The sequence below is a fragment of the Urocampus carinirostris genome, chromosome 5 (genome assembly GCF_059441175.1).
Source record: "Urocampus carinirostris isolate Australia breed hairy pipefish chromosome 5, RoL_Ucar_1.0, whole genome shotgun sequence".
NCBI classification, from domain to species: domain Eukaryota; kingdom Metazoa; phylum Chordata; class Actinopteri; order Syngnathiformes; family Syngnathidae; genus Urocampus; species Urocampus carinirostris.
In genome coordinates, this window is record NC_142353.1 from 15,713,527 (window position 1) to 16,001,884 (window position 288,358).

Consider the following 288,358-nt stretch of genomic DNA (forward strand, 5'->3'; position numbering starts at 1 on the left):
TATAATACTTTTTTGGAATTTTGAAATTTGAGTACATTTCAACCAGCTTTTTAATTTTCACTATATTTCCCTCTTGTATTCGGATAAAATTAACAAGAATAATACTTTGTTCTAACTTTTTTCCAATTTTGTTGTTAAATAAGAAAATCATTCAAATCAACAAAGTTATATGCAAGAATTTTGCTTAATTGAATTTGATTTATTTTAATATTTTTGTTTTGTAATCTTCAGCAGCTTCATCAAACTGTCAGTACCAGAACAGAAACAGGACCCAATTGCGTAACGTTTACCACAGGTTTTATTTAAGGAAAGAGGAAGGGCTGCGCACAGGTGTGGAAGCATGTCGCGCTCCTAGACGGATTGTGATCCGAACACGGAAGTGGAACTTCCTTAGCGAGCGATGGCGGTGTCAGGGACGGGAAAACTGGTCGGTAGCCGGGAATGGGAGTACAAGGCATGGTCGGGGTCGGAAACGAGTCAAAAGCCAGAACGGGAGAGTAGACATAGTCGGGAACAAAAATGGGTCGTAAGCCGGGACGGGAGAGCAGACGTGGTCAGGATCAAAACAGGTCGTAGCCGGAGACAAACGGGAGCAAAAACGGGACGGGCGGGAGTCAGGGTCGAAAAAGGCTTGCCTTGTATACACAGACTGAAAACAGGGGATTGACAGGACTGGGTTTAAGTAGGGACAGGGAGCCAATCAGACCCAGCAGCGGTTGGCGCCAAATGAACGGGCACAGGTGATTCACAACGGTAATCATGACACAAACAGTATAAATATTTTAATTTATTTCCTTGTACTATCTCATGAGCAGACAATTAGTAAAGAAAAAGAATATATTTTTTTAATGTATTCTTGAAAATTTAATAAAAAGAGGGGGCTTGGGGGAGAGCTTCAAGAAGGGATGGAATTTTCTCATCTCAGAGACCTTCTCCAGGTCCTTCTTTCAAGTTCAAAATCCATTGATGTATTTTTGCCTAATTTTGAGTGTCCACTAAAGTTTAAAGGAACAATTGTACACTTGTAAAGTATATTGCTTATGATGCCAGGCTTCTTTGTTATTTTGACTATTGTTGGACAAAGTTGTTCATTATTTTGGCCTACTGATGTTAGGTATTTTACTACTATGCACTGTTTACATCAGTATCACTATCTACCGATCATTAGGCTATGCTTTGATATCCACACCCTTGAGGGTTGATCTGCTGTTCGTAACCTAGGAAATGTGATAAGAACAAAGGGCTCGGGGAAGGACCTTTAGAACAGATTGGATTTTTTTTCCTTTTTTAGGGTTGTTTGTAGTCCTTTTCATATTTTTTTGCAAGTTCAAAATTAATTGATGTCTCCTCTCCTTATTTTGAGTGCCTACTCAACTATAAACTTACCATCCATGAAAAGCAAAACATTATCCGTAGCGTTATGTAAACATTATTTTAGAACGTGACAAGAAGTCAAACGTGAGACTCGCATGACGCTGGCCCTCATAGACTGACAAGTGTGACAAATATGCAACGTGTGACTTTTTCACTTAAAGCAGTAGTCACACTTAAAATCACACCTTCCTTCAAAGCTCGCTGCAGCACGACACGCTTACATCAGACTGACATTTCACATTATGAGAATGTCACAATGTTCTAAGAGACCATTTTAAGTAACTAAAAAGTACTTGTGGTAGCTATTGGAATGCGCTCCATTTGAAATAAACTCAGACAGTTCTTTAGGTGGTACATTTTAACTAAATGCATAATGCTGCACTTCAATTTCAACAGTGCAGTCATGAACACAAAATTGCCACAATATCTCCAAGACCAAATCAGGCAAACTTTATGAACAGCTTAAAATATATTTCAAGACTTGTTGTCACCTCAAGGCCGGTATGGCGCTCCCAAGTTACAAGGTTGTAACACACACAACAAGGTGACAGAGGCCGATGCCTTCAGCCCTCGTAATGGAATTGTTAGGTGCTGTTATTTAGCATCAAAACTACCAGGTGAGGCGTGGATGATGACGCAGACAGAAGCTACATACAACGACCAGGAAAATGCATCCGCGCATTTAAAATAATTTAAATATGCACATACACGCACATTGAATGCGCTTTGACGGAATAAGACATGCCTGACCAGATAGCATTGAAGAGGAAAAACAAAAACACACAGAGAAGCTTCCTTATTTATATTTCATGAGCTTACTAGGCACAGTTGATAGAGTGTAGTAGTCCTTTATTAATACTAATGCAGTGGCATGCTATTATAATAAAAGCAGGTTGTGTGAGGTGATGGGCCAAGTGTGAGGCTGAGCAAGTGGACACATCACACCCATGTTAACATCAGCACAGCTTTTTACTGCCAGAGTCAGAAAATAGTAAATTGATGCAAGTGGCATGGAGGAAAAACAATCACTCTTTTTCCGCTCTAGAGAAGGTAATGGTACTTCAGTTTTTTTGGGTAGAGGTTCTTTTAAATCAGTCGCATGTGGACTTCATGTTGATGGAAAAAGGTGACAATTCTTGAATAGATATATCCAAACAAAAGTTCTTGATATGTCTGCAGTGGGCTTTTTTATTTATTGTTCTTCCTCACACCATTAATCTTTGGAAAACTATTTGATAATTCAAAATGTATGATTGTTTGATCCCATTTGGAAAAAAAAACTCTTTCTCTGACGGCCATTATAAGATAGTTTTGACCCATTTTTTTAGACAAAACGTGCTCAATCATTACTGACCCGTTTAAAGCATAGTAGACTCTCAAAGCAAAAGGGTGGTTTCAAACCACAGTCAGTGTAGAGGCTGCAGTCTCTCCAACTTTATTCAACATCTTCCTCTCCCGACTGAAGCCCTGGGCAAACATGAAGGTACAGTCAGCATTGGGGAATATAAAATCACTTACTTCGGTTTTGATGATAATATTGCCAGACTTGCAGGAGAATAAGAGGAACTCAATTGCCTGGACAAAGCATCAACCCAGTATGGGATGGAAATAAGTACGGAAAAAAACAAAACTTATGACCAACAACCCTCATGGTATCACCACAAACATCACCGTCATAGCTTGAATCTTTCACCAAATTTAAATACATATTTTGGAGCTATGATATAAGAAGAGTGGTCAGAACCAGAAATCAAGGCCAGGATAGGCCAAACAACAGCCACAGTTGCTAGACGTCACTCATCTTGAAGGACAATAACATGGCAGTGAAATCAAAGATGCAGACACATGCAGGCGCCAGTTACCTTCGTCTTTCTCTATGCTTGTGAGGCAAGAACTCTCATTGGCAGAGCTGGAAAGGAAAATCCAGGCTATGGAGATGCGATGCTACAGGAAGCTTTTAGGCATCATCTGCAAAAGCCCGTGTGACAAATGAATCCATTAGAGGGCACATTGTACCCTCCTAAGAACTCTTGCGAACTGTGCATGGACAAAAGCTTCAGTGGTATGGTCACGCCACAAGATTATCAGAACTGGCATGGACAATTCTTCAGGGAACAATCCAAGGGGGTAGAAAGAGTTGAAGACAGAAAAATAACTGGTCTAACGACATCAAGGAATGGACTGGTACCAAATTTGCCATGACCCAGAAACAGGCCAGGAACTGTGAGCAGTTGAGAAAGCTCTGAGAGAGTTGTTTCCTCAGTGGTGCCCCCTATGCCCAGGCGCTTAAGGAATCCGTTAACTGTGAAATAGACTCAAAATGAGGAAATACGACATCAATGGAATTTAAACTTACAAGGAAAACAGGGAGAGAGATACCACAGATAGGATATTCCAACCTGTTCTAAAGGCCCTCCCTTGAGCCCTTTCTCTTTATTAGCCATCCTAGTTCACGAATGCAGATCCACCCTAAAGCGTGCGGAATTCAAAGAACAGCAACATGATTGGCCGATAGTGACAATGATGTTAACAGATCATAATAGCGAGACTCTTGACTAAGACCAAAAAAGTTTGAGCATATTACTCCTGTATTGGCCAACTTGCACTGGTTCCCAGTCCACTTAAGATTTCACTTTAAGGTTCTCTTGCTAACATACAAATGTTTGCATGGACTTGCGCCCTCTTATCTCTCAGTTTTGCTTTCCCCATATGTTCCTGCACGGAGGCTCCGCTCTGAAAATGCCGGTCTACTTGTGACTCCGAGATCCAAGAGCGTTCTCCATCCAGGCCTGGTGCTGTGGAATGCTCTGCCTCCGGGGATAAAATCTGCAACTTCAGTGGTTTTTAAATTTAGACTTAGGACCCACTTCCATTCAATAGCTTATGATTGAGTCCCACCTCATATTTTTATTTTACCGGTCTTTTTCCGAATGCCTGGCTGGTGGTGATATGAGGGAGAAGGACGGTTTCGAGATGAGTCAGAAGACCAGCGTCTGGACCGGAAGCATGTCAACGCCTGCATCGAACAGCTGGCAGAATTGGGAAGCTGCGTCGTTGCGGTTATGGAGTTATTGGACTATGTTACAGGCTTGAGGCGTCGTTGCTGTCATGCACTTTCCGGACAAATTTCAACATGTTATCTATTTTTCTCTTTTATTGATGTTCACTATGTTTGTGTACTGTTACCCAATGCTAAACCTATTGCACCCTGGTCATCCTGGAAGGGGGATTACCAATGGTGAGACCCCTTCTCAAGGTTTCTTTTTTTCTCACGCTGATGTTGAGTTTTTCCTTGCCCACATGTTGGTTGGTAATTGTAATCCTGAGCAGTCCTTTGAGACATCTTGTGATTAAGGGCTATACAAATAAATTTGACTTGACTTCATAACAACGGACAACAGTTCGCAATAATAGTGCAAAAAAGCAAACTGGCATCTTATGCAATCTACTTTGCAGGTGTCCAATATCAAAAACAGAATAAACGTATATTTACCCAAGCATAACACATACAAAAATGGATTCTTCAATAAACCATAATACTTATCTTAGATCAGGTATGGTAAAATTTAAAAAACAGTAGGAAAGAAAAATAAATCACATGAAAATACATCCCAGGCAATGAGTGAGTTAAAAAAAAATACCTTGACCAGACGTTGACATAATACCAATGGGAGCAGTTAATCGAGAACACCGTTACAGTTAACAATCGAGGCGAAGGCCAATTTATTTTAAGGCACTTTTTTTGGACGGATCCGGCTGGCCCACGCTTGTTGAACATTAAAGCACAACCACGTATGATCAAACGCTTTGGTAAGGGAAGAAGGAAAGCCCCTTTCTCTTGCAATTCAACACAGCTGCATTAAATAAATGTGTTCTGATAATGGAGATTTTTGAGGACGGCTATGAACAAAATCTGTATAATATTGTAATACAGTACGTCACTGCAGATATAGTTAAATTTCTATGAGATTTTCTGATGTATAATTTTATTATTCTAATTATCATACTATCGTTATTTATCAATACCATCATTATTTTATCATATTAATTATCTGTAGTAATAAATGCACCTTATCGTTAGCCATATATTTCAATGTAGCCATTTGGGCCGGGCTGGATGTTTTTTTAGGCCCAATTTTACCTTTAGTTGTTATATCACCACCTGCAATATACCCAGTCTTAACAAGGGTCTGTTTTAAAGCTTGGAATTCTTAGCTTTGTCTGGAAAATTCCACTTTACTCACTGTAAGTTTCATTCTTGTCAAAGCACACCTATGTTTTATAAAACAACGCCCCGCACGTTTTACAACACATTTTTTTTAAAGGACATTGTCTTCTTTACAAGTTCAGATAATGTTCTGTCTTTTTTGTTTTTCTTTTGTGTGCTCTATTGTAATAAAATACATTAACAGAACTGCTCTGCTCCAGGGTTTTTATAACTTGGATGTAGAATCGAATACGTGGAGGAAAGACAAACGAAACTCACTCTGACACCTCCAACTCGCTTCTTTCAGACAAGCTAGAAGACAAACATATGCTTAAATGGATGCAAAGAAAAGTTCGCCTGTCTGTCGGTCTGTCTGTCTGTCTGTCTGTCTGTCTGTCGGTCTGTCGGTCGCTCGGTCTGTCTGTCCATCTATTTACTCGGGAATTTTTGGTCCTCAATACAAGCACTCCCCTTAATTGTATGATCTTCTACTGCACTAATTACAGTTTCCGTTGATAACTCCCACTTCAAAAATCGATTGCCATCGTCAACTTATTCGTAAAGCACTTTCCCCTCCTCTAAACATGCTCACACACTCGCACAAAGGTAATAAACATTTACGCATCCATAATTTACGGTCAACAGTGTGTTGCAAAGCGATATTGAGAGGAAGTCTGTGTAAATGCAAATGCATTGTCAGCCAGAGATTCCAAAGCCTCAGCGACACCATCTTTTAATAATGAGCCACAATGACAAAAATGCACCGAGTGGGACCCGAACGCCGTCGCTGCTGCCTGAAAACAAAGCAGCCTGACAGTAAGTTGAGTGAGTGCAGTGAAATCAGGAAGCGTGTGCACTCAAGGAAGCTGAGTGGATGAATAGCAAGAATCATTTGTTTGTGTTTTGATGTTTGTGTTTGGTGTTTGTCTCACAGCAGTGTTCTTGTCTGCCCTGTTTGCAAACACGTTTACGCATAACCAGGAACAAGGCTCCAGTGGCGTGTTTCGTGCTGAAGTAAAGCCGTCTAGAAAAATGGCCCAAAAGTTGTAAAAAAAAAAAAAAAAAAAAGAATATGTACAGTATATATTTAATATTAGTCCACTGAGCAACTCTGAAACGGTTTGAAAACTAAATTTTGCTACATAGCCAAAGCTATTGTTATTATGAAATATTTGCGTGTGTGAAAATCATAAAACAAACTAGAGCACAAATACAAATTATGCTTATGTGTGTATTTGTATGAATGCATAAAATATATATGTAGAGGTCTGCATTTATGTTTAGAGACAAATAAGTATGACAAAAATTAAAAATATTATTTTTTAAGCATTACTGATGTATCAGATTAAGAAAATGAAATCCACACCAATTATGGCCCACCAACCAATCCCTCAACATGTTGTATGTCACGACGAGAACAGAAGTAGGACCCAGGTGTTTAACGTTTCTCACAAGTTTATTGAAAAAATAGAGGAAAGGCAGCGACAGCGATCCGGTGCTCGCTGGACGCAGGAAGCAAGCCGCTCACGGGATCGGAGCAAGTTCCGAATGCGGAAGAGGATCTTCCGGAGCGGGAGATCCTAGCGTAGTAAGACGTAAAAACAGGTCGTTAGCCAGGACGGGAGATCAAAACGTGGTCGGTGTCAAAAAAACGGGTCGTAGAAGGAGTCAAATGGGGAAATCATGAGTGGAAAACGGGTGACAAAACGGACGGGAGTCAGAGTCAAAAAACTTGCTTTGTGAAAACAGAAGTTCGCTGACGGACTGACAACGGGCGAGTGAAAGAACTGAGCTTAAGTAGGATGGGGAACCAATCAGGTAACCAGCATCAGCTGGCGCCAAACGAGCGGGCACAAGTGAGTGTCATGAGTAATCATGACATTGTAATGGTCTAACCATTTTTATTTTGTATAAACCTATAAATGCTCAAAAATAATTAGATTTTTTAATTACATCTTTTTAGCTTTCTGCCATAGGCTTCTGCATCCTGATGTTTTGAGTTTTCCCTAAACCTACATTTTTATGATGTATTTATTTACCCATTCTCTTAATCTGGGCATCTGCAGTTTGAAAAATATCTTGTGACTTATTTATTATGATAATTATTATCATCATAATACATGTAGTAGTAGCAGTAATAATAGTAGTTGAAACCTTTGGGTGACATTCTCACACTGTTGAGTTTGTTATGTAGTAGTAGTTATGACTATAACAATAAAAGCAAGGATAACAACACAAAAATAACAATAATAATAGTAATTTATGATTATTTGATGATTTATATGAATTAATAATATTAATTTATTAGAATAAAAATACTAATTTGGATTAACCTTTCAAGTAACCCAAGATTAGTCTTGTTTTTAATCTTGTTTTTAAATCCCGTAAAAGTTTAAACTCATTTCTCCATTGCTTTATTTTTACCAAGTACAATATAAATATTTGTGGATTCATTATTACTCTTTTATGTATTTGTTTATTGAATTCCCGTCATATAAGCAAAAATTGCATGTAAGGATTTTGTTTCAAAGTACATTGAATTGCGAGGGCATCTACAATGATTCATCTTCATTTTATGATTTGTTTAATAAAATGCAGCATCACTCTCGTAGAACCCTGAGTATCATTTGCGCAATGGCCGTCATTAACGAAGCCTTTTTGTGTACGAATAAGTGGCCCAAGATGGAGTGTGATTGCCAAAAGTTCAATAGGGTTCATCTTTCTCTGTTGATGGCGTTCTTCTATCTGCGCCAAGTGAAGGCTGGCGCCTTTATCTGTTATTACACTAGAAATAAAACTGTGGCGATTATAGTCTTTCAGACTGGTCAGTCGGGATCAAAACAGCCTTTAAGCTTCTTGCGTATTATTTCTGAACGTGACCATTTGAGATGAAAACAACCTCGATGCTGACAGCACCATTTTATTAATTTTCCTCTATATATTCCTCTATATAACGAATGTAATGTGGCTTCAAGATGAAAGATGATGTCAAACTACAAATGCTGTTCAGTTAGAATGGACTTCTGTTTGATTAGAATAATGCAATCCATCTTTGCTTGAATGTAAAAGCCTCACTCAAGCAATGTCTAATGCTGTTAAGTACGGCACAGGAACAAGACTCTGTCGCAAACTAATTCTCTTCCCAAATGAGAGTTTATGGCTGAAATTGGCTCGGAATCACTCGTGTAGATCTTAATACGAGCATGAGAGCTGTCAAGGAAAAGAGAGCAAGAGGTGCATGAGTGTACGTGAGTGTGTGTTGGATCCAATGAAGGGTTAGAGGTTGAGGGTCAAACTAACAGCAGACAGGCCAGTAGAGGGTCAGAGGGCTCAGGCTAACCTAATGGAAGTTTATCTGCCTTATTGAGCTTCATCTCTATTGCGGCACTCTCATTTTTTTGTCTGGCTCTATTCAGACCGATTAACACAAAAGGCATTCCGAATGCATCCTTGCTCATTCATAATGTGCTGAGAGCACAAGCTTGATGCGAGCGGGAATAATCGGCGGAACTCCCGACATACTGCCCGGGTCGCCGAGTGCCGGTCTAACACACAAAACAGAGGAGTTCCTCCCTCACTGGGCTGGGGTGGGGGTCTTGGGGCCAACATGGAGCCGTTGTCCCATCTGATTACGGCCAGAGGACTGGAGAGGCACGCTAATCCGCCGTACACACACACGGACGCACACTTGGAGACAAAGCAAGACGGCCGCCGAGACAAAGGCAAGCCCACTGAGTGAAGAGAGAAACACCAACTATGTCGGTCCACATGTCCAGACAGCACAAAATGATATCATAGCAGCGTGGCGTCACTGGGCTGCTTACAACACAAAACAAGTGCATCTGCTAAGGTCAGACCAGATACCAACACACAAATACATACAGCCGACCCGTTAAGAGGCTTGGGGAGTAAGGGAATACGTGTAATGGCGTTAAGTAATTAGAATACAAAAAAAATGTTATTCCCTTACAGTTACAGAAAAAATACGTAATCAAGTTGCAGGTACATTTAGCTAAAATAAGGATTACTCTGCAGGATAAAATTTCATTTAAAAGTATGTTTAAAGATACATAAAGGGGCGATAGACAAAATGTGTCTATCATCATTTCCATCACTGATACTAGAGATACAGGGAGATTGCACATGACATGTGCGAGCTGTATCTGTTGCACGGATTGTATAGATTGCATGTTTGTCACACTGTGTTCCAGGTAAAATCACTTTCCTTTTTGTTTATTTTTGATTTCCCCTTCAGTGTTGCATTCATTTTGTTGAATTGTCTCAAGCCTGCAGTTTTGTGAGGCAGCAGAGTTGCATGCTAGTGATGCATTCAGGGACATTTAGTAAATTTGATTGATTTTCTTTTTTGTTTTTTTAGTTAATTGTTGTTCAAAAACACTATATGATCACTGTATTGTTTTGTTGTGAGAATATTTAACTTAGCCTAGTAAATTTGAATACTATCAAGAAGTTTGGCCTCCCCACTTGAAACAGGTATAACTTAACACAAGACATCTCAGTTTGGTGGAAATTGAGAAAGTGAGCACTTAGTGCGTTTAAAACAATATTGGATTCTTAATGTCTCCTCAAAGTGAAGTAAAGCAGAGCATATGTTTTCTGGCATATTTTTGCTTTATAAACTGTATCACGTGGTTAAAATGTAAACACTTTAATAGGACTACAGGCAACTACCTGACCTTGTATTTATATGTATATATATACCGGAGCCATATCTCCCTAGTGGGAGGTGGCTAGAGTCAAGAACACACTTCCATTCTTGACTCTTTCCAGGAGAATGATAGAGAGGAGGGGATTCCCGGCCCCCTCGCTCAAGTCTTACGTATGACTCGGCCCTACCCCCAAGGCCACCAAGCTGGTGCTTTCCTCAAATTATTTTTCAAAGATACCTTCATTTATCTTAAACAATATTAATAAAGTTTGTTAATATTATATTTATTTTGTCTTTTATTAGACTTTTTGGTATCAGAGTAATCCAAAAGTGATCAAAGTATTCAAGTTACATTACTGCAATAATATAGTATTTGGATAACATTGCGGATTGTATATTTCCACAGGTAAACAGCAATCGTAATAGCTTACATTTTTCAACTTACGCTTCTAACCCTGGCCATTAAGAAACATTAAGCCTTTTACCCACAATTTTAAACCACAATTAGAATCGGAAACCACAATTTTATTGATTACATTAGTTAGCGTTGTACAGTTATAGAATGGCTGAGATCATCTTTATTTTGCTCGAAGTCAATCTCCTTTAACTTTGGATGGGAGAATTAGGCAGAAAGAAAGTCACCAATGCAGTAACACCTCGTTTTAATACGATTCACTATTCAAAGTCCCGCTGCTTCACACAGTTTTATTGTGCATTCTGTTCTGCATTCTGATTGGCTCAACAATCCCCAAGAGAGTACATATTTAAAACATAAATACATGTTTACAGGTACAATATACAGTACTTTTATTTGCTACACAAATATTTGAGCCTGTAAAAAAAGGTTTGTTCTTAAGTATCTGTGTAGAATAGAATTTGTAATCGTATAATAATTGTTGAAAGAAAAGGTTTGTACTCCAGGTATTTTGCATATCACAGGTTGTTTTTGTAATCCCCATGATAAACAAGGTTTCACTATACAGGTAGTCTTCTACATATGCAGATATGAATAAAACCTGACAGCAGTCTACAATGTTGTATTCTGTACGCAAACTCATATTTTACTGTGAGCTTGCGTAATCTATATTATGACAGTTTATGGTGGAGCAGCACTGCACAATTGACTTACTGTACATGCACTCAGGGGAGGCAGGTGTGACTGTACCTTATTTTTACATATATGTAATGTATTACTGTGATGAAGGTCTGCAGATGCAGAGTGAGGCATGCAATTCTCTTGCCTCATGGCAGAGGGCGATAGTGAGACCAAGGATTCTGATTTAGTACACACCACCAGGCCCAAACAATAAATTAAGTGACAGTATTAGTAAGCAGATCGCAAGTCAAGCCATCCATTAATTTGTTTCTATTTGCATGGACGTCTTTCATAATGGAGGATTTCCTATCTTTGCTTTTATTTGAAAGGAGTAGTGCATAAAGAAATCATGAATCTGACTGTGTTACTAGACCACTGTATTTGTATTCTCATTTTTGACCTGTTAGAAAGCACTAATTAGAATGTGAATTCAGACATCAAGAGTCCACTGAAAATAAGAGTCAGCAAGCCGAAAGCTCTTGAAAATGTTATTTTCTCTCTCTTAAATCTGATAGAACACAGAGCTAAGCATATCAAGCACGCTTCATTAAATATTTTTATAGAGGATTCATTTACATTTAATTTTAATTGGTACAATTGAAAAGTGGAAAAAAATACAAAGAGAGCAGGAGAACCTTGCTTGTGCGTGTATTCGCGCATGCATATGTGTGTGTGAGTGAACGCGAGAGCGAGATAACGATAAGCACCACTTAAGTTCTTTGATGGCAAAGGTTCATCCATCTACTGTTGAAACAATGTCTATGAGAAAGTCCTTCTCTGACTGATTACACGTGCAAACTCGAATTCTCTTCAACTTAAGCGGACCTTCACTTGACAAAAAGGGTTGATCGTTATAATAAATTAGAAACCATTACAAACTTTTCACGATGGTTCTGAAGAATTAAGCTTCAGCTGTTCAACTCTGGAGAACTCATACTTTTTAAGCCTTTTTAATGCCCCCTTTTTCACCCCAGTCTGGCATCAAAGGGTTAAGGAGGAACAGAACCTCTGAAGACTCAGCTGCTTAACCTCTGACCTTGACATGTAGGGAGAAAAAAAATCAAAGAGCGATGTAAGAAGTCGTTAAATATAAAAACGTTCAAAAAACACATTTTTTTACCAAGTGAGCAAAACAAACAAACAAAAAACAGGCTTTTATATTAGTGTTTAACATAAGCTGACTCTGCAAACAAGGTTAAAGACCTTAATGAGAAACAGCCCTGAATATTTTTTCACCCTGCACCCCGGCTAACTCCTTCCCTCAGTGGGCAGAGGGTTTTTCGGTGAAAGGGTCCAGCTGGCCGAGACTGGAGATGCCAAACAACGTGTCACCGATAAGACAAGGCGAAGAAGGTATGCATGCCGGTCACTCCGGAGGGATTGATGATGAGTGTTAAGGTCTCCCATGCGTGCGATAAACCACATAGCATTGACATTGTTATGTCGCTAATAGTACACTGCAACGATGAAAAGCGATTGTTGGATACTTTACAAGTACATGGTTGCAGGCTGGCGTGCTTACTATGATATAAGATGTATGCTTTGTACTCAAAAGGGTTGAATAAAATAACTTCGAGGAATGTTAATTGCGTCTGTCATGTGTGCGTCCACATTAGTGGGATTATGCAAAATCTAATCTACTCGAGACATAACATTTTGGTCATTAGCATTGTAGAAAGTCTTTAAAACACTGTGGGCACTCTTCTTTATCATAAGCATTAAGTTAGTCAGTGGGAGTCACCAGCCTCATCTTTCAGCATAATGGAGTGCATACCATGTACATTTTTAAAATATATTTTTGATTAATGGAGGGTCAACGTGTCAAAAAGCATCTTTAGCACCAAGATGCGCTAACTTGCAACAGTTCAAAATCACCAAACTTATTTTAACATGACCCTGCATAGATTTGCAATGCAACTTCAGTACAGTACAGTACAGTACAGTACAGTACAGTACAGTACAGTAGAGTACAGTATGTCATGCAGGGGATGTTAAACATAGTGGTTCTAAAATGGGGGGTATGAGTGTCTGATAATCTTATGCTGCTTGATTCTGTTTTCATACTGGACACCTGCAATGAAGGTTGCATGGGGTGCCAGTGTTGTTCAATATTTTGACTATTTTTCTCTCTGTTGTTGGTAATTGGGACTACAATGCACTGTTTACCTCATTATCACTATTAGCCAATAATGTTGCTGTTCTTTGAATCGCACACCCTCTAGGGCGGATCTGCTTTTTGTAACATAGGTCATGTTACCAAAAGAATGGGCTTAGGAAAAGACCTTTAGAACAGCTTGGAACTTTCTTATCTTGAGGAATTTTGTGCAGTCCACTTCTATTCTCCTTGCAAGTTCAAAGTGCATTGATGTATTCCCTCCTCATTTTAAGTGTCTATTAAACTATAGACGTACAAGTGACCCTGGGTTTATATGGGGGCAATCTGAAGTGAATGTGAGATTTTACAATATATTATAAAATAAGTATCCAGATTCAAATTAATTAAAACTAATTATCCAATTATTTCATTATTCCTGGAAGACTGTGCGAAATAAATGTAGTATTCAAAGGTTTACACTCTTTGATCCAAATAACTACTAAATTTAGGTATTGAGCGGTGATCCACTTCTTGGGCTTTTCTTCAGAAAATTGGGTCATCAAAAAAAATAAACATGATACAAAATATGCAATTTTGGGTAAAACTGCAAATAGTGGGACATTTATTCAAAACAACCCCAAAAGGGGGAATTTGGTGTCAAACCAAAAATCTTCTTTGGTTCATTGTTCAACTCAAGCCAGAAATTTGTGTTGTATCGTACTAAGTACCCTAAAGAAAAGTGGGTCAATTTGATATAAAAAGAACCAGAAAACTGGATCATTTTGTTTGAAACAATCAAAATAATTAGTTTGTTTTTTTGGGGAGGGGGATGAAAAGAAAACTAGAACAAATTGTAGCAGATTAGTCGATTTGGGTAAACTATTTTAACATGTTTTTTTATTAGAGTATAGTTAAATGATTTCTTGAAAAAAATATAAAAGTTAATATCTTTGCTGAAAATTTTATGGAGGGTACATGATTAAAAAAAAAAAAGTTGAGATCCAGCGTTGCTGGAAGATTGCAATGCTCACAGAATGCTTCTTTGTCACCCGTTACCATCTAAAACTCTGTTATTGTACACAACGCTCGACATTTTGGTGATCCAACAGTATTAACTCATACACGCCCGTGCTACTAAATCTGACAATAATGGTAGAATACAATTGAGATCAGGTGGAATCAGGTCTTATTTGTGGCACAATGGTGCAATGTCATTTGATTGATTTGAGGTGACAGATTCTGTGCTCAGCCAATATGTGTCGGGTATTTTGTCCACCCGGTGTATTGTTTTCATAAATACATCAAACTAAGTGGTACCTGAGTTATTGCAGGAACAAATTCAATATCTTATTTCTTATTTTCTTTTTGTCACTGTTGTTGGATTACATGCATTACATTGAGCATACACTCATAAACGTAAGGTGTTGTAGTTTTTTGGGCGTTATGGCGATCATCACTATTTTTCTCTGTTGTTAAAGTGGTATAGTGTATTATTTAGGACTTCTTAGTGATAATAGTAATTCATTAAAAAAGAACAATATTAATTTGAATAACAAACAAAAATACATTAATTATCATATAAACATGCTTTTTTTTAATCGCAGGTTTTCATTATACATAACATGTGGCCTACCTAGAAGGATCTGATATTATTGTCTAACAACTTGCTGCCAAGGGTACCCCAAGTACCCCAAGACTCTTTGTTTTCTTCCTTGTGCTTTTAAGCACTCGTTTTTGGTTGCACTACACAATAGAGTGACACCTAGTGGTCAAATATTACACAGTGTCCCTTAAAGATGAAATTGTGTTACATTTTCCCCAATTTTAAGAAGTATTTAAGACGTCTTTGAACTTTTCAAACGCGGAACTGAAAAAAACTGCAATAAAAGCTACGGAAATATTCAAAAACTTTATTTAAATCTGTATATAAATTTGATTTCTAATTCAACAGATTCAAACTATTACTCACCACGTGGAAACAGAGGGGAAACCCAACTACAAAAAAAAAATCTCTGCATCGTCTTGTTTTACAAGAATGACATCAAACCGGGAGTAATAAATACTAAAAAACACCACAACACTTTCAAACTTTCATACCTCCTCCCACAAACACACATTACGGATGCAAACTTGGCAACTTCTCATATTACTGCATATAAAACCTTGGTGGAAATATTACGAAAAAAAGAGAAAATCTCAACTTCGGCTTCTATTTTGCACAGAGCCACAATTGTTGTTTTACAGTCGGTGCAGGCAGGAAGTAACACTATCCAGATGTGCAAGGAAATGGGTTCCCTCCAGAACTACAGTAAACGTGGGACTAACAAGGGCCGATCGGAATTACTAATAACAAACTATTACTGAACATATAGTTACCTGAGTGGATCGAATATCACATTATAGCACTGTTTACAACCCCCACAAGTCAACGGCTTGACTTAATAAATAAGAAAAACCCAAGAATAAAAAAAACTCAGTTTGGAGTGGTCAGCTCAGGACAAGGATGGAGGCAAATGACAGATTGGCAGCTTTGGGAGTACAGGAATGTGTTTTCAGGTGTTTACAGTTTGCTCTGTGGGTTATTATCACAAAGTGTCTCAACAGCGAACATACATTGTTGAGCTTCCATCGAGGATTCCGTAGAGACGTACAGCCAAAACGGAGTCTGTTGGTGTAACACTATGACTGTAATGTAGTTGAAAACTTTGCCATTTATATTCTGAACCGAACTATAAAACACAATGCAACGCTTCTGCTTTGCATGTAATAAAGTTGGCAAGACACAGAGATGATCATGGTTCCTATTTTATCTCCAAGTCTGATGTACGAATAGAAAAAGCCATATATGGCTCGTGAGCCATAGGCTTCCAAATCCTGCATCATACTGTAGTTGGCAATAGTTTACAAAGCAACGTGTTCCTGGAACGCAATTACTTTTCTCGGTAACAAGTACTGTAACGCATTATTAATGAAAATGTTTAAGTATTGTTACGACCGCTAATTTTTAAAACCAGATCATGGATTATCATGTCTAACAATTATTGACGGTTCCGTCTTCGGTCACAAAGGGGTAAGGCAGTTACTTTTTAAATGAAGCAACTAATAACTGAAACGAATTATTTTTTCAGTAACGCATCCATCACTGCAGATTGGTGAAGCTCTGATGTGCATTTATCTATTACACATTGGAAAAAGCATTTACAGGTCCTTTAGCCTTTAACGCCATCTAAACAAAATGTTTATCCCTGTACTGTGACGCCAGGGGTTACTGCATGCTGTCTCATCGCAAATGAGCTCATAGCGCTCCTGAACCGAGCTGACGTTGCCTTTGCACGCACACACATAATAGAGCTGGGATTTGTACCACTACAGAGATTTCAAAATAAAATAAAAGAAAAAGCTCCCCCTCGGGCGTCTGCCGTGAGATTATTTTGGTCCATAAAATGTCTGATGACGGGTCACAATTTACATCTTCCACCATGACGCAAAGAGGAGGGAATAACAGCCTGTTTTGTTCAGGATTTTGGTCTTACAGTGCAAGCATTTGGTTGACATCAGTTGCTGGGTTACACAAAGACAATAAAATACAACTTTGATGTTTCCCTGTGCTGCTCAAGTGCAGGGCTTTTTCTTTCCTCGCAGAGTTTGAACTTTGTTTTAACGTGGATGTTCTAGTAGTTTTTCAAAGGGATGCCAACAGCAACAATTTCTGTAAAGTAATATGTTCTTTGCAACTCCATGAGTCTAAGTCCTTCTGATTGACTTATCCATTGCCTGGCCAGATAAAATGGATCTTAGACGTTTTTTTGCCATGAATGGCTTCATATTTTTTTGTGTTTGTGGAATACGAGTTATACAGCAAAATCCGTTCTTTTGTCTTAAGGGACACAAGTTGAGACCATTCACGGGTCACAATACACATTTTAATCATTATTTTCTAAATTTTCAAAATGTTCAATTCTTAATAATTATGCCAATTTATTTTTGGGGTAAACATTGAGAACAACCTTCACCTATGGCAGACGCCATATCATTTTTCAGATTTTCATCTGAGGAATCGGCCATTTGTTGACGCTGCAAAAATTCCAATCAGAAAAACATAATAAAAAAAACAAAAGTGAAATAGTCATCTGAATAAAATGTTCTCCCACTGGCAGGTTATATTCTTTATTTTAAATATTTAATTTTAAATTTAATTTATTTCATGATTCATTCTCAGACATGTTTCTTATTTTCCAATGTATTTTGAAAATGTTTTCTTTTGGTATATTAGCCTTTTTTAATGACCTATATAAAAAAAATCTAAACAATAATCAAAACATTAGAAACTCAAAATACCAAAATAGTATCCTAGCAGAACAAAAATATATACCAATTCAAAATTAATAATCAAATTTTATTCTATTATTAGGGTGTCCCAAAAATGTAGACACACTTTGAAATTAACTACTTCAGATTTGATTCTGGAGTAAGAATGGACAATACTGGGCTTACGTTTGTACAAAAGAAAACGTTCTGAGAAAATTCTAGAAATGTGAACATAAAGCTAAACTGCAAAAAGTTCCACACACAGGTGCCTTAACACTCCTGTGCATTTCAGCTTTATTTTAACATTTAACATTTCCAGAATATTATTTTATCATTATTATTTTATGTTGTGGTCGATATACCGACTGAGGTTTTTGAGTTTTTCCTTGCCCGCATGCTGGTTTGCTAGTTTAAGATCAGGTAATTGTGTAATTTTGTAACTGTAATCCTGTGCAGTCCTTTGAGACATTTTTGTGATTAAGGGCTATATAAATAAATTTGACTTGACTTGACTTGAATTATTTTATTTTTTTTGCACAAGAATAAGCCCATTATTGGCCTATTACACTCCAAAACCAAATCTAAAATGGAAGGAAAAGTCTAATGGCTATTAAATGTCAATGTGTGTATACATTTTCAGGTACACCCTGTTTGTGTGCGTATATATGTTCTCCCCGTGCATGCATGGGTTTCCTCCGGGCACTCCGGTATCCTACCACATTACAAAAACATGCATGTCAGGTTAATTGGCCAGTCCGAATTGTCCCTAGGTGTGAATGAGCGAGTGAGTTGTCTGTCTCTATGTTCCCAGCAACTGGCTGGCAACCAGTTCACTGCTCAAAAATGGCTGAAATGGGCTGCAGCAACCACCGCGACCCTACTGAGGATAGGCGCTGCAGATAATGCATGGATGTATATAGTAAATATATATATATATATATATATATATATATATATATATATATATATAAAATACTAAATGAAATATAAATCATTAAATGCGAAATAAACAACAATTGAAATGAACAAAATTAACCATCAACAGAGCAAACAATAGACTTAAATAATAATTAACCTGCTTGTTTTACTACATATCCATACCTGTCAACCTCAGCCAATTCCTACCCATCTTGATGGTTGCCATTGCCTTTATTAAGCAAAAAATACCTGACTAAAACCATTATTATTTACTTACAGCAATACAGACAATGTAGAATACCGCGACAATATTAGCAATCTTCTATTTCATTGTCTGCTACCAGTGACGGTGGCGATCAGGATTTAAGCCGAAATGGGGAAGACGAAATAAGTCTTTTTTTTTTTTTTAATCTCTAAATAAAAAATGGTTTTATAGCATAAACAAATTGAAATAGTCAAAAAATCGTATAAAGTACGGGGGGAGTTGACAGTCATGAATATCTAGAATTAGACTACTTGCAGTGCACCAAGTGGTAAAATAGGTGGACAATAGCTATTTGAATAAAACAATTATATTTTACTGCTAAACTCATATTCCACAGAAGCGATATTGATAGAGTAATAAGGACACGCACAACCCATTATTGCAAAGAACACTTTTCGTTGACTGTCCCTGTAATTATGTGGTGCCCCCAGCAACACTTAGTAAAAACACCATTTTACGCAGCATAAAATGACAAAGGTATGAGAATTAGCTTTTTGGGGAGTTGATGGGAAGACAATGACAAAGAATAATTTCTTTCACGAGGCAGCAGTCCATTCAGGGACGCTACACCGGATGTGTGTGTGCGTCTCTAACGTGTGGTAGAGCCGTGGGGACGGGTTAGGGGTGAAGCGGGGATACTCCGTGTGGACAGGCGAACTGTGCTGCCTGCTTGCAATGTTTTCGGAGCTCGGCCTCTGGTAAGGGTCGTGAGCGGAGGCTTCCCCCACCGACGGCGAACCGTGGTGAGCTACGGCGCTGAGACGAGAGCCCTGTGGGCTGGAGCTGTACTGGGGTTGCGGGTTATAAGGCGGGTAAGGCTCCACGGGGGCCATCGCGGTAGGCAACGGGTAGGGGTAGCCCCAGGACGCACATCCACGCTCATCCAGCCTGCCTTCTGAGCCTGCAAACATGCAGGCCTGACGCTGACCCATTTCGCTTCCGTAGGGGGTGTCGGTCAGTGCAGGTGCCGGGGTAGACACAAAGGGAGAGGCGTGGTAGTAAGAGTCGGCGGGACTCCGAGAGCTAGCGGGGAAGGCTCTCTTAAACGGGTGCTGGCAGTCTCCGGCGGAACAGTTCTCCTCCACTGCACAGAGAAAACATTGTGACATTAAATCAGCTCGGAGAAAGTTGCGGCTACTTTCAAACGTTTTTATTGCCGAGCTGTGCAGCAAAAGAGCACATAAAAGACAATTGCATTACTTTTGGCGCTTGACATTTACTAAGGCCCAAAAATAGAGAGTGGCTGATTCATGATGCCCAGACGGTCTTAATGGACTGCAAGCTTTATGCTATGGTTGGCACCGCGGACTCATATCAAGTAGTTTAAGATCAACATTGTTTGCCATATTTAGACATTATATTCGGTACTTATTATGACTCCAATTCACTTAGTTATGGGGACAGTGAGGGGTTGGATATATATATATATATATATATATATATATATATATATATATATATATATATATATATATATATATATATATATCCATTGGAAAAACCTAATGTTCGTGTCATGTTTGTCCTCCTATATAAACGACAGAATTTTCCATTATCAAACATTTTTAATAGTGCCAGAGAGCCACTAGGGGGTCACCAAAGAGCCACATGCGGCTACAGAGCACTATTTGAGAACTGCTGTTCTAAAGCAGTGTTGTTCAACCTTTTTTGCGCCAGTGCATGTTTTAACATTGGAAAAATCTTGCGGCACACCACTAACCAAAAATATTATAAAATGACACTGAACAGTATGTTTAATTACAATATAATTTATAATACCCCCAATTTTTACAGCAAAGACACTTGACAATGACATAATATTTGCAGAAAGTGATTCATAAATGTTTTATTAAATTTTAAGAAGTGACATTGGATAATTTCTCACGGCACACCTGACGATCTCTCACGGCACACTAGTGTGTCGCGGCACGGTGGTTGAAAATCACTGTTCTAAAGGAAGGTCGATTCATATTCACGCCACATTTGTATTTTCCAATAACGTCCAACTGATGGCGACAAAATATTATATTATTATATCTGAAGTAAAAAAGTGTACAGTATCCTGAGATCATTTTCAAACCAATTTGGAATGTTTCCGTAGTGCAGTAGTTACCACATCCGTCTGTTTCGACACCGGGTGGAAACATATATTGACCTGGAGAGGAATGGGCGCCTCCAGGCTGTACTTGTCAGAGACACACCACAGGAAATGCTGCCCCTACGACCCGTGTGGTTAAGGGATCCGACCAACCATATTATAGAAAAATTTCGCTAAAATGCTCACTTTGAGTCTCCGTAGTTTGTATTCTTCCTTGGGCCCTTTAGCACTTGTTTTAAGTTGTGGCAGCGGCATATAGTGGTAATGATACACACTGTCCCTTTTAAAAAATCCATGTCTATTTGATAGTTTGTGTATTTATGCTTATTATATAAATCAATATTGATTTATTTTTTTTACTTTTTTTTTTACCGCTAAGCGCTGCTATTCACACTGACCTTTTTACAACATGCTTGACTAAGCACACTGTGCTCCTTAGTACTAAGTGGGAGAGTGCAAACAGACAAGGTTACTTGGTCCCAAAAGCATTAAGCACTTTTGTCACTAGTGTTGTGAGCAACCGCTTGGCCTTTCTCACCTTTTCTCTTCGTGCAGGGGTAAATCTGAGTCTGGTGGACGTACTGAGGAGGAGTCAAGGTATAGTGAGCAGATGGGGACCCCAGCATCGTCTGGGGGCTGCCGCCACTGCTAAGGCCGTTCTCACAACTGTAGGGGGACTCTGGCATTTCGGGGGAGCCCCTCAGGACCCGAACGTCCCCGCCGAAGGGACTTCCGGCCGAACACAGTTTCTGCCGGCCCGTGCTCCGTGGCACTACGGGATAGTCCTTCCTGAAACAATCCATCCACAAAAAAATATGTACATTTTAATACGGTTTAAGTTTGAACAGCAGGTCCTGTAAATTCTGGACTACAAAGCCCACCTGATTAAAAGCCCCATGTGCAAGTTTAAGGAAGAAACTCAACTTTGTTTTTATACAAGTCACACCATATTTTAGGCCGCGAGCTGAAAGTTGAACTCATTCACGTCCAATTTTTACACTTACAAAAAAATATCAGCGGGGAAATGTCTAGTACAGAAAAGTAACACTTTGTACCACAATTAAGACACTCGTTTGTGGACTGTCTGCAGCTGTCATTCCTAATCAACTAATGCAGTATTCAATTTCAATTAAGCTGGCATTACATGTACGAGGGAGTGTGACAAAAACATTAATATAAAACTTAATGGTCTGTACTGACAAAAATTCCGAAGTCCACACAATCAAAACAGAACAAATCTTCCTGATTATATGTTTTTGATCATTTCAAATTGTGTACGCTGTAAAACAGCTTTTATACAGTTTTTTTTTTTTTAAACCGATCTTGTCTTGGCCATTTCGGCTCTAATCCGAATGGTCTCAGTTCTTGGTAGCAGACATCAACACCATTGTAGATTGCTAGTACGTAGTCTGTATACCTGTGAGTAAATAGGAGTCGCGTTGTGTTTGTAAGGTTCATTATCGCTTAGTAGGGAGAATATGCAATCATTAATAAGGTGAGCAATTGGTGGAGGTTGACAGGTATGAGATTGAGAGATGGTAGATGACACACAAGCACTTACTGTACGCTTAAAATTGAATACACACAAAATTTTCATTTTTTTGCCTCTATTAGTTTTGTGCAAACTTGAACAAGCAGGCACGAGCGGTGAGCAGTCTTGAGCAGTCTCGAGTGGTAGCCTTTGGGACTGCTGGGGAACTGGATTTTTCTACTTACAGCCGGCAAGACTTTTGTTACACAAAAAAACGGTACACTCAAATTCGCATGTTTAAAGGTGCTCGTATAAAGAGGTACCACCGTATTTGCACGTTCCTGTTATCCGTGCTTCTGTCTCCCCCTCCATCTATCTGTTTCAAGTTGACTTAAGCGCTCTCCATCTTGATCTCTCTCTGTAAACAAAGCCCTCTCGGTGAACTCTACGGTATGTAGGGGACAGCGGGCCACATCTTGCTGACTGGCGCTGAGATAGTGGCACGCACATGCAGACACATGCACGCACAAACACAGCCGGGGCCGCTGTGAGATAATTTGCCGCTCTAAAAATAAACACACGGCCATGTGTCACTTCGGATATAGGCTCGTCTCTGCAAACTCAAGCCGCACAATAACACTGAAGGGGGCGGGGGCCGGATACTGCGCCGTAGCGCACCGCACAAGGGAGCCCGGACAACCTCCTTGCCTTTCAGTAACAGGCCCTCTCATTGGCTCACTATCATCCCCCCAAACAAGCCGCACGAGTGCTTGATGAGCAGCGACAGCGAGATTCCCAAGCCATCGTGCACCATCGTTGGTCTTTCGTGTGCTGTGTCGTACTCCAAATGCTGCAGACCAGCTATCGGGTCAGGGCCGAGCTGCAGGTGACAGCAGCTCACATCTTTTTTTCCCACTTGGCTCAACCCAACACGCTTTCTGGCGCCATATGTACGACATCATAATGGAGTAGGAAGGATGAAGTGGAAAGAGGAAAAGACGGCGGGTGAATAGGGACTAAGTTGAATGGTAAATAGTGTGTTTTATATGAATAGTTGAAGTGAGAAATAGTTTGTAAAAAAACACGGAATTTACTGTACGCATACAGTAAACTTACAAGAGTTTAACATGCATTGTCAAAGTGTTTTAACTCCTCTGGTGTTCTTTCAACAGAGCAACAGGGAACACAATGACTGCTGGCAGAAAAGGCTTGAGTTCACATGGGTTTTACCCTTTCACAGATGCACTTTAGAGTTAAAGGTGTGGTGTGTCGTTTGTACCTAAAAAGTTTTCATCTCATCTCATCAGCCGTACCGCTTATCCTCATTAGGGTCAAAAGGTTAAATAATAAAAAGTATGTGCTAACGATATCCAACTGAGTTCGAAGAGCCCTATGCTTTATATTCCACTGCGCCTATCTGCTTTTATCTTGATTGTTTCTTAGCTGTTCGGGGTGGGAAATAATAGGTTCAAGGAACGGGGGCTGGAGGGAGTGTTGAAGAGTGATGTCATGCTTGTTGTTGCAGGTTTTTCTTTTATTTCTATATAGTTAGTGTAGGATATGTTGGCCTGAAGGGGGATGGGGCCCACCAGGTTGTACTTGCCCAAGGCACACCACAGGAAATTTTGTCCCTACGACCCTAGTGGTTAAGGGATCCAACCAACCAACCAACCAACCAACCAACCAACCAACCACCCAACCAGCATAAAAACAGTTAAAGAAAGAAAAAGGCCTGCTTCTAGTAAAGTCCAAACGTCAACTCAAAAAGATGAAAAAAGAAGAGGTAATTTAAGTGCATCCAAACGCACCTAGCTGGATTGTGCGCATTATGAACGAGCTGACTGAGGCTACAATCACTACTTTAAGTCAGGAGATGGCGACAGAGAGGGACAGAGAGTGACAAAGTTCCAAATTCCGTACAGCACCTTTCATGCAACAATGGTAGATGTGTTGTCCTTACGACAACTGTTTTTTCTTTCGAATTAAGTTGCTGTGTTTAAAATGTAATACCATGCGGGGAAAAGATGTGGGTTTGATAGGTATATTTTAAGTTTATTATTGCTTTAGGTTTAAAAATGTTGGTTTTCATGTCACTTGTTCCGGTTATCGTCAGTAGCTACACGGGCTCACACTCGAGTGCATGTTTCAATCTGTATCCATTCGTGTTGAGGAATTAACAAGGCAACGCTGTAAGTACTACGGGTGTTTATATGGTGAATAGGCAACTTGCAGTAATTCGGTCCGATGTAAAGTTTATGTACTTCATTTTTGTAAGTTTATCTGGACATGATTTCAATGCATTTTACTGTACTTGCAGTTTTCACCATTCCGGGAAGGGATTTAACTTCAGTTGAACATCCACTGTGGTCACGATCCTTCTTCAGGGGTTTAGCTGAGTGTCATATCGATGACATTAAAGTAGGAGTAAAATAAATTTCCAGTGAAGAAAATATTAGACTATTTAATGTGTAGAAAATAATTGACTCTTGAAAGTGAAGAAAATATATCATTCTTGAAAGCTCTGCTCATTTTCAGACCGGTTCCTTAAAAAGTGAGAGCAAGTACAACTCTTCCAGTGCCCCTATCTTTGCACCAAAAGTTTAAAATTCTTCAAAAAAAGTTACGGGATCTGTTTACATTTATGAACATCGTCGAAAGTAGACTGCTATTTGCCCTTTCCGTCAATGTTTGCTTCGGGTCTTCGACTACGAGTGCAGGTTTGGGTATTTAGGTAACTCTAGGTATTAAAAGTAATACTTTTGTGAAAAATATTAAGCTGTAGCACTTTCCTCTGATATTTACAAAGTATTTCATTATTTCTTTTACAAAAATATTATAACACTACCAAAAATTCAAGTGAAACCTTTTTGCATAATAATTTAATGTTGAATTTTCAGCTTTAGATAACACACCATAGCAACATTTAGATATGACTTTTTGAAATACAGTTGGAGAAAAGACACTAGAGTTACACAATAGCCTGAGTTTAAATTCATGGCAAAATAAAAACAATTATGTCCTGGTTGAACATTCACTGACTTGAAAGAATTATAATCAGTTTACCCTCATTGTTTAGTTTTGAAGTAAAGGACAGTTTGCTTCACGTTTTAAGAGTGAATTTAGGTTGATTTGACGCATACACACTGTTCCTGACACAAACACACACATAAATGCACAACTTACCCTTGCAGCTTGGCCATGCGGTGCAGTTCGTTGTCGTCACTGCCTCGGAAGCCTTTCGCAAAGGGATTGTTCTCTATCTTCAACTGAGTAATCTGAGGACAAAACAAAGGATCTCTTTTATAGACGAGCGCTGACATTAAAGTGCAGCACGTCCACAGGACCATACAAGAACACAGACGCAGCCGAGGCGACCCTCTTAAACCTTCTCCGAGCCGAATGAAAGTCAACGGTTTATTATTAACGGGAGAGGGGCCCTGTCCATGTTAAAAGCAGCCCGGCAGAAACTTCGCAACGCCAACATTCCTCGGCAGTTTCTGACGGGAGAGGACAACGTTCTCACCAGCTGACACCGAATAAACTGTTTAGCCAAACAGTCGCCAGGTTTAAGCGTTTTCAGGCCAATGCTTTTAGAGGGTAGGAGCTTTGATCTTGAGTCTTCCAATTTTTCTCAGGGAGGGGAGCCTTTGGTTGCGGACTGTGGGAGAACCTGTGTTGGGACTAACGTGTTACAAAGGAACGTGTTCTTGGAACGTGGTTACTTTTGTCAGTACCGAGCACTGCATTAATACAGTTCTACTGTCGTTACAACATAGAGTGTTACTGAGTTACTCAATACAGAATGTGCAGATATTGAATGATTTAATATGTCTTCTGACTGCTGAAACATTCTGCGTAACGCATATTGTCACATACAGCCTTTGATTCGCTGGTAATGTTATTTGAAGAGTTGGCATTTTTATATTTATCTATAAAGTACAACTAAATAAAGTTATGGTGGCCTCGTTTCAAGAACATAGTATAAGAATGCAGAATTTTTCCTAATGGAGATATTCCCCCCACCGTACTGTATATACTTTCATCCAAGCCAAATTTACATCTACATTATAAATTATTGAAATCAATCTTATTATGTGTATATTTGGCTCTGTGTCACCAGTAGCGAATGATAGTCAGCGTGTGAGAAGGTGGGTGGCGCAGCCTATACAGGAACTACAATCTGACATGAAATGAATGGGGCAAACATGAGCACGCAATTTATGGTAAAAATGTACTGAATTTTGGTCTTTTTATTTGTAATTTTTTTTGCAATACACAACGCCTGGAGGGCTGCACGGCGGCGCAGTGGTTAGCGACACAGTTCTGAGGTCATGAGATCGACCCTCCCGTGTGGAGTTTGCATGTTCTTCCCCTGCTTGCGTGGGTTTCCCCCGGGTTCCTCCCACATTCCAAAAACATGCATGTCAGGTTAATTAGCCGGTCCGAATTGTCCCTAGGTGTGAATGAGTGAGCAAATTGTCTGTCCCTGTGTGCCATGTGACTGACTGGCAACCAGTTCAGGGTGTCCCCAGCCCACTGCCTGGAGATAGCTGGGATGGGCTCCAGCATCCCCGCAACCCTACTGAAGATAAGCGGTGCAGATAATGGATGGATGGACAACGAAAACGGGCGTCAGCTTCTATGTATGATAATTTGTAACTGGATAGGTACTTTCAGAGTGGCAGGCTACTTTTTGGTAGCTGTAATCTGGGGGGGTAACTCAGTTACTTTTTAAATCAAGTAACTAGTAACAAACCAATAACTGTTTTTCACTTACGTGCCTTAAACTCGTGGGAACGTAGCCGTGTCAAGTCAAATTACCATTGCAAAATGATGTGATTATTTAAAGATTTTCTCAATATCCTGAAAAAAATCTACTTTTTGATGGACAGTAAATGGAACTTTACCTCACTGATTCATTCATTCCTCATTGGGATTACAGGAGTGCTGGAGCCTGTCTCACCTGACATCAGGCAGTGGGCAGGGGACACCTGGACTACGGGTGTCAAAGGAAATTAAACAGTGGGCCGGATAAAAAAACTGACAGGGCCGGACTGATCAAATGTTGGAACATATTAAAAATGAGGCATAGAGTTTAGTGAATGTTATTGAACCTACTGAAAAGATAACAACTATACCAATATGATCTGATAAATAAATAACGGAACAGAATTGTCTTCATTGTCATTTATAACAACTTAGTGAACATTGTTTGCAACAAGACTTGACATGGAACTCTATGAAACACGTAATAAACACTTAAAAAGGACATTAATATTGCGAATGTGAGGATAAATAGGCAAAAAATTGTTACAAGGTATTGCTTGGAGACGGGCCTAAGTTGTTATAGTTACATTACATGAAAAGTAGTAAAATAGCAAGAACATGCCTAACAAAGATATATTTCAATATGGCCCTGACAAATAACTTCATACTTGCCAACACTACCGCTTTATGAGGAAGACTATCGCTTTTAGTATATTCTATACGCCTACCACTTTTTAAAAAATACCTATCGCTTTTTAAATTTAAACAACAACAAAAAATATTGACAAGAGACTAGTGTTGTAGTATTCGGGTCCTTTATTTTGAAGTGAGACTAAGACTTTGTGCGTGAGCAAATCCCTCCATCGATTCATTAGATTTCAGATTCGGTACAAAATTGTCACTTCCGATTTCAAACAAGCACATATTGTTTTTTTTTTGTTTGTTTGTTTTTAATATTCACATGACCAATTGTGTAAAAATCAAGTGTGCGATAACATTGACTGCTTTTTAATGTCAAAAGGTTGGCATGTATGATTTTTTAATTTTCATCAGGCACAAAAGACACATTTTCTTAATATAAACATCCCAATTAAATGAAAATACCTGAAAGGAGCTGTTATTATCAAGGCAACATCAGTAGCTTGTATTTTATAATTTAGGACAAATGGGCTAAGATCACTTCAATGGAGAAAATAATAGCAATTTTCTTTCATTAAATTACAATAAAATAAAGTACAAGGTGAAGGAACGTAAAGTTGAAAAATACACAATTCATTGTGTATGATACAATAATGCAGTGTTTTCCAACCTTTTTTGAGCCAGGGCATTTTTTTTTACATTGGAAACATTTTGCGGCACACCACTAACCAAAAATGTTATAAAATGACACTTAGTATGTGTAATTACAATATAATTTATAATACCCCCAGTTTTTACAGCGCAGACACTTGACAATGACATCATATTTGCAGAAAACGATTCATATATGTTTTATAAAATTTTAAATTTTTTAAAAGTGATATTGGATCATTTCTCACGGCACACTAGTGTGTCGTGGAACAGTGGTTGAAAATGCAATAATGAATCAAGCTTATCTTAGGGGCACAGGGAAAACCTTCTTGGAGGCTGGATGTGGCCCGTGTGCCCTGACTTTGACATATGTGGCCTAGACTGATTGCGAGCCAATCAAAGGCACACAACCTTTCACACAGGCAGGGGTGCTAACTTTACCACCTGCTTATATTTATCTAATGTTTATTAATTCAATCTATAAATAATTGTCTTGAACAAACACAACAAGCTGGTTGGAAATATACAAAGCCCAAACGAGCTCCAGTCCAAGCCTCATTCATCTGTGTTTTTGTGCAAATAGCATGAACCAAGATCAAGGGAAACAAGCAGGTCATTAAAGAGGGACCCGCGCACACACACACACAATATACCCACTTTTTTACACGTTACCAAGAGAAGCAATGATGGAGCAACATTTGCATGTAATCTGGATCTTAAGTGAGAGAAGGGTAAAGAAGTTTTAGCCCAAAATTTCTTTAAAATGGGTAGAGTAATGTTCATTTGAGGATTGAGAACCCAATGGTTAAAGTTTGAAAGAGAGGTTGGGTTACTCTGCATATGAATGTTGTTGTTGTCATTTATTCTGAATATGCATTACAAGTATTGCAAGGCTTTCTGATTATTTTTAAACAATCTCTCAAAACAAAAACATGTCAAATAGAAAAACAAATGAGGAAGCTAATTAAACCAGACAACAAAGGAAGATAAAACCGAATACGCAATCAGAAAGGAGTCTTCAGGGAAACAAGTTCAAAACATCCTGTGTTCGTGTTGAAATAATTTTAAGTGGACGTGAAAGTCTTCGGACATCAAGTTTTTATTTTGGGCTAGAGAGATTCCTTATAAAACATAACTACGGAGCAAAACCAATCAAAATGGCTTCATAGTCTTCATTAATGTTTAGTACAGGGGGAGTATAAATCACGGACTATATGCGGCCTTGTTTGTTCCTAAAATTACATGTTTTATGATGCAAGGCAGCTATTTATATTTTTTCAAAGGGACATTGTAAGGTTTTTAGGGGCTCCTGTTGGAATTTTTTTTTTAAATTAAGAAATAAACAATAATGATTTTAATAATAGGCAAAAAAACATTAACTATTATATAAACGTGCACTTATTTTAAATACATGTAGGTTGATAAATTTAGCGCCAGGAGATGTAGCGTACGATGAAAACAAATACGCAACGATTCCTGGTGTATGATACAACAATGATTCAAGATAATTTCACGGGCCATAGAAAACCTTCTCAGGCTTTGACATACTTGATTTTGTGTTTCAGGACGTGGCCTCAGATAAAAAGGTTTGCAATCTACTGGTCAAGGATACGCCATTGCAGTGTGCACGCTAGGCAAAACTCACCTTATGGTTCTGGTAGGAGGTCACAGCGATGAAAGCGGTCTCCGAAAAGACATGAGTGCAAAAAGCCGTGTTTTTGGAGCCGAAGCCATTGTTCTCATCCGCCTTGACAATGTGGACGCGAGGCTGGTATTTGTGCATGGAGTTCAGTATTATCTGTGCAAAATAGAGAAATTGAGGTTAAAGCTGACTAAACAGTCAAGATCCCATGCAAGTAGTTGGAAGTTGACTAAAAAAGACAGGTTCAAGTATAAAACATAATTGACAATAGTTATATTTTATCTCAGATAAAACTTGGTATGTCCTAACTTTAAATTTGCAACATATTGATGGCTGTAATAATAGTATGTGGTTTGCAATAATCTGTGGTCTGTGCAGCCCTTTGGTACTCTTTGTGATTAAGGGCTGTACAAATAAACATGACTTGACTTGACTTGCATCTAATATAGTTTGAAAGGCTTGGATAAAACAAAATGAGTAAATCAAAATAATGGACTGTTTATTTTTGATCTATCTATCCACCCTGGTCATATCCCTCAAGAGGGGTGACCGACAGCAAGACAAACACATACACAAAAACAAATAAAATTTAAAAAAGGGAAAAAGTAGCAAAAAACACACACAAAGTTTTTTAGACCATGGCCAACCCAAATGCCCAAACACCCAGACAAGTCAAGCACCTCGGCACCTAAGTTGGTCATGCTTTCGTCCCTCCAGATGAAACGGGACACAAGAAAGCAGCCATGTCACTCGGGTCAGGGTGACAAAACACACTCTTCTGTTCAACAACAGGGCCCGACAGCTTTCACTGGTTTACCCCTGCTGCATCATACAGGTGCCCTGCCCATCTCTTAGAACACGTCTAAACATCCCACAATCCTTTTGCAACACCTCTCCAATCATTCCTATAACCAACAAACCCTAAAAATAGATATACACATTGTAAATTAGTAATTTTATATTGTGTAGATAAATAAAAAGCAAAATATTTTTATCTTTGTTGTACTCGACATAATATCTCATATATATATATATATATATATATATATATATATATATATATATATATATATATATATATATATATATATATATATATATATATATATATATATATATATATAAAACGAAACAAATTCTGAAAATAAATAAATTAAATTAAAGAAATAAAATCCCTGACAAAATACATGACAAAAGTACACAATAAAATAGATGGCAAAATAAAGACCAAAATAAGTATACAAAAAATACATAAATACAGAGATGAATTGCATTTATGTCATATATTTAGATGTAATTTGATCTATATTTGTGTTCATTTATTGAAATGGCATATACTTGTAGGAATTTCTTTATATTTATTTATATATCTCACAGCCTCGTCAACCTGCTGTCGTCAGGTAAAAGACTGCAGTCTCACAGAGCCAGAACCAGCAGGCCCAAGGACAGCTTTTTCCATTAGGCTGTCAGGATTCTGAACTCTCTCCCTGCCCTACCCTTCCTCCTACCTCTATGCCTTCTACCAATGCAAAGCTGTTCTATTTAGAATGTGGCTATACTGAACATTTTGTATACTATTTTATACATATTTTTCTATTTCTATATTTTTTAGGCATAAATGTTATTTCTTTTTCTGACAAAAAAAAACATAAGAAAATTTGCTGCTATTTGTTCCTGTTGCAATTTGTTATTTGTAATATGCCTTATTATTGTGTGTTTGCACGCTGCAAGAAGAATTAAATTCATCTGTGCTGTATGTTGTGCATAAAGCATTTTTGAAAATAATGTTGAAGTTGAGGTAGATTTATTTCTACGTATGGCAGGATCAGTCCCCCGTACACGTGCATGCACGGGCCCTTATCCGCAGGCGCTTAATTTAATCGCGGTGACGTCCACGCGGGTGACAGGCTCCACTAATACACTTGACAAGTCTTTGAGATCATTACTTCCAGGCCTGGGATTGTAATGTTTTGTGTTTGCTTCAAACAATACACGTTGACCTGCTGATGATGCTGCTGGTAGCCTAATTGGCGCTGCAGCAGGACGCGCAGCGAGGGGGGGACGAGTGAGGCACTCGCGTGGCCCCTGGCTGCATGATTTGTGCTCTGTTGACGACTACGCTATAGCCAAGTGCAACGTTACAAAACCTCCACTATCTCTCTCTCACACAAAATTAAAAACGCCTTGTAGTTATTTATTTGAAAAGCATGCAGCCACACTTGAAAACATCACTCACGTGTCCAAATGGGTCCAAGTGGTTGTTGGTGAGTTTGAGCTTCTGGAATGAAACAAGCTGGCGGCTCCAGTGGGCCCCCGTGGCAGGAGAGTCCGGGTGCACGTAAAGTCTGCCCGGCATCGCTGGCTCAGCCTTACCCGTTACCGACCTACAAACATAAACTTGATAAATATGGATGTGGCCTGCAGAGTGCAGACATTGACGTGCAGTGGGTCACAGTGGTGGGTCTGACCCGGTCGTGCACTGCACTGTACTGTACTGTAGTGTGTTGCACAAAAAAGCTCATGCTTTAATTAGACTCATGCATCAATAATACTCAGGGTTTGTATTAACTTTGATTTTCCTGACATATTTTTAATTGTGATTATTTTAGGGTTTACTTATTTTGTGTCGATGCTTTTGAACAAACGACTGGATATAAAATGCACTTTAAAAACTACATGGGTATTTATTTTATCATGTATCATTTTAGTTTTTCAGTATTTTGTTTTTATTTCGTTTTAACCATTGTGTGTGTGTTTTGGTCTTTTCGGTTGTTGGGGTGGAGTAAAAGGGGGGATTTTTACCTTAATGTGTACTGAATGTATTATACAGCACTTTGATTGTCAAATCATTACGTTGAAGTATTTTTTTATTTTTGACATGAAAAATAACGCAATTTCATCCAACTTTCTGGGTTGATTTTGCATTAAAACAACGCAATGTTTTGAGCCTTTCCCGACGAAATTGCATTTTTTATTATTTTACAAATGGGTTTAATTTTGAAGGGGAAAAGTCATAATTTAGTGTGTTTATAACACAAAAGGTTGGATCTAATTAACCCAAGTAATGGTTCGTCTATAAACGCTCAACCTCAATTGAGTTATTTTGGACCCAACTATTTTAAAAGTATAGGTTTTTGTCAGATTGCAAACAAAAAAGAAGGCCGGTGTTTTTCAACGAGTGTTCTGGAGTGTGCCACTGGAATTTGCCCAATTCTGTCTTTGCAAAAACAATGCATTGCCGTTCTACTGTTTATTTGACTTCTTCCAGTGCTCAGCCAAGTAACTAACATGCATTCAGCAGCAGATTACTGTTTTTTGCCTTTTATATACAAATTATCTGGTCATGAGATTTAGTACTGGGAAACTGTTTAATGAATTATATAGTTTTATGAAGCTGTTTTAGACTGCTCAGTGAAATAAAAAATGTTAAAAATATATGCTGATTGAAGTTCTTCTTTTAGTAAAAGAAATGAAAAATAAAATGGCAATTTTAAGCATGGTTTTCTAATTTTTTTAGGTAAAAAACAAGATAAAAATATTGTAAAAAAACATGTTAGAAGCTCTAATCACTAGTTACCCTAATATTTTACTTTATTTTATTATAAACTTTTTTAACCAATTTTATAAACGCTACACTGGGGTTGCAAAGAAAATTTTAATAGCTTTTTATGTATAGGGACAATAGAAACAGTCTAAAGAATTTTTAATTTTAAATTCAATTGCGACAACCTTAATAAGCCTGTGTTGATCAAATAAAGTAAAGTAATTAAGCAAAATGTTGAACATAAGTTTGCTGATTTTTTTTAGTAAGATAAAAAAAAACAGAAAGACCTTGTAGGTCGTAAAAAATATATTGTTCCACTGGCAGGTATATTTTGCTTGTTTTAAGTATTTCTGAAAAAAAAAATTAAAACCTCAAAAGCAGGTTGAAATATATAGCGAAATCAAAGCAAAATGATTAACCAAAGTGGATAACCTGTATTATCTACTGAGCAACAGTGACCACAAAGGATAAAACTTCACATTGTCAATTTAACCATTTAAACTTGAAATAATAAAATATGAATAAACAACTAAGTAAATTAAACTGTTGCCAGGGGATTTCTTTTCAAACATTTTCGACGGTCTGAAAATATTGTAATGAAAAAAAGTATGCCTTGGCTCAAAAAAGAATGGGAATCACTGTCTTAACTCTCCCGTTCGGGTCAAAATGACCCATCACTGTGTTATTAACACCCAGAAAATCCCCCAAATAATATTTGATTTAACTTTTGGATTTTATCTTTTCTTCGATTGGTACCAACAGTGGAAAAAAAGGAAAAGTTGTTTCTATTCATATTTCCATGGAAACTTTAGCCTATACAAAGTACAAAAACGATTCTTGAAATTAGGACAAGGTGAGGGTTATGTTACACAGACAAATAGTGCTAAAAGATATATTATAATGGTTTAAAATAGACGTCATACAATACAACAAACGTCATTATAGGTTTGAATATTTCCATTCCGCGCCATGCATGACTGCATACTATGTATTTTGTATGAGTGCATGTTCCCTATAATCACTGCATATAATTTGATTCATATTTCAACCATACACGCTCAAAATAGATCGTAGGAGTAGGTCATGTAATGCAGAACAGCGGGGAATCCATAGAAATCATCGGATTTTCCCCCCTCGGCTGAATGGGAGACTTTTTAATCCGTTCCGTGTCGTTTGCCCGGCCGTTGAACCCTTTACAGACTGATTTCACCGGCGGGGAAACAGAGAAAAGAGACTGGAAGTAGGCCAGTCCGGTCTCGAAAGACTTTTAGGATGCGTACAGGCGACGAATTAACTTTAGTATTTTTGCAGCGGCAGCAACATTTGAACAAATTTCGAATTTGGATGAATCAGAAAAAGGGTAATGTGGACTTTTGTTCAATATTCAAAGAAATTAAACTCACCACTTGTTGTCCGCAAATTTATAACGGTGGTCATCCCCGGGCACAATGTCCATGAGAAGAATATATTTGGTTTTGGAGTTGAGTCCTGTGACCTTCACTTTATAACTGGGGAACATCCTCCTGTGTTGAAAACACGGTGAAATAACAAGGTAGTCACTAAATGTGTCAGAATGGAAAATTCTCAGCATCATCAAATATGAAGTCGTGTTGACTTGGATGCATTCTAACCCTCGTGTTGTCCTCATTTTAAGGACCATCTAAGACATTTTTGTACAGTTTACGAGGAAATGTGAATAAAAACAACATTTCATTTTTTTCTACTGTCGGGACCATTCTTAGAAGTCATTACATAGATAAAACATCATCTAGGGCATTGTTATTCAACATCTTTTGAGCCAGGGCACGTTTTTTTACATTGGAAAGATTTTGCAGCACACCACTAACCAAAAATGGTATAAAATGACACAGAACAGTATGTTTAATTACAATACAATTTATAATACCCCCAGTTTTTACAACACAGACACTTGATAATGACACCATATTTGCAGAAAATGATTCATAAATGTTTTATAAAATTTTAAACTTTAAAAAGTGACCTTGGACAATTTATCACGGCACACATGACGAGCTCTCACTGCACACTAGTGTGTCGCGGCACAGTGGTGGAAAATCAATGATTCCGGGGATATTTTTCAAGTTTTTTTTAGACAAAGTTGCAGGTCATTTTGACCGGAATACAAAAAGAGGCTTGAAAAAAATAACATGTTAACTAGACCAGTGTTTTTCAAGCCTTTTTGAACCAAGGTACACCTTGATTTATAAAAAAGTTCCGCGGCACACTGTCCGTCTAAGATGTTTGAAAATGAAATTATGTCAAATATTTCACTGTATATCATAAGCAGATAATTTGTATATAAAAAGAAGAAAATCATACTCAAAATAAAAAGAATTACGTGCTTTATTTATGTTTTTAATTTTTACAGTGCAATCTTAAACCGCTTTGTTACACAAATTAAGTTATTAAATGTACTGTGCTACCTCATGAGCAAATAATTAGTATATAAAGAGTATATAAAAATCCACTGCCACCTACTGTTATGGATGACTATTACAGTTCCTCGTCTGAAGAAAGCAAAAATATGGAATAATAGCCTGATTTCTTTGAAAGATAAAATTGGGCAAATTCCAGCGGCACACCAGGCAAGGTCTCACGGTACACTAGTGTGCCCCGGCACACTGGTTGAAAAACACTGAACTAGACAACACTCTACAGTAATTACATTTTCTGTAGATACCTTCCTGCCTTTGTGATGATCATTTCAGTCCCCACTTCGTCAAATCTTGTCCAAAGCTCTCTGTCATGCAGGGAGACCTTTATTCCTTCCATTCCCTGCAGCAAAACACACCAAATACACGTCTGATTATTAGGAAATGATTTCTATTTGCACCAAAAGTCCAAGCATTTGAATTGTAAATACACAACAGGTTGTACACACACCAAGTGACCGGGGTTTGTCTGTGGGGAAGTAGGTGATTTTAAATGATGACTGCTCAGACTTTCTTGTTTATTCTCTTTGGGAGAATCCACGCAGTTGGAGTCTGGACGCTCGGCGAGGCCGAACTGGTCGCCGCCGTTTGCCATCTCCTATTCACCGATAAAATGCAAAATGCAATCAGCCCAATACATGCGAATTTATTAATATATCATGTAAATTGTCCATTTCCCCCGTTTGATATAAAAAAAAAACTAAGTGTTTACACCAAGGGCGTAGGTTTGGTCTACTCACAGTTTACTGTAGGGGACTTAGAGCATTTTTTCCTAGTGATCGAATAATATTGGTGGGGAAAAAAACAATGATTACCCGATATAAGTGAGGACATTGTGTATTTTTTTAAAGTGATGCTATAATATTGTAAGGGACAAAACAATGATTGCTACATATTGAAGTAAGCACGTCCACGCCAAAACAATACCCTCGGTTCACACACCCCGGATTCAAATATTAAAATAAAAGATAGTTAACATTTAATTAATTAATTTAAAAGTACAAAAATAGTAAAACAAATTTCTCTTCATTGGTATGCAAGATTAGCTTGACATTCCTTACACGTCTCTTGATAAAAATATCAAAATATATGTTTTAACTGCATTATTTATTGATGAGCATCTTTCCCACCAAAATGCTAGGACAAACAGGTTGCATTACTGTCGTTTATTTAATCGAAAAATAGATTTAATTGAATTGTCTTTATTGTCATTGATAACAATGTGGTAAAACATATACAACGAGATTAGACATGGCACTTCGGGGTAAACAAAGACCTGAAAGAGAAAAATAAGATTTAAAAAAAAAACTGTCAACACAAATCGGTAAAAACTATTTACAACGTAGTGCTTAAGTTAGAATAATTTAATAATTTAAAATAGTATCGTAACAACAGTGCAATAACATTCAGCGCAACAAAAATGTCCCAAATATGTTTAATGATATATATTTTCACAGTTTGACCCCGGGGGACACACTGAAATGTCAATTAAATTTGCTATTGTAGATACATTTTGCAGGGATTAAAATACAAGTGCGCAATGTATGAGTTTAAAAATGCTCAAGAGTGACATCAAGTGTATAGTGTGCAGTGTTTGGATTTTCCTCTGTCGAGGTGGTGCACTTACCTCAAGCAGCCCACCCGGCAACATTCGAAACCATCCTTCTCCCTTTGACTATCTTCTTCGGTGCAGAAACTTAATTTCCGATTAGAATATTTGCATCGAAGCAGTCCACGTGCACGTGTTACGGCGAGCTGTCAAAAACTCGGAGTATAATCCACGGTGCAAGGATGAAAACCGAAGTCGGTTATTGGGGTGCCCTGCATGCAGGACGGCGCAGTTCATGCGATCTAATCAGATGATTGCAGATTTAAATTGGGGGCCACTGGCGCTGTCGATCATTGCTGCTTTAAATTGGGGGCCCCTGGTGCCGTCCTTCTCCCGGTTGCCTTCACCGACCCGGTGCCAGCCCCGATCTGGAGTCTGCTCATCACATCCTTCATCCCAAATGGAGTCAATTCTGACTCTGACGTGCAGGACCACCCCCTGTGACTCCCCCGTGCTCCTATTGGCCAGTGCCGTGCGATGGCATGGCAAGGGGGCTCCGCATCACCCACCCCCATAGGCGTCACCAGCCCGTTTTGGGGGGTGCTCAAGCATCCCCAAATTCAACCCAAGAACTCATACAATTATAGAATTTTCCATAATAAAGGAGAGGATATATTTAAATATAATAAAAACGCTAGGTAAAATGTAAAAAATAGATAAATAAAACAAAAATATGAACAACACACCGTCGGAAATACTTCTTTGCCTAGAAATGGTTCAGTCCATTTGATTCATTTCGCTGCTCTCCCCCTCCTCCCCACTCCTCCTCTGCTCGGCTTGTGTCACTTGCGGCATAGTGGCAGAGTCTGTGGAGGCTCCGGTGTAAGCCATCATAAAAAAAAACGGCCTTGAAACAAACATTTAATTGATAAAAAAATGCCTTTTCAAATAAAAAAGAGCATTTAGCAAAATATTTGAAGTAAAACGTTATCATACTTGATTTGTACATGTTACATCTCTTTAAGATAAATTAAAATATCATTTTCAATCAGCCAGACGCTATGGGTGCTCAGCACACCCAAAGCTCTGAACCTAAAATTGCCCAATCCAACCCCACCTATATTTTCATCAAATATCTGACATTTTATTAATAAATGAACTAGCTTTCCTGGTACTTATGCGTACATTTACTTTATACCCTTTTAAATGAAATGAGGAAAGTGTTAGAGTTTAACTGATCCCGGGATCGTGTTTGTAGCACAAATTGCTTGGGTAATGAGTGCATTTTCCCAATAAGAAATGATTAGAAATGGAATGATCCATTCCTGTTCTCCTAAAAGCATCCACGTGAGCCCTGCATAACTATCAAACACATATTGGTGATCACTTAAAAACACTCAAATAGTACTGTATTATGAAGCACATCTGATTATAAGGCGCAACCCCAAAATGTTGTGATATTTTTAGTTATATATAATGCAAACTAGACTATAAGACACATGGAAATAAAACTACATTAGAGGCTTGGGTTTCACTCAAAAAAGAATGTATTTTTGCATTGATTGATCAGTCGAACTATATCACTGATCGGGGGTTGGGGTTTTTAAGGGTTATTGTTCTATCTTCGTTATTCATTATCCATTACCCGTTATCGGTCAGTTCATAATACGCTACAAAGCCTAGGAGCTGGGACACTTACTCTCAGCCAAAAGGCCAAGTTAAGGTCCTAGCCCTAAAGCCTTGCTGCGATCATTGCGAATGCACCGTTCCCGGAGGTACTGCAATACCGGGCCGATGCGTGGAGTGGACAGAGCCACCCCTGATTTTACTTTCTATGCATTTTAATTACTAGATCACTGGGATAACGGATGACACTAGGCATTAAGTTTTATCTTATTATCGCACAACTTTTAGTCATGATACCAAATTGTTGGCGTTATTATTTGGCTGGGCTGCGAGAACATTGTCAAACATTAAACTGGTCCGTGCTATAGAAAAAGGTTGGGTTCCACTCAAACACAGTGTCGAATCGCCGAAGTCTTACGAAGCATGCAAGATTCTGAAATGAATGAAGGCAAAGGCATTATGGGAAGTAACTTAGTTGTTCAGAGCTGAATAAAGAGTAAGACATTGTAGGAAGCAATCCAGTCGTCACGAAAGATATGAATGAATGCATGTATGCACATACTGTATTTAATAATGTTTGTCACTTACAATGCTTATTTTCAGCAGGGAAAAAGTGAAGCTAAATTTTGTAACAATTTATCATCGGGGGCTGGTTGGCAGCAAGGAAGGTGACGGAGTTCTATCAACGTATACGTTTTCCCCGTATTTTACATAGTCTGTCTGGCTTTGCGTAAACAGGCGCCTATATTTGTAAGGTGTATTATCACTAAATAAGGAAAACTACAATTTTTATTACGGGGATCAATTTGTTAATGTTAACAACAGGTATGAGACCAAGAGACTATTGATGATACATAAGCGCTGAGTTTACACCTGAAATCAAAGTCAGCCTAACTTTGAATGAATGTGCACACAAACAAGTTTACAGCACGTTTTTGCCTGTAGTAGTTTGCATGTGCAAACTGGAATGACCTGATGTGGCCATGAGCAGTCATGAGCAGTGAGTGGTCTTGAGAGGTCTCTTGTGTAGACTGTTGATATGCTAGTGACCTGGATTTCAAGTTGTATGCGGAGCATGGTTTTTCATGATGACAATAACTGTGTATTGTTTGTTATTACAAGATCCATTGGAGCCTGGTCATCCTGAAAGATTTTTTCATTTTCCTCATGCTGAGGTTTTTGAGTTTTTCCTTGCCTTCATGTAGGTTTTAGATCAGGGGATGGTGTAATAATACTCCGGTGGCCAATAATCTGTGATCTGTGCAGGCCTTTGAGACTCCTTGTGATTAAGGGCTACAGTAACAAAGACGACTTGACTTTTTCCAAATAAAACTCGTGTCCCGAAATTCTCGTGTTTCGAGGTGCTCGTCTAAAGAAACAAAGAAGCAACGTCAAATGAATGACGTCACGAGCAGCCTTAGCTGTGACGTCACACAGCAATCGCGTTTAATCTCATAGTAGAATCTGAAGGATCATCATGCTGACCGGATTACCGGAGGAGCTCATAACCTGAGGCAAACAAGAAAGGGTCAGCGAGAGGCCGGAACGCGGCGGCAAGGACGCAAATCGGGCAGAGACATTTACGCACCGTCGGCCCCTGAAAGGGTCTTGAATTGACGTGATATGATATTATAGGGCCACTTTGGTTGGAATTCATAGACACAATGGGACAAAACCAGAAATGCAGACTATAGCCATTATGAAAAAATATATATATAAATTGCTTATTAAACTTATCGTCTAAACAAGATATTCTTTTTCTTCTTCTTCTTCTTCTTCTTCTTCTTCTCATAGACATAACAAATATAAAAAGAGATTTTAACTCAGAGCCCCCAAAACTCTAACTGCAAGGCCAAAATGGATAGGCTGTGAGCCACAGGGCAACACACGTTTTACATTTAGCCGCACCTTGATGTACACATACGAAACAGAATATATGTACATAGTCCATTCCCTAATGTATATACATATAGGTTGGTAATTGTGTTGCTGCTAAATGTCCTTGCATGTTATTTTGAGAGGAAATGACACTAAAGACTAAGGCCAGTCTCCAAGCACTACATTGTAAATATTTTTACCTATTCATCCAAAAACTATTTCTTTTTTTTTTCTCTTTTAAGTATTGATGACGTATATATCCTGGAGTGCCATGTCGGATCTTGTTGTTAACATTGTTCCCTACGTTGTTATCAATAACGACTTTTCCATTGTACTTTACACTAAATAGTAAGTAATTATTAATCATAAACAGAAAAGTTAAAAAAAAAATAGTTAAACAATTACAAATTTACATGGACTGTTGTTACACTCCCCCCATTTCCAATAAAACATGTTCAGGTTCGGAGAAAAGGTGAAGAAAACAAGAAAAAAATAATTCATAGGGTGTTTTTAATTTGTTTCTATCAACGGTGTAGAGTAATATTAACAATATTAACAATAATAATAATAATAATAATTATTATTATTATTATTAATATAATAATAGTAGTAGTAGTAATAGCTGTACTAGTAATCCTAATTATGAAAATGAGATAATAATAAAAATAACAATAACAATAAATGTTCTCCAAATACCTAATCAACACTTTAATCAGATATTATGTTAATAGTTTAATATTCAAAAACACATTCAATAAAATTTGATAATTTTGCAGCTGTTTTTCCTTAAATAACAATTGACAGGGACTCTGTGTAATATTGAGTGCTTCCTAGTGGTAAAAACAAACTTAATTCAATAAATAAAACAATATTGATTTAGATAATAAGCAAAAATACATGAACTACCATTTAAATGTGCATTTCTTAAGTATTCGTAAGTTGGGAAATTTGTATTTTTTTTACAAAACATGAGTCTCAGCCTAAAGGGAGTTGACATAATTATCTGTCATCTTGCTACTACAGGTACCCAAAAACCACAAAAAGGCAGGGGCAAAAAATGAGAAGAGAAAATGATGCGTTTTGGTGACTTTCGGTCTCCATGGTTCATATTCTTCCTTGCACTTTTCAGCACTCTTTTTAAATTCCACTACACCACATGACTGTGAAAATCATGGCCCGTGGGTCAAACGTGGCCCACCACGTGATTTTATGTGGGCCGCCAAAGCTTTAAATGTTGGGCGTCTAAAAATAAATGGGTCAAAAGAGTGCTTTGACCAAAAACTATGTTTCCCGTAATGCCTATATACTATAATATGCAGATATATCCCTATTGATAAGTGATATCAAGAAATAAATGCTCCTAAAAATGTACATGAGGCTTTTATTATTTTCTTCTACAGTGATACCTCTACATAAGACATTGATTCGTTTCTGCATCGTGCTCGTATCTTGAATTGCTCGTACGTCAAGCGAACTTTCCCTACACAAAATATCTCAAAGTTAAATTGTTCCTGGCCTTCCGAAAAAATTAGCCCTAAATTGCTATAAAACACATATTCCTGGTTAGTAAAAACACATTTGAATAGTATCCATTGATCCTTTATCTGCACCGCTTATCCTCAGTAGGGTCGCGGGGGTGCTGGAGCCCATCCCAGCCATCTTCGGGCAGTGGGCAGGGGACACCCTGAACTGGTTGCCAGCCAGTTAAAGGGCACATAGAGACAGACACCTCACTCGCTCATTCACACCTAGGGACAATTTGGAATGGCCAATTAACCTGCCATGCATGTTTTTTAATGTGGGAGGAAACCGGAGTGCCCGGAGGAAACCCACACAAGCACGGGGAGAACATGCAAACTCCGCCCAGGACGGTTCGATCACTTGACCTCAGGACTGTGCCGTGGACGTGCTAAGCACTCATCCGCCATGCTGCCCACTCAAATAGTAATTAAATATAAAAATGCAGCAACAAGATAAATAAGATGATGATGAAATAATTTTCATGGCTCGGTCTTTAGTGGTAACATCTGAAAATTCTCGTAACTTGGATTTTCTCATGCATATCTGGCAAAATTTTGGCCCGAAAGACATCTCAAGGAGGAGTTATGTTTAGTGTAAATACCAATTACATTTAGTTACATTTTTAAGTGACATTAGGCCCTTTGAGGGCAGCTCTTACTTTGATACCCCTGCTCTACACAATACACTGACATCTAGTGGTCAAATAAAAAACACCGTCCCTTTGAAAAGATGGCGTGAGGTACATTTTAAAATGATTTTGTAAACTCTGAATTTGAATGTACTTAAAAAAACAGACTTTGTCAGGAATGTCTAAAAAAAGGAAACTCAGCACTCAAGTATACACTTGAAAACGTTTTTTCTTAAAAGAACGTATTCCCAACCAAATGAGGCAATTACACAACACGAGACAATATTGTCCAAGATGAAAATGACTCAACTTTGACTTTTTATGATTGAAAACTTTCACTGAACAGGACATGGAGCCTGCTAGCCTGCAAGACAGATGAAAAGTGAGAGGAGAAGGTTTCAATATACCTGAAATGAGGTGACTCTGTGACTGGCCCGCTCATTATTATTCTCCCATCCGGCCTTCAGCTGACTGGATCCTCTGTTCCGCGTCTGGAGGAAGTTGCCAAGGGGGTCCCGGACCTCCTGCACTCAGCAGGTCCGTCTCACGCACCTTTGAGCTCGGCCCCGACCAACATGAGTGTGTGTGGCATCAGAAGGGCCGGGTCAATCCATTTCTCTGCAAACAATCACATCACACAGGGCTAAAATACATTCCACGGCCCCTCCCTTGCAAAATTTGGGGTTGGGGGGGTTGGGGGGTTTGTGGGTGCTCCAGGCAGGCCCTGCGTCCAGTTGAAGGAAAACCTGGTCTCTATTACCAGGACTTTATTGCTATTTTGCATTTTAGGCGGGAAACCCTTCCGTTCTCTGGGTAAAAAGCATAAACTTCTCCGTTTCTGAGACTATTTGTAAAGATGATTGATCCATGTGAGCGTTAATGTCCAAAGTTCTATTTCCGATATGACCCTGATAGAAATTTAACTTTTTACTGCACCAACAGTTGAAATAGACAAAATTAACTTAATGTACAATATGTGAAAACCACAAAATACTGTAAGCCAAAGTAAAGATATGGGGCCACATCCAGCTCCCGGGAAGGTTTTCTTTGGGCCATGAGATGATCTTAACTCATGATCGTAACGTACACTAGAAATCCTTGTATATTAGTTTCCACTGTACATTTTACAGATACTTTTTTCCTCACCCTTTTTCTACTCATTTTTGTATTTGATCATTTATTTTTTGTAGATTTTAAGTATTTCTATTATCATTTGCTGTCTTCGACAACACGGCAGCGCAGTGGTTAGCTCGTGTGCGGCACAGTTCCGAGGTCATGAGATCGAACCTTCCTGTGTGGAGTTTGCATGTTCTCCCCGTGCTTGCGTGGGTTTCCCCGGGAACTCCGGTTTTCTCCCACATTCCAAAAACGTGCGTGTCATGTTAATTGGCTGGTGTGAATTGTCCCTAAGTATGAATGAGGAAGTGAGTTGTCTGTCTCCGTGTGCCCTGCAACTGGCTGGCAACCAGTACAGGATGTCCCTTGCCCATTGCCCCAGGATATCTGGGATGGGCTCCAGAACCCTCGCAACCCTACTGAGGATAAGCGGTGCAGATAATGGATGGATTGATTTGCTTTCTTTTCTTAGGACCTTTTACTTTAAATCTGTTGTGCACAAAAAAACCTGTGAAAGTTATTCTTGTACAGTATTTCATAGCTTGTTGTTGCACTGAACAGTACATATTTTTTAAATTCATTTTTTGTGTGTGGCTTTGTTCAAGGATTCTGTGTTCTAGTTTAGTTAAAGGTTTATATCATTGTTGTTGTCATGTGATTGGTCAATATGTTTGGCGCCATCTACGGAGGACTAAAGGAAAGTCAATACAAAACGAATGAGTCCAAATAAGAAAATGAACCGAATCAGTCCTTCAAAGCCGAGGCGCTTTGAAATCTTCAATAAGAAAATGCTTATCTTTTTCTTAGTGTTTTACCCATTTTAATTTGTTTTGTGTGTTTTTCATGGGTTTTGTGTTGTTTCAGTCTAAATTGGTTACAAGTTGAATTGTACATAGTTAAAAAATTCTGTATTTATAGTTTATTTATAGCACCGAAGAGTTAATCATTTAAATTTATATTTTGTTATTTTGCATTTTTTTCAAGGATTTTTGCGTTTGACTCTAAATCTGGCGTGTGTCCTTGAACAGTTGAAAGTATTTTCTCCATTAAGTATGTGTTAACAATGTCCGACTGAGTTTAACGAGCCTTTAAAAAAAATTCCACCACACCTTTCTGCATTTATCTTACATTTATCAGAGGTGTTCAGGGGCAAGAGGGGGTGGAGAATGATTTCATGCTCATCATCAGTTTTTTTCTTAGTGTGGCATAAAAATGGCAAAAGTAAGAACACGCCTGTTTCAAACACAGTCGAAACGCCAACCCAAACCCTAAAAAAGATCCATGAAATTTTAGAGTATAAAAAGCTAAAATATTTTTGTATTTGATCCTTTTTTTGTAGATTTGAAGTATTTTGATTAACATTTGCTGTCTTAGGACCCTTCACTTTACATTTGTTATGCACATTTGTATTTTATAGTTTGTTGTTGCACTGAATAGTACATATTTTTTGTTTAGTTCAGATTTTGTGAGAGGCTTTTTTTCAGGGTTTTTGGGTTCAAGTTTAGTTAAAAGTTAATATTATTACTGTTGTCATTTATTCTGAATATGCATTACAAGTACTGCAAGGCTTCCTGATTGTCAAACAGTTACTCAAGACAAACACATGTAAAAATAGAAAAACGAATGAGTAACCTACTTAAACCAGAAAACAAAGGAAGAGAAAACAAAATACATAAACAGAAAGGAGTGAGTAGAAGCATAACTTAATTATCTAAAAGTTCACAGTGGAGTGAGAAAGGGCTATTATTATACAGTAAAATAATACATGTTTTAAATGGACCATTGTGTGCATAATATTATATAAAAACTTGGTAATATGTGGATTAAAGCATCAAAACAATTCTGAAAAAGGGGTTCTGGAGCTGACTGAGCTGGCTTTTTTCAGTGAGCAGAGTCTAAAGAGCCGTTAGTCAAAAAAAGCCAGAATTTACCATCATTACACCATATAGTGTCCTGTATTGCCACCTTGCGGCAATGTCTCTCTAAACAGTAACTCGACCAGAACTGACTAAAAATTGGAAGTGCTAAAGTTGAAAAGAGAAAAAAACAAGAGAATGACTTGATCAAACGCTAAGGGTGTGTCATGTATTCAAGTGGACAAATAACAACGCAACATGTTTGCACCTCACATGTGCCAGATGCAGGAAAGCAAGTTGGAGTAACATTTATTGAATGTCCATAAAAAGTCCCTGTGAGGGCATCTCCTTGCTGCTTATTCATGTGGGAAGATTAACATTTAGGCTGCAGAGTGTCTTGCCGCCTTAAGAGATGCTTGTCACTCAATGGCGTTAAAGTGAAGTGCCAAGTGACCTTAACATTGTGTCAACACAAAGTCAAGCGGTTCAACCTCCAAGGCCGAAAGCCTGGTTTTCTCATACTATAAATCTTAATAATACAGTGGTAGCTCTTTATACGAGCTTAATTTGTTCCAGGATCAGGCTCGTAGATGGAATTGCTCGCGTAATGACCGGGTTTTACCGATAAATAGTTTACTATTTGGTCCGCTCCTGTCCTGCCAAAAGCATCCAAGTGAACCCTAAATAGTTATAAAACACAGCTTCCTGATCAGTACAAAGATATTAAAAAAGAACGGCTGAGCGCCATTGCGAAGTATTTTTGGGTGGCATTTCCTATTTTAGCAGGGTCTTTAGCACATTAGAATGGAAAATCCAAAGAGGGAGACCAAGGTCCGATGAGGACTATAATCGTGAAATGGTAGTCAAGTAGGTTACCCAATATGTGAAAACACTTGACATGCACATGTATACAATGGATGGGGTCTTCCCAGATGAGCTGCATACTCAGCAAAACAAAAAATGCAAAGTCAGCTTTTTTTTGGGCAGTTTTCATATCTATGGTAACCTACTTGACTGCATGGGATTTTTTTTTTTTTTTCAATTTTTTTTTTTAAGACCAAACTTTTGCCCATTTTGGCTCTAATCGAGTCATTTCAGTCACTGGTAGCTAACATTGTTACAGTATTCTACATAGTCGGTCCTGCTGTGAGTAATCAGGCGCCGTGCTGTTTTGGTAAGGTTTGTTATCCCTTAATAAGCAAGATTTGAAATAATTAATAGGTGTAGCAATTGGTGGAGGATGACGAGTATAAAATCAAGGGATTGTTGTTGATATGTAAGCACTTACTGTACACCTCAAAAGTTACTGTAACTGAAAATGAATGTACACACCCTAAACAAATTACAGCACTGCTAATATGTTTCTGCCTGTAGTAGTTTGGATGCGTAAACCAGACGAGCTGATAGTGTCAGTAAGCAGTCGAGAGAGGTAGACTTTTAGACTGCTCGTGACCTGGATTTTCCTTTGTATAGAAAGCAAGATTTTTTACCGAAATTCCCATCATAAAAGGTACCACTGTACTAGAAACTATAACCCCTGCAACAAACTTTCAACAGTCTAAGTAAGTCTGTTACAGTTTCTGCCTCAATTTTCCCGAAAATACCTTGGGGAGGTCTGTCTTTACCAGACCGAAATCTCATTTTAAAACAGTTGACATTTCACAGGCATTCAGGGCATTCGCCAGCACAAATTTCAACTGTTTCGCCGAGACATTTAACGTCCAGCGGTTGTTGAAGAGGACATGGTCAGAGGTCAGGATGCAGTTTGAGGCCCTTTACCTAATGGAGCGCTGCGCTAGAAGTGTTTGGCACCTCACTTATCACAAGCGGCGAGCTTTATCTGGACATGTGCGCACGCTTTGTCTTTGTGTCATCGTCATGTGCATGTCTGAGGCGACAGGGTGAAAGGGCAAACAAGTTGGCCTCACCATGTGGGCCCCCCAGGGAGAAAATCACAAGAAAAATAAGAGCTCAACCTTGAAGAATCTGTTTGAACTACGGTAGATTCCAAAATAGCCATTACTGAGTTAATGATGCCAAAATGCATGAACAAATTGTTACCCAGAAAAGAGTAAGTATTTGACCAGTAATGCATATTTTATATTGGGAGTTATTTTCACCTATTATACTTACTGAACTATGGCTCCCAGGAGGTATGGACCATTTAGTCATTTGAAAAAAAAGTGCTGTAGAGTGACGTAATGCTTTATTTTTTAATTTTGTCAGTGTAGAATGAAAATGGTGAAAATAAGAAATGGCCCACTTCTAGTTCAGTCCAAACTGCAACCCAAGCCCTAACCCCCCAAAAGAGTTTAATCAAGCACATCTAAGAAATGCACATACTTGTACACACATCAAAAATAAACTGATTGAGGTTGCATTCGTGTCTTTAAGCCAGGAGGTGGATACAGAGTAACAGAGTTCCAAATTCTGTACAGCTCCTTTAAAATCAATTTTTTATATTGATTTTTTACCAAAAGCAGTCGCTAAATCATACACTGTCCGTTTAACGAACAGCAAAAAAAGCTATAAAAATAAATGATTCGCCCCTCCAAAGATCATTGGGAAAATATTTGATAAGTATACTGTATCAATAAAAAATGTGGGTTTGGTTGTCCAGATCTTAAAACTAATAAAATAAATTTATCAAATTTGGCACTTTTGCAAAACTTTCCAGTGTGAAAAATGTAATTGTATAGATTTTAAGAGGGCGGCACGGCAGCGTAGTGGTTAGCGTGTGTGCGGCACAGTTCTAAGGTTATGAGATTGAACCTTCCTGTGTGGAGTTTGCATGTTCACCTTTGCTTGCGTGGGTTTCCTCCGGGCACTCCAGTTTCCTCCCAAATTCCCATAACATGCATGTCAGGTTAATTTGGCCAGTCCAAATTTTTGATTGCATTTTAAGCTGAATACATTTTCCTTTAAAGCTTTCCCTTAACCAGGGGTCCATTAAAACTATTCTATGTAAACATTATTTGGTATTTGTAAGTATTTTGTCCGTCTCCCAGCATGTTTAGATTTCTTGTCGTTTGTACAGTCTTTTTGAAATGTTAACACTACTTTGCTGTGGAATATTTCTAGCCAAGTGTGGGTGGGTGAGTGGTTGGATTCATTAACCACTAGGGTCGTAGGGGCACCATTTCCTGTAGTGTGTCTTGGGCAACTACAGCCTGGTGGCGCCCATCTCTCTCTGGGCCAAGTGTAGGGTACAGTATATATTTGTTCTTTAAAAAATAAAAAGAGCAAAGCCATCACACCTATAACTTAAAGACAAAAGCTGACCCCTAGAGGCCAAGCAGTAAACTGCCCATTTAAACCGCTTATGCCTCTGACATAGTTCCAAAAATGACTCACAAGGCCAACAGCATAAAAGACAAATACAGCATAAAGTTTTGATTTATTATGCGTGGAAAACCGACAGCATGTGCGGACAACTAACATGTGAACAAAGCGTACAAGTTAAAAAGGCAAAACACAAACAATTGAACACATCTGTATGGAAAGATCTGAAGCCTATAAAAAGGTTACAAAATACAAAAAGTGCAAACTTGCTAATAAATTAAAAGAAGTGGCAACATGTACACACCTATAATGCTGTAAAAAAGGAAGGGGAATCACATTTAGAAACTTCTAAACCTGCTCGTCAGGATTAAATTCTTCATCAAGTACCGTGTTGATGTGCTGCTGTATTTCTTTAATTATAGCGCGGCTGACTCGTGTTTAACAAGCTATGATACTTCAAGTGAGTGGCTTGTGTTAACTTTGCAGCATTGGAAGTTGACGGAAGGCTTTCACTCGTCTCGTTTGTGGTCAGGAAACGCTCGTCTGTCGCGGAAAGAACGCTCAAAAAGCCGACCTATGAAGTGTGAAAATACTTATGCCTGAGAATATCTGAATTACATTCTTGAAGTTTATGTCAAATTGAAGACAAGTGCAAAGCGTTAAATGCATGTGCCATTATTTGAAGCCCCGCAAGAGCAACCATTATTCAAGTTTTTAGAGGAAGCTGCACAAAAATATATATATAAATTTGCAAAGGCGCCTAATTGTTACCTGGTGCTCCAAATACGGTGAATACATTTGGAATTGCATACAGTGTTAATTGGTCTGTGTTACTACATGAGGTTTAAGGGTATACCAGCATATTTGAGCAACGTTTACTCAGAGTATTTTCGCTGGCCCAAATAAAATTACATTGTATGTAACGCAACTCGATCCTGGGTTATGGCAGCGAGGGCGCCGAAACTGTACCACCAATGGTACAGCTGACATAGGAATAGAGACTAGAGCTTACTCATTGTCACACATTTTTCCTCACAGTGCCAGAAACACTGAATTGCCTAGTGAAGTTTGTTCTGCATTCTGACATGTCAAACAGTCTCTACTTCTTAACCTGTGCGCCAATAATGTTGCGTAAGACCGAAACAGAAAACAAAGTCTGTCAGCAAAATACTACACTAGGTATTTTATTTACTTATATATATTAAACCGCAAGGTTATTGACACACATGTGAAAGGAGGAGAGACAGTTTAACCTATCAGAATGGAGAACAAAATACAATATGCAAATCAGTGTTGCTGGTACCATGAGTAAAAATACTGTGATAATGAGATAAAATTAATATATTTGTCATTTGCACCAAAGTTGTTCTAATGATAAAGTGTCGGCGCCCTCAACGCCGTGTCTCGGGTTTGATCCCTGTTGCAACCAATGTTTTGCTATTTTAATTGGCAACACTTGTTAACTGATCAATAATTGCACTATTATTATGCTGTAACTGTATAGATAGCCAAACGGTGTACACTGTATTGCACTATTATTATGCTGTAAATGTATAGATAGCCAAACAGTGTACACTGTAGCTCTTACTGTGGTCTCAATTTCATGCGCATATAGTCCGGCGCACCTTATGTATGAAAAATATTTGACAAAAAATATTGGCGGTGCGCATGATAGTGCTGGAAATACCGTTTTTTTTTTCATTCAAACACTTATGATTCTCTAGGTCCGCATTTAACACTTCAACATTACCAGCGGGGGGCCCACAGTGCCGGTCATGACATTGACACAGGATGGCCTTGTTATTAAGGAAATGCTCCAAATGACCAATCCTGATCGGGTTAGGCAGCTAAGAAGAACCACATCAGAAGCTAAACATCAGTGGTGCGGATGCTGTCGTCATCCAAGTTAAAGGGAAAGACGCAGCCCGTGTGAGGCTGAGGCTGCGAACGGTGCCTCCGACGGCCGCATGCCGCATCCCCGGATGCCGTGAGTATGCCCAGTCCACTACTGGGCATACTGGGGAACTGGGCTAAGGTTGAAAGAGAGTTAGAGGAGGAGGACGTGGAGGAAGAGTTGGGTGAGGAGGAGAGTGAGGCTAAAACGGGCACGGCGCTAAAAACACTGTCATTGTCCTCGGCGTCCAAGATGGAGGCCTCATTTGCGGGTACGGGCGTCCACGGCTGCCAGCCCGGCGCTACGGAGCACGACTTGACGAGGGTTGGTCGCTGCTCCGCAACTCGGTGACTTCGACCCGCATTGTGACTCTGATAGAGAGACGAAGCTCTTTTAAACGAAAATCCCTGTAAGGAATAAATGACACAAAAACGATCACAATGGCTCATAGAAACTACAGTTGTACCAATTTATTTGAGCACCTCTACACACAAGTTTTCTTTAAATAAAATCTTGCAAGTATTCCGCAGCAGGTACGGTTTGATTGCATCTCTTTAATCACACTTGATAGCATCTCCATTTTCTGACAATGATGACCATTGAAACAAAGCAAGAAATAATCGAAAAACAGTGGCCGGGTGTTTGTGTGAGTGACCAAGCCAAGGAGTACAATATGGAGGCAACGAGTGCCGATCACAAAGCCGCTAAAAGATTTACGCTGCAATAATTTACGCTGCAATAATTTACGCTGCAATAATTTACAAGGGAGGTTCAATTCCTGTTGCAAAAAAACTGTGAAGAGGCTGAAAAACCAAATAAGCTAGCGTCTACAAAGGATATTAGAGAGGTGCTGGCTGAGTAGGAGGACGTTTCTGTTATTGTGGTGTGGAAAAGGTGGCAACTGTGCTGGTTGTGCAACAGCTCTCTTTAATGACACTTGCCTAACCTCGTTCTGTAACACTTTTTTTGTATTCAAAAGACACGTAGAAAGTGACGAACGATCACTGATACAGGCATAAAATAAATAAAATAACTGTGTTAAGGTTTATTTAAAATTACATTAACTCATTTGAAGTGTATAGTAAGTGCTTTCATATCAACAAAAGTCATGCGTCGTCACTACTCATGCGAAGGGTTCACTTTGATCCTTTTGAGAGGTCTGGAATGGGCCAATTCGTTGTTGATTATTTAATAACTGGAAAATTCACTCGTTACATGAGCAATTCGAGATACAAGCATGATCCGGGAATGAATTAAGCTCGTATGTGGAAGTATCACTGTACAGGTTTGGCTAAACAGACCCTCACTAAGGAAAGCCAAAGTAAATAAATCCTGTGTTTATTGTGCACCGCTTTTCGAAATCAGTGTGAAAAGTGGGGTTGAATGAATGGACTTCATTGTGAAGTCGCACTGAAACACACAAACCCTCTGTTCTGCTAACAGCTAATCAAGTCCTGGTATCTCAAATCTTTGTTATCAGAACCCAACTTGGTGGTGGGCAGGAGCTTATCATATTCTGGCCATGTCCAAAGTCAAGCCCAAGACATTTTACATAAAGGGAACAAACACACGCAATTCACACCTACAAAAGATCAGGAGACTCAATTTAACTTAACATGCATGTATTTGTGATATGAGAGGAAGCCACACATTACTCGAAAAGAAATTCACGGAATGTTTGAGCCAAACTAGTGACCTTTAGACCAGTAATTCTTAGAAGAGGTAAGATCTTATAGCGCGAGTCTGACCCAAATTTCGTCCCGGATCAGGCCTGAAATTTCAATCACTACGTTTGGGGTCGACCTTCAGTCTTGCTGAATTTGTAAAAAAAATTATATATGTTCATGAAAATGTATACTAAAACTATATACCTATACTAAATAAACAACCAAATTTGTTTTTTGTTTTGCAAATATTTCGTAAATATAGCCTCTGAACCTTATCTTTTATGTAATGTTAGTTTTTCGGAAATTATTACATAATTTACCATCTAATTTAAAATAATTTTGTATGAATGTTTTTTCTAAAATTAATTTTAAAATGTTACATAATCCCGAGAGTTCCTTAGCATACCCCCAGAGAATCATGTAGCACCATTTGAGAAACACTTCTCTAGACTGATGAATAATCCACTGTAGTGCCTCAACTTTGCAGTTCTATGAATAACTCATTCGTCTTTTTTTTCTTTAAATTATAAGGTCAGGACAATGCTTCTATCAATTGATGTTATCAATCAAGAACAAAAATCATCCTTCTGTTTGAACAGGAAGTCAACCCACAATTTTTTATACTGTGATATGTATAATCGAATGTAAATACAGTACAAAAAGTGGTGAGTTTTTTTGTGTTTTGAATTAGCCTGCAAAATCTACAAGTTTTTATCCATTAAGAGGGAGTCCAATTTGCCACTTATCTCTGCATCGGAAAGCAGATGAGATGTGGTTGGTTGTCTCTTAAGCCATGAGGAAATGTGAAGTTGCTGCCAAATGTTATTGCACTATTTTTCATTGCACTTCTGTTATGATTCATTTATAAATTAGGCCAGTCTCAAAGCACTACCATCTAAACATGTTTGGCTATTATTCCTGTCATTTTTTTAATCTTATTGTTCTCTCTTAAGTTTTTATTGCTTGTTTATTCTGTCATGCCCAATTTTATTGTAAACAATGTTCACAACAAAGTTGTCAATGACAATAAAGACAAGGCTTAATGCCATTTTCAAGTAACAGCAAGTGTTAAAATGATTGCATCCTTAATTATTTTTAAAAAAAAGTTTAGTCTTTCGAACAATTCATATGTCACAAACATAATATTACTCACTATGCCATTCTAGACAAGAGGGATTGTATAGAAAATATTTTAGGGAAAGCGGGTACAAAAGAAGTTTGAAAAATGCCTTTTTTTTTTTTAATCGCTTAATGGGTTTCATTGCTGTGAGGAAAGAGAAAGGACTGTTACCTTGGTAGGGCCCCTGAAATCCTGAATCTTCAGCTCAATATCCCTGATCCACCCATGCATATCCTCTGGAGAGTCTGTCTACAAACACAAAAGTCAGAGCATTTAATCATCTAGTGTACAATGAAATCAAAGTTTCAAAGCTATGCCAACACATTATGCGTTGCATTGTTTTGTATAAAAGACACGCACAGTATTAAACAATTGAAAAAATGGTTGCACGATATATAGACATCGAGTATGTTCATATATTTTGGGTTTAGGAGTAAATTAAATCTGACTACAAACTATGGTGTTTAAATACCTGATATGTGTCGTCTTAACTCTGAATCGTAATGTCAAATGTAGTTGTTTTAATTATTAAAAGCCACTTTTTCCTTTAAACGATTGCACTAAAAATATCCTTCCCTCATGCTTCCTTTTTTTCTCGTACAAAAACAAATGTGCTTATGTTTGCCATTTCTCTCGGCTGTTCTCCCATGGGAAGGAATCAACAGGATGTTTTTGTTGTTATGGTAACAGATGGCTGCGCTTGCTTGACAAAAACAACTCTGAGTTTGTGCTACACTTCAGCAACGGAACATTTCGAGAGAACTTCTCAAAAACACACTTAACACTTGCCTATGTCCTCACCAAAGTAACTCTTAGTGGCCAAGATATCACGATGACTGATATCTTTTTTGCATATAAAAATGGCCAATTGTGGACTGCAATCCATTACTTATCTTTTGTTTTGTATACTATAGAGTCTATTCGTAACTAACAGTCTATAGTATAGCCTGTTAGTTACGAATTCAAGGTCTGCGGTCGGAATGTGGCCCACCACATCATTTCATGTGACCAGAAACACATGTGATTGTCAACTTCTCGGTTTTTGGAAAATATAAGAAACACTGGAAGTTGCATTACTTTTAATAACCATAGAAGCATTTATACAGTTTCCCATTATAAAAGTGAACATAAGATGAACATGTTTATGGACATTATGGACTTTCTCTCTAACTTATTTAAAAAATATTTTGATTACACTATTTTTGTATCCTATTTTACAGTAATTTACCTATTTAAAAGAACTTCACCCAGAGTTCCTAAAAACATATTTTACTGGCCCACACAAGAACACTTAAAAATCAAAATCCACCATTTTCAAATCTAAGGGGTCAGATATTTTGACAATACTGTCAGTCATGATAACATGATGAACATTCAGGCTTTGGCTTATAACCAATCCTGATCCTGCTTCAGGAAACAGTTGAAGTGTGATTGCTCATTAGCTCAATGTCATGTGGAGCCATGAGAAATGACAACAAGATTTATGAAAAATAATAAAATAAAATGAGCAACATTCTATGTCATTTTTTGTAACTGTGTATTATTTGCCCTCATGTAGGTTTTAGATCAGGGGATGGTGTCATAATAGTCTGTGGTTTGCAATAATCTGTGGTCTGTGCAGCCCTTTGAGACTCTTAGTGATTAAGGGCTATACAAATAAACATGACTTGACACATTTTCTTTAAAAAGTCTTCAAACCATCAAAATGATTTTCCCAAAAATCAAGAAAACTTCACTTGGTGAGGTTATCATTTTTCTGCTTGTTTTTTTCCTTAAGGCTTTGCAGCGAGGTACCTTGTCTGTTGTGTTATGTGCACAGTAGTACGATATGAGGCAATCCAACATTTTAAATAAATCAGTAATAACACATACTGTTTAGTCTGATCACAAAAATCTTTCTGGATATAAGGCTCGGGTACATGAGCACAGTTTCTTCCATTTGTAGAAATAAATGTATAAATAAATAAATACCTACATATATATGCCGCATCAATAAATCATGATGCCTAATTATATAACATAAATGCAAAGCATTCATCTATACATGCATTTAGTAATTTGCTTATTTAATTCGCTATTTATTTTATCGTGTATTATGTTACACCAAAATGTTGTTTAAAAAGCGGCTCAGTTGCCTGAGCTCTTCACCCATTGGTTGATCAGTGATGAAGGCATTACAGTTGATCAGTGCCTCATCAATCAACCAAAAGGTGAAAAGCTCTGCCGGTTTGACCCGCCCCCTTATTTGAATAACATTTTATTATGAAAAAAACGAGACAAAATAAAACACAAAAGAAAATACAGAATTATAAATGAATAAATTGCATCTATGTAATTTAGTCATGTATCTATTAAGTGATTCATTTCGGTGTTTATTTATTTACATGGCCTATATTTGTAGGTATTTACGGGATTCATACATTGATTTCTACATATGCTAGGATCAGTCCTCCATAGAGGTTTACCTGTATGTAGAAGGTTCGGGAGCCGGTGATTATCTCAAAGAGGTTGTCTCGCTGCAGGAGATCACTAAAGGAAACATATTTTTGAATAATATAAATGATTTCTAAGTGAGTCTCATTGTTCTCATGAACCATACTAAGTGAGGGGTTTAGTTGAATTCAACTTGCAAATGCAATTAGGCCAAAATTGAAACCAAATCTAATTGTTACTTGGGTGTGGGTCATTTTTTGGGGGAAATAAAAGACTACTGTTACACCACTTTGGCATTTAAAATACATGACAAAAAAGCTTTTCAGTGTGTTTCTGATACCAAACTCTTGACAAAATGATAGAGAGCGTGATCTGGCCGTGCACATACCGCATGTGTTTCCAATCAATTGCAAGCATATGAGAAGGCCGGTGAGAGAGTATGTTGGACTCCGTGGTCACACTGACTCACCCAGATTTGACGAGACATTCATGAACTTTCTGAATGTCCCTGAGGGGAATGGCTCGAAGAGGCTCTTTGTCCTGACAAACACATGCACGGCAGAGGTAAGCAGATGGAGCAGAGAGCATCTGAAGTTTCAGGAGAGACAGAACGCAATGCTTTCGCTTACCGTCTCCGACTTATAGTAACTGACCGCGTTGTTATCGAGGGTAAAAAAGCGTCTCTTCCAACTTTTTCTCTAAAACAAACGGCACATGGCATCAGTTCTGTTCATCACAAATTACAGTATTTTCCAAAAGTTAAGCTGCAATAACCCCAAATTGGCCGGAAATTTGAACGTGTACACCTTATAATCCAGTGTGCCTTATGTACGGAAAAAAAATGTATATGCATACCAGTGTATTACAATATTTGTGCAATAACTAATCAGTCGATTATTAGTCGCTGACCACGATTGCATAACCGTGGTGGAAACAGGAACCCGAGTAGTGACGGTAAAATTGACAAATTCTTACCACTGGGTGCATAGATGATGTTGGAAAAGGCAATTGGTCTTATCTCAATATAACACTATTTTCAGTCACAATACCAGATAAATATGGTAGAGAAATGAGAAACCAGAAAGTGATTAATAATCTGTATGAAATTGTTTCACTTTTTCTAAGCTCAAACTAAGCACTGTAAGTAAGAAACATTCTTGAATACGTGTGGCCATGCGTTTATTTGTAGCTTTCAGGCCAATCGAATTACTTCCCACAATGCCTTTTTCGTCATTCAGTTAAGGACTCTTGTGTGTGTCGTAAAGACTTTGCGCTTCAGCGATACAATACTGTAATTCAGTGGTCCCCAACCTTTTTTGCCTCACAGACTGGTTAAATGTTGGAAAATATTCTCTCGACCTGGTCCAATATTAACATCAACAACGTTGTATAGTGACTAAAAATAGTGTGATGATAACATAAAACATAATGCCTTTTCGTGTGTCGTCTGTAACCTTAGGAGTCTAGCGGATAACATCCAGCATGATTCTTTTTGCATCCAACTTTTGACAATGTGATTAGCAATATATTTCAACTGATCAATCAATGCAAAAATATGGTACTCATTTTTTTTTGTGTGTGTGCAAAACTACCCTTTCTGTACTTTTAATTCTGTGGGCTTTAAAGTCCAGTGCGCATTATATATGAAAACGTTGACAAAGGACTGTTAATAAAATACGTCAACTCCATTCACACATGGTGTAATAGTGGCTGTACTCACCACGTTGCCTTGTTTGACACAGTAACCGAACCGCAGTACATTAGGTTTGATGCTCTCATTCTGCAACATTGGGATCACTTTACTTTAAACGATTGCCTGAATGACTCACATTCAAGTTGTATTAGGCTTGTGCTATTTTACCAGTATGGGTGTGTGGACCACCACACCTCCGTGGATCTCTGTCTTATACGCCTGCTGCCTTCTCATTCCATAAGAGTCACTGATAATCGCCGCCACATCCGATCTTAGAAGTGAGGGACCAGACTTGGGGACCTAGACAACAAATAGGATGAATTATGCATTTGGAAAAACAAAATGAGCTACAGCATTAGTTACCCATGCCAAATGTCTAATTAAATGCAAAAAGTGGGCGATAGTTAAACGGCAATAAGTCAAAGTACTTGGGAAATTGGATTTGGCAGGCCCGAGTCTTGTGAGCATGAATATTTAGTCTACTTTCTAGCAATTATTTAGAAATTAATCACATAAATTGGGTTGACACAAAAATAACCCACAATGACCCCAAAAAAGAATGACCAAATATTGTGGTTTATTTTGTCAACATATTGGATAAAATGCATACCACACTCACACTTTAATGCATTTTTACAAATAGGGTGAGAAAAACAACTGCAACTCCTTTGTCTTTTGAAGGCGATACATTATACCACTTAAAAGTAGTAACCAGAACGTGAAATGTTGCTTCTCTCTGCTGCCATCTTCTGGCTTTAAGTCATGATCGCAGCCTCAGTCAGCTCATTCCTCAAGTTTTTGAGGTTTGTGTTGGCATTTGGACTGTATTTGAAATGGGCCCTTACTTACTTTTAGCATTTTCAGGCTAACTGAGGAAAAAAAACCTTGGACAAGCATAGAATCACTCTCCACCCCTTCCCCTTTTCTGCTTCCAAATGTTTTGTGAGTCCCTGAACAGAGGTGCTAAAAGTAAGATAAAAGCAGTGTAAATGTATTACAAAAGCTCTTTGAACTCAGTTGGGCATTGTTAACAAAAACTTACGAGAGTTAATATTTTACTTTCATCTTTTTAAGGATACTAACGAACGATGCACCCCACCTTTAAAATTAAAATATATGGTTATTTTGTGGAGTTTTTATCTAATTCAGTTTATAGTTTGAATCGGAGGTGTACAAACTCTTCCTCTAAAACATAGAACCAAAAAATGAAGTATGCAAAGTCCACTTTACCATTTTTATATTTGCTTATTTTAAATTAGCAAGCCCACGATTCGTTTATTCATTCTTTGGGTAGCTTCCAAAAATGTTGGTTTAAAGTTTGTTTTTTACAAAAATGGTCAATTGCATGTACAAAACGTTAGTTAGTTTTTTCCTTGCTCTCATGTAGGTTTTAGATCAGGTGATGGTGTAATAATTGTTTGTGGTTTGTAATAATCTGTGGTCAATGCAGCCCTTTGAGACGCTTTGTGATTAAGGGCTATACAAATAAACATGACTTGACTTACTTTAAAAACAGTAACTTCAGCCATTTGCAGATGACGGCACTTTAGTAATCCATTTCAGTGTGTTGGCAATGAACGAGTCTCAAAATGTTGTACCGAAACAAGTATAGTTATTATAAAATTCTGCAGGCCGGTGAAGAATAATCAGTGGGCAGCAATGGGCCCCTGGGCCATAGTTTAGACAACACTGGTGAAAAGGAATAACCAACAGTTTTGAGCCAACTGTTTTCTTCTCCTTTTCATTTTGGAAAGTGGCTGAATTTTTTCTCAGCAGTTATGCGGTCTGGCAGACACCCATTGAGAACAGTTAAAGTCCAACAGAACAAATCATGACTTTATTATCATTAACAACGTGGAGAGATTTATTGTACACATTGTAACACGTAACATTTGCCTCTTTTAGAAATTGTTTAGCCCTTAGACATTTTTAAACTACATTTTTTTAAACTAAGAAAATAAAGAAAACTGTAAAAACCTGTCATTGAAGAGCTACTAGTGCTCAAAGTGTATTCTCATGTGTGACCTCTTATCAAAATCGTATTTTTACTCATGTCCACTACCTTATGTAGGTTTTAGATCAGGGCATGTTGTAATGATGACGAATACTAGTTTAATGAATAAAAATAATTTTAAAAACTGAGCAAAACATGAGGAAAACTATACTCACACTGTATTTGTTCAAAGTAGAGCAATAGAAAAACATGGAATGAGTGGCTTGTTAATGCTAGACTTGATGAATGAATGGCCAAACTGGTTTGAGCTGAAAGAAAAGCAGGTCACATAAGCCACTTTTCTTTAAAACAAGTAGTCATGATTTAATGATGTTGTCAAGCTCAATGCTTTTATGTGTTCACAACTGGTATTACCACTTGAAAAATGAATTGTAAAAGTAATAAAAATTATCTCACAATTAGAATTATGTAACTTTCTATACATTTGCTTGCCTGTGTTGAGAACATAAACAGAGCCATGCCTAACTCAGGAACTGTGAAGCAGAAATGCTCACCAAATACAATCATCGTTGTTCAAAACTAAAACAAAAAGAATGTCACTATTTGTTTAACTACTACATAAATAAAACAATTTATAATCATACACAGTAATCCCTTGTTTTTTGCAAAGATTGCATTCCAAAACTGGCCGGCGATAGTCAAAACCTAGTGAGTATAAACATTTATTAATTTATTAGATATCAGTAAAATATAGTATGTACGACTGTAACAAAATAACTATTGATTTACAAATAAAACCACAGAACACAAATTGCAGTTTAATGAATTTTATAATGACAATGAAGACTATAGTACAACAAAATTGAATGGCCTCTCCTTTAAAAAAGCTATGTAGAGAGCAGCCGGGGAGATGCACACTAGCATCGGGGATTCTTGGATTGAATAGAAGAGTCACATTGTAGTGATTTTCCACAAGTTGTAGCTCCAAGTCATCCATTTTATGGGTAATGGATCTGGCATTGGTGAGATACAGGCTCGGCTTGTGAGAGTTGTTACAAAGCTTAGCCGCAGTAGGCCGAACCTGCGGCACCGCCATTGCTTTCTCTCCCAACGCCACCCCAGTCTCTTCCTGAACCTTATAACAATCCACGGAGCACCCGGTGGTGATCAGCATTTCTTTACGATCTTCTGACTTTCCTCAGAGTCCGATTCAATAGATTAATTTATTTTCAATGTAACGAGCCCGTAGATACTAGCTGTTGCCGTGCTTCGCAGTTTGTTTTGGGTGGACCCATTGACTTGTGCACCCGACCAGATGTTTGACTGACAGCAAGCACCAGGCTGTCACAGTCTCACAGGCACACACACACCACTGTGCCACCCTGGCACCTGTCCCCTTGATAGCATTTGCTGTGTGTTGTTTGCTGCAGAAAACCGTGCACAATGAAAATATACAAAGTATACTTTAAAGTAAACTTTAAAAAGTAATCACGATACAGCGAGGGATTACTGTCTACAAATTGATTACAGAGCCCCAGAAAATCAAAAATGACAAAATCTAATCGCAATCACTGCCATTGATGGCTTTATAAGTAAAAATTGTATTTAGAACAGGCTTGCTTGTGCAAATTAAAATCACTATGAAAAAGATCCGTCTAAAATAGTATAATCGAAAATATTATTTGAGAAAAGTGCAGATCTAAGTATGATGACATGAACATACTGACAAGGATTAAGTTGGTGTACGGTCAACTTACAGTGATCTTACTGGCCTGGTTGAGAGCAGTGACCCAGTCCCGCATGTCTGTCACGTCATTGGCTTGGAGGAAATACCTTCGGGATACCGCATTAATAACTGTATAAAATGGGGGAAATCATATCTCAATACCCCTAACTTTGCAATCACTGCTTGTCCTTTATCTCAGTATACCAAATCTATAAATAATGCATTTTTACAGAGTGTGTGACAATGACTCAATGTTTCCTTGAGGACTCACCAAAGCAGAACTCCGTCTTTGGCTTCTGCTTCCCTGTTGCTTCATTTACCTGGCGGCAGACCAGACTTCATGTCATATTTTGGGTGACCAAGTTTCCGTGGAAACACCAAGTATAAGATTCATCCATAGTCGCAAATTATTTTTTTCTTACTCTGAGAAAATCTAGTAATCAATGTGTGCCTCTTTTTAAAATGATACATATACAATTATTGAGTATTAATTCACTATTAACCTTTAATGAGCCCTTTTAAACCCATAAAATGAAGATTAAGGCCCTAAAATTGAGTTTTTCTACACATTTGCTACAGTCAAAGACCCCAAAATCGCACCACAACAGGTTTAACAAATGACATTTGTTCTTTGGACTGCATAAATTTAATTTCAAACACATTTGAGTCTATTGCAAGGCTCAAGCCTTTTTATAGAGAAATATTTACAAAATGTACAATGCATGTCATCAAAACCGTATTGCCTTGAAGGGTACACTTGAATCTTACCGGGGCGAGTCACACTCAATTTCCTTCAGCTGTCTGATGTGCAAATAGTCTAATTATTTGCCGTATCAAGACTAAAATGCAACCAACTCTGTTGGAAAAACTTGTCTGGCGACAATAGTTGGCACTGAAATTCATTGTCAACTATTCTAATAGGGTTTTTTGACGACAACGTTGACAAATTGTTGCTTCCCTATTTAAATAAGATCCTAAAACATCTTTACTGTAAATGTTTTCAATAAAAGTCAAAAGTTATCACATGACTTTTTTTAAACCTTAAAAAAAGTGAAATAAGAAATTTTTAAAGTACCGAGTTTTTATCTCCAGCTACGACTTTCCAGAGAGGAGCTGTCAGGGCTAAAGCCAGATGCGATTATCTCCGCTCAAGTCGACATCTGGAATCTGTCAGAAACTCTGCTGCAGCTCAACTCTGCATATAACCTTTATCTGCAGCTGCACTGTGGTCAGAGTCTTTCTGATCATGTGGCACTGTACCAAGGATGTTTCTGCTATGCTAGCTGGCCCCTTCAATAGGTATGAAATCAAATACCAATTAAATATTGTGAACTCTTTAACCAGAACAGAACGAGTCTTACCTTAGCGGGGAGCTAAACGGATTAGTTATAACAGCAGATGTCATTGAATGTCACGGAATTTGTATGAAAATGCATCAGGTATAAAACACAAATCATTTCACAGAAGAAAATAAGTCACTGTTTCTTGCAAGTGTATGGACTTTGTGTTCAATTTAAGAGGCCAAGACTTTACTCTGAGGAAGTTAATTTGCAATAAAAAAGGAAATTAGGTCATCAGTTTTTACTTGGATGGGTTGGTGACAGTTTTATAATGGAAAAAAATATTCCCTAAGCTCCATTAACATTGGGAAAATGCTGATTGCGACCACAAACTATAAATTTGACTCGTTCGCCAATTCAAAATTTGATGAAATGTGAAATCGAGGCCGGTAATTTAGGAGTTCAATTTGATTTACTCAAAGCTAGTTCCGATAATTAAAAATGTTTCCAAAAGTGGCAGAATTACTGAGGCTTTAGTTTCCGGAACATATTTAAAGTAGTTACAAAATCCCTAACTGTGTTTAGGGCAATATCTATCAGTAGCTATTTACTTTTAGCACAAGGTAAAGTATGAATGTCCTCGTTAAAAGTTATGTGAAATAGTTTTTGTTTTCTGAACTCTTTGCAATCAAACATCATTTAAATAATAGTTAGGTTTACTGTTTAGTCTAAATCAAGTAAAATTGGTATTATCTGGAATGACTGATAAAAATCAAGAATTTTATAATTGGGCATATTGCCTTGCCCTTCTCCATACATCCCTTTCATCGTTTTATCTAAAAAAAAATATATATATATATATATATATATATATTTTTTTTTTTTTTTTTTTTTTTAATATATATATTGTGTGTGTGTGTGTGTGTGTGTGTGTGTGAGAGAGAGAGATTAATCAATCAATTTGCAACACTTCCAGATCATCAAAAGCATGACTAATGTTTCAACTTGACAGTGTGGAATAAGCACATAAACTCTGATTTACCTAATAGTTTGGTCCAGAGGTAGGAAACGTATGACTCGCAAGCCAAATATGGCTCGTTTTATCAGTACATCTGGCTCCGAGATAAAATAAGGGCCAGGATAATCATCTCTGTGATTTTTAATTTTAATGTATGCGATATCGAGGCAGCGTGTTGAGTCATTTTTTTGGTACAAAATATATAGGGCAAAATTCAAACTACAGTTTACACCCACAGTGTTATACCACCAACGACGTTTTGGCTGTATGCCTCTGGAGAGTACTTTCATTAGAAGCTCATTAAAAAAACGATGTTTACTGTTGAAAGACTTTATGATGAAAATACAAAGAACTGTAGATATTGTAAACACCTTAAATCTAATCAAGCACCCAAAGCAATTTGATTGGATGAGCGGTAGTGTGGGTAGATCTCTGCACACATAGCCCTTAATAGATCCGTATCCTTCCAGTTTGCAATATTTTGTCACATTTTTACAAAAGAACTCAGCTCGTATATTGGTTTAAAACCATTTTTGATGACAAATATTACTGTCAAAATACACCTCAAAGAGCTTAAGTTACTGTGGAAGATATACCAATTTATATTTTTACAATACGGGACAAAGGCTCAGGCATTATGATTATTTCATGGATTTTATCGAATCGGCAAACGTCACACAGTGAAAAAAAATGTGCTGAAGACTTCGATTTTTGTCTGGTGAGCGTTTTTTTAAAAAAATGTTGTATATGATGCGGTTCTTACAAAATAATTTAAAATAGTTTGCTTTTATGGCTTTTCAAGTCAAAAAGGTTCCAGACCCTGGTTTAGTTTGTAGTACGGGGAGAAAATAGGAAAGGTTGTTGACAGCTTTTCAAAGAAAAAAGATGATGCTTGTAAATGAAAGATATTAGAAAGAAAGATATATCTCATCTCATCTCATTAACTGCACCGCTTATCCTCAGTAGGGTCGCGGGGGTGCTGGAGCCCATCCCAGCAATCATCGGGCAGTGGGCAGGGGACACCCTGAACTGGTTGCCAGCCAATCACTCGCTCATTCACACCTAGGGACAATTTGGACCGGCCAATTCACCTGAAATGCATTTTTATTTAGACAATTTACAATAAGGGCCAACAAATTAATATTTTATAATTTGAAAATTATATTACTTAATAACGAATATAGTAAAAATGACAGTAAAAATGCATACTGTTTACATTATTGTTTATATTATTTATTAATGAAGGCGACAACTGACTGCATTTCAAACAACTGACTGCATTTCAAATGGAAAAGCAAGTATTTTGCTTTACCTTGGAGATGTATGTCAGTCTAAGGCTGCCAACAAAGCTTGCTCCACTGGGCAGGTTCTGCACAAGAAAAGACACACGTTATGCATACACGTCACAGGATCACAGTCCAAGGTTATCCCGGCGCACGTTGGTCACTTCCTGTCGCTGTTTGAACAAGTGTGTTATGTCATGTGGTATTGCACAAAGCACCTGAGGGTTGTCCATGTACCACAGCAAAGCATTCCCCTGAGTGTCCAGAATGAAGTAACGCCTCTGGAAGCGGCAGCTGTTCTCTTTCTCTTCGATATCCAGGAAGCCACACACGCGGTTCAGACGGTCCACGTACGGCATGCTGCCGCTAGCACATATCACTAGGGCACACACACAAAAATATTCAATTGAGAGACATGTGATAAAAATGATGCCCATATGTAATGCAAGTCAACACATTCACACACACAGGAAGCGAAAGAAAGAGCATCTCACACTCAGCAGTTTTTCATGTGACGTGCTTGCGGAGCAGCTAATGCCAGAGGCCCTCCACCAAAGCCAAAGATTACAGACTGCACTGTAGATCTGCACACATTTCCACTGGCCAGACACCAGGCTGGTTGGTAGCGGTGGCGTGGGAGTGTGCGCGCAGATGCTAAAATGTGTTCATCAAGATCGTGCGATCCGCGTGAATCAGCGAGTTACGCATCTCAGACACTTTGGTATGCTGAAGATGTGTTAGTGGTGCTGAGCAAACAGTGTCATCCAGCCAATGTCATGCGCTCACACACAGTTTTAGGGACTGAGTCAGAAGAGACCCAAGTGACGATTCTTCACTAATAGTGTCCCTCTCGAAGGGGGAGTCAAGGTTGTTTTTTTAGAGTAAAGTTATATCAATCATCAGTGAACCCTAACCCTTTCTGTACCATGGACAAGTTTAATGTCAATATGTTTGCGGTCCAATGGCAGCATTAGGTCAGGTCAAGACAAGTCATATTTGTAAAGCCCTTAATGACAAAATGTCCCAAAGGGCTGCACAGACCACCATTACAACAACCCCTGATCTGTAACCTACACTTGAGAAAGGGAAAACTCAAAAACCATCAGCATGAGAATAATTAAAAAAACTTTGAGAAGGTATCGCACATTAGATGATCCCCTTCCTAGGATGACCAGTCTGCAATGGATGTTGCAGTTGCAACAGTAGACAATACACAACCAAATATACAATAAACACAAGTAATAACTGAAATCATGAAAAAAGTCTAATTGACAGCAACAACAAGTTTTCAGTCTTCAAATCACGGCCGATGCAGCAGGTTAAACATGTTGGCACTGTTCCTGAACTAATATTAACAATAATAAGAAAATTACAACATTATTAATAATAATATCAGTGAGCGTAAATCCATTGTGTATCCATCTGAAACATTTGGGTCCCCCGCATAACATCGCACCTAAATCACATGACATAGGCTACTCTGCGGCAACTCACTTTAACACACTCTGGTCGCTATCGTAACGCTTAACGCAAAATGGCACGCCGAACTGCGTGCCAAGTAATAAAAATAAAACTTACCAAACAAACTAACCCCAGCAAAAAGTGAGTTGCTGTTATGTGGTCTGTGTTGTGTTCTTGACTTGGGAAACCATGGATTCTCAAACTTTATTGCTAAAAACTGGTTTACTATCTTTGTCACATGATGCATTTGGCTGCAGTTGACCATTGTCCACAGAGTTTGGCTATAAGCGCAGAAACTTGGTTTGATCTATTATCTTTTGTGCCCACCGATTGCGAACCACACTGATTTTAATTCATTCATTTCCAGTTTACACAAGGTAAAACGATTATAAAAAAGAAATAATGAAGATGGTTTTTCTTACCGTGTGGTCTAGTACAAAAATGACCTGAGGCCCTCCGTTTAGGGACTACTGATCTGAATAATAAATATTCAATTATAAGAGTATGAATTGAACTAAAAAAATCAACACGTTCCAGTGGTGGGCATTTTATTCCGTCTGAAAAAAATCACATGATTTAAGACAGAAAAAAGGTGAGCCATGATTGGTTTACACTTCTTGAGTCCTGTATTCTTGTGAGGTCAGACAAAATGGTATTGAGGTAAAATTGGGGTGAAAAAGCTTAAACTTAAAAAAAAATTGAAACTCCGACAAAAAATTTTTGTCCATTTTGAAAAATTGAGTAAGGTATTAAAAATTAAACTACTTTCATTCAATTTATTTCCAGGCTAATCATAATTTTGACATCATCATCATCATAACTTGTGAATGAGTTATCCATTTGTATAGTTCACTTTCACATGCAGGTTCGGTCTTATTTTTTCAGGTTCATGACTTTTTCACTTTCAGAATTTTTTCCTGGTTTTAGCAGTCAGTCATAATTACACACCCTTATTTAGTATATTATTAGTACTCAATACTCCTACTCAATACAACATTTTATTTATATCTGTACATTCAAGGAAACTGTGCGGGTCAGATGTATCGACATTCCGTTCTGTATACACGTGTACTAGAATGACAATAAAGTAGATCTGAATCTGAATCTGTTTAAATGAAACCACGCACCCATTTAATATTACGTCCCAAGGTCCGAAACAAAAACTAATTCTATAATAAAAATCAAGTTAGAGCTTAAAGTTCTTAATTCTTAATCAAAACAAATGTGATTTTAAAAATGTAAAACCTGAAAGTGAAAAATAAAAAAATGAATAATTTATTCTAAATAATTACCAAATTATATTGTTTTGTTTGGTCTTTACTAAATATTACACAATGCCATTTGAAGTTAAAAAAAGGCTAGTCCCAATTTAACTCCATAAAATAAACCAAATTAGAAAACTGTAAAATAACATAAAAACAAGTGGCATTTTTTAACGCTTGATTCAGGTTCCCCTGATCTGCTGACTTGGTTGAGTTATTTACATTAGATTGAGAAGAAAAATGTAGTGCTGTAAAGAACATTATTGACAAAACTTTCTACTCAGCCTCACTGTAGACTGATACTTTGCACTCAATATGAAAAGAATTACTAAAACTGAAACATTTGTCAAACTTTGTGGAAAGCTCCAGAATACTGTAAAGCAATATAAACATGTGGAGAGTATCAAGCTTTTCTGTAGTGCCAAATGTGTAGCATTTGACGCAAAACTTAAATAACGGGGCAAAATAATTCAAAAACAGTACACCTTTTACATGGCCAAATTCAAGCACCTTTGAAGGATTTTCAAAGTCAATTTTCAAATTTCTTCAGGACCACTGAAAGATAAAAATCAGGTGTGAATCATGAATTTTCGCAGAGCCAGAACTATGTTTGTGATTTACATTTGAATTTTTAATCTTTGTGCATTTATCAAGACATAATTAAGATATTTTATCAAGACATGATTTTCAAATATTAAGTACATCGAGAATATATTTGTTTGTGAGACAAATCTATCCCCATATACTTTAGGTGTTCGGTAAAAATGTCATATGTGGCTTACATTTTCAGTTGCAGGAAATTCTTTAAATTACCAATATACCCATGCACCTTTCTTCTTGGGCGTAGAGGCCGATGACACTTCACAGGACAATACCATACAAACTAGTGCTAGCTGCAGTCAATCACAAGGGAAGAAGAAATGCAATGGCTAAGTGAAGCCACCAGAGAGCAGTGTCTGTCATTTTTAAGCGGACTTGTTGAGAAAATGGCCACACTTTTAAGCATTCGCAAGCACTTCACTCGAAATTCAAGCACTTTTTAATCCTTGAAAAAACAAGAAATTAAAGAATTTTCAAGGACTTAAAGCATCTGTACGAACCCTGCAAACAGTGCTCAATGTCATTCAATATAATACTTCAAACAGCTCTTACATTCACAAAAATAAGCCGAGCGAGGAAAACGACCTTAAGTTGTTGCCAATTACAACATAAAACAGGCAATCGAGAAAAATGGAGACTACGAAAGAACGAAAGTCTTACAGCATTAAGGGAACACAATCACAGCCAAAAAGACCTCTCTTATGGAGAGCTCCTAAATCCCTAAAATGCTGCTTCGGTCATTCTCAGATGACGATCAAATACAGCACACGGCTAAAAAATCCTTGCACAGAAGCAGGGCCTAAAAAATAAAAAAATATGGCCTTGCGCAGTCACACATGACACACAAATAAGATTTTAGGATTATAAGACATCTGGTATAACCATTAAGGGGCGGAACAGGGGAAGATATGCGGCTTTTTGGTCAACATATACATTTCATCCAAACTGTGATAATAGCCACAAAACATCTGTTTCATTTTTCACTTTTTGCACCTCTACTTAGATTTAGTAAACTACTGACTAAAAGCACAAGTGGCCTCAGAATAGTCTGGGACTAATTCGAACTCTGAAAGAAAGGCCTAAAATGAGGCAATGGAGCAACTCGAATCTCTTCTTAAATAATGCAGAACTTATGAACTTCATTGCTGCTAAGCTCAAAAAAGCATTCACCCACAAATAAGTTTTACTAAAATAACTTGAAAGCACTTTGTTACAGGTGGCTGCCAATTAGGACAAGTTTATATAAGTCTAAGAATAAATAAATGTCATTATGGTGCCAATTTTCCTTTCTTTTTAACTTTAGAAAAGTTAAATGGAAGAAAAAAAATGTATGTGGTCATTCTCATGATTTGGCTAAAAGTTTATTTTTCCAATCAATTGTTTCGTTATCTTAAGGAGACAAAATTCTGCAAATGCTCGGCCTTAAAGTTTCTCAAATATGAACATTTGCCATTTTATTGCTGTTTTTTTTTAGTGCTGGTGATCTTGGTGTTGAAATCTGAAATCAATTGTTAACTTGGTAAGTGCTATAAACGTATACGTAAATACGTTTTCAGAAGCATTTTTCCTGAGTGCCAAAACATAAAAATAAGTTGTTGTTTTTTGTTTAAACTGTTATTAAGGGTTTGGCACAGCTCATTAGTATCAACCCTCTGGGCTTTAATCAGATCAGTGTCCACATATTGAGGAAGCCCCCACTTCTTCGTCTTGCTTCGTAAATCCAGCGATTGAAGTGTGTGTAGGCTACCCGTATGGTGTGTAGGGGTAAGAAAGCAGGGTGTTCAGAGTAGCCAAGATATGGATAAGTACAGACTGTTTTCTTTGTTTCAATTTTTTCTCTTTCTAAAAGAGAATGTCTTTTCGTCATCGTCGGGGCAGAGGGGGTTGACATTCACATTTACAGGAACGCGATTGCCATCATGACTGGAAAGGTGGGATCATGTCACCTGAAACATCAGGCACTGAAAAGTTCTTGCAAAATTCAGCCCTTGTGGTTTATGGAAAGCGTTGTTTAGATATTGGGGGTTTCAAAAATGCATAAAAAACAGCACAGAAGTTCTGCTTAAAATGCTTCCTTTCACAAAAAGCTGTTTTTCTCTGAAGTTTTCTTGGAAACAGGTATTTAGGAAACTTAGTAATTTTAACTGTTGTTTAATTAAGAATGATAAAAGCTAGAAACCTACTTTTTCTAATGAAAGATGGGGGTTGAAGCTTTTTTCCAAAATGTTTTTGATATGCCTATGTACAGTAGCTACAGAACTAAATTTTCAAAAATGAGTCCAAATGGCAAATGTTCCATTTTAGAGAAACATCTGGCATTGAATGTCTTAATATCAAGTAAAGTTTTGTATGTTTGAAGTATTTAAGTGGGTATATAATCAAACCCGCTGACTTTGTATCATTGCCCCAGAACAGTTCCCTGTCCTAAGCTGGTCAAACATTAAATTACATGGCTGACTCCATCTTGAATCATACAGCGTCGTTGCGGTCATGCAAAGTGCATTTTAGACAAATTTCAACATATTACCTATTGTTTTCTTTTATTGATGTTGTGTACTGTTACCCCATGCTAAATCTATTGCACCCTGGTCATCCTGAAAGGCGGATTACCACTTGGGAGTCTTCTTCACAAGGTTTTTGATTTTCCTCGTGCTGAAGTTTTTGAGTTTTTCCTTGCCCGCATGTTGATTTAAGGTCAGGGGATGGTGTAATTGTAACCTATGCAGTCCATTGAGAGATTTTGTGATCAAGGCCTATACAGATATACGGTATACAAATAAATTTAACTTGATTTAACTATGAAATGATCTACATTTATTTATATAGCGCTTTTCAAGTCAATGACTTCCCAAAGTGCTTTACAATGTGCTCCACATTTCCCAATAGCGGCCTTGCAGCCATGTAAGGCGCTAACCTGCTTATTGGGGGTATTAGGGGTTCAGTGTTCAGTGTCTTACCCAAGGACACTTCGACATGTAACACGGACGAGCCAGGATTCGAACTGAGATCCCTTGATCCCAAGACGAGCGCTCTACCTCCTGAGCTACTGCCGCCCCTAGATACTGATACTGATAATTCTACCCCAACGAGTGTGCTTTAACTGTTTCATTGACACATCAGAGTTTACTGTTTTTTACTGTATTTATTTTAAATAAGAATATTGCTTTTTTTATAAATTACATTGCTAGCACTAATGCTTATGTCAAGTTAACATCCAATTGATCTGCTATAGGGAAATTATCATTGGTCTTCGGAGTTATATTTTTTTCAAGAAAAATATATATTTACAGAAAAATCTTGACAAAACACCAACAAAGACATTGTTTCACATTATTTCCCAGTTTCCAATTTGTAATTCAACACTATTTTCTTCTTATTTCATTGGCTATGTCCAAATGTTGTGATTGCTCTGAAGTTGGCTTACTAAGAGGGTCGAGTCATTTTCTAAGTGTTGGTCTGACTGCACAAAATATTTCTTAAAAACGCCATGCATACAGTTACCATCCATGCACTTGAAATGTAGTGGGTCCCAATGGTCACTCAATCAAGTAATATAGACCACAATGCAAAGCAAGCAGCAGAACTAAAAGGCATAAGCAACAATACAACTGTGAGCGCCAAAGCGTTATGATACATATGTAAATCATTTATTTGTTTTAACTGAAATTAATAAAAACATTTTTTAAATGTTAAATGCTATTCTTTATAACAATATTGTTTTTTTCCCCTTGTATTATTTTTAGTTATTTTCTTCTTTGTTTTGATCCTTGCTGGTTCACATAGTGTTTTATTTTCTATACATATTTTTCTATTTTTGCTCCTCGTCCTACTTTCATATTGCAATGTCATGATTTAAGTCATTTTAATTTCCCCAAAAATCAGGACTGTTTTTGTTTGAGGGGTTCAAACAAATACATCTTTGACATGAAACGGCATCCCTTGGGTCCCAAGTTATTTGGGGAAGTCCAATACTTGTAAAAATAGGCCTCGGAAAATAGCATTAAAACGTCTCTTGTGAGAAGGCAAACTAACAGTGGCTAGAATAGAACGATAAAAAAATGTTTGAATCTAGCATGTTATTTAAATTCTGTATTAGATCCCGCCCCCCAAAATAGGTAGTGCTAATATAGCGTTATTATTGAGCGGAATTCCCTTTAAATGTCAGGGTTATGGAGTTCTTCCACACAAAACTTATTCAACTATTAATTTGATGCGCAAAGAGGATCTTTTTAGAACCAACAATAGGTTTACACCCGTACCTCCCCTTCCTTTTTTAAAAATAATACTAGCATTACCCTAACTTAGGGCAGTGTTTTTAAAGCTTACATTTTCATCTTGCCTATATTGACAGTTGAAGTTTTTTCACACACACACACACACACACACACACACACACACACACATGATTTATATATATATGATTTGTGTTCACTGTGAGGTAATACAGGTTATTTACTATGGTTAATAATTTTACTGTAATTTAGGTTCTAACTTTTTAATCGTTCTTTTTTTTAAGTTTCACTACATTTTGATCCTGTTTTTGTAGTAAAGAAATTACCAAAATAATCCTAAAATGTACAAAAAATATCACAGTAGAAAAAAAATCACTACATTCTATTTTTTTCACTTTAATAAAATATTATTAAAAATGAGGAAAATTATGAGCAATATTATTACTTTGATTTTTTTTGTAGTGCTATCTTAAACAGTTTCATAAAACAAAATAAGTTATAATATATATTTTACTACCTCATGAACAGATAATTAGCATATAAAATGTAATAAAAAATTGTTATCTGTTGCCACATACTGATATGGATAAATGTTACTGTTATTTAGCTGATCACTTGGAGGAAGGAAATATACTGCTTTTTTTTTTGCAAAGACATTATTGGAAAATTTCCCTCGGCGCACTAGACAAGGTCTCTAGGCAACATGGGTGCAGGGTTCCTGCAGTTTAGGGCAAGTTAAATTCAAGACATTTCAACACTTTTTAATTCCTTTTGAAGATCAAATTTGAGAACAAGTTGACCAAAAAAAAATAAAAAATTAAAAACAAAAAATGACAACAACAAAAACACAAATATTTCTTGCACACAATACATCTTGCCTCACACACATTACCAGGCGCAGATTTTAGCCATGGCAAAAAATGTTCATCGGACAGCCATTTCTCATTAAATGTACACTTTCCCTTTGTTTTAACGTAGTGTCGCTGTTCGAAGTTGCAATGTGTATTGTGGGTAGACCTAAGACATGAGTCTGCTCTAAAAGGCCCGACTGAAACCACATCACCGATTTGTTACTTCCGTTATGGTGATCAAGCGATGTTGCCACTAAAGCGGTGAATGATTAAAAGAGGCAATTGATAAATGACACTAAATATTTTAGGTCAAACAAATATGAATATTAATATTGTGTTCACATTTTAGAGAAAATTGCATTGCCATTAAGGCCTTATTTTCAGAATAAAGAATTCAATACCTTTTAAGACTTTTCAAGGATCCGGGGAACACAGGGTTGAAAAACAGACTTAGGGTATCTTAGCATAGAGAGACAGTGTGTATTATTTAGCACCTTCTAGTGGTAAAATAAAACTTCTACAATTAATGTAATCAATATTGAATTAAATAAGACTGCGACTGGCTGGCAACCAGTTCAGGGTGTCCCCAGCCCACAGCACGAGGATAGCTGGGATGGGCTCCAGAACCCTCCACGACCCTACTGAGGACAAGCGGTGCAGATAATTGATGGATGGATTTAAATAGAGGCAAAAATACACAAACTATCATATAAAACATCCATCGATCCATTTTCTGCACCGCTTATCCTCAGTAGGGTTGCGGTACATTTAAAACATGAATTTCTCTAAATACTCGCAGGTTGAGATATTTATTTGCATTTATTTTACATAACATGAGCCTCACCTTAAGGAAGCTGACATGATTTTCTGACATCTTGCTACTATGGGTCCACAAAAACCTCAAAAAGGCTTGGCAAAAAAGATGAATATGATGCTTTTTGGTTACTTTGAGTTCCCGTAGTTTAATTCCGTGTGCATTTTAGCACTCATTTGAGGTTTGCAATACACCATACAGTGACATCTACTGGTTAAATAATACACACTGTTCCTTTAACTCTGTCACTCTATGTTGAAGTGCAGGGGTCGCTGACCTTTTTTGAAGCCGATAGCCACTTTTTTGTTCCTAATTAGCGCGAAGGACGACCAGTTTGATATGCATTTCTAAAATACCATCTTATTAACATGTTTTTGACATGTTATTACAATGTTATTGCCAGTTTGTTATTATTAGAGGCTCAGTCAACCCCTAAACATCACGCAAGTTTGAAATTTCCTAGAAAATCGCAATGACCCATGATATATTTTCAGAACCAGTATGCGGGCTACTCACGTCATGTTAGAGACTCATGGTGTTGTGCAACCAAAAACGAGTGCTAATAAGCACAAGGAGAACTTCAAACTACTGAGACTCAAAGTGACCAACATTATAACCGCATAGTGACTTTTGTGAGTCTTGGGGTCTTTGGGTACCCAGTGCCTCACGCTCATGTTATGTAAAAAAATAGAAGAATAAGTATTTCAATCTTAAAATAAGGCACGTTTATGAGTAATTTGCTTATTATTCAAATCAATATGTATTTTTTATGAATAATGTTTTTTTTTACCATCAGGAGGCACTAATTCAGGGGTCTCCTGTGTTGTGACCAGCTAGCCCCACCTAGCCTAAGAGCACCTAGGTAGCACGTGGACAGGTTCTGAAAATAGCTCACCAGTGATGGCTTATTGCGATTTCCTAGTAAATCAGATTTCTAACAGACCTCATTTTTAGTGGTTGACACTTAACAGTGGAGTGAGTGGTTTTAGGTGTCCTTAAAACGTTTAAAATTAAATATTTTCTCTATCAAGCATGTGTTAACAATGCCCAACTGAGTTCAAAAAGCCTTTATATATATTTTTCCACCGCGCCTATCAACTTTTATCTTACTTTTACCCTCGGTGTTCCGGCCATGGAGCGCATGACGCTGGAGGAAGAGAGGCGTGGAGAATGGGGGGAGGAGACTGATTTCAAGCGAGGGGTTCTCTTTTTTTTTCCAGGATGAGAATGGTGAAAGTAAGAAAAGGACTGTCCAAAAACCAACCCAGGTTCCCAAAAAATATTAAAAAGAAAGGTTATCTGAGTGCATCTAAGAATTTCGCACACAGTACTTGCACAAGTGACAAAAGGGGCTGCAATGAGGATTTCAGACAGAAGATGGCTTCAGCAAGTAGAATATTTTGATGATACAGAGAACACATTTTACTTCTAAAAATCAAAAGCTGGTAATAACATGTTAACAACATGGTAATGACATACGTTCTTAGAAATTGATATAAAAATGGAAGACCTTCACGCCAATCACTAACAAAAAGTATCTCTCATCTTCAAAAAGTTTAGTGACCCCTGCAAGAAATAATCACCTAACGACCATTTAAGTGACCATTGTGATAGATTAAGTTATTTCTGAAATGTATTAAGTTCTGTGTATATATATTAAAAACAAATGTCACCCATAACTTACAAGCAGGGTGTTAATGTGCCGAACAGATTTTTTTTAAAGAAAAAAGCGATTAGCATTAATTGGAAGACTAACAATAACGTGATGTGGTAACAGGAAGTACAAGTTGGCTCATTTTGACGCAACGTGACAATGATGATGATGATGATGATGATGGCAGCACATGTTATGTAGTGACACCTGCCATGTTACCGTCGACCAAACTACCAGCAAACTCCAAATAAATTGGACTCACCCGCTTTCGCTGTTTTGTCCAAAGTCTACCAGCACCCCGTATCGCTACGAAGCGCCCTCGTGACACCAGTAGCCCAACATGACGGAAGCCAACGCGTTTTCCAAACTACTTTCTAGGGGCCCCCGTGGAAGCCCATTCGTTGGCGTCAACTAATGACAGTAAACTCTTCTTCGTCGTCTTCTTCTTTCCGGGTTGCAAGTTCGTTATTAGAATGGAACCAGCCCCGGATGTGATCCCCGCCCCCTCTCACCCACCTTCCTCCTCCCCCTTCTGTTTCTTTGCGCTAGTGATGAGAATTCGAGCTCTTTTTAGAGAACCGGCTTTTTCGGCTAGGATCAATAGAAAAGCTGACTCTTTCAGCTCCCAAACGGTTCTTCAGATTTTTTTGTTTTTATTATATATCTCATCTCATTTCATTAGCTGCACCGCTTATCCTCAGTCGGGTCGGGTGGTGCTGGAGCCCATCCCAGCAATCATCGGGCAGTGGGCAGGGGACACCCTCAACTGGTTGCCAGCCAATCGCAGGGAACACAGGGACAGACAACTGGCTCGCTCATTCACACCTAGGGACAATTTGGACCGGCCAATCCACCTGAAATGCATGTCTTTGGAATGTGGGAGGAAACCGGAGAGCCCGGAGGAAACCCACGCAAGCACAGGGAGAACATACAAACTCCGCACAGGAAGTCCGGTAGCTGGATTCGAACCCACACAGGAGGTTCCCAAGACCTTAGAACTGTGCCACGCACGCGCTAACCACTGCCCCGCCGTGCTGCCTTAATAATAAGTAGTAATGAAAAATGGTAATTAAACATTATGTATCACATTATTTAATTTTTGAAGTATGGTTTCAATCACGGGCGGCACAGCGGCTGGGTGGATAGCGCAACCGCCCTGTGTGGAGTTTGCATGTTCTCCCCGTGCTTGCGTGGGTTTCCTCCGGGCACTCCGGTTTCCTCCCACATTCCAAAAGCATGCATGTCAGCTTAATTGGCCGGTCCAAATGGTCTCTAGGTGTGAATGGGCGAGTGTCGCCGCCTAGCTGGGATGGGGTCCGGCACCCCTGCGACCCTACTGAGGATAAGCGGTGCAGATAATGGATGGATGGATGGAGGGTTTCAAACCACAGTAGGTGTGAGTAAGATAAGGCTGAATTCTCTCTCCAACTTTATTCAACATCTTCCTGGAGAGGACCATGACTGAAGCTCTGGGCCATTATGAAAGTACAATGAGCATTGAGGAGCACAAATTCACTATCTGTCAGAACCACAACAGGAGGAGGACCCAGATGCGTAACGTTTACTCACAAGTTTATTGAGACATAGAGGAAAAACAAACGCCAGCGATTCGGTGCTCGCTGGATGAGGGAACCAAGCCGCTCACGTGTTCAGAATTCGGAAGTGGATCTCCTGGAGCGGGAGATCAGAGCGTGGTCAAACGGGAAAACGTTTCGATAGCCGGAGCTAGGGATCAGAGCGTGGTCGGTAGTCAAAAACGGGTCATTAGCCGGGACATCAGAACGTGGTCGGTGGTCAAAAACGGGTTGTAGCTGGAGACAAACGGGGAATCAGGAACAGACGAGTGGGATATGGATAGAAAACAGGACCGGCGGGAGCCAGAGTCAAAGTGCTTGCCTTGCGTAAGCAGAGGTTCACTGACAGACTGACCGAGGACGAGTGAGAGCACTGACCTTAAATAGGAGGGGGCACCAATCAGGTAACCAGCAGCAGCTGGCACAAAACGAGCAGGCACAGGTGAGTGCAATGAGTAATCATGACACTAACCTCAGTTTTGCTGATGATACTTGATGAGAAGGACGCAAACTCAGAGATCTGGCCAATTGCCTGGACAAAGCATCAACCCAATATGGGAACGAATTCAGTACAGAAAAAGGGCTGCACAGACCACAGACTATTTCAAACCAAAGACTAGTATTACACCATCCCCGTATCCAAAACCTACATAATGACAAGAAAAAAAGTCAAAAACCTCAACATGAGGAAAATGAAGAAACCTTGAGAAGGGACCCAAATGTTATGATCAATGGCCCCAAATGCATCACCATGAAAACCACCATCAACCACCAAAAGCTTGAACCTGTCACCAAATTTAAATATCGTGGAGCTGTCATATCAGAAGAGGGGTCGGAACCAAAAATCATGGCCCCATCTGGAGGGACAGAAACAAGATCAGACTCATGCAAGCTTTGGTTACCTCCATCTTCCTTTGCGCTTGCAAGACATGGACTCTTTTAGCAAAACTGGAAAAGAAAATCCAGGCCATGGAGATCCGGCGCTAGAGCAAACTTCTAACCATCAGCTACTAAGCCCATCTGGCAAACGAAATTGTGCAACACCAACAGAGGTAATCTTGAACACCACAGAAAAACTGTCAACCCAAAAACGTCAGTGGTATGGTCCCTTCATAAGACCATCAAGACTGGACAAGTTTATTCTCCAGGGCACAGTCCAAGGAGGTAGAAGTAGGGTGAAGACCATAAAAGAACTGGGCCGACAACATCAAGGAATAAACTGGTGCCAACTTTGCCATGACCCAAAAACAGGCCATGGACCATAACAGTGGAGAAAACTGTCTATAGTTGAGTCCTTATTAGTGCCCTGAAAAGCCCGGCGGTCGAGGGATCCTTGAATTGTGCTCTTCATATCGCATTTATTGTTTTAACATACTGTGAACTTTTACCTTGTTTAAACTTTAAAATTATTTATTCTGAGAAAAAAACCCACATAATTGACGCCACTCGTATTGATTGATCAGCCTCAGCGCCTTCAAGAGAGCGAAAGAGAGAAAGAGGAAGAAAGAGAGAGCAATAGAAAGCCAAAGAGAGAGAAAATAAAATAACGAGAGGGATAGAGGGAAAGAAAAACAGAGAAAGGGGGAGTTTAAAAAAGAGATGAGACAGAGAGAGAGAGAGGAATAGAGAACAGAAGAGATAAAAGAGAGGAAGAAAGAAAGAAAGAGAGACTAAGAGATTAAAAAATAAAGAAAGAAAGAAAAAAGAAAGAAAGAAAGAAAGAAAGACTAAGAGACTAAGAAAGAAAGAAAGAAAGAAAGAAAGAAAGAAAGAGAGACTATGAGAATAAGAAAGAAAGAAAGAGAGAATACGAGAATAAGAGAATAAGAGAATAAGAGAATAAAAGAATAAGAGAATAAGAGAATAAGAGAATAAGAGAATAAGAGAATAAGCGAATAAGAGAGAAAGAAAGAGAGAAAGAAAGAAAGAAAGAAAGAAAGAAAGAAAGAAAGAAAGAAAGAAAGAAAGAAAGAAAGAAAGAAAGAAAGAAAGAAAGAAAGAAAGAAAGAAAGAAAGAAAGAAAGAAAGAAAGAAAGAAAGAAGAGGAAGTAAGGAATGGGAAAATTAAGAGGTGGAGAAAAAAGAGCAAAAGAGAAAGACAGAGATAGTAAGACAGAGAGAGGGGGGGCAGGGAGGTCGGAGGAAACAGAGAATTGATGATGGGTAGTCGGTTTTCGTCGTTCACTTTAAAGAGCCGGCGTAAAGAGTCGTTTCGTTTCCGAACAACCCATCACTACTCCGCTATGCTCTTGAGGAACTTGCAGACGCAGATCAATTTAAATGATCCGATTTATTTATTCGATTTAAATTGCGCTTTCTTCAACTCCTGGCCATGTTTGCATTTCATAATCACTAATTTGCAGTTTTTGTTGTGACCGTTGAAGACCAAGTGCAAAGAATTCCCGCACTCGTTTTGGTTGTTATGTTAGTGCCGCTGCCAAGAAGAAAACCTAATTTTGCGTGCCTTAAAAAGATCAGCTGCAAGATCAATTGACCCAAACAGTTGGCTTTAAATGTTGATAGTTTGGGGTAATCAAAACAAAATACAATCATAAAATGAGGGATTCGAACGAATCACTTCGATGTTTCGACAATTACGTTTAAAAAAAGGTTGATAACAAAATGTACATACGTGTAACTTGGAAATAACCCTGCAAGTGATTACAGTTGCCTTTACTCATACCGATTCCCTTTTCCTATGGTAATACTTTTAAATTACTAATATATTAGCCCGACGCTTTTTCTAACATTTGTGCGGCACAGTTCATGTCATGGGAACCTGTCGTGGGTTCAAATCCAGCTCCAGACTTCCTGTGCGGAGTTTGTATGTTCTCCCCGTGCTTGCGTGGGTTTCCTCCGGGCACTCCGGTTTCCTCCCACATTCCAAAACATGCATTTCAGGTGAATTGGCCGGTCTAAATTGTCCCCAGGTGTGAATGAGCGAATGAGTTGTCTGTCCCTGTGTGCCCTGCGATTGGCTGGCAACCAGTTCAGGGTGTCCCCTGCCCACTGCCCGGAGATGGCTGGGATAGGCTCCAGCCCCCCCCGCGACCCTAATGAGGATAAGCGGTACAGCTAATGAGATGAGATGAGACCTTTTAGAAAGAACAGTAATTTTGCCAACACTTGCTCTGTTAAAAAGTACAAACCGACCGAATATCGGATACAAACCCAGATAAATCACGTATTGCGGCATCTGATGGGGACATGCGGTACTACAACTCTTTTGGTTCCTTGGATCAGTGTTTCCTAACCTATTTGGAGTACACTTTTTTCAATGAAAAATCTCGAGGCACACGGTCCATCGAAAGTGTTTGAAATAATAATTCTTGGCACCAGATTAAGGTGTGTTTTTAAGTTAAAATTATCATGTTGTCTGAATTGACAGTATAAAGTGTACTGTATTCTATTTATTTGTGGTCACGGTGGCTCAGGAGGTCATTAAAACGGGTAATTCATTTTGTTGTACAGTATTTGGAATTTTTGATTTTACTGTACTTCCAACCTGTTTTTCCAAGTTTTATTTTATATTTTTTCTTGCTTTTTTAAGAAAAAAACTTGCATACGCTTAAAATGAGCAACACTATCTATCAGTAGAACATCTTTTTACTACGTTCTAAATATGTCTTTTTTAATAATAATTAAATTGAACATAATTATGTGCACAATTATTACTTTAATTGGTGTATTTTATCATTAATTGATTACTATTACAAAATAAGTTGTTAAATATACTGTAATAATAATAATAATACATTGTATTTGAAGCGCCTTCCAGGAAACCCAAGATCGCTGTACAAATAAGTAGGACACAACAATAAAGGAAGAGTAAAACAAGAATAAAACAATAAATAGCCAATAAAACATCTCATCTCATTAGCTACACCACTTATCCTCAGTAGGGTCGCTGGGGTGCTGGAGCCCATCCCAGCAATCATCGGGCAGTGGGCAGGGGATACCCTGAACTGGTTGATTTGACTGAACCGGGTTGCGACAATTTCGAAGGTCAGGCGGCAATGAGTTCCAGAGCTGGGGAGCAGAGCGACTTAAAGCTCTGCTTCCCATGAAGCTGAGGCGGTCAGGGGGTACAGTGAGATAGAGGGAGGAAGATGATCTGAGGGTGCGGGATGGCGTGGCAGTGTGAAGGAGGTCGGAGAGGTAGGGAGAAGCAAGGTTATGAATGGCCATGTAGGTGTAGAGCAGGATTTGGTAGTTGATTCTATGGTTGATTGGGAGCCAGTGGAGTTGCTGCAGGACAGGGGTGATGTGATGGTGAGAGGGGGGATTTGGTGATGATGTGTGCAGCAGAGTTATGTTTTATGGCTTAATGGTATACAGGTATTGTCGTGATTACCTAACTGGAGCCACCTGAGGTAATCAGCTGGCGTGCTTCCTGGTTGGTGGAAGCTTTCTACTTAAGCTGTCAGCGTCCAGAGATGGACGTTCGAGTGTACTCCTCGTTTCCATGAGTGAGCCTCCAACATTCAAGGTACCCACGTTCCCTTTGTGTATTCCAAGCCTGCTTCTCGTTGCCTGACCCTTTTCTGTTAAAAGTTTACGACCTACTCTCCCGCCCCGGCCACCGACTTACCTGCTACGTTACTCGTCACGCGTTTCACCACGGAGCTGCCATTTCGTCCAAAGAGACTTTCTGCCACCAAGAGACGACGTCCCAAGCCTGCTCCACCGACCCTTGTCCAAATAAATTATAAAACTGACGCGATTGGATCCGAGTGCTTGTTCTGGTCACTGACAGGTATTTACTTTTAAAACTGTTACTTTTGCGCCACTGTCGTGGAAAAAAAACTTGCCCCAGAATTCTTTTGTTCATCACGTAAAGGGACATTGTGTAATAGCTGACCACTAAGTGCCGCTGCATTGTGTAGTGCACCTGAAAATAAGTGCTACAAAGCACAAGGAAGAACACAGATTACAGGGACTTAAAACAACCGAACCGCACCATTTTTCTTTTCACTTTTCTGCCGAGCTTTCCGGAAGGTTTTTGGATATTTCTTTTACTACGTCATAAGCACATGATTAGTATAAAAAAAGAAAAAAAAACATAATCTTCTTCCAACTACTAATATGAATGAATGTTAGCTACCTGAATGATCACTGAAAGAAAGCAAAAATTAATACAAGGATAAGATTGGGCAATTTCTTGCGTCACAGGGCAAACTGGTTGAAAACCACTACCTTGAATTCACACAACTTTTTCTACGCTCTAAAAAATGGTAGAGCACTGATGCACGTTAAACATGACCAACAGCACATCCAGCAACAGCTTAAGACTTGACTTCCTTCTTGAAAACAAACGACAGCTCCCGTCTATACGCCCTATTTCCCCTCTTGTGATTGGTCAATAGTATTAATTTGTCCATTGATTCCGTGTTGTTGAATATTCAAAAGGTTAAAATTGTTTTGTACTATCTGTTCTTTTGGAAAATAGTTTAATTTATGTTTCCTGTGTTTTTCAGGGATGTGTGTTATTACTAGCTTTTTTTTAAAACTATAGTGTTTTTTCATAGTTTATTCGTAGTTGCAATAATTTGACATTTTGTTGTGTCACACACTGCTTAGTATAAAAAGGTTGAGTCAAAAGTTTACCGGAGAGTGGAAAAGAAAATGTTATTAGAATATATATCAGAATAATAGGTATTTAAAATATTATTTCATTTTCTGAATAACATTACATTATTATTGGTAATATACTGTACTGGTCAAATGGACCCCAAAGAAACTGTGTTCTTCCGAGGGAAAGTGAGACAAAAAATTATTGAGAATCCCTGCGTTAGCTTGACATTGCTTGAAAAATCAATTGTTTCCTTTTTAAAACAACGCTGTGTATTATAGTGTCTTCTACTGGTTAAAGACTCATTAGGAAAAAGTGAATAAAGGAAATATCATTGATTGTTGGACTTGAGTTTTAGGCCTCAACAAAGGATACTTTTAGCATTTTTAAGGAGTACTACAGTGGAACACAGGAAATGTCCCCGGTTCGAGACCAGGTGGAAACATATGTTGGCTTTGGAGAGGGATGGGCACCATCAGGCTGTACTTTTCCAAGACACACCTAGTGGTTAAGCGCACCAACCAACCAACCAACAAACCAAACAACCAACCAACCAACCAACCCACCAGCCAACCAACCAACTAAATAACTAACCAAACAATCAACCAAACGACCAACCAACCAACCAACCAACTCACCGACCAACCAAACGACCAACCAAGCGACCAAACAAACAAATGGGACTTATAGCCTTTGCTCTGAAAATAATGGTCTACTAGTGATCCTAAGAGCCAAGAAGAGAACCGCAGGTTTGAGAGCGTTCTCCATTCGGGCCCCGGAGCTGTGGAATGCTCTGCCCTCTGAGATTCAATCTGCAACCTCAGTGGAACTGTTTGAATCTAGCCTTGAAACACACTTCTATTCCAGAGCATACGAAGGACCTATATTTCACGTTGACAATATCTGTGTATTATTTGTTATTGCAACATCCGTTGCAGCCTGATCATCCACCAAGGGGGATAACCTCAAGTGGGCTCCTTTCTTAAGGTTTCTTAATTTTCCTTAAGTTAAGGTTTTTGAGTTTTTCCTTGCCCTCATGTAGTTTTAGATCAAGGGATGGTGTAATGATATTTTGTAGACTGTAATAATCTCTGGTCAGTGCAGCCCTTAGAGCAGTATTTTTCAACCTTTTTTGAGCTAGGGCATGATTTTTACATTGGAGACATTTTGCAGCACACCACTATCTAAAAATGTTGTGAAATGACACTGAACACTACGTAATATAATTTATAATACCCCCAGTTTTTACGGCACAAACACTTGAGAAAGACATCATATTTGCAGAAAATGATTCATAAATGTTATATAACATTTTAAATGTTAAATAGTGACATTGAATAATTTCTCACGACACACTAGTGTGTCGCAGCACATTGATTGAAAATCACTGTCTTAGAGACGCATTGTGATAAAGGACTATACAATTAACATGACTTGACTTGACTTCATGATAGGCGGCGGTAATGCACCAATGTTACGGGTGCCACCAACGATGAAGAGTCTGCATCATACAATCCATTAATTGGTGATGACTGCTGCACCAAACGCCGAATAAGATCATATTAAACAAAAACTCCCAGATTTCATGTATTCAATCTACAGCTATTGGCGCTTGGCAGCAGGACGACTTTAATGTCATTTCTGCAGGTCTGTACTTTGCGTAATCACTGCCTTTTTACTCCCGACCGAGACTGTATTTGTCCACTGGAGTCGATCCGACGGAACGTTCCGTTTCAGCCGTATGGAAAATCTATCCAACTTGGTAAAAACACCAGCGTGAGCTTCAGACGTGGAGAAAATGTGCTCAAGTGGGAAAGCACATTTCAAAGAGGAGCTTCGAGGAGCGCAAGAGGAGACCGAACGAGACCATCGACCGCCGGACTCTGTATACAAGCAGATCCGATCAGGTTGGTCATCCTTGACGTTTAATTTTTGTCTGTTAACACCCAACGTATCATAATATTTTATTTTGCATAGGGCCCTGTCTTCTCTCTCTCCGATTATATTCTAATATGTATATTTAGACATGATAAACTCTGAACGTTAATGTAGTGATGCGTTTGCTGTATTTTGTGTGTTTGGATTTTACACAACTATGGGGATGTCTTTTTGAGTTTCAGTAATTTGTGTTTACCTCTTTGTGCTTTGTAGCACTCGTTGTCGGTTTGCACTATACTGTATATGTATATATAAAGTCACCGATGGTCTGGTGGCAAGGATGCAGCACTCTCGCTGCTGTTGCCTGGGTTCGAATCCCGGTCAGAGAAACTGTTGCAGACAGACAGACAGAACAGAGCAGTGCTAAGCGCGTGTGTGTGTGTGTTCTGAGATCATGAGATCGAACCTCCTGTGTGAAGTTTGCATGTTCTCCCCGTGCTTGCGTGGGTTTCCTCCGGGCACTCCGGTTTCCTCCCACATTCCAAAAACATGCATGTCAGGTTAATTGGCCGCTCCAAATTGTCCCTAGGTGTGAATGGGCAAAAGTGAGGTTTCTGTCCCTGTGTGCCCTGCGACTGGCTGGCAACCAGTTCAGGGTGTCCCCTGCCCACTGCCCGAAGATGGTTGGGATGGGCTCCAGCACCCCCGCGACCCTACTGAGGATAAGCGGTGCAGATAATGGATGGATGGATATATATATATATATATATATATATATATATATATATATATTTATATATCTCATCTCATCTCATCAGCCGTACCGCTTATCCTCATTAGGGTCGCGGGATATATATATATATATATATATATATGGCCAATTCTAGACATTTGGGTGCCCTAAGCACAAATGCTGTATGGTGAGTCAAAAGGTTAGCCCACCCCTGAAGTAGACCCTGCTGCATTGATGGAGATTTTGAGACAAGAAGCTTAACCTTGCATTCAACTGGACTTATTGCATAATTTCTGTTATTACGCATATTTTAATGTTGCTGCTGACTGTGTATTGTCTGATGATGCCCTTGCAACATCCATTGCAGCCTGGTCATTCCGGATGAGGGATTACTTCATGTGAAATCCCTTTTCAAGGATTCTTACATTTCCTCATGCTTATGTCTTTTGTCTGATTTTCTTTGTCCTCCGTTTTGCAGACATGAGTGAAAAACATCCCCCCACTGCGCGACCGGAACAAGAGTTTCCTGGCATTAAAATTGAGGACGAGGAGGATTTTAAGCCTTATAACATTAAGCAGGAGACCGAGTATGTAGAGCCTGTTTGTATTAAAGAAGAGGAAGATTTTAACGTTTTGCTAGTGGCTGAGGTCCAATCAACCATTGACGATCAAGGTCAACATGAAGAGAACAATTGGCAAGAGCCTCTAAGCTTCAGCTCCCGCCAACATTCGAGAACAAAAGACAACGAAACATCCGACTCTGCAAACACTGAAAGCGACACACAGTCGGAAGGTGATAGCGCATGTCCTCATTGTGGGAAAGCGTTTACAAAAAAGTGTCATATGAATTTGCATATGAAAGTTCACAACGGCGAGAAACCTTTTGCCTGCTCTGTTTGCGCTAAAAGATTCACCGAGAGTAGGCACTTAAAAAGCCATGCAAGAATCCACACTGGCGAGAAACCTTTTGTCTGCTCAGTTTGCGGTAAAAGGTTCCCTGTGAGTGGGAGCTTAAAAAGCCATGCAAGAACACACACTAGTGAGAAGCCTTTCGCTTGCTCAGTTTGTGGTAAAAAAATCCGCCGTAAGCAAGACCTAATCAAGCATACCAGAATCCACACTGGGGAGAAACCTTTTAATTGTTTAGTTTGTGGTAAAAAATTCACCCAGAAAGGAAACTTGGTATCACACACACTAACCCACACTGGTGAGAAACCTTTCTCCTGCTCAATTTGCGGGCAAAGATTCACTGAGAGCGGGAGCTTAAAAAGACACACGAGAACCCACACTGGCGAGAAACCTTTTGCTTGCTCAGTTTGTGGTAAAACATTCAGCCGTAAGCAAGAACTAATCAAGCACACAAGAATCCACACTGGGGAGAAACCTTACGCCTGCTCTGTCTGTGGTAAAACATTCACCTGTAATCTAGACTTAAAAAGGCACACGAGAACCCACACTGGCGAGAAGCCTTTCGCATGTTCGGTTTGCGGTCAAAGATTCAGCTGGAAGAATGCCTTAAAATATCACTCAAGTATCCACACTGGGGAGAAGCCTTTTGCCTGCTCCGATTGTGATAAAAAATTCAGCCGTAAGGAAAACCTAATCAAGCACACAAGAATCCACACTGGTGAGAAACTTTCCAACTGAACTTTTACCCATCAGCTTTTATTTATTTTTGTTCTCATTTTAATGATCTCATCACCTTGTTGCCTCTGGATTAGACTGTTTCCCTTTCCCTGAAACAAAAAGAGGAAAAATATATTGTCAACATCATGTAAAGAAATGGGCTGCACAGTGGATGAGTGGTAAGCGTGTCTGCGGCACAGTTCTGAGGTCATAGGATCAAATCTTCCTGTGTGGAGCTTGCATGTTCTCCCCGTGCTTGCGTAGGTTTCCTCGGGGCACTCCAATTTCCTCCCACATTCCAAAAACATGCATATCACGTTAACTGGCCGGTCCAGATTGTCCCTAGTTGTGAATGAGTGAGTTGTCTGTCTCTTTGTGCCCTGCAACTGGCTGGCAACCAGATGAGGGTGTCCCCTGCCCACTTCCTGAAGATAGCTGGGATGGGCTCCAGCACCCCCGCGACCCTACTTAGGATAAGCGGTGCAGATAATGGATGGATGGATGTTTAGAAATGTTATATGTGCTGAAGTGGTCCATGTTGGCCATTCGTTTTATCTTCTTGGTAACAAAACTGCAAATGATAAAATATTTCTTTTTTGTTGATGTTCTGTATAAAAAAGGAAAACAAAGTTTTCCTGGTTTATATTTGTGTACGGTGATATTTGAAAATTGAATGTTATCTGATGTTATTTAGTGTGTTTAACCTACAAACACTGGAAAATAAAACATAACTATGAACCGTTTCTTTGTACTCGTTTCTCCATCCCAGCATATTTGTGACCAGGGCCCCTGGTCCTATTTCAATGGGCCCCTTTTTCAGTCCAGGAGTTGTTTGACCAAAGCCACTTAGCTATGGAGGAAGAATTAGAAAAAAAAATGGAATAGCAGCAAGCTCTTATGATGCATTTTCATTGGGAACAAATCCAGGAATATGTTGAGAAGTTAACATAAAACACTTTACCATGTAAATTCAAAGAAAATTTTATAAATATCCTTATGTAGACAAAAACAAATTTATGTACAGTATCAGTTATTTGTAATCAAAATTGAATTTGCCTTGCCAACAGATTGTTAGGCTTTACACTAAACTCTTAGAACTCTTATGAAGTAGCTTCACTACATACATTTTAAGTGGTCTACTTAACACTATAGGTCGCAGATATTTTCTTACTCCCCTATTATGACTAGCGGACAGTCAAAAGGCTGTGTTTTTTCCAACTAACAACTCAACGGCCCATCTTGTCACCATTGTTCTGTAATGCAACAAGGTAGGGTTGTTCGATTTGAATGTGTAAGGGGGTGCTGTTGATAGATGCATAGAAAGCTTGTTCAAAGGACTCTTGTTGAATAACTCACTCAAGAAGTGAATGTTTCAAATTTATTGCTTTAAAACGGACTTCATATATTATTTTGTCTTCATTTTGATGAGAAAATAATAATATAGAAATATTACAAAAATACTACTACAATAACACTATTATAAATAAATACTATTGTAACCGCGGTGTACGTGTCCCACCAAAGATCCACATTCACGCTGGACTGGATGATGAGGTTTTTATTATTACAGTTTCTGCAAATGGATGAGTCACAACATTAGCTTTTTCTGCTGGGTCTGATCTCTTTGATCTCTTTGTAGTACTCTGGTAAAACTGACAACAAACCCCGCCTCCTAGTCACATGTTAGAAGCCAAAACCAAACCCCACCCCATACCAGCAGATGGCACTGTTGGACTCAGCATTGCAGGACATTTACCAAAAACTATACACATATTTTAGCAGGAATTTCAATAAAATAAAAGTTATTATTACACCCGTTACATACACCCCCCTGAAATTCTGCTAAATATGGGAGTGCTACACTAAACAGAAAAAAAATCACAGCCAAAACGGCAAATACTGATGAAAAAGACACGAAAACTGGTACAGTATTACAAGGAACAAACTGAAGTGCATGTCAGTTCTAAAACTCTCCCAAAAAAGGAGTGTGAAAAGAAAGGAGGCGATCAAACTCCTATCTAAGCACAGACTCAAAGATGCCTGTTACATCTCTGAAATATCAAACATTGTTCCTGTAGTTGTAAGTGCTCACATAGGCACAATTCTTGTTTCTTACTCAAGCTTTGTTACTTAAACTGAAAGTGTATCTCTACTGAACTTAAATTAGGAACTAGCAGATATTGCAGACAGAGGATTGTCACCTACCAACTGGTCATTCATCTGACAAATTAGACGACTAGGAGGCCTGATGGACTGGCGGACCCTAAGACCATAACGGTCAGGTTGAGCACAATTAACCTGAGCTTGAAGGTCTGGGACAGTCAAGTCTAAACAGTCAGTATCAGGGGAGTCTGCGTCCGGATGGTCAGGGTTCAATGGGGTCTCGTCTGGGAGACCCATACCCAAAGGGATCATGTTTTCAGAGCACTGTGATGGGCTTTCCGTATTGTCACTTGAAGTATGGTCAACATCTTGTTCGGGGATGTGCTGACTTCCTCGACTGGATGTATCAACACTGCGAGAGTCGGACTGGGCATCAGATCTACTGTCTAGTGAGTTATCCTCTACCTCTGGATGAACTTGCTCTTCACCTGCCTGTATCACCCAGTTTACTGTACGGACATCAGTGTCTTCAACCGCGTCAGGTAAATCAGGGCATACATCACTTCCATGCATAGCAGCGTCAGACTCTGAGTGTTCAGATTCGCTGGCCAGATCATCCTCTAAGGGCAAGAAGCTAACAGAGAGCAGCAAATTCCTGTGAACTACCTTTTCTTTGCCCGTCAGACAATCCTTGACTCTATAGACATTGAGATCAGGCTTGAGTGATATGACTTCATACGGGGTCGACTCCCACTTGTCTGCAACTTTGCGTTTCCCCGGGACACCTCTGTTGGTGATCAACACCCGGTCTCCCACGACGAGGGGTGATCCTTTGGCCCTACGGTTGTACAGCTTGGCATGACGAGTCTGTTCTCTGAGAGTATTCCTCTGTACAATCTGAGCAGCTTCATGTAGATCTTTCTTGAGATGGCGTACAAAGTCAGAGTAGCTGACAACAGCATCATTGGTATTAGCATGTTGAAACATGACATCGACAGGGAGACGAGGGATCCTACCAAACACTAGGTAAAACGGTGCAAACCCTGTTGTCTCATGCTCTGTGCAGTTATAGCAGAATGTGAGCTGCTGCAGCATTTGTGGCCACTTTGCTTTGGGCTGAGGGGGAAGGGTTCTGATCATATCTCCCAAGTTCGGTTGAATCGTTCTGCGATACCATTTCCCATGGGGTGGTACGGAGTCGTATGGGATTTCTGCACCCCTGCCATCTCTAGAAGCTCTTTGATCAGTTTGCTCTCAAAATTAGCTCCCTGATCAGAGTGGATACGCCGTGGGAAACCATAGACAAGGAAGAAATCCTGCCACAGACGGCGAGCAACTTGTTTGGCGGTTTGATTCCTGCAAGGGAAGGCGTGCGCCATCTTGGAGAAATGATCAGTTACGACCAGGACATCTACAGACTTGTTCTCTTTCTCAGCAGTCCAAAAGTCTATACAGACCAACTCCATAGGCTCAGAGGTGACTATGTTCTTGAGTGGTGCACGGTTGTGTGGTTCCGGTGTTTTCCCTACTACACAACGCTGACAGGATTTGACATAATTCACAACATCACGTTCCATGCCATTCCAGAAAAATCGTTGCCTCACCAGAGACAAAGTACGGTTCTGGCCTTGGTGACCTGCTGAGTCATGTAAACCTTGAAGGACTTTCTGTTTCAATGAATCAGGCACCACAAACTGGAAGATTTTCTTGGCCATGTGAGGATCTTTCCTTATTTTGTAGAGCATGCCATTCTGTATGGTGAGTCTGCTCCAATGTTTCAGTAGTTTCATCACACTAGGCGACTCGACAGCTCTCTCACGCCTGGTAGGTCTCTTGTGTCTATGCACAAAGTACATGGTTCTGCTTATTGTGTTGTCCTGTTCTTGTAAACCAACAAGCTGACTCTGTGGGAGTGCCGTTGACTGATCTCCCTTCTGCAGAAGATTGAGGTTGGCATCTGTTCCCATCACTTGACCCACGCCACCAGTGGACTGAGCACTGAAGACAGCAGCAACTTCTTCTGATGTCACAGAACCATTGGAGCCTGATGGAATTGCCCTTTTTACTGACTCGTCTGATGTCCCAGCACTCTCGTCTACAACAGCGTGACAATTGTTGGATACTCTGAACACCTCTTGCACAGTACTGTTGTTCACCCCGTTGACTTGGTCCAAGAGCGAAGTATAGGGCTCGGTAACAAGGCGATGACCCACACATGACCGTACAAATGGCTCACGGCTCAGAGCGTCGGCTACGATGTTCTTTGGGCCGGGAATGTACTTCAGGTCAAAATTGTATGCAGCAAGCTTCGCTACCCACCGCTGTTCACACGCATCAAGTCTTGGTTTGGTCAAAATGTATGTCAGTGGGTTATTGTCGGTCCACGTGGTAAAGTGTCTTCCTTTCAACCAATGGCTGAATTTATCACATACCGCCCATTTCAAGGCAAGAAATTCGAGCCTGTGTGCAGGGTAGTTGAGCTGGGAGCGAGAGAGCGTCTTACTTGCAAAGGCGACTGGTCTGGCTACTTTTCCACCAGGTGGCAGCTGTGACAGGACTGCTCCAATCCCATCAAAGGATGCGTCGACAGCCAGAATAAACGGCGCATCAAAATCTGGGTGGGCCAGAGGGACACCTGTCACAAGGTCGTGCTTCAGTGTTTCAAAGGCGTTCTGGCATGCATCGGACCAATCTGCAGGCGTCAGCTTCACTTGACCTTTCTTGCGGGCTCTCTTGCGCTTATGCTTGTCACCAGATTCAGATGTGAGCCTGAACAGAGGTTTTGCCTTCGCAGAACATGCTTCAATGAAGCTTTGGAAATGTATCACCATGCCTAGAAAGGATCTGATTTTACTAGGGCATGGCGTCTTGCCATCCGACTCCATTAGATCAGCGACTTGTACGTCATTTATCGCTCTCACCTTCTCGGGGTCAGTCCGAATTCCATCCTCACTGATGACATGCCCAAGAAATTTCACAGTCCGTCTGAGGAAAAAACACTTTTTGGGTGCGAGCTTGAGGTTGTGTTCCTTGAGGCGAGTAAACACCATCTGCAGGCGTTGGAGTGCAACTTCTTCTGTGGGGGCAAACACCATCAGATCGTCGAGGTAACATAATAGGCTCATGAAATTCTGATCACCAAATATCGACATCATCATCCTCATAAATGTTGCTGGGCTGTTGCAAAGTCCCTGAGGGAGCCGGTTGTACTCGTGAAGCCCGAATGGTGAGGAGAATGCCGTGTACTTTTTGTCGTCAGGGTGCAAGGGGACATTGTAGTAGCCTGACGTCAGATCCATTGTGGAGAAAAGGGCATTTCCCCCAAGTGCGGCCAACGCATCAGCTTGATGCGGTAGTGGGCAGGCATCCTTTATGGTTCTTGCATTAAGCCTTCTGAAATCAGTACATACCCTTAGTTCTCCATTCCGCTTCCATATGAGAACAAGCGCAGATGCATAGTCGCAAGTCGACTACTGAATAATTCCTTTCTCTTCCATCTCGTTCAGAGTTGTCCTCAGTTTTTCATACTGACTTGGTGGTATACGTCTGTAGGGTAGACGGAACGGCTTATCATCAACAAGGTGGATACGATGTACAAACTCTTTGGCCTCTCCACAGTCCATCTTATGGCGAGAAAAGATTGACTCGAATTGTTCGATGATATGAAGGAGCTTGTCTTTACACTGCAGCGAAACCTCACATGACTTCAGGTCAATGTCTTGCAGTCCCAGAGCTTCCAATGTACGCATCATGTCCTCTTCTGACCTGGGTCGGACCTCTTTGCTCTGTACACTCTGCACGTTGCACTTGACCTCCTCTGCATTGGGCAGGTCTTCCGCTGCGATACAAGGAGACACATCTGCAATTTTCCTGTTTCTCCTCAGCACCACAACTCTGTCCGTGGGATTAAAGACTTTAACAGGCACCCATCCATCTCCTCAGAGTGGAGTAACAACTCGTCCGACAAGGACTTGTCTGGGCCCAGCCTTTGATTGGGTTGGCTCAACGACCACTGTACTTCCCGCAGACGTCCCGGCCAACTCAGGTAACTTGCCCCAAATAACGTACTCGGTCCGTGGATTCAGCGTCACGCAACTCTTGATTTTTACTGTCCCTACCTTGTCTGGAATGCAATCACCTCTCCATCTCTCTGTGTTGGAAAGCATTGACAGGAATTGACTGTGGTTATCGGACAGACCGTTGTCAGGAGTGGAAACTAATCTCCAATAGCCATCAGTACTTTTCAATTGAGTCAAAATATATTTGATGGCATTGCTGCCAAGGATCATCTGTTCTGTCTGGCCTGGCACCACCATTACTGGTATTATCATTTGGCACCCGTAAACTGTGACGTGAATGTCGTACATATCTCTGGGAGAAACTTGGTGTCCACCGCAGCCTACAATGACATAATCATCGGCCGTGTAACTCATCATATCAGGGAATTGCTGCAGGAGGGACTTAGCCGTGTCCTCACTTACTGTACAAGCCATCGACCCACTGTCCAACAGCGCTCTGAAAGTGGGGCCTTCTTGCACAAGTACAGGTGTGTAAAACAGTTCGTCAGTCTCCGCTATTCTCTGAAACCCCTGAAAGATCAGCTTCTTCGATGGAGGTATCTTGTTGCTATACATCTCATAAATTGATTTATTATCTTGCATGTCAGGCTTCACATTAGTGGTGGGAGGTATACTCAGTTGATCTGCACTGTTCTCCCCTAAGCGCAGATCAGTTAGTTTCCCTGAGGCAGCGGGACAACTTTCGTCACTGGACAATCACGTCGAGAATGCCCTGGGGCATGGCAGTGAAAGCAAAGGTTTTTGTCTCGGCAATGAGAGAGAGCACTGTGTTCGACCTCTTTGCAAATGATACATGGCTTGGCAGTGAAACCATTGATTCTGGCTCCAGGTCGCCTGGTTGGAGCTCCCCCTCTCTCTTGAAACTGGTTCGAGGTAACACGTATCAGAACTTTCTCCAACATACTAATAACGTCCGTTAGAGAGACATACTGTGGGCTCGAAGTCTGAGGTGGCTCGTGCACGAGGGTTGGACCATGGTTCACCTCAGCTTTGTGTACTGCAATTTCCGCTCTATTCGCAGGTTGTTGTAGGGAATTTGCTTTGTAGCTCTTCTCAGCGTGGTATTCATTCAGCACCTCTAGTACCTCACATGCTGACCACTTTTCGATGGTTTTTGATCTGTAAGTGAGTGCCAGTTCCTTGCATGGGCAGTTCCTAATAAACATGCGAGTAACCTCTATTTCAGGGTTGTCAAATGTTTTGCCCTGCTCACTCAAGCACTCAGAGGCAAGGTCAGCTGCTCTGTTTAGTCTCAGCCAGTAGTCATAGGGGTCTTCCTGGTCTTTGGGCAAAGTTGAATAAAAGTCAGCTAAAGGGACAGCAGAGTACTTGGTACAGCTAAAGTATTTCCTGAGAAGACTATAAATCATGTCAGGGCGGGTATAGATGTCTATATTACTGTTTCTAATGCCAAACCTAACTACATCTTTAGCTTTTCCTCTCAAATGTATAAGGATTTCCTCTGCTTGCTCTTCAAGTCTCACATTACTCCTTTTAATAAATGTCCTCATTAGATCTTCCCACTCATGTATTGTTATTGAGTCTGAGCCATCCCCAATAAATGACGGCGGTTCCTTAACCTTTCTCTGCGTAACCACCTGACTCAATCTGTTTGCTACATCTTGTGTGGCAGCAGCGTTAGGAGCTACTATATTATGTGACTGAATATTTGAGAATATGCTATCAGCCAATTTATGTCCTATCTCCTGAATAATATTTTTCATCTGATCAGCTACACCCTCAGAAATGTCACTCGTGCTCTGATTAAACATGTTTCGAATATGTAAATGAGTCAAAATCACAAAATAAATCAGTAGCCTGAGTAACACGTCACTGTATAGCAACTTTAAATACTGTGAGCTGATGGCTTCATGAAACGATGTGGCAGGTAGGACAGTCCTCGGTTCGGAGAGTTTGAATGAAGTCACGGGTCACGGCACCAATGTAACCGCGGTGTACGTGTCCCACCAAAGATCCACATTCACGCTGGACTGGATGATGAGGTTTTTATTATTACAGTTTCTGCAAATGGATGAGTCACAACATTAGCTTTTTCTGCTGGGTCTGATCTCTTTGATCTCTTTGTAGTACTCTGGTAAAACTGACAACAAACCCCGCCTCCTGGTCACATGTTAGAAGCCAAAACCAAACCCCACCCCATACCAGCAGATGGCACTGTTGGACTCAGCATTGCAGGACATTTACCAAAAACTATACACATATTTTAGCAGGAATTTCAATAAAATAAAAGTTATTATTACACCCGTTACACTATTACAGAAATCTTGCAACAGAAATACCACAAAAATTGTGACTACAGTAATGGTAAAATAATAAATAAAGAAATACTACAAAGACTTTAGTGTGGACATAGTTCAAAATACTTCTACAAAAAAACACTACAGTAAGACTATAATACAAAAATAATTTTACATAAATATTATGAAAAGAAAAACTACAAAAATACTGCTACAAAAATACATTAATCTGATAAAAAAAAATACTGTAGAAATACTACAAAATAAAAGTACAGTAATATTATAAAAATACTACAGAAATACTACAAAAATCAGATCGCATAAATACCCCTAAAATACAACTAGAGTAATTCTTCAAAATAATGGGCTGTTTACGCCCCACCAATCATTCTTTCCTCACATTTGCGTGTGAAGGGTCATTACTGAGTTGGGTTGTTCACACCAGAGTTTGCCTCGTTTGCAGATCAATGGTGAAACGTCAAAATCCTCCCAAGCAAAGCACCGGTCTCTGCGATTTTGTTGATGACAATATCATTGTCTGCAGATAAAGCTAGCTCTTTTTAGTAAGCCGACTCTCAAAAAACCTTACTGACTTTACTCAACTTTGTGCAACTTCGACATTGACTTAAAAGTACCGCATTGAAAACACACCACCAAAGGAACCAGTGTTGTTTTTTTTCGGCATGCGCTGTAATTCTGAATGAATTTGCAACTAATTTCGCAATTTTGAGTCCTGATGTGTAGATTTTTTTTGTGCGCGGATGTCTGTATAGTGCGCAATTGCGTCCGCACGCAATTTAGAGGGAACATTGGCTACTTGGGCTTGCGCTGAATAGGACCAAATAGACGATTTAAGTGTCAAAATAGTCGATTGGAGAATGAGTGCACGAGCAAGGTTAGATATTGCAAGTGAAAGATACTTATATTTTTTAGATATTTAAATTTTGGATTTAACTACATTGTAAAAATGTTTCTACATTAATTTGGCATTTTGGGGGTGATAGTTTTGGTTGCCGTGGCCAACATACCCCAAAACAACAAGACTTAAGATATTGCTTGTAGGCCTATGTGTTATCATTGTTTTTCCTTATATGAAGTTAAAAACGACTTGCCCAATAAAGCACATTTTGTACTCATTAATTTGGCTGCTCAAAATGGAACAAAGTATAGATTGTGGCATTGAGTAGAAACACTACTTTTTATTTTTCTCTTTTTCTCTCTTTTCGAATGGGAAAAAAATCATTGCAAAACATGTAATGCACAATGTCCCTTTAAGGAAGCAGATGACTACACCTAAGAGGTTGTCATTAAAAATAATGTATTTTTTTTTAATTGACCACACACATCAAATGTCTAACCACTTGAATGCAAAGGCCCCTCCTAACATTGAAGAGATGGGGAAAAAAAATCTCAGTGGGGCACCGTGGAAACAGCTCGGGTAAAAGTAAGTTAGTAGAATTTATAAGTGGCGAGATGCAGCATCGCTGCACTGAATAGCAGCATTGGGCTGCAGTACAACGCCGCCGTGCTGCTAGGGTGATGGTCGCCTTGACTGTGGGCTCTGTGGGGCCCGTTACAGTTGTCCCCGTAGCAACACTCCATTTTGGCTCCAGAGCTGCTGCCGCGAGCTTTGTCACAGAAAGCCTTGTAGGTGCACGACTTGAGCACTGTGTCTGCAAGGGAAATTGCACAAAATGAACACTTGTAACACTCCAAGGAACGCTTCGGGAAAATACGGAGTTGCAGTAGTCTTCCATTGTATTACACTTAACTTTTCGCTGTTTTTCATTGTGCATTGCGTTCTGCATTCTGATTGGCCAAATAGTCACCCTGCCCCTTCTCTGCCTGTGTCTGCCTGTGTTTCAATAATGTTCCGATCTAAGTCGCACACGGATGTAAAACGGCTTGACAAATTAACATCACGTACACGGAAATCATTTTCAATTTCGAGTATCTCTAAAAGTCATCACGTTATCAAAACGCTCCATACCGACAAAGACACCAGCGGCTGGGCCCAAAAGGCAAAAGAAGATGCTTTCTATAACCAACAAACATGGACTTCTCGACATGCTAAAGGAAGCTAAACGTGGATAGTGTTCTGAACTCATTTTCAACCCTGTTTAGAATCAATGGTGCAATATAGAAGCAGGATTAAAACTAAAATTCAAAATTATAATTTGACAGTACATACTATAGCGAAATTTAAGTTAAAGAGCTGAGTTTATTCATTTCAAACTTGCCTTTTTGGAGCACCACATTGGTTTTTAGATAATAATATCAGGAAAAAACTTTTTTTTTAGCTGATCTGAAGGGTTGGCTACACACAGCTTTAATCAATTCTTTTCACCGATTTGAATAGTTCAACATACTTTAATCTAGATACACACTCTTGGATTCATGGAATTTTCTTTACTAATAATCTACTGGAGAAACTTGAATAGAATACAAAAACAAAACAAGGATAAGAAAATGAATCAAAGAAAGATATAAGTTGAGATTTTGGATAAGAAAATAACGTTGGCTTTAATTTTACTGTGAATTTGCTCCAACCGTCCTCCTGGGTATTGATTGTCAAGGCAACCCGGAATGTCCTTTTGTTTTACAAATGTGAGATAAGAAATGCTCAAGCCTGTAAATAGGGTTTGTTCTTTGTTTTTTAATTTTCCATAGAGTATTAATTAAAAACATAAAAAGTAAATAAATAAAAGGATTCTACCTCGCGGATTTTGTTTGACTATTGTGTGTCATTTGAAACGCAAACCCCACAAAAAACGAGGGATTACAGAGTGTGAACACATTGACTTGTGCCCACCCGCTATTAGACTGACAGCATACATCAGCCTATCTCAGTCGTGCACACAATCACACCCACACAATACACACACATACAACCTGCCCCTCGTGATGGCCATGTGCTCTCTGTCTTAACAAAATGAACGATATGTTGATACCATAGGCTTAACCAGCCTGTTTAGGAGGTTCCCATGCACCACCCAAATTCAACCCAGGCACCCTCGAAAATTATAAGCATTTTTTATATTTTCTTTGAAGCTGGTGTGTTTAGTTTGAGGTGGCCTTTAAAACTGAAAGTTAAATGCCTCACTGAGTTCAAACAGCCCTTATGCTATATTTTCCATTGCACCTATCTGCTTTGATCTTACTTTTTCGTTCAGGCAAAATAAGCCCCCAAAATTAGTCGATAGCAGCCTTACATTTTCAAATGCCGTACTCCACCTTTAATGAAGGACAGCATGGGCCTAAATATGATGAAAAACGCTAGATCAAAAAAAAGTAAAACAAAACAAAAATGTGAACATACTGTACAGAAATACAGTACTACCCTGCCTTGAAATGGTTAAGTCCATTTGATTCCCTGCACCACTCCTCTTTGGCTCGGCTAGTGTCACTTGAGGCATAGCAGCGGAGTCTGTGGAGGCTCCGCTGTATTACAGTGAGAGTCTGTTTTACAGTAGTAATTTTGAACAACTATTTTACAGCCCAATACTATGACTTTGTTATCATCCATTTTTATTTCTGTGAAAATCACCATGTTCAGATGAGAGTCTATTAACCACAGTAACTATAAAGCAGGGGTCTCCAACCTTTTTCAAGCATCGAGCTACTTAATTAGTACAAAGTCTATCCAGTTTCATATGAATTTCTAAAAAATTCAACTTTGTTAGATGTCTTGCTAAATTGCTAAAAAGGTAAACAGGTAAAAAACTAAAAAGGAGCTTGGTGACTGGCAAAGTAAACAGCTAAATAAATAGCTGGATAGAAAACTATTAAAAGACTTGATAGTTAGCAAGAAAAAAGGCCAAAATTTAACTTGATAACTAGCAAAAAAAAGATTAAATGTTAGCGAGATAGGATGGAAACAATATAAATAGCTAACTGGATAGCTAAAAAAGTAGGAAGGTGGGGAGCTACAAAATGCACATTTGCTTTATAAAACCCACAATTAGAATTTAGTTTGTTGCATTTCCTGTCAGATAAAAAAATAAAATATGAATACGGTAAATACATTTGTTTAATACATGAATATATTCTCATTTGATTCTCTTAATTGCTTAAAAATACTTATTATTACTTGAATACATTTTTTTCGTCCATGAAGCCCTTAAACTGTAAATCATATATTTGAATTTTAGAAATTAAAAATCTTGTTAATACTAAGTTATTACTATGTTATTAGCACGTTCATTACAGCAATTAGGGTTAAATAGACTCAGTCAACCAATAAAATAATCATTTTTCTTGAAAATCACAATGACCAAGCACTGGTGAGCTATTTTCAGAACATGCCTGCAGGCACCTCAGCAGTCTTTGGGGGGCACCAGGTTGGAGACCCCTGCTATAAAAAAAAAAATACACAAAACCTCCTCCCAATTTATTTGTATATGGTGAAACTCCCGAAGAGTGTTAAATGATTCTGAATCTCTTTGGGTAAAATTATTATTTCCTTTAAGCAGCCACATATTCTGAGTGCTCAGCACCCCCAAAGCTCTGAACCTATAATCAACCTTGGTTGATACCAATGACAATAAAGATAATTCAGTTCAAAATCCGCAGAGTGAACCGGCGTTAACCGAAGCGCGAAGTAGCGATGGGTCTCTGTACTGTACATCAAAAAAAAACAGAAATCCTTGAACTACTCGGTGTGTGTATGTACTTACGAGGCCCAGTGATGGTGGCGCAGGCATCAGCGTACTGCGGGCAGGGGGCTGAGCCTTGCTTGTTGCAGTCATCCTCGCTGGAGGCTGCACAAGTGTGGCATTTGAGGGCCTTACCTGTGCAGACAGTACAGGGTACAACACCTGATTTGATATGAAGTCTGCTCACCAGACATTTCGTTTCAATAAATGAAAAAAGCAATGGAAGCATCACAGAGTGTTTGGAAATGTCACAACAACTCCATTTAACATGACAATAATGAGGAGAAAAACAAAAACTGAATAATGAGACAAATGAGAAACACTAGAGTACAATGAATGAAAAAATTGAATTTAACGTTAATAATTCATTGCTTCAAAAGTCAATGTCATCTAAAACAAAGGTGTCAAACAGAAAAAGGGCCAGATACAAAGAATGCCTGTAAGCCAAGACCCGACTGATCGAATATTCAACTTTTTTTAAAGGACTTACATAATTAAGTGAACCTAAAAGAAACTACTGAAAACCTAACAAATATATTCCAATATTATCAGATAGATAAAGCAATAGTTTTCTGAGGCTGTACCAGTAATCTTCAATGATCAACAGACAAAAAGGATCATTCTATTTTGGATATAAATCTTAATAAATTGAAAATTGGATGCAAGATCCGTCCAGGAGCCTTTGGTTTCTATTTTAGCAAAAGGTGGGCTAAATTTATTTAAGAAAAAAAAAAACAATATCAATTTTCCATCATTCACTCAACTGAATCATTTTTAAAAAAATACAATCAGATTGAGATACAAGAAAATGCAAATATTATTAAACATTAATGTACAATAATAAATACACACCTTTCTTGGTGTATAATATTAACGTGAATCAAATCTTCTAACAGGCTCAAATTGGCCCGCGGGACTTCACCTTGAAATAATGTCCAGGAGACGAGTATACATAGTACTTTTGTTTTTGTACATAAAAAAAAAAAAAAAAAATTCTCAATAAGAAATTATATTTTTAAAGTGTTTCTGTAGTGCAGTGGTTAGCACATTCACCTAACATGTGAAAGATCCCCGGTTCGAGATCGAGTGGAAACATATTTTGGCCTGGAGAGGAATGAGCACCACCGGTTGTACTTGCCTAAGACACACCATAGGAAATGGTGCCCCTACAACCCGGGTGAGTAAAGGATCAAACCCAACCCAGCCCAACACCATTAGTGTTTCTGTAGTGCAGTGGTTAGCACATTTCCCTAACACGCAAAGGTTTGGGACCCAATGGAAACATATGTTGGCCTGGAGAGGGATGGGCACCACCATGCTGTACTTGCCTAAGACACACAATGGGAAACGGTGCCGAAATGGTGTCACTACGACCCTAGTGGTTGAGGTATCACCCCCGTCTTATAAGAAATTATTAGATAACGGTACATGCACATTCCCTCACACTCATTACTTATGAATAACCGAAGCTAATGATACATTGTGGAATGTTTTGTGGGATGAAGTGAAGAACTAAGAATGCAACAGTTCTCACACATACTTAGATTCAATTGTCAAAACTAGACCAATTTTATTGGTAATGAACTAGCGAACTGGCTAATCAACGAGTAGTTAGCTTGAGCGGCTAACAAGAAGGACTACAGGAAGAATTTATTGAATGCTATCAGGAATGAGGACTAAGTAGACGCATGATTTATGTGGCTACTGTAAATATGACCAAAAAATGTAAATTTATTAGTAGCGAAGACGCTGATTTTTTTCAAATGTCTTTTGTGTGATGAACAAAGTCTATCAACAACTTTGAGATGAGGGATGGGCGGGTCAAGTTATCAGTGGCATTATGGGCCTTTTCCAAGAAAATGACTGGTGATGGTAGCAGATACCAGGATACCAGCCTTCCTGTGCGGAGTTTGCATGTTCTCCCCGTGTTTGGCTGGGTTTCACCCAGGCACTCCAGTTTCTTCTTACATCCCAAAAACATGCATGTTAGTGCAATTGGCTTGTCCAAATTGTCCCTATGTGTGAATGAGTTGTCTGTGTGCCTCTCTGATTGGCTGGCAACCAGTTCAGGGTGTCCCCTGGCCACTGTCCGAAGATAGCTGGGATGGGCTCCAGCACCCTCGCGGTGCAAATAACGAATGCACAAATAGCAGATACCTGTATCAACTGTCCTTTTTAGACCATAAAATAATCAGGAACTCAGTATCCTAGGAAACATAATTTCACTAAATGAATGCATTATTAAGGAAAAATATTTTCATGGGACTTATGACTATGTTTAAATATGAGTTTTTGCAAAAGAAATGGAATTTTATGGACCCATGATATCAGTATGTGGTCTTGATGACATCCCTATTGAAAATAACATGTGCTGAAGACAATTCAACTCAGAAAATGGATTAATGGGCGAAACTAGTAGGTGTTGACTAAGTGAGAACAGCTTCAACCATGCAGAATACAATTAAATCACATTTTTATTGTTATTCTAACAATCCCAACAAAATTAAAACGCCCCACCAGTTAGTTCAAAAGGAAAATGATTCAAATAATATTTAAAAAAATTGTACCTCAAATCATTTGTTAACTAAAAAAAAAAAGCATTCATCCCACAATTGCACAAATCACTTGTGTAGCAAGGCAGCCATAAGGACATAATATATCATTTATAAGTTTGTCTGTCCACCCAAGAAAAGGTGGAAGGAGTTCAGGTATGGCCACCTCTTCTAAAGGCAGTCAGTTAGGTTACCCTAGATGTGAGAAATGCCTGAAAAAGCTAACTTGGCATGTTTTGTTTTGCTGACTCAGCAGCTTTCCTGGAAAGACATTTTATTACATTCTATTTTTTTACAAAAATGGTTTTGCAGCTCAGCGCGGTGATGCTTCACTGTACTTACTGCCATTGCGTAAAATACGTCTCTGGACCTATTCATCCTTGTTTAATATAGTGCATTTCCACCGTCTTTCTGACAGCAACAGGAGGCCCAAGGAAATGTATTTATTTTAGAGAGAATACAAATGTCAAATTCCAAATATTTATTGAACGTTGCATGTTTTAGCAACAAATCTAAAGAAAAGCGGAAACTTACTGTGGTTAGCCAAAGAGAGGACCAGCAGGAGGACAAGAGGAGCCTTCATGGTTGCAGCAAAACGACAGGTCCAGCGAATGAAGTGCTGAGCCAAGGTAGTGATAGCAGAAGGACGACAAATCCAAGTTTGACGCTTCGGAAATTGAGAGGCATCTTGCAGCATTAAAATCTAATCCCACTAATCTTCATATATGTTGCACAGTCAGAGCCTCGCACTAATTGACTTAACTGAACAAGTGTGAACAGTTTTTGTTGTGAACCCAGGGACCATTTTTAAAAGTAAGTGACACAGTTTCAGTTTAGACACTTGAAACAATGTTTTTTGCTGCCCTGCTGTGCTGATTTTGATGGTTTATGCCAAGGGTATTGGTGCGGACACGGCGTACATAATATTAGTGGAGACAAAACAATGATTGCTCGATATTGGTTCATTCCAAAAGTACGCATTTGGTTCATGCGAACGAGTTTATACTTTTAAAATTATTGTACCTCATGTGCACTAAAGTACTGTACAGTGGCTTGCGAAACTGTTTGGCCCCCTTGAACAATGTGACCTTTTACCACATTTCAGACTTCAAACATCAAGATATAAAAATGTAATTTCTTGTGAAGAATCAACAATAAGTGGAACACAATTATGAAGTGGAACACACTTTATTGGTATTGATATGTTTTTTGGTGAACCATTCCATTGTAGCTTTTGCTTTATGTTTTGGATCATTGTCTTGTTGGAAGACAAATCTCCATCCCAGTCTCAGGTCTTTTGCGGACTCCATCACGTTTTCTTCCAGAATGGCCCTGTATTTGGCTATATCCATCTTCCCATCAATTTTAACCATCTTCCCTGTACCTGCTGAAGAAAACCAGACCGAAACCATGATGCTGCCACCACCATGTTTGGCTGTGGGGATGGTGTGTTGAGGATGATGAGCTGTGCTGCGTTTACGCCAAACATAACGTCTTGCATTGTTGCCAAAAAGTTCGATTTTGGTCTCATCTGATCAGAGCACCTTCTTTTGGTGTGTCTCCCAGGTTGCTTGTGGCAAACTTTAAACAACACTTTTTATGGATATCTTTCAGAAATGACTTCCTTTTTGCCACTCTTCCATGAAGGCCAGATTTGTGCAGTATACGACTGATGGTTGTCCAATGGACAGATTCTCCCACCTCAGCTGTAGACCTCTGCAGTTCATCCAGAGGGATCATGGGCCTCTTGGCTGCATCTCTGATCAGTGTTCTCCTTGTTTAGGGTAACGGCCCGATCTTGGTAGATTTGCAGTGGTCTGATACTCCTTCCATTTCAATATTATTGCTTGCACAGTGCTCCTTGGGATGTTTAAAGCTTGGAAAATCTTTTTGTATCCAAATCCAGCTTTAAATTACTCCAAAACAGTATCTCAGTCCTGCCTGGTATGTTCCTCGTTCTTTTTGATGCTCTGTGCACTTTAAACAGACCTCTGAGATTATCACAGTGAAGGTGCATGTATACAGAGACTTGATTACACACAGGTGGATTCCATTTATCATCGTTAGTCATTTACATCAACATTGAATCAGATTCTCACTGAACTTTTGAAAAGAGTATGGTGCACTGAAAGTAAAGGGGCTGAATAATTATGCACACCCACTTTTTCGTTTTATTTGTTAAAAAAGTTTAAAATATCCAATAAAGTGTGTTCCACTTCATGATTGTATCCCACTTATTGTTGATGCTTCACAAGAAATTACAGTTTTATATATTTATGTTTAACGTTTGAAATGTGGCAAAAGGTCACAAAATGCAAAGGGGCCAAATAGTTTTGCAAGCCACTGTATATATCTGACTTGAGGATTAATATGATCTCAATTTACACAAATATTTGAACAAAACTAATACATCTTATCTCAAGATCCCAACACAACAATGTGATAATGTAGCAGGAATACGTGTAACCTAAAAGTCAATGTAGTAAATCATTAAGTTTATTGAAACCCCGTTAAAAAGTGAGTTCAGAATAAATAAAGTATATTTGACATTTAAATATTTAAATTTGATAGGAAACACAATTGTAGTGACTATTCAATCATAACTAAATTATCAAATGAAATAATCTCAATTATATAATATTTCTGTGTTATTCCAGGTTTTGAAGGAAAAAAAAAAAAGACTTCATAAACATTTTAGTTAGCACTAATAGCACATCATTTGTCATTGCTCGCTGCAGGAAGAACACACACACCAGCGTTGACGGAAGACAGGACTTGAGATTTTCAATTGTTGGCAAGACAATTCTTCATTTTGAATCCAACCGGTGATGGTGTGATTCAGAATGGACAAAAATACAGATCTAGAAAAGTTTTGGGCAGGTTTTTTTCCCTTCCCGATTCCTTGTAAGATTGGACATTTTGGTGAACCAAGTGGCAACCTAACCCAGACCAATAATCCAACAAGAATCCGATTCATCATAGAGCTCTGCATCAAAGTTTGTGGTATGAATCCGATTTTTCCTTTGATCTTGACCGTAGATACCTGAACTTTTGAGAAACCAACAATACACATGGATTTGAGATTCCCTAAATTGAAAAACATCAGAATGGTTTCCTTACTTATTTAATGAACCTCGTGAATCATTTGACTGGTCATCCAGATTTGAAGTGTATAGTGACTTTAAATTCCGACACGAATACAGATTTAGGTCGATTCTAAAATCTATTGATGAGCATAAAAACACATTTTGCAAATTATGGGTTTATCAACTGAAATAAGAGTAGATAAGGGGCCATTAAACTGAAATAGTCCCACTGCCCGATGATTCTGGGATGGGCTCCAGCACCCCCGCGACCCTACTGAGGATAAGCGATGTAGCTAATGAGATGAGATGAAGGGGCCATTAAACTGAAATAGAAATGAAATAGTAAATAAATAACAAATTTAGGATTTCTCACCCAAGACCTTAAACCAAATGAGTGTTCTTATACTAGAATTTGTTAAATGTTGTCCATTGAGGTTTACTGAATTGCAAGCTTTTTTTGACTGATGTTTCCTCTATTAATTCTACCACTCATCATACCTAGAACTAGTCAATTGCTTTTATTCCCTCTGCATAACAGCATAGGTATGTGGTTTGCAATAATATGCGGTCTGTGCAGCCCTTTGAGACTCCTTGTGATTAAGGGCTATACAAATAAACATAACTTGAAAAATCAATGAAGTAATGGTTGTTTTTATTCAAACAAATAATCTCATACAAGGTGAGATGCTTTTCCCCTCTGCTTTACACATCACAACAAAAATCGGATGACAACAGAGAAGAAACAAGAAAATCATGATTTAGTCAAAGTGCAGAAAAAGATCCTAAAAATGATAACTTCAATGTGTCACTGTTTGAATTAACCTGGCAATGCTGAATACTGATATCAAAGCCCACTAACTAAATAACGTTTTCCCACTTAACACCTAGTTAGAAGAGTTCAATACTTGCCATTAATCTCTATTGACTGTTAAAACCGTAGATTTATACTCATGAGGGGTTACAAACTCGCGGGCCGTGGGGCATTTGTGGCCCTCGGGGTGATAGTTTGAGGCCCCCGCCTTACCGGGAAAGTTAAAGGTACAGTGTGTATTATTTGACCACTACATGTTGTAGAATTCTGTCATGCAACCTAGAGTGTTAAAAATAACAAGTTAGAATAAAAATCTGACACAAAGTGACCATTAAACAACATTTTTATTTTTGCCCAGCCTTTTGCGGGTACCATTAGCAGCAATATGTTGGACAATTATGTCAACTTCCTATAGGTGAGGCTTATGTTACATAATATGAATGCTAATATCTCAACATTTGCACATATTTATGATTGTTCATGTATTTTTTCTAAATACTTCTAAAATGTTTTTAATGCATAACATTTTGACCCCTAGGAGGCACTGAATACTCCACACTGTCCCTTTAAGTGCAGCGCGAGTGTATGACTGACTGGTTTTCATATAAATTCTTAAAATTTAGATCATACTTTGTGTAGGGAATTAGAAAAATATATTTGGGTAATGTTCCTATGGGAACTTTTGTGGAAAACCCAACTGGGCCCAAACTCACAAAAACCTTAGCTCTGGCTGCCGCCAGGTTAATTGGGTTTGAGACCCCCGATTTCCCTTTCCTTCTACCACAGTGCATGTTTGGTACCTAATGCACAATAGTGCTGCTCCAGTAAGGGTTGTTTTTTGTTTCTAGTAAAATTACACAGGACAAAATATGGCAGTGTTAACACAATTTCCAAGAAATATTGATTGTCTGCCTTTTCCAAATCTGATAGAATTCTGTGCAAATGTATGCCTTCGTAAAGTCGCTGAAGTTTTGCATTGAAGCAGAGCAAATGTGCAACAGTAAAGAACCCCCTGACCCTTCTCAATGCCTCCAGGAAGAATTACTCGGATAGCTGACTTAACATAAGACAATCCTTGTTAAAGTCTTCACAGTGGCAGATCTTTGACACAAGTTTGTAGCAAATTTAGCCTGCCTTCAATTTGCCGAGACCGTGCGCGACTTTCACACTTTTCGTATTTCACCTGAGCCTCAAACGCATCATTGTCCATTGGCAGGATTGGTAAAGAAGCATGTGATGGCCACATAATTCATCGAAGCAGGTGACGACATGTGTAATGTTCCTTGTGCTAGTTCTGACAGGAAGCACTAGAGGCAACTTCAGGTGCAGGATAGCACGAAGGGGCATAAAGTTGGAGGAGCGGGTTTGGACATCTCGTTGGATGGAGGCATGCAATGATGTCACAGAGGCTCGTCTCAGTCAAATCTCTCCATTTTGGCAATGAGCTCATCACAGATCTTTGTGAGCTCCACAATCTCTTGATTCTGTAGCACAGACAAAAAGGCTGGGGTTAGCGCAGAGATCTAGTAATGGGGAAATTAAGCGCTTGAAATGTCTTATAAAATGGGAATTACCAATCCATCTTTAAAAAGAAATGAGTCATTGATTAAAAACTAGCATAAAGCTTCGTGAAGCATCACTTGTCCATCACTACTTGCCTTCTGCGACACGGCTTGTTCCAGAGACTCGTTTTTCATTTGTTCCTTCCTCAAGCTGGCGTTGAGGGCCAAGCTCTCAGAAGCTGCCCTTGCGAGCACCTGAGCAATCTCCTCGTTGGCTCTGAGTGAGGCAGACAATAGACAGAGGATTAGCATCTCATTGTTGTTGAGAGCTTGTTTTTCTTACTTGTCGAGCTTCTCCTCAGCATGGATTTTCAGTGTCTGGTATCTCTGCTCTTCCTGCTTGACTCTGGCAAGATACTCCTGAGCACATTTCTTCAGCACCTCTTCATTCTGTAGACAAAGCGCACACAGATATTTTCTAAGTGTGAGTTTTGAGCGCAAAAGAATGACAAATTAATAATATAGTCTTATTGACATAGTTTGTTTTAGGTATTTTTAATTATGTTTTAAGTATTTTGATATTAGTTTCATCCAAGTGTATTTTTGTTTAAGAATGTTAAAATAAGTGACATCTGAAAGTGGAACAAGAAAATACAGCATGTCACAAAAGTACACCCATCACATTTTTGCAAAGAACTCATTACAATGTTTATGGAACAAAACTGAAAAAAAACATTGCTTGAACACAAAAGAAATCTGTGTAAAGCTTAAACAGCAAAGTAACCCCCCCTAAACTGAAAATATAGCCATCAATAACTAAACCCCCGGCAACAAAAGTGAGTACACCTCAAAATGTCCAAACAAATCACCGCTTGTCATTTTCCCTCCAAAATTTCATGTGACTTGTTACTCTCTCTAGGTCTCTGGTATGATTAGGAAGCAGCTGTGTTCATTTTGAAGTACACTCAGTCATACTGGTCACTGAAACTCCTAACATGGCACACAATGGCAAGAAACTCTGGGGACCTTAAAAAATGGATTGTTAAGACTACATAAGGCTGCCCAAGGCGACAGGATGATTGCCAACACCCTGATTTTGAGCTACAGTACAGAGGCCAATATCCTCCAGTGTTTTAAAAATAAATCAGGATGCACTCAAGATAGGGCTTGTGTTGGCTGTCCAAGACAGTTGTGTGAACTTGCACAGCATCACATCCAAATGCTATCTATAAAAGATTGGGGCAGTCAGCATTGCTGCAGATATTGAAAAGGTCATACACTTCAGGAACTTTGATTTTAAGGTATATGCACTTTTGTTGCAAAGTGGTTTGGCTATTGACGGCTATATTGTGTGTTTTTTTGAGGGTCCAAATACATTTACGCTGCTATAGTGGTCTACACAGACTCCCTTTCATAGTGTCACAAGCAATGTTCCTTTATAGTCGTTCAATTAAACGTTATAATGAAATCTTTGCAGAAATGTGAGGGGTGTTCTCACTTTTGTGACATACTGTATAACTTGGAAATGTATGTATATTTTTTTGCTGCATCTCTCTTTGATGGTTTTTTTAGTAGGAGCCATCTGATAATAAAACTAGAATCTATAGGGTTTTTTTTTTCATTTCATGAAAAAATTATTCATGACTGATGGGAATTCCAAGGGCACAAAATTGTGACTAACTCATGGGTAGAAAAAAAAAAATGCTCTGCCTGATAGCCAATAACAGTAGTATCCAACGGGCAGCACTGCTAAATCAAATGCTAAATTTGACTGTATAACGAAGAGACGCACGGCGGCGCAGTGGTTAGCGCGTGTGCGGCACAGTTCTAAGGTCTTGGGAACCTCCTGTGTGGGTTCAAATCCAGATACCGGACTTCCTGTGCGGAGTTTGTATGTTCTCCACGTGCTTGCGTGGGTTTCCTCCGGGCACTCCGGTTTCCTCCCACATTCCAAAGACATGCATTTCAGGTGGATTGGCCGGTCCAAATTGTCCCTAGGTGTGAATGAGCGAGCGAGTTGTCTGTCCCTGTGTGCCCTGCGATTGGCTGGCAACCAGTTCAGGGTGTCCCCTGCCCACTGCCCGATGATTGCTGGGATGGGCTCCAGCACCCCCGCGACCCTACTGAGGATAAGCGGTGCAGCTAATGAGATGAGACGAAGAGACCACTTTCACTTTTGTGTGTTTTGACTCTCTGGGGAACGCCAAGTATTTTTCAACATCTCAGAATTTACCTTCTTAAAGCCTTCCAGGGTGCCCTTCATATTCTCATAGCGCCGAAAAATATCAGATAATGAGCGCTCCACTGAATTGAGGTCCGTCAGTGCGGCATCCTTCTGCATGGTTACAGCTTGCAAAGCCTTCTGGGAGCTCAGGCTGTTTCTATTCTCGTCCTCTGAGAAAATAATTGTTAATAGTCAATCTGCGTCAGGAAAATAAATGGTGAATGTGCACATTCCAATAAGAATATACTTAGCTGCAAGAAAAAAATAATTAAGTACTTGATTGTGCTATGGCTTATACTCTACTCTCCATTATATGGACTTGACTCACCAATCATCTGAGCAATTGTCTTCTCATACTCGGCAACAATTTTTCTGTAAACGCATACAACATTTTGATAGTCTGTGGTTGGTTTTATGTCTGTCAGCCTTATCCTCACCTCATCTCACCGACTTCCTGTCTGCTATCCTCATACTTCCTCTTCCACTCGTCTAGTTCCGCCTCCTTACTTATGATCTAAAAATAAATAAATAAAATCAGCTATCCAAGGCATGCATAGATTTAAAATAAATGAAATCGGAAAATCTGTACCTCGTTTTTGATGAGGGTTTGCACGGCCTTTTTGTCCTCCTCACTGATGCAGATGAAGTCGAGAACCTGACTTCCTGTTTTCTGCTTACTACTTCCTCCAGATTTCTTCTTCCATGTACTTGGGTCTTCATTGTGCTGAGGCAAGAGGAAAAATGAATGTCTGCTTGAATTAGATAGATAGATAGATACTTTGTTCATCCCCGAAGGGAAATTCACATTTCCAGCAGCATCCCTGAGCTGAGAACAATCGAGAACAATCGAAAATAACACGGGAGCTGCTGGAGTGGCTGCCATTCGTGACGGCGCCGGAAGAAAAGATTCAATTTGACTCATGTACAAACAAACAAACAAACAATTGAATCATGTACAAACAAACAAAATATTCATGTTTCAATAAGTGGAGTGTTAATAAAATGGGGGGAAAATAATTTCTGATACTGATATAACCAGGTAAAACTAATTTTAAGTTACCTGACCAGATGAATGTTGTGCCATCTCACCTTTCCCTCTCTTACCACAATGTCAACACTTCTAGTTGACCCCTTTTTTACAAAATCACTTTTCAATATGAGCAGAGCATGTCAAACCTTTTTTCTCTTTAAATCGTACTCATCCCCCTCCCCATGCATACAGCCTTTGCCCTTCCTCGGATTAAAAAAAATGTTCTTTCTAATCTCACACTTGATAATCATAATCCATCTGTCACCTTTACAGAAGAACTATCTGGCCACTGTGGGGCACGTGCCAAAAGAGTTGTCATGTCTGTGCAGCAGGACTCACGACTTGCATTTCAATGAATACCTGTCAACCTGTACGTTTTTGCCGTATAAAATAAGTTTATTATGCATTTTAAGACGTGTACGACATACAAGAAAATCTGTACGGAAAAACGCAAATTTGTCAATTATGGGTATCATCCGGTATACACCGACCATCACGAAAAAGCAAATCAATCAAGTCAAACGAGTTCGCCGCGGTAGCCTCTATCTCTGTATCGTTTTTCTGTTGCAAACCAAGCGAGCGTTTGATGCTACTGTACGCATGCGTCTGGCGCCTCGCATTTCATGTGGTAGTTGTGTAGTGAAAAGAAGTCCGTCTCAACTCATTAAAGAGAGCCGGCTCTCAAACGGCTCGCTTGCTTTGATGCATGATATTAGGAATTATTATGTTGCATAAAGTTAAGAAAAAAAAAGGAAGTATAAAAAGGAGAAAATGAAATAAGACAGGTTTGTGGTTATCCCTTTAGTCAGTATATTACCAACAATAATTTAATGCAGAAATGAATGCATAATTTGAATAAGAAAATGTATTATTCTGCTTAATTATATTTGCATGTATTTTTTTCCTTCTACAGTGAACGTACAAGCTAATTAATTTTTTACCTTTTTTAATAATAAACCTCATTCATGTCGAGCAACTCTCAACAAAATGTTATTTAGATATATATATATATATATATGCTATAACGAAACACACATTTACAATATAACATGTTAAACTACATAAATAAACATGTTTGAAAAAAATATGGTGTAAGATTATTTTGTAAGGGAAAATACGACCGTTTGCAAGGGCATGGAGCCGTGGAGGTTGACAGGTATGTCAATGTGTTAAGATTTTTGGGAGACAAAGTCCATGTTAATCAAACATTTAAATTTAAAAAAAAATGAATGTGCAGTTCTTACCTGCGTAGAACAGTCTGATTTTCCTTGTGTTGAAAGTTCTTGGCCGATTTGTTCTGAAAGAGATCATTTATGAGTTTCCTAAACCAGACTTCACAGTCCTTTCAAGATACAGCTTACATCTTGTATAGAACACTTAAAGTCAAATACAACAAAGGATTATGATTAGGGTACGGCGTTTTCAACTAAAAACAAACCGAGAGGCAAATATAACTTGGGGAAATTTGTGTTTAATTTTCCATATTTAAAAGAGGAACTTGTCCGAAAACAGGTTTTGACAATTGTTAATGACGGATTGAATGATTTATAATAATAATAATAATAATAATTTCCTTTGTATTGTCATTCTTTGTAACAATGTACACAGAACGAAATGTCGATACACCTGACCCGTTGTAGCGAGTCGATGCAGCCGCAGCCAGAGGGCGCCGCCATTATACCAATTAGGTATGTCTCGGTTGAGGCGCGAACCAGCGACCTCCCAGTCTCAAAGCGGGCACACTAATGTCTGTATCCGAATTTGTTAGTTACATACTGTCAATTTAAAAAATTGTTTTTTGTTTTTAGTTTATGTACCAGGAAGTGCTGATATGTAGGAGTAGAAATGCTAATTAGAGAAAACAATGGAGCAAAAATACATATAATAATAATAATTAGAGGCCAAGCTCATAAGCTTGGCACCTTGGCCTTTCCATGAGCCAATCATTTAAAATGTATTTTTGTTGTGTGCTGTGATCAACTTGTTTTTATTGAAGACATGTAATAAATCATGAAGCTCCCCTACTTTTAAAAAGAAGCAGTGGATGCTTAGACATGGGAGGGCAACTTTTGGGTTAAAATATTTGGCAGTGGTCTGGGAACGGGAAGGAAAAAAACTGATTAATTGGATTTTTTTGTATATACCGATATAGTCTTAATCCGATACCACACCGATTCACGAGAAGAATAATGTACACCTATCAAATATTCCTCATTCTGTCTTCATTTTTGAGGCATCGTTTTTATTTTTACTTAACTAGGCGTAAACAATCGCTTCATGCAAAAATAAAGGCATACATGGAGAAGTCTTTTTAGAATAGCAGCAATGATATGCATATATGAACATATACAAGTTCAGTCATTTATATGTACGGTGTTTCCTTTTCTAGTATCTCTAGAAACGGACGTTTTCACCAAATTGGTTTTGAAACACTAACAAAGGCAAATAAACATCAAATTGGATAATATGTATTGAAAATGGAACAGGGCTAGCTCAATATTTTTTTGCATAAATTTGATAAAGTACAGAAAAATGTAGCCAGCTATTTGGGTTTAATTTTAAAGTCCACATTAATGCTTCATGAAAATTATTTTTATGGGGCTCGAGGGGACACAAACAAAGGGATACTGGGAACAAGAGCAGAACCAAAACAAACCTTTCTTTCTTGGGAGTTCTTCATTAACCGTTTTAAATAAATTCTTTAACATTTTTGTTTGGTAGGCTGTATGTTGGCCCACCCCTGACTGTTCTTCAGAATGCACATTTTATTTTGGATGCAAGCCTGAGCTCTAGCGTTTTATCTTTGTTTTCATCTTTAACTAAAAACGTGTATGCAATGCTGATGTAACTTCATGCTTCTTGGAAAGTGCTCGTTTTACTCGCCAAACAAAGGGTTCTTTCCCATGTTATCTCCTGAGCACGGACGTTTACACAGCAAGACCAGACTTGTTTGTCTTCTCAAACAGATAAGCGCCGATTGAACGGTACAGTCATAGCGCACATGACGAAGTGTATTTACTGCAGCACAAATTCATATCAGCCAGTTAATCATTTATGTTGGCTGTACGTAGAACAGTGAAGACTAATGACCTTCTCAATGTCCTAGTACTATCAACAGATTGACAAAAGCTGACTCCATTGGCAAATAAATAGTTGTGAACCTATTCAGAAGTATTGATTATAAGGGTGGGAATTCTGGCATCGATCCAAGTAAGTACATATCAGTATCGATGGATACCAATACTTCTTGCATGGAAATGTCCCGATCATTGAATAATTGAACCCTTCCACCTTGAGTTAGTTTATAATTACGATAAACACAGCACAAAGATTTTAGGCAGTAAAAATGTATCATATTTCATCAAAACCAAAAAGCTAGAATATTATGAAAGTACAAATATTGTATGACCATGTCGACTCGAGAAGTGAAGTACTTACCATTGCAGAATATTTAGAAAATAAAGTCAGTGGTGCAAATAAAGTGTCAATTGTCTCTCACTGGCTCAATTGGCATAGTGACAACATATTTCAAGGTTATTTGTTCAGGGACAGTAACATGTTCACATTGTGGTTGCAGCTCCCTGCAGGGTGATCTTTTTTCACGTTTTTATGTAAATCTGTGGGGTTGCAAGAGTAGCAGACCGCTTTACCATACTAACTACAACTGGCATTGTCCTTTTCTGTAGTAGAAAAAAAACTGTCTGCACCGTGCTGCACTTCCCATGTGTCATTTTCAGCTTCTGGTAAGGGATGCCACAGGTTTGGCCCCCTCTTCTACTTGGCAGGCAGGATACAGCAGCAGGCAAGACAGGGCAGGGCCAGGTTCTAAAGGTTAAGCCTGCCATTTAGAAATAAACAGAGTGGCCAAGGGCGCTGAGAGAGTAAGAAGATATGATCTATCAACATAGAGAAGCGGCGCTTTTAGGGAATCGGTGGAGGAGAGAAGTATTAATCTCAGGACAATAGTATCAATCCGTTCTAAGTACTGGCTCAGTATTGATGATATTGATATTTGTATAGATCCGCCCACCCTTAATTGATCATGCTAACATGAGGTGGCAATCAATGAACATATATATGCATTCAAGTCACATTTCATTATGCTTACCACTATTGTCCTTTTCCATTTTGACACATGTGCTGCTGGCCAACTTCTCCTCATCAGTAGCATGATAGCCATGATCATCCTTTTTTTCCAAAAATTATAATTAGCAACAAAAAATGAACACATTTTTGTGACGCATATATCAAGCACTGGCATCCTTACTTGGCCACTGATGTCCTTTTGTGGAGGCTGCTCCAGTTTTATCTTACATGATTTACTGAAACAAAATAAGACCAAAGATGAGTAAACAGAGGGGAAAAAAATAACCCAAAATATAGTTTGACTGAAAACCGTATGACATATCGACAAAAAGACTCAGAAAACTACATGAAATATCAATTTGATTACAATTACATGCATGCATTTGGATTGAGTGAAAATAAAGCGGTTTTAAAAGTGCTCTTTAAGCAGCATTGTTTAAAGACCAAAATCCCTCTTTATAACGCGACGCTCTCCTGTGGGAGATTGACATTTACACAACAAAGTCTTCACTTTTGACATTTCAATCATATTTCCTGGTGTAATCATGCTTTCACTCAAATAAAAAAAAAATGATGGCACCATTTCAAACAGTGATTCGTTTGTGGTCGAGAGGCCAGATTTGACAGATTAAGCAGACGCATAATGTAATTTCTTCCGGCGCCGTCGCGAATGGCAGCCACTCCAGCAGCTCCTGTGTTATTTTCGCTACTTTTGTGATTTATTGTTTTTGTTTTTTTGCTTACTTTTTCAGTGGCTGCCTTGCAACACTTGTAGCACTTTGGATTACTTTCTATCCTATGGATATGGGTTTTAACGCGCAAAAATGCGTATATTCAAGAAATCAACTCCTCGACCTGAAGAATTCTCAAGCCGGCGCGGTCCCCCTTTTACCTAACGAGGTGAGGCGACCCTACCGGGGGTGCAGAGCCGTTTTTTTATTTTTTAAACCACACCACCTACATTGCATATTACCGAATCTTATTGCAATATGTATTCTGTGTAGCACTATTTAGTTATTCTATATAACACGCTACAGTGGGCATTTGCATATTGTATTTTTGTTTTAATATTGTATTGTTCTCAGCGAAGGGATGCTGCTGGAAATGTGAATTTCCTTTCGGGGATGAATAAAGTATCTATCTATCTATCCATCTATCTGTCTATCTATTTTACCACAATAGGGAGACAAATCACATGTCAACCACAAACCAAAAAGGCAAAAATGTATATCTCACGGTTTCCATGTATTTGAACAAGTGCGGACTTATGACCTTCTTAATGTCCTAGGTGCAGTGTTTTTCAACCTTTTTCGAGTCCATTAAAAATCACAACAGTCCATTGAACATGTTTGGATAGATAGATAGAGATAGATAGATACTTTATTCATCCCTGCAGGGAAATTCACATGTGTTTAAACTAAATTACTAGCAACAGTTTCATGTATTTAAAAAAAAAAAAAAACTTAATTTATGTTACTTAAATTAACATTATTGAGCTATTATCACTGGTGGTCACCGCTTTGCTGTAATTTTGGATTTATTATGTTTTTAATCAGTTTAAGTTTTACGACATTTTTTTTTTTGCCACAAAAATGATTCGTGAGAGGCAAAAAAAAACCAATCTACAATTGACACAAATATTTTTACTGCGTTCCAGCCTAGCCAACATTATAATAATAATTAAAATCATTAAAATTAGGATGATACGTGACTTTGCAATGCCATTTCAATCAGCTTGTAGTAACTCATGAGAAGATTATTAATAAAAAGAAAAATACAGTAATCTAATGCAACCTACTGATATGGATGAATGTGACAGCTGATCGGTGGAAGACAGCAAAAGTACTTAAGAGAGCCTGTGTTTTTTTGCAAAAATATAACTGGGAAATTACCTGCATGCTAGTATCACAGCACTCTGGTTTTAAAAACACTGGTATAAAAAATATAAAATGAACAAGTTACTCAGATAACATTTTGTGGCGATAACTAATATGATAGTTTTCCGATTGGTATCATTGTAGTTCAACCTGAGACTAAAAAAAAAAATGGTGACACAAAAGAAGCAGTCACCCTTCAACACTTGGACACTTGGATAAACAGTACACCGAATTGGGCACAACACAAGCCTCAATCATTTTTACAAAGCTTTACATTTCTTACTATTGTAAATTTTATTTTAGCTATATTTTAAATAAGCAAATACTTTTAAGTCGGTGCTTGATTCATCACATCACAATTATCGCTCAATTTGATTCTCAACTCATTATTTAAATCCACAATTGTTTTTCATAGTAGTAGCATGGAGGTTCACTTGCCTGGTTTGCATGTTTTAGGATGGATTCAATTTCCACTCAAGATTGCAACAAGTGTTGTTTGTCTAATTTTATAATGCACGTGTTCCAACCTGCACATGTTGTCGTCATGAATCCAAATATCCAAAATTCCAACACACATCAATCAATCAAGGTGCAATTGACCACACATGTTGGAGTGCAATACTCCTCCCAGTCTGTGCCCCTAATTTAGAGTAAGCAGGGTTTACCCAAATGCTCATTCTGCATGGTTAACAAATAAAAATAGGGTCTGAGATTTAAAATGTTAAACGTCAAAAATCCTGGCGCAAAAGAACGAAAAATCATAACATGCTGCCGCCTCCCAAAGTCCAATATTCACATTTACCCAATGTGTTTTATTGGAAAGGAATGACCTTACTCACATTAGGAAGGTGATCCATCCATCCATCCATTATCTGCACCGCTTATCCTCAGTAGGGTCGCGGGGGTGCTGGAGCCCATCCCAGCTTCGGGCAGTGGGCAGGGGACACCCTGAACTGGTTGCCAGCCAGTCGCAGGGCACACAGAGACAGACAACTCACTTGCTCATTCACACCTAGGGACAATTCACACGAGCCAATTACCCTGACATGCATGATTTTGGAATGTGGGAGGGAACCGGAGTACCCGCAGGGAACCCACGCAAGCACGGGGAGAACATGCAAACTCCACACAGAAAGGTTCGATCTCATGACCTCAGAACTGTGCCACACACGTGCTAACCACTGCGCCGGTGTGCTGCCCAGTAAGGTGATCAATTTCAATAAATAAAACTATGGACACAAATAAAACCCATGACAGAGTGAAACTGCAGTAACTGAGGAATTAGTTTACAGTAAACACACACTAAAGGTACAATAATTATTTTGATAGGTTCCATTAATATTAAGCACTTTGTCATGCATTTACATATATATGTAAATTAATTATCTATTGTAAACCAAGACAATTGCTGACAAAAACACCACCACATTAACGAGTTTTTTTAAGTGTGCCTTGGCTCAAATAAGCTTGAAAAACACTGGTATAGGCAATTGTATTGCTTCAGCGCAGTAAAAAAGTATTTGCCCCCTTCCTGATATCTGTGTTTTTTGGACTTTTATCACTCACAAAGGTTTCAGATCATCAAACCAATTTTAATATCACACAGAGACAACCAAGGGGAATACAGAATGCAGTTTTTAAATATAGATTCCATTTAGTAATGCCCCACAAAAAATCAAAACCGAGCTGGACCTATGTGAAAAAGTAACTGCCCCCTGAACCTAATAGTGAGTTGGGCCACCTTTGGCAGCGGTATCAGAAATCAAACGTTTCCGATAATGCTGAGTAGGAATTTTATCCCAATCTTCTTTGCAAAATTGTTTCTACTCTGCCATTTTGAAGGGTTTTCTAATATAAACTTCCCACATCTGGTCACACCACAGCATCTCAATTGGATTTAAATCCAGACTTTGACACTCTAGAACAGGGGTGTCGATCAAGTTTGACACAAAAGCTGAAATTTTTAACTGTGAGAGTCAAAGAGCCACACCACGCACTGATCTGGCATGACAGACAGACACAAACACACACAATTAAAAACATATTATTTCCCATAACTCCTTACAATACGACAAATATTGTTCTTGTGTTGATTTCAAGGAAAGTGTCCACCCTCAATAAACACAAAAAAAAAGACTAAAGATAAAAAAAGAGCCACAGTATATAGAAAATATGATGAGGCGAAGATCTGCATTCGGCTCTAGAGCCATGCGTTTGCCACCCATGCTCTAGATCCTTTTTTTTTTCTTTTTCTTTTTTTGAGCCATTTAGGCGTGGACTTGCTAGTTTGTTTTGGATTATTGTCCTTCTGCATGATCCTATCTAAGAGTGCTTCAGTTTGATGGCACGAACTGATGGCCGGACATTCTCTTTCAGGATCTTCAGGTAAACACCAGAATTCATTATTCTGTCGACCTCAGCAAGTTGTCGAGGTCCTGAGGTAGTAAAGCAGCACCAGAACATCACACAACCATGCTTTACCATGCTGACAGTGATTTGCTGGAGTCCTACAGCCTTGGAAATGGCTTTGTGACCTTTTCAGGACTGGATAGATTTCAAACACTTATTTTCAATTTTTTTTTCTGAAATGTCTTTAGTCCATGCCATGTCCATTGTGTTCTTGACTTCACTTAGTCTAACAGATTCAATTTAAGTGATTTCTTGAATTAATGCAGGTAGTGGCAATCAGTTTTGGGTATGGTCTGTCAAATTCGCCCTGCCTCTGGAAAAAGGTCTGCAACCTCAACGAAGGTTTTTAAATCGAGGCTTAAGACACACTTCTATTCCAAAGCTTATGATTGATGCCCACCTCATATTCTGTATTGTCCAGTCTTTTTCCGACTGCCTGCCTGGCTGATACGAAGGAGAAGGACGATTTGAGATGAGTCAGCGAAGCAGAATCTGTCCTGAAGCATGTCAACCCCTGCATTTACCAGCTGGCAGAGATGGGAAGCTGCGTCGTGGGCGTTATAGACTTTCTGGACTAGTTTACAGGCTGGGGGCGTCGTTGCTGTCATGCACTATCTGAACATTTTCAACATCTTACCTAGTGTTTACTATTCTGTGTACAGTAATGCTAATTGTGATTCACCCTGGTCAATCCTAAAAGGGGGATTACCACATGTGAGGTTCTTTCTCAAGGTTTCTCTTTTTTCCCTCACACTGAGGTTTTTGAGTTGTTCCTTGCCCGCATGCTGGTTTAAGATCAGGTAATTGTGCAATTGTGTAATTGTAATCCTGTGCAGTCCTTTGAGACATTTTTGTGATTAAGGGCTATACAAATAAATGTGACGTGACTTGTAATTGAACTCAGCTTTCCCTAAATTGTAGTTAGTCACAGTTATCTTTTGATTTAACAAAGGTGGAAATTACTTTTTCACATAGGGCCGGATAGGTTTTGATTTTTTTTTGGTGCCTTAATAAATTCAATCAACATTTCAAAACTGCATTTTGTATTTTCTTGGGTTGTCGCTGTGTGATAACAAAATTGGTTTTATGATCTGAATCCTTTGAGAGTAATAAATATGCAAAACACACATAATTTAGGAAGGGGGAAAATACTTTTTCACTGCACTGTACATATCATTGTAGTTCTAAAGTGTACAGTTAGGCTTTGGACCCAAGTGTGCTTCAAAGCAAGAGCTCAGCATTGGTTGGGACATAGCACATTTTTTAGTCATCACTTTATAATGTTGGGGACAAAATAATGATTGCTCGGTATTGATGGGCACACCTCCCCTTGGTCCATGCCATAACTACGCCACTCCTTCAAAGACACACAAAAAAGCAACCACACACTAAAGTTGACTTCACACAATGACATGCATTCATTCATTGTTGTTCCTCTCAGCGATTCGAGACAAAGCTTTGTTTGTCCAGCTTGAACATGTGAGGCTATTGGAATCTACAGTAACTGCAAGTTTGTACAAAGTGAACATTTCCCTTCTTTACTCACGTGATCACACCTCCCTCATCCAAGGAATTGGATTTTGCATTGCCGTTGAGCACATCGTGATCAGAGGGGGTGGGGTTGGGTATCAGGTTCGAGTCAGGACTGGAATTGCAGATGGGCGGCGCCTCGTCGTCCACTTCTGAAGGGTCGGGAGTGTTGAGTGGGGAGTGAACTGGCAGGGACGGAGGTCTTTGCGCTTGTGTTGCCGTCTTGGACTGGGATGGAGTTTTGGGTGTCAAGGTCAGATTAAGGTTTTGGACCAGACCAAAGCTGTTGTTTTGTGGGGATGAGTTGGTAAGGTTGTTTAGGGTATCCACCTCATCCGGGATTAAATTCTTCTCGACAAAGTCATCTGTAACAGAAAGAGAAAGAGATTTGTGCATAAAATGTTCTACACTAGGGGTGTCAAAGCCCTTTTTGTAAATCCCAAAGTACTCAACACAACAAAAAAAACAGATGCAACTCAATTGAGTTGGAAGATGGGACCAGGAGGGAAAAATGATTAATTTCAATATCTGCCGATACATAGACTCGAATCCGATACCTCAGCAATACATGTGGAAAATGAAAGGAGACTGGGGACAAGACCAGGTGGAAACACATTTTGGCCATGAGATGGATGGGTGCAACCAGGCTGTACTTGCCCAAGACACACCATAGGAAATGGTGCCTCTACCCTAAGGGATCCAACCAACCATTATTTGTATTACCTCAAATAGCACCTCAGTGACTTTTATTTTCCTTGGCTTTAAGGGTGGAAAATGCTCCAAATGAAACATTATTATTTTTGTAAATATTTAAAATTGAATTGATAACCTTAACGGAGCCTCACCTAAATGGCATAATTGTACAGCATCTTGCTGGGTACAAAAATCAGAAAGAAAATTATTTGTTTTTTGACAGAGAAGTTTCAGTAAACATTTTGAAAATCACAAATGTGTCCACAGGCCAGCAATGAATTTTTTGTATTAGGGCATTTAACCATTAAGTGCTTACCCTCCTTCCTCCTTAAAACGGCTGCAGGCTTCCTCCCTTATATATAGACTTTACATCCTGTTAACAGTAAAGTTAACGACCACAGAGGGCCAGCTCGGTTGAGTAATACTTCTCATACGCAAAACACACTCTGGTGAAAACACCCACACAGCTCCCTTGACACATGAGCACCAAGTACCACCAAAAACGATGGCATTAATTTTGTATCTCACAGTTGTTAGTTCCTCAATGTGCAAATTAAAGTGGAACCTAGAATCGGGGCTTTGAGAGGGAACAGCTGTAAAGTCGCCACACCCAGTCATGCAGAGTTCATAGCGCCCCGCGGCCAGCAACAACAGCAATGCTAGCCTTTTACAGCCCTTTCTAAACTAATTTAAGGAAACAGTAAAAAACAAAAAACGAATGTAAAGGTTCTCTATTGATTCCATCTGTATAATCACATCCAACCCCAGAAGGCATTGGACTAAGTATAGTGCACTCGTATTTCTTTACTTTATTCATCAATGTGGTGACTTGTCCTCCTGGCTTAGAGGAGAGATGCCCAACGGTACAGCATGTCGTGTAAGCGCCTGGGTTTAGTGAGCAAGGGCAGCTGGACACACTGGCACTGAGGGAGACGGACCCCTGACCCGGCCACACTAAATTTTGGAATGAATTACATTTTCCCCAGTGATTTAGGATCTAATATTAGTATTGTCACACAGTGCCGGTCAATGCCAAGACTAGGCTTATCTCTGAAGAGTGTAATGGGGCTTTACACAGAAAAACAACTGCTACAGGATGGTAAAGGTTCTGTATCTGAGCCGGATCAGGAGACTTCTTCTGCTACTGGTAACCATGGAAACCAGTATTATCTCTTTCACTTAGGGGAGCAAACCCCTTCTCTAAAACACGGCCTGGAGAAGTGGGCCCCGCCAAGCTGTACTTTTCCAAGACATACCACAGGAAGTGGTAACCTACGAACCAGGTGGTTAAAAGATCCGGGAACCCCGAACCTCTACTGGATGTGGGGGTGGGTTAGGTTGTTGTCAGAATCAGAGTATCAAGGCCAGGTTTTGGTACAACTTCAGCCCAGGAAGAAAAAACATTGTTCATGTGTGCCTCAAAGCCACAAGTCTACGATCATATCTAAGTTCAGTTCTGGCCTACAGAGAGGAGGTGGAGCAGTTGGTGGGCTGGTGCAGGGACAACAGCCTGGTCCTGAATGTTGACAAAACTAAAGAGATCATTGTCGACTTTAGGAAAAACCAGCCCAACCATGCCCCACTTTGCATCAACAACAAGGCTGTGGAGGTTGTCAGCAGTATCAAGTTCCTAGGGGTGCACATTACAAACAAACTCACCTGGTCCGTGAACACTGCATCACTGGTTAAGAGGGCACAGCAGCGCCTGTACTTCCTGCGGGGGATGAGGAGAGCCCACCGGCCCCGACCTTCCCTCATCGCATTCTACAGGGGCACCATAGAGAGTATCCTGACCAGCTGTATCTCTGTGTGGTGTGGAGGCTGCAGCGCTACCGACTGGGGTAGTGTGAGGAGGGTAACGAGGACAGCAGAGAAAATAATCGGGACTACACTTCCCTCCATTCAGGACATTGGCCAGAAGCGCTGCCTATCCCATGCTAAGAACATTATCGGGGACCCCTCTCACCCCCATCATGGACAGTTCACTCTGCTAGCCTCTGGGAAGAGGTACTGCAGTGTGCGGTGCAGGACCACCAGGTTCCGCAGTAGTCTAGTCCCCCTGGCCATTAGACTGTTAAATGGTCAATCTAACATATAGTTAACCTAAATCTAAACGGCTGCTAATCTGACTTTTTGCACTACTGGCAGTTCTTTATAGCTTGCCACTCCTTGCACATTTGCTATCTGCACTATTGTACTTACAGCGTTATTGTTACAGTGTTAATGTTACTGTTTACCTGACTTGTTAACCTGACTGCCCATTTTACTCATCTGGTTAGCTACTCCTCTTGCACTATCGGCACTATGGTAAAATACTATACGTAGCCATAATACAATACAACTTTTACTTATATCTGTACATTCAAGGAAACTGCGGGTCAGATGTATCGACATTTCGTTCTGTATACACGTGTACTAGAATGACAATAAAGTAGATCTGAATCTGAATCTGAATCTGAATACCATAGCACTGCCTTTATACAGTCATACAGCTTCCTCCCACACTGCAAAACACGCTGGCTTGAATCACGGAAGACTAAATTAGCTACAAGTGGGACTTCAAGAGTGAATAATTGTTCGTCCATACGTGCTTGTAGATTGCACATGGTGTGCATGGGTATGTTGGCATGTGTGTACTTTGATATGGACTGGTAAAAGATATTTATGACGTATGTGAAGGTATGTGAAGTCTACATGGTGACAGTCATGGGAATCTCCAAAATTATCTGTTTTAGATGGATGGAAAAATATCTCTGGTAGTAGCAGTAGTGTGGTTGGTCACTTGCCCCCAATATTTTTCAATATTGTTTATATCACTCGTAAATTTCATTAACCAATGCAAAAATAGTACTACTGAATTATTTAAGACTTTTTGGGCTTACGCATGGGAGGTAGGAAGACTTTTTCAGTTTTTCAAATTTCTATTAACTTTTTAATATTGGAATTATTAATATTAGACATTCCATAAATTAGCTGTTGGCATGCCATAATGGCCTTATCTAGTTACATACCCTAGTATGCGATAATGGCCATACTGAGATACGCATCATTTTGAAATCCAATATTTTACTGTAAATAGAACAGTAAGGACAATATCGCATGGAAAATGTTTTAATTTATTATTCGCTAATAAGCGGTTGTTTTGAGAAACTCATTATGTGGTATCACATCACTTCATCGACTTCCTTTGAATGTCTGGTGTTTAAGCTCCCCGGACCCACGCCAACCATTATTGCTTCAATTTATCGCCCCCCAAAGCCACATAGTGATTTTATCAATGAATTCTCCAGCTTAATTACACATTTATCCACTCTCTCGCCAAATTTAATTTTATTAGGAGATTTCAATATTCACATGGACAACCCCAACCTGCCACTCACCAGAGACTTCACATCCTGCCTGGAGAGTCTCGGGATACACAGCCTTATTGACTTCCCCACCCACATTAAAGGCCACACATTGGACTTGGTTTGCTGCTCTGGCCTCTCTACTTCCAAGCCCACTTCCAACGTTTTTCCTGAATCTGATCATGTCCTCCTCACTTTTAACACCGTACTCTGTCTCTCTACTGTCAAAACCTCCCGTCTCATTTCTTTTCGTAATACCAAAAATATCAACATTGACACCCTCTGCTCCATTATTGACCGTTCCCCACCCCCAGAAGCTCTTTCAAGCCCGGATGAGCTTACCACTCACTACAATACCTGCCTCACAAATATTCTAAATTCTCTTGCCCCCCTGAAAACCAGGACTGCCTCATTCTCCACATCTGCCCCCTGGTTTACACCCGCTCTTCGGTCAATGAAATCAAAGAACCGCCAACTTGAGCGACTCTATAAGAAAACCGGCCTCACCATCCATAAGGACATGTACACTACCCATACTGCTAAATACAAGGACCAAATTGCACAAACCAAATCCAGCTACTACTCCGGCCTCATCCTTTCCAACGAAGGAAATTCAAGAACTCTCTTCTCTGTCATGAACAAAATCCTCCAGCCACCAAATTCTCTCCCCCTCCACCTGTACTCCACAGCAACCTGCAACTCCATAATGGAGTACTTCAATCACAAAATCCTTAAGATTCATCACCAACTCCATCAAAACCTGTCTGCTCCCTCCCCATCTGAATTTCCTTCTCCTTGTCACTTCTTCTCCAGTTTTGCTCCACCCACGACTGCTGAATTATCCAACCTCATACTCAAACCCAAGCCCACCACTTGCCAGCTCGATCCCCTCCCTTCATCCCTTGTTAAATCCTGCCTCCCTTCCCTGCTTCCTCTCATATCTGCCATTATTCACTCCTCACTCTCTTCTGGTATTGTCCCATCACTTTTCAAAACCGCTGCTGTTACTCCTACACTTAAAAAACATGGTGCTGACCCCAACAACTTCGACAACCTCCGCCCCATCTCCAACCTTCCATTTATTTCAAAAATCCTTGAAAAAACTGTTGCTGCTCAACTCCACTCGCACCTGTCCCTCCACTCTCTCTATGAGCCCTTTCAGTCTGGTTTCCGCCCCCGCCACAGCACAGAGACTGCCCTAATCCGTATTGTAAATGATCTCCTCATAGCATCCGACTCCGGTTTAGTCTCCATCCTCATCCTCCTAGACTTGAGCGCCGCCTTCGACACAATCTCTCACCCTATCCTCCTCAATAGACTCTCCTCCATTGGTCTCACCCATACTCCCCTCAGTTGGTTCCATTCCTATCTCACTGGCCGCACTCAGTTTGTCCAGCTGAAATCCTTCACCTCAAAGCCCTCCCTAGTCACCACAGGTGTACCCCAGGGATCTGTCTTAGGTCCTCTTCTCTTCATCGTCTACCTCTTGCCTCTTGGTCATATCCTCCGCAAATTTAATATCCACTTTCACTGCTTTGCTGATGACACCCAACTCTACCTCTCCTGCAATCCAAACTCCATACTCCCACCTCCCTCCCTCACCTCTTGCCTTTCCGAACTCAAAACATGGTTCACAACAAACTTTCTTAAATTAAATGCCAATAAAACAGAATTCCTCCTTCTTGGCACCAAATCCACTTTATCCAAAGTAAACAACTTCTCTCTCAACATCGACAGCTCCTTAGTGTCCCCCTCCCCCCAGGTCAAGAGTCTGGGTGTCATCCTGGATAGCATGCTTACCTTCCACTCACATATCAACACCATCACCCGCACTGCTTATTTCCACCTCCGCAATATTACCAGACTCCGCCCTTCCCTCACCCCCCGCACTACTGCTATTCTCGTCCACAGTCTTGTCACATCCCGCCTTGACTACTGCAATGCTCTCCTCTTCGGCCTTCCCCAAAAGTCCCTCCATAAAATTCAGCTGGTTCAAAACGCCTCTGCTCGCATCATCACAAAAACATCTTCCCAGCAGCACATCACCCCCGTTCTCCAACAGCTACACTGGCTTCCTGTTCAGCATCGCATCAGCTACAAACTCATCTTATATACATATATGGCCATTCACAACCTGGCTCCTCCTTACCTATCCGACCTTCTCCAGGTGCACGTCCCCACTCGCTCCCTCAGATCCTCGTCCTCCCTCCGACTGTCAGTGCCCCCTGCCCATCTGAGCACCATGGGAGCCAGAGCCTTCAGTCGCGCTGCTCCCAAGCTTTGGAACAATCTACCTCCGGACCTCCAAAACTGCACACCTCTCTCCACTTTTAAGTCCCGTCTAAAAACACACCTGTTCAGGACTGCCTACAACACATAGCTTCTCCATTTCTTATGTTTTTATGATTTTATGTCTTGTTTTTATTTATTATTTCGTTTACAACTTTTTAAATTGTATTTTTTTTCTTTCATTGTTTGTACAGTGTCCTTGGGTGGCCTGAAAGGCGCTTTTAAATAAAATGCATTATTATTATTATTATTATCAATACTAAGTAATTGATGATTTCAAAGAATAAGACTCATTAAGTGCAATTATTGTTTTCAAAATGTAACAGTCTTTAGCCTTCTTCTCAAATAACAATTATTGTCAGTAACGCCATTTTCGCATTAGGTTAACGATTTAATATTGACAGATTTATACAAAATTACTCTTTAAAGGGACAGTGTGTATCATACCGTGCCTCCTGGTTGTAAAAAAAACGTCATTGAAACAATATTGATTGAAACAATAGAAATACAAAAAAAGTAAAAATAAATAAAATTAAATATCATAAAATATCATAAAAACCTGCAGTTTTTAAAATACACTTAGGTCAAGAAATTAGAATGTATTATACATAACATGAGCCTCACCTAAAGGGAGCTGACGTGATTGTAGACCATCTTGCTGGGTACAAAAAGTATAAATAAAATGTATGCGTTTTGTCACTTTTAGTCTCCATACTTTATGTTCTTCCTTGTGCTTGCTTTTAGCACGCATTGTATTTTGCACTACACTCTACACCGACATTGAGTGGTTATATATTACACATTTTCCCTTTAAGTAACCTTTTTATAAACCATTGATGGGAGATTTAGATTGTAAACATATAAAAACAATGTGTGAGGTTTTTTTTTTTTCAAATGCCAGCAACATTATGACGTACAGTATTTATGAACTACCGTAAATTCCGGACTATAGAGCGCACCTGATTATAAGCCGCACCCACCACATTTCGTGAGGAAAACCGATTTTGTACATACACAAGCCGCACCAGTATATTAGCCGCATGCGCCCACATTGAAGAAACACAATTCAAACACGAAATTAGCCCATACCCATAATCCAAATTAGCCCATACCCATAATCCAAAATACACAGCCAGCAAAACGAATGGAAAATGATACCGGTACTTAAGATTTAATGCAGACCTGCAGAGTCCAGGTGCCCGTTGAAAGTAATCCAAGGAAAAAAGTGTATATTTCCAAAGGTAAGGGTGGGAAAAATATATATCCACTATTGTCCGCCGCGTCCACAAACACGTCTCACCTTTACTCCACTTCCCGTCAGCCCGCGTTTGCCCCACCACTTCTTTTTCATTTGCTCGTACAAAACATATCAGAATAAGTTTCTAAAATAGATACATTACAAAAATATACAGTTGCAAATACATATTATACATGGTTACACATATTTACAAAGAAAGACGGTACACCGAGAGAGTTTTCAAAGCTTTAATAATAATATTATAACTTTCATCCCAAACCGTGCCTGTGAAGAGTAGCAAAACGCTACTAGGAACACGCTCGCAACACAGTAAACAGCTCTGTTAAGAAAACATACCGTACTTGTAGTAAGTACGGCAAACAGTCTTCATCTCCCTCCTTATAAATGACCTCTTCAAGGTCGTCTTCCTTGAATATGGGAAAGAGACTTTGTCATTTAGACGTCGTCCCACGCTCCCTTACTCATAAACAAGCTAGCATCACGCTCGCAAAGCTAAGTTTACGTGAGGTAGCTCTGTTTCCTTCTGTGCTCGGTTGCATTTGGCTTGAAAGTTGCGTCATGTGCCTTTCTTTGTACAATTTGCATGATGAGAATATCTCTACGCTAAATTAATTTGTGCACAAACTAAGAAGTTGCAGTCTAAATCTTACCTTTTGTACTTGTGCGTCGCTGGCGGCCAATAGAAAAATTACATAAATTGGCCGCATCACTGGATAAGCCGCAGGGTTGAAAGTTTGGGAAAAAAGTAGCGGCTTATAGTCCGGAATTTACGGTATATATTGTTTTAAAACATCGTTCAATTATGTGAGTTTCCTCACTAACATCTAGACTAATGTCGCAAGTTTTGTTGCAAATCATTATCAAACATGTCCAAAATCTGAATCAAGTTACAATTTGCTAAGTTTCCGTCAAAGCTAAATTATTATTCGCATTTTATTGAATTGACTAACATACTATGGAAAAGATTGTATGGCCCACAAACGTCAATTTTTTTACTTTCACAAGAGATTTCCATTTTTTTTAAATAATCTTTTGTTACATAATACAGTACTAACGTTTTTGGGGATTGATTTAGTAGGTTGCACAATACGGAACTGTATTTAATCAAACTTTTTAGTGAAAGTGCTATGCCTGGTAACGTGAACTGAAGGCATCTGACTAAATTACCTGTGCATGTGGCATTGTCCAGCTGACTCAGCAGTTTCACGACACCCGGAGATTCTGCCTCTGGGGTCTCATAGGTCCCTTCGGAGTCAGAACTATAGGAGAAAGAAATGCTTATAGTCAACTCAACCCAGTTTCGGGTCATACAATGAGAAGTACAAAATAAATCCTCTGAAACATTCTTTGCAAGACAAAGTACAGTTAAAAACATTTCCTCATTTAAAAATATACATAGCCAAGTAGTGTGTACTGTTTTGATTCAGATTCAGATTCACTTTATTGTCATTCGTGTACACGTGTATACAGAACGAAATGTCGATACATCTGACCCGCACAGGTTCTTTGAACGTCAGCCGGGATAGATAAGATTAACCATGTCTTCGTCAGAATTTTAGCGCAGCAGTTCGTCATCTCGCGGTTCGATACCACTTCCAGTTGTTAAATGGTCCAGTTTATTGTCCAGAGAGCGAACGTTGGAGAGCAAAATGGATGTTAGAGGGGTTAGCCTTTAGCCTAGCTGTTAGCCCGGCCCGCTTTCTCGTCACGCCGCTGTCTTGCCACTCTGCTTCGCTGCTTTGTAGGCCGCTGGGTCTTGTTGACATAGCAGTCCGTGGCTAATAAACACTCCCGAGTGGTCATAGCACCGAGCGCTTGATGTCGAGTGGTCGTAGCACCGAGCGCTTGATGTCCTCGTTCGGCGGTCACGCCGCTGTCTTGCCACTCTGCTTCGCTGCTTTGTAGGCCGCTGGGTCTTGTTGACATAGCAGTCCGTGGCTAATAAACACCGAGCGCTTGATGTCTGGATGATCGCATATCCAGCAAAAAAAACTGCGATCGTATCTTAATCTGCAGTTCGAGCCGACTTTGTGCGCCATCAAAACTGAGTCAAAGACTGGATCTTATGGCCGACGTGTAAAAAAACCGTTGCAAGCCGATGCAGCCACAGCCGAACAGGGCGCCGCCATGATGACAGAGTGCCACTGTACGCTGAAAATCATGGGTTAACACCCTAAATTCCCCAAATAATGAGTCAATTATTTTGTTAAGATACACATGTGAAATTTTGTGAAGCTTCATGGGATTTTTTTGTGTTCTTAAGGGAGCTCTATGGAATTCTGAACTTTGTTACTCCCTACCGCCGTCTTATGCTTATGTCATAATGAAAGCCTTAGTCAGCTCATTCGTGATGCACATGCAAGTATGTGAATTTCTTAGATGCACACAAATAAACCTTCATTTTTTTCATCATTCTTGGGGTTTGGGTTGGCATTTGGACACTACTTGAGGTAGGCCTTTTCTTACTTCCACCACTTTCTTGCTGCACTGCCAAATAGAAATTAGACGAAAACCTGCGCATTTCTTTACTAACCATCACTCCCGCCAGCCACCTTCCACGAACTAAATGTGTTCCGTCTCGAAAGGCTCTAAAAGGAGCAGTAAAAAAAATAAAGGATAAGGGCTCTTTGAACTCAGTTGGGCATTGTTAACAAATACTTAAAGGAGAAAATATTTAATTATCAACTTTTTAAGGATACTTCAAACGACGCACCCCATCTTTAAGAGTCAAGCAATTGATTACATTTTCATGTATTGTCATGCACAGTTCTCTCAACCTATTTGGGATTTTCTTTGGTAGGGACCGAATCATGAACAAACATAAGTCTCACGTAATACACAGAAAAGGCACAGCCAATCGCAATGGTCAAATTCATTAGCGCTTCTGCAGAGAATGTGAATTAACCTTTTTTGCACTGCTGGGTTGACAACACGTCAATTGATTTGATTTTTTATTAAGTGATCACATAATATCAGCGGGCACAAAACAATTATTTTTCAATATTGGTAGGGACACGTCACCTCCGCGCATGCCAAATAAACGCCCTTGCCTACTGCTGAATTTTTGGGGTCCACAGAACTAAAACAAAAATCTGAATTTACAGTGTACAAACAGAATAAATGCAGTTTTTTATTAATGCTAGGGATATACTGTAAATAGTGTTCGTCTGCTCTTGGCTTCTGCGGTTTCTTAATAATGAACCAAAAAATAGGGTCATTTAAAGGAAACACATGATTTCATTTGCAACTGAAGTCAGAGGAAGGGGAAGGTGAGGAAGTCAAGTCAAGGGTCTGAGCGGACCACCTGCATCCTTTGTCCTTCAACAAAGACACATGTCTCTGCACTTTACAAAAACACACTACACTTTACAGCCGTTCTGCTACCTCAAGAGCGAGGCCAAAATGATTTCCTCCTGAGTTTAGAAATGGAGTCAACATGTGTGAGAGATTTAATGTGGGAACGCTTGTATGCCCACGCATAATAGTACATCAAAACGCCAGCACTCATATGGAAAAAACGTAAAAGACAGATCTGCTGGAGCCAAAAACCAACCACAGCCCATTTGATACCAGCTTGCACCATTCCCAACTAACCCTAATATATACATGACCTTCCTACCCTTAGATCCAACACACACATTTACGTACTTGCTTTACAACCCACACACATCCCAGTGATGGCCCCTTGGCTTGCAATCTTGGATGGTTACTTAGAAACAAGCTAGGGGATGGAAAAAATAAAAAGGGATTGGAAACTATGGTTGCCTCTTAACCATCCCCCAACTTTCTGCAACTAAATTGAGATTCAGTATGCCTATTTTTCACACAGATAGTAACAGAGGTAGACTGTTAAATTGTGTTTCAAATTGGTAACACAAAACTAAGTGTGAAGACCTAGAGTCAAGATGGAAAAGGGAATTCTTTGGATAAAAGGTTGCAAGTTGGGCTAAACAAAACAATAAATTTAAAACAGGAGTTACCAACGGTGCAATCGACATTTCGTTCTGTGTACATTGTTACACAGAATGACAATACAAGGAAATTATTATTATTATTATTATTTTGAAGCTGAGAACAACTTTTTGTTGCTGATTAGCACTTCTAAAATAACAACTTATGTTATTACTATGATGTAACTATGCTATTACAGGTTTTAATTATTTCAAATATAAAGTTAGAAAGCCAAAAGCATGCACCTCCAAATTACTAGGTATTTTAAAAGGTTCTGAAGACAGGCAATATTTTTAAAAAATGTGTGGGATGACCAAATTCAAGATAGTAGTGAAAAAAAGAATTAATGAAGTTTTATATTTTCGTACAGCTAAATTCATAAATTAGACACAGTGGCGGGCGGTGAGGGCCAGCAAGGCCTTCTCTGCTGGCCTTAAAATATCAGAATCATGCCAAGTCAAGTAAGTCATATTTATTAGTATGGCCCTTAATCCCAAGAAGTCTCAAAGGGCTGCACACACCACAGACTATTGCAGACTACAGACTATTATAACACCATCCCCTGATCTAAAACCTACATGAAGGCAAGGAAAAACTCAAAAACCTCAGCATGAGGAAAATGAGGAAACCTTGAGAAGGGACTGCACATGAGGTAATCCCCCTTCCAGGTTGACCAGGTGAGTAATTTATTAACTAATTTTGTTTATATTTTGTCAATTAATACCTGTTAATTTATCATTGATGATGTTTCTTGCTTTGCCTAACAAAGACAGAAATTATAAACAGTGATTGTCTGTCAGCTTCCTTTTATAGCTTCAAAGCGTGTGCTTTCATATTTAGGCCTTTAATCACATTTCAGGATTATTTGTTGCTAGCTTTACGAATATTCCCAGGTGCCCTTGATATTGTATGTGCAGGCATCCCTGCAGCATACCATTGCTGGGGTTTTGTTGTTGGTCCGGCGAATCAAACTTTAACTTGGTTTAAATCAGCCTGCTGGAAGCCGTAGAGAAACGTGATCACTTTCACAAAGCAAGGGGTGGCAATTCACCAAAACAATTATGCCAAACGCCTGCCATTAACCTGCTGCACGAGCAAATACAGTATATTGTGTAGATTTCATAGCGTTTTTGTCAACGCACAAGGAGGTAAAAAAATGGATTTGGTCACAGATAACCTGTCAAAATCACTTTCGAGACAGACCTTTTGAGAAAAGCTGGACATCGTTAAAAAATGGCGACAGCGAAAATGTTTTGTCCGCCACATTCAGCCCACAAACTACGAGTAGTAAATCATACAAAGGGAAATAAATGGAGCTTCTTTCCCTTATTGCTGAGAGAGAAATTGATTTACATAACCAGCTGTCCACTAATAATAATAATAATAATAATAATAATTTCCTTTGTATTGTCATTCTTTTGTAACAATGTACACAGAACGAAATGTAAAGCTTGTAGTGGGGTGTCACACAAAAGACAAAAACACATGATCACCGCTATTGCTGAAGTTATGGGGGAAAAGATCAGATGGGAAGTTAATAAAGCACCGTTCGTCTTTGTTGTGGTGGATGAGACAACAGATGCAAGTAATGGAGCGCAGCTCGCACTGGCATTGTGTTACCTCACGGACGCAGGTGTCAGTCAACGAATGCCTTATCAGATTTTAAAATGGTAGTCGTGGGAAGTGAGCTGATGACAATGCAGGTCTTATCATCCAATTTTGGGTGAAACATGGATGTCTGGGTAAAGTTGTAAGTTAAGGAAAGCACACCATTTGCTCTCTGAGTTTGTTTTTTTGCTTCTAACATTTAATGGCATTTTCAACTCAACCGAAACTCCATCGCTAAGCAACACATCACTACTTCAGACTGGAGTGAAGGCCCAGGGGTAAAATTCACATCAACAAATTGGCTATTGCTTCAAATCTGCCTATCTACCAGTGCTCATGCATTCTTCCAGCATGCTTTTCGTGTCACCAACACAGTTTGGAGTTCACAGGCGCGGAGGAGGAGGGTTTAGAACAACACGCAGCCGTCATTTAATTAGCCCAAATCAAAGTCATTTCAGCAAAATTCCAATAGGTCACGGAATTTGTGGAAAGTAATCACCCTGAAAAAGTTTTGACGCGTTGAGCTTTCGCAACATCACCCTCAAGCATTTCTGATCGATTGTCAAAGACTGCAAAAGCAGACATCATTGGATCGGTTTTTCAAAGAGTTCACCTATCATGGATCCCTTAACTGCATAGGTTCTCAGGGCACCAATGAGGACAGAACTCTGAATAGCCTTTTCTACTATTGACAGTACCTAGCATGTTCTTGAGTTTTGGCAAAGTTGGTAACAGTCCATTCCTTAATGTTGTCGCCCCAGTTCTTTTTAGGTCTTCCTCTTCTCCTGCCACCTTGGCCTGTGCCCTGGATAATTATCTTGCTCATACAGATAAACTTGTGATGTGACGATACCACTGAAGTTTCCAACTGCGCAAAGTTGTCAACAGTTCTTGGTAGGGTCCAATGTGTTGCGCACCGTTTCGTTTGTCACATGGGCTAAATAGCTGATGCCTACAAGTTTCCTGTAGCATCGCATCACCAAGGCCTGGATTTTCTTTTCCAGTTTTGCTGTGAGAGTCGATGTCTCGCAATCTTAGAGAGAGAGGAAGATGAAAGTGACCTGTGCTTGCATAAGTTTGATTTTTAATTGAACTACTATGTCCTAGTCCTTCCAGAAGTTGTCAGGTCAGGAAGCTACTCCCAGAACTAATTAAATTCGTAAGTAGAGGTAACACTGTATGTCGAGAAATATTATACGAGTTTACATTTTCAATGCAACTAGCAAGCTATGTATTTTCACAGTTTTGCACGCTTGTTTAAGGGTGGTGATTGCCCTAGGAATAAATTGTCTCTGAGCCTGTTTGTTTTTGTTCAATGGGACCTGTAATGCCTACAAAAGAGCAACAGGTCAAAAAAGTGGTGGCCAAGGTAAGAACACCATATGTGTGTGCGTGTCTAGGTGTAAAGATGGTTTAGGTATCAAATTAACAGTTTATACGAGACTTCCTAGACGGGCCCACCTGTAGCCTCTATTTTTGCTGTCTTGTCATAAGTGTGAGCCTCTTACTTGTCATCCTCAAGCTCGACATTTCCCGAATCCCCCGTCACTGCAGACCACGTCCATTTGGCCCACTGGACCGGCGACAACCACGACATCACTACGCAAAGTCGTAAATAAACAGCAACTCCCCAAAAAGAGGCTTCTGTTTTCTTGTGTTTGTCCTTCTCCTCAATTGCTTTCTTCCTCTTTCGAATTAGGAGGCTTCTAAAACCATAGTTGACACTTTCTCAATTTTCCCATCCTCTAGAGAGGAAACATTTCTTTCCCCGCTGCAGCTGCTGTTTCTGCCGTGGATTATTGCTCTTCGTCTCAGATCGGTGGAGCATCAGAACTCACTCCTCCCCTTGCCGCCTTCCCTCCTTTCAAAAGGAGGAACGATCAGCTGGTCCAACAGACGAAGCTTGCTGTGCTGCTGCCTCATGTTTGCATGACTTCCTCAGAGTCAGACTCTCCCTTCCTACTGGCGCCTCCTCCCTTCTTGTCAAGGACTAGAAGCAAATATTGCTGTTTTTGAGGCCACGCAACAACCGGCTCGGGTTACTTCGGGACAGACAACCAAACAGGGCGGGAAAAACGTTTTGTCAAGCAACTTTGTTCGAGTCTTGTATTGCAAGGAGACAAATGTTGTGCTATAATGTTTTTATAGCTTAGAATACATTGAAGGGCATTATGTTAAGACCTTTCAACAAACTGATGAAAGATGACATCGAAAACAGAAAAGCAATGATGACACTGTGATGTCATCACCAATGAAAACATCGAAAAAGGACATTGCTGTCTACAAAGAAATGTTTATTTGTATAGCAGTTAATTACAAAATGTTTCAAAGGGCTGCACAAACCAATATGACACGATATCCTGATCTGAAACCAACATGAGGCCAAGGAAAAAATTTAGAAACCTCAGTATGAGGAAAATGAAGAAACCTTAACAAATGAGGTAATCCCCCTTCCAGATAACCAGGCTACAATGGATCTTGCAAGGGAAATAACAAAAGATACACAGATATATCATCAATGCAATTACTTTAGTGCAGTAAGCCAAAATTAATAAACTGTTGTTGTTACCTCATGGTGCTTTAATCCGCTAGTTATTCATTTAATATAATGAATTACATGCTTGCTGGATACTCCTGCATCTTCACTTTAGCACATACAACCCTCGATCTGCCAGCAACCTCCTTCGAAGGTGAGCATGTTTATATTTGTTTACAAAGTACAACTGCATATACTGTAGTTATGGCGGTGCCATCTCAAGCATAGTGTGAGGTTAAAGAATGTTTCCTCATTGAGATAGACAACCCTCCAGAATAACTAAAACGTTTTTTAATAAATTCTCCTGATATAATGATCTAAAAACATGGTGCTTCAAAAAGACTAAACGAGTTTAGAAAAAGGATAAACTCGCCTCCATCTATTCATTGTCTATTCACGCCGCAGCAGCCTGAGCAGGGAAGCCCAAACCTTCCTATCCCAAGCCACTTCAACAAGCTCATCCGACGGGATCCCGAGGCATTCCCCGGCCAGCTGAGAGGCATAGTCTGTCCAGCATGTCCTGGGGCTGTCCTGGCAGTGTCCCACCCTGAACACCTCCCAAGGACGGTATCCTTATCAGATGCCCCAGCCACGTCAACTGCCTCCTCTCAATGCGGAGGAGCAGCGGCTCTAAACTGAGTCCCTCCCGGATGACTGAGCTTCTCACCTTATGCCTAAGGAAGAGCCCAGCCACCCTATGGAGGAAACTCATTTCAGTCGCTTCGCTTGGATCCAGGATATTGTTCTTAAGATCATGACCCACAGTTCATGACCATATTTGGAGAAACTCGCCACTTCAATTCAATTGGTCAATCGATTATTTGTTAAAATCATTTATTGACCGCCCAAATTTTGCGAAAGAAGTGTTTGTTTGCAAGCTCACAAGATTGCACAAGGCAAGGCATATGACGGGTTAAATGCTTCCACAGGTTGGTTGGTGTACACAGTTTCTTCTAACTCTTTTATAATTTTAAATCAGTTTTAGATGGTCGGCTTCTGTGCAAGTATATACAGTAATTCGTAACTAGATAGTTACTTTCAGAGTAACCCGCTACTTTTTGGTGTTAGCACTCTCGGGGGAGGGTGGGGACTAACTAAGTTACTTTTCAAATGAAGTAACTGGTAACTTCATTTGAAAATTACTGTTTTTTTTTTTTGTTTTTTTTTTAGTAAAGCGCCCATCCATGTTGCTCCCATCTCAATAGTGAGAGTAAAAAAAAATGGTACCAGTGTCAGTACTAATATGGCTCTCGGTTACGAATTCTGCTTAGATCAGTGTTTCTCAACAGGTGGGTCGGCACCCAAAAGTGGGTCGCTGACCTGTTTTCAAATAACTAAGGGTCATTTAGGCAGTATATGGCGGTAATTTCCTGCAAATGAGAGTTGAAAAAAGCCATTTCACACCACAGAAAAAGACCAATGAAGTGTGTTTACAAATGTTGAACATGACCAAACGCAGAAACAGTGAAGAGTGTATGGCACATGGATTTTACTATCTTGAAGACAAAGCCACAGAAGTGAAGCATTTTGGATTTCTTTAAAAAATTGTGATTACTTGAAGTCGTTTTGGTTTTGCCGGTCATTTGTTTATTTTAATTCGAATAAACTCTACTATCTCTGGTTTTAACTACACAATACTTTCATTCAAGAAATTTGATGGTGCACTTTGGCACTTTGGGTTTACTTCGGGCCCGGTCTCTCAGATCAAGGTAATTGGTCGGACTCGAGCTGGTTCGGGCTTTTCTACTCTGAGCCGGGTCGGGATGGGCTTGATAATTTTATAATACCTCTAATTTGTGTGTCTGTCCAACCAAAAAAAGGGCAAAGAAATGACCATTATCTTTCACAGGCAGTCAAGTAGGTTACTCTAAACGTGTACAATGCCCCAAAAAGCTGACTCAGCATTTTTGGTTTTGTTGATTTAGCATTATTTTCAAGAAGGACATTCCACTCTCAGAGACCAGAACCACATTAATATCAGCAACATATTTTAAAGGTAGTCAGGTAGGTCACCCTGGATCAGGGTCCTCCAACCTTTTCAAAACCAAAGGATACTTTTTGTCACTAATTAGCGCAAAGGGCACCCAGTTTGATATGCGTTTCTATAACAACTTATCCAATTATTACTATGTTGCGACCAAAATATTACCAGGTTGATTATTGGAAGTAAGGTTAAATAGACTCAGTCAACTACTAAAAGTAACATCTTACTAGAAAATCTCAATGACACAGCACTGGTGAGCTATTTTCATAACCTGTCCACAGACAGCTCAGCTGTCCTTAGATTCAGATTCAGATTCAGATCTACTTTATTGTCATTCTAGTACACGTGTATACAGAACGAAATGTCGATGCATCTGACCCCCACAGTTTCCTTGAATGTACAGATATAAATAAAGTTGTATTGTAATTGGCTACGTATAGTATTTTACCATAGTGCCGATAGTGCAAGAAGAGTTAGGGGCACCACGTCGGAGGCCTAGATGTTAGAAATGCCAAGAAATCTGAAGTAAAAACTGACAAAAAGGTGACTTGGCATTTTTTGTTTCGTTAACTGAGTTTCCCAGAAAGACATTCTACTCTCCTAGACCAAAGCAAGTTTGGCCGTGATCACGATCTTTCACAAGCAAACAATCTAGAGGTAAAATGCAAAGACAAAACTAACTCAACCCTTTTGGTTTAGCTGACCCAGCAGTTTTTCCAGAAATACATTTAAATGGTATCGCGTCGAAATGCAAATACAAATAAAATATTAGTTTTACTGTCACTATTTGCATGTTTCCTACTGCTCTAATTTTTCCTAGCGCCGCCTTTCTGATCTGCTAATGAGGTCCTTTAGATTTTCAGTGATGTGTGAACGCAGCCACAGAGGGTCTATTGTCTTATGTAGGGCAGACCCCGAACATGTCATAAAGCAAACCTAAATTCAACAATAACAGAGCATCACGTTGAGAAAAACTCTCCTGCCTGCTCTCTCGCAGATTGTGGATCACTTATATAAGTGGCGTCTTTCACATGTTCGCATCAACAGAAACTAGGCCAGATGGAACGTGTGCTTGGAGGAATAACAAGAGGAGAGCTAAATATCTCAATGAGCATTCACTAAATTGTTGATTGTTTTGTTTCGTTTGTTGCTACAGTTATACAGGACATCTTTAAAAAGGAGTGTATTGAAACTAGGAACCCTCACAAAAATCCCTCATTTACTGCCTGGCAATGTAGATATGCTTTGGAGCTCTACACGTGACTCTAGACACACAAACCCAACAGTTTGGGGCGGCAGTAGCTCAGGAGGTAGCGATCGTTTTAGGATTAAGGGATCCCAGTTCGAATCCCGGCTTGTCCGTGTTACATGTCAAAGTGTCCTTGGGTAAGACATTGAACCCCCAATTACCCCCGATAAGCAGGTTAGCGCCTTACATGGCTGCACAGATCACGGCCGCTATTGGGAAATGTGAAGCACAATGTAAAGCGCTTTGGGAAGTCATTGACTTGAAAAGCGCTATATAAATGCAGATCATTTCATTTCATTTCAGTTAACATACACAGCAAACATAATGGACTCTCCTGCTCCCTTTTGAGCTTGAAAACAAAAAAAAATACATAAATAAATGTTTAAATGTAGGCGACAGCAAAACAGCTCCTATGTAAATCAGTAAAAAAAACATTCATATTGTATTATTAAAATGTAATTTTCTGTTTTGTTTTTATTGATATGACTGTTCTATATTCCGTGTACTGCGATCTTGGGTGTCCTAAAACACGCTTCTAAATATTTTTTTTATTATTGTGTGTACTCTACATATAGTATAATCCAAAGGAACAGACACGCGTGTGCGGCACTGTTCTAAGGTCTTGGGAACCGACTGTGTGGGTTCAAATCCAGCTACCGGACTTCCTGTGCGGAGTTTGTATGTTCTCCCCGTGCTTGCGTGGGTTTTCTCCGGGCACTCCGGTTTCCTCCCACATTCAAAGACATGCTATTCAGTTGGATTGGCCGGTCCAAATTGTCTGTCCCTGTGTGCCCTGCGATGGGCTGGCAACCAGTTCAGGGTCCCCTGCCCACTGCCCGATGATTGCTGGGATGGGCTCCAGCACCCCCGCGACCCTACTGAGGATAAGCGGTGCAGCTAATGAGACAAGGAACAGAAATTAGGCAAAGGCGATCACGTGCACAGGTAACATTTGACTTCCAACCCACTTGGCTTATAACCACAGAAAGCAGAAAATCATTTTTTACCAACAAATACTCCTTTTTTTAATGCAAAGTCTGCTACAGCAGTGCATGTAGCAGCCCGGCAATGCGTAAGATATTTTTTGCAGCCAGCCAACAATGCAATTTTCCACGACATTAACTAGATACCGAACATGGCGCCATTGCGATGGATTTACGAGCAGTTGGCTGTAACCCAGCAAGAATGCCTATCCCTAATTGTTAATTAGACAGTGACTGACTGCAGCAAGTGTGCTTATTATGAGCTAAAAATATGAGAAGGAATGACTTATATGCAATTCACTAAATCAATGTGATTCATTATCTTAGTGTGTGTGTCCTCAGAAAATTAGTATCAGACATGTCAGACTGTTCATCTCACAGAAAACAGGTTACTTATTACTATCATTTTACATTTTTTTCTTGTAAGTAATCTTGGCCCATATAGTTCATAGTGCCAGCCCTGGTTTCATAGTTACAAATGTACCCTTTTGGATTATTTTTATTTTCAAACATCACCACTTTGAACCTATATCCCTAAAACATTAACTAAACCAAGCTTTATACCTTTATCATTAAAGAAGGAATACAGAATTTGATCTAATTACTCTAACGTTTAAATAAACACTAGACAATATTGTGAATATAAAATATAGTTAAATATACCTGGTAAGGCCCCGCGACCCTAATGAGGATAAGCGGTATGGCTAATGAGATGAGATGAGATGAGATACCTGGTAAGGAAGCAGTACAGAGAATGTATGGCAAGATGTGATCACTAACAGGAATTACTGTCATCTAGCGGCTAAGCATTTGAAGTGCAGGCATGAATATGAAATGATTCAGAATATATTTCATATTAGTTGAAATGCTTTTGTCAGTGGGTTTCCTAAGGCAGTTGTGAGTTCGCAATTGATAAAGTCTCATGTGGCTAAAGTGTATTAAAATCTATCAAAAACAAAAGCATTTTTTTCAAGGGAAAATTCCTGGCTTCGAGCTAAAGTCAATTTACCTGCCACACTTGGAAAAGGGATCAATGAACCTTATGTTAGCTGTGACAATTAATACACACAATAAAGTATGTTTTTTGTGCACACATGCATGCACAAAGTACTTAAGTCCTGGTTTTCGTCTTACAGGATGGAACACCTCTTCTTCTTTTGAATTAAGTCAAAAAAGAAATATTTTTTTGCATATTGGATAGCACCGATCTTGAAAACGTTCCATTAAATGATCAATATTCATGTTTTTTCCCTACATTTATCCAAGTTTTCAGAACCCGAACTGCCGGAGGACCCAGACGCGTAACGTTTTCACACAAGCTTTATTTTACGGAAATGGGGAATCATGTGCGTGAACACAAACGCCAGTGATTTGGCGATCGTGGGTAAGAAGTGAGACAGAGACGTCAGGCACGGGAAAACAGGCAGTCAGAGGCAGACGAGAATGAAACCGGACAGGACAGACGGGATCGATACCAGATACAGGAGACACGAGCAGATACCGGAAAGGACGGAACAAACGGGATCGATACCTGATACACGAGAAAGATACTGGACAGGACAGGACGGACGGGATCGATACTGGAAACTAGATAAAATACCAAGATACCGGACAGGACAGGACAGACGGGATCGATGCCGGATGCAGGTTACACAAGCAAGATACCTGACAGGACGAGACAGACCGGATTGATACCTGATACTGGAGCTAGATGGCTGCGGCTGCATCGGCTCGCTACAACGGGTCAGGTGCAATCGACATTTCGTTCTGTGTACATTGTTACACAGAATGACAATACAAGGAAATTATTATTATTATTATTATTATTAGATACCGGACAGGACGGGACAGATGGGATCGATACCGGATACTGGATACTAGAGCAGGATACCGGACAGGACGGGACAGACGGGATTGATACCGGATACAGGAGCAAGATATCGGACTGGACGTGACAGACGGGGTTGATACCGGATACACAAGTAGGATACCGGACAGAGTCAAAATATACGTCTTCCAAAAGCAGAGGTTCGTTGACGGATTGACAAGGAGTGAATGAGAGCACTGAGTTTAAATAAGAGGGAAGCCAATCAGGCAACGAGCAGCAGCTGGCGCCAAACGAGCAGGCCTAAGTGAGGTCAATGAGCAACCGTGACACAAGTAGACCAAAAACATGCAGAACTCTACTATCATGCTTATCAAATTGTGATTTTTTTTTTTGTTTTCTTGCTTTTAAGTTGGAAGAGCATTTTAGGCCACACATTTTCATGAAGAAAGATGTGGATCTGGGTCAGATCAGAACTTGATATTATATACTGTACAAATGGAGATGAGCAGATAATTTAGGCAAATTTTATGAGTTACCCCGGTGGTTGCTCAACCTGGAATAACAGGAAGTAAATAGAGCATACATGGATTGATGCAATATTTTACATGCCAACTTTGTCAATGTCAACTACACAAAGCCTTCTTAGATGGCATCATTTCATTGTTAACTAAACAAGTATCAAAATATCACTAGCTATTTTTATCATTGATTTTTTTTTTGCATTTCTTCAGATTAGAAAATCTCATAATCCTCAGGATGTTTCAACAGTAAATAGTTGCCTTTCTTAGGGGCATTTGCGATATAAAAATGATTATTTTTGAATTAAATTGAAACTGATGTCAGCATTTGATACATTAGAATTTGTTAATTTCATAATTTTGAAAGAACTTTAATAAAGCTCGATCCATGCATGGGTGCTATTATTATTTACATGTTATTTTAAAATTATTGATAGTTTTAGGGTTAAAAGTGACTACTGTATCTTGGAGTAAATGGTTTCATCTAGACACCAGTGATTTTTATTTATTATGTTTTTACTACAATGGCAATTTAAAATGTGAGCTTCTATTTAGAATATGGGAATTGGAAACATGCTTTGTTTGATTTGATTTGTTAATTAATTGACAACATGAACAATAGATAACCAAACATAAAAATACTAGTTTGGTGCAGACGTGCAAAGTTAGTGTTTGCTCACGATCAATTATTACTCTACACATTTTTATGCTACACTGACAAATTGAAATGGGGGGGGACGAGCATGACTTTATTCTCCAGCACTCCTCAAGCACACATTCCTCAACCTAATGTGTTCCGCTCAAAACAGCGTTGATAAAAGTAAGATAAAAGCAGAAAGGCGCAGTGGGAAAAAAAAGCGTAAGTGCTCTTTGAAATCATGTGGGCATTGTCAACACATACCTAATAGAGAAAATATTAACCTTTGACTTTTTGAGGAAACCTTCCACCTTTCGACCAGTTTTTTTCTGTCTTCCTCTTCTGCCCTGGGGTTCACAGAGCTCCTGTCTGACTGGGCTGTCGGGGCACCACCAAGCTTACAACTCTGGACAGCTTTTTCCACTGCTAACAGTTCCTAGCCTGTTTTTGGGTCATGGCAAAGTTGGCACCAGTCCATTCTTTGATATTGTCGCCCATTTCTTTTTCAGTCTTCCTCTCCTCCTGCCACATTGTGGACTTTGCCCTGGAAAATAATCTTCGCTAGTCCTGATGAGCTTGTGTCATGACCATACCACTGATTCCACTTTTGAAACATAGGATCAGGTGGTGGATTCCACCAGGTGGTGCCATGTCCACTTTCGGCTGGAAAAATAGATTGGTCTCTCATGGTTCAGATACTACCTTTCAGATAGAACACCCTGTGTTAAATATTGTGAAATGACATCTGAGCCCTTTAGTGGCATTCTGCAGGGTTCAGTACTAGGCCCCCTTCTTTTCAGCATTTACATGCTTTCATTAGGTGTTATAATTTACAAGTATAATATCAGTTTCCATTGCGGTTGCCAAAAGTGTTTTGCCAGGACCAAGTTGTTGTAGCTAGCAAATTCAAGAAGCCTTTGTCCTCTATCATTGGTTTCGGGGTTAGATTGTTCCAAATCTTTTTTCCAGTCTCTATGACCATTTACATCAGTATGGGCATTAAAGTCACCTTGGAGGATGATGACATTTTCTTTGGTGCTTTGTCTATGATGTCTTGAACCTGGGCATGAAAGTGTCCTCAGTTTTTTGATCATTGTGTCAAAGCTTGGTGCATAAACCTAGATAACCGCGATGTTGAACGGATACTGGGGTACTAACGTGTAAATCTTTTTTGCCTATTTATCATGACTTTCTTCTCCATCTTTTTTTCTCTCTACGTTGTTAATATGTGTTTATCGTGGCAACGTAATTCTAATCCTGTCGTAAACAATTTTACAATGTTGTTTTTAATTATATTAAAATCATTTCTAATTCTATTAAGATTTCAAGGATATAATTCAATGTCTGATTCGCCACGGGTAACCCAAATGGAAAATTCTTGTATGTGAGTAAAATACGCATTAATTCATGTCACAGAATTATTACAAGCACTTTTAACCATGCTGCATAAGAAAACACTCGCTGTTCGTTATGAAGGATTAACGACAACTGGATTGGTGATTTACAAAGTAGAACCCCCATCAAAGCCGTTTAACAATTACAAATACATATAAACGTACACAGAACAATAGAGGCCGTCAGTACTGTTCGAAAAGAGAATCACTGTTTATTTAATTTAAACGGCGTGACGCTAAAAAGACGAACGTTGAATCGGTTCCAGTTCTGTTCGTGTCAGGTGACGAAAACATGGCATTGCAGCGAGCAGACATCTGTTCTCGCAACAGCATCCTAACGTGACTCAGCCATTTCGCGCATCCTCATCAAACTCACAAAATAAAATAAGGCAATAAGAAAGCAACGGGGACGCTTACATGCTGTTTTTCTTGCGAGGTGAATGCTCTGGCTGGCTGAAGGATCCCCCCATTGCATGGGATATCAAGTCTCTTTGGTACTCCCCAGATCAGATTTTTGAAGTCACCTCTCCCCGATGAATTCGAGTCGTTGGATTTCCTAGTTCGGTTATTTCGAATCACGAAACCTTGAAGTAATTGTCCCGCCTCTTCACACTCTCTTATCTTCCTATCCTTATTCTGTTTTTCCTTTCTCGCTGCGTCAGACTAAAGTCATTCCGGAGAAAGGCAGGGGGCGGGTGCCATCGCCATTGTCCCCAAAAGGAAAACACACTTTTCTATTGTTGATATTCAGTTAAGGCAGGTTAATGTTTTGGGATGTATTTAGGTATACGGATACCTGCAAATGGAAACTTCTTCTTTGGAGTTTAAAGGCTAACTCAACCTATGACAAAAGAACTTGCATGTATACATCAAGCGACAGTGAGTATTATTTCACCGCTAGATGTTGCTGGATTGTGTAGTCCAACGGATTTTTTTTTTTTTTTTTGGGGGGGGGGGACCAATTTTATTGATACTTTTAACACCAATTAAACACATTCACAATTTCATTATATCATATTCTAACAAGGTTTCTGGAGATAAAGTGAAAGGGACATTCTGCCTTTGCTTTTTATTTCCGCCAAAGCTTTTAGTTCTTATTTGATCTCTCTGATTTCATCATTAAATTTGATCCCCTTTTGTGTTAGGGAAAAATAGCGTTGGAGTCTTATTTGTAGTCCCAACATGTATTTCATCGCTTTAAGTTTTTAATTTTTTCCTGCATTTTTAAAGAAAATCTGCGTTTGTTTCTTTGTTGAGTACTTAAAAGCACAAACCAGTTCTAACAAGGTCGGTCTCTCGGTCTCTCTAGGTCTTTCTGTTGTCGCTTGTTTTGATTTCCCTGCAGGTTGTCTTCCTGTCACAAATCTTCCTTTTTCTTTTTTCAGTACTTTGACCCCTTGGTTCCTTGCTAGCTAGTTGTTTTCTCATAACTCAATAAAAAAGGTGTATTTTTGAGTACAATAATAATAATAATAATAATTTCCTTTGTATTGTCATTCTTTGTAACAATGTACACAGAACGAAATGTCGATACACCTGACCCGTTGTAGCGAGTCGATGCAGCCGCAGCCAACAGAGGGCGCCGCCATTATACCAATTAGGTATGTCTCGGCCGAGGCGCGAACCAGCGACCTCCCAGTCTCAAAGCGGGCACACTACCATCTAGGCTACTGAGCTGGTATATTGTCTTGTTCCACTGGCAAATAATGTTTTAAACATATACAGGACTGTCTCAGAAAATTAGAATATTGTGATAAAGTTCTTTATTTTCTGTAATGCAATTAAAAAAACAAAAATGTCATACATTCTGGATTCATTACACATCAACTGAACTATTTCAAGCCTTTTATTATTTTAATATTGCTGAATTTGGCTTACAGCTTAAGAAAACTCAAAAATCCTATCTCAAAATATTAGAATATCATGAAAAAGTATACAAGTAGGCTATTCAACTAATCACCTGAATCATCTAATTAACTGGAAACACCTTGCGAGGGTTTCCTGAGCCTTAAAAACACTCAGCTTGGTTCAGTAAACTAAATCACAAGTATGGGGAAGACTGCTGATCTGACTGCTGTCCAGAGGACCATCATTGATACCCTCCATCAGGAGGGTAAGACACAAAAAGACTTCTCAAAGAGCAGGCTGTTCACAGAGTGCAGTTTCAAAGCATATCCACAAAAAGTCTGTTGGAAGGGAAAAATGTGGCCGGAAACGCTGCACAACCAAGAGAGATGACCGCAGCCTTAACAAAATTGTGAAGAAGAGCCGCTTCCAGAATTTGGGGGAGCTTCAAAGACAGTGGGCTGAAGCTGGAGTCCAGGTATCAAAAGCCACAGTTCACAGACGTGTCCGGGAAATGGGCTACAATAGCCGTATTCCCATGGTCAAGCCACTTCTGAACTCAAGACAACGGAAGAAGCGTCTGACTTGGGCTATGGAGAAGAAGCACTGGACAGTTGCAGAGTGGTCCAAAGTCCTCTTTTCAGACGAAAGCAAGTTTTGCATTTCATTTGGAAGTCAAGGCGCCAGAGTCTGGAGAAAGGCTGGAGAGGAGCAAAATCCAAGTTGCTTGAAATCCAGTGTGAAGTTCCCACAGTCAGCAATGGTTTGGGGAGCCATGTCAGCTGCTGGTGTTGGTCCACTGTGTTTCATCAAGTCCAGAGTAAATGCAACTGTGTACCAAGAGATTTTAGAGCACTACATGCTTCCATCTGCTGAAAAGCTCTATGGAGATGAGGATTTCATTTTCCAGCATGATCTGGCACCTGCCCACAGTGCCAAAACCACCAGTAACTGGTGCACTGACCATGGCATCACTGTCCTTGATTGGCCTGCTAATTCCCCTGACCTGAACTCCATCGAGAATTTGTGGGGTATAGTTAAGAAGAAGATGAAATACACCAGACCTACAAATGCAAATGAGCTGAAGGCCGCTATCGAAGCATCCTGGGCATCAATAACACCTCAGCAATGCCACAGGCTGATTGCCTCCATGCAACGCCGGATTGATGCAGTAATCCGTGCAAAAGGATTCCCAACCAAGTACTGAGTGCATCAATGGACATTTTCAAATTTTTGATTTAGTTTTGCTGTTATAAAATTATTTTTTTTACTTGGTCTGAGGAGGTATTCTAATATTTTGAGATAGGATTTTTGAGTTTTTTTCAGCTGTAAGCCAAAATCAGCAATATTCAAATAATAAAAGGCTTGAAATAGTTCAGTTGATGTGTAATGAATCCAGAATGTATGACATTTTTGTTTTTTTAATTGCATTACAGAAAATAAAGAACTTTATCACAATATTCTAATTTTCTGAGACAGTCCTCTATATTTTTTATATTTAAAGAATTTTTGTTTAGTAAAATAACAACCAATATATTTCCAACAGGCAACATTAATAATCTTTGCCATATTAAACCATTACCCTTACTTGCCACATAATGTTAAAAATATAAAGTAGCAAACCAAAAGTAAAATAAAAAATAAAAGAGAAATATATATGCCAGTGAAACAATAGTTTTTTTAAAGATATTTTTATCATTTAAGGGGAATTGTGTATCATTTGGCACCTACTAGTTGTAAAAATATGCCTTAAAAATCTATAAATGAATAATACAGCACAAATACATAGAATAGAGAATAGAATATACCTTTATTGTCATTGTTAGAAAACGGGTTAACATATAAACTTGGAAGTACTCATACTGTAGGTCAAGAAAATCACATCCGTTTTACAAAACTTGAGCTTTAACTAGAGTGAGCTGATATCATGGTCCGTCCTCTTGCTGCGACAAATACCCCCAAAACTAAAAACCTTGTGAAAAGCCAAGGAAAAAAATTAAATTAGGGGAAAAAATGTGCGGTTTGGTAGCTTTGAGTCTCGGCATTTTGTTTTCTTCCTTGTGCTTTGTAGCACTTGTTTTCGGTCGCGCTACTCAATAACGTGACATCTAGTGGTCAAGTATTATACAGTGTCCCTTTAATGTACTTATGTTACATCAATAAATAACTTTAAAACCAATCTAAATATATAAATGATAATAAAACAACCTGAAATAAAGATGTGTCAATACAAAAAAATCCGTTTACTTCACAAATGCTGTCAGCATGATTTGGTAACAAATCAAAATGCGCTGGTCTGTGTTGGGTTGGACTCTCCGAACAACATTTCAAGAGTGGAGTTAGAAATCTGTAATATTTAATTGTTTTCAAAACAATGATTTAATTTAAATGTGTAAATTTAATCAGTGTTGCTCTTGTTGTAAATCAAAAGTGAGATGACCGAGTCTCAGCTCGGAGCATCTTTGTGCAGATGACCTAGATCCAACAATTTGGAGATAACATTCACTATTCAATGTAGAATCACTGGTCATTCAATCACATTTAATTTCTAGATTTTTTATTGTGTATAGTAAAAATATCTGTGGAATACATTACATCATTAGGGCACACAAAAAAGTGGCATAGAGCCTTTTTTTGTGTTTGCGTCACCAAAATCACCATGGCTTGAGTATAAATGTCAAGTATATAACACAGTACATGTTCAGTGCTTTTTTGAAAAGTGTCGAAAAATGTTCAAGACAAACAGATGTTTCATTGGTATCATTTAAAAAGGTAGCAGTACAGTAAACAAGGTAGTTGCTAGAGCCATATGAATTAAAGACTCAAGATTTTGTCTGATTTTAGTTATTACGTATTAAGTACTGTCTGTATGAAAATGAAAAAGTGAAAACTACAGTATAATAGTTCTGCATGAAATTGTGAAATCAGGTCAACACAAATAAGTAAACAGAGCAGTCTACAAAAACTAAAATTACAAACCAGTGATTTGCATTAAAATTATCGTTCCAAGTAAAATGTAGATGATTTTGCTCTGAAGTATTCTTCTTATTGTTGTACTATTTGGATTTTAAAAACGTGTTTTAAGTATTATTTTCAGTGGTAAATGGTCTGCATTTATGTTCAAGTATAATTTGGAATAATTAATTCCTAAAATTAGTGATAGCTAGATAGATAGCTAGATAGATAAAAATGCCAAAACACTATTAGGCTAACTACCTCTCATGATGCCTTGTTTTCTCTTCATTCAGTTCAGAATCTAGTTTATTTGTAAACACTGTGCTCTAGTGTTATAATACTGCTTTTTTCTTTCTGTATTTACTCACCATGGGTCTCAAATGATGCAGTTATGCTAAAGGGAGAAGCAAAAACATGATAACCATGGAAACAAAGCGTGCAATTATCAAGGAATACAAAGGCAAATGGCTGCCCTTGCTAAGTTGCAACGCCATAACTAATCATCGATTATACAATTATTTAAAGTGGGGAGGCGATTGAAGCATGGAAATCTTCTAGGGCCATGAAAATCCTTGCAAGTGGCCGTTTTAAAATCAATTTAATTTTTAATCCTCTGCTCCTACCCCGTCCTGCATGCAAGTTGGTAATCTTATACATGTGTATTATAGCACACATCAGTACTACGTACTATATACTATTTTGTTATTTCAATGGTTTTTATCTAGGGTACTGATGGTTCGGAATTAATTAGCTATGCAATACCATAGGTTTCCATCCCACGCTATACGGCAATTTCATTCTGCGATCCCCGCCTCAGAACTGATTAATGTGGTATCCGGGGGGATCGACTGTACTTCTAATGAGCATAATTTGAAAATTGCCCAATTTAAAATATTACTTAACAGCACTGCAAAAAAAAAAAAAAAAAAAAAAAATTGCCCTTGACTTATAGAAATGCGCTGTCCTAACAATTTTTTTATTTACAGTATTTTTTTTTAGCAGATGAGAAACTTGATTTTGGAAATAAATGCTCCATATCTTTGTGTGAATAAGAGTGCAAATACATGTTTGCAAAATTGTACAACATGAGAGCAGTAGATGGTTTTTTTTTTAGGTTATCGGGAAGAGAAACTCGGAACAGACCCACACAACTTCAACTTTGCTGGGTATAATAAAAAAAATATTTCAGTCATTCAAAAACATTTTGGATTTACAGGAAAAAGAACACTCACTTCAAAACTTTTGATTATAAATAGCGTAACAAAGAAAGGCATTTTTTGTATATACTAAACTTATGGTCAAGACAAAATTCTTAACAATTGTGCGTTTGATATGCTGATAGCAATGAAAGTGCACGGTAAGGAAAAAATGACAAGTGCAACACATAGCATAATATGATATTGAATATAAGCAGACACCAACCCCACACGGGTGATTACCAATACTTTGTATTAATACTCTGTCCGAAGTGCATTCTGAAGGAAGATTGCACAACCTCTGGGCTAACTGTAATTCATCTCACTGCCAGGTTCCTGAATTGCAAGAGTTATTGTTGAGTCTGTTCCATTGTCACATCCAGCTTGTCATAAATTTCCTTTAGCAGCAACAGTGCGGCATCCTCAGATTCCCTGACAGACAAAACGTAAGAAAATATAAATTTATGGGAAAAGGGGAAGGAATTAAAGGGCATTTCTGATGGGTACTTCCTCTTAAACTATAGATGGAACTCACCAATAGCAAAGGTGAGACTGAATGGCAAACAAATATTCATTGAAGCTCTCTATGGGTTTTTCTTGCAGAACGTAGTCAATCCTTCGTCCTCCGTTCAACATTCCCATTTTGATTTCTGCTTGCTCGGCTTGCTGAGGCTGCTCCGCTGATTCTGATGATTCAATGTCCTCGTGCTCGCCTGCGGGCACAACAGAAACATTTTAGCTGCCTCTCACACATTTATCTTTTGAAGACAAGAAAAAGGCATTGAGGTGGATCTTGACGTGACTTTTTCATGACTAGGAAGGTTATATACAGTGTTGGAGGTAACGCGTTACAAAGGAACATGGTCCTGGAACACAATTACTTTTCTTGGTGTAACGAGTACTGTAATGCCTCATTAATACAATTTTGCATTTCAACTGTCGTTAACTACATAGTATGTTACTTTGCTACATTTTAAAAGCAAATCATGAGTTACAATGTTTTCCATACTGACAGTTACTCTTTTGTTCCATCCGGCTGCAACATTGCACTTGATACTCGTATTGAAAAGGTGGACATGTTTAGTTCTACCTATAAGATACAGTTAAATACAGTTAAGGTGGCACAATCTCAAGCACAGCGTACGAGAATGCGTAATTTCTCCCAACTGATATTCTGCTTACCATATATACTCACATCTAAGGAGTGTTTACAACTATAAAATGAAATACTGAATTCAGGGGGTCAGCTTATATGCGCCCATTCGGTTGTGTGTAATTAATGTAAGCAGCACGAGAGTATGGGGCGTGGCTTGTACAGGAACAACTAAATCAATGGGGCAAACATGACCACAGAATTTATGGTAAAAAAGTAATGAATGTTGGTCTTTTTATTTGTAAAATTCGTTTTGCAATACACCACGCCAGGAGAAAAAAAGAAAATGCCTTAAACATTACTGAGAAATGGAGAAGGATATATTGAAGTGGTTTGAAGACAAAGACAAAATTGATATGGAGTGTCTTGGCTGTGATCGTTTGCAAGCTTTCAAGATTGCACAAGTCAAGAGATATGAAAAGGGTTCACGTCTTCCTCGGGTTGGTGTACACATTTTCTTCCATTTTGTTTATTATGCGGCTGTTTTTAAGCAGTTCTAAAGAATCGGCTTCAATACAGTATATACGGTAATTTGTGACTGGAAAGTTACATTCAGAGTAACACACTACTTTTGGGTTTCAGTAATCTGGGGGGCAATGCAGTTACTTTAAATTAAGTAACTAGTAACTGCAAGACTTTACATTTTTTCAGTGTTGCACCCAACACTGGTTATACATGGGAAGGTTTGACTATTATTTGAGGATTGGCCCTCAAACTAGTCATCAGATGATAATTTAAAATGCAGGTTTAATTATGGACAAAAAATAACAGTATTTTAACAACTGAGTCCTTCAGTTGGACTCCAAACAAGGACAAAAGCAGTTTCATTATTCATGTTTTCATAGCCTAATCATGAGTCAGACTGATGAGTGCCACACTGTCTGATATGTCATCAAATATCTGTTTCCCAAAACAATAAGTGTTGAATGTCCATAATATACTGGATGTGAATTAAACTTTGAAACTGAAGTTTATTCTCGTTTCTGTTTTTAATATTGGAAACTGCAAAGAAGATTGCACAGGATGCCAGTACGTTATTCTGACTATTATTCACTGTTTAAAACATTGTCACTATCGGCTAGTAATATTGTTGTTCTTTGATTTCCACACCCTTTAGTGTGGATCTGCTTTTTGTAACCCAGGAGCTTTAATTTAAAAAATAGACAAAAGAGAGGGCTTTTAAAACATATTTGCAATGTAGCATTGTGAAGTTTTTTCTCTTACAGGGGGGCATCAGAGAAAATAATTGAGAAGCACTGGTTTAGAGTAACTTCTCTTGCTACTGGGACATACAAAAACGTTGCTGTTTCCTATATAGTTGAAATGTTTTGATCTTTTACTTTTGAATACATATGGTTATTGCCTTTTTTAAGTCAACGTGGGTATGTATTGCAGCACGGTCATGAGATCGAGCCTCCTGTGTGGAGTTTGCATGTTCTCCCTGTGCTTGTGTAGGTTTCCTCCCACATTCCAAAAACATGCATGTTAGGTTAATTGACCGGTCCAAATTGGTGTCCCTAGGTGTGAATGAGCGAGTGAGTTGTCTGTCTCTGTGTGCCCTGCGACTGGCTGGCAACCGGTTCAGGGTTTCCCCTGCCCACTGCCTAAAGATAGCTGGGATGGGCTCCAGCACCCCGCGACCCTACTGAGGATAAGCAGTGCAGATAATGGATGGATGGATGGATGGATGGATGCATAGTACTTAATTGTCAAATCAATGAACCGGGAATTAATAAATTAAAGTGTAGCTCCTTCAAAATTATGACACTGATCATTATTTTTATTTTTGGGGGAAATCTGAGGTATTTGCAATCGGCTTGCTCAGAAATCCTAATATCATTTTTTTTTTAAACATCAGTGATGGGAATAACGCCGTTATAAATAGCGGCGTTACAAAACTGCGTTATTTTTTCTTATTAATGGGTTAATCTTACTTTTTATTTCTTCCGCCGCATTTGTTACTGTCAAAAACAGTGCGTTTCTTTGTCTGCAGAACGCCAACAGCGGGGTGTCCCCGCAAACCGGACGCGGTTTTTAGCGGCACGGTTTTCTATTTTACTCCGAGTAGTTTAACTCATGTCTTTTCACATCTTGTCACCATTCAAAATGGCAACTACCATATAGTTAGATATCGAGTACAAATATAGTATTCATTAATGTGCCGAAAGAAAAGGCAAATGAGGGCTGAGTCGCGGAAAACGTGAGCCACCAGTGCTGTTGTTGACATTTGTTGATGGAGCGGCAACTGACTAGTGTCCTTCGCAAATGAAATATCTTTATGAGCCAGCTCTTGGGAATTATCAAAGGGAGCCGGCTCCACAACAGCTGGTACCCTCCAAGATGCAGTTTTTCTCTTAAAATTAATGAATATGCTTTTTGGGGGATTCCGTGTTGTAGACTTTAAATTTGTTTAGCATAAGAAAGGTTAAAATTATTTTGTATTTTATCGTTTTTTTGTTGATTTATAAGGTTGGGTGCAATACCAGCTCAGTAGCCTAGATGGTAGTGTGCCCGCTTTGAGACTGGGAGGTCGCTGGTTCGCGCCTCGGCCGAGACATACCTAATTGGTATAATGGCGGCGCCCTCTGTTGGCTGCGGCTGCATCGACTCGCTACAACGGGTCAGGTGTATCGACATTTCGTTCTGTGTACATTGTTACATAGAATGACAATACAAAGGAAATTATTATTATTATTATTATAAATATTACAGGATTTTGTCTGTTCGTCTCTATTCAACAGACTCGGATTCTGCTCAGAAATTGTCAAATTATTTCCCACACAACTTCTTTTTTGAAGTAATGGAAATAGTTACTTTTTCTGGTAACTAGTTATTTTTACTATAGAGTCATTTAGTTACTAACTCTTTCTTTTTGGAAGAAGTAGTGAGCAACGATAACAAATTACTTTTTTAAAGTAATGTGACCAGCACTGTTGAACACAAAATGAAAAATGAAATTTGGCTTACAAAAAGGTTTAATTTCAGAGTCAGTTTTTAACTTCAAAACGTTGAATCGGAATCATTACTGTTGTGATCAGATGATTTCGACAATTTTAGATGAAGCAAAAGTTTGGAACAAAGGCTCAATTATTTAAACAGTTGTGGAAAAATCGGCTTGATCTAGTTATTTTGGACACTACAAAACACTTTAATGTTGATTGTTTTAGTATAATTGTTATCATATTAATCAAATAGAATTATATTATTTTGTAACTTTTAATTACAATATTTGAGTAAATATGATACTTTTTCGTAATCACTGAGGTGACTTCCCTGGCTTACCTTTCGAGTAATGCTTATGGAGGGCCCTGGGCCACTCCATTATTTTAGTACATAAGTCCCCCCCTTTTTCTTCCCCCCGAGCAGAGACACAAACTGCAGCAAAAGCTGGGTTCACAGTAGAGTGAAAAGGGTCTGTTGGAAGCGGGGGAGACCACCAGACAGCGTAAAAGAAAAAAACGTAGGACGGTGACAAGTAGAAAGCAAGGAACGTAAAGACAAGGGCGTTAGTTAGACACATGCACACCCAGATACACAAACAGATATGCAAAAATCTTCATAAAAGTTACCATAGTTCACAACCTAGCTAAACCTACCCTGTGTCTCTTGAGGGTTTTCCTCTGTTGAAGTTTCTCCTTCATCCACTGGGGGCAGTGCAGCAACAGGAAGCCTGGAAAGTGACTGCCAAGCTGTCCGTAATGATCCCAGGACATTATTTTTCAAATCTATGCTCATTCGGGTTAAGCTGTCTTTCAGTTCTACAAGATAAATTTCACATGTTTAGGACACTTGAAGAAAAGCACAAAGACTGACAAAAACAAGAATCCACACCCAAGTGCATCCTTTTGCGGCCCTTATGGTGTGGAATGAGCATGGGTTCCAAGTCAACGTCTGAAATAATCATGGGCTCAATCCGGTAAGCGACAGGGTCAAACTGCACATTGAAAGAAAAGCTTTCAGTGTTTTTTGATTTCAATAAATAATAACAAAATTGAGTGTTATCTACATCTTCACAATGGGTACGTAACTATTTATCAATACGCACTGGATGATAGATGTTATAAAAGCTCTTGCAGGATGGGAAGCTGTAGTGGAGGTCAATACGTTTAAGTCCACGGACAGTTAGGAACATTCCAATTGGAGATCCAAATGCAAAAAAGGTCTGGGGCTGGAATGACAGCTGTGGGTAATCAATAGAAACCTGTAAAGAGAGGATTTATTCTATTTCATCAAACAGCAAAAATACAGAGAATTTAGAAAGTGGTCTGGCAATTCACAATCTTAAGACAAATACAGTAAAATCATGCTAAAGTTCTTCCAAAGCAGTAAGTGCAAACAAGGAAAAGAGCTGTTCAATTGTGCACGACTGAAAGACAACAGGAAGTGAGGAGATCTAGGGTTCCATGGTCTATTACGACCAATAAAAAAATATTCATGATAAGTGATATTAACTAGGGTCACCAACAGAAATTATTTTTTTTCCATATTCCATTATATTGATATTCTTCTCTTTTTTCTAAAAATATTTGAGAATATGTATTTTCCCAGATTAGCTAAAGGTAGGCTTGAGATATGATTTGTGTCTGCCATTTGAGAGTTACTTGGAGGTTACAGGTAAAAAAGTGAATGAATGAATAAATGAGTGGATAAAAAAAAAAAAAAAAAACATTAGTAAAACAACATACAGAGACATGTAGTGGTCAAATATTACACACTTTACCTTTAAAAAAATCGTGGCGATTTAAAAAAAAAAAAAGGGCAATTCCAAATAATTCCAGCTTAAGTCAACACCCCATCATAATGAATGATGAGCTACAGTTGGGAAAAAAAATCTATGATTTCCTTTGAAAAAAAAAGACCTTCAGTCTACATAATGCAGACAAGGACTATAGTGGTGACCCCCTGGACTTGACTGTGTTTCAAGGCTATCATGTGGACACCACTTGAGACAAACCTGTCCCTTGGCCATGCCTCCGCTGGTCTGTCCGAGCAAGCAGGCGGAAGAGAAGCAGGAAGGTGATGCGTGAAAGCTTAGAGCAAAACAATTTAATTTCCATGCTGGCATGTACCTGTCCAATCCCCATGTTGAAATATTCATAGTCCACAGCGCTCGTGATGGACTGCGTTCTGAGGAACTGGCTTTTTCCGACTGCGGATTGCGTAGACTGGTCACCACTGTCCTCACAGCACTGAGAACCTTGTCGCACTCCACACACTGCTTTGTAGTCCTAAAACAGAATGGATGAGCATTGTTTTATTGGTTTTACTATTGAGAATAAATACAATGTAACAAATTGAGTTTTGAACTTTAACATGGCTTCCGGTTCTGATTTCCTTAAAGCCCAATTCTTAGCTAATTTGAGTAAAGAAAATCCCTCTTCTTAAAACACTGCACAATACCCTTCAGTTTTAATCAGATTTTTTAATTAAAAGTGAAGAAATCAAATATACAGTGGACTCCCACATAGCTGGTGAGACACGTAGATTTAAGTCACATATGTTCATGTTTTTGTAAACTATTATATAGAAAAGGAAGACTTCAATAGATTTTGAACAGGCAAGGAAAAAAAAGGGAGAGAAGTCTTTAGACCCTTTAATCTGTAATAGTCTGTGGTTTGTGCAGCCTTTTGAAACTTCTTGTGTGAAATGGCTTTAAAGATAAACATGACTTGACTTGACTTTAGATAAGACATTTCCATTCCCCGTGCATTTCAAACAACTAAATCATAATGGCTAACTGAAATGCTTTGGAAAAAAAATCTTATTGACATACTGATAAGTTTAGAGTTCTGTAGACACTCAAAAAAAAGAGAAAAGATCAATTAATTTTGAAATTGCAAGAACACGACAGTGTAAAATTCCAAATATGTTCTGAAAAACCTTCTCCTAACATCCTCTTTTTATGAAATCTTCAAGGTTACAAAAAAGCAAATGAGCCCAAATGGGTGTGGGAATAAAAAAACAGCAACATTATTGGGCGATAGCGAAAATTATGTCAAAACAATGAACAACAGTGCACATTAATAGTAAAAATATGACATCTCCTTTGCATTTGTTCAATATTAAAAAAATAAAATAAACCCATCAGTGGGCTAGCCACAAACAGCGAGGGTCCACTGTATAAAAGTACTCCCAGAACTTTTCCCTGCACTGTTTTGTTTTCAAATACAACAGATGCACTGATGAAGTGAATTCTTACCTCTGAAAAGTGTTTTTTCCTGACATATTTCAGGATCTTCTTCCTGGGTCCAAGGGGAATTCCTATATCTTTAAGATCACGTTCCTGGCAAAGAGCCTAAAGGAACAATAATTTTTTTTTAAATATACAGTGGAATAACACAAAATGTCATATTTGCTCTTCTGCTTTTTTGAATTACCAGAGATTCCAGGTCCAGATGTTCTGCCTTTAATGTGGAAGAATATTTCTGAAGGCCCAGCCGGGCGAGAGTTTGCTCGAGTGCATCATGATCCGGATGAGAACGTTCGTCATACTGCTCCTTCAAGATGATGTTTTTTTTAAAAAAAAAAAAAAACCATTTCTAAATCATTCATCAAAAAAGATCTCAACTGTACCTTATCTTTTGGTGATTCCTCAGAACCAACTATCTGGTTTGTTAACAAGTCAAACAGGATCAGAGAACCTGTCAAAAGGAAGGTAACATTTTAGGATAAAGCGGAAGTGTAAATTCTGCAGAATTGTGTTAAGTGTGTTTCTAACCAAGGCTATGACCCACAACAGATATGTCCCCGTTGAAGTCGGGGTGTCTCTGTTTGAAGAGGGTGTGAAGTCTGTTGAACTCTGAGGCTACTGTGTCCACTATGGTCTGGCAGTAGGTTGGACTATTGTAGAAAAACAAGTCAAGCAGCGTGTCGTTTGTAAAATGTCTCAGTCTGCTGATGCTCGGCAGAGTGATTCTGTCGATGTCCCTGTAAAGTAAGAAGTGGAAAAAAAAAATCCAATGAGTCTAAGTTAACAATGCGGTTACAATAGAATAGAATAGAACCCGTCTTTATTGTGATTCTTAACTACATAGTGTACATTTTTTATAAGATTACACGTGGAACTCCAGGATTATATATATATATATATATATATATATATATGGCAGCACAGTGGTTAGCGCTTGTGCGGCACAGTTCATGTCATGGGAACCTGTCGTGGGTTCAAATCCAGGTCCAGACTTCCTGTGCGGAGTTTGTATGTTCTCCCCGTGCTTGCGTGGGTTTCCTCCGGGCACTCCGGTTTCCTCCCACGTTCCAAAAACATGCATTTCAGGTGAATTGGCCGGTCCAAATTGTCCCTAGGTGTGAATGAGCGAATGAGTTGTCTGTCCCTGTGAGCCCTGCGATTGGCTGGCAACCAGTTCAGGATGTCCCCTGCCCACTGCCCGATGATTGCTGGGATGGGCTCCAGCACCCCCCCCGCGACCCTAATGAGGATAAGCGGTACGGCTAATGAGATGAGATGAGATATATATAGATATATATATCTATATATATATATATACCGCAGCCATATCGCCCGAGTGGGAGGTGGCTAGAGTCATTTCTGACTCTTTTTGGGAGATTGATACAGAGGAGGGGATTCCCAGCCCCCTCACTCAACCCAACTGATGTGTTGGGAGTCATTAGGTGACCAAACCCACCAATTCCAACCCCTAATGCTGAACGCCAAGCAGGGAGGCAACGGGTACCAATGTTTAAGTCTTAGGTATGACTCGGCCGAGGCTTGAACCACAACCTCCCAGTCTCGGGGCGGGCGCCATACCCCCCAAGGCCACCGAGCTGATAATACTCCAGGATAAAAGTGTAATAAAGGTCTTAGAGGGACTGTGTGTATTTCTCGACCAGTAGATGTCACTGTACGGTGTACTGCAACCAAAAACAAGTGCTAAAAAGCACAAAGAATAATACAAACTATGGCGACTCAAAAAAACCCAAACGAACAATTTTACTTATAATTTTTTTGCCCAGCTTTTTAGATCTTTTTATGGGTACTAGTAGGTTTATTCAGGTTTTAATATTGGACACCCGAAAAGAAGATTTCATAGGATGCCAATTTGTTTTTTTGACTTTTATGGCGCATTGTTGTTCTTTTTTTATTTCCGATTACATCATTGTCAGCATCGGTCAATCATGTTGCTGTCCTTTGATTCCCACACCCTATTGGGCAGATCTGCTTTTGTAACCTAGGATATGTAATTAAAAGACAGGGCTTCAGGGGAGGGCCTCTCTAACGGGTTGAAATTCTGTATCCGAAGGCTTTTCTCCCTGCCCTCCTTGCAAGTTCAAAATTAATTGCTTGACGGCAGACAGTTATGTCAACTCTTTTTAGGTCAGGCTCATGAAATGTATAAATAATGATAATTTTTCGACCAATGAGTATTTTTAAAAATCATGTTTATGATATTACATGTATTTTTGCTCATCATTTACATCAATATTTTTAACATAATGACTTTTTTTGCCACTAGGAGTCGCTTGATATACACACTGTCCCTTTGCAAGATAAAAGAGTTCAAAAAAATACATATAAAAAATAAATATAATTACAAATGGACAATGTTCACAAGGTAGTGCTTGTAGACTTGCATGAGTTGTAAGTGCACTAGAAAAACCGTGCAATGACATTAGCAGCAACATTGTGGATAAATAAGACTAAATGAATAAAATATGAATATACATTGTCCTATACATGCAGGATATTTTTTTCAGTCTTGTGTGCTTGTTCAGGGTGGTAATGGCTCTGGAGAAGAAATTATCATCTGTCATCTGAGCCTGTTAGTCCTTGCTTTAAGGGACCGAATGTTGTTTTATTTTTTGTTATTTTTACCTGGTCCATCAAAAAAAACTTACTCATCAACACCAGTAGCATCTCCATGTAAAGCGCTGTGCCAGTTCACTGGGAGGAACTCCACTCTTCCAACCCTGCCCTCTAACTGAGCATTCTTATAATGAGAGGCCAACAAGGACAGGGACACACTACGGAAGTCATTCACTGGAAAAAAATAAAAGAATGCAAAATTCCCATATAATGTTCAAAAAATGCTTGCAGACAGGCAAAAATATCTACTTACCACATTGGATGATGGATCTGAAGCGCAGGTCACAAGCAGGGCCAATGCCGTGGACCATAAATACAAGGTGATCAACCTTTTCTGGTTCACCTTTAAAAGAAAAAAGAAAAGAAAACCAGAACTCAGCTTGAGATACTGAATCACTACAGTGCAAGTTTTTTGAACAGGAAATGTAGGTTTGATCATCTATAACAGGGGTAGGCAAACCAAAATGTTGAAAGAGCCATATTGGGCCAGTAAAACAAAAAAAAAATCCAAAATGTCTAGAGTCGCAGAAATAAATTGAAAGCCTTATAATGAAGGCAACACAAGTTGTACTCATTTATTTTAGCTATATTTGCCAACAGTCAAAGGACTAAATTCGCTACAAATACATAATGAGCCATCATCATTAAATATTTTTTTTCCCTGCAGTGCATTTTGTGGAGAATGTACCGCGTGATTACTTAGTTGAAAGATGCAATGAAGTTTAACTCACAATATTAATAAATGACAGTGTGTTTCGTTGCTTTGATAGAATTAAAGAAAAAAAAATCAGATTCTTGATTTCATTTTGATGATACAAAAAAACAACATCAAGGTGGAATATGCATAACGTACCCCGTATTTGGGCCATGGGCATAACCAGCCCGCTTTGAAGGGTGCTCATGCACCCCCAAATTCAACCTAAGCATCCCGAAATATTATATTATAGCTTTTTTATATCTCTTTTCTTTTATAAAGGACAGAGAAGGCTGAAATGTGATAAAAACACTGGATTTTAAAAAGTTTTGAAAAAAACAAGTGTGAACAACTCAGTCAGAAAAACTCCACTGCCTTTAAATGGTTCAGTCCATTTGATTCCCTTTTTTGCTCGGGGAGTGTTACTTGCGGCTTAGCGGCGGAGTCTGTAGAGGCTCCAGAGTATTACAGTAAGAGTATGTTATACAGTGGTTATGTTGAACAACTATTTGACTGCCCAATAACATGACTTTGATACCATCAACAGATATTAGTCCTTTTTTTAGCCGCATTGAATCGAATGCAACAGTGATCAGCCTAGCTAAATAATTAAGCTATGATAATTGTTGCGTGCGTGTTAGCTATGTGTAAGGTCATCTTGCCATCACCATCATCAGTATTCGCAGTTATTTTCTGTATAAAAGTACCATGTTCAGATGAGAGACTATTACACACACTCACGAAGAAGCAAAATATGAACAATGGCTGAAGTTAAAAGATCCCATCCAGAACAAATCTTAAGACGTATTCTGATAATTATGTATTTTGTCCTCCTCCGTTGACCACATTATCCTCACATTTTGAAGGATTACCTATAAACGACTTACTATTAAATAAAAAAATGTATTAATTGACACTGATCTTTCTAAAACTGAATTCTTATCTTTTCTGCTAATAAAACAGCTTGTGTTTGACAACACAGACGTGGTTTTCTGATATTTATCAGGACTTACTTGATGGGATTCATGCATGTCAATTCAAGACATGTTTATTTGAATAGCTCTTAATCACAAAGAGTCTCAAAGGGCTGCACAGACCACAGATCATTTTAAACCACAGACTATCATTACACCATCGCCAGATCTAAAACCTACATGAGGGCAAGGAAAAACTCATAAACATCAATATGAGGAAAATGAAGAAACCTTGAGAAGGGACCGCACATGAGGTAATCCCCTTTCATGCATGCAGTCCTATTTCTGACTTTTTTTTTATTTGTGCCTCATTTGTCAACACTGGCAGTGCATTATGGCATTGAATTTAAGTCAACAGAAGAGGTGATTGAAAAAAAACTTTCTGAAGAGAAAGACGGAGTCCAGTTTCATTAAAGAGAACTTAGTGTATAATCTCCTGGATATTGCAGCATTTCCAACTCTGGAGGCAGTTACTAAATTCAGATTTGCCTAACAATTCCAATAAGCAGCTGCTAAAGGTCTTTCGGCGGTTAACATAGGACCACTGGTCAAAACAAACTCCACCACCTGGCTGTGAAGGAAATCGAAAAGATGTGCTTGACCAGGTGCAACACCAAAAAGTTATTGACTGGTTTGCAATTATTAAGGTCAGGCGACACAGTTTAATCTTTAAAGTGTAGAGTGGTCAAATAAAGTGTTGAAAATAATGCATCTTTGTATATTGGGTTCCATGCTTCTTCTGTATGTGCATGTGAAAGTATACTCGATTAGTAATAAATGAGTAGAAACTGGGCATGGCCTAGTAATAGTGGTTCAGCTAAGCACAAAGTGTAATGTAAGGCTCAGAAATAAAAAATGACACTCCTGAACAGTGTTGAATGGTTCAAAATCACTTTAAGTGATATGAAAAATGTATCCAGCCATACACTGAGGGTGCTCAACACCCCAAAAGCTTTAAACCTAAAATTTCCCCTGATATGAGCAAAAATAGGGCGAAATAAATTGCAGGATGTATTTTTAGAAATAAAACAGCACATTTTGAAAATGTAAAATATATAAAAACAAATTAATACATTTAAAGTTTGATTTCTGAGCTAATGACGGACAAGTCAGTGCAAGGGTAAAACGCAGCAGCATCCCCTGCTGGCGCTGAATGTCCTGGGTTTGCTGCTTGGTAATGTCTGCCGTTTTTTGGCCCCTTCTTAGAAAGGAATGTCTTTGCTATTCTGTCTTATCTTGGTCTTGTTCTTGAACTGCCTAAATAAGTGTTCCGATATGTTGATGAATGACTCCTTTATGCTGTCACTATATGTGAACGATTTTCTACCCATTATTATCCCCTGGGTTGCAACAAAACTTCAGTGGTAGTGAAGTTTAAAAGATGAAATCCACTTCTTAAATCTAGTTTGCGCTCCTGTAATTTATACAGAAGTGATGCGATTGCACTTCTCACTCTCTACTGGTTCTCGGCTGCAAATGTAGCATGCCTTCCTGAGAAATGGTTTTCAGCATTACTCATTTTGATTATGTTAAGTTTTCTATACAGAGCAAACATTCAGGCAATCTTCTGTTCTCCTATTTTTAGTCACACACCCTCCGAATTTTTGAAAACAATCTTGTCTCGCTGCCCCTTTACATGGGCAGCGCTTAGGCTTGCACAGCTCTTCTAACACGGGACAGTAGAGACAGTAGAGAGAGAGAGAGAGAGAGAGAAAAGCAGTTTACTAGTTTAGCTCTTGAACTCGTTCCAGTTAGTAGTTGAAATTTAATATTTGTTCTTCCCATTTTCAAAGCATTGAAAAACATGTTCATCCTCCCATAGAAACCATATTAAATTATATATATATATATATATATATATATATATATATATATATATATATATATATATGTATATTTCCCTACCGCTTGTTTTTCAGTTTGTAAATATTTTTGGAAAAGCCAAAGGGAGCACCTCTCAGCGCTGTAAGAGTCGCATGCGGCTCCTCAGCCACGGTTTGCCGTTCCCCGATCTATAGCCGTTTAAATAGGCGGGTGTTTGTTAAAAACTTTTCTATTACAAATAAATGGCAACAGCATACCATCTGGTATTTCTACAGGAATGTTGTTGATGCCACGTTTGACTGTTCGAGGACGGGTGTTCTCAGATGGTGAGGAGACCCAGTCTTCATTCAATCCTATTGGCTGGTAGTGCATTATCAGCTAAAAAAGAAGCAAAAGAAAGGAATTGAGGACAACTACAAAAAAATCAAACGAACAGAAGAATGTCTGGTGACAAAAAAGCGCAGGATTTACCTTTGGATTGTGTAAGATGACCGTCTCTCCTGTGTGGAAATCCAGTCTTCTTTTCCACTCGTCTAAAGTAACAGCGATCATATAGGCGTCCTGTAAAACTGGAAAGGGTTAGCTTTGACCTATTGAGGGAAATGTGAAATGCAGAGGAGCTTTTTGGGGGTAATAATACCTCCAGGCTGTTGCTGAAGTCCTCGGTGTATGGAATGAACCTTGTATCTTTGTCTCCCTTGGAGAACCAAGTGCAGCGACGGACCTCAGTTGGAGCTTGTTCCCAGTACACCGCATAGCATTTCCTCTCCTTTATATGAACATCGTAGCGCTCGCCCTCCACAGCCATAACAACCTCCTCATCCTTGCCTCCTATAGACCATGTAATGGTAAATGTTAAAACATTAATAGATTAATAAAAAGGGCTGCATTATATTACCATACAGCCTATTAGCTTTAAACTGAAGTAAACCATTTTCTTTCCATTTCTTTTTATCAATATATGATAATTATCACAATATTCTGGTTAAATTGTTAAAAACGTAAGACAAAGCTTTGGATACGACTGAATAAAAGTCAGGATATTGTAAAAAAAAAAAAAAAGCAAAAGACAAAGACAAATTGCTCTAAGGCAAAGTTATTTTTCTAATAATTTGATTAAAAAAGCACCAAACTATGAGCGATAGGATGAATTTGGTAACCTTTTTACCCTGCACCAGAATCTGAACCACCTCTGTATTCGTACTGCTTTGCACCACATGCCAAGTTAAGTATACTGCTTTTTATTTTTCCACATATGATGTTGAACTGCTCTTTTGCCAGAGTTTGTTTGGGGTAGGATTTCATTTGATCTTTGTATGGAAAGTTGTTGAAAACTCAATAAAAACTATGAGTTAAAATAAATAATATAATCTCCACCGGAGAGTGGTGAACCCCCCAAACGTAATACAAACATTAAAAGAACAGCGAGCATAATTTTGTGCGTCCCAGTGGTATAAGAAAAATGTAACCAATATAAAAAACAATATTGATTTAATTTTTTTTTAAATACATTAACTAGTATAAAAACATGCCTTTTTTAAAACCACTCGAAGGTCAAGAAATTAGCATTTGTTTTACATAACTTGGGCTCACCCAAAGGTAGCTTACATATTTGTCCACCATATTGCTCCCATGATTACCCCAAAAGAAGTCAAAAAGGCTGGGAAAAATAAGTAAAAATGTGTGTTTTTCTTTGTATTATTCATTGTGCTTTTTAGCACTTGTGTTTAAATAATACACACTTTCCCTTAAACTAATGTGCTGTTTAATAGCATGACAGCAATGACATATGGTAAAAATCTTAATGTTGAAATATCGTGAATTTGCCATTGTCATTCCACTCCTACCAAGAATAAAGCTTTTAAAGTCAATGTTTGTGTTGATAGGCACTTTTTTGCCACGACACCATTTTACATTCTGGGGGAAGATTGCCCAAACGTATTTTCAAATTCCATTCAAATTGCCTCAAGGTGAAATTCAACTTCCACCGTGTTGTATATGTGTGTAGCACACTACACAGGGAAGCAGACTCGGCCCATACAGGCCCATACAGAGAAAGGTCAGAGTAAAAGTGCGTAAACATTTATTTCAAAGCTAAAAGGTTGGTGTTGGTGAACAGCAGTAGACTAGACTCATTTGTACCATCAATTGCCTCTTTACAGATATCCTCACCAAGGTGCACTTAAGCCCCTTAATCCTACATTTAATCCTGGAGCTGTCCCTGGTTGATTGGTGTTGAAACTAGGACATTGTCGGCAAAAATCCATCCATCCATCCATCCATCCATTGTCTTCCGCTTATCCGAGGTCGGGTCGCGGGGGCAGCAGCGTTAAAAGGGAAGCCCAGACGTCCCTATCCCCAGCCACTTCCTCCAGCTCATCCGACGGGACCCCGAGGCGTTCCCAAGCCAGCCGAGAGACATAGTCTCTCCAACGTGTCCTGGGCCGCCCCCGGGGCCTCCTGCCGGTGGGACATGCCCGGAACACCTCCCGAGGGAGGCGTCCAGGAGGCATCCTTATTAGATGCCCGAGCCACCTCAACTGGCTCCTCTCAACGCGGAGGAGCAGTGGCTCTACTCCGAGTCCCTCCCGGATGACTGAGCTTCTCACCCTATCTCTAAGGGAGAACCCAGCCACCCTGCGGAGGAAACTCATTTCGGCCGCTTGTATCCGGGATCGAGTTCTTTCGGTCATGACCCAAAGTTCATGACCATAGGTGAGGGTAGGAACGTAGATCGACCGGTAGATCGAGAGCTTTGCCTTTCGGCTCAGCTCCCTCTTCACCACGACAGACCGGTACAGGGTCCGAATGACGGCAGACGCTGCACCGACCCGTCTGTCGATCTCCCGTTCCATCCTACCCTCACTCGTGAACAAGACCCCAAGATACTTGAACTCCTCCACTTGGGGCAAGACCTCCTCCCCGACACGGAGGGAGCATACCACCCTTTTCCGACTGAGGACCATGGCCTCGGACTTGGAGGTGCTGATCCCCATCCCGGCCGCTTCACACTCGGTTGCGAATCGCTCCAGCGAGAGCTGAAGATCACGGGCTGAGGAAGCCAACAGCACCACGTCATCTGCAAATAGCAGTGACGCAATGCTGAGGCCCCCAAACCGGACTCCATCCCCGCCAAGGCTGCGCCTAGAAATTCTGTCCATAAAAGTTATGAACAGAATCGGTGACAAAGGGCAGCCCTGGCGGAGCCCAACCCTCACCGGGAACGAATCCGACTTATTGCCGGCAATGCGGACCAGACTCTGGCACCGGGCATACAGGGACCGCACAGCCCGGATAAGACTGTGCGGTACCCCATACTCCCGAAGCACCCCCCACAGGGCCTCCCGAGGAACACGGTCGAATGCCTTCTCCAAGTCCACAAAACACATGTAGACCGGACAGGCAAACTCCCATGCACCCTCAAAGACCCTGAAGAGTGTATAGAGCTGGTCCAGTGTTCCACGGCCAGGACGAAAACCACACTGTTCCTCCTGAATCCGAGATTCGACTTCCTGGCAAAAATCGATAATAGAAATAGTCAATAATGAATTTCATAGTCAACTATTGTTGCCAGTCCCCTTTTTTGACCCAGAGAGAGGAAATTCTACATGAATGTAATCTCTACTGAGAGTCGCTAATGCGCAATAGCGTTTCTGTCTAAAACGGTAAAAAACATACAGAAGCATCAACAACTAGGCATACCATAACTTCTAAAGTTTGAGAGCATTTTCGCCTGTATAGGGCGGATAAAAAAGATTACTTGTAATATTTGGAGCGCAGACTTTGCGCATCATGGCGGTAACTTAGTAACACACGAACATTTAAAGAGAACGTCAGACAGTTAAACGAAACGGAGTTGGACTCGCCTTGGTAAGATTTAAATGACGTTAAAGCCAATATGGTTTTGACGATTTACATTTTACATTTTATATGTATACATTTTGCTATAAAGAGAGTGTCATGCCAGACTGACAAACATATTTGAAATTAAATGCATGCAGTCTGAAGAACAAACGTCACACGTTAAAACCATTGAGTTCAAACTGTTGAGAATCATGAGTACTTTTTGCTACAGACTTTTGCAGTTTACCAACGCATATACTTCACAAAATGGGCATGGGAGGGTTGTAAAGTCCTCTCATGATCTTCTTGCAACTTCAAAATTAATTGATGTCTTCTCTCCTTGTTTTGATTGTCTACTAAACTATAAACTCCATGGCAAGTCAATAAAATGTTTGGGTACTTTATCACATTACAGTTAGCCAACATAGTTTAGCTGTTTGGAATGCATATTTTTTTCTGTTTGGATAAAAAGTGAAATTTAAAATATGTGCCATTAACTCAGGAGGTAAAGCACTCGTATTGGGATCAAGAGGTCGCAGGTTTTATTCCGTGTGATAAGTCGAAGTGTCCTTGGGCAAGACACTGAATCCCTAATGCCCCCGATGAGCAGGTAGTTAGCTGCCTTGCATGGCTGACGCTGTCGGTTAGCTAGTGTGTGTAAAAGGGAAAAGTGTGAAGCACATTATAGAGCGCTTTGCGCGGTCTTAATTGACTTGAAAAGTGCAATATAAATGCAGACCATTTACATTTAACAGTTTTAATCTGCTTTTTTCTGTTAAAAAAGAAATTTTCTCATTTGAAAAACTGCACATTACAAAAGTGAGCTGAAGTAGGATTACTTTCATTATACAGTCCTCATACGCTTTAAGTTAGTGCTGACAGCCCCACTTAAAAGTCTCCAACAAAGTACTCACTGATATTTTGAAGACAACACCATATAAACATTGAAATGTCAGACAACTATATGAAAAATATACCATTTGTGTTCAAATATGTCAATACAGCATATTCATTTTGTTATCAGAAGCATGTGCTTCTGCATAATATAAAGACACGTTGCGCAGGCTTACTTGAATTGTCGGCATTCTCTAATTTGTCGGAGTCTTCTCTGCTAAAAGGAAGCCAGTGTACACTGTCATCACCCAGTTTGCAGTAGAACCAGTGAGGCTGGACTTTTTGGTAAGGAGGCGTGACCGACTCTATGTCGAGCATCTCAAAAGATGAAGCTGAACCCGGAGATAATTCCGCTGTTGCGGGCAGAACCTGTAAAAAAACACAGCAAATTTGTAAAATGCGGTCAGTAATTATAAAATATTAAAGTGCTTTCTAATTTGTTCCATTAGGCAGCCCAATCAAAGGAACCTGAGACAAACTGTCTAAGTGAAGAGAATGAAGAAAACTACACAGCATAGAACCAGGCTCCAGTGTCGTTGGCCAGACAAACAAAGCACTTTTCTTCTCTGCCCTCCTCTAATCATGCTCTCCTCTCTTTGTACAAGTGACAATAATTCTGCTCGTAAAAAGCCCTACTTCCTTGAAATTCAACCATTCGGAACCTTCAATTGCTTGAAACAAATTGCACAATTGCCAAGTTGGGTAGAAGTTGACAGTTCGTTTAGTTGACATTGCAGAAATAATCATTAATGCTTTAAAAAATATATTTCATAAGAGCCAGTAGACAGTTGCAAAACCATTTCACAAAATATTAACAGTTTGCGAAATCACCAATGGGAACAGTATGTCAATACCATGTATAGCCAAACTATTTCTTGCTCAAGATGCAAGGGCAGTGTTTTCATTTTGTCATGAAGTTGCTCAGTGGGTAAAGAATGTAGCAGCTATTTTTGTCCATCAGGATAACAGCACAAATCAATTGCTGCACTAAATAAGAATTAAAGAGAACAGAGATTGATGGAGCCTGGCGTGGTGTGAATTGTGACAATGATGAGCTAATACACTATTTCAGTCTTGCCTGGCACAGCCTAAGAGTTCTGAAAGATGTTAGGAATTGTTGCCGAGAGGCACATTCATCAAATGCTCAAGACTTGAGTAATCTTTTCACAGTGGTTTGCTGAATCTTGGTCACGGTGTCATTAAAACTCTTAATTGTGAGTTTTTTGATTACAGTATTTCTTTTTTTCAATTTCCTAAATATGGCCGTTACAAAGTGATGCAAGTGTAATGCAACACACAACAGGAGCGGAGAGTTGGGAAGCCGAAATTTGTTGTTTGACACACTTGAATAAGATTTTAAATGTTTTGCACATCTACAACTTATTTATTAACCTTCCATAATATTTGGTGCAAAGATAAAATAATCATAAAGTCATTCTCTATTGTGATTTTAATCCATATTTTTACAAAATATAACTTGCCATTATCCACCCGTAATGATAATAAGGATAAAATATTCCTTATTAATTTTAGAAAAATGGTACTGCTCCAGGAAAAGAGGTAAAATGTTTTTGTTATCCACTTATATTCCATTCAGCATTTTATTTAGCACTGTTCCCCCATAAGAAAGCCCTTTGTACAGCTATAGCATCTGTTATACAAACGAGAGAAAATTTACTCCCACCAGGTTTTTTTAGGCATAAAAGAACACAATTGATAAACACTGACCCCTTTAGTATGTGAGCCCATTATAACACGAAAATATGTCATATTTTGGTTCCCAAATTCAGAACATGTGGCACAACAGAAGAAAAAACACATGTCAACTCATTGCCTCAAAAAAATGCCTTTAACCACTAGGGTCGTAGGGGCAACGAATCCGGTAATATGTCTTGGGCAAGTACAGCCTGGTGGCGCCCATCCCTCTCCAGGCCAACGAATGTTTCCACCCGATCCCGAACCGGCGACCTTTTGCATGTTAGGTGAATGTGCTAACTACTGCATTACAGACACACTGCAAAGCTGCTGAAATGAAATACTTTTATTGTTTTGTTCCAGAGAGTTTGTTGAAATTGTTTCAGTTAGTAGGTTTTTTTTTTTTAATTACAATTTGTTTTAATGTTTGCCTTAAAAGTAGGGCAATGCCCAAAAAAGTAATGGTATTTTCAAAAATTAGAATGGTTCCCTACAAAAATAAATAATCAGTTCTATTATGTTCTCATTATTGAGAATAATCGACACATATGAGTAAGAGGTCATTATGGTAAATAGTTACGAACAAAGGAGCAAAAATGTAAAATGTCTCCAGAAAGTCTGTGCAGAACAGTATGTATGCCCAGTGAAAATGCAAATAGAAGAGAAGTCAAGCCACATTTGTTTGTACCGCCCTTCATCACAGAGAATATCAAAGGGCTGCACAGGCCCACAGTTCAGACCAGTGTTGGGCACGTACGTTACTATTAAAAAAAAGTAATTAGATATAGTTACTCACTACTTCTACCAAAAAGTAACTGAGTTAGTAACTGAATTAGTCTATCGTAAAAGTTATTAGTTACCAGGGAAAGTAACTATTTCCATTACTTCAAAAAGAAAGTTGTATGTCAAAGAATTTGATTTTTTTGAGGAAATACGAAAAACAGTTGATGACGTATTTGACCTGAGTTTACTTGAAGAGATGGGAATTCCAACTGTTTTTAGAGTATTTTTTTGGGGCTTGGCTTACTGAAAAGTGTCGTCTCTTTAGGTTGTTTTTGTTGCTTTAATCATTACATTACCAATTATTATGTAACATTTTGCACATGGTGGCCCTAAAAGGGGGGAATAAAGAAAAAAAACGACAAAAATGGAAAAAAGAAACAAAGGGGAAAATGCAATAACAAAAGGAAAAAGATAAAAATAAAAAACTGAAACTTTACCTTTTTTAATATAAACACATTAACGCTAAAAAAACACAAATATTCATAAATCCACTACAAAAAATACTAAACAATTTTAGCCTTTTATGCTCAAAAATGTTTAAGTCCTCAACACAGAGAAAAATGCATGTTGACCAATCATAAGAGGAAAAATTAGACATCTCGGATGGAACCAGCTGTGGGGAGCAGGGTCCATTTGTTCACTTTTTTCGGTATATAATTAAATATTGTGCTCGTAATCGTTACCCAACTATTTTATAGTCGCTATATTGAATGGTCACGTGATATGATATTGGTTTGGTTTGTTTATCCCTTTCGAGAGCCTTCTCCATTCGGGCCCTGATGTTGTGGAATACTCTGCCCCGTGAGATTCCATTTGCAACCTCAGTGGAACTGTTTAAATCTAGGCTTAAAACACACTTCTATTCTATAGCTTGCGAATGATCTATAGTTCCTGTTGACGATATCTGTGTATTACTTGTTGTTACAATATCCATTACAGCCTGGTCATCCAGGAAGAAGTTACCTCATGTACTGTCCCTACTCAAGGTTTCTTTGTTTTTCTAATGTTGAGGTTTTTGAGTTTTTCCTTGCTCTCATGAAGTTTTTAGATCAGGGGATGGTGTAATAATAGTCTGTGGTTTGCAATAATCTTTGGTCTGTGCAGCCCTGACTTGACTTGACGTAACCACTAGGGTTGTAGGGGCACCATTTCCTGTGATGTGTCTTAGAGCAAGTACAGCCTGGTAGCACCCATCCCTATCAATGGCGACAAATGTTTCCAACCAGTCTTGAAACGGCAAGAGTGCCTAGCTGCAGGCTGCACTGTCCCGGACCAATTACACCTTCAGTGTCAGTCCCGGATATCACACGATAAATTCCAGAAGCGCCTTTTCTCATTAGCACAGGAAATCAGGTGATATGTTCAGATATTACGAAATAAAAAAATCATGAGGGCACCTTCCTTGAGGTCAAGTCATGTTTATTTTTACAGCCCTCAATCAGAGAAAGTCTCAATGAGCTGTACAGACTACCATTACACCATCCCGTTTTGTAACCATACAACACATACATACCATACACACATTAAGGGACGACCTTGGTCTTGTGAACAGATGGTAAATCCCAAGGACGAAAATTAATTCCTCCAAGACTTTTAAATATGCAATTAAAAATTTAATACCAGAACAAATTATTATTGGTCATCCATGTTTGAATCCATTTTATTTCTAGAGTTCCATTGAAGCAGTCAAAATCTACTGCTTTCAGGCCACCCTCACCTATTTTTTGACAATGTGACTATTTTCATGTAATGCGGTTTGTTTCTCCAAATAAAGTTAAAGTGCATTTAGTTCATATTTTTGATGATATTGTTTGGAATTGCTTGAGAGTATGCTGGGTAGATACATCTAGATAAACTTTCCATTTTAGTGTAAAAACAAGCTGTCTTTACACCTTTCACATTAGTAAATATTCAAAATGCTGTATTGCTTTGTTGACCAATTTTGAATCCATTCATTTCCCACACTGTTTATCCTCACTAGGGTTGCTGGGGTGCTGATGCCTACCAATTTTGAAACAAATCCAGACAAATTGGAACAAATGTTCGCAATACACAATGTTGTGGGTCTGATTGCCTTGTGTTTAACATCCGTGATAAAAGCCTTAGTCAATCATTAGGTAACAATTTGAGAAACAGTCGTTTAGCCGTTTGCACATCACACCAGTGTTAAAATCTTCCCAACCCCCACCCCAATCCTGCTCACTTTATCAAATTTGGCCCGTCTGAAATCATCAAATCACCCATGATAGTTTCAAACACCAAAATCCCGCGTTTGTTCTCTCACCTGGTCCACATGTGTAATATCTACGGTTGCAGTCTGATCAGGGATATTCAGTTGGTCCTCGTCTTTGGTGCTAGGGGCTTCCGTGGGTAGACCCCCCTGGTCAGCAGAACTATGCGACATTAGCTTAACCTGGAAGACACAAACGCACAACCAAACGTCAAACTGAACTATTGTTGGTACACAAGAAGCAATTTACATTGAGATCAGCATCATTGGATCACCACTAAATTAGAATTAATGACACAGACATAACATTGACTCATAAAATTGTAGCTGCGACCGATCATAGCTGCCCATGTACACATTTAGCAGTCAAAACATGTTCATAAAACGTTATTAGTCCACCGTCACAACTTTGAGGCACGATGTTTGTTTACATGCTAGCTTGGTAAAGGTTGCGTGACAGACAGTAGGGTTTACGAGTCTCGTATTCTGTTTGTATCCCCGTTTCCCCTCTCATTTACTACTTTATTAAAAGAGACTAACACTCACCGAAACCCCTACAGAATGAACGTCTTTGTTATTTCGCTAACCCCGACAATCAGGGTTAGTTATTAGCCAAGGAAGGTCTCCTGTCAAATGGTGCTACCTTCAAATACTCTCGGAAATTTTAAAACCTTCGTGTGCATTTCTTATGTAAAACTACATGTTAGCGTGTATTTGTAAAATACATATTAAGATTAACAGTCACGTATTTGGTGTGTTCTATATAGCCACATAATGTTATCAGAACCCTGCACAACCACGAAAGTATAGTAGATGGTTCTTTACCGAAGAGTATTCAAAGGCAGCATAACACCGCCCCCAAACGAAATGTTTACGTCACGAATGTACAGGTTTTCTTGAGTCCACGGTAAGCATAATGCGGTATAAGCAGAAAATTAAAATAAGTATAACTATCCCTTATAGCAGCTTTCATTCTTAATTATTTTACTGCCTGAACATTAATTGCATATTCAGGGTATAGAAGTACATTTACGCTTCACCCGTCTGGTTTATCTGAAGTTACTCTGATGTAAAGTTTAGGCCTATGTTTGTCATTATGGGTCATATTAGAACGAAGTCAGTCTTTCAATGTATTAGGTTCAAAATTATCATGGGCTCAATAATTCGTGAGTAACCACATTGAACAGACGCGCCCATATGTGAAAGCGAAGAGTAACTAATTACGAGCAGTTTCATTCTAATAACTCCAAATAAATGATTCATGTGTTGACTGCAGTCTAACCAGCAAAAATCAGTTTGCAAATTCCCTTCAGGGTTTGTAGGGAGTTAAACATACCAGGGTAGGAAAGTGAACAGCTAGGAGGCATAGACACACCCAAACTGGCCTACACGTTGTGGGAGACACGCAGAGTAGACTGACTGAGAGTGTGGAGCAAGAAGAGGGTGGGGCCTTTTTTAATACACAGTGAGAACAGATAAGTTGAGTTTGCAGTACGGTAGGAGCAGGAGTCAGAGTCCTACATTTACTTACATTCTGCTGTTCTCTCAATTCGTCCAGGCTGTTGCACAATATCAGAGAAACTTTTTTATCAACTTGAAGCAAGACTGTAGCCGTTTTCAGCAACCACAACCCCAGAAGAATAAAGCAAACAGCGCGTCGACATGAAGGACAAAGTGAGGAAAGGGTCAGGAGGAAAAGCTCAAGCCAAGACGAATGGTGATAAACTGTTTTCCTATGTTTTCCTTCTTTTTCTTCGGTGCCTCTTCGTTGGAAAGTAAGAGGGGTGGGACATTTAACATGCTTCTGCTGCTATAAGCACATTTGGACGTTTATTTGCAGAGTGAGGTGGGATTGATATTCAGGGATACGTAAAGTTGTGCTCATTCGTGTACAACTTACCTTTGGCACTCCTCCCGAGACAGGACAAAGTGGTTACAGTGTGCTGGCCTGTTTGGAAGTGAAAGTGCCTTTAGGGCTTTTCTACACTTTTTGATTGCATAGGGATCATTTTCTACTACTAAAATCACCAAATTGTCAACATGCGACATCTATTGAAATTTGGGTTCATACACTTTTTTTTTAGCATGAGAAAATAACTTAAAACGAAGTATAAAGGTTTCTGCAGTAGTAAAGAGGTTGAAGGCTGAATGCCAAAAAAGAGGAGGAAACTTCCTCCAACCAATTGTGAAGGCAGAAGCTGCTCTTTGGGTGCTTTCCAGTGGTGGACTCCCACGCTGACAGCAAGGCTTTTATTGTAGAACGGCCACATTCCTCCTAAATGTGTGTGTAGTACTTAGTGAAGGTGTAGTAAGATACACATGCGTGTATGCTTCGCTGCAGAGTAAAGGCTGTGTTAGTTTTTAACACCTTGCAGTCTCCACATGCCAAGGCTGGGTGTGGTTATCACTTCTACCCGAGATGACATTAAGACTGATAGACAAATTCAACAGGTTTAGTCACAATGTAGGTTATGCATGCTAGGTCCTGCTCCCCACTGTGTGTTTAGGGGCTATCCATACGTGTCTCCTGAAAGACGCACCCTTTTCCCATAATCTTGAATTCACTTGGGGCGGCAGTGGCTCAGGAGGTAGAGCGCTCGTCTTGGGATCAAGAGATCGCAGTTCGAATCCCGGCTCCTCCGTGTTAGATGTCGAAGTGTCCTTGGGTAAGACACTGAACCCCTAATACCCCCAATAAGCAGGTTAGCGCCTTACATGGCTGCACGGCCGCTATTGGGAAATGTGAAGCACAATGTAAAGCGCTTTGGGAAGTCTTGACTTGAAAAGCGCTATATAAATGCAGATCATTTCATTTCATTTCACTTTCACCTTTTAGTGTACTAGTGCTTTGTGCGAGAAGTGTCAATCATATTTACTACTCATTCATGTGTCAATTGGTTTTAGGTCAGCAGTTCTCAAGCTCTCAAAAATATTTCTTATTTGAAGTAGGAATTCCTCTAAAATGATCAACATTATTTTCAGTACTGTACGAGACTAGTAATTATTAGTGTTCAATTGTTATTGTCTGTCACTTTGTCAGATGATGCAACATTTCAGAGTAATTAAAAAAACTGTTCTTCAACATAGGATGTGTAAAGGTGCTTAAATGATTTAATGTACTGCACCAAATTGGTTATTAATTATATTTAAACTTCTGAAAATACCGGTAAATTCCGGGCTATAGAGCGCATCTGATTATAAGCCGCACCCAGTACATTTTGATGGAAAAATCTATTTTGTACATGCACAAGCCACATTGAAATATGAGATATTTACAAAGTAAGAATTGACACTAAAATAATTTCAATAATACATGGTACCCCATTGGGGGCTGTGGTGTTCTCATTGGCAGATTGTGCATTTAGTGGTGGAGGCCTTTCTAGGACCAAAAAATAGTTCGGCGCCCCACTATTTGTGAAGCACTGGTTTATTATAGTTGGGCAGCACGGTGGGGCAGTGGTTAGCGCGTGTGCGTCACAGTTCTTAGGTCGTGAGATCAAACCCCCTGTGTGGAGTTTGCATGTTCTCCCCGTGCTTGCGTGGGTGTTCTCCGGGCACTCCGGTTTCCTCTCACATTCCAAAAACATGCTTGTCAGGTTGATTGGCCGGTCTAAATTGTGCCTGGGAGTGAATGAGTTGTCCGTCCCTGTGTGCCCTGCGATTGGCTGGCAACCAGTTCAGGGTGTCCCTTGCCCACTGCCCGATGATTGCTGGGATGGGCTCCAGCACCCCCGCGACCCTACTGAGGATAAGCGGTGCAGCTAATGAGATGAGATGAGATTAACTACCTTAATACCTTAATGTTCCAACGGCCCGTCGGACGGGCTACTTGACTTTTGATAAGAAAATATGTGTCTGTACAATGTCAACAGTAACTGAAATATGCCACATATCATTGGAAAGCTTAAACTCTTGGGAATTAATATATGAATTTAAAAAATGCTCATTAAAGAATGATCACGATCGGTCTATACAAGATACCCGAAAACTATAAAGTCGGCGTAACTCCCCATTAAGTCCCATGGCCGTCTTCAGTTTCTTTGGATGTCTGCGAAACTGGCTTTGTTACAATACAATACATGGAACCCAATCGTGTAAAATATTTACTCCAATACACACAATAATGCCGACGGATACATAGAAATACGCCTACAACATTTCAGCTTCGTTGGACGTTACTTCCTGTAATGCGCTGGTTTCGCCACATTATTTCCGTTAACAAATAAACAGACTCGTAAAATCATCCCAATTTTGATTCAATACCGTAGTTTTGTTTTCTAATACTGTACAGTGTTTCTCAACAATTGTACAATGGCACACTTGTGTTCTTTTAGACATTGACTGGTTGTGCCACAGGAAATTGAACGCTTGGCTTTTAAAACCTTTTTTTGCTTATTTTACTGGAAAAACAAGTTAAAATATATCGTAAAAAACAGGTTTCACAGGCAGATCATCTGACTGAATTTTAAACATATTTTCTTCGTCTTTTACTGAGAAAAAAATCTAATTAAAATCTAGTAAAACTAGGGAAAGGTTGAAAAAAAAAACCTTTACTGTTACTAAAATGATTAATCGTACTACGTGCTTAGTCATGGCTGCACAATAAGGAAATTTATTCAACACACTTTGAAGTGAAGAACAAAGTGTATGCACTTCTAAAATTTACTTTTATCTCTACAATGATAAACTTAAAATTCTTCAAGTGATAACATACAAATGAAAACTAGATTATTATAAATCCTAGCAATAATTTACATTTTTTTTATTGCCACTTCAACAGTTTCAGTTATTTGATTTAATTTTCTGTGGTCAATCATGTCAAAAAGGTCAAATTACTCCACGTAAACCACAGAATTTACAGTTTACTGACTTTTTCCACCAAACAGATGTTATCAATGTTCTGCTTGGGAAAGATGCTCTTCCTATCAAACAAGATGACGACTCATTCCCAGTCAAGATCCAGGGAGCAGGAGTTGAGCCTTTTGAGTTTCAGGTACTTAACAACAGTTGTGGTATTTAATTTTACAATTTAACCACTGTGCCCGATTCGTGGAACTTTTTTAATCAAATTGTTTGTAGAGTGCATTTGCTGGTACAGATCCTCCCCTACTTACAACCATTTGACTTACGCAAAACGGTAGATACGAACATTTTTTTTCGGGATGTGGAAAAATATCCGGACATTGCTTTAAATTGGATTTTGTATCGTGTGCACCTTTTTCTGAGTAGAGGACAGTACTGTAGTGCTTCTTTCAGCCGCATGGTGCTGTGAGAGGTCACCCGGCATCCACCCAAAAAAGAAATCCGTCTTTTACTTCCTGGTTTATGTGTAATCATAACAACGCGTACTGTATCGCTAGCGCGCTAAGAACTTTGATGTTTTTATTGTTTAATATCTTGTGCATCCTTTCAACATGGTTGGTGTAAAGCAGGGGTGTCAAACTCATTTTAACTCGGGGGCCACACGATAGAACAAATATTATGTCGGGGGCCGGACTAGTAGATTAAAGAGAAAGAAAAAGAGATAAAGAAATAAGAGAAAGAGGGAGGGAAAAGGAGAGAGGGCTGGACAAATAAATAAAAAGAGAGAGAGGAAGAGAGCGTGAGAAGCAAAAGATAAAGTTGTAAGAAAGGGGGAGGAAGAAAGAAATCCAAAGAGAAATAGAAAGACAGAAGGAGAGAAAAGAGAAGGGTATGAAGAGAGAAAGAGAAGTGAGAGAAAAGGAAAAAAGGAGGTTTGATCAAAAGATGTTAAAAGACACAGAGAGAGAAAGATACAAAGAGCAACAAAGGAAGAGAAAAAGAGAGACACAGAGAGTGAAAGAGATGGAGACCGAGTGGGAGAAAAAGGGTGGAAAAGAAAGAGAGAGAGAGAGAGATAAATAAATACAAGTACAGTGTCTTTGTGAGAGCCACCTGGCTTTGGCAACATCAAGTTCACATATTTCAACCTGCCACTTTGTTTTTCTCTTGCGCTTCTCTGAGTGTTGTCTCGCGGGCCGGATTCAATCCCTCAGCGGGCCTGATCTGGCCCACGGGCCGCCCTTTTGACACCTGTGGTGTAAAGTGTAAAGAAGAGGCCATCTTATTTTTTTAAAAGGAAAGTGGAATAAGAAAGCTTGATGGGGTTCAAAAAAATGATCGGAACGCTTTTTTTCGGCCACTTTTTACCACTGAGGAGGACCTCTTGAACCACATCTCCCAAAAGTTAAAACTCACTTTATTTATCTTTGTAGAACATATTATTTTATGAAATGTTTATTTTTTTTAGTACAAAACAATACAGGTCACTTATACCAGCCTTACTCATACTTGTATAAACATTAAGCATACAAAATGTAGCCCTGAAGCAACTTATGAACCAAATTAACTTGCGAATGATCGTCCAGAACCTAATTCGTTCGTAGGTCGGGCAGCGTCTGTATTTCTAGTGGTGTGGGTTTATACTGTAAGAGTGTATATATTAAGTGTGTGACTATACATTAATGGCTTATTTCTTGTGCAAAGCTGCGTGGATTTTGGCTTGTCCAAGATGCGCTAACAACTCTATTCTTGAGGGATGAGGTCGCTCCGCGCTCCAACTTGTCCCTGGCTTTCGCTGGTACCACTCTCGACACCAATGCAGGATTGCAAACTATCAAAGGACTTAAACCTGGAGCCATCCTGCGACTGGTTGAGGGTACAGTACCATTGTTTGTTATTTATTCTTACTCAACAGATTTTATTTGCGAATAATATGGTCAGATTGGTGACTTTGTGTTTCTTTTTGTTAAGAGAATCCCTTAGATTGTGACTGGATTAGAGTTTGGTGAATGTATTCTAAACTGACATTTTAAATGCTACCTAAAATAACTGATAACGTGCATCCACTTTGTAGAAAATGTGCTTGTAAGGCACTTAGTTTTAATTCGCACACAAATGTTTACTAAGCTCTACAGCGCTAGTCTGTTTTGTAAAGTTTAATGTGGCTTTTACATGTCTTTCTAGAGCCTTTCACTGCTCGTTCTGCAAGGCACCATTTGGCTAGGGTCCTAGAGCTGCTGCGGGTATCTGGACCCCAAGACGCATTGAGAGAAGGACGTTCACCGAGTTTACTGGAAACACTTACGCATGCACAGGCATCAGGTGGGCACTTATACTTTACTGACTCTGATCCTTGAAGTGACACACCTGTAAAACAATATTGTTATTTCAGAAACAAGCGTTCCAAATGGGAAAAGCCTGAAACGCTCTGCAAGCAATCCTAAATCCGAAGCAGCCACCAATGATTGCACACCACCTGATTACCTCATGCCTGGTTCCCCTGAAAGACCAATCAATGCCCTACTGCCGCACAGCTCTCAGCCACAGGTGAACGTGATACCAAAAACTTAAAATATGATTGCAACATTCACATCACTCATTAACCTATCTACTGTTTTCGTTATCAGGTTCCAAACTACCTTCGGGACTTGTCCCTTAGCTCTTGGGACCCTCCTCCAGGTCACAGGAAGCTGCAGGGAGACTTTTTGTACATTACTGTGGTAACGATGGAGGGACAAAGTTGTGACATCACATCCTGTCCAAAAGGTTTCTTTGTTAACAGGTAAAAATTCAAAATCATTTTCAGCGTTAAATATCCTGGATCTTTTTACCAACCCTTGTCTTCATTCATCTTAGATCCACACGTGAAACATTTGATCCTCGCCCTTCTCAATCCTCACCACCATTCCACTGCTTCACTGAGTTACTCTGTCACATTAGCCCTGCCTTCAAACAAGCTTTTACTAAAAACAGGTACAGTGACAATTGATCTGAAAATAGAAATGTATGCTGAATTTTGATTTTTTTGCTGAAATCGGTAGTGTGTGAAGTCTGATGAATAATACAGGCAATAGCATGGCCTATTTGAAAACAAAAGAGGTAAAAACGGCGGGATTATAGTGAAGTCACATTTATTTGTATAGGCCTTGATCACAAAAAGTCTTGTAAATTTCATATGTTGTTTGAAGAAAAGATAAGACAGGGCTTTATTTCATTTTATTTTTATTTTAACAACACGTTTAAACTTACGGGGGTTCGTTTTTAATCTTACAATCTAATAGAGTAAATCTGTAAAACGCAGCAGAGGGGGTGGTTCCATTGGTTGCTCTCTGTCCAAGTCTGGAAGACATTGTTGGCCTACAATACAGTGCAAGGCTAACAACATTATAAATGACCCCTCTATTTATCCTTTTGTTATTTTCAGTCTTTTAAGTCTTTATTACATGTTTATCCTGGTGCCACATTTAACCTTGCTGTAAACAATGTTTCACTATGTTGTTTCACATTTTTGTTATACTTGAACCTCTAACTCTGTTTCTTGTCTCACCACTCAACAAAGTTTTATGGAAGTAATTAACTTGCATACACTCCCCAGAATGCAATCTTAGGATGAATAAATTGTAACCATCAAAGTGAAGTCAACTTATCAGATAATCTGTATTGAGAACCTTCCCTTGATTTTAAGGAATCAGATGTCTCAAGTGGACATGATGCCTACGCCTTATCAAACCCTGTGCTGGCTAGGTCCCCCATGTGCAACCCGCACTCACAAAAACACCTTCAGCAGGCTGGGGATGGATGATCAACCAGCAAACCAGGTTTTTTTTTTCAACATTGTCTGTTATTCTTTTTTTTAACATATTAAGACAATTGATACGGAAGACATCTCGTTTAGGCTCCAGACTGGAATGAGGAGCTGCAAGCAGCCCGAGATCGTTCACAAACAAGCCTTGAGGAGAGACTGGAACGTGAGCGAGCTCTCCTGCAGGTAACCTCGAAACATAAAATCAGATGCAGTTATTGTGGTATCAGACATGTCTTTATTCATATATGTGCATTGTTTTCCCAGGTCAATACCACATTTGTGAAGACTGTGTCCCAGGGGGCAGAGACCATAGTTGAAGGCTTGGTTGAGCCGGTCAATGGTAACCCCGAGGATCCAGCTTTCCTTTTCGGTGGCCTGTTCATGAGCCAGGGGGCAGCTAGTGCGGTGTTTGGCGGGGAAAGGGGCCGCAGGTAAGAACACAAAGCTTCAAATTGTGGTAAAACTTTGTCATTCATAAGGGATTTTATTCAAGATATTATTTTCGTTTTATAACAGGGCTGCTCAGAGACTAGAGCTCAAAGCAGTGCAAGCCTACAGTGATCTGCCAGGACTCCAGGCCTTGCACACTCTACCTACCGCCATCGTAGACTACAGAGGTGTGCGGCTGTCAGCCCAAGGTTTAGCACCTGGTTTGGAAGGCACAGAACAGGAGGAGGGAAACCCTCCTGTCTCACGGTACATCATATTTAAATCTGCATCAGTATGTTTTTTAAACACACCAACAACTTGGGCTCATTACGGTGTATTTCTTTGTTTACTGGCTATATGTTCTCATAGTTCTAATCAGTAATGTATGTTTTAAATTAAAGTACCAATATTTGGGTTTCTGCAACATTGCCGCCTTTTTAATCTTTGTAAAAGAACCAAATTGAGTATTGCGAAAGTAACTTGACACATTAGAAAAGGGGTGAAAATAAGAAAAATATCAAGAGTATAATTTATTGAAATTAAAATAGACTCATTAAAGGATAAATAAAATTAGACATATACATGTAAACATATATATTATTTACATACAAAACAAAATACCTGCTGGCAATTGGTTGGCAACTAGTCCAGGTTGTTCCAATCCAAGTTAGGATAAGTGGTTTAAAATTAAAGGAACAAAATCAAAAAAACAAAATAAAATGACACTTTCTAACCAAAGCTAAATCTGGAGATTAATACTAAAAGAATTAATGATTGTTTCCCCAATGAAAGTTTTTAAGCTTTGGTAGAGGCATCCTGCTCTATTTTTGTCAAATCCATTAATTAACTTTTCTTGTAGGGGTTTGCTCTATGGCGTGAATGCTGGATTGCAAGAGTCTCCCCATCGCAGACGTATCTTGGAACTACTGGCTCACTCAGCCAAAGCTCTTTCTCTCCAGCGACATGTTGTCTTAGCACCCAACGGACATAAAGTACCACTGTTTACATCAGTGGACGCACAAGGACTGCTGGGGGCTGACGGGAGGTTCTATGTATTGGATGTGTTTAGGACTTTCCCAGCTGATGCCAACTACTCTCCAGATATCAATATTGAGGCAATAAGTGGAGAAGAGAAACCAAAAGAAAGTTGCAATGAAGCTGAGAAGAAGAGCAAGAATGTACCCAAAGGCTGGCCCCTGAAATATCAGAAGGAGTTTGGCTTTCCCCTAAGATTTCCCCACAGCCTGTGCAGGCTTAGGCCAGAATTAGTACGGAAATTTATCCAACACAAGTGAGTCCACCCTGATTTAATGAAGAACTTTTTTCTGTCTTCACATAAAATTGAACTGTTGTATTTATTTTAGACACGACCAATTCACACAGATTGTCAGGGATAAATTGGATGACAATGGAGGCTTTGAAGAATGCGCAACAGCTCGTAAGACTTTTTACCAGTAAAAACACAGCCACAAATGCTCAAATGTTGACAATTAAGAGAGTTTGGTTTCCAGGTGATTCTCGAGCTGCTGAGGCAATACGGGCTGCCTGTAAAGAAGTGGGCTCCCTCAGCGAAATCATCTTTGAGATGCGATTTTGCCCAAACGTCTTATCTCCAGGTGAAAAGAGAGGCTATTTAAAATAATAATAATAATAATAATCACTACATCAGTATCCCATCTCATTGTTTTCATGTTTTGTGCATTCAGGAGTATCATTTCCCACTAGTGAAAGCGAATCAGTACAAATACATGAAAAGTTACTACGTGAAGCTGCAGCTTTCATCATCACTCATCAGATACCAGCCTTTGTATGTGCATCCATTGTTGTAAATTTACTTTGTATGGATTCACTAGATAGGTAGTCACCTGGTTAAATTGCAAGGAAGATGCTACAAATTTGCTCATGTGCAGGTGGAGTTTTGTTTACAAAGCAATGAGGTCCCAATGGATGGAGCCTCACTTAAGCAAGCGCTACATGAAATGGGTATCAACCTACGCTACCTGGGCTACGTTATGAAAACGATCAACAAGTCAAAACACAAGGAGCGCCTCAGGCATTTAACTGTGTGTTTTTGTTAATAAAATTCAAAACAAACTTAATTAGCCAAGCTTTTTCAAGACATTTGATGGAATTTCTTTGTTTTCACCAGAGAATAGTCATGAGTGAAATATTATTGCGCTCAACAAGGAGAATGTTCAACAGTTTCCTCCAGGTACTTTTAATCACTCCAATTTAGCTTTTTTATAACCATTATTTGAAATTGGTGTGATATTTAAATCTAATCCTTACAGGGGGTGGACATGCCTTGTCTGGCCACAGCGGTCAGTCATTTCCTCTGCTGCCTGTTTGTCCCTCACTTCACAGCCCTCACATTGGGAGAAGAGACAAAAAAGAAGTCGAGGCGCCGCGGGAGAGGGCCAGGGGCCACCGAAAGTACACCCTGGAGTACGCTCACTGCAGTCGAGCTGTGGAACCAGGTCTGTCAGGATGCTGTTGAAACATACAACCTCACTGACGGTTTTGGGTAAGCCATGTTTGTTCTTGCACTGTTTGTTTTTAAGGGTTGTTGAAGTTGCAACAACTGCCATTTTTCTTTTTGACAGTTCTAGTCTGACCCAACTGGTTGAACGCCACAAGCTTCAGAAGATCTCTTTGCTTAGAGAGTTTTGTTTAAAGACTGGAGTACAGGTATTAAAAAGCGCATTGAGGGATACTCAAGCCCAGTTTGTTCTTGTTTTATTGTGATTACTGTTAATAATAAATAAGTACGAATTGATTTTTGGACCTAATTGCTATATATCAGTGGTCCCCAACCTTTTCTGTGACTAAGATAAGTTTAATGTCTACCAATATTCTTGCAGGCAAGCTCAATGATAACACCAGTTTACTACTGGTGTTATTATTACATAATAATCAAAATTTGCATAAATCCACTGTTAAATCACTAGACCATAAGAGTTTTGATGACATAAGATCGGGCATTCGATTTTATTTTATCACAGTACCAGAAAAGAATGTTGGCGTTGTCCCGAAAAAAAAAAGTAAACACCAATGGAATGACGAGGGAAACAACTCTTTGGTGTATTTGATGAGGAATTGAACTTTAACTATAAGTAGTGATGTAGATGACATAGGAAAAGGCATTCGATTTCATATTATCATAACACTATTTTTACTCACGATAGTAGTTGTTAGAAAAATTGAGAAAACAAAGTCGTAGGGCTGTCACATTTAGAAATTTCACACAAATAATCACGAATGCCAAATACATAATCAATTTTTCTTTCCTCGCTGCATTACATAGTTTTACCTGGTTATATCAGTATCAGAAATTATTTTCCCCCCATTTTATTAACACTCCACTTATTGAAACATGAATATTTTGTTTGTTTGTTTGTACATGATTCAATTGTTTGTTTGTTTGTACATGATTCAAATTGAATCTTTTCTTCCGGCGCCGTCACGAATGGCAGCCACTCCAGCAGCTCCAGTGTTATTTTCGATTGTTCTCGATTGTTCTCAGCTCAGGGATGCTGCTGGAAATGTGAATTTCCCTTCGGGGATGAACAAAGTATCTATCTATCTATCTATCTATCTATCTATCTATCTATCTATCTATCTATCTACATGCTTCTAGGATAATATGAGCTGAATATTGCATATACTGTACTGTACACCTTGACAAAGAAGAGAAGCTTAATAGTCAAGTAATAACTTAACAATCTGTTCTTTTTATTAAAAAAAACTGCAACAATGCAGGATATCAGCCTGTTAGGTTAAAACCTTTTTAGGAACAATGCACCGTGAGGTAACAGGTCGTAGGGCCTTTGACTCAGCTTTTCAGTGTAAAAGTGCAAAATTGAACAAAGTGCACGGATGAGAAACGATAATCTGATTTCAACACTCACACTTAAAGTAAATACGGCAGCAGAATAGACCTATTTTGCTTTGCTTCACGTTTATAGATTTCATCACATTTTAAGTGAATGCATCTAACTGCAGCAGACAAATGTCCCTTTTGTTTGCTTCAAGCTATTAGGCTTTGAAAACAAAGACTACACAGTAAGAAGAGGTATGTAACTAAATAAACATAGTTTCTCTTTAAAAAAATTAATACAAAAATAAAATCAACAATTGCTCTGTAAACGTAACATCAACTTAAATAAGAATTTGTTCACTTAAAATTGCACAGGGCCAACAAAATTATATCTTTATCTTTGGACTAAAAGATCAGTGTACTCGCTCTGTGTGACAATGATAGTTTTCTCGTTGCTAGAAAATGGAAAAGGACATTTCAAACAGGCAAAATCTATATATATTTGCCCTTTAGGCTTACCCTTTTTGATAAAATGAAAACCAACAAAATAATATGGTCTTTACTGGCATAAATCTCAAATACATGTCCCTGTTTTTTGTCTTTATTCAAAAAAAGAACACCAAGGGAAATAACTCTTTGGTGTATCTGACGATGAGTCAGACTTTAATGGATTTCAAATAAATACATTATTTTGTTATTCTGTTCATAATTTACGTTGTCAATAATTTTTTTTTAATCATGGCCCCACATAATTGACAAGGTGGTAGCGTAAATAAAAAATAGTGTGATGATGAGATGAAATTAAATGAATTTTCCTGTTATCTTTATCCTTAGTGGTCTAGTCACTACACTATATTGGTTAGGATTCCGCGCTCTTATCGCTCCAATTCTGTTGCATCAAAAGCTGTGCAAATGCAGTCAGTGATATTTGTCGGCTAATCAATCATTGCTGAAATACTGTAATATACTACCGAAAACCCTCGTGTATAAGACTCATCCAAGACTTTGAGTCATTTTATGGGTTAAAAAAGTGCATTTACATACGGTTTAAGCAACAACATAAAAGGGCAACTTTTCTTCATATGAGGCAACTTTTATTTATTTATGTGCAGCCCAGTACCAAACAACCCATGGGCCCAGTACTAGTCCGCGGCCCTAGAGATTGCTTACCAGTGGTATAGATCATGTAAATATGCTCACACCATTTCTTGAGGATATAGAACTGATTGACCGCTTATCAACTATGCTATGAAATTAAACGATGCTATGAACTGGATATGGAACAATAATACAGAAAAACAAATGAATAACTGTGAAAAAGACAACATTTGACATGATCTTAAATTAAGTTAAAATTAGTGGTTTATTAAAAAAATATTTTTTCTGTGTCTTAACCAGCTGCGATTAAGGGACTACATCTTTGACAGCCATAGTAAAGCTCCCATTGGACCAGATGACATTATCAACATCTTTCCCATCGTCAAACACATTCAGATGCCCACTTCAGATGCTTCCAAGGCATTCCATGCTGCACAAAACTATCTTGAGAAAGGTGAGGCAGCATATCTATTTATGGTCTTGACCTTTAACCTCAAACATGTATATGTTTTTGTACCAATGGCAGGACTATTGGATCCGGCTTATGAACACCTTAAAGATGCGTCGTATTTGTTTGGTAGAGTGTGTGATGATCTCCATCCTGAGGCGTGTTATTGCCACAGCCTTCTGGCTAAGGTGGCATTCCTACTGGGTAAAACTGCTGAGGTAGGCCAAAACATCTCTCACTTTGCACAGTTAAAGGTCACCCTAAAATAGCCAGATGTTGTGCAACATTTTTGTTTCATTTATTGATAACCATGTTAAAAAGATCTACAGACAAGGCTTTATCTTATGCACCTTACTTCAAACATCAGAATTATTATTAGACATCTACAGAGATGTTTAATGAACTGACCACAGGAATCAGTTGTATCTGAGGTGGGAAAAATCAATTTGTGACTCTGCCCTGATATACTGGATAAATTATCACTCAATGTTCATGTTTGGCTCACTCTGGATCAGTGTTTTGGACTGAATGTTCAAGTTTGTAGCAGTGCTTAGCAAACTTACAAAAATGCAGAGGAACAGACAGGAAGACATTTCCACTGGGTCGGAGCAATAGTAATAGTAATCAACTCTATATGTGAAGGAGACATGTTAGATTGTATAAAAAAATGGCATGACTCTCATTTTATAATGGCATTTTCCTGTGATAGCATTACAAATATGCTGTATAATCGTGTGTGTGTTTAATATGTCAAGCATGTTAAGTTGTTGGATAACTTCAAGGAGAAATTTCTTGCAGCAAGATCAAAGAATTTTTGAAAATATTTATTTAAAAAGAATCAATGTTTTTCTTAACTGCTGCCAAAATTAAAGTACTTTAGATAAATTAATTCCAGACAAGTAATGTTTAAATTTACATATAATTTTGAATCAAAGACCCGTATAGCAACCAAATGTTTGAAAACCATAAGTAACACGGGCAAAATATAAATATGGAAAATCTAAATAACTTTATATTTTCAGTCATTTAAATATTCACTTTTAGAAAAATGTATACATAACAGTTTATGAGGAAGTGATAACAAATCCATTAAATATTTACTGGTACTTTCGATTTTGTAGTTTGTTTTGAATAACTCATTGAGGAAAACTACGATTAGGAAATTATGTGATTTAAACATCTACATTTGTATTCTTAATGTTTATCAAATCAAATTAAAATGTATTTGTAAAAAACTTTCCAGCCAAAGAATTGACGCTCGAAGGGTTGTATGAAAACATTCAGTGTACAATAAGAAAATAAAATCCCCAACAGCCCAAAACACCAAATACACTGACTTAATCAACAGTTAAAATAAAACAAAATATATAATAACAATTATGGAAAGGCACAGACTCATCATGACTATACCTTGAATTTATGCAATACTGTACACATGAATTTGTTACATAATACTTTAATTTCAATGACATCGTCGCTAAATTAGCCTTACACTACCACTTAATAACAATTTTAACAGCTGTCTTGGATGTACTTCTAAATACTGTTATTTAATCTACTTCTTTGTTTCTTAGGCTCGTAGTATCCAATTGAGAGCAGTGGTGATCAGCGAGAGGGTCCTTGGGTTCGACCACCCGAACACTATCCAGCAATATGTAAGTTAAACAATTATTTTTGTTTTCACTCATTACTAAAAAAACTAAACTATTAATATAGGGCTGAGTGTAAATTATCTTCTGTATTCCTACAGGCCACAACTACTGTTTTTTTCTTCTAATGTTTCTCTTTGTCCTAGGCTCTTTTGGCTGTATACTTTTGTGCTGGAGGAGAAACCAACCTGGCCCAGAAATGTATGCTGAGAGCACGTCTGCTTCTGCTAACCATCCATGGAGAGGACCACCCATACATTGCTAAGCTGGATGTAGGTTATTTCAAAAAATTGTCTTGACTAAATACTATTGTAAATATTTAAACTTTATTATTGTTGTTAGAGTTGTCTTGGCCTGCTCCTGAGAGGGGACCATGCAGGAAAATACCTAAAAAATGCCCTCAAACTCAATACTTCCTTCTTTGGCTCAACAAGTCTACACACTGCCCTCACGTAAGTTAATTCCATATCCTTTGTGCCTTTGTACACGTTTCTAAACTTGTCACTCTTTTGCTTGCTCTCTTCTGTGCAGCCAGCATCTGTTGTCCCAGTGGCTGTGCAGCAAAGGGGACTACCGAGGTGCTATGAATCACGAAAAAGAGGCCCTATCTGCTTATACATCTTTGGTCAGAGTTATTCACACATACATCACATTTGGAATGACTTGGATATAACGTCACGACTTTCCCCATCCCCCACAGTTTGATGAGGAACACCCTCAGACACGATGCAGCAAAGAGTTTCTATGCACAATAACCAAGCAAGCAGTGCAAATGGAACGGTCTCTCAGACAGGCTGGAACTAATGCTACGGAACAAACAATAGAAGTAAGAAGCAACTTTAGAAAACATTCATGGGAAATGGTCTTTCAAATGTATTGTGCTTTTCTCCAGTGCCTGACCCCAACAAGTGAGACTGTTCTGGAGCAGATTGTTTTAGTCATTGGAATCCGGAAGATTGCTGTCAGGTACATTTGCCGCAATGAAAAAAAGAGACACCATATATTCTGGACCACAAGCCTTTCCTGATTAAAAGCTGCATGTGTTAATTTAAAGAAGAAACTTAACTAACAGCCATTAAAATGAACTCCTTCACATCCATTTCTAAGATTATTTTAAGATGATCTAGGCAACCGGCCAAGGACAAATTCGTGGCGGTTACCCTTGCGCCCATTCGCCTCACGGGAAAAAAAAAGAATAAGCCACATTGTATTGTAAGAGACCGTTTTGAATGAAGGAATAAAACTATTTTTAACATATTAAAACAAAAATAAAATAACATGTCAAAAACAACAATCAATGTGGATGTAACATGTCCGAAAAGGAATAGGAAGAAGCATATGCTTTTCTAAATATAGAAAAAAGTAACGGCTTGTAGTCCAGAATTCACGTACTCTTTTGTCTTTTTTAAAAGATGCACCCGTTTCATGGAGAAAAAAAAAGAGATTTAAAATTAAACATCTCACAAGTAAATGTATAAGCTTGTCACTGTAGTAGATCTATAATCTAATCTATTCGTGATTGTGTTTCTAAAGTGACCGGTTCCAGGAGTTTAAGCAGAAACACAAGGAAATGAAAGCAGCCGTAACAAAAGAGCTAATGAACCAAGCAGCTAAAGACCTGCAGGAAGTTATGAACGGACAACCGTTGGAGCCTGCTCAAAAAACGGGGAGAGGCGGGCAAACCCAAGACAGAGGAAGCCTGAGCATAGAGGAAATTACCAAAGTTCAACAAGTGGAAGAAACATCACTCATCAACGACGGCCCAGCTAACAGTCAGTTGGTTAAAGAGAAATCTGAGTTGGACAGAAGCGAGGCAGATGCCAGCCAAAATGTACTTTTGGATGCTGAAGACAAAATGGTAGCTCAACTTGATGGCGATTCAAGTGCTGCAAATGGAATCGAGGCCACCGAAGAGATGCAGTGTGACCAAGCTAAGGGAAAAAAATCTGAGGAGACTCCAATGAGCCCGAAGAGTAAAGGATCATGGGCAGATGTTGTGTCAAACATGACAGCAGCTGGGGAATCTGGTGTGGAGAGCATATCTGTTAATGGAACAGATTAAGTTTGAAAACATTCCATGTAGAAAAGAGTGTAGCAGCCCACTGTAAAATAAACTGAGATATGAGATTTACCACATGTTCATGCTAGCCAATATTGGTACACTCTAACCCCATTTTTTTATTAACAATAAACGTTTTACCAGGGTGCTTTTCAAAATGATTGAATATTGAGGTAAAGATTGTTTGAAGATGTAGAGTTGTAGTTTGCGAGCAAAAGATGCAGGAGTGGTTCATCTACCTCACAGTTCAAAAGTCTGGACTTGAGTTTTCCCTCCCGTATGAGTTTGTTAAGCAGGTTTTTGTATATTGCCCTCTAGTGGGTTTTCTTCAAACAATACCGAAAGCATGATTATTAGTGTAATTGTACTGAATTTATAACTCTTTTACCCGCTGCCAACATATCCTGGTTTGTCATTATAACAGGTCTTAGCTTGTTCATGATGGGCGGTGCAGGTATAAGCATTTCTTAGACTTGCTCGAATAAACACTTTTTTTTTTTTTTAATCATTCATGGGGGTTGGGTTGGCTATTGGACTGTACTGTTCACTATTTTCATGCTACTCTAACAAATAGAAAAACACCTGTGGGGACGGGCATGACATCAGTCTTTAGAACTCTACCCCTCATTACTAACTGGTTTCAGGTCAATTTACCGGTAATTCCAATGCGGACAAGCAAAGCAACTGTGGATGGATTTAGATAACTTTACTGTAACTTGTTGATAGTCTAAGGAAACTGTGGGGGTCAGATGCATCGACATTTCGTTCTGTATACACGTGTACTAGAATGACAATAAAGTAGATCTGAATCTGAATAAGGTTATAATATTGATTTTCATTTTTCAGGATTCTGAAATTTAAAAAAAAAAATCAAATATATTAAAATTTTGGACTACAATGATTGACTGAGATCTGTTACATGTTTGAGTTAAGAAAAACAAACGTAAAACTGAAATTACCGGTGCCAGCACACATTCTTTTTGTTAACTCCTGTCAAACAAACAAAACAGGTATACTGTACAGTGCAAACCACGCCTATTAGTACAATCCCAAAAATGCCAATCTGTGCCACGTTCAATGAAAATAAACTGCAGATTTTGTATGTATAAGCCACATTGTTTTTCCTGCGCTCTCATTTATTTCGCAAAACTGTTTTCTTTGAAGCAAGATGGCTTGTGTGCTGTTGAAGTATTCCTATTGGTTCTGAAGACTCCTGTTGTAAAACTCTATTATTAATGTTCTAAATGTCTAAATAAAGGTTCCAGCAATGTGGGTCAGTGAAAACAATGTTATTCTAAGTAGAAATGGCTGTTTTGATATGATGACCGAAGGATAGGTTGCTGTTTAAAATAGCTTCAGTTCCAGATAGTAAGAGAAGAAAATGGACTTGGCTAAAATGAGATGAATTCCAATTTAAATGGACAATGTGAATTATTTAGAGCCCCCTGTACTAAAGAAATAACATTGATTTAAAAAATAAGCAAAAATACACAAACTCATATATAGTGTGTGTAATTTATTAAATTACTCATAGGTCAAGAAATTTTCATTTATTTTATAACTCAGCTGACCTTAGACGTCACCCTGGTGCCTGGAAGTGCTGCACTGGCGACCCCTGGTTTAGCCTAAACAGGAGTTTGATTGATTTGAAGTCTGTTCAGAGTGTAATGCAAAATCAAATGGACAGAGGGACAAAAAAAAAACAATTTGCATACAAGCCAAGGGCAGACCGATATCAAGTTGACTCAAGTATATGTGTAATTTTATAAGTTTAAAATTTGAGTGGACAGTTAAAAGAAGGAGAGAACACTTCAATAGATTTTAAACTTGCAAGGAGAACAGGGCGGCGACTAACTTCAGGTAAGCAGTTCGAACCAGTTCTAAATGTCTTCCCTTGAGACCTTTTCATTAAATCCCCTCAATTAAATAAGCAGATCTCAAGGACGTGGGAATCAAACAAAATCAACATGATTAGCCAATAGTGATGAACAATAATGCTCATTCATATCTAAAATATCAAACTGGCATCCTATATGCAATCTCCTTTGCAAGGATCAAATTCTAAAAACAGTATAACTGATCGGAACCTTATTGAACCAACTGTTAATATATTCCAAGATGATCATGTAAATCCAAAATATATGGCTCTGTCAGTAATATTTCATTTTTAATAGGCACAAAATACAAATGTCTTTAATTAAAAAAAAATCCCCATAACATGAACATGAAACTACTGCGTGTTTGTGGAATGAATGAGATGGCAGAGAGAATGAGAGGCACGACCAGATATGGAAAGGAATAAGGGTTAAAACTAATGCACACTGAACTTCAATATTGTCCCCCTATAGTGTGCAACATATAAATGCATTTAAGCAAAATTGTAATCCTGCAAAGTAATCCCTTTTTTCTTTTTACAAATTATACCTGTAAATTGATTGTTTTTTTTTTCTGTGACGTAATACAATTAAGGTGGCACGGTGGAGCAGTGTTTAGCGCGTGTGCGGCCCAGTTCTGAGGTCATGAGATTGAACCTCCTGTGTGGAGTTTGCATGTTCTTCCCGTGCTTGCATAGGTTTCCTCCGGGCACTCCGGTTTCCTCCCACATTCCAAAAACATGCATGTTAGGTTCTAAATTGTCCTTAGGTGTGAATGAGCGAGCGAATTGTCTGTCCCAGTGTGCCCTGCGTTTGGTTGGCAACCAGTTCAGGGTGTCCCCTGCCCACTACCCGAAAATAGCTGGGATCGGCTCCAGCACCCCTGTGACCCTATTGAGGATAAGCGGTGCAGATAATGGATGGATGGATGGAATACAATTATATATTTGTTGTATCCTAACACGGTTACATGTATTTCGTTACTCCCTAACCCTAAATATAACAAAGTCCAAAAATCGATTGACATTAAAATACACTTTCTTCAAAGAGTAGTCATTTTAAAGTGAACAAAATGCTAAACAATCATTCCTAGTGTATGATACCATACTGTATCAGGTTTATCTCAAAGGCCGTAGAAAACCTTCTCGAAGGCCTTTACTTTGAAATACTTTATGTGGTGTAGGCTGAGGGCCAAGAAAATCAATGGATGAAATCAATGGGGCTATATGTTGTTGATGGGTCCTGTATTTTTTTAAATCAAAGGAAACAGCCATGATGCTAATTTAGACAAGGTTTTGCTGCAAAAACTCTTCTAAACCTTTTAAAACGATGTTCATTATTGTATACTTCAATTGTTTTCTCTGTTCCGAGATTCTCTTTGTATTATTTCTAAATCAGAGCAGTGCTGATACTGTGGTTCAGGAGTATCTCCCCAGGTAGATGGATTGAGAATGCTTAGTTTGCTAGAATTAAAAGTGATAAGTGCAGTGTCGCAAAAAATGTCATTCAGATGCGGTGGACAGGTCAGTTGTCTCTCATCACACATAGTCACTGCTTGGCTGATGTAGCTGTAGTCCCGCTTGAACTCTCTTTCAAGCATGCTGTCCAGGTGAAAATAAAAATGTCACACGACTACTTTATTTAAAAGACTTATGTTGTACGAACCGTTCTCTGATGCCATTGAAGCTGTTTCCAATCATCACCACGTGTGGCAGACATTTGGGACTCCAGTTCTTCCACAGGAGGTTGTTGTACAGGGCTTTGCCACAATGCATGAGATAAAAGAGTGTCGGTCTGGAGGCAAGTCGCTTCCCCTCCTAAACGTCATAATGTGGCAAAATAAAGTAAAAAAATAAAACATTTCGTTATACACAAATTTAAATGGACAGGGTATTCTATTTAGTGCCTCCTAGTGGTAACAAAAAAACCTAATTTTCTAAAAATAGAGTACACATATACAGTTAGTTATGTTATTTTCGGAATGCATATCAGAAGATAAGGTTGAATTAATCAGAAATACACCTCATTGCTAAGGCGGTAAATTAATATTTTAGCTGAAAATGTATGTTTTTAAACGCAATTTCTGCAAAGGTGTATATAGGCGCATCTCCCGCAACCATTACTCCAGTGTTCTAATACAACATTGTATTTTCTAATTGCGTTAGAAGGCCAATGGATGATTAGAAAGCCTTTGTATGATTATGTTAGCACAGCTTAATACAGTTTAGCTGGTTATGTCCTTTCTTTGGGCTACTCGATTATCTCGAGCATTACATTCGGGGTGTGAATAAACTTACAGAATGGCCAGAAAAAGAGATATTAGGTGAGAAACTCAACAGATGATTTTGATTTAAAGAAATGAAGGTTATTCCATGTGGGCAACTGCCAACAAACTAAAGATCTCCTACAATGGTGTACAGTATTCTACTCCCTTCATAGAAGAGCACAAAAAGAATAGAAAAGTCGGAAGACCCGCTTCACAACCAAGCAAGGGAACAAGTACAGTAGAATCTCTAGTTTGAGAATTTTTCACCTTACAGGTCCTCAGCGAGCAGCTAGGTTAAACGATACCTGTAAATTACTAGTGTCAAAATCTACAGTGAAGAGGCAACTCTGAGATTCTGGCCTTCAAAGGGAAAATAAAGAGCCATATATAAGAGGTTAATATGGGCAAACGGACGCAGACGTTGGACAACTCATTTGATAAAAAGTGGGACTATTTCATGCAAAACACAAGATTCTCTGGATGACCCCAAACTTTTGAAAGATAAAATAATTCTCTGTTGCTATGGGTACCCATAAATAACAAAACAAAAAACTTACAAAAGGCAGGGGAAAAATATAAAAGGAAAGATTGTGCTCGTAGGACACACTGACACTCCATAATTTGTATTCCTCCTGGGAGGTTTCTGGACTCATTTTCAGTAGCATTACACAAAGCAGTGACATCTAGTGGTCCAGTAATACACACAGTCCCTTTAATCGCCTCGGTATAATAACCTCGTTGTCTGTGAGGACAGTCAGACCCAACTCTAGGAGTACATCTTTTTCTCCAGATGAAAAAGCAGGGTCATAAACAAGACATTCTTTTAATGGAATCTAGGAAAAGCATAGTAAGATTGGTTATTAATTGTTGACATTGACATTTTCAGTACTTGGCTGACAACTTCAAGCTATATTTTCACCTTATTTGCATCTAGCAGAAGGAGCAATACGGCGAGTTGGTATCGAGCAGACACGCATGAGGAAAAGGTGCCTAGGCCGTAACACACACACTCAAGTTGACATATTTCGGCATCCAAACTCTCGTGAAGCTGGCTTGGCAAGACCTTATTGCCTTTTTGATTGATTGATACTGCTGCCAGAATTTGATCTGCATACAAAAGTAGAGGTGACAATGAATCAAATGTTTAACAAGTAGAAATTATTTATTACAAGAATCTCACTTTTCCAATCAATCCAAAATCTTTCAGATTTCGTTTCTTCCCTGCAGAAGATAAAGAACATTAAGTAATCAATATTATCAAAGTAAACACAGGTTGTGTCTTACACTGTTTCTTTGATCCTTTGAAGAGTTTTGCCAATATCAACCGGTTCATCAGAGAGCGATGGAGAGTTTTTTAATGTTTTCATACTTCTGACGGCACCTTTTCGTCGACGTTGCACTTGCCATTCAAAGCTCATGTCGGATACCTTAATTAATTCTATTCGATTATGAATAGGGAAAGATTAAAAACCTGGTGATAATCTGGTCCATGAGGAACAGTGCTCTACACGTTAAGGGGTATTTTGTTCAAGCAGAGGTGAATTACGCCAACAAATTTTAAGTAAGGTTTCTGCAAAGCTCGCCAATTAACTAAAAGTGTGTCTAAAGCAAAAACCCTGAGCAAGCAGCGCCGCGGTTTTAGGATGTGTGTGACACGCCGGAATTGTTTTTGTGTTACACCACAAATCTCCTTACGGTGTAATGTGTACCATCTACTAACATTGATTGCCTCACTTTTTTAATGATCTGAAATATTTAAAAAAAAACTTAAAATTCACGAGTGTACCACCGATCAAGAATACATTTTAACGATTGATTATTTTATTTTAGTTCATATTTCATAATCAACAACGGAAGTGCTTTATCTTCCGGAAGTAATCAGAAGCGTTCCAGTTACGCCAGAAAGCTAGCATTAGCTCACAAATCTTATTTTCTGCCCCAATCAGGAAATTATAACGTAGCGTTGAAGAGATAGGTAATGTACATTTTTAGTTAAAACTGAATATTTATCATCGTTGTTGCACGGATATATTAAGAACATCGATGCTAAGTATATTTCGTTTTGTCTCTGTTACGATGTAATGTTATTGCAGTATATGTAAACATAGTGTTATGTACGAGGGGGATATGGCTTTGGTATATACATAGAGTAGATAATGTTTACTATTAAGTCAAATCATTAAGACGAGTACCACTGTGGATTAAAACGACGGAATTTGTGTACATTTTGTGTTCAAAGGAATATTTGTTTCGAAGAATTGGAAAGATATTTTCAAGAATGTCAATGTCACACCTGTATGGACGGAGGGAAGCAGAAGAGGATGGCGTAGAGATTGAAAGTTTTGAGATCACAGATTGGGATTTGGCCAATGAGTTCAATCCAGACCGCCGGAGACGCAGACAGACAAAAGAACAAATGACTTATGGCATCTGGGCAGAACAGGACTCTGACGAGGACGATAAACCGAGTTTTGGAGGCAAGAGGTAAGTTGTGGTTTTGATGTGACATTACGTAAAACCACCATAATCGCCTCAAGAGAGCCAAAACATTTTAAAGTGTGTTATATTCCATCCATCCATTATCTGCACCGTTTATCCTCAGTAGGGTAGCGGGGGTGCTGGAGCCCATCCCAACTGGCTTCAGGCAGTGGGCAGGGGACACCCTGAACTGGTTGGTGTGTTGTATTGATCTTAATTTTAAAAATGTATTTCAAGACCTAAGGACTACACTGCTCCAGTGAACTTTGTGAGTGCGGGATTAAGAAAAACTGCATCTGAGGAGAAACGGCAAGAAAAAGAAGGTTCTAACGATTCTGAGGATGATGCACCTTCTGCACCTCCACCTGTTCTAGTACGATCAAATCAAAAGCTTCAAAAGGTACATTTTATGGACTGGTTGGTCTCCTTTGCAATGTTTATTCTAATGGGTTTAAATTGTATAGTGATTTCCATCCAAAAATACAACTTGCTCAACTAAAAAAATGCATACTTTTATATTCTGTATTATTTTGGGACAGTGTAGAATAGTTTAATCATGCATTTGAGGCTCTTTCAAATTCACATTTACATAAAGTAGCTGTGCACGTATTCCCAAGTTTTTTCAACCTCCTAAGACCGAGCGTTCACATGCTTTGACAAAAATGCACATTAAACAAGAAGCTATTCAGTTCTACTCAAGGGGGCTCAAATTTGCTTTTTCAGAAGGATGCGGGTCCCGAATTAACAACGGTTGTGAGTCTATGTATAGAAATAGTTGTGGATGATTTTTGTATTCAAACTTTTTTTGTCTAGGGCAATTTCAGTGGAAATCAGTCTCAAAGATTTGCAGGGGGTATACAGCATGGACAAGGAATTGGCTCCTGGGAGAAACACACCAAGGGAATTGGTCAAAAACTTTTACAGAAAATGGGCTATCAACTAGGCAGAGGCTTGGGCAAGAATGCACAGGGTGAGCTGAATTATTTTTTCCTTTTTAGCACTATGTTGTATAATGTCAATCTATTAACCATTTATAATTTTGGGAAGATTCCAGTGCACATTTTCTAACAAATGCCCTTTTTAACGCTTTAGGTATTATCAATCCAATTGAGGCAAAGGTTCGCAAAGGAAAAGGTGCAGTGGGTGCTTATGGTAATGAACGAACACAACAGAGTATTCAAGATTTTCCAGTGGTTGACTCAGATGAGGAGGAAGAAAAGGTAACATAAAATAAATTCAGGTCGCCATTTCTAGTGCAAATTTCAAAGATTCTTGCATCATCATTACATTTGAAACCATCACTCTTTAGGAGTTCCAGAAGGAATTGGGTCAGTGGCGTAAAGATCCTGGCACCAGTGGACCAAGAAAGAAACCCAAGTACTCCTATAAAACTGTTGAGGAACTGAAAGCTCATGGGAAACTTAACGGGCGCAGTATGGTAGGAACATCCGGTGGAGAGCTGGCTCAAGTGAAGGTAACCAAATACACCTTTTTTAGTAGGAATGACTGTAACGGCAACAATGTTTTGTGGCACATGGGTCAAACTCAGGGCCTGTGGGTCAAATGTGACCCACCACATCATTTCATGTGGCGTGTGAGAGCTTAAAATGTCTTGACTGTCTAAAAATATACATTTCCCACAATGCCTGTCGACTGCAATATACACAAAAAGACGGTTCAGCAAAACTACACGCCAGTATTTCCATATCAGTGCTAACGAGTGGAATGAAGAAATAAATGATCCCAAAAATTTCCAAGCAATTTTTGCTTTTGGTTATACCGTGATACATCTACATACAAGGTTAATTTGTTCCTGTATCATGTTTGTTTCTAGAATTGCTTGTATCTTGAGCTTTTTCTCAATAGAAAATAACTGAACACCAACAAACGAGTTTCTGGCCTCCCAAAAGAATCCATGTTACCCTAAATAGTTATAAAACACATCTTACTGATCACTAAAACACATTCGAATAGTAATTTAACTTCCAAATATAGCAGTAAGATGATAATAAAAACGATTTTTAAGCACCTGTCTTTGGTCTGAAAATTCTTGTAACTTGGAATTTCTCTCGTACTGTATGTCAAGCAAAACCTTTGCCCGAATGATATCTTGTATCTTGAGTATCTGGTATGTAGAGGTATGAATGTATTTCATTAATAGCATACTATACATGTGTAGTGACAATTTTCTTTCAATGCAACTGTAATGTCTGTAAGATGAATGATTAATACATTCAAGTCAGGTCAATTTATATTTATTTGTATAGCCCTTTATCAGAAGAAGTCTCAAAAGGCTGAATAGATTAGTATATTATATATACATACATATGTGTGTGTCTTGTGTCTGTGTCTGAAACTCATGACAAAAAGTTACCGGACACCAGGGCAGACAACTCTGAAAAGTTGCCTGCCCCATTTTTCACAACTTGAAATGCAATAAGACGACCAATCGCAAAAAAACCATTGTTGCAAAGTATTAAGGATTGATATTCAGAATATATAACAGAACAACACATTAAATTAAGTTTATTATAAATGTACTTATGACATTCATTGCATGAATATGACCTCACTTTTTTCCTCCTGCCATCAGTATGTACCTGTATTTACTCATCTTCATTCATGCAATGTTTGCGTTGTGTGGTCTGCTACAAGCCACATGAACTCCTCTTTCCACGTTGCTTTTACTGTACGTTTACGTTTTGTAGCGTCATAAATTTTGTTAGCTTCTTTCGAATCCTTCTTCTGGGGCTGAGGTTTTGGCTTGATTCCTAACCACTTATCCATTTTTTCTTGTGTTGTCTGTGCGTCTACTTTGGAAAATTATATGCAAATGCGCGACCTTATAACGCTCGGAAAGTCCGGAAGCACAAAGTTATCCGATGCAGGCTTTTGATTGTTTGTTAAGTATGCAAATTGCCAAACGAACCGAAAATCTGAAATTTCCAAACCGAACGAAGATTTCGAAATCGGAATAAAGCAAACGTTTGATTTGGGGGAAAGAAAAAGTAATTTTTTTTTTTTTTTTTTTTTTTTTTAGTAGTCTGCCACCCGTGCAGAGATGTTGTGTAAGTAGTACGCCCGACGTCAAAGATGCACGCCCCGGGCTTCCGGGCAGACTACTAATTTAGCTATAATAACTTACTATCAAAAAGAACAAATTTAATGCAGCGCATCCTGTGTAGAATGATGCTCCACATTACTACTCTATCGGGGTTCCTACAGCTTCAGGCAAGTTTTAAATTTAATACTTTTCAAGACTTTTCTAATGCCTTTTGAAATCAAATTTAACACCAAGTCGACAAAAAAAATTGAAACAAATAGAACACAAATGTTTCTTGCACACGTGCATTGTACACATTACCATGAACAACTTTTATCTAAGGAGAAAAACATTTGTCGGACAGCCACTTCCTTTTAAATCGACCCTTTCCCAATGTCCAAAATAAACATCTCTTTCCGAAGTCGCTATGTGTATTGTGGGTACACCAAATACATGCGTTTGCTCTGGCCCGACTGAAACCACACCACCGTTTTGATAGTTCTGTTATTGTGGTCACGCAATGTTGCCATAAAAGTAAAAAAAGACAATTGCTAAATGTTACCAAATCTTTTTAGATCAAACAAATATAAATCTTATAATGTGTTCACATTTTTAAGACTCTATAAAATGGGATTTAAGACATTTTAATACCAATTAAGGCCTTATTTTTAGAATAATGAATTCAATGCCGTTTAAATACTTTTCAATTATCTCTGTCTATTGTAGGATACCTCCTAAAGTTTAAAGATATCTTCTCCCTTTCTTTTGATACTAAAAGCAGCCATCCTCAGGCCTGAGCAACAAAACATAAATAATATCCCCAAGTGTAATTCAAAATATGTACTGACAAAAATCAGAAAGCACTTAATAAAAACAGGTACTTTAAGAGTTACTTTAAATGTAGGAGTAGTAACATTAGTTTTACATAACAAGTAGATTTATTTGTAACTTCAGAACCTTTGAGGACAGCCATTACACTGACCTCAGTAAAAATGAGTTTGACGCCCCTGTTCAATGGGGTAGCTACTTCTAAATAATGTACTTGAATAACCAGAATCTTCAGCGATTCTCCTACTTACCCTTAGTTCTATCTTTGGAATATTTCTTCCCGTGTGTAGGTCATTGATATGACTGGAAGAGAGCAACGGGTATATTCCAGCTACAGTCAGATGTCCAACAAGCACAACATGCCAGAAGACACCCCATTAAGCACGTCGGTGCGAAATCAAAAGGGGTCGGGCTTTGCACTCCCCGAGCTTGAACATAACCTTCAACTTTTGATTGACCTTACAGAGCAAGACATATTACAGGTACAGGACAACAAAATCATTTTGGACAAGTTTTTTTTTTGTTTGTAAGTCTTGAGCATTCTTGTTCTCCACTGCTTGCCAACATATGTTGTGTTGTCTCACAACTTATTGTTCAGTCAGCCCGACGCCTGCAGTATGAAAAAGACGTTGTTTTGTCCCTGAGCCACGAGTCTCGGGAACTTCAGACCAGGTTGGAAGAAGAACAAGATGCCATTCGTAGAATGGAAGCAGTGCTGGCTTTGGTGGACCGTTTTCCTTCTGGAGAGACAGCACCAGGCGAGGGACCCACTTTGCAGGTAACATTAAACTACTTAGCACCGATATATGTGTTGAAATTAACCACTCCAGTTTTAGACATTAATTCATATTGACCATAAATCCAGTAGGATTTTGAAGTCAGCAGATAATTGTTACTAGAAAAACAATTTTGTTTAACAACATAATAAATTGGGAAAAAATGATCTGGTAATGTGGCAATAAATGTAGATATTTACAGTTAAAGGATACGTGGTGGTCACTTATTTTAAGTGCATAAAAAAATGTTTTTATTCCAAATACCATAGAGAAAGGATATTATTATGGAAAATGTGTTCCAAAGTGGATTTTTTTTCCCTGCAATTTTATAAAACTCATAATTCACTATTGTATCTTATTTCACAACTCCAAATGTTTTAAAAAGGGATTTAAAGGTGGGGTGCATAGTTGTATGTGTCCTTAAAAAATACAAATCTATATGTTCTCTATTAGGTGTGTGTTAACAATGCCCAAATGAGTTCACAAAGCCTTTGTATACCACTGCCTATCTAGTTGTATCTTACTTTCACCCTCTGTGTTGCTACGAAGCGCATTATGCTGGAGGAAAGGAGGTGGCAGGGTTGGGGGGACGGACAGAGTGATATCACGCACGTGGTCGTGGTTTTCTTTTATTCCAGGATGAAAATGGTGAAAGTAAGAAAAGGACTGTCCAAATGACAACCCAAACCTTTAATTAGTTTTTCCTCAAATGTTGTTTTAAGTTGTTTCGTAACAATGCTAATAGTATGGAGGTATCTGAAATGTGTTTGAGTAAAATTGCCTTGCCTCAAAAACATGAAAATATTGAAAATATGTTCTTCATTGTACTTTGTTCAGGAGTGTGCTCTCATCTTTGAGACCTTACAGACTGAATACTATGAAGAATACAAGACCTTGGGTTTGGCTGACCTAGCCGTAGCTACAGTTCATCCTTTACTTAAAGAAAAACTTGCTTCTTGGAATCCATTGAAGGCACATTTCTCCTTTCACTTGTTATTATGTAGCTGTGATTTGGCGCTCTCTGATTTTTTTCTTTTGTTTCAGGATCCCTCTTTTTGTTTTGAGGAGATTGGTAAGTGGAAGGTAATTCTCGAGTCAAAAAACCTTATCAGCGGTGGACAAGATTCAAACATGGATCCTTACCACAGGTAAAAACAAACATATGGAATAATTAAATGATTTTCACTTTATGAACCTTTTTTTCCTTTCTGTATTTGTTATTCCAGGCTACTGTGGGAAGTGTGGATCCCGGGGATGCAGTCCTGCGTGTTTGGCTGGCAGCCACGTAATGTCGGACCAATGGTAGACTGCGTTGAATTTTGGATTCCTCTTCTCCCACCATGGATCACAGATTACCTCCTCGAGCAGCTCATTTTACCCCGGTTGCAACGAGAGGCGAGGCATTCTCATACTTTGCTCAGTGAAAAATTTGATAGTCATATCAAATATTAGATAGCTCAAATGTATAAGATAACATCAAAACCCTGTTTTGCTACGAACAGGTGAATGCGTGGAACCCCTTGACCGACGTGGTGCCAATCCACTCATGGATTCACCCTTGGCTGCCTCTGCTTCAAACACGTCTGGAGCCTTTATATGAGCCCATCAGGAACAAGCTAGCTGATGGTTTGCAGCGGTGGCACCCCAGCGATGATTCAGGCCTGCTCACTCTAACCCCCTGGAAAGATGTTTTTAGCCCAGGAGCTTGGGAAGCTTTCATGGTTAAAAACATCATACCCAAACTAGGTAATCTACGTCATCCTCTTAACCCTCGTGACATGTGTTTTTATTGGTGACAACAATGCATGTAAGTGGACCTGACCTTAAACTGATAACTCAGCTATTTATGAATGTTATTTTACTTCCAACCACTCAAAATGTTCAGTGGCATCAGACCTATCCATTCACATATATTTCAGTCTTTCCCCATACCATATAAAAACCAGGGTCCCAAACTTGTACTTAAAAACAAAGGTCTTCTCGTTCACTATTGGTTAATTGGTGAATATAATTGTTTTTGTTCGCTGAGCAGAGGAGGGCTGAGTTGTGGGGGGTGAACTGCTGCAGCAACAATTGAGCAAAGGAACAATTCAAGAGAATTGGAATACGGAGAACAAAAGGGACATTTTTAAAAATGACCCAAATCAGAAAAATGATTCTTATTTGGACTCATTTTAATTATATTAATGGCTATATTAATGGGATTTTGTGTTGCTTGGTGTCGAAGTTGCTAAATAAAAAAAAAAAGTTTAAATTAACTAAAAGTTCACTGCAAAAATTATAGCTTTGGATTAGTCAAAAGGTTGTGTCAAATTTTTTTCAATACATTTTGTCAATAGAAGTTTCCCCCAAAACATCACACAATGCAGGTCAGTGTACATTATTGGGAGGTGAACTTGAGGAGAGAAAACGCAGTCATTTATGAATAGTTTTTGACTTCCAACCACTCTAAATGTTCAGAGGCAACAGGCCTTCTGGTATATATGTGTGCAATACCAGCAATCACCCTCAAACGTTTTGGAGCTACAGTCTGAATGTAATTCTGCAGTCAGTGATTTGCAGGCAAACTTGTTATTCGGGCTTGGGCGCCACCAGCTGGTGTAGTAGTGTGAACACTGGACAAAAAATGTTTGCATGTAATTGACTCCACGGCACTGGAGAGAAAAATACCGAAATGCATTGAAATACACCAGGTTAAAGATCATGAATTATAATGGATAGAATAGAATAGAATTTACTTTTATTGTAATTCTTTGTAACCATGCACACAGAACGAAATGTCGATTCACCTGACCCGTACAGTTGAACTGTAGCGAGCCGATGCAGCCGCAGCCAAACAGGGCGCCGCCATTTTAGACCTAACTGCTGTGTTGGGAGTCATTAGGTGACCAAACCCCCCAATTCCAACCCTTAATGCCGAGCCCCAAGCAGGGAAGCAATGAGTACCAATGTTGGAAGTCTTAGGTATGACTCAGCTGAGGCTTGAACAAGCGATGTCTACACGTCCAAATAATATATATAGCATGTTTTGCGTAAACTGTGGTTTTATCCCCTATGCAATAATAAATCACAGCACAGTGCCATTTTGGACATTTGCATGTTGAGGTCCCAAGTGTTTACTTTTCAATGCTCTCTCTTTGAGTGAAAATACAAAAAAAAAGTCAAATGTACATTCCGGTAATATGTACCTGCATGCCAAGTGTTTACCGTGAATTCTGTCCTACGGAGCGCATCTGATTAAAAGCCGCATGCACAGATTTAAAAACGAATCAAAAAATGTGATGGATTAATCAGCCATTTTAAAAAAATTGAAATGTAATACATTGTGGTTAAGTCTCCTATCGAGTCAAAACACTGTCGGGACATAAGACGGAAAACACCCAATTAGATAGATAGATAGATAGATAGATAGATAGATAGATAGATAGATACTTTATTCATCCCCGAAGGGAAATTCACAATTTCAAATTCCTTTATTTGTCAATTGCTCCCACACTAAAACATTTAATAATTCGACACTACTTCAAAGGATCCCAAGCATTTATGTGTGATTTTTATCACACTCCTGTGTATATGGTTTTGCAAATTTAGTGAATATTGACGGACAGTGGGAATCTTGTTCATCCATTCTTGCGTGTTACTAATTATTTTGCAAGGCATTTGGCTACCAAAGAGAGTCCTAGTTACTCGCGTTGTTTACCCGCACTTCTTTGAATTTCTTCACTTTGACATTCAGAGCACTTGGCAGAAATCACAAGGCTTTTATTTTTAAATGAACCCCTAATGTGCCACATATCATTGGAAATCTTAAACTCATGGGATTCAAGATATGATGACCATTTTCAAAATATACTTATCACAAACATATCACGATCAGCCTGAAACAAGATACCCGAAAACTATAAAGCCGGTATAGCTCACCAATAACGTTCTCTGATACTCAGCTGATAACACGATTCTCCACAAACATCTCATCTCGTTAATTTCACGACAGTCTAGTGTATCTAACCGTGTAAAATAAATAATACAAAACACACGATAATGCAAATACACACAAAAAATATCTGCCTATAAGCATCCCTGCATCGATTTGGTGATCCTTGTTGGAATCAGTCGGTTTCGCCCCATAAGTCCTTTCAAAAAGTAAAGAGACTCGTAGGATGATTTCTAATATGGCTGTTAGCCTCTGACCTTTGGATTGACTCCACTTTCAACCAATTGCAAGCTTTATGTCACGGTCCTTAGCATGCTATAGTCCAAGAAAGCCTGTATTGCTAAACCGCTTTTGACATACTTTGACTTGAAAAATTATTCAGCCAGTAGTGTCTGATTCAAATGTTGTTAGACACATTGGTTAGCCAATGAAACTCCCAACATAAATTAATGCATATTTACGGTGTGTATTTAAATCCGAGCCGAAAACACGTGTGTAATGCAATTCAAGATCAATTTTTTACGCGTGATTATCATGTGCAAGTGTGGACAATAAGTGAGTGACTTCTGGAAAGAGAAGTCAAACATTTGCAACTCTTTGACAATGTCTGAAATTGGCCATAGTACAATACACTGTACAGTGGTTGCAGAGGTTTTAGAGCTGTAAATTGGTAGTCTTACAATGGCCACTTTTGAAAAAGTTTTTACATACCTTTAGAAACATTTGTAAAATGCACTCTTTAGTTTTTCAGATTAGAATCAAATTTGACCTGGGACCAGGTAAGGCTTCATGCTATTGTCCCGGCTGTTTTCCAGCTAAGATCCCCTTGTTACACTCTTCTGCAGGCATATGTGATTAAAAAAAATCAGGGGACGATAAAAACCTTCTATTTCTTTGTGTTCTAACTTGGATTACTCAATGTTAGTAGCACCTGCAGTGATTATTATTTTAGTTTGGGACAAAACTTCAGAGTTACCTTTCAAGAGACCAAAACCGTCCATATTCTCCTAGCGGTTCAAGAACATCACTCTAATTACTTTGTGTACGTCTTGGATTGGGATTTTAGGCGGATTTACAGGTTTGTAAGGTGTTAAACTGTTGCATTCCCCTGGTCCGCACCAGTACTAAGTCAGCTGCTCGGTGCAGACCAAGGCGAAGTTCCGGAGACCTGTCGATGCAGGGCCCCGCCGTGCACCGCAACTAGGGATGTCCACGGAAAGGACCCGGTGCATGTTCAAAATTGCCACAGACACCCTTGCGACCATCCGCCTCGTGAAAAAAAAAAAAAAACTATCCGCTCTGTATTCAAAGCCACTGTGTTTAAAATGTAGGAAATAAGTGGTGGATAATGGTCCAGCAATTTTTATTTCCTATCATTGTTTTTATTTTTACATTGTATTTGTATTGTGTAATGTATATTTGTCTCCACAGCTCTGTGTCTGGAAGAGCTGGTTATCAATCCTCACCAGCAGCAAATGGAGCCCTTCGGTTGGGTAATGAAATGGGAGGGAATGGTGTCTACATCTAGTATGGTCTCCCTGCTGCATAAATACTTCTTTCCAAAATGGATACATGTACGTAACTGTCTGTACTATTGAGAGAGTGGCACTCTAGTGTTTCTCAACCTTTTGTGATCCGAGGCACATTTTCTTTCTTTTGAAAATAACTCAAGGCATACCGCCTGAGTAAAAATCATTATAGTAATGTATAGCTCCTGTTTTAAAGTTTAAATTGTCAAGATAAGCTATAATTTAACCTAATAATATTTGCTGTATTTTCAGGACTATACGGAGCCCCTAAAAAACCAAATTGGCCAGAAATTTGAAAGTTCGCTCGGTGCAACTTATTTACAGCATAATACGATGGATAGGTTTGGAAATGTATACAGTATTTCTAAAGTTTTTATGGTATACCACAGTATTTATGCAATGTTTAAGCAATCACAAAAAAATCGCTGACCAAAATCGCAAAAGGTTCTTTGCAACAGTAATCGAACCCGGGTCTCGGCTGTGAAAGCGCCCACACTTAACTCCTAGACAACCAGGTGATGTACGAAAAGGCATTAGGTTTGATCTCATCAACACAATATTTGTATTCACGGTGCCAAAAATGAATGTTAGAGAATGGATTAAACAGAGAGTCGTCCTAAAAAGATATTAATAAAGCCAAAGACCGATTCATTGTCAGATGCACCAAAAAGATGTTTCCCTATCGTGCTTTTTGTGATTATTTTTCTCTCAGGAAAACTTTGTTTCCTCCGTTCTATAACATTAGTTTTAGGCACTGTTAGTAAAAATAGTGTGATAATGAGATAAAATCTAATGACTTTTCCTAAGCTATCTGTAACACTAGTCGTATAGTGCTTAGGTATTTGGCGCTGACACCCCGCGACCCAGGTTTAATACCCGTTGCATACAATGATTTGTGATTTTGGTCAGCGACATTTTTGACCGATGATCAACCATTGCACCAATATCTACCCTAGGTTATACACAAATAAATAGCTCTTATTGTAGTTTTATATCCATGCGCCTTATAGTCTAGTGTGACGGTATACAGTATACGAAAAAAACACTTTTTGTGGGTATGCCTTATAATGTGGAAAACGTTTTTCATAAAAGAAGAAAAGTACAGCGTTCCCTTTACATACACTCTATGACAAATGTAAGAAACCAGGTGTCTTCAGAGAAACAGTCAAAACGAGATTGGTCTAACAAAAAACAAATGTTTTTTTTTTTAATTTCCGTACAAAAACCGTTATATGGTGTGCACAATTTCAAATGATCAAGAAAAGTTTAAAATGCGGGTGAAACCTATAAATTGACAGGTATGGGTGTGGCACACTGGTTGAGGAACACAGCTATGACCAATGCATTTCTTTTAACTTTGTTGTTTATGATTACAATAGGTCCTGTGTACCTGGTTGAGCAGAAATCCCATTTACCAAGAATTAACCAACTGGTTCTGTGGTTGGAAAAACATGTTTAGTGATGTGTTGTTGTCACAAACACTCATAAAAGATAAGTTCAATGAAGGGATCGCGTTAATGAACAACGCAGTAACTTCAAGCATTGGTGAGTTTGCTGAAATATTTAGGAATAACTTCAACATTGCATTTAACTCATTCAATGCCAGATGTCGCTCTTATAAGGGATATTTTGACTTATTTATGAAGGCCTACTGGAAATGTAGATCTGTAGCTATATAGGCATAGTACATATCAAGAGAAGGCTTTAACCCTCATCTTTCATTGGAAAAAAGTAGGTTTATAGCCTTTACTATTATTTAGTACTCGTTTCCAGGAAAACTTTTAATAATTTTTTTTTCACTAAAACATGTTTTTCTCAAAGGTTTCAAGCAGAACCTTCAATTTGGTGCTTTTTTTTTTTTGCATTTATGATGCCTCCAATTTATAAACAATGTTTTTTATAAACACAAGAGCACTTTGCTTGTAAAATAACAATTAATTGCAAAGAACACTGAATTTATGCATGAACTTTGCAAGAATTTTTTAGTGCCCGATGTTTCTGGTGACGCAATCACATGATTTCAGTCACTCGGGGGCTACCCATGCACTCTCAATCGCTGGATAGAGGAAGCAACACAAGGAAATGGGGGGCGTCCTCAATGTGTTGACATAGATCTTATCAAAGTAATTTCTGCCATCTAATGGTGATCTATCATACTGAAAGCATCCCCAGAGGCTTGATACTTACTGGTGAGCTGCACCGAACCCTCTATAATATTTTTTATTTTTTAAATAAAACAAATAAAAACATTTTTTACTTTTTGGCACTTAAGGATTATGTTTTTGAAAACATATCTATTAAGGCAATGAGTGAGTTAATAAGATTTCAAAATGAATGAGAATCTTTTGTCACTCAAAATAAGTTAACTTGTTCTCAATGTGTACCCAAAGGTGGCTACATGCAACCAGGCGCTCGAGAAAGCATCGCATATCTCACTCAGACAGAAAGAAGGAAGGACATCCAATATGAAGCCATGCAAGAGCGCAGAGATGCCGAGAGTGTGGCCCTCAGGCATGCCAACAACGGCAGTTTAGATCCAGATTTAAAATCTATGGTCCAGGCTAGGGCAAAGGAGAACAGCATTGTGTTTGCTCCCTTACCTGGTCAACGACACGAAGAAAAGCAGCTGTACACATTCGGGCATATTGTCATTTTCATCGACAAGAATATGATTTATGTGAAAGGAGAGAAGACGTGGGTTCCAACATCTTTGCAGAGTGTGCTAGATATGGCAAAGTGATCTTGACAATTGGACATTTTGGTTGTAATGCAAAAATATTATTTTATGTTGTGTAATTCCATTGAAATCTATTACAAGGTTTTTCTAAAGCTGCTGTGCCGAATTTGGAAATTTGTTTCTTCCTGCTGCCATCTCCTGACTAAAAGTCATGAGCACGTTCACAGACGGCTATTTCATGATGCGCGTGAAAGGACGTTCACTTTTTGGATGCGCTCGAATTATCTCTTCTTTTTTTGGGGTTCGAGTTGGCGTTTGGACTGTACTAGAAGAAGGCCTTTTCTTTCTCCATTTTCATGCAACACGGACAAATAGAAGTTTTTAAAAAAAAAAAAATGCAGGGATGACCATAGCGTCACTCTCCGGCCCCTGTTACTTGAACCTAATGCTTAGAAGTAAGATGTAGGCAGAGTGGAAAATAAAGCATAAGGCATGTTTCAAACTTATGGGCTGTGGACCAAATGTGGCCCGCCACATTGTTTTATGTGCTCCGCAAGACAATGCTGAGAAAAGCACAAGCGAAAAATTGGCTGTATCGTGTCAAAGAATGGCTTGCTGTCTTAAATATGTCCACTGGAAGTCGTGAAAGCCAGGCGCCACGAGCAGGGCACCCACTGAGTTTCCTTTCAAAAGTTTAAAGAATCTTTAGTTCCTTTGGATAATAGATAAAATTATAACAGCAGTGTCTGAAACTCATGACATAAAGTTACCGGATACTAGGGCAGACAACTCTGAAAAGTTGGCTGCCCCATTTTTCCCAACTTGAACCACAATAAGACGACTAATCGCAAAAAATAAAACATTGTTGCAAAGTATTACGGATTGATAATCAGAATATATAACAGAACAATACTTTAAAATTACGTTTATTATAAATCTACCTAACACATTCATTGCATGTATATGACATGATTGTTTTCCATCTGCCATCAGTATGTACCTGTATTTACCCATCTTCATTCATGCAATGTTTGCGTTGCGTGGTCTGCTACAAGCTACGTGGAACTCCTCTTTCCACGATGCTTTTACTGTTCGTTTACGTTTTGTAGCGTCATAGATTTTGTTAGCTTCTTTCGAATCGTTCTTTTGGGGCTGAGGTTTTGGCTTGATTCCTAACCACTTATCGATTTTTCTTGCGTTCTCTGTGCGTCTACTTTGGAAAATGATATCCAAATGCTTATAACAATCCTTATAAACGGTATTGTACTCCCTGAAGAAAGTGATGTTTGTGGTTAATGGACTTTTTTCACTTTATTATATTGTAATTCATTCCAACCATATTTTGAAACATTTTATAGTTGAGTGAATGAGACACAATTTTTATTATTACAATAAATTCAGCCCACTTTTGCTGAATTAGAAAAATGGGCTATTGATGGTACCAGAATAATGGCGGTTAGCGTCGCTAAGGCAGCTTCTAGTATCTATCTTCTCAATTATAAACATTTGCAAAATTGAAAACTAAATGCACATAATAAACTCCCCGGATAATATTTTAAGTAGTAAGCACATATCTATCTTAAGCAGCTATCTTGAGTATTTGTATTGTCATTGCTTTAGGGTTGCTAGCTGGAACGAGACCAACATTTGCAGCTAGTTTTGCGTAAGCAAAATATATCACATACGCGGTCACTTTCTGTTACCACCTTTAGCAACTACCACTTACATCTAACATTACTCAATTAAAACATAGAAAATGAATGAACTACAGGTAAATTGTTTTTTTTCTTATGTTAAGTATTATTTTTCTTTGATTTTTGGTTGGCGTCACCCTGGACTGAGCACATATTTAGCATTGTCTAGTATTGCTTAAAGGGTTGCTAGCTTTGGCGAGAGGAGAGGTGTTGTGAAAGGATGGTGCGATGTTTGGATGCGTTCTAAGGGATGGGCAGGGCACCCGCCCATCTGCCCACCTGTATGATGCAGCAGGGGTAAACCAGCGATAGCTGTCGGGCCTTGCTGTTGAACAGAAGAGTGTGTTGTGTCACCCTGACCCGAGTGACATGGTCGCTTTCTTGTGTCCCGTTTCATCTGGAGTGACGAAAGTATGACCAACTTGCAAGCCGAGGTGCTTAACCTGTTTGGGCATTTGGCTACTTTTTCCTTTTTTCTTTTCTTTGTTTTTGTGTATGTGTTTGTCTTGCTGTCGGTCACCCCTCTCAGGGGATATGACCAGGGTAGATAGCTTTTGCGAGAACAGCATTAGCAACTAGCATTAGCAGCTTTTTTACATTTTCAACAATCAATCCGTTTGGCCCTTGGTTTGTAGTCATTTTTTATTCGTCCCTCCATCAAATAGACTTAAAAACCTCCATGTCATAGAATACACACTATCCCTTTACATATCTGTCAACCTCCACGGCTCCATGCCCTTACAAACTCGTATTTTCCCTTACAAAATACGAAATAATCTTACACTACATATTTTTTCAAACATGTTTATTCATGTAGTTTAACATGTTATATTGTACATGTGTTTCATCATATCATATACATTGTTAATTATCATTTTGTTGAGATCCTGAGTTGCTCCACATGAATGAGGTTTATTATGAAAAAAAAAATCAAAAATTAAGTAGCTTGGACGTTCACTGGAGAAGGAAAAAATACATGAAAATACAATCAAGTAGAATAATACATTTTCTTATTCAAATTATGAATTCATTTTCTGCATTAAATTATTGTTGGTAATGTACTGATTAAAGGGATAACCACAAACCTGTCTTTTTTCATTTTCTCAATTTATACTTCCTTTTTTTTTTAACTTCTTTATACAACATAAAAATTCGTAAGATAATGCATCAAAGCAAGCAAGCCGTTTGAGAGCCGGCTCTCTTTAATGAGTTGAGCTGAAAAAGCCGGTACTCTAAAAAGAGACGGACTTCCTTTCACTACATCAAACCGCTCGCTTCGTTTGCAATGACAAAAATGATACCGTGATAGAGGCTTCCGCGGCGAACTCGTTTGACTTGATTGATTTGCCGTTTCGTGATAGTCGGTGTATATGAAATGATCTGCATTTATATAGCGCTTTTCAAGTCAATGACTTCCCAAAGCGCTTTATATAGCGGCTGTGATCTGTGCATGTAGGGCGCTAACCTGCTTATTGGGGGTTCAATGTCTTACCCAAGGACACTTCGACATGTAACACGGACAAGCCGGATTCGAACTGGGATCCCTTAATCCTAAAATGATCGCTCTACCTCCTGAGCTACTGCCGCTCTGGAATATGGTATCCGTAATCGACAAATTTGCGTTTTTCTGTGCAGATTTTCTCGTACGTCGTACACGTCTTAAGATGCATAATAAACGTACTTTGTACAGCAAACTCGTACAGGTTGACAAGTATGCCTTTACTTTTTGGGGAGCGTTTCGAATTTTGCAGTCTCAAAGCGTCTCACACCTACAACCATCCAACAGGTAGCAGTAGAGGGCAACTCTGTCTACTTTACGACCCTTTTGCATTTATCTGCTTCCGGGTCACAGTTCCTTTTTTTTAAAAAAACGTTAGTTGTGAACATTGTGCCTCTGCATCTTGAGACATTTCCAAGGTACGTTTATGTTTGTGTGTGTTTACCGAGGGCCTGGTTGTTTTTTGAGGGGGAAAGCAACTTAAGTATTTTTTCAGAAAGGTCTCTGAGGAAATAATCGCGCGGAAGCAAATGAGCTCGCGTACGAGCTTAGCTGTGGTAGCAGTGTTAGCATAAAGATTCCGAATTGCTAATAGTAATTTTCCCCTACATTAATGTCAATATCCGACCTTTCCAGCTCCAAATGTCTTCAGAAGCTCTGAAAAAGCGAAAGGCTAAGGTTCTCCGCAACGACCCGGGAACCTCAGAAGTAAAGCGAGGAAGAGGCGATGGAGACCAACAGGTAACTGAAAACTCGATTTTCCTCTCTAAAATGAATAGCGTTGCTGCGTTTGTATGCACTGTATTTTGTTCTTAAATTTGTGATACCGTGGATAAGGGGGTCACAAATTTGGAGTTGTGGTTTAGTGTTTTAAAATATTGGTCTAAAAATGTAATAAATACCATTGTGCCCTACCTGTCTTAATATTATCTTAAACATCAGATGTTAGTTGCACATATCATTCACACACACTTAGATTTTAGGGATCAGTGATCATCAATACGTTGTAAAATAATCGGATATTTTCCAGAAATCTCATCTCCCTCCTCATTGCTTTCTTCTTGATTTTTATTTGCAATAATTACGTCAGCAAATTGCTCCCCTTGTTAATTAACACAAACATTAACAAGGCTGCATTCATAGGTTTATCTTTTGGAGTTCCCAATGAGCTAAATTATCAGTTACTGTAGTCTCACGACCATAAGGCGCACTTAAAAGTCTCCGATTTGTGCGTCACGCCCTGTCCGTGGTTTGAAGCGGCAGGATGGAGACCAGCTTGGTGACCTTAAGGTTGGGCTCCCGAGACTGGGAGGTCACAGGTTCGAGCCTTGGCCGAGTCAAGAGGTACAACATTTTTGGGTGAAGTCCAATGTTTTTTGAGATGATTCACATTTCCAACTAAATGCGACATGTAAGCGATCTCCTGTACCTTTTTTTTATGCCTTCTCCCGGGCAAGAGCTACAAGTTCGATGTCACGCGCATTGAATTGGTTGCAGGAGCGCTTTATGAATGCTAAGGTTGTAGAGTGTTTAGCAATTTGAAAGTTATTGTTACTGTGTTGGTGCTTTTTTTTCCTGAATTGGTGTCATTTTTCCGACCAGACCAGGCGCAGTAACAGACAGCGGATTATAATGAAAAGAATGGATTGTCGATGCCTCGGCGAACGTGTTTGCTAAAACTTTGGTTCAAGCTTTCCGAAAGTGGCTTTGAAAGTGAAAAAAGAGAACCTTTTTAATGGAGATTTAGCAAAGCCGTATTTAATTTGGGGGGAATGTAATAGAACAGTAAAGCATTGAGCATTTTCACCTTGTATGTTATGTGCGAGGATAAACTTTTCATGCAAGCAGATGGCACCCACGCTGTGCGGGGGCGCCTTCTGTAGTTTTAAATACACAAAATAAACTAGCTACAGAAGATGCTTTCACACCGTGCGACCTATGGTCATGAAAATACGGTACTCACAATTGAAAGGAAACTCTGCAGCCTGTGGAGTCTTACCGTGAACAATTTAAAGGCGATACCGCCATCAACAACCCCATTACTATTTGCAATTGTTCTTTGTTTTTCCTCTTCATTTCAATTTTAGGAAGTACGTGTCTACAATGAGGAGGTGGAGCTCGATGGCCGGGACCATGAAGAGGACTTTATCCAGTTTAAACAGTCATGTGACGGTTTGGCTGCTCTGATGGGTGAAATACAAAAGCTCAAATCCAGTGGAGTAAAGGAAGGGGTGAGATATCTCTACACATTGTTAATTCATGGTGGTGTTAGGGTTGTGGTAGATAACATTAACATCACCTCTAGCGTTTGTCTGCGTTGTGTGGCAAGGCCAGATACTTTTTTTTTTCCTTCCATCTATCACTTCTATGTCACTCAAACACGACGTGTTCTCTTACATCCTGCAAAGTTAACTCTCTGGTCATGTTTTTGCAGTCTGCCGAAATTGAACAGAAACGCTTGCAGAGCTGCAACCACTTTATGAACCTAAAAAAACTCAACCGTCTGGCTCACATGCGGCTCAAAAAAGGCAGAGACCAAACCCATGAGGTAAGGATATTTGAACTCGGCACTGGGGTCCACTTCTGATACATCTTGTATTGCTGATCAGTGACATGTTTTGTGGTGGTGACCTTTGTGACTCACTGCTTTTTGTTTTTTTTCCCGACAGGCAAAACAAAAAGTGGATGTGCTTCATCTCCAGTTGCAGAATCTTCTCTATGAAGTTTTACATCTACAGAAAGAAATAAGCAAATGTCTGGAGTTTAAGTAAGCACAAAATGTCCTTTGTCCTTCATTGTGTTGTAAAGTTTAGTCAAGTTAAGGCATACTATTATTCTTACTGTCACTCAATTGTTTCTTTTGTAATGTGACTTCATGAACATCGTTGTTGTGATCTCAGATCTAAGCATGAAGAAATCGACCTCGTGAGCGAAGAAGAGTTTTACAGGGATGCTCCACCAGAGATTTCGAGACCAGATCTCACGAAAGATGATGCGCACCAGCTCACACTGGCACGGTTAGACTGGGAGCTTGAACAAAGGAAAAGGTGCGCTATATTTGCTCACCACCATAAAAGTTATGCACGGAATGCTGAAAACTTCTTTAATTGATACAGGTTGGCAGAGACGTATAAAGAGTCTCAGGCCTCCAAAGAGAAGATCCAGAAGAGTATTGAGGTCAAGAAGGAACATCTGAGGAGCTTGCAGCCGGGCCTGAATGCAATCATGCAGGTATAAATTCCGTCAATGGGACTTCTTCTAAAAGGGGAATTGCATACTAAAGGTCGATATAGTGTTTCCTGTAGAATTTTGAGACCCCGGTGGGTAGATCAGTCTATTGTATGTTATATGGTGTACACATCATGAAATTATATAAAAAAAAAAATATGGGCAAAACGTATATATTGATAGGTATGTTTATTGTAAAGCGCAACCCATCAGTGATGGGAATTCTGGTTCTTTTCGGGGAATTTTTCTGTTTCTTTAATCTATATATTACTAATAATAAAGTTTACATTATGCATGAAATGAATTAACAAATATGTATTATTCTATTAAACTATACTAGCCATTTTTTTACTCTACAGTGAAATTTAAACTAATTTTAACTTGTCTTTATATTAAGCAACTTTAAAGTCAAGCAACACAGAATCGCTGGAAAAACAAACTACACAGCAATAAAATTTTAAACATTTACTCAAAGAAAAATTTAAAACAAAGTTTTTGCTATTTTTAATTAAATTACTAGCCAATGTTGACTGACACAGGACCTCGGAAAAACATGCCATAATATAAATTAAAATGTTTATAACAGAAACAAAAATACAATTGATCTCTACTGAATATTGGCATTTAGGAACACAAAGTGCTAAGCTTTGAGGGACTTATTCAATTTATTCTGTCCGAAATAGACAAGGCACAATGTTTTGCCATTCATACAAATAAAATGAGTCAAAATTAGGATCATTTTCCTGCTTTTTAAAAAAATCCTTTTTGTTATTAGTACTACAATTGGTCTTTGAACCGTTCCTGTGCTCAATGTGTTGTTGCATCAGTAAGATAATTTGATTTAATAAAGATTTGTATTATTCATTCTTTGCATGATATATTTATATTTCTAGGTAAATTATGTACATTATAATTCTCATTTTGTATTATTATTTTCATTATACATATTAGTGCTTTTTTTATTGCTTGAATGTTATGATTCTTATTCCGTCCTTTGCAAAGGCCTCCCTCCCAGTGCAGGAGTACCTTGCGATGCCTGTTGAACAGACACAGAAGCACAATGAGATTGCTCAGCACCTGCCACCCCCCCTCTATGTCCTCTTTGTTCAAGCCAATGCATACGGCCAAGCATGTGGTGAGGGAAGTTTTCTGATGCAGCAGATAGTGTCCCATTAATTTGATTTATTTCCTATTTTTGTAAATTACAGAGTAAAGATTGATTGTGTGCGTATGTGTGTTCATTCAGACAAAAATCTGAGTGTTACAGTTAGCGGGGATGTAGACGAGGCCAAGGCTATGTCTAAACCCCCGGAGGATTCTCAAGGTAAGAGCATGAATGTGTAAGCTAGTCATCAAGTATTTTTGTGCACGAATAGTACATAAAAGCCCTCACTGTGCACTTTTTGCAGAAGATGACAGTGATTCGGATGCAGAGGAGGAGCAGGAGAAAACTGTAAGTGTTGAATCCCTGACCCTGCTTATGCAGGAATGCTCAGGATCGTTAACCCAATACACATTTGTATTTTCCCAATAATTTGTCTTCTCAATCTATTTCTTGGTGCCCAAGTTGTCCCAAAAGCTTTCACATCATCAATACTCAAATGAGCACAATAATAATTTGTTTGGAAGCTTTTGCTTGAACAAATGTGATACAAGTGTCATTTAAACGTTTTTGTCAAAGTAATGCATTTTGATCATTACAGAAAAGGAGAAGGTCAACCGCCGGTGGCCAGCTAGATGACAAAAGACGAGAGATGCTTAAACGACACCCACTCTCCCTCTCTTTTGACCTCAAGTGCAAAGGTAATTCATTTTTAAGTGTTGACGTATTGAAATGCCAAATGTACATGAACTGTTGCCTGTATAATTAATGAGGTCAAACACATTCCCTGCAGCTGCACAGCATTAAGTCACACTTTCAATGAATGAAGTTTGTCTTTTTGAAGAAGTGGTAAGTGGTTTTGGGGCCCGGGTCTCGTGTTTTCCGGTAACTGGAGGAACAATAAACGGGCTGCATTGCAGGCATTACTTTAGGAGGGCAGGGTGGGTGAGGTAGAGAGGTGCTTTCATCTTTATGCTTCTGCAGCATTTTTAGGTGCTGTAGGCATATCTTCTCACAAGCGTTCTTTGCCAGCTTCATGCATCATCTGATATTTCTTGGAGGTTGTCATGACAACATTGTTTAATTTACAACTCCTGTAAATTCTATGCTATAAGCCGCTATTTTGTTGTTGTTTTTTTCCTACCTTTTAAACATTGCGACTTCAAATACCGTATTTTCCGCACTATAGGCGCACCTAAAAGTCTTAATTTTTTTTAAAAGCTGACCATGCGCCTTATATTACAGTGCGTCTTATTTATGGATCAACATTAAATCACAAGGTCTCGCAACTTACGCAACAGCCGCCGACTCGATTTTCCCCCGAACGTGGAGTAGTCCGCGGTGTACACTGGGATTTATATACCGGCGTTATATTGGCTAACCAATGTGTCAATCATCATTTGAATCGATCACTATTGGCTAAAATTATTTGAAGCCTCGGATAGGCTAGAGGGCCGAAACAAACCCTGCAATTGGCTGAAAAAGATGTGTCAATCATCCGTTAAATCGTTCACTATTGGCTGAAGTTATTCGGAGCCTCGGATTGGCTAGAGCGCCAAAACAAACCCTGCAATTGGCCGAAAAAGATGTATCAATCATCCGTTAAATCGTTCACTATTGGCTGTAGCTATTCGGAGCCTCGGATTGGCTAGAGCGCCAAAACAAACCCTGCAATTGGCCGAAAAAGATGTATCAATCATCCGTTGAATCGATCGCTATTGGCTGAAGTTATTCGGAGCCTCGGATTGGCTAGATGGCCGAAACAAACCCTGCAATTGGCCGAGTTTAGCAATGGCGTAGCAAGCTTGCTAAAGTACACCATAAAGAAACATGTTTTATTAGTCTGTATTTGCAAATAATTTACTCTCCTGGATTTACTTCACTCACGGTTGTAAGAAGACCATGATTGCGTATCATTATTGAACGTGAGAACTTAGGTGAGCTATGCGGCTTTATATTTTCCCGGTATCTTGTTTTAGAACGATCTTGATGTTGCTGTGATGAGTTGAGTGAATTAAACTCAATTCCAAGTGTTTATTGTCATATGCACAGTAAAGTTGTGAGCGAAAAAGAAAATAGAAACTAAGAAATGTTTGGCATTTCTTGAATCCCAAGACTTTAACCTTCCCGAATGATATTTGAAATGATGCATTTGACTGACATCGTACGGACACCGCATCCGCACGTGTCTACGACACGCATTTGCTTCTTTGCAATCTTTGGGAATGTTAAGGGGGTAATCAGTTGGACTGAATCATCTGTTTTGTCGACGTTCCCATTGTAGCGCCTTATAATCCGGTGCGCCTTATCTATGGAAGATATAGGACCAAAAACTATTTTTTGGGGGTGCGCCCTATAGTGCGGAAAATACGGTACATTGCGTTTTTAATATTTTTTTTTTTTTAGCTGCGCAGAGGGAAATTGTTAGCTGTTCTTTTCCACGACACAGGCGCTCTGAATACAAAACACTGCGGTCACGCTTAGAACGCCTTTTAAGAGAAATTAGTCCATGTTTTTTCAACATCTTTCATAACAGGAGCAAAACTGGAGGTTTGACAGTACTTTATTTAATATTTACTACGTACTCCCAATATTTTAAATTGTCATCTATGAATCAAGTCCACAATGTACTCATCTGAATTGAACAGCAGCGGAAGTTATCCGTCAAAAGCGCTGCACTTTCCGTATCATCAGCGTCAATGTCGGTTCGCTGAAGTTTTTAATCTTTGAGGAATGATAACAAGTAAATGCAATTTGGTCCATTACCGTGGCAACCACCAATGCCAACAATACAAAAAGACACGTCTGTGTTGCTATCTGGCAATATTCTCCACATGTTGCTCTGGCGCTGTAGTCTGGAAATATGGGGCTCTTATTTTACGCGACGCAACCCCTCATTCACCTTTTCTTTCAGCACAGTAATAAATGTGTGCCAAACGGTCACATGGTCCAAAAACATGTGACGCAAACGACTCGGAGAACAGCAAATAATGCCGCTTAAAATGGCATCAAGTGTGCAGGGGCACGGCACGGTTGGAGTTCTGCAGCCAAAGGCGTCTACTCCAAATTCTCCGCACATTTGGCGCCAGCTTTTATATGTGTGTATTCATTTTAATGGCTGTTTAATCCCATTTCTCAAAATTCAGGGGGCAGGTACATAGACAAAATTGAGTTTGCTTGCAGCTTCTAATCAGGTGCCCTCTGTAGTCCTGATTTTACGGTACTTACTGTTCGGCACAGTAGTAAACAATCTTTCATTAAGTACCCATATTTTTGTGTCCTAATTATGTAATGAACGATCAATTTGTCTCTGCAGATGGCAGCATACTCAATCTGTACTTCTACTACCTCATTAATCTCAACATCATGACGGTCAAAGCCAAGATCTCTGCATCTACTGACCTCACGACAGCCATCAGTGCGGGGTATGTAGAAAGGGAAGCTTTCATAACGCCATTGGTAATAATTAAAGCATCCATTCGCAGTGAGCTGGTCAAGTCTGAGACTCTTCTCAGCTGCCTGTACAGCAACGATAGTGGAAGAGAAACGCCCAACCCTGCCAACCGTTATCAATTTGACAAAGTTGGGTAAGGAGGCAGTGGAGTCTCTCACCAAATGCTGTGGATTAGTGGTGGTCAGAATTAACTAATGTCAAATCACAGGATTGTTTCTTTCGCTGACTATGTGGAGGAGCTGGGCCATCCCTACAAGTGGGTTCAGAATCTCGGAGGGTTACATTTTCCAAGTGATACTTCGGACGTAAGTGTTTTGTATCTCATAAAATGTATTTATTCATTGCTATTAGAAATCAAGAGCTAAATGACTTGATAATTGTCATTTGGATATGTTTCATGTTTTCTTATAAATTCTATGCCCAGGGTGTGCTTATGGGCAGTGCTTTGAGTGCTAGCCATATGGAGAACACCATAAAGCTCCTAAGGGGGCGGATCCTGTCTCGCTTGGCTCTACATAAGCAGTTTGCCTCTCTTGGTAAAGTATTGCATCCATTGTCTATGCACAAATTATTCTAATGAAGAGGTGTTCACAAATGGCTCATGTTGTCGTTGTTGTTGTCTCTGCAGAGCACAATATTATTCCTGTCACGAGTGAGTGTTTGCACCTCTTTCCAGCTAAGATAATTTCCCGGCTAGCTCAGTGGACCACCATCACTCATGAGGAGTACATGGTATGCACACACTTCTTATTAGGAAACTATATTAATTCCCTTTGGAAATTTAGAGGTCGGTACTGTATGCAGCAGGGATCAGTCAACTTTTGACTGACAGACCGCTAGGGTTCTAAAATTAGACCGGGGGGGGATGAAGGATTGATTTCATGTATCTCCATTGTGTTGGATCTGCAATACATATAAATGTTAAGCTAAGATGCTTTATAAAAATCTATTTATATAGAGGAAACACAAGCATAACTTAGGAAAAGGATGGCACTAATTGCGATAATGTACTTAAGGTACAATCGGGACTAAGATAAATCCAACCTGACCTGGTCCCGCGGGTATTGACCTCCTAAGACCTGCTGTCCACATGCGTGGACATAAATGCACATCAAACTAGAAACTCTGGTATTAGGAGGTTAGATCCCAATCCAGCCTGAGTCCGACCAATTATCTTAATTTGAGGGACCGAGCCCAAAGCAAACCTAAAATGTCATATCTTATTTGGGAAAATACGGGACTAGATTGTTGGATTTCAGCTGACATTCATTCGGCCTATTTCATAGTATTTGCCCCCTTCCTGATTTCTGTACTTGTTGCATATTAATCACTCAAAGGTTTCAGATCATCGAACCAATTTTAATAAAACACAAAGAAAACTCAAGGAAATCCAAAATGCAGTTTTGAAATGTTGATTCAATTTATGATCGCGCCAAAAAAAAGTCAAAACTTATTTGGCCCTCTGTGAAAAAGTAATTTTCCCATGAACGTAATGGCAGCGAGAACCGAAATCAAACTTTTACAATAATTGGTAATGAGTCTTTCACGCCATTGTGGAGGGATTTTGGCCCACTCTCCTTTACAATGTTAGTTTAACTGCCGTTTTAGAGGGTTTTCTAGCAGGAACTGCTCATTTATTGTCACGCCACTGCAACTCAATTAAATTTGAGTCCAGATTTTCACTTGGCCATTCCATAAGTTACTTTCATTTTGTGTTTGTTTTTTGAGCCATTCTGTGAAGGACTTGTGTGTTTCTGATCACTGTCCTGCTGCATGACCAATAGCGCTAGAGTTCAATAGAGTCAATTAAAGTGGTACCTTTATTCAGGAGGTGGCAATCCGTTTGGGGTGTGGCCATTGGAATTGTACTCAGCTTTCCCAAATCTATGGTTGGTTGCATGTACTTTATGATTTCAAAAGTGTGGTAAAGTACTTTTTCCATAGGGCCAGATAGGTTTAGATTTTTTGTACCTTAATAAATGAAATCAACACTGAAATTACAACGGGTGCAAATGCCTTTTCACCTCACTGTATTTGGGAAACCGTGCATGTACAAATAGAAGACCAACAACTTTTCTGTTTCTATTTTTTTGTTGCTTTGAGTTTGTGTGTGTGCTTGATGTGACTATTTTGCTTATTCAATTATGCATGTCCCCTGCTAGGATCTGCCATTTACTCATCATGTGACAGACGCTGGTCTGGCAAAAGAAACCGATATGTACTTTTCAGGAGTGGTGGAGAGAGGCACAGGTAAGGACAATTTTATCTTCTGTGTATACATTTATTCACCCGTGTATTTATTTCTGTATATTTATCTTGTAGCGCGTCTTCAGGCTGCAATAGTGCTGAATCCGCGTTACCCAGAAATCTCACCTCTCTTCTCACTCTCCCTTAACTGGAAGGGAGAGCGCAGCGGACGAACCGATGATAACCTTCGGGTGAAACTATTAGAATCATCCGCTCTATAAAATATAGTAAACGATGCTGACTGACTCATGTCTCTTGGATCCAGGCCATGGAGAGCGAGGTGAACGTGTTTAAAACTGAACTCCAAGGGCCACGTCCAGGCTACCAACTATTGACCAACCAGATTTCACGTCTTTGCGTCTGCTTGGACGTCTACCTGGAGACTGAGGAACAGGACGACGGCGTTGAAGGACCACGAGAATTTCCCCGTGAAAAGATGTGCCTGCGTACTGTCAAGTGTGTACTTAAAAAATAAAATGTCCCACCCTCTGATGTGTATTCATATCTGACGTGTGGTCTGTTCTTTTTTTTTTATGTTTACTTCCCTTTATAGGGGTCCCAATCGTCTGAAGCCATTCAAATACAACCATCCACTGGGCCTCTTCAGTCATCGTTGAAAGTTTATCTAGCTTACTTTTTAGAAGTTTTTAATTCAAAACATTTTCAAGCATTACAGACTAGTTGGAACTGTTTCTTTTTAAATACTGATGTGAAAATAAAATGTTTTTCTTGGGAGGGAAGTGCGTTCTGTTTTTTTTCTAAATTTCTGCTGTGTCTGCTTGTTCCTGCTCTATTGAACTCCAGTTAGTGAATTATGAATCTGTGTAATGCACAAACACTGTTCATTGATTAATGCAGTAGATATGGGCAGATGTAAATTAAGTTATTGTGTCAATGTAAATCACATTGTCGCCTGTTTTTGTCCAAGACGTTGCATTCAAAACCTGAAAGTCCAAAGTGAATAACTTGGTGTTATTCTACGCTGCTCCTTGTGCAGGAGGTACAGACGGGTTCATGACTCCACCCCCTTTCCTTCCTCTGCAATGCGGGCAAATCTGCAGCATTTACCCTCACAGCATCAAGTTAAATTTGAATCTTCTTTAGGTTTGAAGCAAACTTGAACAGAATTATCCTGGAATACGACATCGATGTTCTTTACTCATTCCTTTTATTTGGTGATGTATTTTTGGCAAGTTTCAACATCACAGTATTTTCAGCATCGCAGGCCAGAGGAGAGACACATCTCACCAGTAAAGAGAAACGTTAGACTGGCTAAGCATTCCAAGTGTTTCTAATTTCTAACATAGCAAATAAAATGGTGTATTTTTCCAGTAGATATAAATATATTAAATGTGGCTTGGCATCTGCCACTGAAGTGTTTATTGTAAATACCGGGCCTCATAAAAAGAAAAAAAAACTTGCCCTTGCTTATACCAAATGTATTTGTGTACACACACAATTTCTTTGGCCAGTGACACCGCCAATTACATTTGCTCAATCTTGGATGCAACGGGAAGCGAGCCTGGATTGTAGATAGAGAGCATTGTTGATGACATAGGAAAAGGCATTAGCTTGTTCGTCCGGGCCTCTCTGATACTAGAATACTTGAGCTGATCTGCCAGGTTGCTGTGGCCTTTCTTGCTTGGCGTTAACTATCGAACGCACTCTTGTGCACATTATTCAATTTGGACCAATGAGTCTCACATAGCCACATGGAAGAGGCCGTGACCCCCCCCAACAGTTCCATATTGTCTCATCTTTTTTGTCTTGAAAGCGTCTTAAAGACTTATTAAGGCAGATTATTATTATTATGGTCGTTATAATTATGAATGGTATCGTTGGGCCGGACTGCGAGAATAATATTAGACATTGTGACTGTGGAACAGAAAAAGATTCCGACCACAGATGTAATGTACTAATTTAAAAGGTAATTAGATTCATCAAAAGAGATTCATGAACTGTTGCCTATGCATTTAATAACAAAGAAGTAGAATATATAAAATAAGATTGCTTATTCATGCGCATCCATTGTACTCTCACCCTTAAAAGTTTTTATTGTCCGTTCCAGCTTCATTTATTGGCCATTTTGTCTTTGAACTCCGTACCAGGAGATTTCGCCGCTTTTTCTGTTTTTTCACCATTGTCAGCTGTTTTACTGGTTTCTTTTTGATTTTCGGGTTTCTTGCCTTCAGGTTCAACATTTGGGACGAGTTTCTCCTGTTTTTTGTCCGGCTCTTCCTTTGCTGGCTTAGGGGGAGATGGTTTTTCAACCGGGTATGTAGCCGCCTCTTTAGGTTTGGAGGCCGCGGTTATGTGATCGTCTGGTTTCCCAGATTTAGGAGCTTCTCCCTTCTGTGGATAGTCAATTAGTTGTTTGTCTTTCTCTAAGTCAGGTTTGTTGTCTTCTTTCTTCTCCTTTTCTTTTTCCTTGTTCTCCTCATCTTTTACTGGCGGTTGCACCTTTTCCCCTTTAACTGGTGGATCAATATTTTTATCTTTTATAGACTGAGGCTGGTCTTGTTTTTTCTCTTTAGCGTCATCTTTAGCGGAAGAGGCAGGTTTGACTTTTTCCAGAGGTTCGAGCGTCACTGTAGTGTGGGATTTAGACATAGGGGATTTGTTCAAAGGAGATTTGGGTAACTTTTCAGGAGATTTGGCTGGTGGTGGTTTAAACTCCAATGATTTGGTGGGAGATTTTGCCTGAGGAGAATTTGGGACTTTCTCTGGCAATTTGGGTATCTGTTTTTGCTGCCCCGCTCCCTCACCTTTGTCATCCTCTTTTGGATGTACTTTGTTTTCTTCCTTTTCTCCTTCCTCTTCTTCATTATTATCATCACTTTCTTCCTCCACTGTCACTTCTGTGACCTGTGTCTCATCTGTCTGCTCTTGAACAATCACTTTGTCTTCTTTAACCTTTAAATGCGGGGAAATTCGATGATCTAAGTAGGTGAAAGAACTTCCTGACACCAGGCGACTTTCTTCTCCCTCCAGGAGCTTCCTGGTATCGGAGACCACACATAAGGAATGTTGATCAATTTAAGCAGAATTATTGAATAGGAAATATTTTTTTCTCTATCAGGACACCAACCTATAGGCCGCTATTTCAATATCAAGAGCCATCTTCACGTTAAGAAGTTCCTGATAGTCTTTCAGCTGGCAGGCCATTTCCCATTTTGTGTTTTTCAGCCCAGACTCCAGAAGGTTAATGGTGTCCTACAGAAAAACAAATGTAACATTACAGTATATTTGTTTTTCAATTTGGTGATATGTTCAAGTTTTTGCCTGAAGTGAGTCGAGGTCATCTTGATGTCTGTCCTCGCTCTCCATACGCTGCCTCTCCAGAGTCTCCTTGGTTCCTTGGAGTGTCTCCAGCTCAATGGTGCGACTCTGTAGTTGACGACGGTATTCAAAGATCTCATCTTGCGTGCCCCGGATGGCATCTTGGTTGGACCTGGCCGCATTCGTCAGATGTTGCACACGAACTGCAGAAACCAATTTTAGGTTGTTTTACAAGCAACGCATAATAGGCTTTAAACAACCATTTGGGTATGTTGTAACATTATGAATTAGCATATTACAAGGAACACCAGGTTAGACCACGAAGACCACATGAAAAGCCAGAACAATCTGGAACAGAAGCAGCGGCTGTCCTATTAGACAACAGTTGTGAGTAATTTGGCATACAGCATCACTGTGTGATATGCTGGGTGCACAACAGCAGACCCTTATGGAGAGTCATCTTCACAACCTAAAAAATCATCAGCTGCTCTCTGCCCAGTCTAGCGGACACTGCTGGCTTGCGTACCACAGAAGAGCAAACAGTCTTATAAAGGAATCCTCTCAACCTGGCCACCACTTCTTTGACCTGCTGCCCACTGGTCGGACTAACAGGCTGAAAGACAGTTTCTTATCTAGGGCCATATTCACCTCATACTAGTGCACAAGACTGTGCAAAATATATATGTCTTGGGTATTCATATCTTATTTATCGAATTATTTTGGAATTTTGTGGCTACTGAATCTTATTCATTATTGTTATGGTGGCCTAACAACTTAGGCCAGTCTCCAAGCGTTACCTTATAAATATTTTTTCCTATTTATCCTGACATTCTTTTTATCTTATTTTTCTCTTTTAAGTCTTTATTCCTTTATAACTGGGAGTCCTTGATCTTATCTTGTTATGAACAAGGTTCATTATGCAGTTATCATAATAAGAATAATAACAAATGAACAGAACCACAAAAATAAGTAATGATACAATTAAGATAAAAGATAGTTGAACTATTATCGTGATAGTGTAAGCTTCAAGGTCTGAGCCTCAGTGCTGCAGTCAGCATGACGTTGAATGCAGTAGACAAGGTCGCAGTGTACTGTAATGCCAACTGAGTCGGTTTTGAAACAAAGATTTTAATACATGTGCCGTCTTCAGCTTTTTATTGGGGTGGGCGGATCAATCCAAATGTTGATTTTATTGATACTAAGCATGTACTTGGATCGGATCTAAACTATTGTCCTTGGATATAGTTCACCCGTGCACCCATTTACTCAAAGCGCCGCTTCTATATGGAGATAGCGCAGTCCTTCTCTCTCACCAAACCCCCTTAGCCACTCTCTAAATTTATGCTTGTTTGTGTGACTGACAGGCACACTTTTAGCACCTCTCCTTACCTGGCTGCTGCTTCATCTTGCCTGCCAGGCAGAATAGAGGGCCAAATCTACAGACTCACCCATATCAGAAGCTAAATATGACAGAGGCAAAGGGGAAGCACAGCGCAGTGTGGACTTTTTTTTTCCAACAACAGAAAAAAAAATGCCAGGTGTCATTTATGATATAAAGTAACGCTACTGTGGCAAATTGACATAAACACATGAAAAACGTTCACCCTACAGAGAGCAGCGAGTGTCACGGTCGCCATGACGACCAGTATGCCACGCCCCCGAACTCAAGCTGAAGCTGATCAGCTGATTGCTGTTCTGCTTTTTAAGGCTGGATTTTGGGTTTGGCGGGTGCTGGTTCATTACTCTTATACACAATCCCGGTCTGTTATGCTTGTCCTGTTTTAGTCTGTTATGCCTTGTCATGTTTTAGTCTGTTATGCCTTGTCCTGTTGAGTTCGTGCCGGAGGAACTCTGTATTGTTCTGTTTTGCCTCGGAGTATTGGGCGACTTTTATTTTATTAAATAAAACCTATGGATCGTCAACGCATTTGAGTTCTCCCTTCATGCCTCCTGCCTCCGTTCTGGTCCGGTCACCTTCCCCGCCACCACGTCTCGTGACAGAATGAACCAGCCAACAAATAGAACTCAGCGAACGATCCCAGCGCGACTTGGGAGAGCTGGAGAGCGCAGTTCGGCAGGCGCCTACTGAGTTGGCCTTCCCTGCCCGTTCGAACCACGGCCCCGCCCGTCGTGGCCCTTGCTGTGCCTCGAATGGAGTCCCGGGAAGAATTGACGCCTGCCTGTTCGACTCTCATGCCTGCCTGCCCGACTCCCGTGCCGATTGCCTGCTATTCCGTCTCCCCTGCGTGCCAGCCCGACTCCGACTCTGCTGCCCGTCGGGCCGACTCTGCTGCCCGTCGGGCCGACTCTGCTGCCCGTCGGGCCGACTCCGCTGCCCGTCGGGCCGACTCCGACTCCGCTGCCTGCCAGCCCGACTCCGCTCCTCCTGTTTTGCCGGTTCTGATTTTGACTCTCTCATGTCTTGTCTGTTCTGATTTTGACTCTCTCATGTCTTGCCTGTTTTGATTTTGACTCTCTTATGTCTTGCCTGTTTTGATTTTGACCCTCTCATGTCTTGCCTGTTTTGATTTTGACCCTCTCATGTCTTGCCTGTTCTGATTCCGCCTGTCCTGTCTGAATCGCCACTTCTGAACCTGAACCCCTGAGCCTGACTCTTCTGAATCTGACCCCCCTGAGTGCGACTCTTCTGCATCGGCCTGACCTGAGTGCGACTCTTCTGCATCGGCCTGACCTGAGTGCGACTCTTCTGCATCGGCCTGACCTGAGTGCGACTCTTCTGCATCGGCCTGACCTGAGTGCGACTCTTCTGCATCGGCCTGACCTGAGTGCGACTCTTCTGCATCGGCCTGACCTGAGTGCGACTCTTCTGCATCGGCCTGACCTGAGTGCGACTCTTCTGCATCGGCCTGTCCTGAGTGCGACTCTTCTGCATCGGCCTGTCCTGAGTGCGACTCTTCTGCATCGGCCTGTCCTGTTTATCTGTCCTGTTTTTGCCTGTCCTGTTTATCTGTCCAGTTGGCCACCAGACCCCCCCTGCCGAGCGCCGATTCCGATCCGCCCGACGCAGATGGCGCCTGCCTCTCCCCGTTCCTGCGTGTTCGGAGGAGGGAGCAGGGTTGCCCCAATCGCGATCGTCAACATTCCGGGGCGTGAGGTAGTAATTTTTTCTTTTTTTTTTGGGACCTCGGGAGCTGTCCCTTAAGAGGGGGGCTCTGTCACGGTCGCCATGACGACCAGTATGCCACGCCCCCGAACTCAAGCTGAAGCTGATCAGCTGATTGCTGTTCTGCTTTTTAAGGCTGGATTTTGGGTTTGGCGGGTGCTGGTTCATTACTCTTATACACAATCCCGGTCTGTTATGCTTGTCCTGTTTTAGTCTGTTATGCCTTGTCATGTTTTAGTCTGTTATGCCTTGTCCTGTTGAGTTCGTGCCGGAGGAACTCTGTATTGTTCTGTTTTGCCTCGGAGTATTGGGCGACTTTTATTTTATTAAATAAAACCTATGGATCGTCAACGCATTTGAGTTCTCCCTTCATGCCTCCTGCCTCCGTTCTGGTCCGGTCACCTTCCCCGCCACCACGTCTCGTGACAGCGAGATACAATTACAAATGTAAACATGTTACTGTCACGAGACGTGGTGGCGGGGAAGGTGACCGGACCAGAACGGAGGCAGGAGGCATGAAGGGAGAACTCAAATGCGTTGACGATCCATAGGTTTTATTTAATAAAATAAAAGTCGCCCAATACTCCGAGGCAAAACAGAACAATACAGAGTTCCTCCGGCACGAACTCAACAGGACAAGGCATAACAGACTAAAACAGGACAAGGCATAACAGACCGGGATTGTGAATAATGAGTAATGAACCAGCAACCGCAGAACCCACAATGCAGCCTTAAGTAGCAGATCCACAATTAGTGGAACTGCTTTCAGCTGTTGCCCAGAGGGCGGGGCAGACTGGTCACCAAGGCGACCGTGACAGTTACTGTTCCTGAACAAAAACCGTAAATCCATCTTTCACTATGGCAGCAAAGCCAGAAGGCTTTCTTTGGGACATTGCTGATTTTTTTGGTTTGACTCTCCTGACTTTTGCTCTGTTGCAGTTCTAGTAGAAGTACTTTACTTTTTATAAAGTTAAAGGTTTTTAAATGTTAGTGTTTACACTATGTAAAATTTCTGACTTAAATTTCAAATGGTTTTGCAATGGAATGTAGAGTTGACATGTTAACATTGTTATATTTGTATTTTTGTTACATTGCTGCTTTTTTATTTGACTCTTGACTTTTGTTTTGAAACAGTTGTCCATCCACCCCTTATCTCCACCGCTTATCCTCACTTGGGTAGCGGGGGTGTGGAGCCAATCCCATTCATCTTCGGGCAGTGGGCAGGGGATACTCTGAACTGGTTGCCAGACAGTTGCAGCACACACAGAGACATTCAACCATTCACACACACACACTCATACCTAGGGACAATTTGGTCTTGCCAATTGACCTGTTATGCATGTTTTTGTAATATGGGTGGAGACCAGAGTGCCCGGAGGAGACCTGCGCAGGCACAGGGAGAACATGCAAACTCTAGTACTTAAAATCTTAGTGCTGTGTTTATGGTCAATACAAACAAATTCAAAGGGAAGGGTTACATTATTTAATGATCATGATATATCATAGCAAAAAGTATTGGTATTGATCAAACCATATATTTACTTGGATCGTATCAAAACTAAAATTCCCTGTATCACACACTCATCCATCCAGCCTATCCTAGCATTTACGGGCAGTGAGCAGGGGACACCCTGAACTGGTGAAGGCACATGGAGCCAGTCGCAGGGCACATGGAGACATACAACCACTCACTCAATTTTGGGTCACCTGCCATGCATGTCTTTGGAAAGTGGGAGGAACCTGGAGTACCCGTAGGAAACCCACACAGGCACAGGAAGCACATGCAAATTCCACACAGGGAGGACAGTAGCTTGATGTGAACCTGGGACCTCTGGACTGTGGGGCTGGTATGCTAACCACTCAGCCGCCATGGTATCACACACACCTACTTTCTGTTTTAAAATAAGTGTGTGAGTTGTACGCTGTGTATGCAGGCAATTGCTCCATATTTGACATCTCAACTCAAGCTATAGTCGGGACTCCAGAGTGAGGTTTACTTGGAAGATAGAGAGTAAACGAGACAACAGTGTGACCTTAAAAAAGAAACGTATTTGTCAAGGCAGGAAAGCCATCGCAAGCCATGTTAGAAAAGGAGACAATCAGTTGAGCATCACAGAGAAATTTAAAACTTGACAGATCAGGGCCGTCACGTCCAAGGTCCACTAAAGAAAATAGACCATATACTTCATGTTTGCTAAATGGGATTTCGTCTTTAAATCATTTCTTTGCCTAACTTTGAAAACAATGTTTGACATAATCAAAATTTGAACCTAACATTTGAATGTCAGTCAAGGAAAGATGTTTCGAACCCTCTTGCTCCTTGCTGAACTAAAAGAATATTTGGGAACGGTTATTTGACATGTGCCAACATTACCTTTAAACCAATCCTCGGCTTGCGCGACGTTCTTGCTCGCGTGGCGGTCAAACTGTGCTCGGATCTCTTGCAGGGCTTCCGTCACGTCTGTTTTGGGGGACTGACGCATCTCGAAAGTTGTCTACAAGTCATAGGGAAAGTCAGAACAGCATTTATTAGAAAATCCATAAGATCATTGTAAATATAGTTAGCATTTGCTACAAATTTTGATCATTGCAGAGATCTTAAATTTCAGTAAATTATTTTCCCCTCTTCAGAGAGTCTGATTATCTTGTGATCGACTTAAGCTCATTAACCATTTGCCTGAGGAGACAAGGTGCATTGTTGTATTGGTGTGTTCCCGGAGGCACTTTGATGTTCTCCTTTTTACTATTGCATCCCCTTCAAGTGTTAGTTATTCCTCACCCATTCCTGTGACTGAAATGTTTGTAATAAAGAAGGGGAGCTGTTGAGGTTCTGATCGAATGAGAATCAGAACTTTCATTTTTCTTCTCTTTTTTTACCCAGCCTTTTGTCAAGGTTTGTTTGTTTGTTCGGGTACTCGTAGCAGAAAGATGACAGGCAATTATGTCAGCTCCATCTATGTGAGGCTAATGTTATGCCAAGCAGATAACAATTTCTTGACGTATGTCTAATTGGAAGGTGAATGTTCATAAGATTGTTCAGGTATTTTTGCTCATTATTTAATCAAGAGTTTTTTTTTTTTATATAACGAATGATTTTATTTTTACCGAAATAATACACATGTCTCTCCAAGACTTCAACATCGAATTGAAAATAAAACATAAAAGTTCAGTGACCTCTTTCTATTAAGCGGTTTACCCACGATTTCGTTACATCACAAATTTGCATCGTGCATTTCTGTCTGAATTCTGATCGGTGAAAGAGTCTTCCCGCTTATTTGTATTTAAAAACAAATAGGTTGAGACTGTAGAAGGTTTTGTTTTTTGGTTTCAGTGTACAATAGAGTATTTGAATATAAAATAATTTTACAAAAATTAAGGTTTCTACTTCACGGAATTTGACTATGACGGGTTATTTTGGGAAAGTAACCCCGGAGATAAACGAGGGACTACAGTCATGCAGTATAATACAGTTTTAAATACAACAATACCCCAGTATCTGATCAGTTCCAGTGTACCGTGCATCGCTATTGACAACTGCATAGAGCCAAGCAGAGGGAGGCTGCAGATGACTATGAAAGCAGCACAGTGCATCATTGCCTGCCCTCTCCACTACTTGATGGGCATCTACTCCCCTCGGTGTCTCAGCAGAGCCCAAAACTTCATCAAGGACAATTTACAATCCAGAAGCCCAGCTCTTGGACCAGGGCAAAAACAGGGAGAATGCGGAAAAGCTTCTTCCCATGAGCTGTTGCCACCATGTCCACGAGCACAATGTACAACTGTACAACCGCCACTGTGAATATGGACATATTTATTATATGTATATCGTTAATAGATAGTTTTAACTATTTTTTTCCACATTTTTACCTTTTTAAGTGGGTTTACCTTTTATATATGCTATGTGCTTTACTTGCCCTGAAGGAACCTCCTTAAATTTCCGCTCTGAAAACGCTGGTCTACTAGTGATCCCAAGAGCCAAGAAGGGATCCGCAGGTTCGAGAGCGTTCTCCATCCGGGCCTCGGTGCTGTGGAATGCTCTTCCCCCTGAGATTCGATCTGCAACCTCAGTGTAAATGTTTAAATCTAAGCTTAAAACACACTTCTACTCTATAGCATATGAAAAATCTATATTTTATGTTGATAATATGTGTATTATTTGCCCTCATGTAGGTTTTAGATGAGGGGATTGTGTCATATTAGCCTGTAATAATAGTTAGCAATGGTCTTTGATCTGTGCAGCCCTTTGAGACTCTTTGTGATTAAGGGCAATACAAATAAACATGACTTGACTTGACTTGACGTTATAGGCTATTTTCGTTCATCCGTTTGTTTGTTCGTACAAAGACCAAATTATGATGATTCAGACTTCAGACTAAAAGGCTTTACGACACCTGTGCATCCCGCATCTGAGCAAGGAGTTCAGTCACTTCTTCGTTGTGGTTGTTCTTTAGGAAGGTGGCCTCCTCATCCAGGGCTCGAACCTTCCTGTCCAGCTCCATCCTTGCCAGGTGGCATTCGTCCACGTACGTCTTCATAGCCCGCCTGGCTGCGTCCATCTCCTCCCGGCTGCGCACCTCCTCTTCCAGGTGGATGCGAAGCTGTTGGAAGTCCTCTTCCAAGCGTCCGTACTCCACGACTGCACGACCATTCTCCTTTCGAAGCTGGTGGATGAGCCCCCGAAGATCTTCCAGCTCACGTCCGTAGTGCTCGCCCACCGAAGCGCGTCCGCTTTGGCTTTGCCGCAGGGCGGCCGCCTCCGTCTCCAGGTTGCGGTTGCGCGTCTCCAGGCTGCGCACTTTGTCGATGTAGCCGGCGAAACGGTCATTGAGCGCCCGCAGGACCTCTTTCTCGCTCCTGCGGAACATGTCTCCGTTGAAGGAGCCCAGGCAGCTTCCCCCCAAGGATGACTGGCTGGAGGTGAGACGGCGGCGTTGGGAGTAGAAGTCGCTGGAGGACACTGAGGCTGGACGAGCCTTAGACGACCCGCTCGGGCCGAAATAGTGGCTTTCTGTGGCGAAACTCATGATGGGACTGCCGCAAGATGAGCGAGTGCCAGCTTTTTTATATATAAGGGGGGGGGGGGGGGGGGGGGGTGGGGGTATATGTAGTCACCAGCCAGTACCTTTGGTTTTTAAAGAGACACTTTTTCCTATTGAGCAATTTGTCCCTTTTTGGTTGAGTGGTTTTAAAACATTTACCATTTAAGCATAACTTTAGAAATGTAGGCCTCCGTCGAGACCAAACAGAAATAATCTGCTCATCAAAAATCTGTTCATGAATGATTTCGTAAAGTAAACGTAAATACATACAACAGCAACATCACGTCTCTGCTCATAAACCCTGTACACTGCCGCTGCTGAAGCTGTTTAGACAACCCTCGTCACTTATGTGCAGCATGGCCGGTTAGCTCAGTTGGTTAGAGCGTGGTGCTAATAACGCCAAGGTCGCGGGTTCGATCCCCGTACGGGCCACTTGATTTTTTAAGTCAAATCTTTCTAAGGGCTGCACAGATCATTATTCCAACAACCATATCCTCATTAGGGTCGCGGGGGTGCCCATCCCAGCCATCTCCGGGAAGTGGGCAGGGGACACCCTGAACTGGTTGCCAGCCAATCGCAGGGCACACAGGGACAGACAACTCACTCGCTCATTCACACCTAGGGACAATTTGGACCGGCCAATTCACCTGAAATGCATGTTTTTGGAATGTGGGAGGAAACCGGAGTGCCCGGAAAACCCACGCAAGCACGGGGAGAACATACAAACTCCGCACAGGAAGTCTGGAGCTGGATTTGAACCCACGACAGGTTCCCATGACATGAACTGTGCCGCGCAAGTGCTAACCACTGCGCTGCCGTGCTGCCCCATATATTTGAATAATAAGCAAAAATACACAAGTCAAAATGTGTATGTTTTTCTTGATACTCATATGTAAGTAAGGTTGAATTTATTCTAATCAAAATGTGTGTGTTTTTCTTGATACTCATATGTAAGGAAAGTTGAATTTATTCTACATAACATGAGGCTCACCTACTGAGAGCTGAGATGATTGTCTGGCATCTTGATGCTAAAGGTACCCCAGAAAAAAACAAAAACTTGGCTACAAATTGTACAGTTTGGTCATTTCAAGTCTCAGTTGCTTGTAATCTTCCTTGGCCTTTGTAGCACTTATTTTTAGTTGCACTATAGATCTAGTGGTTTGTTTTACACAGTGTCTGTTTAAACCTCTAATCCTGAAATCAACTAGTGCACCTTGACACCTATTTCTGTATTTTATTTTATTTTATTTTATTTTATTTTATTTTATTTTATCTTATTTTATTTTATTTTATTTTAGTTTATTTTTGTTTATTTTATCAAATGTACCAGTACTGTAACATACATTGTTTGACCATGATTTGATAGGGAGAAAAAAAAATATTCTATTGGTGCCATATACATGAAAAACAACTTGAATTATATGGTTATTTAAAAAATCAATTGAAACAAACCGTTGAAATTAAAAGTGAATTGAATTGGGCTTAGGCCAGTGTACCTAGATAATATTTCTGCCCACCTGAAAACAGATCATGCGGAGTTGTGACACATACCTAAAAACATATTTTTAGGTATACTGAAATGTGGCAACATTAATGAGACTGGTTACCGAATTGCCGCAGACCTACGAGGTTATGAATTCTGCTGATGCTAAAAGCTCTGATGCTGCAGTGTGAGTTTGCAGATTCACCCTAGTTCCATAGGGAGTCGTGCCCCATGCAGACACAACAAAAAAACTCTTTCGTTTTTTTTTCTGCCTTTGTCATTTCTTTTCTCCTTTTCACGGCATTTACTTATTCCAAAGAGATGCTGACTGCGTGCGTAGTATACAATTTTGAAGATGTGCACGGAGTTGGGTTATATACATATATGTGTTGTGATCTGCTGCAATAAAGAATGTCGATCCGAGCCACCCTACCACTCAAAAAGCTTCTTTCTGCAATTCATAAAGAACATTTTTGATTCGGTTGCTAAGCAGATTACAGCATCTTGTTTCCTTGGATCAGCCATTCTTGATCCCAATGCTGTCACAGTAATCTCACCCATGACTGCGTCTTGTCCTTCAATACTCCATCAGACCGGCTGAGTCTAGTACAGAGCATGGGATAAAAGTGTCCATGTAAAAATAAAACCATGTAATAAGGTCAAGGTAAAAGAAACCAGCATGGTGGAAAACACTGGGTTTGTGATTAGCACTCAGGAGCAAAACAAGAGTAGTGATAATGTTTATGTGTATATAATATCTCATCTCATCTCATTAGCCGTACCGCTTATCCTCATTAGGGTCGCGGGAGGGCTGGAGCCCATCCCAGCCATTTCCAGGCAGTGGGCAGGGGACACCCTGAACTGGTTGCCAGCCAATCGCAGGGCACACAGGGACAGACAACTCATTCGCTCATTCACACCTAGGGACAATTTGGACCGGCCAATTCACCTGAAATGCATGTTTTTGGAACGTGGGAGGAAACCGGAGTGCCCGGAGGAAACCCACGCAAGCACGGGGAGAACATGCAAACTCCGCACAGGAAGTCTGGAGCTGGATTTGAACCCACGACAGGTTCCCATGACATGAACTGTGCCGCACAAGCGCTAACCACTGCGCCGCCGTGCTGCCGTGTATATAATATATGTTTGTTTAATTGTTTGTTTGTGTGCCTAGCCACCCGAGAAAAGGTAGAAAGAGTTTAGATATGACAACCATCTTTCACTGGAAGTCAGGTAGGTTACCCTTGTCATTAAACAATAACCCCCAAAAGCTGACTAAGCACATTTGGTTTTGTTTACGCATCATTTTTTATTTTGTCTCTTTGTTTGTGAGTTTGTCCACCCAAGAAAAGGGGGAAGAGTTTAGACATAACCACCATCTTTTACATACAACTACAGTAGATAGCTTCAATAGATGTGAAAAATGCCCAAGAAAACTGACTGCATTATTCCAGGAAGACATTCCACTCTCATAGACCAGAACGACATCAAATATCATCACCATCTTTTACAGGCAGTCACGTAGATTACCGTAAATGTGAAAGATGTCCAAAACGCTGACTTGCGGCTGTTGGTTTTGTTGACTAAGCATTTTCTAAAAAAAAAAAAAAACTGTGCATTCTCCCGGGCCAGAAAACATTCTTTTAAAGGCAGTCAGTTAGGTTACCCCATATGTGAAAATTCAGCATTTTTTTCCAGAAAGACATTTCACTCTCCCAGGGCAGAAAGACATTGAATATCAGCACCATCTTTTACATGCAGTCAGATAGGTTACTCCGGATGTGAAAACTGCCCAAAAAAGCTGACTCCTTATTTTTGCTTTTGCTGACTCAGCAGCTTTTCCAGGAAGACATTTTACTCTCTCAGGCCAGAAAAAGTTTTGCCAGGTTCACAATGTTTTGAAGAAATTAGTTAGGTCACTCTAGAGGTTCGTGACCTTGCCAAAAGGGGAAATGCCACCCTAAGATGCTTTTGTGTCCCAACGGGTGTGATGCTCTAATAGTGGACCGTTGGGGCAATTTTAGGTTCAGAGCTTTGGGGGTGCCGAGCACTCAGAGTTTCTGGAAGGTCATTTATTTTATTTTATTTTTCCAAAATTACTTAATGTGATTTAAGATCTTTCAACACGATCTAATCGAGTGCACACACCCACACACACACAGAACTTATTGGACAAAGATGCATTCTATTCAACATTAATGAATTCCACTCTTCACTTTACGGATTAAGCTGACCTTAAGAGTTGCAAACCTGTCAATAACATGTTGGTGCTGCACTTGGTCAAACACATATTTTTCAATTCATATGACAGCCAGCTGTTGGGGTCTGTTTTGACCAGTGGTCCTTCGAAGCCTAACCTAACCTTAAGCCCTAATGTGCTTGAAAGACCTTTCGCGTCTGCAGATGCTCATTGGAATTGTTAGGCAAATCTGAATAACTTCCATCAGAGTTGGAAACATTGCAATATCTTGGAGACTGCACACTGATAGTTCTATTCAATAAGTTTTTTACAACCACTACCTCTGTTGACTCAAATTCAATACCACATGGCACTGCCGTTGTTGACGAATGAGCGACCAAAAAAATGGTCAGAAGTAGGACTGTATACATAAATCCTACTAAGCAAGTCTTGATTCACACCAGAAAACCGCCTCTGTGTTCTCAAACCCAATCTGTTTTATTATCAAGAAGATAAGAATTCAGTATTATCATTTAATAATTACCATCCATCCATCCTTTATTTGCATCGCTTATTCTCAGTAGGGTCGCGGGGGTGCTGGAGCCCATCCCAGCCATCCTCGAGCAGTGGGCAGGGGACACCATGAAATGGTTCCCAGCCAGTTGCAGGGTACACAGGGACAGACAACTCACTCGCTCATTCACACTTAGGGACGATTTGGACCGGCCGATTTACCTGAAATAGATTTTTAAGAATGTGGGCGGAAACCGGAGTGCCCGGAGGAAACCCACGCAAGCACGGGGAGAAAATGTAAACTCCACACAGGAGGTTTGATCTCATGACCTCAGAACTGTGCCGCGCACGCGCTAACCACTGCGTTGCCGTCCTGCCTTTCCTTGCGCTTTATAGCACTCATTTTTGGTTCCAATACACAATACAGACACCCAGTGGTCAACCACTGCGCCGCTGTGCTGCCCTTATAATATAATATAATATAATATAATATCATATCATATCATATCATATCATATCATATCATATCATATCATATCATATCATATCATATCATATAATAAAATATAATATAATATAATATAACATAATATGATATCATATCGGGGGCAGAACGGCGGCGCAGTGGTTAGCGCATGTGCGGCATGTGCGGCATGTGCGGCGCAGACTTCTTGTGCGGAGTTTGTATGTTCTCCCTGTGCTTGCGTGGGTTTTCCTCCGGGAAACATTCCAAAAATGCATTTCAGGTGAATTGGCCGGTCTAGGTGTGAATGAGCGAGTCTGTCCCCGTGTGCCCTGCGATTGGCTGGCCACCAGTTCAGGGTGTCCCCTGCCCACTACCCGATGATTGCTGGGATGGGATGGGCTCCAGCACCCCCGCGACCCTACTAAGGATAAGCGGTGCAGCTGATGAGATGAGATGAGATGAGATGAGATGAGATCGGGCAGCACGGCGGCGCAGTGGTTAGCGCGTGTGCGGCACAGTTCTAAGGTCTTGGGAACCTCCTGTGTGGGTTCAAATCCAGCTACCGGACTTACTGTGCGGAGTTTGTATGTTCTCCCCGTGCTTGCGTGGGTTTCCTCCGGGCACTCCGGTTTCCTCTCACATTCCAAAGACATGCATTTCAGGTGGATAGGCCGGTCCAAATTGTCCCTAGGTGTGAATGAGCGAGCAAGTTGTCTGTCCCTTTGTGCCCTGCGATTGGCTGGCAACCAGTTCAGGGTGTCCCCTGCCCACTGCCCGATGATTGCTGGGATGGGCTCCAGCACCCCCGCGACCCTACTGAGGATAAGCCGTGCAGCTAATGAGATGAGATGAGATCATATCATATCATATCATATCATATATCATATATCGTGTCGTATTATATCACAATGAGTATCAATTTATAACTTTGAAAATATCAAATGGTTTATGGAAAATCCATCAAAATGTGACGATAATGTGGTCAACCGATGAGGAGAAAATTCATAATTATCATAATACATCTTAAATTTCATTCTGCATGGGATGTTTTTAACCTCAGTCAATGTTCAGAATTTGCTTCTCTGTGAGTGTGTGTGCAATATACTCTCGCTTGAACATGGTGCTTTTTTTACAGAAAACCATTTTGTAGGCAATGGAGTATTTCCGGAAGCTGAATTGTTTACATTTGTTTTTCTAGCATTTGTCATTATTTTAAGTCTATCCTGTCCTTTATTAAAGAAAGTAGAGTTTTAACGGGCTAGTTCCGCTCATGGTGCACAGCTATTCCAGTTCATCATTGTTCTGGCGGTGGGCAACAGGGATGATACAGTGACACATGGGTGAAAATGAAAAGAGGACTGAGGCAGAGGGGAAAAAAAGGAGAAATCAGAGTCACCTTCAGAGGGACAGCCGGGACAAAATAGCTGCAATGGCAGTGGTGACAGTGACTCAGCTAAAACCTGATTACCATCGTTTGAAATTTTGTCCTTCATGTTGCATGCATCAAAGTACATGGAGGATGCAATCATGCAGAAGGGCATACCCTCAAGTTTGAGTGCATAATCAAGTCAAATCATGTTTATTTGAGACGGCGTTAATTACAGGGAGTCTCAAAAGGCTGCAAAGACCACTGATTACTGCAAACTACAGATTATTATTACACCATCCCCTGATCTAAAACCTACATGAGGGCAAGGAGAAACTCAAAAACTTCCGTACAAGGAAAATGAATAATCCTTGAGAAGGGGCCGCACTTGATGTAATCCCCCTTCCAGGACGACCAAACTGCAATGGATGTTGCAATATCAAACAATAAAATCACTTACTATTTTGTATCATGTTTTTATGGCAGCTGTTTAATTCTGATTACAAAAAACTGAGTTCACCATACTGCAATTTGACTTTCCATTTATTACCCTGCATTTCCAAAATCAATTTGATTAATTGGTTATTTATAGAGAAAAAAAGGGGGGGAAGAAATATTGTCACTCATCTCATCTCATCAGCCGTCCGCTTATCCTCACTAGGGTCGCGGGGGGGCTGGAGCCCATCCCAGCCATCTCCGGGCAGTGGGCAGGGGACACCCTGAACTGGTTGCCAGCCAATCGCAGGGCACACAGGGACAGACAACTCATTCGCTCATTCACACCTGGGGACAATTTGGACCGGCCAATTCACCTGAAATGCATGTTTTTGGAATGTGGGAGGAAACCCACGCAAGCACGGGGAGAACATACAAACTCCGCACAGGAAGTCTGGAGCTGGATTTGAACCCACGACAGGTTCCCATGAGATGAACTGTGCCGCACAAGCGCTAACCACTGTGCCGCCGTGCTGCCCCAATATTGTCACTGCTTTTCTAAAAAAGACTAATCTCCATTTTTGTATTTTTTTTTCAATTTGCCTGAATAAAACGTGCAAAAAAATGCCCCCTACAACACCCCAAGGAAAAAATATTAAAGAAAATAAATGTCACGGTTGCCATGGCACCCAATTGGCCCCGCCTGTGCGGCTCGTTGACAGATTGGCTTTCCGTCTATTAAAGATCAGTGCTCTCACTCTTCCTTTGTCAGTCCGTCAACGAACCTCTACCCTGCAAGACAGGGGTTTTGACTGTTTCCTGTTGGTATTACCTGTTGTTGTTCCTGTTTATCTTGTCCTGTTTAATATCAGTTTCCAGTTTCGTTCCTGTCTAGTTTTTCCTGTTTATATTCAATATTCTGTTTTGATATCAATCCTGTCTGTCCCTTTGTTTAATATCGGTAAGCAGTTTCGTTACCTTCTAGTTTGTCCTGTTTATTTTCGATATCCTGATTTGATATCAATCCCGTCTGTCGCGTCCTGTCCGGTATTGACGCCAGCTGTCCGATATCTGCTCGGGCAATTGGTATCGATCTCGTCGGCCTTTGGCTTCCTATCATTCCACGCCAGACTGCTGCCTAACATGCATGACTCCCCATTTCCCGTAAAATAAAAGGCTTGTGTGAGAAACGTCGCGCGATTGAGTCCTGTTCCGGTTCACGACAGTAAACACCAAAAAGAGAGAAACGTCATTTTACATATGCGCCATTTATTCTGTAAGTAACAGTGGACATTTTTTTCTAATGCATGTGTCTTACTCACAAGTATGCAAAATGCTACACTCACTTGATTTATTATGACATTCAAATTTTTTGGGTTTGAACAAATTTATTGACACTAAAAACAGAAAACAATCATGACAATCTCAACAGCAATTAAGCACATTCACAATATTATATTCCAATATTACGTTTTTAACAGCAAACACAAAGTGAGGTTTGAACAAACCTTCTCGAAAATCAAACATATTCACAATTTCATTATATAACATCTTTGTTGGTGTCAATAGATCCGTCCAGGCCAAAGTCGATTGTCCTTGGTCTGAACAAATCCACTGACACCAACAGCAGCAAAACACAGCCATCAAGCATATTCACAATTTTTTTATATTTGACAATATGACGTGACGATATGACGTTTCAACATTTTTTCCTGACATTTTCAACATCAATTAAACAATTTCAGAGTTATTTTCTTTTAACAGTAGTTAACCAGCGTGTACAAGGCAATACTATTGTGCAAGGGCATAGCTCTGCCATCCCACCCTCCCAAGCAGCATTCTTCCAGCCCTCTGTGTGGGTCCTTTCCCTTCTGCGTGGGTCCTCTCCCTTCTGGGTCCCACAACCCAGGCCGTTGCTCCCGGGACTCCCACAGTGTAGCTCCGGCTCCCCCCTCCGAGTGGGTGCAGACGAGTCTTCTTTATGGCTGCGTCCTAGGCCCGCCGCTCGCAGATTGTATGGTATCTGCAGCCATTTGGAGCCCAGCCACGGGGGGATCTGCCTGCACCTCCATACCAGCAGGTTTCTGGAGGTCCAGATGGCGTCCTTGATGGCGGCGAGAGTGAGCCAGTCCCTGGCAAAGTCGTTCCGAGGCCTCCTCGACCGACTCACCCCGTAAAGCACGTACTGTGCATCAGGGACCTCTCCTGCTGGCAAGTCCGGGAACTTTCCTAGTTGTTCGGCCATTGTCCACAAGACCTGGGCAGCGCTGCACTCACAAATAAGGTGCCTCACCGACTCCTGGGCGCCACAGCCAGGTCGAGGGCACGTCGAAGTCGCTGACATTCCTCGGTGGTGCATTACAGCTCTGACTGGGAGAACTTCATGAGCCACCATCCATGACAAGTCTCGTAGTCTGTTTGGGAGGGCAGGATGATTGACGTTGCTCCAAACCGTTGTGGATTCGCCAAACGCAAGCCCCCGCACAGGGCTTACTGTAGCTCGCTCTTGCACAATAGCAATAAGGGCCCTGTGGTTTTGTAAAGTGTGACATTCTTGTGTTTCCAAATCAAACTTCTTCAAAAAATCCCGAATAAAGAGATGTGTTGGTGGCAAGTTAAACGAAACTGGAATCAAACGATTGTCTGGTACAAGCTTTAGCTTCCGCAAATATGAGCCCATCCAAAAACGGGTCATTGCTTGACTTTTCGGGTTGTTGGGTGGGCCCACAGCGTTTTGGAAGTGGAGAGAGACATATTTGCTTCCCAGGAAAAGCTGGAGGTCAGGCACTCCTTTCCCCCCTTTTTCCTTTTTCTTTTTCATTGTATCTCTTTTTATCCTTTCCCACTTTGAGCCCCAGACAAAGCGAAAGATGGCTCGGTCCAGTTGTAACAGCACGTTTCTTTTAGGCATAAAAATTAAACTGATTGACAAAAGCATTGGGAGGATGATCGCTTTGATGATTAGGACCTTCCCCTCTATTGTCAGTTTTCTTAGTGACCAAAAAACAAGTTTTTGCTTAACTTTCCTTGTCACGTCATCCCAGTTGGTCTCGCCTCCTCCATCCGCATTGAATTTTATCCCTAGGATTTTCTGGTCTGTCTTTAACACCGTCAGCGGGAGTCCTGCCTTTTCTGTCTCTTTCCACATTCCATAAAACTTCACTTGTGATTTTTCTCTATTTAGCCTTGACCCAGACGCCCTCCCAAACAGGTCAGTCAAGTCAAGGGCTCTTTCAACAGATGCGCGGTCAGTACACAAAATATTAAAATCATCCATGTACAAAACACACTTGGTAATTTGTCCCCCACTTCCTGGGATATTGATGCCTTCGACAAATCTATCTTTTCTTAACATTTGTGCCAAAGGTTCAATGCAAAGAACATAGAGAAGGGGAGACATAGGGCAACCTTGACGTACACCGCAGTTGATCTCGATTGCTTCCGATAAATTCCCGTTAATCATGAATTTGCTGTAGATGTCTCGGTATAGCAGTCCTACCCACTTGATGTATTTTTGGGGAAAACCACATTTTTGCAATACCCTGAAGAGGTATTGGTGCGAGACTCGATCAAAGGCTTTTTCAAAGTCTAGGTTTAGGACCGCTAGTCGCATGTTTCTGTCTCTTGCATAACAAATGGTGTCACGGATCAGCATGAGACTGTCGCTGATCTTCCTTCCCACAATGGCACAGGTTTGGTCTGGATCAACCAAGTCTCCCAAGACAACAGACATTCGTGTTGCTAGAAGTTGCTGAAAATTTTACAGTCCACGTTTAAAAGCGTTATGGGTCGCCAGTTTTTTAAGTCAATTTTGTCTCCTTTTTTGTGCAATAGAGTAACTATCCCTATTCTGAAACTGTCTGGCATATGGTCTCGACTGGAAAATTCGTTAAAAACAGTTAACAGATCTGGTGCTAAAATATCCCAAAAAGTCCGGTAAAATTCGAGGTTGAGTCCGTCCTCCCCGGGTGATTTGCCTTTTTTCATAGTCTTTATGCAATCATTCAGTTGGTCTTGGGTAAAGTCCGATGTTAAAAAGGGGTCTTGACGCACTGATCTTGAAATATGATCCAATACATGCCCCATTTCATTCTCATATGTTTCTTTCCTTTCAAATAATTTTTTGTAGTAGTCTTCGACCAATCTGGTTATTTCACTACTTTCCTTTGTTATTTGCCCGTTTTCGTTTTGAAGTTTAAAAATCCCCTCATTTTTGCCCATAATTTTTTTAAAAAAGTAGCGTGTACATTTTTCCCCTTCTTCTATTTCTCTTTCTCTGCTTCTTATTATGATGCCTTTGCTCTTTATTTCCACCAAAGCGTTTAGTTCTTGTTTGGTCTCTTTGATTTCATCATTAAAGTCCATCCCCTTTTCTGTTAGGATGAAATAGCGTTGGAGTCTTCTTTGTAGTCCCGACATGCGTTTCATCTCTTTAAGTTTCTTGTTTTTCCCTGCATTTTTAAAAAAGGTCTGTGTTCGTTTCTTTGTCATTTCCCACCATTGTGCTCGTGAATCATACGAGTCTTGAAGGGTCTGCCAGTCTTTGTACAGCTCCCTGTATTGTGCGGCTAGAGCCTCATCCTCCAGCAGGGAGCAGTTTAACTTCCACAAACCCTTCCCAACAGTCATACCTGAAGGAAATGAGAAAGAGCAGGACAATAGCAAGTGATCCGAAAAAAAAACTGGAATTAATCTTGCATCACTCTGTGCTAAACCCCTCGTAAATATGTAGTCTATTCGAGAGGCTCTGGCATTGTCACTACTGAACCAGGTGAAGCCCTCCTCTCCTGGATGTATGGATTTGAAACAGTCCACCAGTTTAAATGTCCGGCACATGTCTTGTAATAAAGTTGATGTTTTATCTACTTTAAACTCCTCATCGTTCCTCTTTCTATCCTTCCTACTTAGGATGCAATTAAAATCTCCTCCCACGATTAGTGGTTGATGGCCTAGCATATGCGACTGGATGTCCTCTAAAAGTTCGTACCTGAGTTGTCTGTCGGCATGGCCGTATATGTTAATGAGGTTAAAATCATTCCCTATATAAGAAAGTCTTGCTAAGATTGCGCGTCCGTCTCTCATCACAGTACTCCCCTTTATGATGAGTTGAGGGTTGTTTATTAAAATGGCTACCCCATCGTTACGGTTTTCATTCGAGCCACTCCATAATGACGGATATGGCCAAATCTCTTCCCACTGTTTATAATTTTTTAGAAAGGGGATGCAGCATTCCTGTAGTAAAAACACATCTGTTCTGATAGTTTTTAAGAACGATAAAACACTGTGAGCCTTAACCTTTGATCTCACACTTCTCACATTGATAGTAGAGAATGTAATGTTCATAATTGTTGTTAAAGTATTTAAACTAGTTAGACAAAACCGGGGGATCTGAGTCCATTCTTTGGTGATCATCGAGATCATCGAGAGTGTCACCTGTGTCAGACACATCACTTAAGAGTAGTACCTCATTTTGAGACTCAACGGGGAAAACTTTGGGACCCTCTGACTCTCTGTCTGTGGTTCCAGGTCTTCCCCTTTTTTCTGGGTTAGGGGGTGAGCCAGAGGACCTATCAAGGGGTCTCTTACTTCCTTGCCCACAAAGGGTCAGATTTTTTCCCTCCCCGACTTCCTCCGTCTCAACTTCATACAGTTCCCTTGTGGGCTTATTCACCGGCAATCGGCTTTCTTCTAAATCTCTTATATTTGTTTCTGGTTTTTTCACCACTCCCAATTTTGTCTTACTTTTACTCCTCTTTCCAGTGCCCGTATGGGTTTTTGGAGAGTCATTCGCCTTTTCAATTTGTTTGTCTTCTCCAAATCCCGGCAATGGCGTAGCAAACAAATTTGCTAATTTGAACTCTCTTCCAGGCCCTTCCTAATTAATATGTGTTTTCGGAGTGGCAGTTGCTTTTTCTATTCGTTTGTCATGTCCAAATTCAGGTATTTTATGAGAAATCGAATTAGAATTTCCAGGTTCTTCCTGTTTCAATTTTGATTCTCTGGTCTCTGCTCCAGGGGTTTTGGTAGGTACATCTGTTTTTTCAATTTGTTTGTCTTGTCCAATTTCTTTGTGCATTTCTTGATCAATTTCATTGGGTATTTCCATAACTTTATTCATTTCCTGTTCATCTTCATTGGGTATTTCTATAACTTCATTAATTTCTTGTTCATTTCCATTTTGTATTTCCATGACTTTATTAATTTCATTGTCTTTGTTATCTTTATTCACTTCATTGTCTTTGTGACATTTATTCATTTCATTATCTATGTTGTCTGACATCATTTCATTGTCTTTGTTGTCTTTGTTAACTGCCTTCCTAGCTTTCAATTTGTTAGCAAACGAATTCGGGCAGTTTCTAAAGAGGTGATTCGTTTCTCCACAGAGATTGCATTTTCTGCTATTGATACATTCCTCAAAGGAATGTCCAATTGTTCTGCACTTTCCACAAAAAATTCGATCACATACCTCAGCCAGATGCCCATGCTCACCACATTTGCGACAGAGTTTCGGTTGCCCTTGATAGTGGATAAAGCCACGGTTTTCCCCCAGGAATATAGTCGACGGGATTTGTTTCAGTCCCTGAAAGCCCTGAGGATCTTGCCGTAGTTGGACTGGTACCCTCCAGGCACCAGTCCAATAGCCTTTCTCACACCTCACCTTCATAGCCTGGCCTTTTACTGAGCAGTATCTACTCAACCAATAACAGACGTCATCAGCACTGATTATTTCACTAAACATTCTAACAACGACAATCTTGTTAGCATTATCAGTCAGCTTCTCCACTGTAAATCCTGAAAACTGGGACCTCACTCCCTCAAAGCGATTCCAAAACTCTTGATAAAGAGCTGCCGTTTCAAAACTCACATCAAAGCCTTTGCCAGAAGTCATTTTTATGACAGCATGTACCTCCTCCTTTTTAAACTTCAGAATCTTTTCAACAAACTTGTTAATAAAATCCGTCCTTGACATTCCCTCCGAGATTGCCACAACATCTTTGAGCAAGAATCTCACGCAGTTACGTCTCCGCCCGCCGGTATAATGCCCGGCCATGGCAGGACTCGGCTGCTTTACTTCTAACTATGTTAAAATGGTTAGAATTGTAAAATTAATAATCAACAATACTCTTAAAACCGACGCCAATGACAGTATAAACGCATAGAACGAGCAGTGCTAACCTGATGCGTCCACCATCAACCGCAGCCGCCCGCAAATACTGTATTTAGATATCGAAAGGTACAAAAAAATTAATTGAAATAGACGAATTGAATAAATATATTCAAATCAGCTATCTTGATACCACCTTAAATGGATGGGGAAACAGTCTTGGGACACAACTTGGCTCATAACTGTGACAAAACTACTCACATTCCCATACCTATTGACCTCCACGGCTCCATGCCCGTACAAACTGTCATATTTTCCCGTACAAAATACAAAATAATCGTACACCATATATTTTTCTTTCAGAATGAAGCATGATGGGAAATCCCCAGGCGGCAAACGCATGCGCACAGTAGCATCAAACCGTTCGCTTCGTTTGCTACGAAAAAACGATACCGAGATAAAGGATTCCGCGGCGAACTCGTTAGACTTGATTGATTGGCCGTTTCTTGATAGTCGGTGTTTACCGGATAATACCCATAATTGGGTTCTTGTACGTCGTACACGTCTTAAAATGCATAACAAATGTATTTTGTACGGCAAAACGTACAGGTTGACAGGTATGCATTCCAAAAATTAAAATATAAAAAAGAATAAAATATCGCTTGTCTAGATAATCTAAACTCTATACCATCTTCCAGGAGACTCAGGGACTTTCTGCTTTCCTTACATTTACTAACCAACAGGGGTCAGAAGAGACTCAATCTTTGACTATACAGTCCAGGTTGCAAAAGTATGTAGGCAGAAGAAGAAATAGGCGGCGCAATTGTCAGAAAGAGAAAATAAAGAAATGGATGGTGGAAGAAGGAATAATGGAATTAGCATTGAAAATATTGCTGGATTCGAATAGTGGGCTTTAACGGATGATTCGTTTACATTTTCTGAGGAGTGAGGGACTTTTTAACAGGGTTTGAGAAGGGGAATGGTGACGAGGATGTGGTGATAGGGGGCGGTAATGCACCAAAGAGATGAATGCCAACCGACCGTTAAACCCCAAGAAAAAGAAGAAGAAACAGGGGGGAAGTTGAAATTACTTTACTGTTTTTAGCGGCACTCCAATGTCAACTAAATTTTTGCAATCATCCTCTAATTTAGTCGATAGATGGACCCAGGAAAACAACGAATTTGTCAGCAAATGGAAGGTAAAGTTCGTAAAACGGTCTTAACATGTACGCCCTATTCCAGAGTTACTGATTACAGTAGTTCTCCACCTTTTAACCCCATTTAATTAAAAATACCGGTACATTAACATTTTGGGAAATTATTTTTTCTGATTCATTAAGGGGATACTATGTTTTATTTAGCGCCTTCTTGTGGTATAAAAAACGTCATTCATGTAAAAAAACAGTAATGATTTGAATAATAAGCTAAAAAAAAAACCTATCTATAAACTTCCGTTTTTTTAAAGGGGCAGTGTTTAATATTTGAACACTCGGCAACCTATGACACGCGTTACAGCAGTGGCCTACGGCAAAATAATAATGACTATATTTAAAAAAGTGGGTGTGGGTGGAAAGTTGTTGGAAGCATTGAATAGTTTTTATATGAACAGCAGAGCATGTGTAAGAGTAGGGAGTGAGACAAGTGAGTGGTTCCCTGTGTTGACTGGTGTGAGACAGGGGTGTGTGATGTCACCATGGCTGTTTAATGTGTACATGGATGGTGTGGTGAGAGGTGAATGCAAGAGTATTTGGCAGAGGTGTAGACATGATGGACAAAAGTGGAACAGTGTGGCAGGTAGGTCAGTTGTTGTTTGCAGATGACACAGCGCTTTAGGCTGATTCTGAGGAAACATTGTGAAGGTTGGTAACAGAGTTTGGAAGAGTATGTGATAGGCGTAAGTTATGTGTCAATGTTGGGAAGAGTAAGGTAATGAAGTGTTCACGTGATGGAGTGGGCATGATGTTAGAAATCAGGTCTAAATATAATGGAAGCTAGACCTCTTGTTGTTGATAGAAATGAGTGGAGAGGTGTTGTGAATGGATAGTGTGATTGTGGACGCGTTCTTAAGGATGGGCTGGGCACCTGTATGATGCAGCAGGGGTAAACCAGTGAAAGCTGTCTGGCCCTGCTGTTGAACAAAAGAGTGTGTTGTGTCACCCTGACCCGAGTGACATGGCCGCTTTCTGGTGTCCCATTTCATCCGGAGGGACGAAAGCATGACCAACTTGGGTGCCGAGGTGCCTAACTTGTTTGGGTGTTTGGGCAATTGGGTTGGCCATGGTCCAAACATTTTTGTGTTTTTTTTTTTTTTTTTGCTATTTATTTCCCTTTTATTTTCTTTGTTATTGTATGTGTGTGTCTTGCTGTCGGTCACCCCTCTTGAGGGATATGACCAAGGTAGATAGATCTATAGATATTTAAAAAATGCGCATTTTTACCTGAAATTTAGACATTTTCAGTTGCGTGCCGTGTTATTTAAAGGCTTTACGTTAGCGCCGCTCCTTCTCTACTTCATGTGTTGGTGTGTGTTTGCGCAGCGCCTCGCAGAGGAGAAATCCGTGTTTTAACCTAGCCAACGAAACACACGCGCGCCATAAATGAACGAATCATAATGGCTCCTCGAGCGAAAACATCTCGTTCTGACGAATGGGGCTTTGTGCAAAAAACGACCGTGCTGTTTTGTGCATTATGCCTCGAGAGCGTTGTACCTTGCATAGCAAGTGTTAAACGTCATTACGAGACGAAACATGAACATGAATTCAAGGATAAGTCTACAATGGCAGAGACATTAAAACGCGCAGTGTCCAGGTACAGCAAACAAACACAGATCCTAAAAACATTTGTCACTGCTAAAAACATGACCACTGAAGCACTAAAGTCACTGCATAGCAAAGCACAGAAAGCCTTTTACTGATGGCGAATATTTTAAAGAAGCGTGTGTGTGCGCTGTTATTTCACGTTTTGATATTTTCTGCAACAATTTTATCATTGATGAATGGTATGGTAGCTGTCCATAGCACTTGTTTTTTGATTGTAGTTCATTGTTAATGAAGAATGGGTTGATTCTGGTTAATTCTTGTGGCAAAAAGTTGAAGTCATGGATGGCTACAGGCCTTTCCACTCGTTATTAAAATTCATTTTTTTAGTTGATTAATGAACAAGAATAGTGGAAGATAAATTGGTCAGTTATACGATTAAAATGTATATCTGTGTTGTATATTTGGACTGGTGTAAAATGACAGCTCAGTTGGATACAAAAAAAATGTTGTGCGAGTCATTAATCTTGGTGTGGCACACTGATTTACAAGGAAATTTGAAAGTGGCACTCCGCACCGAAAAGGTTGCTGACCCATGGTGTAGTGTAAGCAAAAACAAGAGCTACAAAGCACAAGGAAGTTTTCCAGGGGTAGCCGCATGTCTTACATGCTTTTGGAGTTTTCTATTCTCCAACTTATGTTATGCAAATCTCTATTTCGTTGGCAATCTGTGTGGGAGCTTTATCGTGATCCAGGTGATTGGAATCCCCTGTATTGGAGCAGAAAAACTCCATAGACATGCAGGACATGTGGCTCTCGAAGACCGGGTTGGCCATTTAGAGCAGGGGTCTTCAACGTGGTGCCCGCGGGCACCAGAGTTTCCCCTTAAGGACAGCTGAGGTGCCCATGGACCTGTTCTGTAAATAGCTCACCGGTGCTGGGGCATTTAGATTTTCTAGTGAAATGTTTTATTTATGGTTGGTTGAGTTTATTTAACCCTATATTTAACAAATAACCAGGTGATAGCAACATAGTAAAAACACGATAAGTTGTTTTTTTCGAAATTCAAATAAAATAAATGACAGTTCATGGGCTCCATGGACAAACAAAATATACTCAAAAGTATTGATAATTATTTGTAAGCAATGAATTATAAGAGTATAATGAGAATTTATCCATATATCAAAGTTCATTTATTCATCTTTTTATTTATCTACATTACAGAAAATACAACAAACTAAATTCAAAGGTGTTTGTAAAAAGTTTTTTGCGTTTGATCTGGCTGTTAAAATGCCTTTTTACTCTTTTATCTAGTTATCTAGCCCCATTTTAGTTTTTTACCTGTTTACGTTTCTAGCTTAACATCAAGCTACCTTTTTAGCCGTTTAGCAGGCCATCTAGATAAGTTGCTATTTCAGAAATTTATATCAAACTGAGTGCCCTTTGCACTAACAGAAAGAAGCTCTACGCTTGAGAGAGGTTAGAGATCCCTGATCTAGAGACTTAGTGATTTTACTTTATTTACCTTATTTAATTTTTTTGCCGAGGCTTTTTGAGGTTTTTGGGTACCCGTAGCAGAAAGATTGCCCACAATGATGTCAACTCCCTCTAGGTGAGCCTCATCTTATTTAAAGTAAACACAAATTTATTTTAAAAAAATGAACGTTTAATCAATTCTTCATATATTACCATAATATTCAACTCAAAATGTATATATATATATATATATATATATATATATATATATATATATATTAGTGAATGACTTGTTTTATCACTAGGGGGCGCTGAATGTCTCTTTAGATTCGTGTGGGTCAAGTGATTTGTATTTACTTTACATAACATATGGGAAATGTATAAGACACATATGAATGATCATTTCATTTACCTTTGAATCTCCATTCTTATGTTTTAGCATTTTTTAAAGGGATGTTGTCTAATATTTAGGACCTCCTAATGTCATAAAATAACCCTTAATTCGTAAAAAATATGTATACTAATTAAATAAGCAAAAATATACAAACTGTGATGTAAACATTCATTTTTTAAATATTTGTGGGTTGAGAAAATTGAATTTATTTTACATACCAGAAAAAGCTGACTTGATGGTCCGCCATCTTGTGCTAAGGTTACCCCCAAAAATCAAAAACTTTGTGAAATGTTGGTCAAAAAGATGAGAAAACAAATTGTGTAGTTTAGTGACTTTACTATTAGTAGTTTGTATAAAAACATGAAAATCAAAAACTAAAGTATGTTGCAGTGAAATGTCAGAAGGTAAACAAAATAAATTAAATGATCATAGAAAATGCTGTTCTGCTATTGGTTTGCATCACAGCGTTATGAAAATACTTATATTCTTGTGTTATATTCTATAGCTTATGAATAACCTATATTTTATGTTGACAATATCTTTGTATTATTTGTTATTGCAACATCCATTGCAGCCTGTTCATCCTGGAAGGGGATTACCTCGTGTGTGGTTCCTTCTCAAGGTTTCTTCATTTACCTCATGTTGAGGTTTTGAGTTTTTCCTTGCCCTCATGTAGGTTTTAGTTTAGGGGACGGTGTAGTCTGCATTTTGCAATAACCTGTGGTTTGTGCAGTCCTTTGAGACTTCTTGTGATTAAGGGCTATACCAATAAACATGACTTTACTTAACTATTCTTCCTTGTGCGTTGTAGCACTTGTTTTCGGTTTTACAGCAAGATCCAGTGGTTAACTATTACCCAGCACTCCTTTAAACTTTGTAACTTTATTTTTTAACACCTTGGAAATAATAGACGGAGCAAAATGTCTATACACTTCAAAATGTCAGGTTAAAAAAATGGATTAAGGCTCATTAAAACTAGTTAACATTTTTCCAGGTGGGCAGTTATTGTTAGCATTTAAGTAATAAATTATCAACCTGTATTTAATATGAGGCAAATCTGAAAGCATTACCCTGAAATATTTCTTAGAGGTGTGTTGTCCGTAACTTGAAAATATTGTATTTGCTGACGACATCTTCTGGCTGAAATCATCATTGCAGCCCTCTGTCAAGCTGCATGTACGGCCTGAGCACGTATTTGTCTCCTAGTCGCGCTCGAATAAACGCTTCTTTTTCATCTTTTTGGGAGGTTTGAGTTGGCATCTGGACTGCATTTGAAACAGTCTATTATTTTCACCACTTTTATCCTAGAGTAAAATAAAACAACAATCACAAGCGTGATATCACCCTCCAACCCTGCCCCCTTCGCTGCCTCCTTTCTTCCAGCCTAAAAGGCACCGTGGCCAGAAAACTGAGGATAAAAGTAAGATAAAAGCAGATGGGCGTGTGGGGAAAAAATAAATAAAGGCTCTTGGAACTCAGTTGGGCTTTGTTACCGCATACTTGAAAGAGAAAATATTTAAAGAACTTCTTGTGACGATTCACTCAAATTAAAAAACAATTATTCTGTGTTACTTTGATTTACAGTACTGTACTCAATTGTAGTGGTAATACTGCTAGAACACAGTCTGCTTTATTTTCTTATAAACCTAACCAATGTAGTAAAACTGTTTCTCCACCCTGTGCCTCCAGAACAGGGATTCTTCAGGCCGGGACCAAAACCTTATGTTATTGTTGTCATCTGAGTTTCGCAAACTTTTAAGTAAAATTCAAGGTGAGTGTACTTTTGTGTTGTCATTAAATGGACAGTGTCTATTATGTAGTTCTGCCTATTTAGAAAAAAAAAAACAATATTGATTTGGGTGATACATAAATACATGATAAATACATGCACTATCATATAAAAGTGACATGTTTTTAATTCTGGTATGCTGAGATTTTTTTCATCTATATGCTACAAGGAACCCAAAAATGCAAAAAACACCTTTCTTTTTTCCTCTTTTCTCAGCTTTTTTTTCTTCTGTCTTATTGCTTTTTCCTATTTGTATTCTTTTTTTCTATCTTGTTATTTATTTTCTTTCTTTTTTTGTTTTTTTCTTTTCTTTCTCTTTTTATTTTTGCTGTTTTCATTCTTTTTCTTTCTTTTTTGTTTTTCATTTGTCTTTTTTCCTTTTTGTGATTCATTTTCCCTGTTTTTCTTATCTTTTTTTCTTTGCAAAAAAAAAAAGAAATGATTAGTGCAGTTTGGTCACTTTGAGTCTTCACAATTTTTAATCTTACTTCTTTTTGCTTGTAGTAAACAAAACCGTGACTTCAAGTCATCAAATATTACACACTGTCCCTTTAACCCTAGTGTCCGGAATGATCATCTTCTGGTTTGTCCCTGCAGGGCTTCCCCCATTTCAAGATCACATTCATTTGGAGGTGTGTCTAGCATACAATGTTTGTTTGCTCTCCATTGCTTTGTCCAAGACGTCAGAGGCTGAAATTGTCCTGGCACATTCTTTGGACAGAGGTTAGTCTTGTCATCTAGCTGCAAGGTTGGAAATAATAAACCAATTCATTTTTATATTTTTTCCTACAGTTTTACAGATAACTGGTGTTGAGTCCATGGTTGGCACAACACCATGGAATTCAGTACTATCATTGGTCAAAAACGGAGAAGTTAGTTTGAGTGTACAAAACCTGTTGTGTGTGCAGTGGGCTGTCTGGTTGGCCAACAACAAACTTGAAGATATTGAGAGACTTAAGGTACCGAAAAGGATATTTCTTTTGTTGTTGGGTGCTTTGAATAAATAATTATGTCAATTTCTAAGTAAGTCATGCTTTTCTTCCATGCAGGATGAGTTTTCTTCTCTTGGAAAAACAATACGAGACATTACAAGTGAAGCAAGCCAAATGTCTTTGAGCACTCCCTTTATTTTAATGGAACTAAGAAACCTTTTTGAACTCTTGGAAATTTGCACTTGCATCACTCAAGGTTAGGCATATAAAAATTATAAGTATTCTATGCAAAATCTTGTAAACAATCTAATTTCTCTATGTTTTAATAGAAAATCAGTCTGGTTTAGTGTACAACAGGGGCGAGCAAATTATAGCCATGGGCTACGTGGACAACGTCGGGCGTTTTAATTTGGCCTGCCGAATGAAAATGTTTAAAATATAATGAGAAAGAAAAGTAATACTCGTGGAAAAGTATTAAATTGGTGCCTCTCCTGTCCCCAGTCTCCTTAACATTCAACTAGCTGGCTGAATTTTCTTTCTTTGGAATTTTTATCTTGCATTTGATTTATGTGTGATAAGTTTAGAGTTTAGTAGACACTCAAAATAGGAAGAAGACATCCATGTATTTTCAATTTTTAAGGAGAACAGGGAATTTTAAACCGGTTCTAAAAGCCTTCTCCTGAGCTCTTTCTTTTTATTAAATCTCCTAGATAACAAAAGAGAATCCGCTCTAAAGGGTGTGGAAATTAAAGCATGGCAACATGATTGGGAGATGGTGATAATGATAGAAGTGTCGAGGTTTAAACTTTAGATTGTATAAAGGAAAGAAAAAAACATTCTGAGTCGGAGATTGGTTTTGGGTCGCCCTTTCATCGGAGTTGCATCCCACCTGAGCTTTCCCCTAGATCTGATTCCAAGATTTACTCAGAGAGGAAAGACACACATCTAATAACTACCATTCCATTTATTGAAAACACGGTTGTAAAACAACACATCTGATTGGCTCAAACAAAATTACATGATTAAATGAAGCTATATAATCCTGGTCGCTTGTTGGCGTGTGAACACAATAAATCAGGGGTCGGGAACCTTTTTGACTCAAAGAGCCATAAAAGCAAAAAATATTAATTTTATTTTGGGAAAGAGCCACACCATATATTATGAGACAAATTTACTAAATTGCTAAACCCGCGCCCCAGACAAAAGCTTAGTCTTCAGCACATTTATTTTTGATGATTTGATAAAAATCATGAAAAGAGAATAATGCCAGAGCCCCTGTCCCAAAATCAACAAACATACCACTTTAAACTTGTCTCTTTCTTGCAATGACTCAAGATCGGTTAAACTCCTTTTGACCCTTTTTTATCATACATATTGGTTTCAAAACCAGATGCAAGCATTTATTTTGTAAAAACGTCACAACATTCTGAGAATAGGGAGCCTTATGTGCTTACCTTTGGCGAGAGATGGGAAGGAGTGCTTGTACTTTTTGCATAGCTCCACCCATCCCTCCCACTCACCCAATCAAATGACTAAGTTCTCTTCCGGTGTTTTGGCGTATTTACAGTTCTGTGGATTCATCATAAGGTATCTGAACACTGAACACGGATTACATAGTGAACTTTTATATAAAGGATTCTTTAGCGTTGTACAGATAAAACGAGTTTTTTTTCCCCTTTTTTTGTGTGACACCTTGACTGTAAATTGTAGTGAAAAACGTGCCATATATATACTGCGAAGTAATCATTTGTCAGTTAGTTTCGGTTTGGCTTTGCGTGTAAATCAATAGGGTAGACGTACCAAGTTTTGGACAAGATGGAGAAATTTTGCATGCAATCAAATCTGTCTCTGAGCCACAGATACTCGTAGAAAGAGCCATATATGGCTCGCGAGCCATAGGTTCCCGACCCCTGCAATAAATGAACAATAAGAAAAGTGAATCTTATCTCCATTTGTTGTTAGTTTTTTGTTTTTGCATGAATGGAATGTGCAAAAAATGCAATAAATATGTTTTAAATGCCCAAACATTTTGAGATAGGCCTTTATATTACCCTTTTCTCTCATGTATTGTAGATGTATCGGATTACAGACTATATCAGTAGATGCAAAAAATAAAATCAAAAAACTTTTTTAGCCACTTTTTTAACCCAACACGGCCCGTGATTCAAAAAGTTAGCTGAGCCCTGGTTTAAAACTCTGAGAGTTAACATTACATGCATCTCTGTGTCTTTAAAGTGCAAAACGCAGACGCAACTACCTAAAAAGCACAGCAAATAAAACACACTTGTACAAAAAATCTAACTGAACGACTGCAATCCAGCATAAAAAAAAACCTCAAATCTATTTAAAACGCAAACCATTATCCTAACCTGCATCTTTTGTTGTGTGAAGGTGCCGAGAGAATTAACAAGGGTCAATTTTCGGAGGCGCTACAATGTCTGTGGACTGCTTCAACCCTACCTTCTCCCAGAACTCTGGTGGCATACACACATATTCTCTCTGGCTTCTGTCTAGTCCAAACGGTAGCCTACATTTCAAGTATCTTCATGTGACTGTTGCAAGCATGCAAATGTGCAGTCACTATAGTGATTTTTTTTTCTTTCTTGAACAGGGGCGTCCTCAGATGGCACTGCAGTGTTTCAGGAAAGCAGCGGAAATATATTTTTGTGCAAGTGTTCTATATCATAGTTTAAAGATCTTCAAGAGTTTGGGTCAGACACAAGCAGAGATACAAATGCTTCGTTTGTTGCACTCAGTGGGTAAACTGCCGTACAGTCAGATTCCTGAGTGTTGATGTTTCAGGAAGGTAAAAAAATTCAATGTTCTCGCACAGACAATGTTGTTGCCTTCCAACACTGAGCCCACTAAGACCAGCAATCAGCTTGTCACTGCATCCATACTTCTACAGAGCCAAGCGCTGAGCAGCCTGCTGTCCGTCCCACCTGCTCTTTGCATCCTTCACAGTTTGGCCCAGAAGTGTGTAAGGCATTCAAGGTACACTAAAATCCTATTGGCACATTGAAATATATTCTCTGTGAAACATTTTAAATCAAAACTTTACCTATTCATGGCTAACATTAATTAGACGTATCCATGTTTGAATAATGAATAGATGTCTGTTTGGCTCTGTAGGGTGTCCGAAGGTGTGGAGCATTATCTGGACCTGTTGGCTGCTTTCCATTCTGAGGAACAAACAGTAATTTTGAACACTTTTCTCACTCCCCATTTGCGGATCCGGTATTGCTCTTAACTATAGGCTCACAAAATGATGAAAATACTACAAATATAAATGTACAAATACTCTGGTATAGAGTAAATTCTAGACAGCCTAATTGGCTTTTTAGAATTAAGGTATTGGATTGTCCAAAATTAATTGATGACATGAATAAGACCCACTGCTGTTATTATTATTATTATTATTCACGATTACGACTAATTCGGTACACAATTGAAAAATATTCCCTTTACAAATATCAAAATCCCTAAAGTATTCTGCTATTGACAGATAAAGTATTATTAGTTATTTTACAATATTCTAATGGTTTTTTCTTGTCCAGGATTTTCTTTCGCCTTTCCCGTTTTAAGTATTATTTTTTCGTGTTATGTTTTTAACTTGTGTTCACTGTAGCAAAATTAAAAGTATCCATCAAATGGTAAAGATTGTGTGACTTGGCATGTTGTTTTGATCATTATCATAAAGTTATGATGTTAGACCTATTTTTTTTTCGTTTGTTTATTAATTATTCAAATTTATTTTTTATTATATTTTCAGTGGAATAAGAAAACATTAGATATTTTCAACTTGCGTTTTATCTTCTAAAGAAATAACGTACAGGACTGTCTCAGAAAATTAGAATATTGTGATAAAGTTCTTTATTTTCTGTAATGCAATTAAAAAAACAAAAATGTCATTCATTCTGGATTCATTACACATCAACTGAACTATTTCAAGCCTTTTATTATTTGAATATTGCTGATTTTGGCTTACAGCTGAAAAAAACTCAAAAATCCTATCTCAAAATATTAGAATACTTCCTCAGACCAAGTAAAAAAATAATTTTATAACAGCAAAACTAAATCAAACATTTGAAAATGTCCATTGATGCACTCAGTACTTGGTTGGGAATCCTTTTGCACGGATTACTGCATCAATCCGGCGTGGCATGGAGGCAATCAGCCTGTGGCATTGCTGAGGTGTTATTGATGCCCAGGATGCTTCGATAGCGGCCTTCAGCTCATTTGCATTTGTAGGTCTGGTGTCTTTCATCTTCTTCTTAACTATACCCCACAAATTCTCGATGGGGTTCAGGTCAGGGGAATTAGCAGGCCAATCAAGGACAGTGATGCCATGGTCAGTGCACCAGTTACTGGTGGTTTTGGCACTGTGGGCAGGTGCCAGATCATGCTGGAAAATGAAATCCTCATCTCCATAGAGCTTTTCAGCAGATGGAAGCATGTAGTGCTCTAAAATCTCTTGGTACACAGTTGCATTTACTCTGGACTTGATGAAACACAGTGGACCAACACCAGCAGCTGACATGGCTCCCCAAACCATTGCTTACTGTGGGAACTTCACACTGGATTTCAAGCAACTTGGATTTTGCTCCTCTCCAGCCTTTCTCCAGACTCTGGCGCCTTGACTTCCAAATGAAATGCAAAACTTGCTTTCGTCTGAAAAGAGGACTTTGGACCACTCTGCAACTGTCCAGTGCTTCTTCTCCATAGCCCAAGTCAGACGCTTCTTCCGTTGTCTTGAGTTCAGAAGTGGCTTGACCATGGGAATACGGCTATTGTAGCCCATTTCCCGGACACGTCTGTGAACTGTGGCTTTTGATACCTGGACTCCAGCTTCAGCCCACTGTCTTTGAAGCTCCCCCAAATTCTGGAAGCGGCTCTTCTTCACAATTTTGTTAAGGCTGCGGTCATCTCTCTTGGTTGTGCAGCGTTTCCGGCCACATTTTTCCCTTCCAACAGACTTTTTGTGGATATGCTTTGAAACTGCACTCTGTGAACAGCCTGCTCTTTGAGAAATTTCTTTTTGTGTCTTACCCTCCTGATGGAGGGTATCAATGATGGTCCTCTGGACAGCAGTCAGATCAGCAGTCTTCCCCATACTTGTGATTTAGTTTACTGAACAAAGCTGAGTGTTTTTAAGGCTCAGGAAACCCTCGCAAGGTGTTTCGAGTTAATTAGATGATTCAGGTGATTAGTTGAATAGCCTACTTGTATACTTTTTCATAATATTCTAATATTTTGAGATAGGATTTTGGAGTTTTCTTAAGCTGTAAGCCAAATTCAGCAATATTAAAATAATAAAAGGCTTGAAATAGTTCAGTTGATGTGTAATGAATCCAGAATGTATGACATTTTTGTTTTTTTAATTGCATTACAGAAAATAAAGAACTTTATCACAATATTCTAATTTTCTGAGACAGTCCTGTACATTAACACTTTCTGACATGATCATTTTAACAATTTTAGGAATTGTTTGACAAAGACAAACCTCTAAATTAGCAACATTTTTACTAAAATAGAAGAAAAAAATCCTTAAGACCAAAATTATCTGGATTGCTCCAAAACTGACAATTTCTTTATTTGTTAGAAACAATAATGTATATATAGAATTATAATATTGATATTGTAGTATTATCAAATTAAACATATTTTTTTATTTAACTGAAAAAATAGGTTAACAGTGTATATGATAAGATAATTCTCGTTGCTCTTCTTTGATATCCACAACCCCTAGGGTTGATCTGCTTTTTGTAACTGAATATTTAATGAAAGGGGGGGGGGTTAGAACGAGGTTGGACATTCCTTATCTCAAAGCTTCTTTCTTTTTGTGTTCCTTACATGTTTAAAATCCCTTGAAGTCTTTACCCTTTATTTTGAGTGTCTACTTAAGTTTAAACTCAATAGTAAAATGAGTAAAGATTATAATTTGTAAAATAGTTTTAATCATTTTTTAAAATATTTTTTATAATTATTTTTCCTCATGTTCCTGTATCTCACTTGTTTTTGTAATAGGGTATGACAGATAATCCCTCAAATTTGCAAAATTACCTGCCAATATGTACAGTGTACATATGGTATTTTTTTTAACAATGATAAATTCTATATTAGAAGCGTTTTGCGGTTTATTTTTCAAATTCCATCTCTGTGTCTCAGGCGTGTTGTGAGGACTGTCACCTCCCCAGGTTACCTGAGCTTTACCTGGAAGCTGGCGCTGCCTTGCTAATTGCCAAACGGCCTGTTGACTGCATGACGTTATGCGACAAGGTCATAACTACTACAGCCGAGCTACTACCTGAGAGTCTGGTGCTGGAAGAGCCAGAAGACAACGTTGAGTTATCAGCTACGTCCACTGACGACAAACAGGACCAGATGGCGATGCTGTTTTGGTCGGGTGCGGCTTTTCTCCTCCAGGGTCATTGCAACTGTCAAATGCGGGACTGGAAGCAAGCTGTAACCAACTACACAAGGTGTGTGCGGCGGAATTTACTTAACTTTTATATTTCATTAACATAAACGTCTATCATGTTCTTTAGATGTATAAACCTGCTGGTGAAGGTGCGCTTTAAGGAGAGAGGCAAGTGTTTTCTTAGGTAGTTCTTCGGATTAAATTTTTTCTAAAATATGATCTTTTATTATGACTTTTAGGGGGACATCCCCAAGTTCCTACCGTAGACATGATTAATGAGAAAAGAGCAGATGTTCTGATTCTACAGAAGATGAAGGGTCTCGCGTTTGCTTGGAGGGGCATTAGCTTTGCTCAAATGGACCAACTCCAAAACGCACTGAGAGACCTCCACCTGAGCATGCAGGCTTTCGCAGGTATGTAACGCCTGAGCTGCTTTTTTGTACATGAGTTATGTTTTGATGAATTATTCTTACTAGCTTTTGTTTCATTTTGGGGCTTTGGATTTGAGATAATTACCTAGTGTGATTGAAAAACGCACAAAAGTAAAAAAAGGAAATTCAGCCGGCTTTTTATTGACTGGATCATCCTGACATGCTACTACAGGGGTCGGGAACCTATGGCTCGCGAGCCATATATGGCTCTTTCTATGAGTACCTATGGCTCAGAGACCAATTTGATTGCATGCAAAATTTCTCCATCTTGTTCAAAACCGGGAATGTCTATGCTATTCAGGTACACGTAAAGCCAAACCAAAGCTAAATGTAAAGGAAACACTTTGCAGTATATATAGGGCACGTTTTTCACTACAATTTACAGTCAAGGTGTCACACAAAAAAAGGGGAAAAAAAACTCGTTTTGGCTGTACAACGCTAAAGAATCCTTTATTTAAAAGTTCACTATATAATCTGTGTTCAGTGTTCAGATACTTTATGATGAATCCACAGAACTGTAAATACGCCAAAACACCAGAAGAGAACTTAGTCATTTGATTGGGTGAGTGGGAGGGATGGGTGGAGCTATGCAAAATGTACAAGCATTCCCTCCCATCTCTCGCCAAAGGTAAGCACATAAGGCTCCCTATTCTCAGAATGTTGTGACGTTTTTACAAAATAAATGCTTGCATCTGGTTTTGAAACCAATATGTATGAAAAAAAGGGTCAAAAGGAGTTTAACCGATCTTGAGTAATTGCAAGAAAGAGACAAGTTTAAAGTGGTCTGTTTGTTGAATTTGGGACAGGGGCTCTGGCATTATTCTCTTTTCATAATTTTTATCAAATCATCAAAAATAAATGTGCTGAAGACTAAGCTTTTGTCTGGGGCGCGGGTTTAGCAATTTAGTAAATTTGTCTCATAATATATGGTGTGGCTCTTTCCCAAAATAAAATTAATATTTTTTGCTTTAATGGCTCTTTGAGTCAAAAAGGTTCCCGACCCCTGTGCTACTAGTACAGTATTATAAGAAAAACGAGCGGGGAAAACATCCTTAATAGCCATTGGTTTAAAGGTTAAGGGATCCGTGAACCGTGATCCGTCTGGGTTGTTGGTGCACCACTTTTTGTAGTGCGTCCTGGGCAAGTCTAGCCTGGCAATGACAATTCCTCTTAGGCCGTTTTACTGGGTTGGGGTTTGCTCCCCCACATGAGATCAGATACAGCACCTTTATTATCTGGTCGCCATTGTTGTCATTGTAAAGCATTTGTCCACTCTTCAAAGAGAAGCTAAACCTTCTACTGCGCATATGACACTGGTACGAGATCCTAAATCACTGGAGAAAACTGGGGGTGAACAATGGGGAAAAAAAGCTTGATTCAGTTTGCGGAAGTTTGAGTAAGCTTGGATTATGTATCTTAAAGTGTACTGTAGCATTGTTACTATTTGTAGCATTATCGCTAAGACTACTAATAGCAAAACCTTGGGTTATAAATCTAGTTTAATTTTTTCTCTTTAGAATCTATTTCTGCGAGACTTTGGTTTGGGGAGGTGCTGTGGAGGATCGACAGAAAACAAGAGGCTGCTGAGATCTGGGAGAAGACATGGAATATCACCATACAATCAGTAGAGTAAGACCCATCAAGAGCCTAAATGCCTTGTTCAATTTGAATACATGTGGAAACAGCTATTTAGTTAAAAGCTATAAACATTTAAAAAAAAAACATTGTTCTACAGTTTGAAACTGAAACATTTATATGTCTTATTCTTTTGTTTCTTGCAGGGACGTTCCTCTCTACTTGCAGGAACCCGAATCTGGACCTATGTTAGACTCTGCTGAACTTCGCCTTCGAATAAAAGAACTTGGTCCTACATAACTCCTTTGACAGGTGAAGAACAATGTCCTTGCAACTTTGGTCGATAATGAACCGTAATAGAAAAATGCCGGGTGGATTGTAAAGAGATGTTTGTAAATCTCTGAGAAAATTGTTGGATTGTGTGAATATCCAAAGAATCATTGTATTGTGTTGTTTCTGGTTTATCTTCAATTTTGAGATGAACATAAACACCAAACATGCTGCATGCATTGCACTTTTAATGGACCAGTAGTTATAATAGTATGCCTGCTTAAAGGGACACTGTCATTTTTGACCACTGGGTGTCTGTATTGTGTAGTGTAACCACAAATGAGTGCTATAAAGCGCAAGGAAAGGCAGGACGGCAACGCAGTGGTTAGTGCATGTGCGGCACAGTTCTGAGGTCATGGGATTAAACCCTCCTGTGTGGAGTTTGCATATTCTCTTCGTGCTTGCTTGGGTTTCCTCCGGGCACTCCGGTTTCCTCCCACATTCCAAAAACATGCATGTCCGGTTAATTGGCCAGTCCAAATTGTCCCTAGGTGTAAATGAGCGAGTGACTTGTCTGTCGCTGTGTGCACTGCATCTGACTGGCAATCAGTTCAAGGTGTCCCCTGCCCACTGCCCAAAGATAGGTGGGGTGGGCTCCAGCATCCCCGCGACCCTACTGAGGATAAGCGGTGCGGATGATGGATGAATGGATGGATAAAAGCGCAAGGAAGGTTACAAACATCTCAGACCTAAAGTGACCATTTTTCTTATTTTTTCTGCCCAGTCTTTAACAAGTTTTTTTGTTTTATTTGGGGTATCCTTAGCAAGATGGTAGACAATCTTGTCAGCTCCCTCTATGTAAGCATCATGTTATGTAAAATGAAAACAAATTTCTCCATCTACGAGTATTTTTGAAAAATGCATTTTTATTTAATAGCTTCTTCTTCAGCCTACCCCTTTGGGCACATCTTTATGTATAATATAGTTGGATTGTACAGCTGTTTCTGTGCAAATGTTTTTATTAATTCATTTGTTAATTATTGGTGGTTGTTTTTGTGCTGTGCCCAAATAAAAAGCCACAAACCAAAAGATCATGCATTTTTGTTTATTATTCAAGTAAATCACAATTCCCTTAGCCGGCTGGGCTGCCTATTCCAAGCAATCACCGCCTGGGTTGTCGGTGCACCACTGAGAACGCAACTCTGGACAGCTTCTCCACTGCTGATCGTTCATGGCCTGAGTTTGGGTTGTGACAAAGTTGGCATTGGTCCATTCCTTTATCTTGTCAGCCCAGTGTTTTTTCTGTCTTCCTCTTCAAATCAATATATATTTTTTAATGAGTTAAAATCGAAAATATTACAAAACATGTCATTTGTCATTGACGATTTACTTTGAATGTATTACAATAGAAATTATAAATGAAAAAAAGGACAAATATAGTCAGTTGTGTGTATAGATCACCGGGCTCAAATCTGGAAACCTTCACAAACTGGGCTGAAAAAACATATTCATTTGTGGAGATTTCAACATCGATCTAATGAATCCAAACAAACATAAAAACATTGATGACTATATTAATATGATGTACAGTATGAGTTTGTACCCAACTATATTAAGGCCTAGTAGATTCACTTCACATAGTGCAACACTCATTGACAATATATTTACAAATAATATGGAATTTACAAACGTCAGTGGGTTACTGGTTTGTGATATTTCAGATCACCTACCAGTATTTACAGTGTATGATGAAAAGGGTACTAGACAAGAATCACTTAAGGATTATGTTTACAAACGAGTTAGAACTGAAGAGACTATTATATCACTCTATGATGACTTAGTTAAACAAAACTGGAATGCTATATATGGTACAGATGATGTGGATCGTGCGTTTGACATATTTTTGGAAATATTCACCAACAAGTATAACAAATATTGCCCAATGAGACAAACTAATATTAAGAATAAATCTGTAAACCATCCATGGATAACTAAGGGTTTACATAATGCTTGTAAGAAAAAAAACAACTTATATAGAAAATTTATTAAACTAAGAACTGAGGAAGCCGAATCCCGATATAAAACGTATAAAAACAAATTGACAGGAATATTAAGAGCAAGCAAGAAATTATACTATACCAATTTATTACATCATAACAAAAGTAATATCAAAGGTATTTGGGATATATTAAATAGTATAATAAAAGGAAAGAATGTAAGCAATGCATATCCAAACTATTTTATTGATAAGAACAGTGAAAATTATAATTTAAATCAAGTTGTGGAGAATTTCAATAGTTATTTTGTAAATGATGGACCAGAGCTCGCTGCAGATATCCCAGAGTGCAGTGGTAAACAATTTGAGTCACTGATAAAAATGAACTCCAAGACCATGTTTTTATCTGGGGTTACAGAATCAGAAATCTTAGACGTGGTTAACAACTGTAAAAACAAAACGTCTATGGATTGTTTTGACATCGATATGGTACTAGTTAAGCAAATTATAAATAGCATTGCGAAACCATTGACCTACATCTGTAATCTATCATTTCTAACAGGCAAATTTCCAAATCAAATGAAAATAGCAAAAGGTATACCAATATACAAAAATGGGAACGAGCACATTTTTACAAACTATAGACCGGTATCTCTGCTTCCTCAGTTCTCTAAAATATTAGAGAGACTTTACAATAATAGACTAGAACAATTTGTAGATAAACATAAATTGATTAATGAAAGTCAATATAGTTTTAGAGCAAACAGATCAGCAACAATGGCAATTATTGATGCAGTAGAAGAAATCACCCGTAGTATAGAAAAGAAGAGACACGTTATTGACTTAAAAAAAGCATTTGATACCATTAATCATAATATACTATTAAAAAAAATGGAAAGATATGGCATCAGGGGAGTGGCTTTTCAATGGATTCAAAGTTATTTGACGGAAAGGAAGCAATATGTAAAAATGGGAGAGTTTTCATCTGAATATTTGGACATCTGTTGTGGAGTACCACAGGGTTCTATCCTGGGACCAAAGCTATTTAATTTATATATCAACGATATTTTTAATGTTTCAAAGCTATTGAAAATAGTAATATTTGCAGACGACACTAACATTTTCTGTTCAAATGATAACTATATTGATTTGGTAACCTGTATTAATCGCGAACTAATTAACCTAAAAGTATGGATGGATATAAATAAATTATCTTTAAATTTAAATAAAACCAAAGTAATATTCTTTGGTAATTGTAAGGCAAATCAAGATTTAGAAGTAAAAATGGATGGACATTGTATCAGAAATTAAGTTTTTAGGGGTCATAATAGACAATAAATTAAGTTGGAAAAACACACATCAGACACATACAAACTAAGGTATCTAAAAGCATTTCAATAATTAATAAAACCAAATTTCTTTTAAATTATAATGCATTGTATTTATTATATTGTTCTCTCGTTCTGCCATATTTAACATATTGTGCAGAAGTCTGGGGCAATAATTACAAAAGTTCACTACAGCCCCTTTTTATCCTTCAAAAACGTGAAATAAGAACCATACACAGGGTAGGATATCGGGATCATACCAATATTTTATTCATGCAGTCCAAATTATTGAAATTGGATGATTTAATAAAATTTTTCACTTCACAACTGTTATTTAAGGTCAACAAAAACAGTGCCAGAAAACATACAAAAATGATTCACTTGGAAAGAGGGAAATTGTAACTTGAGGGGCTGTGGTGAATTAAAAATCCCAAAGGTGAGAACCACCAGGAAAAGTATGTGTGTGTCTGTGTGTGGAGTCAGACTTTGGAATAATTTGCAAAATGAAATCAAACAATGTCCAACTATCCATGTGTTCAAATTTAAATACAAAAAAGCATTACTGGCGAAATACAGGGATGAAGAAAATGGGATATGAGGGAGATTGGAAATACTGCATTTCAAACTATCGTTAACTTGTTGTTAGTGTTGCTATTATTACATCAGAACTGTTATAAGTATTGTGTTTATTTTTATTGTTATTATCACTGGTGCCGCAGTGACATTATGCGCATTATGACGTTGAGGGATGGGTATTGCGAAGATTAGTGTATAAAATATGTGATTATTGTAACGATTATAATTATTGATATCTGACCTATGTAATAAGTATATCCATGAGATTTTGTTGTATTGGATACAAGAGGAGCTATCTATAAAATGTATTTAATAGGGAAGATAAAAGGGTAGGAAAAATAAGCATCTGCTTCTGACTACCCCTTTTCGAACATGTTATGTGACATTATTTTGTTGTTGACTTATTGTCTTTGTCCTGTTTTTATTTTTATGTTCGAAATAAAAGTTTTCATTCATTCAATGAATTCGTTTTTTTTTACTACTAAGAGGCACTAAATAAAAAGACAATCTCCTTTAAAAAAAAAAAACTCTGCTCTTGTGGTTTAAAATCTCAGGTCAATGAAAGAAATAAAGACTAAATTGATGATGTTAAATGCAGAGTGGAATAGTATCACAAAATCAAGATGATATGGCTTTTAGTTCCAAAAGTCTTTATGGGCGTAATTCGCATCTTTAATTTTTAAACAGAATGAAAATGCATACCTGTCAACCCCTACGTTGGCCCCGTATTTCATTTTTTCAAATTGTGTAAGCCGTATAACAATTTTTCTTTGGGAATAATAAATAAAACAGACTTATCCGGATCATCTTCAGTCACTGCCAGCAGATGACAACGTCATGATAGATTGCTAATATTGTCGCAGTACATTATAAATGTAATCCTCGATCAAGCATTTATTTTTTGTGCGTATTGTTTAAAAAAAAAAGGCCGTTTTTAATTCTACATACAGTATTCTGTCTTCGATTTGCATCCTCAGTGGAAATGTTTAAATCTAAGCTTATGTAACCGCGGTGTACGTGTCCCACCAAAGATCCACATTCACGCTGGACTGGATGATGAGGTTTTTATTATTACAGTTTCTGCAAATGGATGAGTCACAACATTAGCTTTTCTGCTGGCTTTGATCTCTTTGATCTCATTGCAGTTCTCTCTGGTAAGACTGCCAACAAAGCATATCAAAGAGCTTTCTTTTCACTTTACAAAAAATACATTTTAGAATATCACAATACATTTTTACATCTTTACATTTTAACAAGATACTTTTAACAAGAGATCGTATAGTGGATTTTTAACGTTTACAATGGATTCAACATATTTTTCTTTCGTCTGAATTTTAACCAACATCATCCTTTTTTAATGTATATGAGAAAATAGAATTAAAAACAATAATGAGTATAAAAACGGTTACAAGTTACCTGCAAATGGATGAGTCACAACATTAGTTATTACTACACCCGTTACACTTAGAGCACACTTCTATTCTATAGAATATCAATAACCTGTATTTTATGTTGACAATGTCTGTGTATTATTTGATTGATGTGGGTTTTAGATCAGGAGATGGTGTCATAATAGTCTGTGGTCTGCAATTATCTGTGGCCTGTGCAGCCCTTTGAGACTCTTTGTGATTAAGTGCTATACAAATAAACATGACTTGACTTAAATGGACTTTGGAACTTTTCTATTTGTTGCTGCCATCTCCTGGCTTAAAGTCATGATCGCTACCCCAGCTAATTCATGATTTGTGTGCAACTACGTGCTTTTCTCAGACATGCTCAGATAAACGTTTTTATGTTTTTTTTTTTCATTATTCCGGGGCAGTTAGCATTTGGACTCTAGCTTTTCTCACTTAAACCATTTTTTATACCTACACTACCTGCGAGGAAGAGCATGACATCAATCTCCAGCAAAGCCCCATTCTCAAACCTAATGTGTTCCACCCGAACAGCTCGGCTCAAAGTAAGAAAAACTCAAAGTGCAGTGGTGAATAAAGCATATGGGCTCTTTGAACTCAGCTGGACATTAATATGTTTGACTTTCAGCTTGTTGGTGATATGAATAAGTGGAGAGGTGTTGTAAAAGGATAGTGGGATGTTTGGGCGCGTTCTGAGGGATGGGCAGGGAACCTGTATGATGCGGCAGGGGTAAACCAGTGATAGCCGTCGGGCCCTGCTGTTGAACAAAAGAGTGTGTTGTGTCACCCGAGTGACATGGCCGCTTTCTTGTGTCCCGTTTCATCTGGAGGGACGAAAGCATGACCAACTTAGGTGCCGAGGTGTTTGGGCATTTAGGTTGGCCGTGGTCCAAAAAAAATTTGTGTGTGTTTTTTGCTATTTTTCCCCTTTTATTTTCTTTGTTATTTTATGTGTTTGTCTTGCTGTCGGTCACCCCTCTTGAGGGATATGGCCAAGGTAGATAGATGGATAACTTTCAACTTTTTGAGGACACCTCAAACAACACACCCCACTTTTAATAAGACGAATTGCAATCACTAATAAGCCGAGCAATGGGTTGAGGTTGACAGGTAGGAAAATATAACACGTAGCTCATCTGCCATGAGGAAACGTTTTTTGTTGGAACCTAGCGGTTGACGATCCGTTTTTAAATTAAGTCTTGTAAGACTTTGCCAGGAAGTCCTTCTGACGTAGCAACGCATCCACGTTGTCACCGAGATGCATAACAATCAAAGGACACACGTCCTGTTGACGTCTGAGTAATGACAGCTCCTCAAATAGAACGCTTGGCTCAGTTGTGTTTCGACATTTATCATCGTGTCGCATTCGATTGTTATTATTGAGAGGATACTTTTGTATCGCAGAAGTTTGCGAAAAAAAGAAAGGAAGGTCTTTTTGAAGATTGACACATTTTTGATCGTGGATCGACTGTTTGTTTAACTAGCACAAATGACCAATTGGATGAAAGTAGGCGGGCGATAAGAGCAATTTATAAGTTTCCAATTGGTGAAAGGAAAACGCGACGCCACACATTCACGCTACTCCATTGGACAATGTACTTGATGACTGGCGACAACCAATCAGATTCAACGAGACTCCAAGTACTCTGTACATCAGTATAGAAAACCACGGAAACCGCTGGACATTCGTGTGATATTTCGCGGAGTAACGAAAAGCCGGTGAAGCCTCGTCAATTTAGCTAGATTTTTTTCTGTATTTATTGTTATAACCCAAGGTGGACAACCATGGCATCGGGAGGGGAGTAAGTAAACGCAGACATTTACTTTGATTCCAAACATTATTCATCGTAGAGTAATGCTAATGTTTTATCTGCACACAAGTTGATTAAAGTTAGCGCGACTGCTAACATATTAGCTACAAAGCTAACGGGGTCGCTTAGCTACAGACCCTTGGGTGCTATCCGGAAAATGTATTCCTTATGATGTGTTTAATTCGATTCCCACTATCGACTAGTCGCTCCGTTCCCCTTAAAGAATGTTGTGACAACGGCTTGACAAAGCACAGTCATCTCCGTGGGCACGCACTGCGTCCTAGCTTAGCCGCAAGGCCAAAGCCATCCACCATTACACGGAGGTGGCCTTCACATTGAAGAGAAACACCAGCCACCGGCTTGGAAATCTTCTGCAGCGACCTCAAAACCGAGACTAAATGGATGTTAACGTTACGCTAAGTCATGCCCGGAATCGATGCTGTCGTATCAGTCAGTCGCGTCACAGCCACCCCCAACAGTGCCGTAAAGCTAGCTGCTTAGCACGACTAGCTTTTATGCTCAATGACTAAGTTGGCACCAAAGGTGTTATATTGTTTGTCTTTGCTAATGCATCGACACGCTTCAATTAACGACATGAAAGCTTACAATTGTTGGTTTCGAGACGCTCGTGTTAATATGATCGCAAATTGATGTATGTTAAGATTTCATTCTCGGTTCTTTTGCTGTGTCATCTGGGCTCGCTTGTTCGCCCGTCATTTAGCAAAAAAGGCTAATGTTAGCCTGCTAACTACATTAAAACGCACTCTTAACGAAGAATCTCGCCCAAATGGGATTGTTTTATTTCAATCTTTTTGACTTCAAAGTCGCTAAATCTTAAACCTCAGCGGTAGTGGACATTTCTTTGACACATCTGTAAATTCGCTTTGTAAATGTGAGCCGAAGAGAAAATCAATTTATGTATGTACGTTGAAATGAACACCATTAATGAGTTTTTTTATTTATTGATTAATACCACATTACTTATTCCAGACTACTGTGCCAATACCTGTGTTTTCTAAAGAGACAGTGGGTATTATTTCACCACTGGATGTTAGTGCTTTGAGTAGTGCGCCTACAAACAAGTGCTAAAAAGTGCAAAACATAATATAAACCATAGAGACTCAAACCGACCAAAACGTGCTCAGCCTTTTTGAGTTTTTTTGTTATCCATAGTAGCAGGATGGCGGACAATCTTGGCAGGATTTTTGAATTCGGCTCATTTTAAACACCCCAGGGGAATCTCATCTCTCTGCTTTATGGTTTGTCTTTGATGTAAAGATAAAATATTCAAAAAATGTTAAAAAAAAAAAAAAAAATTAGTGGACATGAGGGTTAAAGTACCAGTAGGTTTTTCTTGTTGCTGTCTAATAACATTCAGTTACCTAAAGCTAATGAAATTGTAAGTTGCTATTAAATCGGTGCAATATACAAGTAATATTTTGATTTTAATGCGTTAATCCATTAATATAGGATATTTAAGTTTGAGGGAAGGGAAGTCATGTTAATGGTATCGGTGTGTGTTATTGAAATTGAATCCTCGAGAGAAAAAAAGGCTCTAACTTCATAAAACAGTTGTTAAGTGATACTACTTTTGGGGTATCTCAAATTATAAATTTTATTTTACCTTCCAGGTCAAAAAATGATGACTTGGCCACTGCAATTCTGAAACAGAAGAACAGGCCCAACAGACTTGTTGTGGACGAGTTTATTAATGATGACAACAGTGTCGTGTCACTCTCCCAGGTAAACAAATTTTAACGATGTGTGGTTTGAATTTTATCTAATGTTCTCACGCCGACTGTTATCTATACCGCTTCCAGATCAAGATGGATGAGCTCCAGCTCTTCCGTGGCGACACAGTCCTGATGAAAGGCAAAAAGAGACGCGAGACTGTGTGCATTGTATTGTCTGATGACACGTGTTCTGATGAAAAGGTTCGAATGAACAGAGTGGTCCGCAACAACCTGAGAGTTCGGCTGGGTGATGTCATCAGGTATGGAACTATTGCTTAATCGCTTTGGTTTCCTTTAATTCGGATTAAGAGTGATATATTTTACCGTTAGCATTCAGCCGTGTCCTGATGTCAAGTATGGCAAGAGGATCCATGTCTTACCAATCGATGACACAGTAGAGGGAATAACTGGCAACCTTTTTGAGGTTTATCTCAAGCCATACTTTCTTGAGGCTTACAGACCTATTCGCAAAGGTTAGTGCTGGAGAGATTTGACGATATTTTCTAAAATGATTGTGATTTATAATTTAAATTGATCCAATCTTCTTTCCTGTAGGTGATATTTTCTTGGTCAGAGGAGGCATGCGTGCTGTGGAATTCAAAGTGGTGGAAACTGATCCTTCTCCTTACTGCATTGTTGCTCCCGACACCATCATTCACTGTGAGGGTGAGCCAATCCGGAGAGAGGTGCGTACCAAAGAAATTAATGCTGCTGACAATCTGAGAATTGTCGTATTCAGAGCTATGGATTAAACATGCAGGATGAAGAAGAGTCCCTGAATGAGGTTGGCTATGACGACATTGGTGGAGTTCGCAAGCAGTTGGCTCAAATCAAAGAAATGGTGGAGCTCCCTCTAAGGCACCCTGCACTTTTTAAGGCCATAGGTGTCAAGGTATAGCTGGACATTTTCCAATAAAGTGTATGCATATCGAGTTTTGTATTTTCCGTATTTTCATGCCCATAATGCGCACATAAGTGATTTTCTTCAAATTGTTGGGCATGCCTTTTCGGGTTGTGCGCTCTCTCTCATGCATAGCAGCGGACAAAGACTAGCTCGGTGGCCTTGGAGTTGGGCTCCCGAGAATTGGCGGTCATGGGTTCAAGCCTTGGCTGCGTCCAGACTTGCATCATTTTTGGGTTAAATCCCATGTTTATTATGAGATTGTTCACATTTAAACTAAATGTGACTTCTATGCATCTCCTGTGACTTTGATTCATCTCTTGTTTGATTGCCATCATATTCCGCTTGCGCGGAAGAGGCTGCGTTATGTCACACACACACACACACACACACACACACACACAATGCATTTTTGGTGAAAATGCTTATGGATGCTATCGTATCTAGCAATTGGAGAGGCTGAAGAGAGTTGTACCCCCCCCAAATATGAATTAAATCCAAAACCTGACTTCCCCTACATTAAATGCTTTCCGTTTTTTCGTCCGCCATGGTGTGTTGATCTCTATGCTACGTGGAAGAACATAGAAACCGAGCAGCTGCCGCAAGAGAATTGAATATTAATGAATTGATCTATCGGGTGGGTGTGCCTCCAGTAGTGTTAAATTTTCAAATGGAAACGACTATGGAGGCTGCACCCTTTCACACGTTGCACTTTATGGGCTTGATTACGGTATATCGTTTTCTTGATAATTGTCTTCTTAAAACAAATATGCTATTTCCAGCCCCCACGTGGAATACTTCTCTACGGACCCCCTGGAACTGGAAAGACATTGATTGCCAGAGCTGTGGCAAATGAAACTGGAGCCTTTTTTTTCTTGATCAATGGTATGAAAACATTTCCATTCAATTTACAATTGCAAAGATTTTTTTTGTCATCAAGCTTGGTGCCTTTAAATGCTTTTATTGTAATTAAAACTTGCTGGACAAATTTATTTTCCATGCTTTGTTCAAAAACATTGCCAGTAACCTTTGTGCAAAGATTTTTTCCTAGGGATCTGGGATGATTTTTCTGCTACCTTTAAAAATCAATGTTTTTTTTTTTTTTTTTTCCAAATGAAAATCAGCATTCCTAATTTGAAACGTTTGTGTAGGCCCTGAAATAATGAGCAAGCTGGCTGGAGAGAGTGAGAGTAACCTGAGAAAAGCCTTTGAGGAAGCTGAGAAAAATGCCCCTGCCATCATCTTCATTGATGAGTTGGATGCTATTGCTCCTAAGAGAGAGAAGGTAAGAAAAATAGGTCTATTTCTGTCTCATTACTCAAAATCTTCACAGTGTAAAACATATCAAGGCATACATGTTTGTGCTGTGTGCATCGATTTTGTTAACTGCTGTCTTGCATTGTGATCATGTATTTTGTAGACTCATGGGGAAGTGGAGAGGCGCATTGTGTCGCAGCTGCTGACTCTGATGGATGGCCTCAAACAGAGGGCTCATGTCATCGTCATGGCCGCCACAAACAGACCTAACAGCATTGACCCCGCTCTGAGGAGATTTGGTAACTATGACGAGCTAACGCAGTGTTCTCTGTGGTTAGACTTTACCTTCGATTTTAATCTACCTGCACTGCTTAACCAATGCACAATTTGGAGATAAATTGATTGGTATGACTTTTTTTGTGGATTAGTGGTCAGAGCATAAAACTCCACCACACTAGATATTTTTCTTTTGGGCTTGTGTATTTTTGTTTTTGTTTTTTGTTCATTAACGGTAATGGCACTTCATATTTATAGTGTTTTTTTTCACTTAAACGGTAATCAAAGCAGGGAATTACCATTGCAACTTAGTCCCTTCCAATATTGCAGCCTAAAGTATTGTCAGATACCTTTTAGCCAATCTCAAGTAGGCAAGGTGTATAGATTTGATCAACACTGGTTAAGAATATCTAAGTGGATTCAGTTCAACTCATCTTGAATTAATGAACTATTATTGGCAGTTTGTTCATTACCACCAATTCAGACTATTTAGATTAAAACTGATGCACCTGGACCAATGAACCAAAAATAATACATTTATCAGAGCACCTGTTTTTATGGTTACTGGTCAACTACTGACAAATAATAAAGCAAGTGTATAACTGCTACAAATATTGTATTGCTTTTGGTTTCTCACCGTAAAGCTTTTCAATTGGGGTTTCTAATTGTATTTTCTGGAAGTTGTTCAATCAAACCATGTTGCTGTACAATATCAAGTGTAGAACCGTGAAGAACTTATTAACTGTGATCAAGAGAACTCCAGGTCAACTTATGTGAATGTCATAGCTAAGAATATATGCAGATTTGCACTTAATACTGCTGGTCAGATTTAAGGGAGGAAACGTACCGAATCTTGGACTTATTTGGGTGGCATATTAAAATTTGAAATTCATTGTTCCTGCTATCTGTCAAATGTAACCTTGACACTTGAAAACACTTTGTTTTCCACAGGGCGCTTTGACCGGGAAGTGGATATTGGCATTCCAGATGCCACTGGCAGACTAGAAATTCTCCAGATTCACACCAAAAACATGAAGTTGGCTGATGATGTTGATTTGGAGCAGGTTTGTAGCTGTGTAGTACCACAGAAAGTGTTAGTCCCACCCTGGTAAAGTACTTGCTCAGATGCTCAACAATTAATCATTAACGCACGTTTAACACGTACAAAATGAGCACAACAAGGAATTAGTTGGCATGGTTAGTTGATCCGAGTTGTCACTGCAGTTGCTATTGGTATTGAATTTTTTGGTATGACGCGGCAGGTGGCCAATGAGACCCACGGCCATGTGGGTGCAGATCTGGCTGCCCTGTGCTCTGAGGCGGCACTGCAGGCCATCCGGAAGAAAATGGACCTGATTGACCTGGAGGACGAGACTATTGATGCCGAAGTCATGAATTCTCTGGCTGTCACCATGGATGACTTCAAGGTAGAAGTTTTAAAAGCTAGGGCAACATTCTCAGATTTCGGCTGTTTACATCAGCTAACTAAAAAAAAAAATCACCTGTTCAGTGGGCTTTGAGCCAGAGCAACCCATCAGCTCTTAGAGAGACTGTTGTTGAGGTTCCTAACATTACCTGGGAGGATATCGGTGGTTTGGAAGAAGTCAAGAAAGAGTTGCAAGAGTTGGTACAGGTATGAAAACTTTTTCACCCAAACATCCCTCTAAATTTAATGTGCAAGCTTCGATCAAATCAGTTTCGCTTACCTCAATGTTTGATTCATTCAGTATCCTGTGGAGCACCCAGACAAGTTCCTCAAGTTTGGTATGACCCCATCTAAAGGGGTGCTCTTCTATGGGCCTCCTGGTTGCGGTAAAACTCTGCTGGCCAAAGCCATCGCCAATGAATGCCAGGCAAACTTCATCTCCATCAAAGGACCAGAGCTGCTCACTATGTGGTTTGGAGAGTCCGAGGCAAACGTCAGAGAGATTTTTGACAAGGTTGATGATCTTTTAATTCACTGTTGATGATTTCACATCTTTAAAAAAAGCAGTGATCCCAACGAAACCCACCCTCTGTACTCCCCCAGGCTCGTCAGGCAGCCCCCTGCGTTCTTTTCTTTGACGAGCTGGACTCCATAGCCAAGGCCCGTGGCGGCAACGTGGGAGACGGCGGCGGAGCGGCTGACCGCGTCATCAACCAAATCCTGACCGAGATGGACGGCATGTCCAGCAAGAAGAACGTCTTTATCATCGGCGCCACCAACAGACCTGACATCATCGACCCGGCCATCCTGAGACCCGGACGTCTGGACCAGCTCATCTACATCCCCCTGCCAGATGAGAAGAGCAGAATGAGCATCCTAAGGGCCAACCTCCGCAAGAGTCCAATCAGCAATGTGAATGTCGCATTGGATGTTTGTTATAGAGAAGTTTATACCGTAAAAATCCCAAAACATTTTCTGCTCTCACACTTCAGGATGTGAACCTAGACTACCTGGCAAAGATGACCACTGGTTTCTCAGGCGCTGACCTCACAGAGATCTGCCAGCGAGCGTGTAAGCTGGCGATCAGGGAGAGCATCGAGAATGAGATCCGCAGAGAGAAGGAGAGGCAGACCAATCCTTTAGCTATGGTTAGTAGATCACCGCCAGCTCTTCTCCTCACAGCCACCATCACATATTTTATATTGCCAACGCGTGTTCACTCGGTAGGAAGTTGAAGAGGACGACCCTGTGCCTGAGATAAGGAAGGACCATTTTGAGTCTGCCATGCGATTCGCCCGCCGCTCCGTCAGCGACAACGACGTCCGCAAATACGAGATGTTCGCGCAGACGCTGCAACAAAGTCGTGGCTTCGGCAGCTTCAGGTAAAAAAGGAAAATACTTAACAAATAAACATGACTTGACTGCTTGTTCGTAAAGCCCTAAATCACAAGAAGTCTCCACTGGCTATACAGACTAATATTACACCCACTCCCTCATCTAAAATAGCAATATAGAACAATATTTCGATTTTTTTCTTTTTAACATTTTAAAAAGTAGTGTAGTACTTTTCGAAGTTAATTCAGATTCAGATTAGTCTCAAATGACACCATTTAATGTGCTTGCAAAATGTTGTTCATCTAAATGAGATTCAGGCAAAGTCGGCCTGGGCCAAAAATAAATTTCTAATATATCACTGTTTAACATCTAGTGTGCAAATCTGATCATTCAAAGCGCCTTTCATATATACCCTTCTGTAGGAACATCAATCCAAACTAGCCCATAAAAATCTGATTGTTGCTGCACTTAAAAGGTCTGTAATGTTTGGTTGCTGCTGCTTAAAGCTAGCAAAGCAACCCATTTGAACGAGTAAGAGCAGTTCAATTCAAAATTGTCATATGATTGTTTTTTTTTTTTAACCTTAGCGCTTTTTAAAAAATATTTGATAATTACATATGATTTGCTTTTGTAGGACAGCAATGACCATATATATGATATGAGTATGTGTTGTCCTCCTCATAATCTTCAACATTATTTAAAGCTTTCCATATTTTGTGGCTCCAGACATTTGTTTTGGGGTCCAAATATGGCTCTTTTAACATTTTGGGTTAACCAAATGACTCTTGTCTTGTTTTTCAGGTTCCCCAACAGCACCACAGGCGGCAGCGGCCCAAGCCACGGCACAGGCGGTACAGGCAGCGGTCCTGTTTTCAATGAAGATAACGACGACGACCTTTATGGATAAATGTACACTGCCCCCCAGTGGTCAGCACAGGGACGACACCTGTACAAAATTCTCACCAGATTCCACCTTTTTAGGACTGTGCTTTTTTTCTTGTGTTCCTATTTTTTCTGTTTGTGTTTTTTGGGGGTACCAGTTCCCTTGGAGACAGCATGCTGCCACTTGGCTTGCCCTGGCATTCTGTTTGAGGTTTTTTTTTTCTTTTCTTTTTTTTTTTTTTTTTTGCAAATTCAATGGTTTGCAATTGGAAGGTGAGTAATCGGAAAAAAAAAAAATTCAATGGGGGGTGGGGAGGAATATCGAGTGGCCTCGTTTCATGTATACTGATACATTTAGCTGTGGGATTCTATGCTAGGCGCTGAGAAATGGAGAAAAAATTGCTAAATTACTTAATTTTTTTCCTTTTTTTAATAAAACAGTAGCATATAATGTTATTAAATTTGTCACGGCTATGTTGTTGAAAATAAAATCTCACAAGTGTTACAGCTGTCTTGGCTTTGATCAATTCTATTGACTCGGTGTCACTCGGCAGATCCGAGACAGTTGACAAATCTACTTGCGAACATGATTCTTAATGTTTAAATTGAAAATTAAATATTTTCTGTATTAAATGTCTGTTGTCAATGCCCATCGCAAGGTTCGTAAGTGTTCTTGAAAATGCTTGAATTTTAATGTTGAGTTTCCCCAGAAGTGTGCTTAAAAATGACCCCGACAATGCTCTGTTGTCTTCACATAGGCATTGCGTTCTTTCCTCGTGATTAGTGGCAGTTGACATCAGTTTGTATGTCATTGTCCTATGAGCATCATCGGTGTATGTTACACCTAAACAGGGCCCTATGAAATATGTATTAGTGCAAGGATTATGGATTTTTATTTTGGGCCATGCAAAAAGAATTATGGTTTTCCCAATGGTAATTTGTGTTCGAAGGACATCATGCAACTGAAAATATGTTAGCTACATATTATACATTGTTGATACAATTCAGTCATTTAATCAAACACCCAAATGAGGATTTTTCTAAAACATGTTTACATACGAATGGTTAAGATCCACAAATATATTCGTGATCAACTCAAGATTTAAATGTGTGTCTTGATAAATGCTCATGTAAGAATACAAATTTGCATGTAAATATTTACAACGTAATAGAGAAATTGAAAAAAAATGGTCTTGAAAGGTAAAAAAAATGCTGGATTTTGGGCATGAAAAGGGTGTAAGAAGCCTGCAAACAAGAGTTCAAAGAGCCTTTAGCAAGGTTTTTTTTTTTTTTACATCCACAATGGAGTCCAAGGGGGGGGGGTGCTTTCTTGAGATTGGGGTGAGAAAATGTTTCATTTCGACTCAGTAAGGGTCATTGAATGGGAAATGTGGGTGTCCTGCATCTCTCCAAATCCTCTTGTCTCCTTTCTGTGGGAAAAAAAAAGCAAAAATAAGTCATGTTGGGCTAGGCAATTGCATTAATTGGATTGCTTTTTTCATCAGAAAAAAACTCGACAATGGGCAAAATATTGATATTTGGATAGTTATTTAGGTTTTATGTTACTAAAGGCAGGACTTGGTTCCAAACAATAATTACCATTCTATTTAAAGGTACAGTGTAATATATTCACTAACATGTTTATGGTATGCAACCGAAAACAAGTGCTAAAAAGGACAAGAATACAAACTACGGACAATCAAGTGACCAAAACGTGAATTTTTCCCTCACTTTTTTTGCCTGGCTTCTTGCAAAGAACGAAAAAAATAGAATGCACAGAAGAGGAAAAGTGAAGAAACGTAAGAAAAGTACATAATGTGAAAAAAGTAAATAAGAGAAATGCATTCAATTAAAAACGAGAAACAAGGGGAAAATAAAATACTTAAAATGGGCAAAAATGATCTTGTTTAACATATTATTTTACTATGTTCTAATTTTTGTATGTGTGTGTGTGTGTGAAAAAAATAGTTATGTGGAAGTGACATTGGGCAAGCCACTGAATCCCCAATGCCCCCGATAAGCAGATAGTTGCCTTGCACGGCTGATGCTGCTATCGGTGTTTGTCTGTGAATGGGTAAGTGTAAAGCGCTTTGGGAGGTCTTCAGTGACTTGAAAAGCACCATATAATATCAGACCATTTAAAAGGAAAAAAAACATGTTTTGAAGGTAGACTTGGCAGCAAAATGGCGCCCAAATCATGCCCACTCCCTTTAAGTGAGGATCATATGTCAAATAAATGCTAATTTCTCGACCACTAAGTATTTTACGAAATGCATGTTTACATGATTGTTCATATATTTTTGCTTACTTAAATGAACATGTTTTTAGTTCTATCAAATGAAGTTTTTTTTTTTTTTTGGTTTGTTTTTTTACAAGTGGTGCTGAACAAAATACACCGTCCCTTTAAGCAAGACGCTCACATCCAATGGGTTGCTTTTTCACAGAAACAAAAATCAGTTATAAGAACTTTTTGTATTTCAAATATTAAAATCACACCCATACAGTCTCACTGATAAAAACATGTGTTCTTCGGCCATCTAGCTCTACATCTCACTCTTATTTGTGCAATATGGAACTAGAGTAAAAAACTGAAATGGAGTCGCACGATTCACCTCGATGGTTGGGACGATGAAGCGCCGGCTGCGATTCAAGGAATCGATCCGTTTCATGTCCTCCTCCGACAGGTTAAAGTCATAAACGTTCAGGTTCTCTCGGATCCTGGAGGGGGTCACGCTTTTGGGAATGCACACAACGCCCCTCTGAATGTGCCACCTGCAGATTGCCATTGATTATGTGCGTTTTGACATTTCTGCACAAATTGAACCTTTCCAACTACCTAAGTATTATCTGCGCCGGTGTCTTTTGGTACCGTCGAGATATTTCGCCGAGCTGGGGATCCTGCAACAGACAAGGATCCTCGGCGGAGGCCCAGGGTCGATCGCCGCTGCCCAGAGGACTGTACGCTGTCAGGCAAACTGCTGCTGACCTGATGCATGAGCATAATATGTTGGCTTTTATATATCATGTCAAACATAAGGCCCACGGGCTGAACCCGACACATTGGATGCTTGAATTCGGCCCGCCAACAATTTCTGAGTATGTCGAAAAATAGCATGTCAAGATTCACGCATGCTAACCGGTTGCCAGGTGTTTACGGAGAGGGAAGGAGACACGAAGAGCATGCCAGGATTCACGTATACGCACCGGGTAGAACTCTGGGAGCGGTGAATGGCACTGTACTGTAATTCTGACTGTGTATCTTGAAACGCCTTTACTAGAGGCAATATTTTCCTGTTCAGGTACTTTGTAACCTGAAACTTTTGTATATAGAGACTACTTTTTGAAGCTCGGCGCTACTTTTTTGTTACTGATTAGTGCGTAGAGATACCAGTTTCATATGCATTTTTAAAATAATTTATGTTCATACTATGTTACTCTGTTATTATTATGCTATTACCAGGTTTTAAACATTTCACGTAGGGTTAACCACTAATACATATCAATCTTAGCATAATTTTATAAAGAATTTGTAAGAATTGATGGTGAATTTAAAGACACTTATCATGTCAAAGGGTTTTCATGGCAGTTAGACATCGGATTTACTGGAAAATCACATTAACAGTGAAGGCAAGTATAGATAGATTTAGATTAGATATTGCAGTATTGGTCCTCCATAGATAAAGGCCTTAAGGTAAAAACCAAATGCACCTACTTACCGACAGTGAGCCAGCAGGTCTGCTTGGGACAAATATGGGTGACATTCTACCTGCAGCAAGGATCATTTTACAAATTGAGAAGACTCATAATAGCCTATCCTAGTAGGTTGTTGCAGTTTACCTGGTTGACCACCGGCCCGTGTCTGGCAATCCTGAGAACATCATCCACCTGTCTGGCATTGAAGTTTGACAGTCCGATTGCTTTCACCAGACCTCGGTCCACCAGTTCCTCCATCGCCGCCCAAGTCTCAGTGTAGTGCCTGTCAGAGTAACACACGCTTCCATCTTCACGCCGAGGCATCATCTCCTTTCCCGCTCTGAACAGAAGGAGACGCATCGTGACACGTTTTGGGAGTCAAGTCCCATTTATTTGTGACGCCCTTAATCACAAAATGTCAAACTGTCATGTAAAAAAATTGAGGTAGCGTCTCCCAGTGGTAAATTGTAATGGGAAGAACCTCCTGTAACTGAAAATTTAAGCTACATATTACTGTCCTTTTTACCCGACACCTCTATAGGAAGAGGTTTGTCTCAAAAATATTTACACATGTATTGTTAAAATACACAAACATATTCGCATTTTACTTGATATTTCTTGAGAAACGCACGTGCTGTCACGGTTGCCAATTGGCCCCGCCCGTTTGGCGCCAGCCGCGGTTCGTTCATTGATTGGCTTCCCTCCTATTTAAGCTCAGTGACCTCACTCACCCTTGGTCAGTCCGTCAGCGAACCTCTATTTAAACAAGGCAAGCCTTTTGACTCTTACTCCCGTCAGTCCTGTTTTGTCACCCGTTTTCCAGTCGTCTGTTCCTGATTTCCTCGTTTGTCTCCGGCTACGACCCGTTTTTTTTACCCCGACCACGTTCTGATCTCCCGTCCCGGCTAACGACCGTATTTTTCCCGTCCAACCACGCTACGATCTCCCACTCCGGAAGAACCACTTCCACATTCCGAAGACGCTCCGATACCGTGAGCGGCTTGCTTCCCTTGTCCAGCGAGCACCGGATCGCTGGCGCTGATATTTCCTCAATATCTTAATAAACTTGTAAGTAACGTTACGCATCTGGGTCCTCCTCCTGTTCTGGTCTTGACACGTGCAAGATTCAAAATCGCATAAGTAAATTGCAGTGGATCTGCAAAATACATGATTCACACCGGCTTTCTTTTAATGAGACTTGGAAAAATTGGCCTTGAAAGTGCTTAAAAAGTGCTTGAATTTGACCATTAAAAAGGTGTCATTTGTTCCCTTATGATTCCTCCTTCACACGAAAAGAGCATCGATTCAAGCATCAATCTCATAGCAACACAAAGCTGCTTGCGACATTTTCGAAAAAGCGGCTTGCCAAGTGGAAAAAAACTTTTAAAAAATTAGGTTTCCTTTCCTAGATGGTGCTAAAGCACCTGCTGAAAAGAAAGTAGTACTTTATGTCAATAATATTATTTTCTTAGATTTTTATACAGAACCTAGAAAATCAATTGGGCAAATGTGAGCTCAGCATTTACAGTAGAGGTGATGAATTTTGGTATTTGTCACGACCAGCACACAGGGGAGACCCAATCGCGTAACGTTTTCCCACAATTTTATTGAAAGAAAGAGGAGGGGCAGCGCCCGCGATCCAATGTTCGCTGGATGCGGGACGCAAGTTGCTCTCGTACTCGGATTGTGATCTGAATGGGGAAGTGGATATTCCGTAGCGAGCGATGGCGGTGTCAGGGACGGAAAAACTGGTCAGTAGCCGGGACTGGGAGAGCAAAAACGTGGTCGGGGTCAGAAACGGGTCGTAAGCCGGGACGGGAAAGCAGACTTGGTCGGGATCAAAAACGGATCGTAAGGCGAGATGGGAGAGCAGACGTGATCGGGATCAAAACGAGTCGTAGCCGAAGACAAACGGGACCAGAACGGGACAGGTGGGAGTCAGGGTCGAAAAAAGGCTTGCCTTGTAAAAACAGAGGTTCGCGGACGGACTGATCCCAGGGGACTGACAGGACTTGGTTCAAATAGTGACAGGGAGCCAATCAGAAACCGCGGCAAATGAGCAGGCACAGGTGAATCACATCAGTAATCATGACAATTTTTTATTCGTAAAATTATTTTCGCAATGCACCAAGCCTGGACATCTAGAAATGGAGAAGGGAATCGTTGAACGGTTTGAAGACAAAAACAATTTGAATATGGAGTGTCTCGGCTGTGTTACTTAGCAAAGGTAACACACTACTTTCAGGTTCCAGTAGTCTAGGAGGGAATACTGTGATTACTTTTAAAATGAAGTACCAAATTAGTTACTATAATAAGGACTTTTTTCAGTAAGATACCCAACACTGCGTTGATTACCTTGGAATTAAAATACACTCACTGGAAGGCCATGGGCCAGTGCATCAGGTAGAGGTCCAGGTAGGAGAGACCCAAATGGGCCAGGGTGGTCTTGCAAGCTTCCTCAACATCCAAGGGTTCATGTTTGGTATTCCACAGTTTGGACGTCACAAACACTTGCTCGCGGCGCAGAGACTGCAAGAAAATGTGTGATTTACATATAGTACTTGATGATCACAGCCATTACTAATGATTGCAATT

General features: G+C 39.3%; 14 protein-coding genes, 1 long non-coding RNA gene and 1 other non-coding gene across 26 annotated transcripts in view; 8 read left to right on the forward strand and 8 right to left on the reverse strand.

The window, feature by feature from the left end:
* Positions 1-18,699: 18,699 nt before the first annotated feature.
* tbx5b (T-box transcription factor 5b) lies at positions 18,700-38,186 on the reverse strand. 2 transcript variants are annotated; one of them, XM_088335942.1, is made up of 9 exons: positions 37,825-38,186; positions 36,649-36,795; positions 36,446-36,540; positions 35,148-35,267; positions 32,437-32,584; positions 30,204-30,356; positions 25,685-25,776; positions 21,569-21,819; positions 18,700-20,016 (listed from the first exon to the last, which is right to left on the reverse strand). In XM_088335942.1, exons 1-9 carry the CDS (start codon positions 37,846-37,848, stop codon positions 19,469-19,471), a joined length of 1,578 nt encoding a protein of 525 aa, XP_088192068.1. In that variant the 5' UTR covers positions 37,849-38,186; the 3' UTR covers positions 18,700-19,468. The 2 variants fall into 2 exon arrangements, with proteins under 2 accessions (XP_088192068.1, XP_088192069.1); XM_088335943.1 differs by lacking the exon at positions 36,649-36,795.
* Positions 38,187-49,749: 11,563 nt separating this feature from the next.
* Positions 49,750-77,054, reverse strand: plekha2 (pleckstrin homology domain containing A2). Its single transcript, XM_088335944.1, has 12 exons — positions 76,858-77,054; positions 65,940-66,100; positions 65,751-65,807; positions 62,412-62,460; positions 62,172-62,269; positions 58,629-58,760; positions 58,488-58,547; positions 57,397-57,465; positions 57,237-57,307; positions 56,800-56,863; positions 54,506-54,583; positions 49,750-51,954 (listed from the first exon to the last, which is right to left on the reverse strand). The coding sequence occupies exons 2-12, from the start codon at positions 66,078-66,080 to the stop codon at positions 51,523-51,525; spliced, it is 1,251 nt and encodes a 416-aa protein (XP_088192070.1). The 5' UTR covers positions 66,081-66,100; positions 76,858-77,054; the 3' UTR covers positions 49,750-51,522.
* Positions 77,055-85,239: 8,185 nt separating this feature from the next.
* LOC148365568 (uncharacterized) lies at positions 85,240-88,673 on the forward strand. Its single transcript, XM_088335054.1, has 3 exons — positions 85,240-85,388; positions 85,479-85,648; positions 86,831-88,673. Exons 2-3 carry the CDS (start codon positions 85,540-85,542, stop codon positions 87,997-87,999), a joined length of 1,278 nt encoding a protein of 425 aa, XP_088191180.1. The 5' UTR covers positions 85,240-85,388; positions 85,479-85,539; the 3' UTR covers positions 88,000-88,673.
* A 7,479-nt stretch (positions 88,674-96,152) lies between these two features.
* On the reverse strand, positions 96,153-104,318 carry LOC148365569 (uncharacterized). Of its 2 annotated transcripts, none has more exons than XM_088335953.1 (3): positions 104,160-104,318; positions 101,095-101,208; positions 96,153-98,091 (listed from the first exon to the last, which is right to left on the reverse strand). In XM_088335953.1, the coding sequence occupies exons 1-3, from the start codon at positions 104,206-104,208 to the stop codon at positions 97,868-97,870; spliced, it is 387 nt and encodes a 128-aa protein (XP_088192079.1). In that variant the 5' UTR covers positions 104,209-104,318; the 3' UTR covers positions 96,153-97,867. The 2 variants fall into 2 exon arrangements, with proteins under 2 accessions (XP_088192079.1, XP_088192077.1); XM_088335951.1 differs by having other exon boundaries at positions 101,095-101,235; positions 104,160-104,300.
* Positions 104,319-107,346: 3,028 nt separating this feature from the next.
* Positions 107,347-147,270, reverse strand: LOC148365570 (transforming acidic coiled-coil-containing protein 1-like). 3 transcript variants are annotated; one of them, XM_088335949.1, is made up of 13 exons: positions 146,873-147,270; positions 130,935-131,026; positions 122,197-122,545; positions 116,546-116,600; positions 116,387-116,465; positions 113,523-113,575; positions 111,838-111,972; positions 111,686-111,762; positions 111,577-111,620; positions 111,258-111,418; positions 109,368-109,474; positions 109,181-109,301; positions 107,347-109,006 (listed from the first exon to the last, which is right to left on the reverse strand). In XM_088335949.1, exons 1-13 carry the CDS (start codon positions 146,923-146,925, stop codon positions 108,938-108,940), a joined length of 1,395 nt encoding a protein of 464 aa, XP_088192075.1. In that variant the 5' UTR covers positions 146,926-147,270; the 3' UTR covers positions 107,347-108,937. The 3 variants fall into 3 exon arrangements, with proteins under 3 accessions (XP_088192075.1, XP_088192074.1, XP_088192076.1); XM_088335948.1 differs by lacking the exon at positions 146,873-147,270 and adding an exon at positions 136,835-137,483; XM_088335950.1 differs by lacking the exon at positions 146,873-147,270 and adding an exon at positions 130,104-130,174.
* LOC148365571 (uncharacterized) lies at positions 137,618-139,489 on the forward strand. Its single transcript, XR_015850492.1, has 2 exons — positions 137,618-138,016; positions 138,268-139,489. It is a non-coding gene; the product is annotated as an uncharacterized LOC148365571 (long non-coding RNA).
* A 3,565-nt stretch (positions 147,271-150,835) lies between the features above and the next one.
* ddhd2 (DDHD domain containing 2) lies at positions 150,836-176,781 on the reverse strand. Of its 3 annotated transcripts, none has more exons than XM_088335957.1 (19): positions 176,702-176,781; positions 175,420-175,548; positions 170,834-171,026; positions 166,561-166,751; positions 166,392-166,481; positions 166,178-166,298; positions 162,682-162,771; positions 162,461-162,602; positions 160,323-160,531; positions 160,178-160,245; positions 159,982-160,101; positions 159,804-159,899; positions 158,674-158,832; positions 158,559-158,585; positions 157,650-157,805; positions 157,436-157,538; positions 157,201-157,362; positions 152,987-153,164; positions 150,836-152,883 (listed from the first exon to the last, which is right to left on the reverse strand). In XM_088335957.1, exons 2-19 carry the CDS (start codon positions 175,537-175,539, stop codon positions 152,802-152,804), a joined length of 2,307 nt encoding a protein of 768 aa, XP_088192083.1. In that variant the 5' UTR covers positions 175,540-175,548; positions 176,702-176,781; the 3' UTR covers positions 150,836-152,801. The 3 variants fall into 3 exon arrangements, with proteins under 3 accessions (XP_088192083.1, XP_088192082.1, XP_088192084.1); XM_088335956.1 differs by lacking the exon at positions 176,702-176,781 and adding an exon at positions 175,912-176,151; XM_088335958.1 differs by lacking the exons at positions 158,559-158,585; positions 176,702-176,781 and adding an exon at positions 175,912-176,150.
* LOC148365573 (clustered mitochondria protein homolog) lies at positions 176,243-194,582 on the forward strand. 2 transcript variants are annotated; one of them, XM_088335954.1, is made up of 29 exons: positions 176,243-176,272; positions 176,924-177,082; positions 180,252-180,358; positions 181,873-182,044; positions 182,353-182,490; positions 182,561-182,715; positions 182,796-182,950; positions 183,025-183,141; positions 183,854-183,986; positions 184,064-184,156; positions 184,238-184,404; positions 184,490-184,669; positions 185,262-185,693; positions 185,767-185,840; positions 185,914-186,018; positions 186,109-186,209; positions 186,313-186,465; positions 186,552-186,614; positions 186,694-186,926; positions 187,006-187,090; positions 189,618-189,771; positions 189,844-189,983; positions 191,340-191,420; positions 191,561-191,686; positions 191,757-191,866; positions 191,946-192,039; positions 192,115-192,240; positions 192,307-192,380; positions 192,948-194,582. In XM_088335954.1, exons 2-29 carry the CDS (start codon positions 177,028-177,030, stop codon positions 193,474-193,476), a joined length of 4,152 nt encoding a protein of 1,383 aa, XP_088192080.1. In that variant the 5' UTR covers positions 176,243-176,272; positions 176,924-177,027; the 3' UTR covers positions 193,477-194,582. The 2 variants fall into 2 exon arrangements, with proteins under 2 accessions (XP_088192080.1, XP_088192081.1); XM_088335955.1 differs by lacking the exon at positions 176,243-176,272 and adding an exon at positions 176,740-176,830.
* Positions 194,583-195,208: 626 nt separating this feature from the next.
* srrd (SRR1 domain containing) lies at positions 195,209-199,266 on the reverse strand. The gene is made up of 6 exons (XM_088335959.1): positions 198,898-199,266; positions 198,794-198,834; positions 198,533-198,720; positions 198,348-198,446; positions 197,013-197,164; positions 195,209-196,948 (listed from the first exon to the last, which is right to left on the reverse strand). The coding sequence occupies exons 1-6, from the start codon at positions 199,029-199,031 to the stop codon at positions 196,696-196,698; spliced, it is 867 nt and encodes a 288-aa protein (XP_088192085.1). The 5' UTR covers positions 199,032-199,266; the 3' UTR covers positions 195,209-196,695.
* Positions 199,267-199,428: 162 nt separating this feature from the next.
* On the forward strand, positions 199,429-213,384 carry tfip11 (tuftelin interacting protein 11). The gene is made up of 15 exons (XM_088335960.1): positions 199,429-199,588; positions 199,853-200,097; positions 200,329-200,491; positions 200,905-201,061; positions 201,184-201,311; positions 201,401-201,565; positions 204,253-204,444; positions 204,561-204,740; positions 205,576-205,710; positions 205,783-205,886; positions 205,965-206,133; positions 206,241-206,484; positions 210,104-210,246; positions 211,581-211,746; positions 212,592-213,384. Exons 2-15 carry the CDS (start codon positions 199,892-199,894, stop codon positions 212,939-212,941), a joined length of 2,502 nt encoding a protein of 833 aa, XP_088192086.1. The 5' UTR covers positions 199,429-199,588; positions 199,853-199,891; the 3' UTR covers positions 212,942-213,384.
* Positions 213,385-216,335: 2,951 nt separating this feature from the next.
* On the forward strand, positions 216,336-226,841 carry thoc5 (THO complex 5). Its single transcript, XM_088335961.1, has 20 exons — positions 216,336-216,489; positions 216,707-216,811; positions 218,158-218,301; positions 218,505-218,618; positions 218,740-218,837; positions 218,971-219,117; positions 219,187-219,301; positions 220,301-220,433; positions 220,545-220,622; positions 220,708-220,751; positions 221,002-221,101; positions 223,717-223,825; positions 223,886-223,987; positions 224,063-224,159; positions 224,279-224,390; positions 224,483-224,586; positions 226,017-226,104; positions 226,177-226,292; positions 226,367-226,557; positions 226,655-226,841. The coding sequence occupies exons 2-20, from the start codon at positions 216,713-216,715 to the stop codon at positions 226,716-226,718; spliced, it is 2,055 nt and encodes a 684-aa protein (XP_088192087.1). The 5' UTR covers positions 216,336-216,489; positions 216,707-216,712; the 3' UTR covers positions 226,719-226,841.
* A 411-nt stretch (positions 226,842-227,252) lies between these two features.
* On the reverse strand, positions 227,253-237,546 carry LOC148365577 (desmin-like). Its single transcript, XM_088335962.1, has 5 exons — positions 236,896-237,546; positions 234,879-234,999; positions 229,384-229,583; positions 229,190-229,314; positions 227,253-229,099 (listed from the first exon to the last, which is right to left on the reverse strand). Exons 1-5 carry the CDS (start codon positions 237,526-237,528, stop codon positions 228,172-228,174), a joined length of 2,007 nt encoding a protein of 668 aa, XP_088192088.1. The 5' UTR covers positions 237,529-237,546; the 3' UTR covers positions 227,253-228,171.
* A 355-nt stretch (positions 237,547-237,901) lies between these two features.
* Positions 237,902-237,975, forward strand: trnai-aau (transfer RNA isoleucine (anticodon AAU)). Its single transcript has one exon. It is a non-coding gene; the product is annotated as a tRNA-Ile (tRNA).
* Positions 237,976-251,949: 13,974 nt separating this feature from the next.
* On the forward strand, positions 251,950-268,223 carry fancg (FA complementation group G). Of its 2 annotated transcripts, none has more exons than XM_088335055.1 (14): positions 251,950-252,289; positions 257,406-257,487; positions 258,103-258,228; positions 258,298-258,464; positions 258,555-258,693; positions 260,829-260,959; positions 261,049-261,192; positions 261,271-261,431; positions 261,570-261,633; positions 264,606-264,919; positions 264,986-265,026; positions 265,098-265,271; positions 266,807-266,918; positions 267,071-268,223. In XM_088335055.1, the coding sequence occupies exons 1-14, from the start codon at positions 252,206-252,208 to the stop codon at positions 267,162-267,164; spliced, it is 1,833 nt and encodes a 610-aa protein (XP_088191181.1). In that variant the 5' UTR covers positions 251,950-252,205; the 3' UTR covers positions 267,165-268,223. The 2 variants fall into 2 exon arrangements, with proteins under 2 accessions (XP_088191181.1, XP_088191182.1); XM_088335056.1 differs by having other exon boundaries at positions 252,196-252,289; positions 257,411-257,487.
* A 5,557-nt stretch (positions 268,224-273,780) lies between these two features.
* On the forward strand, positions 273,781-282,575 carry vcp (valosin containing protein). The gene is made up of 17 exons (XM_088335963.1): positions 273,781-274,251; positions 275,892-276,003; positions 276,081-276,253; positions 276,324-276,466; positions 276,549-276,679; positions 276,754-276,885; positions 277,677-277,779; positions 278,046-278,179; positions 278,315-278,450; positions 279,379-279,491; positions 279,690-279,854; positions 279,938-280,060; positions 280,155-280,367; positions 280,457-280,765; positions 280,846-281,001; positions 281,081-281,235; positions 281,990-282,575. The coding sequence occupies exons 1-17, from the start codon at positions 274,235-274,237 to the stop codon at positions 282,093-282,095; spliced, it is 2,421 nt and encodes an 806-aa protein (XP_088192089.1). The 5' UTR covers positions 273,781-274,234; the 3' UTR covers positions 282,096-282,575.
* Positions 282,576-283,355: 780 nt separating this feature from the next.
* Positions 283,356-288,358, reverse strand: part of akr1a1a (aldo-keto reductase family 1, member A1a (aldehyde reductase)) — a 10,083-nt gene continuing 5,080 nt past the window's right edge. Inside the window, exons 4-9 of one of the 3 annotated variants that reach the window (XM_088335060.1) lie at positions 288,141-288,292; positions 285,908-286,046; positions 285,787-285,836; positions 284,907-285,056; positions 284,683-284,842; positions 283,356-283,500 (exon numbers count right to left, since the gene is read on the reverse strand). In XM_088335060.1, the coding sequence (XP_088191186.1) occupies positions 283,435-283,500; positions 284,683-284,842; positions 284,907-285,056; positions 285,787-285,836; positions 285,908-286,046; positions 288,141-288,292 (717 nt within the window). In that variant the 3' untranslated portion in view covers positions 283,356-283,434. Of the gene's footprint in view, positions 283,501-284,682; positions 284,843-284,906; positions 285,057-285,786; positions 285,837-285,907; positions 286,104-288,140; positions 288,293-288,358 lie in introns of all 3 variants that reach the window. The other 2 variants (XM_088335058.1, XM_088335057.1) reach the window with 2 other exon arrangements.

Excerpts from the sequence above, each read along its gene's own strand:
- tbx5b (XM_088335942.1), bottom strand. The coding sequence starts at position 37,848 with ATGTTGCCGGGTGGGCTGCTTGAG. Across the intron at positions 32,585-35,147 it reads AAATTTGCGGACAACAAGTG|GTCGGTAACGGGTAAGGCTG; the intron begins GTGAGTTTAATT and ends TTATGTTTGTAG. Across the intron at positions 20,017-21,568 it reads CCCCTGCACGAAGAGAAAAG|TGGAGGAGAACTGTTCCGCC; the intron begins GTGAGAAAGGCC and ends TTCTCTGTGCAG.
- plekha2 (XM_088335944.1), bottom strand. The coding sequence starts at position 66,080 with ATGCCGTACGTGGACCGTCTGAACCGCGTGTGTGGCTTCCTGGATATC. Across the intron at positions 62,461-65,750 it reads GACTGACATACATCTCCAAG|GTAAATGAAGCAACAGGGAA; the intron begins GTAAAGCAAAAT and ends GTCTGCCGCCAG. Across the intron at positions 51,955-54,505 it reads ATTTCAGGGGCCCTACCAAG|GGATTTTCGTTTAAAAGAGC; the intron begins GTAACAGTCCTT and ends TATTCCTTACAG.
- LOC148365568 (XM_088335054.1), top strand. The coding sequence starts at position 85,540 with ATGTGCTCAAGTGGGAAAGCACATTTCAAAGAGGAGCTTCGAGGAGCG. Across the intron at positions 85,649-86,830 it reads ATACAAGCAGATCCGATCAG|ACATGAGTGAAAAACATCCC; the intron begins GTTGGTCATCCT and ends TCCGTTTTGCAG.
- LOC148365569 (XM_088335951.1), bottom strand. The coding sequence starts at position 104,208 with ATGAAGGCTCCTCTTGTCCTCCTGCTGGTCCTCTCTTTGGCTAACCAC. Across the intron at positions 101,236-104,159 it reads CCTCTCTTTGGCTAACCACA|GTGTTGTACCCTGTACTGTC; the intron begins GTAAGTTTCCGC and ends ATATCAAATCAG. Across the intron at positions 98,092-101,094 it reads CGCCACCATCACTGGGCCTC|ACACAGTGCTCAAGTCGTGC; the intron begins GTAAGTACATAC and ends TTTCCCTTGCAG.
- LOC148365570 (XM_088335948.1), bottom strand. The coding sequence starts at position 136,923 with ATGTCGTGGTTGTCGCCGGTCCAGTGGGCCAAATGGACGTGGTCTGCA. Across the intron at positions 131,027-136,834 it reads GTCGAGCTTGAGGATGACAA|TTCTGACTCCGAAGGGACCT; the intron begins GTAAGAGGCTCA and ends TTTCTCCTATAG. Across the intron at positions 111,621-111,685 it reads CAGGAAGTCGGTGAGATGAG|AAAAATTGTTGCCGAGTATG; the intron begins GTGAGGATAAGG and ends ATGCGTTTACAG.
- ddhd2 (XM_088335957.1), bottom strand. The coding sequence starts at position 175,539 with ATGTCGCATAGTTCTGCTGACCAGGGGGGTCTACCCACGGAAGCCCCT. Across the intron at positions 171,027-175,419 it reads ATATTACACATGTGGACCAG|GTTCTGCCCGCAACAGCGGA; the intron begins GTGAGAGAACAA and ends GTTTTTTTACAG. Across the intron at positions 160,532-162,460 it reads GATGCTACTGGTGTTGATGA|GGACATCGACAGAATCACTC; the intron begins GTAAGTTTTTTT and ends CTTACTTTACAG.
- LOC148365573 (XM_088335954.1), top strand. The coding sequence starts at position 177,028 with ATGAAGGACAAAGTGAGGAAAGGGTCAGGAGGAAAAGCTCAAGCCAAG. Across the intron at positions 187,091-189,617 it reads GTTTAAAGACTGGAGTACAG|CTGCGATTAAGGGACTACAT; the intron begins GTATTAAAAAGC and ends TGTCTTAACCAG. Across the intron at positions 192,381-192,947 it reads ATCCGGAAGATTGCTGTCAG|TGACCGGTTCCAGGAGTTTA; the intron begins GTACATTTGCCG and ends GTGTTTCTAAAG.
- srrd (XM_088335959.1), bottom strand. The coding sequence starts at position 199,031 with ATGAGCTTTGAATGGCAAGTGCAACGTCGACGAAAAGGTGCCGTCAGA. Across the intron at positions 198,447-198,532 it reads TTCTGCTAGATGCAAATAAG|ATTCCATTAAAAGAATGTCT; the intron begins GTGAAAATATAG and ends TGCTTTTCCTAG. Across the intron at positions 196,949-197,012 it reads TTCAATGGCATCAGAGAACG|CATGCTTGAAAGAGAGTTCA; the intron begins GTTCGTACAACA and ends TCACCTGGACAG.
- tfip11 (XM_088335960.1), top strand. The coding sequence starts at position 199,892 with ATGTCAATGTCACACCTGTATGGACGGAGGGAAGCAGAAGAGGATGGC. Across the intron at positions 206,134-206,240 it reads TACCCCGGTTGCAACGAGAG|GTGAATGCGTGGAACCCCTT; the intron begins GCGAGGCATTCT and ends TGCTACGAACAG. Across the intron at positions 211,747-212,591 it reads CGCAGTAACTTCAAGCATTG|GTGGCTACATGCAACCAGGC; the intron begins GTGAGTTTGCTG and ends GTGTACCCAAAG.
- thoc5 (XM_088335961.1), top strand. The coding sequence starts at position 216,713 with ATGTCTTCAGAAGCTCTGAAAAAGCGAAAGGCTAAGGTTCTCCGCAAC. Across the intron at positions 220,752-221,001 it reads AGGAGGAGCAGGAGAAAACT|AAAAGGAGAAGGTCAACCGC; the intron begins GTAAGTGTTGAA and ends TGATCATTACAG. Across the intron at positions 221,102-223,716 it reads TTTTGACCTCAAGTGCAAAG|ATGGCAGCATACTCAATCTG; the intron begins GTAATTCATTTT and ends TTGTCTCTGCAG.
- LOC148365577 (XM_088335962.1), bottom strand. The coding sequence starts at position 237,528 with ATGAGTTTCGCCACAGAAAGCCACTATTTCGGCCCGAGCGGGTCGTCT. Across the intron at positions 229,315-229,383 it reads ATGACCTCGACTCACTTCAG|GACACCATTAACCTTCTGGA; the intron begins GCAAAAACTTGA and ends GTTTTTCTGTAG. Across the intron at positions 229,100-229,189 it reads ATTGAAATAGCGGCCTATAG|GAAGCTCCTGGAGGGAGAAG; the intron begins GTTGGTGTCCTG and ends CTCCGATACCAG.
- fancg (XM_088335055.1), top strand. The coding sequence starts at position 252,206 with ATGTCAACTAAATTTTTGCAATCATCCTCTAATTTAGTCGATAGATGG. Across the intron at positions 257,488-258,102 it reads ACTTTTAAGTAAAATTCAAG|GGCTTCCCCCATTTCAAGAT; the intron begins GTGAGTGTACTT and ends TTGTCCCTGCAG. Across the intron at positions 265,272-266,806 it reads GAGCATGCAGGCTTTCGCAG|AATCTATTTCTGCGAGACTT; the intron begins GTATGTAACGCC and ends TTTTCTCTTTAG.
- vcp (XM_088335963.1), top strand. Across the intron at positions 276,886-277,676 it reads TTAAGGCCATAGGTGTCAAG|CCCCCACGTGGAATACTTCT; the intron begins GTATAGCTGGAC and ends TGCTATTTCCAG. Across the intron at positions 278,451-279,378 it reads CCCCGCTCTGAGGAGATTTG|GGCGCTTTGACCGGGAAGTG; the intron begins GTAACTATGACG and ends TGTTTTCCACAG.